Source organism: Macaca mulatta, chromosome 7 (genome assembly GCF_049350105.2).
Source record: "Macaca mulatta isolate MMU2019108-1 chromosome 7, T2T-MMU8v2.0, whole genome shotgun sequence".
NCBI lineage: Eukaryota > Metazoa > Chordata > Mammalia > Primates > Cercopithecidae > Macaca > Macaca mulatta.
In genome coordinates this window covers 66963618-67251975 of record NC_133412.1, presented here as the reverse complement: position 1 = coordinate 67251975, position 288358 = coordinate 66963618, and positions in this window count along the sequence as shown.

Sequence of the window (288358 nt, the reverse complement as noted above, 5' to 3'; positions counted from 1 at the left end):
TTTCCCCTCAAGAAGCCTTTCGCTAAGACAGTTCTTGTGGAATTGGCAAAGTGATATTTGGAAGCCCATAGAGGGCTATGGTGAAAAAGGAAATATCCTCAGAGGAAATCTGGAAAGAAGCTTTCTGAGAAACTGCTTAGTGTTCTGTTAATTCATCTCACAGAGTTACATCTGTATTTCGTGGATCTCTTTGCTAGCCTTATTTCTGTGGAATCTGAGAACAGATATTTCGAATCCCTTTGAAGACTATAGGGCCAAAGGAAATATCCTCCGATAACAAAGAGAAAGAAGCTTTCGGAGAAACTTCTTTGTGTTCTGTGAAATCAACTCACAGAGTTACAGCTTTCCCCTCAAGAAGCCTTTCGCTAAGACAGTTCTTGTGGAATTGGCAAAGTGATATTTGGAAGCCCATAGAGGGCTTTGGTGAAAAAGGAAATATCCTCAGAAGAAATCTGGAAAGAAGCTTTCTGAGAAACTGCTTAGTGTTCTGTTAATTCATCTCACAGAGTTACATCTGTATTTCGTGGAACTCTTTCCTAGCCTTATTTCTGTGGAATCTGAGAACAGATATTTCGGATCCCTTTGGAGACTATAGGGCCAAAGGAAATATCCTCCGATAACAAAGAGAAAGAAGCTTTTTGAGAAACTTCTTTGTGTTCTTTGAAATCATCTCACAGAGTTACACATTTCCCCTCCAGAAGCCTTTCGCTAAGACAGTTCTTGTGGAATTGGCAAAGTGATATTTGGAAGCCCATAGAGGGCTATGGTGAAAAAGGAAATATCCTCAGATGAAATCTGGAAAGAAGCTTTGTGAGAAACTGCTTAGTGTTCTGTTAATTCATCTCACAGCGTTACATCTGTATTTCCTGGATCTCTTTGGTAGCCTTATTTCTGTGGAATCTGAGAACAGATATTTCGGATCCCTTTGAAGACTATAGGGCCAAAGGAAATATCCTCCGACAAAAAAAGGAAAGAAGTTTTCTGAGAAACTACTTTGTGTTCTGTGAAATCAACTCACAGAGTTACAGCTTTCCCCTCAAGAAGCCTTTCGCTAAGACAGTTCTTGTGGAATTGGCAAAGTGATATTTGGAAGCCCATAGAGGGCGATGGTGAAAAAGGAAATATCCTCAGAGGAAATCTGGAAAGAAGCTTTCTGAGAAACTGCTTAGTGTTCTGTTAATTCATCTCACAGAGTTACATCTGTATTTCTTGGATCTCTTTGCTAGCCTTATTTCTGTGGAATCTTAGAACAGATATTTCGGATCCCTTTGGAGACTATAGGGCCAAAGGAAATATCCTCTAATAACAAAGAGAAAGAAGCTTTTTGAGAAACTTCTTAGTGTTCTGTGAAATCATCTCACAGAGTTACAGTTTTCCCTTCAAGAAGCCTTTCGCTAAGACAGTTCTTGTGGAATTGGCAAAGTGATATTTGGAAGCCCATAGAGGGCTATGGTGAAAAAGGAAATATCCTCAGATGAAATCTGGAAAGAAGCTTTCTGAGAAAGTACTTAGTGTTCTGTTAATTCATCTCACAGAGTTACATCTGTATTTCGTGGATCTCTTTGCTAGCCTTATTTCTGTGGAATCTGAGAACAGATATTTCGGATCCCTTTGAAGACTATAGGGCCAAAGGAAATATCCTCCGATAACAAAGAGAAAGAAGTTTTCTGAGAAACTTCTTTGTGTTCTGTGAAATCTTTTCACAGAGTTACAGCTTTCCCCTCAAGAAGCCTTTCGCTAAGACAGTTCTTGTGGAATTGGCAAAGTGATATTTGGTAGCCCATAGAGGGCTAGGGTGAGAAAGGAAATATCCACAGAGAAAATCTGGAAAGAAGTTTTCTGAGAAACTGCTTAGTGTTCTGTTAATTCATCTCACAGAGTTACATCTGTATTTCGTGGATCTCTTTGCTAGGCTTATTTCTGTGGAATCTGAGAACAGATATTTCGGATCATTTGAAGACTATAGGGCCAAAGGAAATATCCTCCGATAACAAAGAGAAAGAAGCTTTTTGAGAAACTTCTTTGTGTTCTGTGAAATCAACTCACAGAGTTACAGCTTTCCCCTCAAGAAGCCTTTCGCTAAGACATTTCTTGTGGAATTGGCAAAGTGATATTTGGAAGCCCATAGAGGACTACGGTGAAAAAGGAAATATCCTCAGATGAAATCTGGAAAGAAGCTTTCTGAGAAACTGCTTAGTGTTCTGTTAATTCATCTCACAGAGTTACATCTGTATTTCGTGGATCTCTTTGCTAGCCTTATTTCTGTGGAATCTGAGAACAGATATTTCGGGTCCCTTTGAAGACTATAGGGCCAAAGGAAATATCCTCCGATAAAAAAGAGAAAGAAGCTTTCGGAGAAACTTCTTTGTCTTCTGTGAAATCAACTCACAGAGTTACTGCTTTCCCCTCAAGAAGCCTTTCGCTAAGACAGTTCTTGTGGAATTGGCAAAGTGATATTTGGAAGCCCATAGAGGGCTATGGTGAAAAAGGAAATATCCTCAGATGAAATCTGGAAAGAAGCTTTCTGAGAAACTGCTTAGTGTTCTGTTAATTCATCTCACAGAGTTACATCTGTATTTCGTAGGTCTCTTTGCTAGCCTTATTTCTGTGGAATCTGAGAACAGATATTTCGGATCCCTTTAAACACTATAGGGCCAAAGGAAATATGCTTCGATAACAAAGAGAAAGAAGCTTTCTCAGAAACTTCTTTGTGTTCTGTGAAATCATCTCACAGAGTTACAGCTTTCCCCTCAAGAAGCCTTTCGCTAAGACAGTTCTTGTGGAATTGGCAAAGTGATATTTGGTAGCCCATAGAGGGCTAGGGTGAGAAAGGAAATATCCTCAGAGGAAATCTGGAAAGAAGCTTTCTGAGAAACTGCTTAGTGTTCTGTTAATTCATCTCACAGAGTTACATCTGTATTTCGTGGATCTCTTTGCTAGCCTTATTTCTGTGGAATCTGAGAACAGATATTTCGGATCCCTTTGGAGACTATAGGGCCAAAGGAAATATCCTCCGATAACAAAGAGAAAGAAGCTTTTTGAGAAACTTCTTTGTGTTCTGTGAAATCATCTCACAGAGTTACAGCTTTCCCCTCAAGAAGCCTTTCGCTAAGACAGTTCTTGTGGAATTGGCAAAGTGATATTTGGAAGCCCTTCGAGGTCTATGGTGAAAAAGGAAATATCCTCAGAGGAAATCTGGAAAGAAGCTTTCTGAGAAACTGCTGAGTGTTCTGTTAATTCATCTCACAGAGTTACATGTGTATTTCGTGGGTCTCTTTGCTAGCCTTATTTCTGTGGAATCTGAGAACAGATATTTCGGATACCTTTGAAGACTATAGGGCCAAAGGAAATATCCTCCGATAACAAAGAGAAAGAAGCTTTTTGAGAAACTTCTTTGTGTTCTGTGAAATCATCTCACAGAGTTACAGCTTTCCCCTCAAGAAGCCTTTCGCTAAGACAGTTCTTGTGGAATTGGCAAAGTGATATTTGGAAGCCCATAGAGGGCTATGGTGAAAAAGGAAATATCCTCAGAGGAAATCTGGAAAGAAGCTTTCTGAGAAACTGCTTAGTGTTCTGTAAAATCATCTCACAGAGTTACATCTGTATTTCGTGGATCTCTTTGCTAGCCTTATTTCTGTGGAATCTGAGAACAGATATTTCGGATCCCTTTAAACACTATAGGGCCAAAGGAAATATCCTCCGATAACAAAGAGAAAGAAGCTTTTTGAGAAACTTCTTTGTGTTCTGTGAAATCATCTCACAGAGTTACAGCTTTCCCCTCAAGAAGCCTTTCGCTAAGACAGTTCTTATGGAATCGGCAAAGTGATATTTGGAATCCCATAGAGGGCGATGGTGAAAAAGGAAATATCCTCAGAGGAAATCTGGAAAGACGCTTTCTGAGAAACTGCTTAGTGTTCTGTTAATTCATCTCACAGAGGTACATCTGTATTTCGTGGATCTCTTTGCTAGCCTTATTTCTGTGGAATCTCAGAACAGATATTTCGGATCCCTTTGAAGACTATAGGGCCAAAGGAAATATCCTCCGATAAAAAAGAGAAAGAAGCTTTCTGAGAAACTTCTTTGTGTTCTGTGAATCATCTCACAGAGTTACAGCTTTCCCCTCAAGAAGCCTTTCGCTAAGACAGTTCTTGTGGAATTGGCAAAGTGATATTTGGAAGCCCATAGAGGGCTATGGTGAAAAAGGAAATATCCTCAGAGGAAATCTGGAAAGAAACTTTCTGAGAAACTGCTTAGTGTTCTGTTAATTCATCTCACAGAGTTACATCTGTATTTCGTGGATCTCTTTGCTAGCCTTATTTCTGTGGAATCTGAGAACAGATATTTCGGATCCCTTTGAAGACTACAGGGCTAAAGGAAATATCCCTCCGATAACAAAGAGAAAGAAGCTTTCTGGGATACATCTTTGTGTTCTGTGAAATCATGTCACAGAGTAACAGCTGTCCCCTCAAGAAGCCTTTCGCTAAGACATTTCGTGTGGAATTGGCAAAGTGATATTTGGAAGCCCATAGAGGGCTATGGTGAAAAAGGAAATATCCTCAGAAGAAATCTGGAAAGAAGCTTTCTGAGAAACTGCTTAGTGTTCTGTTAATTCATCTCACAGAGTTACATCTGTATTTCGTGGATCTCTTTGCTAGCCTTATTTCTGTGGAATCTGAGAACAGATATTTCGAATCCCTTTGAAGACTATAGGGCCAAAGGAAATATCCTCCGATAACAAAGAGAAAGAAGCTTTCGGAGAAACTTCTTTGTGTTCTGTGAAATCATCTCACAGAGTTACCGCTTTCCCCTCAAGAAGCCTTTTGCTAAGACAGTTCTTGTGGAATTGGCAAAGTGATATTTGGAAGCCCATAGAGGGCTATGGTGAAAAAGGAAATATCCTCAGAGGAAATCTGGAAAGAAGCTTTCTGAGAAACTGCTTAGTGTTCTGTTAATTCATCTCACAGAGTTACATCTGTATTTCGTGGATCTCTTTGCTAGCCTTATTTCTGTGGAATCTGAGAACAGATATTTCGGACCCCTTTGAAGACAATAGGGCCAAAGGAAATATCTTCCGATAACAAAGAGAAAGAAGCTTTCTGAGAAACTTCTTTGTGTTCTGTGAAATCATCTCACAGAGTTACAGCTTTCCCCTCAAGAAGCCTTTCGCTAAGACATTTCTTGTGGAATTGGCAAAGTGATATTTGGAAGCCCATAGAGGGCGATGTTGAAAAAGGAAATATCCTCAGATGAAATCTGGAAAGAAGCTTTCTGAGAAACTGCTTAGTGTTCTGTTAATTCATCTCACAGTGTTACATCTGTATTTCGTGGATCTCTTTGCTAGCCTTATTTCTGTGGAATATGAGAACAGATATTTCGGATCCCTTTGAAGACTATAGGGCCAAAGGAAATATCCTCCGATAACAAAGAGAAAGAAGCTTTCGGAGAAACTTCTTTGTGTTCTGTGAAATCAACTCACAGAGTTACAGCTTTCCCCTCAAGAAGCCTTTCGCTAACACAGTTCTTGTGGAATTGGCAAAGTGATATTTGGAAGCCCATAGAGGGCTATGTTGAAAAAGGAAATATCCTCAGATGAAATCTGGAAAGAAGCTTTCTGAGAAACTGCTTAGTGTTCTGTTAATTCATCTCACAGAGTTACATGTGTATTTCGTGGATCTCTTTGCTAGCCTTATTTCTGTGGAATCTGAGAACAGATATTTCGGATCCCTGTGAAGACTATAGGGCTAAAGGAAATATCCTCCGATAACAAAGAGAAAGAAGCTTTCTGAGAAACATCTTTGTGTTCTGTGAAATCAATTCATAGAGTTACAGCTGTCGCCTCAAGAAGCCTTTCGCTAAGACATTTCTTGTGGAATTGGCAAAGTGATATTTGGAAGCCCATAGAGGACTATGGTGAAAAAGGAAATATCCTCAGAAGAAATCTGGAAAGAAGCTTTCTGAGAAACTGCTTAGTGTTCTTTTAATTCATCTCACAGAGTTACATCTGTATTTCGTATATCTCTTTGCTAGCCTTATTTCTGTGGAATCTGTGAACAGATATTTCGAATCCCTTTGAAGACTATAGGGCCAAAGGAAATATCCTCCGATGAAAAAGAGAAAGAAGCTTTCGGAGAAACTTCTTTGTGTTCTGTGAAATCAACTCACAGAGTTACAGCTTTCCCCTCAAGAAGCCTTTCGCTAAGACAGTTCTTGTGGAATTGGCAAAGTGATATTTGGAAGCCTATAGAGGGCTATGGTGAAAAAGGAAATATCCTCAGAGGAAATCTGGAAAGAAGCTTTCTGAGAAACTGCTTAGTGTTCTGTTAATTCATCTCACAGAGTTACATCTGTATTTCGTGGATCTCTTTGCTAGCCTTATTTCTGTGGAATCTGAGAACAGATATTTCGGATCCCTTTGAAGACTATAGGGCCAAAGGAAATATCCTCCGACAAAAATGGAAAGAAGTTTTCTGAGAAACTTCTTTGTGTTCTGTGAGATCAACTCACAGAGTTACAGCTTTCCTCTCAAGAAGCCTTTCGCTAAGACAGTTCTTGTGGAATTGGCAAAGTGATATTTGGAAACCCATAGAGGGCGATGGTGAAAAAGGAAATAACCTCAGAGGAAATCTGGAAAGAAGCTTTCTGAGAAACTGCTTAGTGTTCTGTTAATTCATCTCACAGAGTTACATCTGTATTTCTTGGATCTCTTTGATAGCCTTATTTCCGTGGAATCTTAGAACAGATATTTCGGATCCCTTTGGAGACTATAGGGCCAAAGGAAATATCCTCCGATAACAAAGAGAAAGAAGCTTTTTGAGAAACTTCTTAGTGTTCTGTGAAATCATCTCACAGAGTTACAGCTTTCCCCTCAAGAAGCCTTTCGCTAAGACAGTTCTTGTGGAATTGGCAAAGTGATATTTGGAAGCCCATAGAGGGCTATGGTGAAAAAGGAAATATCCTCAGATGAAATCTGGAAAGAAGCTTTCTGAGAAAGTACTTAGCATTCTGTTAATTCATCTCACAGACTTACATCTGTATTTCGTGGATCTCTTTGCTAGCCTTATTTCTGTGGAATCTGAGAACAGATATTTCGGATCCCTTTGAAGACTATAGGGCCAAAGGAAATATCCTCCGATAACAAAGAGAAAGAAGTTTTCTGAGAAACTTCTTTGTGTTCTGTGAAATCATTTCACAGAGTTACAGCTTTCCCCTCAAGAAGCCTTTCGCTAAGACAGTTCTTGTGGAATTGGCAAAGTGATATTTGGTAGCCCAAAGAGGGCTAGGGTGAGAAAGGAAATATCCTCAGAGGAAATCTGGAAAGAAGCTTTCTGTGAAACTGCTTAGTGTTCTGTTAATTCATCTCACAGAGTTACATCTGTATTTCGTGGATCTCTTTGCTAGCCTTATTTCTGTGGAATCTGAGAACAGATATTTCGGATCCCTTTGAAGACTATAGGGCCAAAGGAAATATCCTCCGATAACAAAGAGAAAGAAGTTTTCTGAGAAACTTCTTTGTGTTCTGTGAAATCAACTCACAGAGTTACAGCTTTCCCCTCAAGAAGACTTTCGCTAGGACAGTTCTTGTGGAATTGGCAAAGTGATATTTGGAAGCCCATAGAGGGCGATGGTGAAAAAGGAAATATCCTCAGAGGAAATCTGGAAAGAAGCTTTCTGAGAAACTGCTTAGTGTTCTGTTAATTCATCTCACAGAGTTACATCTGTATTTCGTGGATCTCTTTGCTAGCCTTATTTCTGTGGAATCTTAGAACAGATATTTTGGATCCCTTTGGAGACTATAGGGCCAAAGGAAATATCCTCCGATAACAAAGAGAAAGAAGCTTTTTGAGAAACTTCTTTGTGTTCTGTGAAATCATCTCACAGAGTTACAGCTTTCCCCTCCAGAAGCCTTTCAATAAGACAGTTCTTGTGGAATTGGCAAAGTGATATTTGGAAGCCCATAGAGGGCTATGGTGAAAAAGGAAATATCCTCAGATGAAATCTGGAAAGAAGCTTTCTGAGAAACTGCTTAGTGTTCTGTTAATTCATCTCACAGTGTTACATCTGTATTTCGTGGATCTCTTTGCTAGCCTTATTTCTGTGGAATCTGAGAACAGATATTTCGGATTCCTTTGGAGACTATAGGGCCAAAGGAAATATCCTCCGATAACAAAGAGAAAGAAGCTTTCTGAGAAACTTCTTTGTGTTCTGTGAAATCATCTCACAGAGTTACAGCTTTCCCCTCAAGAAGCCTTTCGCTAAGACAGTTCTTGTGGAATTGGCAATGTGATATTTGGAAGCCCATAGAGGGCGATGTTGAAAAAGGAAATATCCTCAGAGGAAATCTGGAAAGAAGCTTTCTGAGAAACTGCTTAGTGTTCTGTTAATTCATCTCACAGAGTTACATGTGTATTTCGTGGATCTCTTTGCTAGCCTTATTTCTGTGGAATCTGAGAACAGATATTTCGGATCCCTTTGGAGACTATAGGGCCAAAGGAAATATCCTCCGATAACAAACAGAAAGAAGCTTTCTGAGAAATTTCTTTGTGTTCTGTGAAATCATCTCACAGAGTTACAGCTTTCCCCTCAAGAAGCCTTTCGCTAAGACAGTTCTTGTGGAATTGGCAAAGTGATATTTGGAAGCCCATAGAGGGCTATGGTGAAAAAGGAAATATCCTCAGAGGAAATCTGGAAAGAAGTTTTCTGAGAAAGTACTTAGTGTTCTGTTAATTCATCTCACAGAGTTACATCTGTATTTCGTGGATCTCTTTGCTAGCCTTATTTCTGTGGAATCTGAGAACAGATATTTCGGATCCCTTTGAAGACAATAGGGCCAAAGGAAATATCTTCCGATAACAAAGAGAAAGAAGCTTTCTGAGAAACTTCTTTGTGTTCTGTGAAATCATCTCACAGAGTTACAGCTTTCCCCTCAAGATGCCTTTCGCTAAGACAGTTCTTGTGGAACTGGCAATGTGATATTTGGAAGCCCATAGAAGGCTATGGTGAAAAAGGAAATATCCTCAGAGGAAATCTGGAAGAAGCTTTCTGAGAAACTGCTTAGTGTTCTGTTAATTCATCTCACAGAGTTACATCTGTATTTCGTGGATCTCTTTGCTAGCCTTATTTCTGTGGAATCTGAGAACAGATATTTCGGATCCCTTTGGAGACTATAGGGCCAAAGGAAATATCCTCCGATAACAAGGAGAAAGAAGCGTTCTGAGAAACTTCTTTGTGTTCTGTGAAATCATATCACAGAGTTACAGCTTTCCCCTCCAGAAGCCTTTCGCTAAGACAGTTCTTGTGGAATTGGCAAAGTGATATTTGGAAGCCCATAGAGGGCTATGGTGAAAAAGGAAATATCCTCAGATGAAATCTGGAAAGAAGCTTTCTGAGAAACTGCTTAGTGTTCTGTTAATTCATCTCACAGAGTTACATCTGTATTTCGTCGATCTCTTTGCTAGCCTTATTTCTGTGGAATCTGAGAACAGATATTTCGGATCCCTTTGGAGACTATAGGGCCAAAGGAAATATCCTCCGATAACAAAGAGAAAGAAGCTTTCTGAGAAACTTCTTTGTGTTCTGTGAAATCATCTCACAGAGTTACAGCTTTCCCCTCAAGAAGCCTTTCGCTAAGACAGTTCTTGTGGAATTGGCAAAGTGATATTTGGAAGCCCATAGAGGGCTATGGTGAAAAAGGAAATATCCTCAGAGGAAATCTGGAAAGAAGCTTTCTGAGAAACTGCTTAGTGTTCTGTTAATTCATCTCACAGAGTTACATCTGTATTTCGTGGATCTCTTTGCTAGCCTTATTTCTGTGGAATCTGAGAACAGATATTTCGGACCCCTTTGAAGACAATAGGGCCAAAGGAAATATCTTCCGATAACAAAGAGAAAGAAGCTTTCTGAGGAACTTCTTTGTGTTCTGTGAAATCATCTCACAGAGTTACAGCTTTCCCCTCAAGAAGCCTTTCGCTAAGACAGTTCTTGTGGAATTGGCAATGTGATATTTGGAAGCCCATAGAGGGCGATGTTGAAAAAGGAAATATCCTCAGAGGAAATCTGGAAAGAAGCTTTCTGAGAAACTGCTTAGTGTTCTGTTAATTCATCTCACAGAGTTACATCTGTATTTCGTGGATCTCTTTGCTAGCCTTATTTCTGTGGAATCTGAGAACAGATATTTCGGATCCCTTTGGAGACTATAGGGCCAAAGGAAATCTCCTCCGATAACAAAGAGAAAGAAGCTTTTTGAGAAACTTCTTTGTGTTCTTTGAAATCATCTCACAGAGTTACAGCTTTCCCCTCAAGAAGTGTTTCGCTAAGACAGTTCTTGTGGAATTGGCAAAGTGATATTTGGAAGCCCTTCGAGGTCTATGGTGAAAAAGGAAATATCCTCAGATGAAATCTGGAAAGAAGCTTTCTGAGAAACTGCTTAGTGTTCTGTTAATTCATCTCACAGAGTTACATCTGTATTTCGTGGATCTCTTTGCTAGCCTTATTTCTGTGGAATCTGAGAACAGATATTTCGGATCCCTTTGGAGACTATAGGGCCAAAGGAAATATCCTCCGATAACAAAGAGAAAGAAGCTTTCGGAGAAACTTCTTTGTGTTCTGTGAAATCAACTCACAGAGTTACAGCTTTCCCCTCAGGAAGCCTTTCGCTAAGACAGTTCTTGTGGAATTGGCAAAGTGATATTTGGAAGCCCGTAGAGGGCTATGGTGAAAAAGGAAATATCCTCAGATGAAATCTGGAAAGAAGCTTTCTAGAAACTGCTTAGTGTTCTGTTAATTCATCTCACAGAGTTACATCTGTATTTCGTGGATCTCTTTGCTAGCCTTATTTCTGTGGAATCTGAGAACATATATTTCGGATCCCTTTGGAGACTATAGGGCCAAAGGAAATATCCTCCGATAACAAACAGAAAGAAGCTTTTTGAGAAACTTCTTTGTGTTCTTTGAAATCATCTCACAGAGTTACAGCTTTCCCCTCAAGAAGCCTTTCGCTAAGACAGTTCTTGTGGAATTGGCAAAGTGATATTTGGAAGCCCATAGAGGGCTATGGTGAAAAAGGAAATATCCTCAGATGAAATCTGGAAAGAAGCTTTCTGAGAAACTGCTTAGTGTTCTGTTAATTCATCTCACAGAGATACATCTGTATTTCGTGGATCTCTTTGCTAGCCTTATTTCTGTGGAATCTGAGAACAGATATTTCGGATCCCTTTGAAGCCTATAGGGCCAAAGGAAATATCCTCCGATAAAAAAGAGTAAGAAGCTTTCTGAGAAACTTCTTTGTGTTCTGTGAAATCATCTCACAGAGTTACAGCTTTCCCCTCAAGATGCCTTTCGCTAAGACAGTTCTTGTGGAACTGGCAATGTGATATTTGGAAGCCCATAGAGGGCTATGGTGAAAAAGGAAATATAATCAGAGGAAATCTGGAAAGAAGCTTTCTGAGAAACTGCTTAGTGTTCTGTTAATTCATCTCACAGAGTTACATCTGTATTTCGTGGATCTCTTTGCTAGCCTTATTTCTGTGGAATCTGAGAACAGATATTTCGGATCCCTTTGGAGACTATAGGGCCAAAGGAAATATCCTCCGATAACAAGGAGAAAGAAGCGTTCTGAGAAACTTCTTTGTGTTCTGTGAAATCATATCACAGAGTTACAGCTTTCCCCTCCAGAAGCCTTTCGCTAAGACAGTTCTTGTGGAATTGGCAAAGTGATATTTGGAAGCCCATAGAGGGCTATGGTGAAAAAGGAAATATCCTCAGATGAAATCTGGAAAGAAGCTTTCTGAGAAACTGCTTAGTGTTCTGTTAATTCATCACACAGAGTTACATCTGTATTTCGTGGATCTCTTTGCTAGCCTTATTTCTGTGGAATCTGAGAACAGATATTTCGGATCCCTTTGGAGACTATAGGGCCAAAGGAAATATCCTCCGATAACAAAGAGAAAGAAGCTTTCTGAGAAACTTCTTTGTGTTCTGTGAAATCATCTCACAGAGTTACAGCTTTCCCCTCAAGAAGCCTTTCGCTAAGACAGTTCTTGTGGAATTGGCAAAGTGATATTTGGAAGCCCATAGAGGGCTATGGTGAAAAAGGAAATATCCTCAGAGGAAATCTGGAAAGAAGCTTTCTGAGAAACTGCTTAGTGTTCTGTTAATTCATCTCACAGAGTTACATCTGTATTTCGTGGATCTCTTTGCTAGCCTTATTTCTGTGGAATCTGAGAACAGATATTTCGGACCCCTTTGAAGACAATAGGGCCAAATGAAATATCTTCCGATAACAAAGAGAAAGAAGCTTTCTGAGGAACTTCTTTGTGTTCTGTGAAATCATCTCACAGAGTTACAGCTTTCCCCTCAAGAAGCCTTTCGCTAAGACAGTTCTTGTGGAATTGGCAATGTGATATTTGGAAGCCCATAGAGGGCGATGTTGAAAAAGGAAATATCCTCAGAGGAAATCTGGAAAGAAGCTTTCTGAGAAACTGCTTAGTGTTCTGTTAATTCATCTCACAGAGTTACATCTGTATTTCGTGGATCTCTTTGCTAGCCTTATTTCTGTGGAATCTGAGAACAGATATTTCGGATCCCTTTGGAGACTATAGGGCCAAAGGAAATCTCCTCCGATAACAAAGAGAAAGAAGCTTTTTGAGAAACTTCTTTGTGTTCTTTGAAATCATCTCACAGAGTTACAGCTTTCCCCTCAAGAAGTGTTTCGCTAAGACAGTTCTTGTGGAATTGGCAAAGTGATATTTGGAAGCCCTTCGAGGTCTATGGTGAAAAAGGAAATATCCTCAGAGGAAATCTGGAAAGAAGCTTTCTGAGAAACTGCTTAGTGTTCTGTTAATTCATCTCACAGAGTTACATCTGTATTTCGTGGATCTCTTTGCTAGCCTTATTTCTGTGGAATCTGAGAACAGATATTTCGGATCCCTTTGGAGACTATAGGGCCAAAGGAAATATCCTCCGATAACAAAGAGAAAGAAGCTTTTTGAGGAACTTCTTTGTGTTCTTTGAAATCATCTCACAGAGTTACAGCTTTCCCCTCAAAAAGCCTTTCGCTAAGACAGTTTTTGTGGAATTGGCAAAGTGATATTTGGAAGCCCATAGAGGGCTATGGTGAAAAAGGAAATATCCTCTGATGAAATCTGGAAAGAAGCTTTCTGAGAATCTGCTGAGTGTTCTGTTAATTCATCTCACAGAGTTACATCTGTATTTCGTGGATCTCTTTGCTAGCCTTATTTCTGTGGAATCTGAGAACAGATATTTCGGATCCCTTTGGAGACTATAGGGCCAAAGGAAATATCCTCCGATAACAAAGAGAAAGAAGCTTTCTGAGAAACTTCTTTGTGTTCTGTGAAATCAACTCACAGAGTTACAGCTTTCCCCTCAAGAAGCCTTTCGCTAAGACATTTCTTGTGGAATTGGCAAAGTGATATTTGGAAGCCCATAGAGGGCTATGGTGAAAAAGGAAATATCCTCAGATGAAATCTGGAAAGAAGCTTTCTGAGAAACTTCTTAGTGTTCTGTTAATTCATCTCACAGAGTTACATCTGTATTTCGTGGATCTCTTTGCTAGCCTTATTTCTGTGGAATATGAGAACAGATATTTCGGATCCCTTTGAAGACTAAAGGGCCAAAGGAAATATCCTCTGATAACAAAGAGAAAGAAGCTTTCGGAGAAACTTCTTTGTGTTCTGTGAAATCAACTCAGAGAGTTACAGCTTTCCCCTCAAGAAGCCTTTCGCTAACACAGTTCTTGTGGAATTGGCAAAGTGATATTTGGAAGCCCGTAGAGGGCTATGGTGAAAAAGGAAATATCCTCAGATGAAATCTGGAAAGAAGCTTTCTAGAAACTGCTTAGTGTTCTGTTAATTCATCTCACAGAGTTACATCTGTATTTCGTGGATCTCTTTGCTAGCCTTATTTCTGTGGAATCTGAGAACATATATTTCGGATCCCTTTGGAGACTATAGGGCCAAAGGAAATATCCTCCGATAACAAACAGAGAGAAGCTTTTTGAGGAACTTCTTTGTGTTCTTTGAAATCATCTCACAGAGTTACAGCTTTCCCCTCAAGAAGCCTTTCGCTAAGACAGTTCTTGTGGAATTGGCAAAGTGATATTTGGAAGCCCATAGAGAGCTATGGTGAAAAAGGAAATATCCTCAGATGAAATCTGGAAAGAAGCTTTCTGAGAAACTGCTTAGTGTTCTGTTAATTCATCTCACAGAGATACATCTGTATTTCGTGGATCTCTTTGCTAGCCTTATTTCTGTGGAATCTGAGAACAGATATTTCGGATCCCTTTGAAGCCTATAGGGCCAAAGGAAATATCCTCCGATAAAAAAGAGTAAGAAGCTTTCTGAGAAACTTCTTTGTGTTCTGTGAAATCATCTCACAGAGTTACAGCTTTCCCCTCAAGATGCCTTTCGCTAAGACAGTTCTTGTGGAACTGGCAATGTGATATTTGGAAGCCCATAGAGGGCTATGGTGAAAAGGAAATATCCTCAGAGGAAATCTGGAAAGAAGCTTTCTGAGAAACTGCTTAGTGTTCTGTTAATTCATCTCACAGAGTTACATCTGTATTTCGTGGATCTCTTTGCTAGCCTTATTTCTGTGGAATCTGAGAACAGATATTTCGGATCCCTTTGGAGACTATAGGGCCAAAGGAAATATCCTCCGATAACAAGGAGAAAGAAGCTTTCTGAGAAACTTCTTTGTGTTCTGTGAAATCATATCACAGAGTTACAGCTTTCCCCTCCAGAAGCCTTCCGCTAAGACAGTTCTTGTGGAATTGGCAAAGTGATATTTGGAAGCCCATAGAGGGCTATGGTGAAAAAGGAAATATCCTCAGATGAAATCTGGAAAGAAGCTTTCTGAGAAACTGCTTAGTGTTCTGTTAATTCATCTCACAGAGTTACATCTGTATTTCATGGATCTCTTTGGTAGCCTTATTTCTGTGGAATCTGAGAACAGATATTTCGGATCCCTTTGGAGACTATAGGGCCAAAGGAAATATCCTCCGATAACAAAGAGAAAGAAGCTTTCTGAGAAACTTCTTTGTGTTCTGTGAAATCATCTCACAGAGTTACAGCTTTCCCCTCAAGAAGCCTTTCGCTAAGACAGTTCTTGTGGAATTGGCAAAGTGATATTTGGAAGCCCATAGAGGGCTATGGTGAAAAAGGAAATATCCTCAGAGGAAATCTGGAAAGAAGCTTTCTGAGAAACTGCTTAGTGTTCTGTTAATTCATCTCACAGAGTTACATCTGTATTTCGTGGATCTCTTTGCTAGCCTTATTTCTGTGGAATCTGAGAACAGATATTTCGGACCCCTTTGAAGACAATAGGGCCAAAGGAAATATCTTCCGATAACAAAGAGAAAGAAGCTTTCTGAGGAACTTCTTTGTGTTCTGTGAAATCATCTCACAGAGTTACAGCTTTCCCCTCAAGAAGCCTTTCGCTAAGACAGTTTTTGTGGAATTGGCAAAGTGATATTTGGAAGCCCATAGAGGGCTATGGTGAAAAAGGAAATATCCTCAGATGAAATCTGGAAAGAAGCTTTCTGAGAAACTTCTTAGTGTTCTGTTAATTCATCTCACAGAGTTACATCTGTATTTCGTGGATCTCTTTGCTAGCCTTATTTCTGTGGAATATGAGAACAGATATTTCGGATCCCTTTGAAGACTAAAGGGCCAAAGGAAATATCCTCCGATAACAAAGAGAAAGAAGCTTTCGGAGAAACTTCTTTGTGTTCTGTGAAATCAACTCACAGAGTTACAGCTTTCCCCTCAAGAAGCCTTTCGCTAACACAGTTCTTGTGGAATTGGCAAAGTGATATTTGGAAGCCCGTAGAGGGCTATGGTGAAAAAGGAAATATCCTCAGATGAAATCTGGAAAGAAGCTTTCTAGAAACTGCTTAGTGTTCTGTTAATTCATCTCACAGAGTTACATCTGTATTTCGTGGATCTCTTTGCTAGCCTTATTTCTGTGGAATCTGAGAACATATATTTCGGATCCCTTTGTAGACTATAGGGCCAAAGGAAATATCCTCCGATAACAAAGAGAAAGAAGCTTTCTGAGAAACTTCTTTGTGTTCTGTGAAATCATATCACAGAGTTACAGCTTTCCCCTCCAGAAGCCTTTCGCTAAGACAGTTCTTGTGGAATTGGCAAAGTGACATTTGGAAGCCCATAGAGGGCTATGGTGAAAAAGATAATATCCTCAGATGAAATCTGGAAAGAAGCTTTCTAGGAAACTGCTTAGTGTTCTGTTAATTCATCTCACAGAGTTACATCTGTATTTCGTGGATCTCTTTGCTAGCCTTATTTCTGTTGGATCTGAGAACAGATATTTCGGATCCCTTTGGAGACTATAGGGCCAAAGGAAATATCCTCCTATAACAAAGAGAAAGAAGCTTTCTGAGAAAGTTCTTTGTGTTCTGTGAAATCATCTCACAGACTTACAGCTTTCCCCTCAAGAAGCCTTTCGCTAAGACAGTTCTTGTGGAATTGGCAATGTGATATTTGGAAGCCCATAGAGGGCCATGGTGAAAAAGGAAATATCCTCAGATGAAATCTGGAAAGAAGCTTTCTGAGAAACTGCTGAGTGTTCTGTTAATTCATCTCACAGAGTTACATCTGCATTTCGTGGATCTCTTTGCTAGCCTTATTTCCGTGGAATATGAGAACAGATATTTCGGATCCCTTTGGAGACTATAGGGCCAAAGGAAATATCCTCCGATAACAAAGAGAAAGAAGATTTTTGAGAAACTTCTTTGTGTTCTGTGAAATCATCTCACAGAGTTACAGCTTTCCCTTAAAGAAGCCTTTCGCTAAGACAGTTCTTGTGGAATTGGCAAAGTGATATTTGGAAGCCCATAGAGGGCCATGGTGAAAAAGGAAATATCCTCAGATGAAATCTGGAAAGAAGCTTTCTGAGAAACTGCTTAGTGTTCTGTTAATTCATCTCACAGAGTTACATCTGTATTTCGTGGATCTCTTTGCTAGCCTTATTTCTGTGGAATCTGAGAACAGATATTTCGTATCCCTTGGAGACTATAGGGCCAAAGGAAATATCCTCCGATAACAAAGAGAAAGAAGCTTTCGGAGAAACTTCTTTGTGTTCTGTGTAATCATCTCACAGAGTTACAGCTTTCCCCTCAAGAAGCCTTTCGCTAAGACAGTTCTTGTGGAATTGGCAAAGTGATATTTGGAAGCCCATAGAGGGCTACGGTGAAAAAGGAAATATCCTCAGAGGAAATCTGGAAAGAAGCTTTCTGAGAAACTGCTTAGTGTTATGTTAATTCATCTCACAGAGTTACATCTGTATTTCGTGGATCTCTTTGCTAGCCTTATTTCTGTGGAATCTGAGAACAGATATTTCGGATCCCTTTGAAGACTATAGGGCCAAAGGAAATATCCTCCGATAACAAAGAGAAAGAAGCTTTCTGAGAAACTTCTTTGTGTTCTGTGAAATCAACTCACAGAGTTACAGCTTTCCCTGCAGAAGCCTTTCGCTAAGACAGTTCTTGTGGAATTGGCAAAGTGACATTTGGAAGCCCATCGAGGGCTAGGGTGAAAAAGGTAATATCCTCAGATGAAATCTGGAAAGAAGCTTTCTGGGAAACTGCTGAGTGTTCTGTTAATTCATCTCACAGTGTTACATCTGTATTTCGTGGATCTCTTTGCTAGCCTTATTTCTGTTGGATCTGAGAACAGATATTTCGGATCCCTTTAGAGACTATAGGGCCAAAGGAAATATCCTCCGATAACAAAGAGAAAGAAGCTTTCTGAGAAAGTTCTTTGTGTTCTGTGAAATCATCTCACAGAGTTACAGCTTTCCCCTCAAGAAGCCTTTCGCTAAGACAGTTCTTGTGGAATTGGCAAAGTGATATTTGGAAGCCCATAGAGGGCTATGGTGAAAAAGGAAATATCCTCAGAGGAAATCTGGAAAGAAGCTTTCTGAGAAACTGCTTAGTGTTCTGTTAATTCATCTCACGGAGTTACATCTGTATTTCGTGGATCTCTTTGCTAGCCTTATTTCTGTGGAATCTGAGAACAGATATTTTGGACCCCTTTGAAGACTATAGGGCCAAAGGAAATATCTTCCGATAACAAAGATAAAGAAGCTTTCTGAGAAACTTCTTTGTGTTCTGTGAAATCATCTCACAGAGTTACAGCTTTCCCCTAAAGAAGCCTTTCGCTAAGACAGTTCTTGTGGAATTGGCAATGTGATATTTGGAAGCCCTTCGAGGGCTATGGTGAAAAAGGAAATATAATCAGAGGAAATCTGGAAAGAAGCTTTCTGAGAAACTGCTGAGTGTTCTGTTAATTCATCTCACAGAGTTACATCTGTATTTCGTGGATCTCTTTGCTAGCATTATTTCTGTGGAATCTGAGAACAGATATTTCGGATCCCTTTGGAGACTATAGGTCCAAAGGAAATATGCTCCGATAACAAACAGAAAGAAGCTTTCGGAGAAACTTCTTTGTGTTCTGTGTAATCATCTCACAGAGTTACAGCTTTCCCCTCAAGAAGCCTTTCGCTAAGACAGTTCTTGTGGAATTGGCAAAGTGATATTTGGAAACCCATAGAGGGCTATGGTGAAAAAGGAAATATCCTCAGAGGAAATCTGGAAAGAAGCTTTCTGAGAAACTGCTTAGTGTTCTGTTAATTCATCTCACAGAGTTACATCTGTATTTCGTGGATCTCTTTGCTAGCCTTATTTCTGTGGAATCTGAGAACAGATATTTCGGATCCCTTTGAAGACTATAGGGCCAAAGGAAATATCCTCCGATAACAAAGAGAAAGAAGCTTTCTGAGAAACTTCTTTGTGTTCTGTGAAATCATATCACAGAGTTACAGCTTTCCCCTCCAGAAGCCTTTCGCTAAGACAGTTCTTGTGGAATTGGCAAAGTGACATTTGGAAGCCCATAGAGGGCTATGGTGAAAAAGATAATATCCTCAGATGAAATCTGGAAAGAAGCTTTCTAGGAAACTGCTTAGTGTTCTGTTAATTCATCTCACAGAGTTACATCTGTATTTCGTGGATCTCTTTGCTAGCCTTATTTCTGTTGGATCTGAGAACAGATATTTCGGATCCCTTTGGAGACTATAGGGCCAAAGGAAATATCCTCCGATAACAAAGAGAAAGAAGCTTTCTGAGAAAGTTCTTTGTGTTCTGTGAAATCATCTCACAGACTTACAGCTTTCCCCTCAAGAAGCCTTTCGCTAAGACAGTTCTTGTGGAATTGGCAAAGTGATATTTGGAAGCCCATAGAGGGCCATGGTGAAAAAGGAAATATCCTCAGATGAAATCTGGAAAGAAGCTTTCTGAGAAACTGCTGAGTGTTCTGTTAATTCATCTCACAGAGTTACATCTGCATTTCGTGGATCTCTTTGCTAGCCTTATTTCTGTGGAATATGAGAACAGATATTTCGGATCCCTTTGGAGACTATAGGGCCAAAGGAAATATCCTCCGATAACAAAGAGAAAGAAGATTTTTGAGAAACTTCTTTGTGTTCTGTGAAATCATCTCACAGAGTTACAGCTTTCCCTTAAAGAAGCCTTTCGCTAAGACAGTTCTTGTGGAATTGGCAAAGTGATATTTGGAAGCCCATAGAGGGCCATGGTGAAAAAGGAAATATCCTCAGATGAAATCTGGAAAGAAGCTTTCTGAGAAACTGCTTAGTGTTCTGTTAATTCATCTCACAGAGTTACATCTGTATTTCGTGGATCTCTTTGCTAGCCTTATTTCTGTGGAATCTGAGAACAGATATTTCGTATCCCTTTGGAGACTATAGGGCCAAAGGAAATATCCTCCGATAACAAAGAGAAAGAAGCTTTCGGAGAAACTTCTTTGTGTTCTGTGTAATCATCTCACAGAGTTACAGCTTTCCCCTCAAGAAGCCTTTCGCTAAGACAGTTCTTGTGGAATTGGCAAAGTGATATTTGGAAGCCCATAGAGGGCTACGGTGAAAAAGGAAATATCCTCAGAGGAAATCTGGAAAGAAGCTTTCTGAGAAACTGCTTAGTGTTCTGTTAATTCATCTCACAGAGTTACATCTGTATTTCGTGGATCTCTTTGCTAGCCTTATTTCTGTGGAATCTGAGAACAGATATTTCGGATCCCTTTGAAGACTATAGGGCCAAAGGAAATATCCTCCGATAACAAAGAGAAAGAAGCGTTCTGAGAAACTTCTTTGTGTTCTGTGAAATCATATCACAGAGTTACAGCTTTCCCCTGCAGAAGCCTTTCGCTAAGACAGTTCTTGTGGAATTGGCAAAGTGACATTTGGAAGCCCATCGAGGGCTAGGGTGAAAAAGGTAATATCCTCAGATGAAATCTGGAAAGAAGCTTTCTGGGAAACTGCTGAGTGTTCTGTTAATTCATCTCACAGAGTTACATCTGTATTTCGTGGATCTCTTTGCTAGCCTATTTCTGTTGGATCTGAGAACAGATATTTCGGATCCCTTTAGAGACTATAGGGCCAAAGGAAATATCCTCCGATAACAAAGAGAAAGAAGCTTTCTGAGAAAGTTCTTTGTGTTCTGTGAAATCATCTCACAGAGTTACAGCTTTCCCCTCAAGAAGCCTTTCGCTAAGACAGTTCTTGTGGAATTGGCAAAGTGATATTTGGAAGCCCATAGAGGGCTATGGTGAAAAAGGAAATATCCTCAGAGGAAATCTGGAAAGAAGCTTTCTGAGAAACTGCTTAGTGTTCTGTTAATTCATCTCACGGAGTTACATCTGTATTTCGTGGATCTCTTTGCTAGCCTTATTTCTGTGGAATCTGAGAACAGATATTTTGGACCCCTTTGAAGACTATAGGGCCAAAGGAAATATCTTCCGATAACAAAGATAAAGAAGCTTTCTGAGAAACTTCTTTGTGTTCTGTGAAATCATCTCACAGAGTTACAGCTTTCCCCTAAAGAAGCCTTTCGCTAAGACAGTTCTTGTGGAATTGGCAATGTGATATTTGGAAGCCCATAGAGGGCGATGTTGAAAAAGGAAATATCCTCAGAGGAAATCTGGAAAGAAGCTTTCTGAGAAACTGCTTAGTGTTCTGTTAATTCATCTCACAGAGTTACATGTGTATTTCGTGGATCTCTTTGCTAGCCTTATTTCTGTGGAATCTGAGAACAGATATTTCGGATCCCTTTGGAGACTATAGGGCCAAAGGAAATATCCTCCGATAACAAAGAGAAAGAAGCTTTCTGAGAAACTTCTTTGTGTTCAGTGAAATCATCTCACAGAGTTACAGCTTTCCCCTCAAGAAGCCTTTCGCTAAGACAGTTCTTGTGGAATTGGCAAAGTGATATTTGGAAGCCCATAGAGGGCTATGGTGAAAAAGGAAATATCCTCAGATGAAATCTGGAAAGAAGCTTTCTGAGAAACTGCTTAGTGTTCTGTTAATTCATCTCACAGAGTTACATCTGTATTTCGTGGATCTCTTTGCTAGCCTTATTTCTGTGGAATCTGAGAACAGATATTTCGTATCCCTTTGGAGACTATAGGGCCAAAGGAAATATCCTCCGATAACAAAGAGAAAGAAGCTTTCGGAGAAACTTCTTTGTGTTCTGTGTAATCATCTCACAGAGTTACAGCTTTCCCCTCAAGAACCCTTTCGCTAAGACAGTTCTTGTGGAATTGGCAAAGTGATATTTGGAAGCCCATAGAGGGCTATGGTGAAAAAGGAAATATCCTCAGAGGAAATCTGGAAAGAAGCTTTCTGAGAAACTGCTTAGTGTTCTGTTAATTCATCTCACAGAGTTACATCTGTATTTCGTGGATCTCTTTGCTAGCCTTATTTCTGTGGAATCAGAGAACAGATATTTCGGATCCCTTTGAACACTATAGGGCCAAAGGAAATATCCTCCGATAACAAAGAGAAAGAAGCGTTCTGAGAAACTTCTTTGTGTTCTTTGAAATCATCTCACAGAGTTACAGCTTTCCTTTCAAGAAGCCTTTCGCTAAGACAGTTCTTGTGGAATTGGCAAAGTGATATTTGGAAGCCCATAGAGGGCTATGGGGAAAAGGAAATGTCCTGAGTTGAAATCTGGAAAGAAGCTTTCTGAAAAACTGCTTAGTGTTCTGTTAATTCATCTCACAGAGTTACATCTGTATTTCGTGGGTCTCTTTGCTAGCCTTATTTCTGTGGAATCTGAGAACAGATATTTCGGATCCCTTTGAAGACTATAGGGCCAAAGGAAATATCCTCCGATAACAAAGAGAAAGAAGCTTTTTGAGAAACTTCTTTGTGTTCTGTGAAATCGTCTCACAGAGTTACAGCTTTCCCCTCAAGAAGCCTTTCGCTAAGACAGTTCTTGTGGAATTGGCAAAGTGATATTTGGAAGCCCATAGAGGGCGATGGTGAAAAAGGAAATATCCTCAGATGAAATCTGGAAAGAAGCTTTCTGAGAAACTGCTTAGTGTTCTGTTAATTCATCTCACAGAGTTACATCTGTATTTCGTGGATCTCTTTGCTAGCCTTATTTCTGTGGAATCTGAGAACAGATATTTCGTATCCCTTTGGAGACTATAGGGCCAAAGGAAATATCCTCCGATAACAAAGAGAAAGAAGCTTTCGGAGAAACTTCTTTGTGTTCTGTGTAATCATCTCACAGAGTTACAGCTTTCCCCTCAAGAAGCCTTTCGCTAAGACAGTTCTTGTGGAATTGGCAAAGTGATATTTGGAAGCACATAGAGGGCTACGGTGAAAAAGGAAATATCCTCAGAGGAAATCTGGAAAGAAGCTTTCTGAGAAACTGCTTAGTGTTCTGTTAATTCATCTCACAGAGGTACATCTGTATTTCGTGGATCTCTTTGCTAGCCTTATTTCTGTGGAATCTGAGAACAGATATTTCGGATCCCTTTGAAGACTATAGGGCCAAAGGAAATATCCTCCGATAACAAAGAGAAAGAAGCGTTCTGAGAAACTTCTTTGTGTTCTGTGAAATCATATCACAGAGTTACAGCTTTCCCCTGCAGAAGCCTTTCGCTAAGACAGTTCTTGTGGAATTGGCAAAGTGACATTTGGAAGCCCATCGAGGGCTAGGGTGAAAAAGGTAATATCCTCAGATGAAATCTGGAAAGAAGCTTTCTGGGAAACTGCTGAGTGTTCTGTTAATTCATCTCACAGAGTTACATCTATATTTCGTGGATCTCTTTGCTAGCCTTATTTCTGTTGGATCTGAGAACAGATATTTCGGATCCCTTTAGAGACTATAGGGCCAAAGGAAATATCCTCCGATAACAAAGAGAAAGAAGCTTTCTGAGAAAGTTCTTTGTGTTCTGTGAAATCATCTCACAGACTTACAGCTTTCCCCTCAAGAAGCCTTTCGCTAAGACAGTTCTTGTGGAATTGGCAAAGTGATATTTGGAAGCCCATAGAGGGCCATGGTGAAAAAGGAAATATCCTCAGATGAAATCTGGAAAGAAGCTTTCTGAGAAACTGCTGAGTGTTCTGTTAATTCATCTCACAGAGTTACATCTGCATTTCGTGGATCTCTTTGCTAGCCTTATTTCTGTGGAATATGAGAACAGATATTTCGGATCCCTTTGGAGACTATAGGGCCAAAGGAAATACCTCCGATAACAAAGAGAAAGAAGCTTTCGGAGAAACTTCTTTGTGTTCTGTGTAATCATCTCACAGAGTTACAGCTTTCCCCTCAAGAAGCCTTTCGCTAAGACAGTTCTTGTGGAATTGGCAAAGTGATATTTGGAAGCCCATAGAGGGCTACGGTGAAAAAGGAAATATCCTCAGAGGAAATCTGGAAAGAAGCTTTCTGAGAAACTGCTTAGTGTTATGTTAATTCATCTCACAGAGTTACATCTGTATTTCGTGGATCTCTTTGCTAGCCTTATTTCTGTGGAATCTGAGAACAGATATTTCGGATCCCTTTGAAGACTATAGGGCCAAAGGAAATATCCTCCGATAACAAAGAGAAAGAAGCGTTCTGAGAAACTTCTTTGTGTTCTGTGAAATCATATCACAGAGTTACAGCTTTCCCTGCAGAAGCCTTTCGCTAAGACAGTTCTTGTGGAATTGGCAAAGTGACATTTGGAAGCCCATCGAGGGCTTGGGTGAAAAAGGTAATATCCTCAGATGAAATCTGGAAAGAAGCTTTCTGGGAAACTGCTGAGTGTTCTGTTAATTCATCTCACAGTGTTACATCTGTATTTCGTGGATCTCTTTGCTAGCCTTATTTCTGTTGGATCTGAGAACAGATATTTCGGATCCCTTTAGAGACTATAGGGCCAAAGGAAATATCCTCCGATAACAAAGAGAAAGAAGCTTTCTGAGAAAGTTCTTTGTGTTCTGTGAAATCATCTCACAGAGTTACAGCTTTCCCCTCAAGAAGCCTTTCGCTAAGACAGTTCTTGTGGAATTGGCAAAGTGATATTTGGAAGCCCATAGAGGGCTATGGTGAAAAAGGAAATATCCTCAGATGAAATCTGGAAAGAAGCTTTCTGAGAAACTGCTTAGTGTTCTGTTAATTCATCTCACGGAGTTACATCTGTATTTCGTGGATCTCTTTGCTAGCCTTATTTCTGTGGAATCTGAGAACAGATATTTTGGACCCCTTTGAAGACTATAGGGCCAAAGGAAATATCTTCCGATAACAAAGATAAAGAAGCTTTCTGAGAAATTTCTTTGTGTTCTGTGAAATCATCTCACAGAGTTACAGCTTTCCCCTAAAGAATCCTTTCGCTAAGACAGTTCTTGTGGAATTGGCAATGTGATATTTGGAAGCCCTTCGAGGGCTATGGTGAAAAAGGAAATATAATCAGAGGAAATCTGGAAAGAAGCTTTCTGAGAAACTGCTGAGTGTTCTGTTAATTCATCTCACAGAGTTACATCTGTATTTCGTGGATCTCTTTGCTAGCATTATTTCTGTGGAATCTGAGAACAGATATTTCGGATCCCTTTGGAGACTATAGGTCCAAAGGAAATATGCTCCGATAACAAACAGAAAGAAGCTTTCGGAGAAACTTCTTTGTGTTCTGTGTAATCATCTCACAGAGTTACAGCTTTCCCCTCAAGAAGCCTTTCGCTAAGACAGTTCTTGTGGAATTGGCAAAGTGATATTTGGAAACCCATAGAGGGCTATGGTGAAAAAGGAAATATCCTCAGAGGAAATCTGGAAAGAAGCTTTCTGAGAAACTGCTTAGTGTTCTGTTAATTCATCTCACAGAGTTACATCTGTATTTCGTGGATCTCTTTGCTAGCCTTATTTCTCTTGGATCTGAGAACAGATATTTCGGATCCCTTTGGAGACTATAGGGCCAAAGGAAATATCCTCCGATAACAAAGAGAAAGAAGCTTTCTGAGAAAGTTCTTTGTGTTCTGTGAAATCATCTCACAGACTTACAGCTTTCCCCTCAAGAAGCCTTTCGCTAAGACAGTTCTTGTGGAATTGGCAAAGTGATATTTGGAAGCCCATAGAGGGCCATGGTGAAAAAGGAAATATCCTCAGATGAAATCTGGAAAGAAGCTTTCTGAGAAACTGCTGAGTGTTCTGTTAATTCATCTCACAGAGTTACATCTGCATTTCGTGGATCTCTTTGCTAGCCTTATTTCTGTGGAATATGAGAACAGATATTTCGGATCCCTTTGGAGACTATAGGGCCAAAGGAAATATCCTCCGATAACAAAGAGAAAGAAGATTTTTGAGAAACTTCTTTGTGTTCTGTGAAATCATCTCACAGAGTTACAGCTTTCCCTTAAAGAAGCCTTTCGCTAAGACAGTTCTTGTGGAATTGGCAAAGTGATATTTGGAAGCCCATAGAGGGCCATGGTGAAAAAGGAAATATCCTCAGATGAAATCTGGAAAGAAGCTTTCTGAGAAACTGCTTAGTGTTCTGTTAATTCATCTCACAGAGTTACATCTGTATTTCGTGGATCTCTTTGCTAGCCTTATTTCTGTGGAATCTGAGAACAGATATTTCGTATCCCTTTGGAGACTATAGGGCCAAAGGAAATATCCTCCGATAACAAAGAGAAAGAAGCTTTCGGAGAAACTTCTTTGTGTTCTGTGTAATCATCTCACAGAGTTACAGCTTTCCCCTCAAGAAGCCTTTCGCTAAGACAGTTCTTGTGGAATTGGCAAAGTGATATTTGGAAGCCCATAGAGGGCTACGGTGAAAAAGGAAATATCCTCAGAGGAAATCTGGAAAGAAGCTTTCTGAGAAACTGCTTAGTGTTCTGTTAATTCATCTCACAGAGTTACATCTGTATTTCGTGGATCTCTTTGCTAGCCTTATTTCTGTGGAATCTGAGAACAGATATTTCGGATCCCTTTGAAGACTATAGGGCCAAAGGAAATATCCTCCGATAACAAAGAGAAAGAAGCGTTCTGAGAAACTTCTTTGTGTTCTGTGAAATCATATCACAGAGTTACAGCTTTCCCCTGCAGAAGCCTTTCGCTAAGACAGTTCTTGTGGAATTGGCAAAGTGACATTTGGAAGCCCATCGAGGGCTAGGGTGAAAAAGGTAATATCCTCAGATGAAATCTGGAAAGAAGCTTTCTGGGAAACTGCTGAGTGTTCTGTTAATTCATCTCACAGAGTTACATCTGTATTTCGTGGATCTCTTTGCTAGCCTATTTCTGTTGGATCTGAGAACAGATATTTCGGATCCCTTTAGAGACTATAGGGCCAAAGGAAATATCCTCCGATAACAAAGAGAAAGAAGCTTTCTGAGAAAGTTCTTTGTGTTCTGTGAAATCATCTCACAGAGTTACAGCTTTCCCCTCAAGAAGCCTTTCGCTAAGACAGTTCTTGTGGAATTGGCAAAGTGATATTTGGAAGCCCATAGAGGGCTATGGTGAAAAAGGAAATATCCTCACATGAAATCTGGAAAGAAGCTTTCTGAGAAACTGCTGAGTGTTCTGTTAATTCATCTCACGGAGTTACATCTGTATTTCGTGGATCTCTTTGCTAGCCTTATTTCTGTGGAATCTGAGAACAGATATTTTGGACCCCTTTGAAGACTATAGGGCCAAAGGAAATATCTTCCGATAACAAAGATAAAGAAGCTTTCTGAGAAACTTCTTTGTGTTCTGTGAAATCATCTCACAGAGTTACAGCTTTCCCCTAAAGAAGCCTTTCGCTAAGACAGTTCTTGTGGAATTGGCAATGTGATATTTGGAAGCCCATAGAGGGCGATGTTGAAAAAGGAAATATCCTCAGAGGAAATCTGGAAAGAAGCTTTCTGAGAAACTGCTTAGTGTTCTGTTAATTCATCTCACAGAGTTACATGTGTATTTCGTGGATCTCTTTGCTAGCCTTATTTCTGTGGAATCTGAGAACAGATATTTCGGATCCCTTTGGAGACTATAGGGCCAAAGGAAATATCCTCCGATAACAAAGAGAAAGAAGCTTTCTGAGAAACTTCTTTGTGTTCAGTGAAATCATCTCACAGAGTTACAGCTTTCCCCTCAAGAAGCCTTTCGCTAAGACAGTTCTTGTGGAATTGGCAAAGTGATATTTGGAAGCCCATAGAGGGCTATGGTGAAAAAGGAAATATCCTCAGATGAAATCTGGAAAGAAGCTTTCTGAGAAACTGCTTAGTGTTCTGTTAATTCATCTCACAGAGTTACATCTGTATTTCGTGGATCTCTTTGCTAGCCTTATTTCTGTGGAATCTGAGAACAGATATTTCGTATCCCTTTGGAGACTATAGGGCCAAAGGAAATATCCTCCGATAACAAAGAGAAAGAAGCTTTCGGAGAAACTTCTTTGTGTTCTGTGTAATCATCTCACAGAGTTACAGCTTTCCCCTCAAGAAGCCTTTCGCTAAGACAGTTCTTGTGGAATTGGCAAAGTGATATTTGGAAGCCCATAGAGGGCTATGGTGAAAAAGGAAATATCCTCAGAGGAAATCTGGAAAGAAGCTTTCTGAGAAACTGCTTAGTGTTCTGTTAATTCATCTCACAGAGTTACATCTGTATTTCGTGGATCTCTTTGCTAGCCTTATTTCTGTGGAATCAGAGAACAGATATTTCGGATCCCTTTGAACACTATAGGGCCAAAGGAAATATCCTCCGATAACAAAGAGAAAGAAGCGTTCTGAGAAACTTCTTTGTGTTCTTTGAAATCATCTCACAGAGTTACAGCTTTCCTTTCAAGAAGCCTTTCGCTAAGACAGTTCTTGTGGAATTGGCAAAGTGATATTTGGAAGCCCATAGAGGGCTATGGGGAAAAGGAAATGTCCTGAGTTGAAATCTGGAAAGAAGCTTTCTGAAAAACTGCTTAGTGTTCTGTTAATTCATCTCACAGAGTTACATCTGTATTTCGTGGGTCTCTTTGCTAGCCTTATTTCTGTGGAATCTGAGAACAGATATTTCGGATCCCTTTGAAGACTATAGGGCCAAAGGAAATATCCTCCGATAACAAAGAGAAAGAAGCTTTTTGAGAAACTTCTTTGTGTTCTGTGAAATCGTCTCACAGAGTTACAGCTTTCCCCTCAAGAAGCCTTTCGCTAAGACAGTTCTTGTGGAATTGGCAAAGTGATATTTGGAAGCCCATAGAGGGCGATGGTGAAAAAGGAAATATCCTCAGATGAAATCTGGAAAGAAGCTTTCTGAGAAACTGCTTAGTGTTCTGTTAATTCATCTCACAGAGTTACATCTGTATTTCGTGGATCTCTTTGCTAGCCTTATTTCTGTGGAATCTGAGAACAGATATTTCGTATCCCTTTGGAGACTATAGGGCCAAAGGAAATATCCTCCGATAACAAAGAGAAAGAAGCTTTTGGAGAAACTTCTTTGTGTTCTGTGTAATCATCTCACAGAGTTACAGCTTTCCCCTCAAGAAGCCTTTCGCTAAGACAGTTCTTGTGGAATTGGCAAAGTGATATTTGGAAGCACATAGAGGGCTACGGTGAAAAAGGAAATATCCTCAGAGGAAATCTGGAAAGAAGCTTTCTGAGAAACTGCTTAGTGTTCTGTTAATTCATCTCACAGAGTTACATCTGTATTTCGTGGATCTCTTTGCTAGCCTTATTTCTGTGGAATCTGAGAACAGATATTTCGGATCCCTTTGAAGACTATAGGGCCAAAGGAAATATCCTCCGATAACAAAGAGAAAGAAGCGTTCTGAGAAACTTCTTTGTGTTCTGTGAAATCATATCACAGAGTTACAGCTTTCCCCTGCAGAAGCCTTTCGCTAAGACAGTTCTTGTGGAATTGGCAAAGTGACATTTGGAAGCCCATCGAGGGCTAGGGTGAAAAAGGTAATATCCTCAGATGAAATCTGGAAAGAAGCTTTCTGGGAAACTGCTGAGTGTTCTGTTAATTCATCTCACAGAGTTACATCTATATTTCGTGGATCTCTTTGCTAGCCTTATTTCTGTTGGATCTGAGAACAGATATTTCGGATCCCTTTAGAGACTATAGGGCCAAAGGAAATATCCTCCGATAACAAAGAGAAAGAAGCTTTCTGAGAAAGTTCTTTGTGTTCTGTGAAATCATCTCACAGACTTACAGCTTTCCCCTCAAGAAGCCTTTCGCTAAGACAGTTCTTGTGGAATTGGCAAAGTGATATTTGGAAGCCCATAGAGGGCCATGGTGAAAAAGGAAATATCCTCAGATGAAATCTGGAAAGAAGCTTTCTGAGAAACTGCTGAGTGTTCTGTTAATTCATCTCACAGAGTTACATCTGCATTTCGTGGATCTCTTTGCTAGCCTTATTTCTGTGGAATATGAGAACAGATATTTCGGATCCCTTTGGAGACTATAGGGCCAAAGGAAATACCTCCGATAACAAAGAGAAAGAAGATTTTTGAGAAACTTCTTTGTGTTCTGTGAAATCATCTCACAGAGTTACAGCTTTCCCTTAAAGAAGCCTTTCGCTAAGACAGTTCTTGTGGAATTGGCAAAGTGATATTTGGAAGCCCATAGAGGGCCATGGTGAAAAAGGAAATATCCTCAGAGGAAATCTGGAAAGAAGCTTTCTGAGAAACTGCTTAGTGTTCTGTTAATTCATCTCACAGAGTTACATGTGTATTTCGTGGATCTCTTTGCTAGCCTTATTTCTGTGGAATCTGAGAACAGATATTTCGGATCCCTTTGGAGACTATAGGGCCAAAGGAAATATCCTCCGATAACAAAGAGAAAGAAGCTTTCTGAGAAACTTCTTTGTGTTCAGTGAAATCATCTCACAGAGTTACAGCTTTCCCCTCAAGAAGCCTTTCGCTAAGACAGTTCTTGTGGAATTGGCAAAGTGATATTTGGAAGCCCATAGAGGGCTATGGTGAAAAAGGAAATATCCTCAGATGAAATCTGGAAAGAAGCTTTCTGAGAAACTGCTTAGTGTTCTGTTAATTCATCTCACAGAGTTACATCTGTATTTCGTGGATCTCTTTGCTAGCCTTATTTCTGTGGAATCTGAGAACAGATATTTCGTATCCCTTTGGAGACTATAGGGCCAAAGGAAATATCCTCCGATAACAAAGAGAAAGAAGCTTTCGGAGAAACTTCTTTGTGTTCTGTGTAATCATCTCACAGAGTTACAGCTTTCCCCTCAAGAAGCCTTTCGCTAAGACAGTTCTTGTGGAATTGGCAAAGTGATATTTGGAAGCCCATAGAGGGCTATGGTGAAAAAGGAAATATCCTCAGAGGAAATCTGGAAAGAAGCTTTCTGAGAAACTGCTTAGTGTTCTGTTAATTCATCTCACAGAGTTACATCTGTATTTCGTGTATCTCTTTGCTAGCCTTATTTCTGTGGAATCTGAGAACAGATATTTCGGATCCCTTTGAACACTATAGGGCCAAAGGAAATATCCTCCGATAACAAAGAGAAAGAAGCGTTCTGAGAAACTTCTTTGTGTTCTTTGAAATCATCTCACAGAGTTACAGCTTTCCTTTCAAGAAGCCTTTCGCTAAGACAGTTCTTGTGGAATTGGCAAAGTGATATTTGGAAGCCCATAGAGGGCTATGGGGAAAAGGAAATGTCCTGAGTTGAAATCTGGAAAGAAGCTTTCTGAAAAACTGCTTAGTGTTCTGTTAATTCATCTCACAGAGTTACATCTGTATTTCGTGGGTCTCTTTGCTAGCCTTATTTCTGTGGAATCTGAGAACAGATATTTCGGATCCCTTTGAAGACCATAGGGCCAAAGGAAATATCCTCCGATAACAAAGAGAAAGAAGCTTTTTGAGAAACTTCTTTGTGTTCTGTGAAATCGTCTCACAGAGTTACAGCTTTCCCCTCAAGAAGCCTTTCGCTAAGACAGTTCTTGTGGAATTGGCAAAGTGATATTTGGAAGCCCATAGAGGGCGATGGTGAAAAAGGAAATATCCTCAGATGAAATCTGGAAAGAAGCTTTCTGAGAAACTGCTTAGTGTTCTGTTAATTCATCTCACAGAGTTACATCTGTATTTCGTGGATCTCTTTGCTAGCCTTATTTCTGTGGAATCTGAGAACAGATATTTCGGATCCCTTTGGAGACTATAGGGCCAAAGGAAATATCCTCCGATAACAAAGAGAAAGAAGCTTTCGGAGAAACTTCTTTGTGTTCTGTGTAATCATCTCACAGAGTTACAGCTTTCCCCTCAAGAAGCCTTTCGCTAAGACAGTTCTTGTGGAATTGGCAAAGTGATATTTGGAAGCACATAGAGGGCTACGGTGAAAAAGGAAATATCCTCAGAGGAAATCTGGAAAGAAGCTTTCTGAGAAACTGCTTAGTGTTCTGTTAATTCATCTCACAGAGTTACATCTGTATTTCGTGGATCTCTTTGCTAGCCTTATTTCTGTGGAATCTGAGAACAGATATTTCGGATCCCTTTGAAGACTATAGGGCCAAAGGAAATATCCTCCGATAACAAAGAGAAAGAAGCGTTCTGAGAAACTTCTTTGTGTTCTGTGAAATCATATCACAGAGTTACAGCTTTCCCCTGCAGAAGCCTTTCGCTAAGACAGTTCTTGTGGAATTGGCAAAGTGACATTTGGAAGCCCATCGAGGGCTAGGGTGAAAAAGGTAATATCCTCAGATGAAATCTGGAAAGAAGCTTTCTGGGAAACTGCTGAGTGTTCTGTTAATTCATCTCACAGAGTTACATCTATATTTCGTGGATCTCTTTGCTAGCCTTATTTCTGTTGGATCTGAGAACAGATATTTCGGATCCCTTTAGAGACTATAGGGCCAAAGGAAATATCCTCCGATAACAAAGAGAAAGAAGCTTTCTGAGAAAGTTCTTTGTGTTCTGTGAAATCATCTCACAGACTTACAGCTTTCCCCTCAAGAAGCCTTTCGCTAAGACAGTTCTTGTGGAATTGGCAAAGTGATATTTGGAAGCCCATAGAGGGCCATGGTGAAAAAGGAAATATCCTCAGATGAAATCTGGAAAGAAGCTTTCTGAGAAACTGCTGAGTGTTCTGTTAATTCATCTCACAGAGTTACATCTGCATTTCGTGGATCTCTTTGCTAGCCTTATTTCTGTGGAATATGAGAACAGATATTTCGGATCCCTTTGGAGACTATAGGGCCAAAGGAAATACCTCCGATAACAAAGAGAAAGAAGATTTTTGAGAAACTTCTTTGTGTTCTGTGAAATCATCTCACAGAGTTACAGCTTTCCCTTAAAGAAGCCTTTCGCTAAGACAGTTCTTGTGGAATTGGCAAAGTGATATTTGGAAGCCCATAGAGGGCCATGGTGAAAAAGGAAATATCCTCAGATGAAATCTGGAAAGAAGCTTTCTGAGAAACTGCTTAGTGTTCTGTTAATTCATCTCACAGAGTTACATCTGTATTTCGTGGATCTCTTTGCTAGCCTTATTTCTGTGGAATCTGAGAACAGATATTTCGTATCCCTTTGGAGACTATAGGGCCAAAGGAAATATCCTCCGATAACAAAGAGAAAGAAGCTTTCGGAGAAACTTCTTTGTGTTCTGTGTAATCATCTCACAGAGTTACAGCTTTCCCCTCAAGAAGCCTTTCGCTAAGACAGTTCTTGTGGAATTGGCAAAGTGATATTTGGAAGCCCATAGAGGGCTACGGTGAAAAAGGAAATATCCTCAGAGGAAATCTGGAAAGAAGCTTTCTGAGAAACTGCTTAGTGTTCTGTTAATTCATCTCACAGAGTTACATCTGTATTTCGTGGATCTCTTTGCTAGCCTTATTTCTGTGGAATCTGAGAACAGATATTTCGGATCCCTTTGAAGACTATAGGGCCAAAGGAAATATCCTCCGATAACAAAGAGAAAGAAGCGTTCTGAGAAACTTCTTTGTGTTCTGTGAAATCATATCACAGAGTTACAGCTTTCCCCTGCAGAAGCCTTTCGCTAAGACAGTTCTTGTGGAATTGGCAAAGTGACATTTGGAAGCCCATCGAGGGCTAGGGTGAAAAAGGTAATATCCTCAGATGAAATCTGGAAAGAAGCTTTCTGGGAAACTGCTGAGTGTTCTGTTAATTCATCTCACAGAGTTACATCTGTATTTCGTGGATCTCTTTGCTAGCCTTATTTCTGTTGGATCTGAGAACAGATATTTCGGATCCCTTTAGAGACTATAGGGCCAAAGGAAATATCCTCCGATAACAAAGAGAAAGAAGCTTTCTGAGAAAGTTCTTTGTGTTCTGTGAAATCATCTCACAGAGTTACAGCTTTCCCCTCAAGAAGCCTTTCGCTAAGACAGTTCTTGTGGAATTGGCAAAGTGATATTTGGAAGCCCATAGAGGGCTATGGTGAAAAAGGAAATATCCTCAGAGGAAATCTGGAAAGAAGCTTTCTGAGAAACTGCTTAGTGTTCTGTTAATTCATCTCACGGAGTTACATCTGTATTTCGTGGATCTCTTTGCTAGCCTTATTTCTGTGGAATCTGAGAACAGATATTTTGGACCCCTTTGAAGACTATAGGGCCAAAGGAAATATCTTCCGATAACAAAGATAAAGAAGCTTTCTGAGAAACTTCTTTGTGTTCTGTGAAATCATCTCACAGAGTTACAGCTTTCCCCTCAAGAAGCCTTTCGCTAAGACAGTTCTTGTGGAATTGGCAATGTGATATTTGGAAGCCCATAGAGGGCGATGTTGAAAAAGGAAATATCCTCAGAGGAAATCTGGAAAGAAGCTTTCTGAGAAACTGCTTAGTGTTCTGTTAATTCATCTCACAGAGTTACATGTGTATTTCGTGGATCTCTTTGCTAGCCTTATTTCTGTGGAATCTGAGAACAGATATTTCGGATCCCTTTGGAGACTATAGGGCCAAAGGAAATATCCTCCGATAACAAAGAGAAAGAAGCTTTCTGAGAAACTTCTTTGTGTTCAGTGAAATCATCTCACAGAGTTACAGCTTTCCCCTCAAGAAGCCTTTCGCTAAGACAGTTCTTGTGGAATTGGCAAAGTGATATTTGGAAGCCCATAGAGGGCTATGGTGAAAAAGGAAATATCCTCAGATGAAATCTGGAAAGAAGCTTTCTGAGAAACTGCTTAGTGTTCTGTTAATTCATCTCACAGAGTTACATCTGTATTTCGTGGATCTCTTTGCTAGCCTTATTTCTGTGGAATCTGAGAACAGATATTTCGTATCCCTTTGGAGACTATAGGGCCAAAGGAAATATCCTCCGATAACAAAGAGAAAGAAGCTTTCGGAGAAACTTCTTTGTGTTCTGTGTAATCATCTCACAGAGTTACAGCTTTCCCCTCAAGAAGCCTTTCGCTAAGACAGTTCTTGTGGAATTGGCAAAGTGATATTTGGAAGCCCATAGAGGGCTACGGTGAAAAAGGAAATATCCTCAGAGGAAATCTGGAAAGAAGCTTTCTGAGAAACTGCTTAGTGTTCTGTTAATTCATCTCACAGAGTTACATCTGTATTTCGTGTATCTCTTTGCTAGCCTTATTTCTGTGGAATCAGAGAACAGATATTTCGGATCCCTTTGAACACTATAGGGCCAAAGGAAATATCCTCCGATAACAAAGAGAAAGAAGCGTTCTGAGAAACTTCTTTGTGTTCTTTGAAATCATCTCACAGAGTTACAGCTTTCCTTTCAGAAGCCTTTCGCTAAGACAGTTCTTGTGGAATTGGCAAAGTGATATTTGGAAGCCCATAGAGGGCTATGGGGAAAAGGTAATGTCCTGAGTTGAAATCTGGAAAGAAGCTTTCTGAAAAACTGCTTAGTGTTCTGTTAATTCATCTCACAGAGTTACATCTGTATTTCGTGGGTCTCTTTGCTAGCCTTATTTCTGTGGAATCTGAGAACAGATATTTCGGATCCCTTTGAAGACTATAGGGCCAAAGGAAATATCCTCCGATAACAAAGAGAAAGAAGCTTTTTGAGAAACTTCTTTGTGTTCTGTGAAATCGTCTCACAGAGTTACAGCTTTCCCCTCAAGAAGCCTTTCGCTAAGACAGTTCTTGTGGAATTGGCAAAGTGATATTTGGAAGCCCATAGAGGGCGATGGTGAAAAAGGAAATATCCTCAGATGAAATCTGGAAAGAAGCTTTCTGAGAAACTGCTTAGTGTTCTGTTAATTCATCTCACAGAGTTACATCTGTATTTCGTGGATCTCTTTGCTAGCCTTATTTCTGTGGAATCTGAGAACAGATATTTCCTATCCCTTTGGAGACTATAGGGCCAAAGGAAATATCCTCCGATAACAAAGAGAAAGAAGCTTTCGGAGAAACTTCTTTGTGTTCTGTGTAATCATCTCACAGAGTTACAGCTTTCCCCTCAAGAAGCCTTTCGCTAAGACAGTTCTTGTGGAATTGGCAAAGTGATATTTGGAAGCACATAGAGGGCTACGGTGAAAAAGGAAATATCCTCAGAGGAAATCTGGAAAGAAGCTTTCTGAGAAACTGCTTAGTGTTCTGTTAATTCATCTCACAGAGTTACATCTGTATTTCGTGGATCTCTTTGCTAGCCTTATTTCTGTGGAATCTGAGAACAGATATTTCGGATCCCTTTGAAGATTATAGGGCCAAAGGAAATATCCTCCGATAACAAAGAGAAAGAAGCGTTCTGAGAAACTTCTTTGTGTTCTGTGAAATCATATCACAGAGTTACAGCTTTCCCCTGCAGAAGCCTTTCGCTAAGACAGTTCTTGTGGAATTGGCAAAGTGACATTTGGAAGCCCATCGAGGGCTAGGGTGAAAAAGGTAATATCCTCAGATGAAATCTGGAAAGAAGCTTTCTGGGAAACTGCTGAGTGTTCTGGTAATTCATCTCACAGAGTTACATCTGTATTTCGTGGATCTCTTTGCTAGCCTTATTTCTGTTGGATCTGAGAACAGATATTTCGGATCCCTTTAGAGACTATAGGGCCAAAGGAAATATCCTCCGATAACAAAGAGAAAGAAGCTTTCTGAGAAAGTTCTTTGTGTTCTGTCAAATCATCTCACAGAGTTACAGCTTTCCCCTCAAGAAGCCTTTCGCTAAGACAGTTCTTGTGGAATTGGCAAAGTGATATTTGGAAGCCCATAGAGGGCTATGGTGAAAAAGGAAATATCCTCAGAGGAAATCTGGAAAGAAGCTTTCTGAGAAACTGCTTAGTGTTCTGTTAATTCATCTCACAGAGTTACATCTGTATTTCGTGGATCTCTTTGCTAGCCTTATTTCTGTGGAATCTGAGAACAGATATTTTGGACCCCTTTGAAGACTATAGGGCCAAAGGAAATATCTTCCGATAACAAAGAGAAAGAAGCTTTCTGAGAAACTTCTTTGTGTTCTGTGAAATCATCTCACAGAGTTACAGCTTTCCCCTAAAGAAGCCTTTCGCTAAGACAGTTCTTGTGGAATTGGCAATGTGATATTTGGAAGCCCATAGAGGGCGATGTTGAAAAAGGAAATATCCTCAGAGGAAATCTGGAAAGAAGCTTTCTGAGAAACTGCTTAGTGTTCTGTTAATTCATCTCACAGAGTTACATGTGTATTTCGTGGATCTCTTTGCTAGCCTTATTTCTGTGGAATCTGAGAACAGATATTTCGGATCCCTTTGGAGACTATAAGGCCAAAGGAAATATCCTCCGATAACAAAGAGAAAGAAGCTTTCTGAGAAACTTCTTTGTGTTCAGTGAAATCATCTCACAGAGTTACAGCTTTCCCCTCAAGAAGCCTTTCGCTAAGACAGTTCTTGTGGAATTGGCAAAGTGATATTTGGAAGCCCATAGAGGGCTATGGTGAAAAAGGAAATATCCTCAGATGAAATCTGGAAAGAAGCTTTCTGAGAAACTGCTTAGTGTTCTGTTAATTCATCTCACAGAGTTACATCAGTATTTCGTGGATCTCTTTGCTAGCCTTATTTCTGTGGAATCTGAGAACTGATATTTCGGATCCCTTTGAAGACTATAGGGCCAAAGGAAATATCCTCCGATAACAAAGAGAAAGAAGCTTTTTGAGAAACTTCTTTGTGTTCTGTGAAATCATCTCACAGAGTTACGGCTTTCCCCTCAAGAAGCCTTTCGCTAAGACAGTTCTTGTGGAATTGGCAAAGTGATATTTGGAAGCCCATAGAGGGCTATGGTGAAAAAGGAAATATCCTCAGATGAAATCTGGAAAGAAGCTTTCTGAGAAACTGCTTAGTGTTCTGTTAATTCATCTCACAGAGTTACATCTGTATTTCGTGGATCTCTTTGCTAGCCTTATTTCTGTGGAATCTGAGAACAGATATTTCGGATCCCTTTGAAGACTATAGGGCCAAAGGAAATATCCTCCGATAACAAAGAGAAAGAAGCTTTCTGAGAAACTTCTTTGTGTTCTGTGAAATCATCTCACAGAGTTACAGCTTTCCCCTCAAGAAGCCTTTCGCTAAGACAGTTCTTGTGGAATTGTCAAAGTGATATTTGGAAGCCCATAGAGGGCTATGGTGAAGAAGGAAATATCCTCAGATGAAATCTGGAAAGAAGCTTTCTGAGAAAGTACTTAGTGTTCAGTTAATTCATCTCACAGAGTTACATCTGTATTTCTTGGATCTCTTTGCTAGCTTTATTTCTGTGGAATCTGAGAACAGATATTTCGGATCCCTTTGAAGACTATAGGGCCAAAGTAAATATCCTCCGATAACAAAGAGAAAGAAGTTTTCTGAGAAACTTCTTTGTGTTCTGTGAAATCATTTCACAGAGTTACAGCTTTCCCCTCAAGAAGCCTTTCGCTAAGACAGTTCTTGTGGAATTGGCAAAGTGATATTTGGTAGCCCATAGAGGGCTAGGGTGAGAAAGGAAATATCCTCAGATGAAATCTGGAAAGAAGCTTTCTGAGAAACTGCTTAGTGTTCTGTTAATTCATCTCACAGAGTTACATCTGTATTTCGTGGATCTCTTTGCTAGCCTTATTTCTGTGGAATCTGAGAATAGATATTTCGGATCCCTTTGGAGACTATAGGGCCAAAGGAAATATCCTCCGATAACAAAGAGAAAGAAGCTTTTTGAGAAACTTCTTTGTGTTCTGTGAAATCATCTCACAGAGTTACAGCTTTCTCCTTAAGAAGCCTTTCGCTAAGACAGTTCTTGTGGAATTGGCAAAGTGATATTTGGAAGCCCATAGAGGGCTATGGTGAAAAAGGAAATATCCTCAGATGAAATCTGGAAAGAAGCTTTCTGAGAAACTGCTTAGTGTTCTGTTAATTCATCTCACAGAGTTACATCTGTATTTCTTGGATCTCTTTGCTAGCCTTATGTCTGTGGAATCTGAGAACAGATATTTCGGATCCCTTTGAAGACTATAGGGCCAAAGGAAATATCCTCCGATAACAAAGAGAAAGAAGCTTTCTGAGAAACTTCTTTGTGTTCTGTGAAATCAACTCACAGAGTTACAGCTTTCCCCTCAAGAAGCCTTTCGCTAAGACATTTCTTGTGGAATTGGCAAAGTGATATTTAGAAGCCCATAGAGGGCTATGGTGAAAAAGGAAATAACCTCAGATGAAATCTGGAAAGAAGCTTTCTGAGAAACTGCTTAGTGTTCTGTTAATTCATCTCACAGAGTTACATCTGTATGTCGTGGATCTCTTTACTAGCCTTATTTCTGTGGAATCTGAGAACATATATTTCGGATCCCTTTTAAGACTATAGGGCCAAAGGAATTATCCTCCGATAACAAAGAGAAAGAAGCTTTCTGAGAAACTTCTTTGTGTTCTGTGAAATCAACTCACAGAGTTACAGCTTTCCCCTCAAGAAGCCTTTCGCTAAGACAGTTCTTGTGGAATTGGCAAAGTGATATTTGGAAGCCCATAGAGGGCTATGGTGAAAAAGGAAATATCCTCAGATGAAATCTGGAAAGAAGCTTTCTGAGAAACTGCTTAGTGTTCTGTTAATTCATCTCACAGAGTTACATCTGTATTTCGTGGATCTCTTTGCTAGCCTTATTACTGTGGAATCTGAGAACAGATATTTCGGACCCCTTTGAAGTCTATAGGGCCAAAGGAAATATGTTCCGATAACAAACAGAAAGAAGCTTTCTGAGAAACTTCTTTGTGTTCTGTGAAATCATCTCACAGAGTTACAGATTTCCCCTCAAGAAGCCTTTCGCTAAGACAGTTCTTGTGGAATTGGCAATGTGATATTTGGAAGCCCATAGAGGGCGATGTTGAAAAAGGAAATATCCTCAGAGGAAATCTGGAAAGAAGCTTTCTGAGAAACTGCTTAGTGTTCTGTTAATTCATCTCACAGAGTTACATGTGTATTTCGTGGATCTCTTTCCTAGCCTTATTTCTGTGGAATCTGAGAACAGATATTTCAGATCCCTTTGGAGACTATAGGGCCAAAGGAAATATCCTCCGATAACAAAGAGAAAGAAGCTTTCTGAGAAAGTTCTTTGTGTTCTGTGAAATCAACTCACAGAGTTACAGCTTTCCCCTCAAAAAGCCTTTCGCTAAGACAGTTCTTGTGGAATTGGCAAAGTGATATTTGGATGCCCATAGAGGGCTATGGTGAAAAAGGAAATATCCTCAGATGAAATCTGGAAAGAAGCTTTCTGAGAAACTGATGAGTGTTCTGTTAATTCATCTCACAGAGTTACATCTGTATTTCGTGGATCTCTTTGCTAGCCTTATTTCTGTGGAATCTGAGAACAGATATTTCGGATCCCTTTGGAGACTATAGGGCCAAAGGAAATCTCCTCCGATAACAAAGAGAAAGAAGCATTCGGAGAAACTTCTTTGTGTTCTGTGAAATCATCTCACAGAGTTACAGCTTTCCCCTCAAGAAGCCTTTCGCTAAGACAGTTCTTGTGGAATTGGCAAAGTGATATTTGGAAGCCCATAGAGGGCCATGGTGAAAAAGGAAATATCCTCAGATGAAATCTGGAAAGAAGCTTTCTGAGAAACTGCTTAGTGTTCTGTTAATTCATCTCACAGAGTTACATCTGTATTTCGTGGATCTCTTTGCTAGCCTTATTTCTGTGGAATCTGAGAACAGATATTTCGGATCCCTTTGGAGACTATAGGGCCAAAGGAAATATCCTCCGATAACAAAGAGAAAGAAGCTTTCTGAGAAACTTCTTTGTGTTCTGTGAATCATCTCACAGAGTTACAGCTTTTCCCTCAAGAAGTCTTTCGCTAAGACAGTTCTTGTTGAATTGGCAAAGTGATATTTTGAAGCCCATAGAGGGCGATGGTGAAAAAGGAAATATCCTCAGATGAAATCTGGAAAGAAGCTTTCTGAGAAACTGCTGAGTGTTCTGTTAATTCATCTCACAGAGTTACATCTGTATTTCGTGGGTCTCTTTGCTAGCCTTATTTCTGTGGAATCTGAGAACAGATATTTCGGATCCCTTTGGAGACTATAGGGCCAAAGGAAATATCCTCCGATAACAAAGAGAAAGAAGCTTTCTGAGAAACTTCTTTGTGTTCTGTGAAATCATCTCACAGAGTTACAGCTTTCCCCTCAAGAAGCCTTTCGCTAAGACAGTTCTTGTGGAATTGGCAAAGTGATATTTGGAAGCCCATAGAAGGCGATGGTGAAAAAGGAAATATCCTCAGAGGAAATCTGGAAAGAAGCTTTCTGAGAAACTGCTTAGTGTTCTGTTAATTCATCTCACAGAGTTACATCTGTATTTCGTGGATCTCTTTGCTAGCCTTATTTCTGTGGAATCTGAGAACAGATATTTCGGATCCCTTTGGAGACTATAGAGCCAAAGGAAATATCCTCCGATAACAAAGAGAAAGAAGCTTTCTGAGAAACTTCTTTGTGTTCTGTGAAATCATCTCACAGAGTTACAGCTTTCCCCTCAAGAAGCCTTTCGCTAAGACAGTTCTTGTGGAATTGGCAAAGTGATATTTGGAAGCCCATTGAGGGCGATGGTGAAAAAGGAAATATCCTCAGATGAAATCTGGAAAGAAGCTTTCTGAGAAACTGCTTAGTGTTCTGTTAATTCATCTCACAGAGTTACATCTGTATTTCGTGGGTCTCTTTGCTAGCCTTATTTCTGTGGAATCTGAGAACAGATATTTCGGATCCCTTTGGAGACTATAGGGCCAAAGGAAATATCCTCCGATAACAAAGAGAAAGAAGCTTTCTGAGAAACTTCTTTGTGTTCTGTGAAATCAACTCACAGAGTTACAGCTTTTCCCGCAAGAAGTCTTTCGCTAAGACAGTTCTTGTGGAATTGGCAAAGTGATATTTGGAAGCCCATAGAGGGCTATGGTGAAAAAGGAAATATCCTCAGAGGAAATCTGGAAAGAAGCTTTCTGAGAAACTGCTTAGTGTTCTGTTAATTCATCTCACAGAGTTACATCTGTATTTCGTGGGTCTCTTTGCTAGCCTTATTTCTGTGGAATCTGAGAACAGATATTTCGGATCCCTTTGGAGACTATAGGGCCAAAGGAAATAGCCTCCGATACAAAGAGAAAGAAGCTTTTTGAGAAACTTCTTTGTGTTCTGTGAAATCATCTCAGAGAGTTACAGCTTTCCGCTCAAGAAGCCTTTCGCTAAGACAGTTCTTGTGGAATTGGCAAAGTGATATTTGGAAGCCCTTAGAGGGCTATGGTGAAAAAGGAAATATCCTCAGAGGAAATCTGGAAAGAAGCTTTCTGAGAAGGTGCTTAGTGTTTTGTTAATTCATCTCACAGAGTTATATCTGTATTTCGTGGATCTCTTTGCTAGCCTTATCTCTGTGGAATCTGAGAACAGATATTTCGGATCCCTTTGAAGACTATAGGGCCAAAGGAAATATCCTCCGATAACAAAGAGAAAGAAGCTTTTTGAGAAACTTCTTTGTGTTCTGTGAAATCATCTCACAGAGTTACAGCTTTCCCCTCAAGAAGCCTTTCGCTAAGACAGTTCTTGTGGAATTGGCAAAGTGATATTTGGAAGCCCATAGAGGGCGATGGTGAAAAAGGAAATATCCTCAGAGGAAATCTGGAAAGAAGCTTTCTGAGAAATTTCTTAGTGTTCTGTTAATTCATCTCACAGAGTTACATCTGTATTTCGTGGATCTCTTTGCTAGCCTTATTTCTGTGGAATCTGAGAACAGATATTCCGGATCCCTTTGGACACTATAGGGCCAAAGGAAATATCCTCCAATAACAAAGAGAAAGAAGCTTTCTGAGAAACTTCTTTGTGTTCTGTGAAATCATCTCACAGAGTTACAGCTTTTCCCTCAAGAAGTCTTTCGCTAAGACAGTTCTTGTGGAATTGGCAAAGTGATATTTTGAAGCCCATAGAGGGCGATGGTGAAAAAGGAAATATCCTCAGATGAAATCTGGAAAGAAGCTTTCTGAGAAACTGCTGAGTGTTCTGTTAATTCATCTCACAGAGTTACATCTGTATTTCGTGGATCTCTTTGCTAGCCTTATTTCTGTGGAATCTGAGAACAGATATTTCGGATCCCTTTGGAGACTATAGGGCCAAAGGAAATATCCTCCGATAACAAAGAGAAAGAAGCTTTCTGAGAAACTTCTTTGTGTTCTGTGAAATCATCTCACAGAGTTACAGCTTTCCCCTCAAGAAGCCTTTCGCTAAGACAGTTCTTGTGGAATTGGCAAAGTGATATTTGGAAGCCCATAGAAGGCGATGGTGAAAAAGGAAATATCCTCAGAGGAAATCTGGAAGGAAGCTTTCTGAGAATCTGCTTAGTGTTTTGTTAATTCATCTCACAGAGTTACATGTGTATTTCGTGGATCTCTTTGCTAGCCTTATTTCTGTGGAATCTGAGAACAGATATTTCGGATCCCTTTGGAGACTATAGGGCCAAAGGAAATATCCTCCGATAACAAAGAGAAAGAATCTTTTTGAGAAACTTCTTTGTGTTCTTTGAAAGCATCTCAGAGAGTTACAGCTTTCCCCTCAAGAAGCCTTTCGCTAAGACAGTTCTTGTGGAATTGGCAAAGTGATATTTGGAAGCCCATAGAGGGCTATGGTGAAAAAGGAAATATCCTCAGAGGAAATCTGGAAAGAAGCTTTCTGAGAAAGTGCTTAGTGTTCTGTTAATTCATCTCACAGAATTACATCTCTCTTTCGTGGATCTCTTTGCTAGCCTTATCTCTGTGGAATCTGAGAACAGATATTTCTTATCGCTTTGAAGACTATAGGGCCAAAGGTAATATCCTCCGAAAACAAAGAGAAAGAAGCTTTTTGAGAAACTTCTTTGTGTTCTGTGAAATCATCTCACAGAGTTACAGCTTTCCCCTCAAGAAGCCTTTCGCTAAGACAGTTCTTGTGGAATTGGCAAAGTGATATTTGGAAGCCCATTGAGGGCGATGGTGAAAAAGGAAATATCCTCAGATGAAATCTGGAAAGAAGCTTTCTGAGAAACTGCTTAGTGTTCTGTTAATTCATCTCACAGAGTTACATCTGTATTTCGTGGGTCTCTTTGCTAGCCTTATTTCTGTGGAATCTGAGAACAGATATTTCGGATCCCTTTGGAGACTATAGGGCCAAAGGAAATATCCTCCGATAACAAAGAGAAAGAAGCTTTCTGAGAAACTTCTTTGTGTTCTGTGAAATCAACTCACAGAGTTACAGCTTTTCCCGCAAGAAGTCTTTCGCTAAGACAGTTCTTGTGGAATTGGCAAAGTGATATTTGGAAGCCCATAGAGGGCTATGGTGAAAAAGGAAATATCCTCAGAGGAAATCTGGAAAGAAGCTTTCTGAGAAACTGCTTAGTGTTCTGTTAATTCATCTCACAGAGTTACATCTGTATTTCGTGGGTCTCTTTGCTAGCCTTATTTCTGTGGAATCTGAGAACAGATATTTCGGATCCCTTTGGAGACTATAGGGCCAAAGGAAATAGCCTCCGATACAAAGAGAAAGAAGCTTTTTGAGAAACTTCTTTGTGTTCTGTGAAATCATCTCAGAGAGTTACAGCTTTCCGCTCAAGAAGCCTTTCGCTAAGACAGTTCTTGTGGAATTGGCAAAGTGATATTTGGAAGCCCTTAGAGGGCTATGGTGAAAAAGGAAATATCCTCAGAGGAAATCTGGAAAGAAGCTTTCTGAGAAGGTGCTTAGTGTTTTGTTAATTCATCTCACAGAGTTATATCTGTATTTCGTGGATCTCTTTGCTAGCCTTATCTCTGTGGAATCTGAGAACAGATATTTCGGATCCCTTTGAAGACTATAGGGCCAAAGGAAATATCCTCCGATAACAAAGAGAAAGAAGCTTTTTGAGAAACTTCTTTGTGTTCTGTGAAATCATCTCACAGAGTTACAGCTTTCCCCTCAAGAAGCCTTTCGCTAAGACAGTTCTTGTGGAATTGGCAAAGTGATATTTGGAAGCCCATAGAGGGCGATGGTGAAAAAGGAAATATCCTCAGAGGAAATCTGGAAAGAAGCTTTCTGAGAAATTTCTTAGTGTTCTGTTAATTCATCTCACAGAGTTACATCTGTATTTCGTGGATCTCTTTGCTAGCCTTATTTCTGTGGAATCTGAGAACAGATATTCCGGATCCCTTTGGACACTATAGGGCCAAAGGAAATATCCTCCAATAACAAAGAGAAAGAAGCTTTCTGAGAAACTTCTTTGTGTTCTGTGAAATCATCTCACAGAGTTACAGCTTTTCCCTCAAGAAGTCTTTCGCTAAGACAGTTCTTGTGGAATTGGCAAAGTGATATTTTGAAGCCCATAGAGGGCGATGGTGAAAAAGGAAATATCCTCAGATGAAATCTGGAAAGAAGCTTTCTGAGAAACTGCTGAGTGTTCTGTTAATTCATCTCACAGAGTTACATCTGTATTTCGTGGATCTCTTTGCTAGCCTTATTTCTGTGGAATCTGAGAACAGATATTTCGGATCCCTTTGGAGACTATAGGGCCAAAGGAAATATCCTCCGATAACAAAGAGAAAGAAGCTTTCTGAGAAACTTCTTTGTGTTCTGTGAAATCATCTCACAGAGTTACAGCTTTCCCCTCAAGAAGCCTTTCGCTAAGACAGTTCTTGTGGAATTGGCAAAGTGATATTTGGAAGCCCATAGAAGGCGATGGTGAAAAAGGAAATATCCTCAGAGGAAATCTGGAAGGAAGCTTTCTGAGAATCTGCTTAGTGTTTTGTTAATTCATCTCACAGAGTTACATGTGTATTTCGTGGATCTCTTTGCTAGCCTTATTTCTGTGGAATCTGAGAACAGATATTTCGGATCCCTTTGGAGACTATAGGGCCAAAGGAAATATCCTCCGATAACAAAGAGAAAGAATCTTTTTGAGAAACTTCTTTGTGTTCTTTGAAAGCATCTCAGAGAGTTACAGCTTTCCCCTCAAGAAGCCTTTCGCTAAGACAGTTCTTGTGGAATTGGCAAAGTGATATTTGGAAGCCCATAGAGGGCTATGGTGAAAAAGGAAATATCCTCAGAGGAAATCTGGAAAGAAGCTTTCTGAGAAAGTGCTTAGTGTTCTGTTAATTCATCTCACAGAATTACATCTCTCTTTCGTGGATCTCTTTGCTAGCCTTATCTCTGTGGAATCTGAGAACAGATATTTCTTATCGCTTTGAAGACTATAGGGCCAAAGGTAATATCCTCCGAAAACAAAGAGAAAGAAGCTTTTTGAGAAACTTCTTTGTGTTCTGTGAAATCATCTCACAGAGTTACAGCTTTCCCCTCAAGAAGCCTTTCGCTAAGACAGTTCTTGTGGAATTGGCAAAGTGATATTTGGAAGCCCATAGAGGGCTCTGGTGAAAAAGGAAATATCCTCAGAGGAAATCTGGAAAGAAGCTTTCTGAGAAACTGCTTAGTGTTCTGTTAATTCATCTCACAGAGTTACATCTGTATTTCGTGGATCTCTTTGCTAGCCTTATTTCTGTGGAATCTGAGAACAGATATTTCGGATCCCTTTGGAGACTATAGAGCCAAAGGAAATATCCTCCGATAACAAAGAGAAAGAAGCTTTCTGAGAAACTTCTTTGTGTTCTGTGAAATCATCTCACAGAGTTACAGCTTTCCCCTCAAGAAGCCTTTCGCTAAGACAGTTCTTGTGGAATTGGCAAAGTGATATTTGGAAGCCCATTGAGGGCGATGGTGAAAAAGGAAATATCCTGAGATGAAATGTGGAAAGAAGCTTTCTGAGAAACTGCTTACTGTTCTGTTAATTCATCTCACAGAGTTACATCTGTATTTCGTGGATCTCTTTGCTAGCCTTATTTCTGTGGAATCTGAGAACAGATATTTCGGATCCCTTTGAAGACTATAGGGCCAAAGGAAATATCCTCCGATAACAAAGAGAAAGAAGCTTTCTGAGAAACTTCTTTGTGTTCTTTGAAATCAACTCAGAGAGTTACAGCTTTCCCCTCAAGAAGCCTTTCGCTAAGACAGTTCTTGTGGAATTGGCAAAGTGATATTTGGAAGCCCATAGTGCGCTATGGTGAAAAAGGAGATATCCTCAGATGAAATCTGGAAAGAAGCTTTCTGAGAAACTGCTTAGTGTTCTGTTAATTCATCTCACAGAGTTACATCTGTATTTCGTGGATCTCTTTGCTAGCCTTATTTCTGTGGAATCTGAGAACAGATATTTCGGATCCCTTTGGAGAATATAGGGTCAAAGGAAATATCCTCCGATAATAAAGAGAAAGAAGCTTTCTGAGAAACTTCTTTGAGTTCTTTGAAATCATCTCACAGAGTTACAGCTTTCCCCTCAAGAAGCCTTTCGCTAAGACAGTTCTTGTGGAATTGGCAAAGTGATATTTGGAAGCCCATAGAGGGCTATGGTGAAAAAGGAAATATCCTCAGATGAAATCTGGAAAGAAGCTTTCTGAGAAACTGCTTAGTGTTCTGTTAATTCATCTCACAGAGTTACATCTGTATTTCGTGGGTCTCTTTGCTAGCCTTATTTCTGTGGAATTTGAGAACAGATATTTCGGATCCCTTTGGAGACTATAGGGCCAAAGGAAATATCCTCCGATAACAAAGAGAAAGAAGCTTTCTGAGAAACTTCTTTGTGTTCTGTGAAATCAACTCACAGAGTTACAGCTTTTCCCGCAAGAAGTCTTTCGCTAAGACAGTTCTTGTGGAATTGGCAAAGTGATATTTGGAAGCCCATAGAGGGCTATGGTGAAAAAGGAAATATCCTCAGAGGAAATCTGGAAAGAAGCTTTCTGAGAAACTGCTTAGTGTTCTGTTAATTCATCTCACAGAGTTACATCTGTATTTCGTGGGTCTCTTTGCTAGCCTTATTTCTGTGGAATCTGAGAACAGATATTTCGGATCCCTTTGGAGACTATAGGGCCAAAGGAAATAGCCTCCGATACAAAGAGAAAGAAGCTTTTTGAGAAACTTCTTTGTGTTCTGTGAAATCATCTCAGAGAGTTACAGCTTTCCGCTCAAGAAGCCTTTCGCTAAGACAGTTCTTGTGGAATTGGCAAAGTGATATTTGGAAGCCCTTAGAGGGCTATGGTGAAAAAGGAAATATCCTCAGAGGAAATCTGGAAAGAAGCTTTCTGAGAAGGTGCTTAGTGTTTTGTTAATTCATCTCACAGAGTTACATCTGTATTTCGTGGATCTCTTTGCTAGCCTTATCTCTGTGGAATCTGAGAACAGATATTTCGGATCCCTTTGAAGACTATAGGGCCAAAGGAAATATCCTCCGATAACAAAGAGAAAGAAGCTTTTTGAGAAACTTCTTTGTGTTCTGTGAAATCATCTCACAGAGTTACAGCTTTCCCCTCAAGAAGCCTTTCGCTAAGACAGTTCTTGTGGAATTGGCAAAGTGATATTTGGAAGCCCATAGAGGGCGATGGTGAAAAAGGAAATATCCTCAGAGGAAATCTGGAAAGAAGCTTTCTGAGAAATTTCTTAGTGTTCTGTTAATTCATCTCACAGAGTTACATCTGTATTTCGTGGATCTCTTTGCTAGCCTTATTTCTGTGGAATCTGAGAACAGATATTCCGGATCCCTTTGGACACTATAGGGCCAAAGGAAATATCCTCCAATAACAAAGAGAAAGAAGCTTTCTGAGAAACTTCTTTGTGTTCTGTGAAATCATCTCACAGAGTTACAGCTTTCCCCTCAAGAAGCCTTTCGCTAAGACAGTTCTTGTGGAATTGGCAAAATGATATTTGGAAGCCCATAGAGGGCGATGGTGAAAAAGGAACTATCCTCAGAGGAAATCTGGGAAGAAGCTTTCTGAGAATCTGCTTAGTGTTCTGTTAATTCTTCTCACAGAGTTACATGTGTATTTCGTGGATCTCTTTGCTAGCCTTATCTCTGTGGAATCTGAGAACATATATTTCGGATCCCTTTAAACACTGTAGGGCCAAAGGAAATATCCTCCGATAACAAAGAGAAGGAAGCTTTCTGAGAAACTTCTTTGTGTTCTGTGAAATCAACTCACAGAGTTACAGCTTTCCCCTCAAGAATCCTTTCGCTAAGACATTTCTTGTGGAATTGGCAAAGTGATATTTGGAAGCCCATAGAGGGCTATGGTGAAAAAGTAAATAACCTCAGATGAAATCTGGAAAGAAGCTTTCTGAGAAACTGCTTAGTGTTCTGTTAATTCATCTCACAGAGTTACATCTGTATTTCGTGGATCTCTTTGCTAGCCTTATTTCTGTGGAATCTGAGAACATATATTTCGGATCGCTTTGAAGACTATAGGGCCAAAGGAAATATCCTCCGATAACAAAGAGAAAGAAGCTTTCGGAGAAACTTCTTTGTGTTCTGTGAAATCAAATCACACAGTTACAACTTTCCCCTCAAGAAGCCTTTCGCTAAGACAGTTCTTGTGGAATTGGCAAAGTGATATTTGGAAGCCCATAGAGGGCTATGGTGAAAAAGAAAATATCCTCAGATGAAATCTGGAAAGAAGCTTTCTCAGAAACTGCTTAGTGTTCTGTTAATTCATCTCACAGAGTTACATATGTATTTCTTGGGTCTCTTTGCTAGCCTTATTTCTGTGGAATCTGAGAACAGATATTTCGGATCCCTTTGAAGACTATAGGGCCAAAGGAAATATCCTCCGATAACAAAGAGCAAGAAGCTTTCTGAGAAACTTCTTTGTGTTCTGGGAAATCATCTCACAGAGTTACAGCTTTCCCCTCAAGAAGCCTTTCGCTAAGACAGTTCTTGTGGAATTGGCAAAGTGATATTTTGAAGCCCATAGAGGGCTCTGGTGAAAAAGGAAATATCCTCAGAGGAAATCTGGAAAGACGCTTTCTGAGAAACTGCTTAGTGTTCTGTTAATTCATCTCACAGAGTTACATGTGTATTTCGTGGATCTCTTTGCTAGCCTTATTACTGTGGAATCTGAGAACAGATATTTCGGATCCCTTTAAACACTATAGGGCCAAAGGGAATATCCTCCGTTAACAAAGAGAAGGAAGCTTTCTGAGAATCTTCTTAGTGTCCTGTGAAATCATCTCACAGAGTTACAGCTTTCCCCTCAAGAAGCCTTTCGCTAACACAGTTCTTGTGGAAATGGCAAAGTGATATTTGGAAGCCCATAGAGGGGTATGGTGAAAAAGGAAATATCCTCAGAGGAAATCTGGAAAGAAGCTTTCTGAGAAACTGCTGAGTGTTCTGTTAATTCATCTCACAGAGTTACATCTGTATTTCGTGGATGTCTTTCCTAGCCTTATTTCTGTGGAATCTAAGAACAGATATTTCGGATCCCTTTGGAGACTATAGGGCCAAAGGAAATACCCTCCGATAAGAACGAGAAAGAAGCTGTTTGAAAAACTTCTTTGTGTTCTGTGAAATCATCTCACAGAGTTACAGCTTTCCCCTCAAGAAGCCTTTCGCTAAGACAGTTCTTGTGGAATTGGCAAAGTGATATTTGGAAGCCCATAGAGGGCTATGGTGAAAATGGAAATATCCTCAGATGAAATCTGGAAAGAAGCTTTCTGAGAAACTGCTTAGTGTTCTGTTAATTCATCTCACAGAGTTACATCTGTATTTCTTGTATCTATTTGCTAGCCTTATTTCTGTGGAATCTGAGAACAGATATTTCGGATCCCTTTGGAGACTATAGGGCCAAAGGAAATATCCTCCGATAACAAACAGAAAGAAGCTTTCTGAGAAACTTCTTTGTGTTCTGTGAAATCATCTCACAGAGTTACAGCTTTTCCCTCAAGAAGTCTTTCGCTAAGACAGTTCTTGTGGAATTGGCAAAGTGATATTTGGAAGCCCATAGAGGGCGATGGGGAAAAAGGAAATATCCTCAGATGAAATCTGGAAAGAAGCTTTCTGAGAAACTGCTGAGTGTTCTGTTAATTCATCTCACAGAGTTACATCTGTATTTCGTGGGTCTCTTTGCTAGCCTTATTTCTGTGGAATCTGAGAACAGATATTTCGGATCCCTTTGGAGACTATAGGGCCAAAGGAAATATCCTCCGATAACAAAGAGAAAGAAGCTTTCTGAGAAACTTCTTTGTGTTCTGTGAAATCATCTCACAGAGTTACAGCTTTCCCCTCAAGAAGCCTTTCGCTAAGACAGTTCTTGTGGAATTGGCAAAGTGATATTTGGAAGCTCATAGAAGGCGATGGTGAAAAAGGAAATATCCTCAGAGGAAATCTGGAAAGAAGCTTTCTGAGAATCTGCTTAGTGTTCTGTTAATTCATCTCACAGAGTTACATGTGTATTTCGTGGATCTCTTTGCTAGCCTTATTTCTGTGGAATCTGAGAACAGATATTTCGGATCCCTTTGGAGACTATAGGGCCAAAGGAAATATCCTCCGATAACAAAGAGAAAGAATCTTTTTGAGAAACTTCTTTGTGTTCTTTGAAAGCATCTCAGAGAGTTACAGCTTTCCCCTCAAGAAGCCTTTCGCTAAGACAGTTCTTGTGGAATTGGCAAAGTGATATTTGGAAGCCCATAGAGGGCTATGGTGAAAAAGGAAATATCCTCAGAGGAAATCTGGAAAGAAGCTTTCTGAGAAAGTGCTTAGTGTTCTGTTAATTCATCTCACAGAATTACATCTGTCTTTCGTGGATCTCTTTGCTAGCCTTATCTCTGTGGAATCTGAGAACAGATATTTCTTATCGCTTTGAAGACTATAGGGCCGAAGGTAATATCCTCCGAAAACAAAGAGAAAGAAGCTTTTTGAGAAACTTCTTTGTGTTCTGTGAAATCATCTCACAGAGTTACAGCTTTCCCCTCAAGAAGCCTTTCGCTAAGACAGTTCTTGTGGAATTGGCAAAGTGATATTTGGAAGCCCATAGAGGGCTCTGGTGAAAAAGGAAATATCCTCAGAGGAAATCTGGAAAGAAGCTTTCTGAGAAACTGCTTAGTGTTCTGTTAATTCATCTCACAGAGTTACATCTGTATTTCGTGGATCTCTTTGCTAGCCTTATTTCTGTGGAATCTGAGAACAGATATTTCGGATCCCTTTGGAGACTATAGAGCCAAAGGAAATATCCTCCGATAACAAAGAGAAAGAAGCTTTCTGAGAAACTTCTTTGTGTTCTCTGAAATCATCTCACAGAGTTACAGCTTTCCCCTCAAGAAGCCTTTCGCTAAGACAGTTCTTGTGGAATTGGCAAAGTGATATTTGGAAGCCCATTGAGGGCGATGGTGAAAAAGGAAATATCCTGAGATGAAATGTGGAAAGAAGCTTTCTGAGAAACTGCTTACTGTTCTGTTAATTCATCTCACAGAGTTACATCTGTATTTCGTGGATCTCTTTGCTAGCCTTATTTCTGTGGAATCTGAGAACAGATATTTCGGATCCCTTTGAAGACTATAGGGCCAAAGGAAATATCCTCCGATAACAAAGAGAAAGAAGCTTTCTGAGAAACTTCTTTGTGTTCTTTGAAATCAACTCAGAGAGTTACAGCTTTCCCCTCAAGAAGCCTTTCGCTAAGACAGTTCTTGTGGAATTGGCAAAGTGATATTTGGAAGCCCATAGTGCGCTATGGTGAAAAAGGAGATATCCTCAGATGAAATCTGGAAAGAAGCTTTCTGAGAAACTGCTTAGTGTTCTGTTAATTCATCTCACAGAGTTACATCTGTATTTCGTGGATCTCTTTGCTAGCCTTATTTCTGTGGAATCTGAGAACAGATATTTCGGATCCCTTTGGAGACTATAGGGCCAAAGGAAATATCCTCCGATAACAAAGAGAAAGAAGCTTTCTGAGAAACTTCTTTGTGTTCTGTGAAATCATCTCACAGAGTTACAGCTTTCCCCTCAAGAAGCCTTTCGCTAAGACAGTTCTTGTGGAATTGGCAAAGTGATATTTGGAAGCCCATAGAAGGCGATGGTGAAAAAGCAAATATCCTCAGAGGAAATCTGGAAAGAAGCTTTCTGAGAATCTGCTTAGTGTTCTGTTAATTCATCTCACAGAGTTACATGTGTATTTCGTGGATCTCTTTGCTAGCCTTATTTCTGTGGAATCTGAGAACAGATATTTCGGATCCCTTTGGACACTATAGGGCCAAAGCAAATATCCTCCGATAACAAAGAGAAAGAATCTTTTTGAGAAACTTCTTTGTGTTCTTTGAAAGCATCTCAGAGAGTTACAGCTTTCCCCTCAAGAAGCCTTTCGCTAAGACTGTTCTTGTGGAATTGGCAAAGTGATATTTGGAAGCCCATAGGGGGCTATGGTGAAAAAGGAAATATCCTCAGAGGAAATCTGGAAAGAAACTTTCTGAGAAAGTGCTTAGTGTTCTGTTAATTCATCTCACAGAATTACATCTGTCTTTCGTGGATCTCTTTGCTAGCCTTATCTCTGTGGAATCTGAGAACAGATATTTCTTATCGCTTGGAAGACTATAGGGCCAAAGGTAATATCCTCCGAAAACAAAGAGAAAGAAGCTTTTTGAGAAACTTCTTTGTGTTCTGTGAAATCATCTCACAGAGTTACAGCTTTCCCCTCAAGAAGCCTTTCGCTAAGACAGTTCTTGTGGAATTGGCAAAGTGATATTTGGAAGCCCATAGAGGGCTCTGGTGAAAAAGGAAATATCCTCAGAGGAAATCTGGAAAGAAGCTTTCTGAGAAACTGCTTAGTGTTCTGTTAATTCATCTCACAGAGTTTCATCTGTATTTCGTGGATCTCTTCGCTAGCCTTATTTCTGTGGAATCTGAGAACAGATATTTCGGATCCCTTTGGAGACTATAGAGCCAAAGGAAATATCCTCCGATAACAAAGAGAAAGAAGCTTTCTGAGAAACTTCTTTGTGTTCTGTGAAATCATCTCACAGAGTTACAGCTTTCCCCTCAAGAAGCCTTTCGCTAAGACAGTTCTTGTGGAATTGGCAAAGTGATATTTGGAAGCCCATAGAGGGCTGTGGTGAAAAAGGAAATATCCTCAGAGGAAATCTGGAAAGAAGCTTTCTGAGAAAGTGCTTAGTGTTCTGTTAATTCATCTCACAGAATTACATCTGTCTTTCGTGGATCTCTTTGCTAGCCTTATCTCTGTGGAATCTGAGAACAGATATTTCTTATCGCTTTGAAGACTATAGGGCCAAAGGTAATATCCTCCGAAAACAAAGAGAAAGAAGCTTTTTGAGAAACTTCTTTGTGTTCTTTGAAATCATCTCACAGAGTTACAGCTTTCCCCTCAAGAAGCCTTTCGCTAAGACAGGTCTTGTGGAATTGGCAAAGTGATATTTGGAAGCCCATAGAGGGCTCTGGTGAAAAAGGAAATATCCTCAGAGGAAATCTGGAAAGAAGCTTTCTGAGAAACTGCTTAGTGTTCTGTTAATTCATCTCAAAGAGCTACATCTGTATTTCGTGGATCTCTTTGCTAGCCTTATTTCTGTGGAATCTGAGAACAGATATTTCGGATCCCTTTGGAGACTATAGAGCCAAAGGAAATATCCTCCGATAACAAAGAGAAAGAAGCTTTCTGAGAAACTTCTTTGTGTTCTGTGAAATCATCTCACAGAGTTACAGCTTTCCCCTCAAGAAGCCTTTCGCTAAGACAGTTCTTGTGGAATTGGCAAAGTGATATTTGGAAGCCCATTGAGGGCGATGGTGAAAAAGGAAATATCCTGAGATGAAATGTGGAAAGAAGCTTTCTGAGAAACTGCTTACTGTTCTGTTAATTCATCTCACAGAGTTACATCTGTATTTCGTGGGTCTCTTTGCTAGCCTTATTTCTGTGGAATCTGAGAACAGATATTTCGGATCCCTTTGGAGACTATAGGGCCAAAGGAAATATCCTCCGATAACAAAGAGAAAGAAGCTTTCTGAGAAACTTCTTTGTGTTCTGTGAAATCAACTCACAGAGTTACAGCTTTCCCCTCCAGAAGCCTTTCGCTAAGACAGTTCTTGTGGAATTGGCAAAGTGATATTTGGAAGCCCATAGAAGGCGATGGTGAAAAAGGAAATATCCTCAGAGGAAATTTGGAAAGAAGATTTCTGAGAATCTGCTTAGTGTTCTGTTAATTCATCTCACAGAGTTACATGTGTATTTCGTGGATCTCTTTGCTAGCCTTATTTCTGTGGAATCTGAGAACAGATATTTCGGATCCCTTTGGAGACTATAGGGCCAAAGGAAATATCCTCCGATAACAAAGAGAAAGAATCTTTTTGAGAAACTTCTTTGTGTTCTTTGAAATCATCTCACAGAGTTACAGCTTTCCCCTCAAGAAGCCTTTCGCTAAGACAGTTCTTGTGGAATTGGCAAAGTGATATTTGGAAGCCCATAGAGGGCTATGGTGAAAAAGGAAATATCCTCAGAGGAAATCTGGAAAGAAGCTTTCTGAGAAAGTGCTTAGTGTTCTGTTAATTCATCTCACAGAATTACATCTGTCTTTCGTGGATCTCTTTGCTAGCCTTATCTCTGTGGAATCTGAGAACAGATATTTCTTATCGCTTGGAAGACTATAGGGCCAAAGGTAATATCCTCCGAAAACAAAGAGAAAGAAGCTTTCTGAGAAACTTCTTTGTGTTCTTTGAAATCAACTCAGAGAGTTACAGCTTTCCCCTCAAGAAGCCTTTCGCTAAGACAGTTCTTGTGGAATTGGCAAAGTGATATTTGGAAGCCCATAGTGCGCTATGGTGAAAAAGGAGATATCCTCAGATGAAATCTGGAAAGAAGCTTTCTGAGAAACTGCTTAGTGTTCTGTTAATTCATCTCACAGAGTTACATCTGTATTTCGTGGGTCTCTTTGCTAGCCTTATTTCAGTGGAATCTGAGAACAGATATTTCGGATCCCTTTGGAGACTATAGGGCCAAAGGAAATATCCTCCGATAACAAAGAGAAAGAAGCTTTCTGAGAAACTTCTTTGTGTTCTGTGAAATCAACTCACAGAGTTACAGCTTTCCCCTCAAGAAGCCTTTCGCTAAGACAGTTCTTGTGGAATTGGCAAAGTAATATTTGGAAGCCCATAGTGGGCTTTGGTGAAAAAGGAGATATCCTCAGATGAAATTTGGAAAGAAGCTTTCTGAGAAACTGCTTAGTGTTCTGTTAATTCATCTCACAGAGTTACATCTGTATTTCGTGGATCTCTTTGCTAGCCTTATTTCTGTGGAATCTGAGAACAGATATTTCGGATCCCTTTGGAGACTATAGGGCCAAAGGAAATATCCTCCGATAACAAAGAGAAAGAAGCTTTCTGAGAAACTTCTTTGTGTTCTGTGAAATCATCTCACAGAGTTACAGCTTTCCCCTCAAGAAGCCTTTCGCTAAGACAGTTCTTGTGGAATTGGCAAAGTGATATTTGGAAGCCCATAGAAGGCGATGGTGAAAAAGGAAATATCCTCAGAGGAAATCTGGAAAGAAGCTTTCTGAGAATCTGCTTAGTGTTCTGTTAATTCATCTCACAGAGTTACATGTGTATTTCGTGGATCTCTTTGCTAGCCTTATTTCTGTGGAATCTGAGAACAGATATTTCGGATCCCTTTGGACACTATAGGGCCAAAGAAAATATCCTCCGATAACAAAGAGAAAGAATCTTTTTGAGAAACTTCTTTGTGTTCTTTGAAAGCATCTCAGAGAGTTACAGCTTTCCCCTCAAGAAGCCTTTCGCTAAGACTGTTCTTGTGGAATTGACAAAGTGATATTTGGAAGCCCATAGAGGGCTATGGTGAAAAAGGAAATATCCTCAGAGGAAATCTGGAAAGAAGCTTTCTGAGAAAGTGCTTAGTGTTCTGTTAATTCATCTCACAGAATTACATCTGTCTTTCGTGGATCTCTTTGCTAGCCTTATCTCTGTGGAATCTGAGAACAGATATTTCTTATCGCTTGGAAGACTATAGGGCCAAAGGTAATATCCTCCGAAAACAAAGAGAAAGAAGCTTTTTGAGAAACTTCTTTGTGTTCTGTGAAATCATCTCACAGAGTTACAGCTTTCCCCTCAAGAAGCCTTTCGCTAAGACAGTTCTTGTGGAATTGGCAAAGTGATATTTGGAAGCCCATAGAGGGCTCTGGTGAAAAAGGAAATATCCTCAGAGGAAATCTGGAAAGAAGCTTTCTGAGAAACTGCTTAGTGTTCTGTTAATTCATCTCACAGAGTTACATCTGTATTTCGTGGATCTCTTCGCTAGCCTTATTTCTGTGGAATCTGAGAACAGATATTTCGGATCCCTTTGGAGACTATAGAGCCAAAGGAAATATCCTCCGATAACAAAGAGAAAGAAGCTTTCTGAGAAACTTCTTTGTGTTCTGTGAAATCATCTCACAGAGTTACAGCTTTCCCCTCAAGAAGCCTTTCGCTAAGACAGTTCTTGTGGAATTGGCAAAGTGATATTTGGAAGCCCATAGAGGGCTGTGGTGAAAAAGGAAATATCCTCAGAGGAAATCTGGAAAGAAGCTTTCTGAGAAAGTGCTTAGTGTTCTGTTAATTCATCTCACAGAATTACATCTGTCTTTCGTGGATCTCTTTGCTAGCCTTATCTCTGTGGAATCTGAGAACAGATATTTCTTATCGCTTTGAAGACTATAGGGCCAAAGGTAATATCCTCCGAAAACAAAGAGAAAGAAGCTTTTTGAGAAACTTCTTTGTGTTCTTTGAAATCATCTCACAGAGTTACAGCTTTCCCCTCAAGAAGCCTTTCGCTAAGACAGTTCTTGTGGAATTGGCAAAGTGATATTTGGAAGCCCATAGAGGGCTCTGGTGAAAAAGGAAATATCCTCAGAGGAAATCTGGAAAGAAGCTTTCTGAGAAACTGCTTAGTGTTCTGTTAATTCATCTCACAGAGTTACATCTGTATTTCGTGGATCTCTTCGCTAGCCTTATTTCTGTGGAATCTGAGAACAGATATTTCGGATCCCTTTGGAGACTATAGAGCCAAAGGAAATATCCTCCGATAACAAAGAGAAAGAAGCTTTCTGAGAAACTTCTTTGTGTTCTGTGAAATCATCTCACAGAGTTACAGCTTTCCCCTCAAGAAGCCTTTCGCTAAGACAGTTCTTGTGGAATTGGCAAAGTGATATTTGGAAGCCCATTGAGGGCGATGGTGAAAAAGGAAATATCCTGAGATGAAATGTGGAAAGAAGCTTTCTGAGAAACTGCTTACTGTTCTGTTAATTCATCTCACAGAGTTACATCTGTATTTCGTGGATCTCTTTACTAGCCTTATTTCTGTGGAATCTGAGAACAGATATTTCGGATCCCTTTGGAGACTATAGGGCCAAAGGAAATATCCTCCGATAACAAACAGAAAGAAGCTTTCTGAGAAACTTCTTTGTGTTCTGTGAAATCATCTCACAGAGTTACAGCTTTTCCCTCAAGAAGTCTTTCGCTAAGACAGTTCTTGTGGAATTGGCAAAGTGATATTTGGAAGCCCATAGAGGGCGATGGTGAAAAAGGAAATATCCTCAGATGAAATCTGGAAAGAAGCTTTCTGAGAAACTGCTGAGTGTTCTGTTAATTCATCTCACAGAGTTACATCTGTATTTCGTGGGTCTCTTTGCTAGGCTTATTTCTGTGGAATCTGAGAACAGATATTTCGGATCCCTTTGGAGACTATAGGGCCAAAGGAAATATCCTCCGATAACAAAGAGAAAGAAGCTTTCTGAGAAACTTCTTTGTGTTCTGTGAAATCAACTCACAGAGTTACAGCTTTCCTCTCAAGAAGCCGTTCGCTAAGACAGTTCTTGTGGAATTGGCAAAGTGATATTTGGAAGCCCATAGAAGGCGATGGTGAAAAAGGAAATATCCTCAGAGGAAATCTGGAAAGAAGCTTTCTGAGAATCTGCTTAGTGTTCTGTTAATTCACCTCACAGAGTTACATGTGTATTTCGTGGATCTCTTTGCTAGCCTTATTTCTGTGGAATCTGAGAACAGATATTTCGGATCCCTTTGGACACTATAGGGCCAAAGAAAATATCCTCCGATAACAAAGAGAAAGAATCTTTTTGAGAAACTTCTTTGTGTTCTTTGAAAGCATCTCAGAGAGTTACAGCTTTCCCCTCAAGAAGCCTTTCGCTAAGACTGTTCTTGTGGAATTGACAAAGTGATATTTGGAAGCCCATAGAGGGCTATGATGAAAAAGGAAATATCCTCAGAGGAAATCTGGAAAGAAGCTTTCTGAGAAAGTGCTTAGTGTTCTGTTAATTCATCTCACAGAATTACATCTGTCTTTCGTGGATCTCTTTGCTAGCCTTATCTCTGTGGAATCTGAGAACAGATATTTCTTATCGCTTGGAAGACTATAGGGCCAAAGGTAATATCCTCCGAAAACAAAGAGAAAGAAGCTTTTTGAGAAACTTCTTTGTGTTCTGTGAAATCATCTCACAGAGTTACAGCTTTCCCCTCAAGAAGCCTTTCGCTAAGACAGTTCTTGTGGAATTGGCAAAGTGATATTTGGAAGCCCATAGAGGGCTCTGGTGAAAAAGGAAATATCCTCAGAGGAAATCTGGAAAGAAGCTTTCTGAGAAACTGCTTAGTGTTCTGTTAATTCATCTCACAGAGTTACATCTGTATTTCGTGGATCTCTTCGCTAGCCTTATTTCTGTGGAATCTGAGAACAGATATTTCGGATCCCTTTGGAGACTATAGAGCCAAAGGAAATATCCTCCGATAACAAAGAGAAAGAAGCTTTCTGAGAAACTTCTTTGTGTTCTGTGAAATCATCTCACAGAGTTACAGCTTTCCCCTCAAGAAGCCTTTCGCTAAGACAGTTCTTGTGGAATTGGCAAAGTGATATTTGGAAGCCCATAGAGGGCTGTGGTGAAAAAGGAAATATCCTCAGAGGAAATCTGGAAAGAAGCTTTCTGAGAAAGTGCTTAGTGTTCTGTTAATTCATCTCACAGAATTACATCTGTCTTTCGTGGATCTCTTTGCTAGCCTTATTTCTGTGGAATCTGAGAACAGATATTTCTTATCGCTTTGAAGACTATAGGGCCAAAGGTAATATCCTCCGAAAACAAAGAGAAAGAAGCTTTTTGAGAAACTTCCTTGTGTTCTTTGAAATCATCTCACAGAGTTACAGCTTTCCCCTCAAGAAGCCTTTCGCTAAGACAGTTCTTGTGGAATTGGCAAAGTGATATTTGGAAGCCCATTGAGGGCGATGGTGAAAAAGGAAATATCCTGAGATGAAATGTGGAAAGAAGCTTTCTGAGAAACTGCTTACTGTTCTGTTAATTCATCTCACAGAGTTACATCTGTATTTCGTGGATCTCTTTGCTAGCCTTATTTCTGTGGAATCTGAGAACAGATATTTCGGATCCCTTTGAAGACTATAGGGCCAAAGGAAATATCCTCCGATAACAAAGAGAAAGAAGCTTTCTGAGAAACTTCTTTGTGTTCTTTGAAATCAACTCAGAGAGTTGCAGCTTTCCCCTCAAGAAGCCTTTCGCTAAGACAGTTCTTGTGGAATTGGCAAAGTGATATTTGGAAGCCCATAGTGCGCTATGGTGAAAAAGGAGATATCCTCAGATGAAATCTGGAAAGAAGCTTTCTGAGAAACTGCTTAATGTTCTGTTAATTCATCTCACAGAGTTACATCTGTATTTCGTGGGTCTCTTTACTAGCCTTATTTCTGTGGAATCTGAGAACAGATATTTCGGATCCCTTTGGAGACTATAGGGCCAAAGGAAATATCCTCCGATAACAAACAGAAAGAAGCTTTCTGAGAAACTTCTTTGTGTTCTGTGAAATCATCTCACAGAGTTACAGCTTTTCCCTCAAGAAGTCTTTCGCTAAGACAGTTCTTGTGGAATTGGCAAAGTGATATTTGGAAGCCCATAGAGGGCGATGGTGAAAAAGGAAATATCCTCAGATGAAATCTGGAAAGAAGCTTTCTGAGAAACTGCTGAGTGTTCTGTTAATTCATCTCACAGAGTTACATCTGTATTTCGTGGGTCTCTTTGCTAGCCTTATTTCTGTGGAATCTGAGAACAGATATTTCGGATCCCTTTGGAGACTATAGGGCCAAAGGAAATATCCTCCGATAACAAAGAGAAAGAAGCTTTCTGAGAAACTTCTTTGTGTTCTGTGAAATCAACTCACAGAGTTACAGCTTTCCTCTCAAGAAGCCGTTCGCTAAGACAGTTCTTGTGGAATTGGCAAAGTGATATTTGGAAGCCCATAGAGGGCTATGGTGAAAAAGGAAATATCCTGAGATGAAATGTGGAAAGAAGCTTTCTGAGAAACTGCTTAGTGTTCTGTTAATTCATCTCACAGAGTTACATCTGTATTTCGTGGATCTCTTTGCTAGCCTTATTTCTGTGGAATCTGAGAACAGATATTTCGGATCCCTTTGAAGACTATAGGGCCAAAGGAAATATCCTCCGATACCAAAGAGAAAGAAGCTTTCTGAGAAACTTCTTTGTGTTCTGTGAAATCAACTCACAGAGTTACAGCTTTCCCCTCAAGAAGCCTTTCGCTAAGACAGTTCTTGTGGAATTGGCCAAGTGGTATTTGGAAGCCCATAGTGGGCTTTGGTGAAAAAGGAGATATCCTCAGATGAAATTTGGAAAGAAGCTTTCTGAGAAACTGCTTAGTGTTCTGTTAATTCATCTCACAGAGTTACATCTGTATTTCGTGGATCTCTTTGCTAGCCTTATTTCTGTGGAATCTGAGAACAGATATTTCGGATCCCTTTGGAGACTATAGGGCCAAAGGAAATATCCTCCGATAACAAAGAGAAAGAAGCTTTCTGAGAAACTTCTTTGTGTTCTGTGAAATCAACTCACAGAGTTACAGCTTTCCCCTCAAGAAGCCTTTCGCTAAGACAGTTCTTGTGGAATTGGCAAAGTAATATTTGGAAGCCCATAGTGGGCTTTGGTGAAAAAGGAGATATCCTCAGATGAAATTTGGAAAGAAGCTTTCTGAGAAACTGCTTAGTGTTCTGTTAATTCATCTCACAGAGTTACATCTGTATTTCGTGGATCTCTTTGCTAGCCTTATTTCTGTGGAATCTGAGAACAGATATGTCGGATCCCTTTGGAGACTATAGGGCCAAAGGAAATATCCTCCGATAACAAAGAGAAAGAAGCTTTCTGAGAAACTTCTTTGTGTTCTGTGAAATCATCTCACAGAGTTACAGCTTACCCCTCAAGAAGCCTTTCGCTAAGACAGTTCTTGTGGAATTGGCAAAGTGATATTTGGAAGCCCATAGAAGGCGATGGTGAAAAAGGAAATATCCTCAGAGGAAATCTGGAAAGAAGCTTTCTGAGAATCTGCTTAGTGTTCTGTTAATTCATCTCACAGAGTTACATGTGTATTTCGTGGATCTCTTTGCTAGCCTTATTTCTGTGGAATCTGAGAACAGATATTTCGGATCCCTTTGGACACTATAGGGCCAAAGGAAATATCCTCCGATAACAAAGAGAAAGAATCTTTTTGAGAAACTTCTTTGTGTTCTTTGAAAGCATCTCAGAGAGTTACAGCTTTCCCCTCAAGAAGCCTTTCGCTAAGACTGTTCTTGTGGAATTGGCAAAGTGATATTTGGAAGCCCATAGAGGGCTATGGTGAAAAAGGAAATATCCTCAGAGGAAATCTGGAAAGAAGCTTTCTGAGAAAGTGCTTAGTGTTCTGTTAATTCATCTCACAGAATTACATCTGTCTTTCGTGGATCTCTTTGCTAGCCTTATCTCTGTGGAATCTGAGAACAGATATTTCTTATCGCTTGGAAGACTATAGGGCCAAAGGTAATATCCTCCGAAAACAAAGAGAAAGAAGCTTTTTGAGAAACTTCTTTGTGTTCTGTGAAATCATCTCACAGAGTTACAGCTTTCCCCTCAAGAAGCCTTTCGCTAAGACAGTTCTTGTGGAATTGGCAAAGTGATATTTGGAAGCCCATAGAGGGCTCTGGTGAAAAAGGAAATATCCTCAGAGGAAATCTGGAAAGAAGCTTTCTGAGAAACTGCTTAGTGTTCTGTTAATTCATCTCACAGAGTTACATCTGTATTTCGTGGATCTCTTCGCTAGCCTTATTTCTGTGGAATCTGAGAACAGATATTTCGGATCCCTTTGGAGACTATAGAGCCAAAGGAAATATCCTCCGATAACAAAGAGAAAGAAGCTTTCTGAGAAACTTCTTTGTGTTCTGTGAAATCATCTCACAGAGTTACAGCTTTCCCCTCAAGAAGCCTTTCGCTAAGACAGTTCTTGTGGAATTGGCAAAGTGATATTTGGAAGCCCATTGAGGGCTATGGTGAAAAAGGAAATATCCTGAGATGAAATCTGGAAAGAAGCTTTCTGAGAAACTGCTTAGTGTTTTGTTAATTCATCTCACAGAGTTACATCTGTATTTCGTGGGTCTCTTTGCTAGCCTTATTTCTGTGGAATCTGAGAACAGATATTTCGGATCCCTTTGGAGACTATAGGGCCAAAGGAAATATCCTCCGATACAAAGAGAAAGAAGCTTTTTGAGAAACTTCTTTGTGTTCTGTGAAATCAACTCAGAGAGTTACAGCTTTCCGCTCAAGTAGCCTTTCGCTAAGACAGTTCTTGTGGAATTGGCAAAGTGATATTTGGAAGCCCTTAGAGGGCTATGGTGAAAAAGGATATATCCTCAGAGGAAATCTGGAAAGAAGCTTTCTGAGAAGGTGCTTAGTGTTCTGTTAATTCATCTCACAGAGTTACATCTGTATTTCGTGGATCTCTTTGCTAGCCTTAACTCTGTGGAATCTGAGAACAGATATTTCGGATCCCTTTGAAGACTATAGGGCCAAAGGAAATATCCTCCGATAACAAAGAGAAAGAAGCTTTTTGAGAAACTTCTTTGTGTTCTGTGAAATCATCTCACAGAGTTACAGCTTTCCCCTCAAGAAGCCTTTCGCTAAGACAGTTCTTGTGGAATTGGCAAAGTGATATTTGGAAGCCCATAGAGGGCTCTGGTGAAAAAGGAAATATCCTCAGAGGAAATCTGGAAAGAAGCTTTCTGAGAAACTGCTTAGTGTTCTGTTAATTCATCTCACAGAGTTACATCTGTATTTCGTGGATCTCTTTGCTAGCCTTATTTCTGTGGAATCTGAGAACAGATATTTCGGATCCCATTGGACACTATAGGGCCAAAGGAAATATCCTCCAATAACAAAGAGAAAGAAGCTTTCTGAGAAACTTCTTTGTGTTCTGTGAAATCATCTCACAGAGTTACAGCTTTCCCCTCAAGAAGCCTTTCGCTAAGACAGTTCTTGTGGAATTGGCAAAGTGATATTTGGAAGCCCATAGAGGGCGATGGTGAAAAAGGAACTATCCTCAGAGGAAATCTGGGAAGAAGCTTTCTGAGAATCTGCTTAGTGTTCTGTTAATTCTTCTCACAGAGTTACATGTGTATTTCGTGGATCTCTTTGCTAGCCTTATTTCTGTGGAATCTGAGAACATATATTTCGGATCCCTTTAAACACTATAGGGCCAAAGGAAATATCCTCCGATAACAAAGAGAAAGAAGCTTTTTGAGAAACTTCTTTGTGTTCTGTGAAATCATCTCAAAGAGTTACAGCTTTCCTCTCAAGAAGCCTTTCGTTAAGACAGTTCTTGTGGAATTGGCAAAGTGATATTTGGAAGCCCACAGGGGGCTATGCTGAAAAAGGAGATATCCTCAGATGAAATTTGGAAAGAAGCTTTCTGAGAAACTGCTTAGTGTTCTGTTAATTCATCTCACAGAGTTACATCTGTATTTCGTGGATCTCTTTGCTAGCCTTATTTCTGTGGAATCTGAGAACAGATATTTCGGATCCCTTTGGAGACTATAGGGCCAAAGGAAATATCCTCCGATAACAAAGAGAAAGAAGCTTTTTGCAAAACTTCTTTGTGTTCTTTGAAATCATCTCACAGAGTTACAGCTTTCCTCTCAAGAAGCCTTTCACTAAGACAGTTCTTGTGGAATTGGCAAAGTGATATTTGGAAGCCCATAGAGGGCCATGGTGAAAAAGGAAATATCCTGAGATGAAATCTGGAAAGAAGCTTTCTGAGAAACTGCTTAGTGTTCTGTTAATTCATCTCACAGAGTTACATCTGTATTTCGTTTGTCTCTTTGCTAGCCTTATTTCTGTGGAATCTGAGAACAGATATTTCGGATCCCTTTGAAGACTATAGGGCAAAAGGAAATATCCTCCGATAACAAAGAGAAAGAAGCTTTTTGAGAAACTTCTTTGTGTTCTGTGAAATCATCTCACAGAGTTACAGCTTTCCCCTCAAGAAGCCTTTCGCTAAGACAGTTCTTGTGGAATTGGCAAAGTGATATTTGGAAGCCCATAGAGGGCTATAGTGAAAAAGGAAATATCCTCAGAGGAAATCTGGAAAGAAGCTTTCTGAGAAACTGCTTAGTGTTCTGTTAAATCATCTCACAGAGTTACATCTGTATTTCGTGGATCTCTTTGCTAGCCTTATTTCTGTGGAATCTGAGAACAGATATTTCGGATCCCTTTAAACACTATAGGGCCAAAGGAAATATCCTCCGATAACAAAGAGAAAGAAGCTTTTTGAGAAACTTCTTTGTGTTCTGTGAAATCATCTCACAGAGTTACAGCTTTCCCCTCAAGAAGCCTTTCGCTAAGACAGTTCTTATGGAATCGGCAAAGTGATATTTGGAATCCCATAGAGGGCGATGGTGAAAAAGGAAATATCCTCAGAGGAAATCTGGAAAGACGCTTTCTGAGAAACTGCTTATTGTTCTGTTAAATCATCTCACAGAGTTACATCTGTATTTCCTGGATCTCTTTGCTAGCCTTATTTCTGTGGAATCTGAGAACAGATATTTCGGATCCCTTTGGAGACTATAGGGCCAAAGGAAATATCCTCCGATAACAAAGAGAAAGAAGCTTTTTGAGAAACTTCTTTGTGTTCTTTGAAATCATCTCACAGAGTTACAGCTTTCCCCTCAAGAAGCCTTTCGCTAAGACAGTTCTTGTGGAATTGGCAAAGTGATATTTGGAAGCCCATAGAGGGCTATGGTGAAAAAGGAAATATCCTCAGAGGAAATCTGGAAAGAAGCTTTCTGAGAAACTGCTTAGTGTTCTGTTAAATCATCTCACAGAGTTTCATCTGTATTTCGTGGATCTCTTTGCTAGCCTTATTTCTGTGGAATCTGAGAACAGATAATTCGGATCCCTTTGGAGACTATAGGGCCAAAGGAAATATCCTCCGATAACAAAGAGAAAGAAGCTTTTTGAGAAACTTCTTTGTGTTCTGTGAAATCATCTCACAGAGTTACAGCTTTCCTTTCAAGAAGCCTTTCGCTAAGACAGTTCTTGTGGAATTGGCAAAGTGATATTTGGAAGCCCATTGCGGGCTATGGTGAAAAAGGAGATATCCTCAGATGAAATTTGGAAAGAAGCTTTCTGAGAAACTGCTTAGTGTTCTGTTAATTCATCTGACAGAGTTACATCTGTATTTCGTGGATCTCTTTGCTAGCCTTATTTCTGTGGAATCTGAGAACAGATATTTCGGATCCCTTTGGAGACTATAGGGCCAAAGGAAATATCCTCCGATAACAAAGAGAAAGAAGCTTTTTGCAAAACTTCTTTGTGTTCTTTGAAATCATCTCACAGAGTTCCAGCTTTCCTCTCAAGAAGCCTTTCGCTAAGACAGTTCTTGTGGAATTGGCAAAGTGATATTTGGAAGCCCATAGAGGGCTATGGTGAAAAAGGAAATATCCTGAGATGAAATCTGGAAAGAAGCGTTCTGAGAAACTGCTTAGTGTTCTGTTAATTCATCTCACAGAGTTACATCTGTATTTCGTGGGTCTCTTTGCTAGCCTTATTTCTGTGGAATCTGAGAACAGATATTTCGGATCCCTTTGAAGACTATAGGGCAAAAGGAAATATCCTCCGATAACAAAGAGAAAGAAGCTTTTTGAGAAACTTCTTTGTGTTCTGTGAAATCATCTCACAGAGTTACAGCTTTCCCCTCAAGAAGCCTTTCGCTAAGACAGTTCTTGTGGAATTGGCAAAGTGATATTTGGTAGCCCATAGAGGGCGATGGTGAAAAAGGAAATATCGTCAGAGGAAATCTGGAAAGAAGCTTTCTGAGAAACTGGTTAGTGTTCTGTTAATTCATCTCACAGAGTTACATCTGTATTTCGTGGATCTCTTTGCTAGCCTTATTTCTGTGGAATCTGAGAACAGATATTTCGGATCCCTTTAAACACTATAGGGCCAAAGGAAATATCCTCCGATAACAAAGAGAAAGAAGCTTTTTGAGAAACTTCTTTGTGTTCTGTGAAATCATCTCACAGAGTTACAGCTTTCCTCTCAAGAAGCCGTTCGCTAAGACAGTTCTTGTGGAATTGGTAAAGTGATATTTGGAAGCCCATAGAGGACTATGGTGAAAAAGGAAATATCCTGAGATGAAATGTGGAAAGAAGCTTTCTGAGAAACTGCTTAGTGTTCTGTTAATTCATCTCACAGAGTTACATCTGTATTTCGTGGATCACTTTGCTAGCCTTATTTCTGTGGAATCTGAGAACAGATATTTCGGATCCCTTTGAAGACTATAGGGCCAAAGGAAATATCCTCCGATAACAAAGAGAAAGAAGCTTTCTGAGAAACTTCTTTGTGTTCTGTGAAATCAAGTCACAGAGTTACAGCTTTCCCCTCAAGAAGCCTTTCGCTAAGACAGTTCTTGTGGAATTGGCAAAGTGATATTTGGAAGCCCATAGTGGGCTTTGGTGAAAAAGGAGATATCCTCAGATGAAATTTGGAAAGAAGCTTTCTGAGAAACTACTTAGTGTTCTGTTAATTCATCTCACAGAGTTACATCTGTATTTCGTGGATCTCTTTGCTAGCCTTATTTCTGTGGAATCTGAGAACAGATATTTCGGATCCCTTTGGAGACTATAGGGCCAAAGGAAATATCCTCCGATAACAAAGAGAAAGAAGCTTTCTGAGAAACTTCATTGTATTCTTTGAAATCATCTCACAGAGTTACAGCTTTCCCCTCAAGAAGCCTTTCGCTAAGACAGTTCTTGTGGAATTGGCAAAGTGATATTTGGAAGCCCTTAGAGGGCTATGGAGAAAAAGGAAATATCATGAGATGAAATCTGGAAAGAAGCTTTCTGAGAAACTGCTTAGTGTTCTGTTAATTCATCTCACAGAGTTACATCTGTATTTCGTAGGTCTCGTTGCTAGCCTTATTCCTGTGGAATCTGAGAACAGATATTTCGGATCCCTTTGAAGACTATAGGGCCAAAGGAAATATCCTCCGATAACAAAGAGAAAGAAGCTTTTTGAGAAACTTCTTTGTGTTCTGTGAAATCGTCTCACAGAGTTACAGCTTTCCCCTCAAGAAGCCTTTCGCTAAGACAGTTCTTGTGGAATTGGCAAAGTGATATTTGGAAGCCCATAGAGGGTACAGTGAAAAAGGAAATATCCTCAGAGGAAATCTGGAAAGAAGCTTTCTGAGAAACTGCTTAGTGTTCTGTTAAATCATCTCACAGAGTTTCATCTTTATTTCGTGGATCTATTTGCTAGCCTTATTTCTGTGGAATCTGAGAACAGATATTTCGGATCCCTTTGGAGACTACAGGGCCAAAGGAAATATCCTCCGATAACAAAGAGAAAGAAGCTTTTTGAGAAACTTCTTTGTGTTCTGTGAAATCATCTCACAGAGTTACAGCTTTCCTCTCAAGAAGCCTTTCGCTAAGACAGGTCTTGTGGAATTGGCAAAGTGATATTTGGAAGCCCACAGTGGGCTATGGTGAAAAAGGAGATATCCTCAGATGAAATTTGGAAAGAAGCTTTCTGAGAAACTGCTTAGTGTTCTGTTAATTCATCTCACAGAGTTACATCTGTATTTCGTGGATCTCTTTGCTAGCCTTATTTCTGTGGAATCTGAGAACAGATATTTCGGATCCCTTTGGAGACTATAGGGCCAAAGGAAATATCCTCCGATAACAAAGAGAAAGAAGCTTTTTGAGAAACTTCTTTGTGTTCTTTGAAATCATCTCACAGAGTTACAGCTTTCCTCTCAAGAAGCCTTTCGCTAAGACAGTTCTTGTGGAATTGGCAAAGTGATATTTGGAAGCCCATAGAGGGCTATGGGGAAAAGGAAATATCCTGAGATGAAATCTGGAAAGAAGCTTTCTGAGAAACTGCTTAGTGTTCTGTTAATTCATCTCACAGAGTTACATCTGTATTTCGTGGGTCTCTTTGCTAGCCTTATTTCTGTGGAATCTGAGAACAGATATTTCGGATCCCTTTGAAGACTATAGGGCCAAAGGATATATCCTCCGATAACAAAGAGAAAGAAGCTTTTTGAGAAACTTCTTTGTGTTCTGTGAAATCGTCTCACAGAGTTACAGCTTTCCCCTCAAGAAGTCTTTCGCTAAGACAGTTCTTGTGGAATTGGCAAAGTGATATTTGGAAGCCCATAGAGGGCGATGGTGAAAAAGGAAATATCCTCAGAGGAAATCTGGAAAGAAGCTTTCTGAGAAACCGGTTAGTGTTCTGTTAAATCATCTCACAGAGTTACATCTGTATTTCGTGGATCTCTTTGCTAGCCTTATTTCTGTGGAATCTGAGAACAGATATTTCGGATCCCTTTAAACACTAAAGGGCCAAAGGAAATATCCTCCGATAACAAAGAGAAAGAAGCTTTCTGAGAAACTTCTTTGTGTTCTGTGAAATCATCTCACAGAGTTACAGCTTTCCCCTCAAGAAGCCTTTCGCTAAGACAATTCTTGTGGAATTGGCAAAGTGATATTTGGAAGCCCATAGAGGGCGATGGTGAAAAAGGAAATATCCACAGAGGAAATCTGGAAAGAAGCTTTCTGAGAAACTGCTTAGTGTTCTGTTAATTCATCTCTCAGAGTTACATCTGTATTTCGTGGAACTCTTTGCTAGCCTTATTTCTGTGGAATCTGAGAACAGATATTTCGGATCCCTTTGGAGACTATAGGGCCAAAGGAAATATCCTCCGATAACAAAGAGAAAGAAGCTTTTTGAGAAACTTCTTTGTGTTCTATGAAATCATCTCACAGAGTTACAGCTTTCCCCTCAAGAAGCCTTTCGCTAAGACAGTTCTTGTGGAATTGGCCAAGTGATATTTGGAAGCCCATAGAGGGGTATGGTGAAAAAGGAAATATCCTCAGATGAAATCTGGAAAGAAGCTTTCTGAGAAACTGCTTAGTGTTCTGCTAATTCATCTCACAGAGTTACATCTGTATTTCGTGGATCTCTTTGCTAGCCTTATTTCTGTGGAATCTGAGAACAGATATTTCGGATCCCTTTAAACACTATAGGGCCAAAGGAAATATGCTTCGATAACAAAGAGAAAGAAGCTTTCTCAGAAACTTCTTTGTGTTCTGTGAAATCATCTCACAGACTTACAGCTTTCCCCTCAAGAAGCCTTTCGCTAAGACAGCTCTTTTGGAATTGGCAAAGTGATATTTGGAAGCCTTTCGAGGTCTATGGTGAAAAAGGAAATATCCTCAGAGGAAATCTGGAAAGAAGCTTTCTGAGAAACTGCTGAGTGTTCTGATAATGCATCTCACAGAGTGACATGTGTATTTCGTGGATCTCTTTGCTAGCCTTATTTCTGTGGAATCTGAGAACACATATTTCGGATCCCTTTGGAGACTATAGGGCCAAAGGAAATATCCTCCGATAACAAAGAGAAAGAAGCTTTTTGAGAAACTTCTTTGTGTTCTATGTAATCATCTCACAGAGTTACAACTTTCCCCTCAAGAAGCCTTTCGCTAAGACAGTTCTTGTGAATTGGCAAAGTGATATTTGGAAGCCCATAGAGGGCTATGGTGTAAAAGGAAATATCCTCAGATGAAATCTGGAAAGAAGCTTTCTGAGAAACTGCTGAGTGTTCTGTTAATTCATCTCACAGAGTTACATCTGTATTTCGTGGATCTCTTTGCTAGCCTTATTTCTGTGGAATCTGAGAACAGATATTTCGGATCCCTTTGGAGACTATAGGTCCAAAGGAAATATTCTCCGATAACAAAGGGAAAGAAGCTTTTTGAGAAACTTCCTTGTGTTCTGCGAAATCAGCTCACAGAGTTACATCTTTCCCCTCAAGAAGCCTTTCGCTAAGACAGTTCTTGTGGAATTGGCAAAGTGATATTTGGAAGCCCACAGAGGGCTATGGTGAAAAAGGAAATATCCTCAGATGAAATCTGGAAAGAAGCTTTCTGAGAAACTGCTTAGTGTTCTGTTACTTCATCTCACAGAGTTACATCTGTATTTCTTGGATCTCTTTGCTAGCCTTATTTCTGTGGAATCTGAGAACAGATATTTCGGATCCCTTTGAAGTCTATAGGGCCAAAGGAAATATCCTCCGATAACAAAGAGAAAGAAGTTTTCTGAGAAACTTCTTGGTGTTCTGTGAAATCATTTCACAGAGTTACAGCTTTCCCCTCAAGAAGCCTTTCGCTAAGACAGTTCTTGTGGAATTGGCAAAGTGATATTTGGTAGCCCATAGAAGGCTATGGTGAGAAAGGAAATATTCAGAGGAAATCTGGAAAGAAGCTTTCTGAGAAACTGCTTAGTGTTCTGTTAATTCATCTCACAGAGTTACATCTGTATTTCGTGGATCTCTTTGCTAGCCTTATTTCTGTGGAATCTGAGAATAGATATTTCGAATCCCTTTGGAGACTATAGGGCCAAAGGAAATATTCTGCGATAACAAAGAGAAAGAAGCTTTTTGAGAAACTTCTTTGTGTTCTGTGAAATCATCTCACAGAGTTACAGCTTTCCCCTTAAGAAGCCTTTCGCTAAGACAGTTCTTGTGTAATTGGCAAAGTGATATTTGGAAGCCCATAGAGGGCTATGGTGAAAAAGGAAATATCCTCAGATGAAATCTGGAAAGAAGCTTTCTGAGAAACTGCTTAGTGTTCTGTTAATTCATCTCACAGAGTTACATCTGTATTTCGTGGATCTCTTTGCTAGCCTTATGTCTGTGGAAACTGAGAACAGATATTTCTGATCCCTTTGAAGACTATAGGGCCAAAGGAAATATCCTCCGATAACAAAGAGAAAGAAGCTTTCTGAGAAACTTCTTTGTGTTCTGTGAAATCAACTCACAGAGTTACAGCTTTCCCCTCAAGAAGCCTTTCGCTAAGACAGTTCTTGTGGAATTGGCAAAGTGATATCTGGAAGCCCATAGAGGGCTATGGTGAAAAAGGAAATATCCTCAGAGGAAATCTGGAAAGAAGCTTTCTGAGAAACTGCTTAGTGTTCTGTTAATTCATCTCACAGAGTTACATCTGTATTTCGTGGATCTCTTTGCTAGCCTTATTTCTGTGGAATCTGAGAACAGATATTTCGGATCCCTTTGGAGACTATAGGGCCAAAGTAAATATCTTCCGATAACAAAGAGAAAGAAGCTTTCTGAGAAACTTCTTTGTGTTCTGTGAAATCATGTCACAGAGTTACAGCTTTCCCCTCAAGAAGCCTTTCGCTAAGACAGTTCTTGTGGAATTGGCAAAGTGATATTTGGAAGCCCACAGAGGGCTATGGTGAAAAAGGAAATATCCTCAGAGGAAATCTGGAAAGAAGTTTTCTGAGAAAGTACTTAGTGTTCTGTTAATTCATCTCACAGAGTTACATCTGTATTTCTTGGATCTCTTTGCTAGCCTTATTTCTGTGGAATCTGAGAACAGATATTTCGGATCCCTTTGAAGACTATAGGGCCAAAGGAAATATCCTCCGATAACAAAGAGAAAGAAGTTTTCTGAGAAACTTCTTGGTGTTCTGTGAAATAATTTCACAGAGTTACAGCTTTTCCCTCAAGAAGCCTTTCGCTAAGACAGTTCTTGTGGAATTGGCAAAGTGATATTTGGAAGCCCATAGAGGGCGATGGTGAAAAAGGAAATATCCTCAGAGGAAATCTGCAAAGAAGCTTTCTGAGAAACCGGTTAGTGTTCTGTTAAATCATCTCACAGAGTTACATCTGTATTTCGTGGATCTCTTTGCTAGCCTTATTTCTGTGGAATCTGAGAACAGATATTTCGGATCCCTTTAAACACTATAGGGCCAAAGGAAATATGCTTCGATAACAAAGAGAAAGAAGCTTTCTCAGAAACTTCTTTGTGTTCTGTGAAATCATCTCACAGAGTTACAGCTTTCCCCTCAAGAAGCCTTTCGCTAAGACAGCTCTTTTGGAATTGGCAAAGTGATATTTGGAAGCCTTTCGAGGTCTATGGTGAAAAAGGAAATATCCTCAGAGGATATCTGGAAAGAAGCTTTCTGAGAAATTGCTGAGTGTTCTGATAATTCATCTCACAGAGTGACATGTGTATTTCGTGGATCTCTTTGCTAGCCTTATTTCTGTGGAATCTGAGAACAGATATTTCGGATCCCTTTGGAGACTATAGGGCCAAAGGAAATATCCTCCGATAACAAAGAGAAAGAAGCTTTTTGAGAAACTTCTTTGTGTTCTATGTAATCATCTCACAGAGTTACAACTTTCCCCTCAAGAAGCCTTTCGCTAAGACAGTTCTTGTGAATTGGCAAAGTGATATTTGGAAGCCCATAGAGGGCTATGGTGAAAAAGGAAATATCCTCAGATGAAATCTGGAAAGAAGCTTTCTGAGAAACTGCTGAGTGTTCTGTTAATTCATCTCACAGAGTTACATCTGTATTTCGTGGATCTCTTTGCTAGCCTTATTTCTGTGGAATCTGAGAACAGATATTTCGGATCCCTTTGGAGACTATAGGTCCAAAGGAAATATTCTCCGATAACAAAGGGAAAGAAGCTTTTTGAGAAACTTCCTTGTGTTCTGCGAAATCATCTCACAGAGTTACATCTTTCCCCTCAAGAAGCCTTTCGCTAAGACAGTTCTTGTGGAATTGGCAAAGTGATATTTGGAAGCCCATAGAGGGCTATGGTGAAAAAGGAAATATCCTCAGATGAAATCTGGAAAGAAGCTTTCTGAGAAACTGCTTAGTGTTCTGTTAATTCATCTCACAGAGTTACATCTGTATTTCTTGGATCTCTTTGCTAGCCTTATTTCTGTGGAATCTGAGAACAGATATTTCGGATCCCTTTGAAGACTATAGGGCCAAAGGAAATATCCTCCGATAACAAAGAGAAAGAAGTTTTCTGAGAAACTTCTTGGTGTTCTGTGAAATCATTTCACAGAGTTACAGCTTTCCCCTCAAGAAGCCTTTCGCTAAGACAGTTCTTGTGGAATTGGCAAAGTGATATTTGGTAGCCCATAGAAGGCTATGGTGAGAAAGGAAATATTCAGAGGAAATCTGGAAAGAAGCTTTCTGAGAAACTGCTTAGTGTTCTGTTAATTCATCTCACAGAGTTACATCTGTATTTCGTGGATCTCTTTGCTAGCCTTATTTCTGTGGAATCTGAGAATAGATATTTCGGATCCCTTTGGAGACTATAGGGCCAAAGGAAATATCCTGCGATAACAAAGAGAAAGAAGCTTTTTGAGAAACTTCTTTGTGTTCTGTGAAATCATCTCACAGAGTTACAGCTTTCCCCTTAAGAAGCCTTTCGCTAAGACAGTTCTTGTGTAATTGGCAAAGTGATATTTGGAAGCCCATAGAGGGCTATGGTGAAAAAGGAAATATCCTCAGATGAAATCTGGAAAGAAGCTTTCTGAGAAACTGCTTAGTGTTCTGTTAATTCATCTCACAGAGTTACATCTGTATTTCGTGGATCTCTTTGCTAGCCTTATGTCTGTGGAAACTGAGAACAGATATTTCTGATCCCTTTGAAGACTATAGGGCCAAAGGAAATATCCTCCGATAACAAAGAGAAAGAAGCTTTCTGAGAAACTTCTTTGTGTTCTGTGAAATCAACTCACAGAGTTACAGCTTTCCCCTCAAGAAGCCTTTCGCTAAGACAGTTCTTGTGGAATTGGCAAAGTGATATTTGGAAGCCCATAGAGGGCGATGGTGAAAAAGGAAATATCCTCAGATGAAATCTGGAAAGAAGCTTTCTGAGAAACTGCTTAGTGTTCTGTTAATTCATCTCACAGAGTTACATCTGTATTTCGTGGATCTCTTTGCTAGCCTTATTTCTGTGGAATCTGAGAACAGATATTTCGGATCCCTTTGGAGTCTATAGGGCCAAAGGAAATATCCTCCGATAACAAAGAGAAAGAAGCTTTCTGAGAAACTTCTTTGTGTTCTGTGAAATCATCTCACAGAGTTACAGCTTTCCCCTCAAGAAGCCTTTCGCTAAGACAGTTCTTGTGGAATTGGCAAAGTGATATTTGGAAGCCCATAGAGGGCTATGGTGAAACAAGAAATATCCTCAGATAAAATCTGGAAAGAAGCTTTCTGAGAAACTGGTTAGTGTTCTGTTAATTCATCTCACAGAGTTACATCTGTATTTCGTGGATCTCTTTGCTAGCCTTATTTCTGTGGAATCTGAGAACAGATATTTCGGACCCCTTTGAAGACTACAGGGCCAAAGTAAATATCTTCCGATAACAAAGAGAAAGAAGCTTTCTGAGAAACTTCTTTGTGTTCTGTGAAATCATGTCACAGAGTTACAGCTTTCCCCTCAAGAAGCCTTTCGCTAAGACAGTTCTTGTGGAATTGGCAAAGTGATATTTGGAAGCCCATAGAGGGCTATGGTGAAAAAGGAAATATCCTCAGAGGAAATCTGGAAAGAAGTTTTCTGAGAAAGTACTTAGTGTTCTGTTAATTCATCTCACAGAGTTACATCTGTATTTCTTGGATCTATTTGCTAGCCTTATTTCTGTGGAATCTGAGAACAGATATTTCGGATCCCTTTGAAGACTATAGGGCCAAAGGAAATATCCTCCGATAACAAAGAGAAAGAAGTTTTCTGAGAAACTTCTTGGTGTTCTGTGAAATAATTTCACAGAGTTACAGCTTTTCCCTCAAGAAGCCTTTCGCCAAGACAGTTCTTGTGGAATTGGCAAAGTGATATTTGGTAGCCCATAGAGGGCTAAGGTGAGAAAGGAAATATTCAGAGGAAATCTGGAAAGAAGCTTTCTGAGAAACTGCTTAGTGTTCTGTTAATTCATCTCACAGAGTTACATCTGTATTTCGTGGATCTCTTTGCCAGCCTTATTTCTGTGGAATCTGAGAACAGATATTTCAGATCCCTTTGGAGACTATAGGGCCAAAGGAAATATCCTCTGATAACAAAGAGAAAGAAGCTTTTTGAGAAACTTCTTTGTCTTCTGTGAAATCATCTCACAGAGTTACAGCTTTCCCCTTAAGAAGCCTTTCGCTAAGACAGTTCTTGTGGAATTGGCAAAGTGATATTTCGAAGCCCATAGAGGGCTATGGTGAAAAAGGAAATATCCTCAGATGAAATCTGGAAAGAAGCTTTCTGAGAAACTGCTTAGTGTACTGTTAATTCATCTCACAGAGTTACATCTGTATTTCGTGGATCTCTTTGCTAGCCTTATTTCTGTGGAATCTGAGAACAGATATTTCGGATCCCTTTGGAGACTATAGGGCCAAAGGAAATATCCTCCGATAACAAAGAGAAAGAAGCTTTCTGAGAAACTTCTTTGTGTTCTGTGAAATCATCTCACAGAGTTACAGCTTTCCCCTCAAGAAGCCTTTCGCTAAGACAGTTCTTGTGGAATTGGCAAAGTGATATTTGGAAGCCCATAGAGGGCGATGGTGAAAAAGGAACTATCCTCAGAGGAAATCTGGAAAGAAGCTTTCTGATAATCTGCTTAGTGTTCTGTTAATTCATCTCACAGAGTTACATCTGTATTTCGTGGATCTCTTTACTAGCCTTATTTCTGTGGAATCTGAGAACAGATATTTCGGATCCCTTTGAAGACTATAGGGCGAAAGGAAATATCCTCCGATAACAAAGAGAAAGAAGCTTTCTGAGAAACTTCTTTGTGTTCTGTGAAATCAACTCACAGAGTTACAGCTTTCCCCTCAAGAAGCCTTTCGCTAAGACAGTTCTTGTGGAATTGGCAAAGTGATATTTGGAAGCCCATAGAGGGCTATGGTGAAAAAGGAAATATCCTCAGATGAAATCTGGAAAGAAGCTTTCTGAGAAACTGCTGAGTGTTCTGTTAATTCATCTCACAGAGTTACATCTGTATTTCGTGGATCACTTTGCTAGCCTTATTTCTGTGGAATCTGAGAACAGATATTTCGGATCCCTTTGGAGACTATAGGGCCAAAGGAAATATCCTCCGATAACAAAGAGAAAGAAGCTTTCTGAGAAACTTCTTTGTGTTCTGTGAAATCATCTCACGGAGTTACAGCTTTCCCCTCAAGAAGCCTTTCGCTAAGACAGTTCTTGTGGAATTGGCAAAGTGATATTTGGAAGGCCATAGAGGGCTATGGTGAAACAAGAAATATCCTCAGATAAAATCTGGAAAGAAGCTTTCTGAGAAACTGCTTAGTGTTCTGTTAATTCATCTCACAGAGTTACATCTGTATTTCGTTGATCTCTTTGCTAGCCTTATTTCTGTGGAATCTGAGAACAGATATTTCGGACCCCTTTGAAGACTACAGGGCCAAAGGGAATATCTTCCGATAACAAAGAGAAAGAAGCTTTCTGAGAAACTTCTTTGTGTTCTGTGAAATCATCTCACAGAGTTACAGCTTTCCCCTCAAGAAGCCTTTCGCTAAGACAGTTCTTGTGGAATTGGCAATGTGATATTTGGAAGCCCATAGAGGGCGATGTTGAAAAAGGAAATATCCACAGAGGAAATCTGGAAAGAAGCTTTCTGAGAAACTGCTTAGTGTTCTCTTAATTCATCTCACAGAGTTACATGTGTATTTCGTGGATCACTTTGCTGGCCTTATTTCTGTGGAATCTGAAAACAGATATTTCGGATCCCTTTGGAGACTATAGGGCCAAAGGAAATATCCTCCGATAACAAAGTGAAAGAAGCTTTTTGAGAAACTTCTTTGTGTTCTTTGAAATCATCTCACAGAGTTACAGCTTTCCCCTCAAGAAGCCTTTCGCTAAGACAGTTCTTGTGGAATTGGCAAAGTGATATTTGGAAGCCCATAGAGGGCTATGGTGAAAAAGGAAATATCCTGAGATGAAATCTGGAAAGAAGCGTTCTGAGAAACTGCTTAGTGTTCTGTTAATTCATCTCACAGAGTTACATCTGTATTTCGTGGGTCTCTTTGCTAGCCCTATTTCTGTGGAATCTGAGAACAGATATTTCGGATCCCTTTGAAGACTATAGGGCAAAAGAAAATATCCTCCGATAACAAAGAGAAAGAAGCTTTTTGAGAAACTTCTTTGTGTTCTGTGAAATCATCTCACAGAGTTACAGCTTTCCCCTCAAGAAGCCTTTCGCTAAGACAGTTCTTGTGGAATTGGCAAAGTGATATTTGGAAGCCCATAGAGGGCTATGGTGAAAAAGGAAATATCCTCAGATGAAATCTGGAAAGAAGCTTTCTGAGAAAATGCTTAGTGTTCTGTTAAATCATCTCCCAGAGTTACATCTGTATTTCGTGGATCTCTTTGCTAGCCTTATTTCTGTGGAATCTGAGAACAGATATTTCGGATCCCTTTAAACACTATAGGGTCAAAGGAAATATCCTCCGATAACAAAGAGAAAGAAGCTCTTTGAGAAACTTCTTTGTGTTCTGTGAAATCATCTCACAGAGTTACAGCTTTCCCCTCAAGAAGCCTTTCGCTAAGACAGTTCTTGTGGAATCGGCAAAGTGATATTTGGAATCCCATAGAGGGCGATGGTGAAAAAGGAAATATCCTCAGAGGAAATCTGGAAAGACGCTTTCTGAGAAACTGCTTATTGTTCTGTTAATTCATCTCACAGAGTTACATCTGTATTTCGTGGATCTCTTTGCTGGCCTTATTTCTGTGGAATCTGAGAACAGATATTTCGGATCCCTTTGGAGACTATAGGGCCAAAGGAAATATCCTCCGATAAAAAAGAGAAAGAAGCTTTCTGAGATACTTCTTTGTGTTCTGTGAAATCATCTCACAGAGTTACAGCTTTTCCCGCAAGAAGTCTTTCGCTAAGACAGTTCTTGTGGAATTGGCAAAGTGATATTTGGAAGCCCATAGAGGGCTATGCTGAAAAAGGAAATATCCTCAGAGGAAATCTGGAAAGAAGCTTTCTGAGAAACTGCTTAGTGTTCTGTTAATTCATCTCACAGAGTTACATCTGTATTTCGTGGGTCTCTTTGCTAGCCTTATTTCTGTGGAATCTGAGAACAGATATTTCGGATCCCATTGGAGACTATAGGGCCAAAGGAAATATCCTCCGATAACAAAGAGAAAGAAGCTTTTTGAGAAACTTCTTTGTGTTCTGTGAAATCATCTCAGAGAGTTACAGCTTTCCCCTCAAGAAGCCTTTCGCTAAGACAGTTCTTGTGGAATTGGCAAAGTGATATTTGGAAGCCCATAGAGGGCGATGGTGAAAAAGGAAATATCCTCAGAGGAAATCTGGAAAGAAGCTTTCTGAGAAACTGCTTAGTGTTCTGTTAATTCATCTCACAGAGTTACATCTGTATTTCGTGGATCTCTTTGCTAGCCTTATTTCTGTGGAATCTGAGAACAGATATTTCGGATCCCTTTGGAGACTATAGGGCCAAAGGAAATATCCTCCGATAACAAAGAGAAAGAAGCTTTCTGAGAAACTTCTTTGTGTTCTGTGAAATCATCTCACGGAGTTACAGCTTTCCCCTCAAGAAGCCTTTCGCTAAGACAGTTCTTGTGGAATTGGCAAAGTGATATTTGGAAGGCCATAGAGGGCTATGGTGAAACAAGAAATATCCTCAGATAAAATCTGGAAAGAAGCTTTCTGAGAAACTGCTTAGTGTTCTGTTAATTCATCTCACAGAGTTACATCTATATTTCGTTGATCTCTTTGCTAGCCTTATTTCTGTGGAATCTGAGAACAGATATTTCGGACCCCTTTGAAGACTACAGGGCCAAAGGGAATATCTTCCGATAACAAAGAGAAAGAAGCTTTCTGAGAAACTTCTTTGTGTTCTGTGAAATCATGTCACAGAGTTACAGCTTTCCCCTCAAGAAGCCTTTCGCTAAGACAGTTCTTGTGGAATTGGCAAAGTGATATTTGGAAGCCCATAGAGGGCGATGTTGAAAAAGGAAATATCCTCAGAGGAAATCTGGAAAGAAGCTTTCTGAGAAACTGCTTAGTGTTCTCTTAATTCATCTCACAGAGTTACATGTGTATTTCGTGGATCACTTTGCTGGCCTTATTTCTGTGGAATCTGAAAACAGATATTTCGGATCCCTTTGGAGACTATAGGGCCAAAGGAAATATCCTCCGATAACAAAGTGAAAGAAGCTTTTTGAGAAACTTCTTTGTGTTCTTTGAAATCATCTCACAGAGTTACAGCTTTCCCCTCAAGAAGCCTTTCGCTAAGACAGTTCTTGTGGAATTGGCAAAGTGATATTTGGAAGCCCATAGAGGGCTATGGTGAAAAAGGAAATATCCTGAGATGAAATCTGGAAAGAAGCGTTCTGAGAAACTGCTTAGTGTTCTGTTAATTCATCTCACAGAGTTACATCTGTATTTCGTGGGTCTCTTTGCTAGCCTTATTTCTGTGGAATCTGAGAACAGATATTTCGGATCCCTTTGAAGACTATAGGGCAAAAGGAAATATCCTCCGATAACAAAGAGAAAGAAGCTTTTTGAGAAACTTCTTTGTGTTCTGTGAAATCATCTCACAGAGTTACAGCTTTCCCCTCAAGAAGCCTTTCGCTAAGACAGTTCTTGTGGAATTGGCAAAGTGATATTTGGAAGCCCATAGAGGGCGATGGTGAAAAAGGAAATATCGTCAGAGGAAATCTGGAAAGAAGCTTTCTGAGAAACTGGTTAGTGTTCTGTTAATTCATCTCACAGAGTTACATCTGTATTTCGTGGATCTCTTTGCTAGCCTTATTTCTGTGGAATCTGAGAACAGATATTTCGGATCCCTTTAAACACTATAGGGCCAAAGGAAATATCCTCCGATAACAAAGAGAAAGAAGCTTTTTGAGAAACTTCTTTGTGTTCTGTGAAATCATCTCACAGAGTTACAGCTTTCCTCTCAAGAAGCCGTTCGCTAAGACAGTTCTTGTGGAATTGGTAAAGTGATATTTGGAAGCCCATAGAGGACTATGGTGAAAAAGGAAATATCCTGAGATGAAATGTGGAAAGAAGCTTTCTGAGAAACTGCTTAGTGTTCTGTTAATTCATCTCACAGAGTTACATCTGTATTTCGTGGATCACTTTGCTAGCCTTATTTCTGTGGAATCTGAGAACAGATATTTCGGATCCCTTTGAAGACTATAGGGCCAAAGGAAATATCCTCCGATAACAAAGAGAAAGAAGCTTTCTGAGAAACTTCTTTGTGTTCTGTGAAATCAACTCACAGAGTTACAGCTTTCCCCTCAAGAAGCCTTTCGCTAAGACAGTTCTTGTGGAATTGGCAAAGTGATATTTGGAAGCCCATAGTGGGCTTTGGTGAAAAAGGAGATATCCTCAGATGAAATTTGGAAAGAAGCTTTCTGAGAAACTACTTAGTGTTCTGTTAATTCATCTCACAGAGTTACATCTGTATTTCGTGGATCTCTTTGCTAGCCTTATTTCTGTGGAATCTGAGAACAGATATTTCGGATCCCTTTGGAGACTATAGGGCCAAAGGAAATATCCTCCGATAACAAAGAGAAAGAAGCTTTCTGAGAAACTTCATTGTGTTCTTTGAAATCATCTCACAGAGTTACAGCTTTCCCCTCAAGAAGCCTTTCGCTAAGACAGTTCTTGTGGAATTGGCAAAGTGATATTTGGAAGCCCTTAGAGGGCTATGGAGAAAAAGGAAATATCATGAGATGAAATCTGGAAAGAAGCTTTCTGAGAAACTGCTTAGTGTTCTGTTAATTCATCTCACAGAGTTACATCTGTATTTCGTAGGTCTCGTTGCTAGCCTTATTCCTGTGGAATCTGAGAACAGATATTTCGGATCCCTTTGAAGACTATAGGGCCAAAGGAAATATCCTCCGATAACAAAGAGAAAGAAGCTTTTTGAGAAACTTCTTTGTGTTCTGTGAAATCGTCTCACAGAGTTACAGCTTTCCCCTCAAGAAGCCTTTCGCTAAGACAGTTCTTGTGGAATTGGCAAAGTGATATTTGGAAGCCCATAGAGGGTACAGTGAAAAAGGAAATATCCTCAGAGGAAATCTGGAAAGAAGCTTTCTGAGATACTGCTTAGTGTTCTGTTAAATCATCTCACAGAGTTTCATCTGTATTTCGTGGATCTATTTGCTAGCCTTATTTCTGTGGAATCTGAGAACAGATATTTCGGATCCCTTTGGAGACTACAGCGCCAAAGGAAATATCCTCCGATAACAAAGAGAAAGAAGCTTTTTGAGAAACTTCTTTGTGTTCTGTGAAATCATCTCACAGAGTTACAGCTTTCCTCTCAAGAAGCCTTTCGCTAAGACAGGTCTTGTGGAATTGGCAAAGTGATATTTGGAAGCCCACAGTGGGCTATGGTGAAAAAGGAGATATCCTCAGATGAAATTTGGAAAGAAGCTTTCTGAGAAACTGCTTAGTGTTCTGTTAATTCATCTCACAGAGTTACATCTGTATTTCGTGGATCTCTTTGCTAGCCTTATTTCTGTGGAATCTGAGAACAGATATTTCGGATCCCTTTGGAGACTATAGGGCCAAAGGAAATATCCTCCGATAACAAAGAGAAAGAAGCTTTTTGAGAAACTTCTTTGTGTTCTTTGAAATCATCTCACAGAGTTACAGCTTTCCTCTCAAGAAGCCTTTCGCTAAGACAGTTCTTGTGGAATTGGCAAAGTGATATTTGGAAGCCCATAGAGGGCTATGGGGAAAAGGAAATATCCTGAGATGAAATCTGGAAAGAAGCTTTCTGAGAAACTGCTTAGTGTTCTGTTAATTCATCTCACAGAGTTACATCTGTATTTCGTGGGTCTCTTTGCTAGCCTTATTTCTGTGGAATCTGAGAACAGATATTTCGGATCCCTTTGAAGACTATAGGGCCAAAGGATATATCCTCCGATAACAAAGAGAAAGAAGCTTTTTGAGAAACTTCTTTGTGTTCTGTGAAATCGTCTCACAGAGTTACAGCTTTCCCCTCAAGAAGTCTTTCGCTAAGACAGTTCTTGTGGAATTGGCAAAGTGATATTTGGAAGCCCATAGAGGGCGATGGTGAAAAAGGAAATATCCTCAGAGGAAATCTGGAAAGAAGCTTTCTGAGAAACCGGTTAGTGTTCTGTTAAATCATCTCACAGAGTTACATCTGTATTTCGTGGATCTCTTTGCTAGCCTTATTTCTGTGGAATCTGAGAACAGATATTTCGGATCCCATTAAACACTAAAGGGACAAAGGAAATATCCTCCGATAACAAAGAGAAAGAAGCTTTCTGAGAAACTTCTTTGTGTTCTGTGAAATCATCTCACAGAGTTACAGCTTTCCCCTCAAGAAGCCTTTCGCTAAGACAATTCTTGTGGAATTGGCAAAGTGATATTTGGAAGCCCATAGAGGGCGATGGTGAAAAAGGAAATATCCACAGAGGAAATCTGGAAAGAAGCTTTCTGAGAAACTGCTTAGTGTTCTGTTAATTCATCTCTCAGAGTTACATCTGTATTTCGTGGAACTCTTTGCTAGCCTTATTTCTGTGGAATCTGAGAACAGATATTTCGGATCCCTTTGGAGACTATAGGGCCAAAGGAAATATCCTCCGATAACAAAGAGAAAGAAGCTTTTTGAGAAACTTCTTTGTGTTCTATGAAATCATCTCACAGAGTTACAGCTTTCCCCTCAAGAAGCCTTTCGCTAAGACAGTTCTTGTGGAATTGGCCAAGTGATATTTGGAAGCCCATAGAGGGGTATGGTGAAAAAGGAAATATCCTCAGATGAAATCTGGAAAGAAGCTTTCTGAGAAACTGCTTAGTGTTCTGCTAATTCATCTCACAGAGTTACATCTGTATTTCGTGGATCTCTTTGCTAGCCTTATTTCTGTGGAATCTGAGAACAGATATTTCGGATCCCTTTAAACACTATAGGGCCAAAGGAAATATGCTTCGATAACAAAGAGAAAGAAGCTTTCTCAGAAACTTCTTTGTGTTCTGTGAAATCATCTCACAGACTTACAGCTTTCCCCTCAAGAAGCCTTTCGCTAAGACAGCTCTTTTGGAATTGGCAAAGTGATATTTGGAAGCCTTTCGAGGTCTATGGTGAAAAAGGAAATATCCTCAGAGGAAATCTGGAAAGAAGCTTTCTGAGAAACTGCTGAGTGTTCTGATAATGCATCTCACAGAGTGACATGTGTATTTCGTGGATCTCTTTGCTAGCCTTATTTCTGTGGAATCTGAGAACACATATTTCGGATCCCTTTGGAGACTATAGGGCCAAAGGAAATATCCTCCGATAACAAAGAGAAAGAAGCTTTTTGAGAAACTTCTTTGTGTTCTATGTAATCATCTCACAGAGTTACAACTTTCCCCTCAAGAAGCCTTTCGCTAAGACAGTTCTTGTGAATTGGCAAAGTGATATTTGGAAGCCCATAGAGGGCTATGGTGAAAAAGGAAATATCCTCAGATGAAATCTGGAAAGAAGCTTTCTGAGAAACTGCTGAGTGTTCTGTTAATTCATCTCACAGAGTTACATCTGTATTTCGTGGATCTCTTTGCTAGCCTTATTTCTGTGGAATCTGAGAACAGATATTTCGGATCCCTTTGGAGACTATAGGTCCAAAGGAAATATTCTCCGATAACAAAGGGAAAGAAGCTTTTTGAGAAACTTCCTTGTGTTCTGCAAAATCAGCTCACAGAGTTACATCTTTCCCCTCAAGAAGCCTTTCGCTAAGACAGTTCTTGTGGAATTGGCAAAGTGATATTTGGAAGCCCACAGAGGGCTATGGTGAAAAAGGAAATATCCTCAGATGAAATCTGGAAAGAAGCTTTCTGAGAAACTGCTTAGTGTTCTGTTAATTCATCTCACAGAGTTACATCTGTATTTCTTGGATCTCTTTGCTAGCCTTATTTCTGTGGAATCTGAGAACAGATATTTCGGATCCCTTTGAAGACTATAGGGCCAAAGGAAATATCCTCCGATAACAAAGAGAAAGAAGTTTTCTGAGAAACTTCTTGGTGTTCTGTGAAATCATTTCACAGAGTTACAGCTTTCCCCTCAAGAAGCCTTTCGCTAAGACAGTTCTTGTGGAATTGGCAAAGTGATATTTGGTAGCCCATAGAAGGCTATGGTGAGAAAGGAAATATTCAGAGGAAATCTGGAAAGAAGCTTTCTGAGAAACTGCTTAGTGTTCTGTTAATTCATGTCACAGAGTTACATCTGTATTTCGTGGATCTCTTTGCTAGCCTTATTTCTGTGGAATCTGAGAATAGATATTTCGGATCCCTTTGGAGACTATAGGGCCAAAGGAAATATCCTGCGATAACAAAGAGAAAGAAGCTTTTTGAGAAACTTCTTTGTGTTCTGTGAAATCATCTCACAGAGTTACAGCTTTCCCCTTAAGAAGCCTTTCGCTAAGACAGTTCTTGTGTAATTGGCAAAGTGATATTTGGAAGCCCATAGAGGGCTATGGTGAAAAAGGAAATATCCTCAGATGAAATCTGGAAAGAAGCTTTCTGAGAAACTGCTTAGTGTTCTGTTAATTCATCTCACAGAGTTACATCTGTATTTCGTGGATCTCTTTGCTAGCCTTATGTCTGTGGAAACTGAGAACAGATATTTCTGATCCCTTTGAAGACTATAGGGCCAAAGGAAATATCCTCCGATAACAAAGAGAAAGAAGCTTTCTGAGAAACTTCTTTGTGTTCTGTGAAATCAACTCACAGAGTTACAGCTTTCCCCTCAAGAAGCCTTTCGCTAAGACAGTTCTTGTGGAATTGGCAAAGTGATATTTGGAAGCCCATAGAGGGCTATGGTGAAAAAGGAAATATCCTCAGAGGAAATCTGGAAAGAAGCTTTCTGAGAAACTGCTTAGTGTTCTGTTAATTCATCTCACAGAGTTACATCTGTATTTCGTGGATCTCTTTGCTAGCCTTATTTCTGTGGAATCTGAGAACAGATATTTCGGATCCCTTTGGAGACTATAGGGCCAAAGTAAATATCTTCCGATAACAAAGAGAAAGAAGCTTTCTGAGAAACTTCTTTGTGTTCTGTGAAATCATGTCACAGAGTTACAGCTTTCCCCTCAAGAAGCCTTTCGCTAAGACAGTTCTTGTGGAATTGGCAAAGTGATATTTGGAAGCCCACAGAGGGCTATGGTGAAAAAGGAAATATCCTCAGAGGAAATCTGGAAAGAAGTTTTCTGAGAAAGTACTTAGTGTTCTGTTAATTCATCTCACAGAGTTACATCTGTATTTCTTGGATCTCTTTGCTAGCCTTATTTCTGTGGAATCTGAGAACAGATATTTCGGATCCCTTTGAAGACTATAGGGCCAAAGGAAATATCCTCCGATAACAAAGAGAAAGAAGTTTTCTGAGAAACTTCTTGGTGTTCTGTGAAATAATTTCACAGAGTTACAGCTTTTCCCTCAAGAAGCCTTTCGCTAAGACAGTTCTTGTGGAATTGGCAAAGTGATATTTGGAAGCCCATAGAGGGCGATGGTGAAAAAGGAAATATCCTCAGAGGAAATCTGCAAAGAAGCTTTCTGAGAAACCGGTTAGTGTTCTGTTAAATCATCTCACAGAGTTACATCTGTATTTCGTGGATCTCTTTGCTAGCCTTATTTCTGTGGAATCTGAGAACAGATATTTCGGATCCCTTTAAACACTATAGGGCCAAAGGAAATATGCTTCGATAACAAAGAGAAAGAAGCTTTCTCAGAAACTTCTTTGTGTTCTGTGAAATCATCTCACAGAGTTACAGCTTTCCCCTCAAGAAGCCTTTCGCTAAGACAGCTCTTTTGGAATTGGCAAAGTGATATTTGGAAGCCTTTCGAGGTCTATGGTGAAAAAGGAAATATCCTCAGAGGATATCTGGAAAGAAGCTTTCTGAGAAATTGCTGAGTGTTCTGATAATTCATCTCACAGAGTGACATGTGTATTTCGTGGATCTCTTTGCTAGCCTTATTTCTGTGGAATCTGAGAACAGATATTTCGGATCCCTTTGGAGACTATAGGGCCAAAGGAAATATCCTCCGATAACAAAGAGAAAGAAGCTTTTTGAGAAACTTCTTTGTGTTCTATGTAATCATCTCACAGAGTTACAACTTTCCCCTCAAGAAGCCTTTCGCTAAGACAGTTCTTGTGAATTGGCAAAGTGATATTTGGAAGCCCATAGAGGGCTATGGTGAAAAAGGAAATATCCTCAGATGAAATCTGGAAAGAAGCTTTCTGAGAAACTGCTGAGTGTTCTGTTAATTCATCTCACAGAGTTACATCTGTATTTCGTGGATCTCTTTGCTAGCCTTATTTCTGTGGAATCTGAGAACAGATATTTCGGATCCCTTTGGAGACTATAGGTCCAAAGGAAATATTCTCCGATAACAAAGGGAAAGAAGCTTTTTGAGAAACTTCCTTGTGTTCTGCGAAATCATCTCACAGAGTTACATCTTTCCCCTCAAGAAGCCTTTCGCTAAGACAGTTCTTGTGGAATTGGCAAAGTGATATTTGGAAGCCCATAGAGGGCTATGGTGAAAAAGGAAATATCCTCAGATGAAATCTGGAAAGAAGCTTTCTGAGAAACTGCTTAGTGTTCTGTTAATTCATCTCACAGAGTTACATCTGTATTTCTTGGATCTCTTTGCTAGCCTTATTTCTGTGGAATCTGAGAACAGATATTTCGGATCCCTTTGAAGACTATAGGGCCAAAGGAAATATCCACCGATAACAAAGAGAAAGAAGTTTTCTGAGAAACTTCTTGGTGTTCTGTGAAATCATTTCACAGAGTTACAGCTTTCCCCTCAAGAAGCCTTTCGCTAAGACAGTTCTTGTGGAATTGGCAAAGTGATATTTGGTAGCCCATAGAAGGCTATGGTGAGAAAGGAAATATTCAGAGGAAATCTGGAAAGAAGCTTTCTGAGAAACTGCTTAGTGTTCTGTTAATTCATCTCACAGAGTTACATCTGTATTTCGTGGATCTCTTTGCTAGCCTTATTTCTGTGGAATCTGAGAATAGATATTTCGGATCCCTTTGGAGACTATAGGGCCAAAGGAAATATCCTGCGATAACAAAGAGAAAGAAGCTTTTTGAGAAACTTCTTTGTGTTCTGTGAAATCATCTCACAGAGTTACAGCTTTCCCCTTAAGAAGCCTTTCGCTAAGACAGTTCTTGTGTAATTGGCAAAGTGATATTTGGAAGCCCATAGAGGGCTATGGTGAAAAAGGAAATATCCTCAGATGAAATCTGGAAAGAAGCTTTCTGAGAAACTGCTTAGTGTTCTGTTAATTCATCTCACAGAGTTACATCTGTATTTCGTGGATCTCTTTGCTAGCCTTATGTCTGTGGAAACTGAGAAAAGATATTTCAGATCCCTTTGAAGACTATAGGGCCAAAGGAAATATCCTCCGATAACAAAGAGAAAGAAGCTTTCTGAGAAACTTCTTTGTGTTCTGTGAAATCAACTCACAGAGTTACAGCTTTCCCCTCAAGAAGCCTTTCGCTAAGACAGTTCTTGTGGAATTGGCAAAGTGATATTTGGAAGCCCATAGAGGGCGATGGTGAAAAAGGAAATATCCTCAGATGAAATCTGGAAAGAAGCTTTCTGAGAAACTGCTTAGTGTTCTGTTAATTCATCTCACAGAGTTACATCTGTATTTCGTGGATCTCTTTGCTAGCCTTATTTCTGTGGAATCTGAGAACAGATATTTCGGATCCCTTTGGAGTCTATAGGGCCAAAGGAAATATCCTCCGATAACAAAGAGAAAGAAGCTTTCTGAGAAACTTCTTTGTGGTCTGTGAAATCATCTCACAGAGTTACAGCTTTCCCCTCAAGAAGCCTTTCGCTAAGACAGTTCTTGTGGAATTGGCAAAGTGATATTTGGAAGCCCATAGAGGGCTATGGTGAAACAAGAAATATCCTCAGATAAAATCTGGAAAGAAGCTTTCTGAGAAACTGGTTAGTGTTCTGTTAATTCATCTCACAGAGTTACATCTGTATTTCGTGGATCTCTTTGCTAGCCTTATTTCTGTGGAATCTGAGAACAGATATTTCGGACCCCTTTGAAGACTACAGGGCCAAAGTAAATATCTTCCGATAACAAAGAGAAAGAAGCTTTCTGAGAAACTTCTTTGTGTTCTGTGAAATCATGTCACAGAGTTACAGCTTTCCCCTCAAGAAGCCTTTCGCTAAGACAGTTCTTGTGGAATTGGCAAAGTGATATTTGGAAGCCCATAGAGGGCTATGGTGAAAAAGGAAATATCCTCAGAGGAAATCTGGAAAGAAGTTTTCTGAGAAAGTACTTAGTGTTCTGTTAATTCATCTCACAGAGTTACATCTGTATTTCTTGGATCTCTTTGCTAGCCTTATTTCTGTGGAATCTGAGAACAGATATTTCGGATCCCTTTGAAGACTATAGGGCCAAAGGAAATATCCTCCGATAACAAAGAGAAAGAAGTTTTCTGAGAAACTTCTTGGTGTTCTGTGAAATAATTTCACAGAGTTACAGCTTTTCCCTCAAGAAGCCTTTCGCCAAGACAGTTCTTGTGGAATTGGCAAAGTGATATTTGGTAGCCCATAGAGGGCTAAGGTGAGAAAGGAAATATTCAGAGGAAATCTGGAAAGAAGCTTTCTGAGAAACTGCTTAGTGTTCTGTTAATTCATCTCACAGAGTTACATCTGTATTTCGTGGATCTCTTTGCCAGCCTTATTTCTGTGGAATCTGAGAACAGATATTTCAGATCCCTTTGGAGACTATAGGGCCAAAGGAAATATCCTCTGATAACAAAGAGAAAGAAGCTTTTTGAGAAACTTCTTTGTCTTCTGTGAAATCATCTCACAGAGTTACAGCTTTCCCCTTAAGAAGCCTTTCGCTAAGACAGTTCTTGTGGAATTGGCAAAGTGATATTTCGAAGCCCATAGAGGGCTATGGTGAAAAAGGAAATATCCTCAGATGAAATCTGGAAAGAAGCTTTCTGAGAAACTGCTTAGTGTACTGTTAATTCATCTCACAGAGTTACATCTGTATTTCGTGGATCTCTTTGCTAGCCTTATTTCTGTGGAATCTGAGAACAGATATTTCGGATCCCTTTGGAGACTATAGGGCCAAAGGAAATATCCTCCGATAACAAAGAGAAAGAAGCTTTGTGAGAAACTTCTTTGTGTTCTGTGAAATCATCTCACAGAGTTACAGCTTTCCCCTCAAGAAGCCTTTCGCTAAGACAGTTCTTGTGGAATTGGCAAAGTGATATTTGGAAGCCCATAGAGGGCGATGGTGAAAAAGGAACTATCCTCAGAGGAAATCTGGAAAGAAGCTTTCTGATAATCTGCTTAGTGTTCTGTTAATTCATCTCACAGAGTTACATCTGTATTTCGTGGATCTCTTTACTAGCCTTATTTCTGTGGAATCTGAGAACAGATATTTCGGATCCCTTTGAAGACTATAGGGCGAAAGGAAATATCCTCCGATAACAAAGAGAAAGAAGCTTTCCGAGAAACTTCTTTGTGTTCTGTGAAATCAACTCACAGAGTTACAGCTTTCCCCTCAAGAAGCCTTTCGCTAAGACAGTTCTTGTGGAATTGGCAAAGTGATATTTGGAAGCCCATAGAGGGCTATGGTGAAAAAGGAAATATCCTCAGATGAAATCTGGAAAGAAGCTTTCTGAGAAAATGCTTAGTGTTCTGTTAAATCATCTCACAGAGTTACATCTGTATTTCGTGGATCTCTTTGCTAGCCTTATTTCTGTGGAATCTGAGAAGAGATATTTCGGATCCCTTTAAACACTATAGGGCCATAGGAAATATCCTCCGATAACAAAGAGAAAGAAGCTCTTTGAGAAACTTCTTTGTGTTCTGTGAAATCATCTCACAGAGTTACAGCTTTCCCCTCAAGAAGCCTTTCGCTAAGACAGTTCTTGTGGAATCGGCAAAGTGATATTTGGAATCCCATAGAGGGCGATGGTGAAAAAGGAAATATCCTCAGAGGAAATCTGGAAAGACGCTTTCTGAGAAACTGCTTATTGTTCTGTTAATTCATCTCACAGAGTTACATCTGTATTTCGTGGATCTCTTTGCTGGCCTTATTTCTGTGGAATCTGAGAACAGATATTTCGGATCCCTTTGGAGACTATAGGGCCAAAGGAAATATCCTCCGATAAAAAAGAGAAAGAAGGTTTCTGAGATACTTCTTTGTGTTCTGTGAAATCATCTCACAGAGTTACAGCTTTTCCCGTAAGAAGTCTTTCGCTAAGACAGTTCTTGTGGAATTGGCAAAGTGATATTTGGAAGCCCAAAGAGGGCTATGCTGAAAAAGGAAATATCCTCAGAGGAAATCTGGAAAGAAGCTTTCTGAGAAACTGCTTAGTGTTCTGTTAATTCATCTCACAGAGTTACATCTGTATTTCGTGGGTCTCTTTGCTAGCCTTATTTCTGTGGAATCTGAGAACAGATATTTCGGATCCCATTGGAGACTATAGGGCCAAAGGAAATATCCTCCGATAACAAAGAGAAAGAAGCTTTTTGAGAAACTTCTTTGTGTTCTGTGAAATCATCTCAGAGAGTTACAGCTTTCCCCTCAAGAAGCCTTTCGCTAAGACAGTTCTTGTGGAATTGGCAAAGTGATATTTGGAAGCCCATAGAGGGCGATGGTGAAAAAGGAAATATCCTCAGAGGAAATCTGGAAAGAAGCTTTCTGAGAAACTGCTTAGTGTTCTGTTAATTCATCTCACAGAGTTACATCTGTATTTCGTGGATCTCTTTGCTAGCCTTATTTCTGTGGAATCTGAGAACAGATATTTCGGATCCCTTTGAAGACTATAGGGCCAAAGGAAATATCCTCCGGTAACAAAGAGAAAGAAGCCTTTTGAGAAACTTCTTTGTGTTCTGTGAAATCATCTCACAGAGTTACAGCTTTCCCCTCAAGAAGCCTTTCGCTAAGACAGTTCTTGTGGAATTGGCAAAGTGATATTTGGAAGCCCATAGAGGGCGATGGTGAAAAAGGAAATATCGTCAGAGGAAATCTGGAAAGAAGCTTTCTGAGAAACTGGTTAGTGTTCTGTTAATTCATCTCACAGAGTTACATCTGTATTTCGTGGATCTCTTTGCTAGCCTTATTTCTGTGGAATCTGAGAACAGATATTTCGGATCACTTTAAAAACTATAGGGCCAAAGGAAATATCCTCCGATAACAAAGAGAAAGAAGCTTTTTGAGAAACTTCTTTGTGTTCTGTGAAATCATCTCACAGAGTTACAGCTTTCCTCTCAAGAAGCCGTTCGCTAAGACAGTTCTTGTGGAATTGGCAAAGTGATATTTGGAAGCCCATAGAGGGCTATGGTGAAAAAGGAAATATCTTGAGATGAAATGTGGAAAGAAGCTTTCTGAGAAACTGCTTAGTGTTCTGTTAATTCATCTCACAGAGTTACATCTGTATTTCGTGGATCACTTTGCTAGCCTTATTTCTGTGGAATCTGAGAACAGATATTTCGGATCCCTTTGAAGACTATAGGGCCAGAGGAAATATCCTCCGATAACAATGAGAAAGAAGCTTTCTGAGAAACTTCTTTGTGTTCTGTGAAATCAACTCACAGAGTTACAGCTTTCCCCTCAAGAAGCCTTTCGCTAAGACAGTTCTTGTGGAATTGGCAAAGTGATATTTGGAAGCCCATAGTGGGCTTTGGTGAAAAAGGAGATATCCTCAGATGAAATTTGGAAAGAAGCTTTCTGAGAAACTACTTAGTGTTCTGTTAATTCATCTCACAGAGTTACATCTGTATTTCTTGGATCTCTTTGCTAGCCTTATTTCTGTGGAATCTGAGAACAGATATTTCGGATCCCTTTGAAGACTATAGGGCCAAAGGAAATATCCTCCGATAACAAAGAGAAAGAAGTTTTCTGAGAAACTTCTTGGTGTTCTGTGAAATAATTTCACAGAGTTACAGCTTTTCCCTCAAGAAGCCTTTCGCCAAGACAGTTCTTGTGGAATTGGCAAAGTGATATTTGGTAGCCCATAGAGGGCTAAGGTGAGAAAGGAAATATTCAGAGGAAATCTGGAAAGAAGCTTTCTGAGAAACTGCTTAGTGTTCTGTTAATTCATCTCACAGAGTTACATCTGTATTTCGTGGATCTCTTTGCTAGCCTTATTTCTGTGGAATCTGAGAACAGATATTTCAGATCCCTTTGGAGACTATAGGGCCAAAGGAAATATCCTCCGATAACAAAGAGAAAGAAGCTTTTTGAGAAACTTCTTTGTGTTCTGTGAAATCATCTCACAGAGTTACAGCTTTCCCCTTAAGAAGCCTTTCGCTAAGACAGTTCTTGTGGAATTGGCAAAGTGATATTTCGAAGCCCATAGAGGGCTATGGTGAAAAAGGAAATATCCTCAGATGAAATCTGGAAAGAAGCTTTCTGAGAAACTGCTTAGTGTTCTGTTAATTCATCTCACAGAGTTACATCTGTATTTCGTGGATCTCTTTGCTAGCCTTATATCTGTGGAATCTAAGAACAGATATTTCAGATCCCTTTGAAGACTATAGGGCCAAAGGAAATATCCTCCGATAACAAAGAGAAAGAAGCTTTCTGAGAAACTTCTTTGTGTTCTGTGAAATCAACTCACAGAGTTACAGCTTTCCCCTCAAGAAGCCTTTCGCTAAGACATTTCTTGTGGAATTGGCAAAGTGATATTTGGAAGCCCATAGAGGGCTATGGTGAAAAAGGAAATATCCTCAGATGAAATCTGGAAAGAAGCTTTCTGAGAAACTGCTTAGTGTTCTGTTAATTCATCTCACAGAGTTACATCTGTATTTCGTGGATCTCTTTGCTAGCCTTATTTCTGTGGAATCTGAGAACATATATGTCGGATCCCTTTCAAGACTATAGGGCCAAAGGAAATATCCTCCGATAACAAAAAGAAAGAAGCTTTCGGAGAAACTTCTTTCTGTTCTGTGAAATCAACTCACAGAGTTACAACTTTCCCCTCAAGAAGACTTTCGCTAAGACAGTTCTTGTGGAATTGGCAAAGTGATATTTGGAAGCCCTTCGAGGTCTATGGTGAAAAAGGAAATATCCTCAGAGGAAATCTGGAAAGAAGCTTTCTGAGGAACTGCTGAGTGTTCTGTTAATTCATCTCACAGAGTTACATGTGTATTTCGTGGATCTCTTTGCTAGCCTTATTTCTGTGGAATCTGAGAACAGATATTTCGGATCCCTTTGGAGACTATAGGGCCAAAGGAAATATCTTCCGATAACAAAGAGAAAGAAGCTTTTTGAGAAACTTCTTTGTCTTCTGTGAAATCATCTCACAGAGTTACAGCTTTCCCCTCAAGAAGCCTTCCGCTAAGACAGTTCTTGTGGAATTGGCAAAGTGATATTTGGAAGCCCCTATATGGCCATGGTGAAAAAGGAAATATCCTCAGATGAAATCTGGAAAGAAGCTTTCTGAGAAACTGCTTAGTGTACTGTTAATTCATCTCACAGAGTTACATCTGTATTTCTTGGATCTCTTTGCTAGCCTTATTTCTGTGGAATCTGAGAGCAGATATTTCGGACCCCTTTGAAGACCATAGGGCCAAAGGAAATATCCTCCGATAACAAAGAGAAAGAAGCTTTCTGAGAAACTTCTTTGTGTTCTGTGAAATCATCTCACAGAGTTACAGCTTTCCCCTCAAGAAGCCTTTCGCTAAGACAGTTCTTGTGGAATTTGCAAAGTGATATTTGGTAGCCCATAGAGGGCTAGGGTGAGAAAGGATATATTCAGGGGAAATCTGGAAAGAAGCTTTCTGAGAAACTGCTTAGTGTTCTGTTAATTCATCTCACAGAGTTACATCTGTATTTCGTGGATCTCTTCGCTAGCCTTATTTCTGTGGAATCTGAGAACAGATATTTCGGATCCCTTTGGAGACTATAGGGCCAAAGGAAATATCCTCCGATAACAAAGAGAAAGAAGCTTTTTGAGAAACTTCTTTGTGTTCTGTGAAATCATCTCACAGAGTTACAGCTTTCCCCTTAAGAAGACTTTCGCTAAGACAGTTCTTGTGGAATTGGCAAGGTGATATTTGGAAGCCCTTCGAGGGCTATGGTGAAAAAGGAAATATCCTCAGAGGAAATCTGGAAAGAAGCTTTCTGAGAAACTGCTGAGTGTTCTGTTAATTCATCTCACAGAGTTACATCTGTATTTCGTGGATCTCTTTGCTAGCCTTATTTCTGTGGAATCTCAGAACAGATATTTCGGATCCCTTTGGAGACTATAGGGTCAAAGGAAATATCCTCCGATAACAAAGAGAAAGAAGCTTTTTGAGAAACTTCTTTGTGTTCTGTGAAATCATCTCACAGAGTTACAGCTTTCCCCTCAAGAAGCCTTTCGCTAAGACAGTTCTTGTGGAATTGGCAAAGTGATATTTGGAAGCCCATAGAGGGCCAAGGTGAAAAAGGAAATATCCTCAGATGAAATCTGGAAAGAAGCTTTCTGAGAAACTGCTTAGTGTTCTGTTAATTCATCTCACAGAGTTACATCTGTATTTCGTGGATCTCTTTGCTAGCCTTATTTCTGTGGAATATGAGAACAGATATTTCGGATCCCTTTGGAGACTATAGGGCCAAAGGAAATATCCTACGATAACAAAGAGAAAGAAGCTTTCTGAGAAACTTCTTTGTGTTCTGTGAAATCATCTCGCAGAGTTACAGCTATCCCCTCAAGAAGCCTTTCGCTAAGACAGTTCTTGTGGAATTGGCAATGTGATATATGGAAGCCCATAGAGGGCGATGTTGAAAAAGGAAATATCCTCAGAGGAAATATGGAAAGAAGCTTTCTGAGAAACTGCTTAGTGTTCTCTTAATTCATCTCACAGAGTTACATGTGTATTTCGTGGATCTCTTTGCTGGCCTTATTTCTGTGGAATCTGAAAACAGATATTTCGGATCCCTTTGGAGACTATAGGGCCAAAGGAAATATCCTCCGATAACAAAGAGAAAGAAGCTTTTTGAGAAACTTCTTTGTGTTCTGTGAAATCATCTCACAGAGTTACAGCTTTCCCCTCAAGAAGCCTTTCGCTAAGAGAGTTCTTGTGGAATTGGCAAAGTGATATTTGGAAGCCCATAGAGGGCTATGGTGAAAAAGGAAATATCCTCAGAGGAAATCTGGAAAGAAGCTTTCTGAGAAAGTACTTAGTGTTCTGTTAATTCATCTCACAGAGTTACATCTGTATTTCTTGGATCTCTTTGCTAGGAATATTTCTGTGGAATCTGAGAAGAGATATTTCGGATCCCTTTGAAGACTATAGGGCCAAAGGAAATATCCTCCGATAACAAAGAGAAAGAAGTTTTCTGAGAAACTTCTTGGTGTTCTGTGAAATCATTTCACAGAGTTACAGCTTTCCCCTCAAGAAGCCTTTCGCTAAGACAGTTCTTGTGGAATTGGCAAAGGGATATTTGGTAGCCCATAGAGGGCTAGGGTGAGAAAGGAAATATTCAGAGGAAATCTGGAAAGAAGCTATCTGAGAAACTGCTTAGTGTTCTGTTAATTCATCTCACAGAGTTACATCTGTATTTCGTGGATCTCTTTGCTAGCCTTATTTCTGTGGAATCTGAGAACAGATATTTCGGATCCCTTTGGAGACTATAGGGCCAAAGGAAATATCCTCCGATAACAAAGAGAAAGAAGCTTTTCGAGAAACTTCTTTGTGTTCTGTGAAATCATCTCACAGAGTTACAGCTTTCCCCTTAATAAGCCTTTCGCTAAGACAGTCTTGTGGAATTGGTAAAGTGATATTTGGAAGCCCATAGAGGGCTATGGTGAAAAAGGAAATATCCTCAGATGAAATCTGGAAAGAAGCTTTCTGAGAAACTGCTTAGTGTTCTGTTAATTCATCTCACAGAGTTACATCTGTATTTCGTGGATCTCTTTGCTAGCCTTATTTCTGTGGAATCTGAGAACAGATATTTCGGATCCCTTTGGAGACTATAGGGCCAAAGGAAATATCCTCCGATAACAAAGAGAAAGAAGCTTTCTGAGAAACTTCTTTGTGTTCTGTGAAATCATCTCACAGAGTTACAGCTTTCCCCTCTAGAAGCCTTTCGCTAAGACAGTTCTTGTGGAATTGGCAAAGTGATATTTGGAAGCCCATAGAGGGCTATGGTGAAACAGGAAATATCCTCAGATAAAATCTGGAAAGAACCTTTCTGAGAATCTGCTTAGTGTTCTGTTAATTCATCTCACAGAGTTACATCTGTATTTCGTGGATCTCTTTGCTAGCCTTATTTCTGTGGAATCTGAGAACAGATATTTCGGACCCCTTTGAAGACTACAGGGCAAAAGGAAATACCTTCCGATAACAAAGAGAAAGAAGCTTTCTGAGAAACTTCTTTGTGTTCTGTGAAATCATCTCACAGAGTTACAGCTTTCCCCTCAAGAAGCCTTTCGCTAAGACAGTTCTTGTGGAATTGGCAATGTGATATTTGGAAGCCCATAGAGGGCGATGTTGAAAAAGGAAATATCCTCAGAGGAAATCTGGAAAGAAGCTTTCTGAGAAACTGCTTAGTGTTCTCTTAATTCATCTCACAGAGTTACATGTGTATTTCGTGGATCTCTTTGCTGGCCTTATTTCTGTGGAATCTGAAAACAGATATTTCGGATCCCTTTGGAGACTATAGGGCCACAGGAAATATCCTCCGATAACAAAGAGAAAGAAGCTTTTTGAGAAACTTCTTTGTGTTCTGTGAAATCATCTCACAGAGTTACAGCTTTCCCCTCAAGAAGCCTTTCGCTAAGACAGTTCTTGTGGAATTGGCAAAGTGATATTTGGAAGCCCATAGAGGGCTATGGTGAAAAAGGAAATATCCTCAGAGGAAATCTGGAAAGAAGCTTTCTGAGAAAGTACTTAGTGTTCTGTTAATTCATCTCACAGAGTTACATCTGTATTTCTTCGATCTCTTTGCTAGCCTTATTTCTGTGGAATCTGAGAACAGATATTTCGGATCCCTTTGAAGACTATAGGGCCAAAGGAAATATCCTCCGATAACAAAGAGAAAGAAGTTTTCTGAGAAACTTCCTTGTGTTCTGTGAAATCATCTCACAGAGTTACAGCTTTCCCCTCTAGAAGCCTTTCGCTAAGACAGTTCTTGTGGAATTGGCAAAGTGATATTTGGAAGCCCATAGAGGGCTATGGTGAAACAGGAAATATCCTCAGATAAAATCTGGAAAGAAGCTTTCTGAGAAACTGCTTAGTGTTCTGTTAATTCATCTCACAGAGTTACATCTTTATTTCGTGGATCTCTTTGCTAGCCTTATTTCTGTGGAATCTGAGAACAGATATTTCGGACCCCTTTGAAGACTACAGGGCAAAAGGAAATACCTTCCGATAACAAAGAGAAAGAAGCTTTCTGAGAAACTTCTTTGTGTTCTGTGAAATCATCTCACAGAGTTACAGCTTTCCCCTCAAGAAGCCTTTCGCTAAGACAGTTCTTGTGGAATTGGCAATGTGATATTTGGAAGCCCATAGAGGGCGATGTTGAAAAAGGAAATATCCTCAGAGGAAATCTGGAAAGAAGCTTTCTGAGAAACTGCTTAGTGTTCTCTTAATTCATCTCACAGAGTTACATGTGTATTTCGTGGATCTCTTTGCTGGCCTTATTTCTGTGGAATCTGAAAACAGATATTTCGGATCCCTTTGGAGACTATAGGGCCACAGGAAATATCCTCCGATAACAAAGAGAAAGAAGCTTTTTGAGAAACTTCTTTGTGTTCTGTGAAATCATCTCACAGAGTTACAGCTTTCCCCTCAAGAAGCCTTTCGCTAAGACAGTTCTTGTGGAATTGGCAAAGTGATATTTGGAAGCCCATAGAGGGCTATGGTGAAAAAGGAAATATCCTCAGAGGAAATCTGGAAAGAAGCTTTCTGAGAAAGTACTTAGTGTTCTGTTAATTCATCTCACAGAGTTACATCTGTATTTCTTCGATCTCTTTGCTAGCCTTATTTCTGTGGAATCTGAGAACAGATATTTCGGATCCCTTTGAAGACTATAGGGCCAAAGGAAATATCCTCCGATAACAAAGAGAAAGAAGTTTTCTGAGAAACTTCTTGGTGTTCTGTGAAATAATTTCACAGAGTTACAGCTTTCCCCTCAAGAAGCCTTTCGCTAAGACAGTTCTTGTGGAATTGGCAAAGTGATATTTTGTAGCCCATAGAGGGCTAGGGTGAGAAAGGAAATATTCAGAGGAAATCTGGAAAGAAGCTTTCTGAGAAACTGCTTAATGTTCTGTTAATTCATCTCACAGAGTTACATCTGTATTTCGTGGGTCTCTTTGCTAGCCTTATTTCTGTGGAATCTGAGAACAGATATTTCAGATCCCTTTGGAGACTATAGGGCCAAAGGAAATATCCTCCGATAACAAAGAGAAAGAAGCTTTTTGAGAAACTTCTTTGTGTTCTGTGAAATCATCTCACAGAGTTACAGCTTTCCCCTTAAGAAGCCTTTCGCTAAGACAGTTCTTGTGGAATTGGCAAAGTGATATTTCGAAGCCCATAGAGGGCTATGGTGAAAAAGGAAATATCCTCAGATGAAATCTGGAAAGAAGCTTTCTGAGAAACTGCTTAGTGTTCTGTTAATTCATCTCACAGAGTTACATCTGTATTTCGTGGATCTTTTTGCTAGCCTTATGTCTGTGGAATCTGAGAACAGATATTTCGGATCCCTTTGAAGACTATAGGGCCAAAGGAAATATCCTCCGATAACAAAGAGAAAGAAGCTTTCTGAGAAACTTCTTTGTGTTCTGTGAAATCAACTCACAGAGTTACAGCTTTCCCCTCAAGAAGCCTTTCGCTAAGACATTTCTTGAGGAATTGGCAAAGTGATATTTGGAAGCCCATAGAGGGCTATGGTGAAAAAGGAAATATCCTCAGGTGAAATCTGGAAAGAAGCTTTCTGAGAAACTGCTTAGTGTTCTGTTAATTCATCTCACAGAGTTACATCTGTATTTCGTGGATCTCTTTGCTATCCTTATTTCTGTGGAATCTGAGAACATATATGTCGGATCCCTTTCAAGACTATAGGGCCAAAGGAAATATCCTCCGATAACAAAAAGAAAGAAGCTTTCGGAGAAACTTCTTTGTGTTCTGTGAAATCAACTCACAGAGTTACAACTTTCCCCTCAAGAAGACTTTCGCTAAGACAGTTCTTGTGGAATTGGCAAAGTGATATTTGGAAGCCCTTCGAGGTCTATGGTGAAAAAGGAAATATCCTCAGAGGAAATCTGGAAAGAAGCTTTCTGAGAAACTGCTGAGTGTTCTGTTAATTCATCTCACAGAGTTACATGTGTATTTCGTGGATCTCTTTGCTAGCCTTATTTCTGTGGAATCTGAGAACAGATATTTCGGATCCCTTTGGAGACTATAGGGCCAAAGGAAATATCTTCCGATAACAAAGAGAAAGAAACTTTTTGAGAATCTTCTTTGTCTTCTGTGAAATCATCTCACAGAGTTACAGCTTTCCCCTCAAGAAGCCTTCCGCTAAGACAGTTCTTGTGGAATTGGCAAGGTGATATTTGGAAGCCCATAGAGGGCCATGTTGAAAAAGGAAATATCCTCAGATGAAATCTGGAAAGAAGCTTTCTGAGAAACTGCTGAGTGTTCTGTTAATTCATCTCACGGAGTTACATCTGTATTTCGTGGATCTCTTTGCTAGCCTTATTTCTGTGGAATCTGAGAACAGATATTTCGGATCCCTTTGAAGACTATAGGGCCAAAGGAAATATCCTCCGATAACAAAGAGAAAGAAGCGTTCTGAGAAACTTCTTTGTGTTCTGTGAAATCATATCACAGAGTTACAGCTTTCCCCTCCAGAAGCATTTCGCTAAGACAGTTCTTGAGGAATTGGCAAAGTGATATTTGGAAGCCCATAGAGGGCTATGGTGAAAAAGGAAATATCCTCAGATGAAATCTGGAAAGAAGCTTTCTGAGAAACTGCTTAGTGTACTGTTAATTCATCTCACAGAGTTACATCTGTATTTCGTGGATCTCTTTGTTAGCCTTATTTCTGTGGAATCTGAGAACAGATATTTCGGATCCCTTTGGAGACTATAGGGCCAAAGGAAATATCCTCCGATAACAAAGAGAAAGAAGCTTTCTGAGAAACTTCTTTGTGTTCTGTGAAATCATCTCAGAGAGTTACAGCTTTCCCCTCAAGAAGCCTTTCGCTAAGACAGTTCTTGTGGAATTGGCAAAGTGATATTTGGAAGCCCATAGAGGGCTATGGTGAAAAAGGAAATATCCTCAGAGGAAATCTGGAAAGAAGCTTTCTGAGAAACTGCTTAGTGTTCTGTTAATTCATCTCACAGAGTTACATCTGTATTTCGTGGATCTCTTTGCTAGCCTTATTTCTGTGGAATCTGAGAACAGATATTTCGGACCCCTTTGAAGACCATAGGGCCAAAGGAAATATCCTCCGATAACAAAGAGAAAGAAGCTTTCTGAGAAACTTCTTTGTGTTCTGTGAAATCATCTCACACAGTTACAGCTTTCCCCTCAAGAAGCCTTTCGCTAAGACAGTTCTTGTGGAATTTGCAAAGTGATATTTGGTAGCCCATAGAGGGCTAGGGTGAGAAAGGATATATTCAGGGGAAATCTGGAAAGAAGCTTTCTGAGAAACTGCTTAGTGTTCTGTTAATTCATCTCACAGAGTTACATCTGTATTTCGTGGATCTCTTCGCTAGCCTTATTTCTGTGGAATCTGAGAACAGATATTTCGGATCCCTTTGGAGACTATAGGGCCAAAGGAAATATCCTCCGATAACAAAGAGAAAGAAGCTTTTTGAGAAACTTCTTTGTGTTCTGTGAAATCATCTCACAGAATTACAGCTTTCCCCTTAAGAAGCCTTTCGCTAAGACAGTTCTTGTGGAATTGGCAAAGTGATATTTGGAAGCCCTTCGAGGGCTATGGTGAAAAAGGAAATATCCTCAGAGGAAATCTGGAAAGAAGCTTTCTGAGAAACTGCTGAGTGTTCTGTTAATTCATCTCACAGAGTTACATCTGTATTTCGTGGATCTCTTTGCTAGCCTTATTTCTGTGGAATCTCAGAACAGATATTTCGGATCCCTTTGGAGACTATAGGGTCAAAGGAAATATCCTCCGATAACAAAGAGAAAGAAGCTTTTTGAGAAACTTCTTTGTGTTCTGTGAAATCATCTCACAGAGTTACAGCTTTCCCCTCAAGAAGCCTTTCGCAAAGACAGTTCTTGTGGAATTGGCAAAGTGATATTTGGAAGCCCATAGAGGGCGAAGTTGAAAAAGGAAATATCCTCAGATGAAATCTGGAAAGAAGCTTTCTGAGAAACTGCTTAGTGTTCTGTTAATTCATCTCAGAGAGTTACATCTGTATTTCGTGGATCTCTTTGCTAGCCTTATTTCTGTGGAATATGAGAACAGATATTTCGGATCCCTTTGGAGACTATAGGGCCAAAGGAAATATCCTCCGATAACAAAGAGAAAGAAGCTTTCTGAGAAACTTCTTTGTGTTCTGTGAAATCATCTCGCAGAGTTACAGCTTTCCCCTCAAGAAGCCTTTCGCTAAGACAGTTCTTGTGGAATTGGCAATGTGATATATGGAAGCCCATAGAGGGCGATGTTGAAAAAGGAAATATCCTCAGAGGAAATCTGGAAAGAAGCTATCTGAGAAACTGCTTAGTGTTCTGTTAATTCATCTCACAGAGTTACATCTGTATTTCGTGGATCTCTTTGCTAGCCTTATGTCTGTGGAATCTGAGAACAGATATTTCGGATCCCTTTGAAGACTATAGGGCCAAAGGAAATATCCTCCGATAACAAAGAGAAAGAAGCTTTCTGAGAAACTTCTTTGTGTTCTGTGAAATCAACTCACAGAGTTATAGCTTTCCCCTCAAGAAGCCTTTCGCTAAGACATTTCTTGTGGAATTGGCAAAGTGATATTTGGAAGCCCATAGAGGGCTATGGTGAAAAAGGAAATATCCTCAGATGAAATCTGGAAAGAAGCTTTCTGAGAAACTGCTTAGTGTTCTGTTAATTCATCTCACAGAGTTACATCTGTATTTCGTGGATCTCTTTGCTAGCCTTATTTCTGTGGAATCTGAGAACATATATGTCGGATCCCTTTCAAGACTATAGGGCCAAAGGAAATATCCTCAGATAACAAAAAGAAAGAAGCTTTCGGAGAAACTTCTTTGTGTTCTGTGAAATCAACTCACAGAGTTACAACTTTCCCCTCAAGAAGACTTTCGCTAAGACAGTTCTTGTGGAATTGGCAAAGTGATATTTGGAAGCCCTTCGAGGTCTATGGTGAAAAAGGAAATATCCTCAGAGGAAATCTGGAAAGAAGCTTTCTGAGAAACTGCTGAGTGTTCTGTTAATTCATCTCACTGAGTTACATGTGTATTTCGTGGATCTCTTTGCTAGCCTTATTTTTGTGGAATCTGAGAACAGATATTTCGGATCCCTTTGGAGACTATAGGGCCAAAGGAAATATCTTCCGATAACAAAGAGAAAGAAGCTTTTTGAGAAACTTCTTTGTCTTCTGTGAAATCATCTCACAGAGTTACAGCTTTCCCCTCAAGAAGCCTTCCGCTAAGACAGTTCTTGTGGAATTGGCAAAGTGATATTTGGAAGCCCATAAAGGGCCATGGTGAAAAAGGAAATATCCTCAGATGAAATCTGGAAAGAAGCTTTCTGTGAAACTGCTGAGTGTTCTGTTAATTCATCTCACAGAGTTACATCTGTATTTCGTGGATCTCTTTGCTAGCCTTATTTCTGTGGAATCTGAGAACAGATATTTCGGATCCCTTTGAAGACTATAGGGCCAAAGGAAATATCCTCCGATAACAAAGAGAAAGAAGCGTTCTGAGAAACTTCTTTGTGTTCTATGAAATCATATCACAGAGTTACAGCTTTCCCCTCCAGAAGCCTTTCGCTAAGAAAGTTCTTGAGGAATTGGCAAAGTGATATTTGGAAGCCCATAGAGGGCTATGGTGAAAAAGGAAATATCCTCAGATGAAATCTGGAAAGAAGCTTTCTGAGAAACTGCTTAGTGTACTGTTAATTCATCTCACAGAGTTACATCTGTATTTCGTGGATCTCTTTGCTAGCCTTATTTCTGTGGAATCTGAGAACAGATATTTCGGATCCCTTTGGAGACTATAGGGCCAAAGGAAATATCCTCCCATAACAAAGAGAAAGAAGCTTTCTGAGAAACTTCTTTGTGTTCTGTGAAATCATCTCACAGAGTTACAGCTTTCCCCTCAAGAAGCCTTTCGCTAAGACAGTTCTTGTGGAATTGGCAAAGTGATATTTGGAAGCCCGTAGAGGGCTATGGTGAAAAAGGAAATATCCTCAGAGGAAATCTGGAAAGAAGCTTTCTGAGAAACTGCTGAGTGTTCTGTTAATTCTTCTCACAGAGTTACATGTGTATTTCGTGGATCTCTTTGCTAGCCTTATTTCTGTGGAATCTGAGAACAGATATTTCGGATCCCTTTGGAGACTATAGGGCCAAAGGAAATATCTTCCGATAACAAAGAGAAAGAAACTTTTTGAGAAACTTCTTTGTCTTCTGTGAAATCATCTCACAGAGTTACAGCTTTCCCCTCAAGAAGCCTTCCGCTAAGACAGTTCTTGTGGAATTGGCAAAGTGATATTTGGAAGCCCATAGAGGGCCATGGTGAAAAAGGAAATATCCTCAGATGAAATCTGGAAAGAAGCTTTCTGAGAAACTGCTTAGCGTTCTGTTAATTCATCTCACAGAGTTACATCTGTATTTCGTGGATCTCTTTGCTAGCCTTATTTCTGTGGAATCTGAGAACAGATATTTCGGATCCCTTTGAAGACCATAGGGCCAAAGGAAATATCCTCCGATAACAAAGAGAAAGAAGCTTTCTGAGAAACTTCTTTGTGTTCTGTGAAATCATCTCACAGAGTTACAGCTATCCCCTCAAGAAGCCTTTCGCTAAGACAGTTCCTGTGGAATTTGCAAAGTGATATTTGGTAGCCCATAGAGGGCTAGGGTGAGAAAGGATATATTCAGGGGAAATCTGGAAAGAAGCTTTCTGAGAAACTGCTTAGTGTTCTGTTAATTCATCTCACAGAGTTACATCTGTATTTCGTGGATCTCTTCGCTAGCCTTATTTCTGTGGAATCTGAGAACAGATATTTCGGATCCCTTTGGAGACTATAGGGCCAAAGGAAATATCCTCCAATAACAAAGAGAAAGAAGCTTTTTGAGAAACTTCTTTGTGTTCTGTGAAATCATCTCACAGAGTTACAGCTTTCCCCTTAAGAAGCCTTTCGCTAAGACAGTTCTTGTGGAATTGGCAAAGTGATATTTGGAAGCCCTTCGAGGGCTATGGTGAAAAAGGAAATATCCTCAGAGGAAATCTGGAAAGAAGCTTTCTGAGAAACTGCTGAGTGTTCTGTTAATTCATCTCACAGAGTTACATCTGTATTTCGTGGATCTCTTTGCTAGCCTTATTTCTGTGGAATCTCAGAACAGATATTTCGGATCCCTTTGGAGACTATAGGGTCAAAGGAAATATCCTCCGATAACAAAGAGAAAGAAGCTTTTTGAGAAACTTCTTTGTGTTCTGTGAAATCATCTCACGGAGTTACACCTTTCCCCTCAAGAAGCCTTTCGCTAAGACAGTTCTTGTGGAATTGGCAATGTGATATATGGAAGCCCATAGAGGGCGATGTTGAAAAAGGAAATATCCTCAGAGGAAATCTGGAAAGAAGCTTTCTGAGAAACTGCTTAGTGTTCTCTTAATTCATCTCACTGAGTTACATGTGTATTTCGTGGATCTCTTTGCTGGCCTTATATCTGTGGAATCTGAAAACAGATATTTAGGATCCCTTTGGAGACTATAGGGCCAAAGGAAATATCCTCCGATAACAAAGAGAAAGAAGCTTTTTGAGAAACTTCTTTGTGTTCTGTGAAATCATCTCACAGAGTTACAGCTTTCCCCTCAAGAAGCCTTTCGCTAAGACAGTTCTTGTGGAATTGGCAAAGTGATATTTGGAAGCCCATAGAGGGCTATGGTGAAAAAGGAAATATCCTCAGATGAAATCTGGAAAGAAGCTTTCTGAGAAAGTACTTAGTGTTCTGTTAATTCATCTCACAGAGTTACATCTGTATTTCTTGGATCTCTTTGCTAGGAATATTTCTGTGGAATCTGAGAAGAGATATTTCGGATCCCTTTGAAGACTATAGGGCCAAAGGAAATATCCTCCGATAACAAAGAGAAAGAAGTTTTCTGAGAAACTTCTTGGTGTTCTGTGAAATCATTTCACAGAGTTACAGCTTTCCCCTCAAGAAGCCTTTCGCTAAGACAGTTCTTGTGGAATTGGCAAAGTGATATTTGGTAGCCCATAGAGGGCTAGGGTGAGAAAGGAAATATTCAGAGGAAATCTGGAAAGAAGCTATCTGAGAAACTGCTTAGTGTTCTGTTAATTCATCTCACAGAGTTACATCTGTATTTCGTGGATCTCTTTGCTAGCCTTATGTCTGTGGAATCTGAGAACAGATATTTCAGATCCCTTTGAAGACTATAGGGCCAAAGGAAATATCCTCCGATAACAAAGAGAAAGAAGCTTTCTGAGAAACTTCTTTGTGTTCTGTGAAATCAACTCACAGAGTTACAGCTTTCCCCTCAAGAAGCCTTTCGCTAAGACATTTCTTGTGGAATTGGCAAAGTGATATTTGGAAGCCCATAGAGGGCTATGGTGAAAAAGGAAATATCCTCAGATGAAATCTGGAAAGAAGCTTTCTGAGAAACTGCTTAGTGTTCTGTTAATACATCTCACAGAGTTACATCTGTATTTCGTGGATCTCTTTGCTAGCCTTATTTCTGTGGAATCTGAGAACATATATGTCGGATCCCTTTCAAGACTATAGGGCCAAAGGAAATATCCTCCGATAACAAAAAGAAAGAAGCTTTCGGAGAAACTTCTTTGTGTTCTGTGAAATCAACTCACAGAGTTACAACTTTCCCCTCAAGAAGACTTTCGCTAAGACAGTTCTTGTGGAATTGGCAAAGTGATATTTGGAAGCCCTTCGAGGTCTATGGTGAAAAAGGAAATATCCTCAGAGGAAATCTGGAAAGAAGCTTTCTGAGAAACTGCTGAGTGTTCTGTTAATTCATCTCACTGAGTTACATGTGTATTTCGTGGATCCCTTTGCTAGCCTTATTTCTGTGGAATCTGAGAACAGATATTTCGGATCCCTTTGGAGACTATAGGGCCAAAGGAAATATCTTCCGATAACAAAGAGAAAGAAGCTTTTTGGAAACTTCTTTGTCTTCTGTGAAATCATCTCACAGAGTTACAGCTTTCCCCTCAAGAAGCCTTCCGGTAAGACAGTTCTTGTGGAATTGGCAAAGTGATATTTGGAAGCCCATAAAGGGCCATGGTGAAAAAGGAAATATCCTCAGATGAAATCTGGAAAGAAGCTTTCTGAGAAACTGCTGAGTGTTCTGTTAATTCATCTCACAGAGTTTCATCTGTACTTCGTGGATCTCTTTGCTAGCCTTATTTCTGTGGAATCTGAGAACAGATATTTCGGATCCCTTTGAAGACTATAGGGCCAAAGGAAATATCCTCCGATAACAAAGAGAAAGAAGCGTTCTGAGAAACTTCTTTGTGTTCTATGAAATCATATCACAGAGTTACAGCTTTCCCCTCCAAAAGCCTTTCGCTAAGAAAGTTCTTGAGGAATTGGCAAAGTGATATTTGGAAGCCCATAGAGGGCTATGGTGAAAAAGGAAATATCCTCAGATGAAATCTGGAAAGAAGCTTTCTGAGAAACTGCTTAGTGTACTGTTAATTCATCTCACAGAGTTACATCTGTATTTCGTGGATCTCTTTGCTAGCCTTATTTCTGTGGAATTTGAGAACAGATATTTCGGATCCCTTTGGAGACTATAGGGCCAAAGGAAATATCTTCCGATAACAAAGAGAAAGAAGCTTTTTGAGAAACTTCTTTGTCTTCTGTGAAATCATCTCACAGAGTTACAGCTTTCCCCTCAAGAAGCCTTCCGCTAAGACAGTTCTTGTGGAATTGGCAAAGTGATATTTTGAAGCCCATAGAGGGCCATGGTGAAAAAGGAAATATCCTCAGATGAAATCTGGAAAGAAGCTTTCTGAGAAACTGCTGAGTGTTCTGTTAATTCATCTCACAGAGTTACATCTGTATTTCGTGGATCTCTTTGCTAGCCTTATTTCTGTGGAATCTGAGAACAGATATTTCGGATCCCTTTGAAGACTATAGGGCCAAAGGAAATATCCTCCGATAACAAAGAGAAAGAAGCGTTCTGAGAAACTTCTTTGTGTTCTATGAAATCATATCACAGAGTTACAGCTTTCCCCTCCAGAAGCCTTTCGCTAAGAAAGTTCTTGAGGAATTGGCAAAGTGATATTTGGAAGCCCATAGAGGGCTATGGTGAAAAAGGAAATATCCTCAGATGAAATCTGGAAAGAAGCTTTCTGAGAAACTGCTTAGTGTACTGTTAATTCATCTCACAGAGTTACATCTGTATTTCGTGGATCTCTTTGCTAGCCTTATTTCTGTGGAATCTGAGAACAGATATTTCGGATCCCTTTGGAGACTATAGGGCCAAAGGAAATATCCTCCCATAACAAAGAGAAAGAAGCTTTCTGAGAAACTTCTTTGTGTTCTGTGAAATCATCTCACAGAGTTACAGCTTTCCCCTCAAGAAGCCTTTCGCTAAGACAGTTCTTGTGGAATTGGCAAAGTGATATTTGGAAGCCCGTAGAGGGCTATGGTGAAAAAGGAAATATCCTCAGAGGAAATCTGGAAAGAAGCTTTCTGAGAAACTGCTGAGTGTTCTGTTAATTCTTCTCACAGAGTTACATGTGTATTTCGTGGATCTCTTTGCTAGCCTTATTTCTGTGGAATCTGAGAACAGATATTTCGGATCCCTTTGGAGACTATAGGGCCAAAGGAAATATCTTCCGATAACAAAGAGAAAGAAACTTTTTGAGAAACTTCTTTGTCTTCTGTGAAATCATCTCACAGAGTTACAGCTTTCCCCTCAAGAAGCCTTCCGCTAAGACAGTTCTTGTGGAATTGGCAAAGTGATATTTGGAAGCCCATAGAGGGCCATGGTGAAAAAGGAAATATCCTCAGATGAAATCTGGAAAGAAGCTTTCTGAGAAACTGCTTAGCGTTCTGTTAATTCATCTCACAGAGTTACATCTGTATTTCGTGGATCTCTTTGCTAGCCTTATTTCTGTGGAATCTGAGAACAGATATTTCGGATCCCTTTGAAGACCATAGGGCCAAAGGAAATATCCTCCGATAACAAAGAGAAAGAAGCTTTCTGAGAAACTTCTTTGTGTTCTGTGAAATCATCTCACAGAGTTACAGCTATCCCCTCAAGAAGCCTTTCGCTAAGACAGTTCCTGTGGAATTTGCAAAGTGATATTTGGTAGCCCATAGAGGGCTAGGGTGAGAAAGGATATATTCAGGGGAAATCTGGAAAGAAGCTTTCTGAGAAACTGCTTAGTGTTCTGTTAATTCATCTCACAGAGTTACATCTGTATTTCGTGGATCTCTTCGCTAGCCTTATTTCTGTGGAATCTGAGAACAGATATTTCGGATCCCTTTGGAGACTATAGGGCCAAAGGAAATATCCTCCAATAACAAAGAGAAAGAAGCTTTTTGAGAAACTTCTTTGTGTTCTGTGAAATCATCTCACAGAGTTACAGCTTTCCCCTTAAGAAGCCTTTCGCTAAGACAGTTCTTGTGGAATTGGCAAAGTGATATTTGGAAGCCCTTCGAGGGCTATGGTGAAAAAGGAAATATCCTCAGAGGAAATCTGGAAAGAAGCTTTCTGAGAAACTGCTGAGTGTTCTGTTAATTCATCTCACAGAGTTACATCTGTATTTCGTGGATCTCTTTGCTAGCCTTATTTCTGTGGAATCTCAGAACAGATATTTCGGATCCCTTTGGAGACTATAGGGTCAAAGGAAATATCCTCCGATAACAAAGAGAAAGAAGCTTTTTGAGAAACTTCTTTGTGTTCTGTGAAATCATCTCACGGAGTTACACCTTTCCCCTCAAGAAGCCTTTCGCTAAGACAGTTCTTGTGGAATTGGCAATGTGATATATGGAAGCCCATAGAGGGCGATGTTGAAAAAGGAAATATCCTCAGAGGAAATCTGGAAAGAAGCTTTCTGAGAAACTGCTTAGTGTTCTCTTAATTCATCTCACTGAGTTACATGTGTATTTCGTGGATCTCTTTGCTGGCCTTATATCTGTGGAATCTGAAAACAGATATTTAGGATCCCTTTGGAGACTATAGGGCCAAAGGAAATATCCTCCGATAACAAAGAGAAAGAAGCTTTTTGAGAAACTTCTTTGTGTTCTGTGAAATCATCTCACAGAGTTACAGCTTTCCCCTCAAGAAGCCTTTCGCTAAGACAGTTCTTGTGGAATTGGCAAAGTGATATTTGGAAGCCCATAGAGGGCTATGGTGAAAAAGGAAATATCCTCAGATGAAATCTGGAAAGAAGCTTTCTGAGAAAGTACTTAGTGTTCTGTTAATTCATCTCACAGAGTTACATCTGTATTTCTTGGATCTCTTTGCTAGGAATATTTCTGTGGAATCTGAGAAGAGATATTTCGGATCCCTTTGAAGACTATAGGGCCAAAGGAAATAACCTCCGATAACAAAGAGAAAGAAGTTTTCTGAGAAACTTCTTGGTGTTCTGTGAAATCATTTCACAGAGTTACAGCTTTCCCCTCAAGAAGCCTTTCGCTAAGACAGTTCTTGTGGAATTGGCAAAGTGATATTTGGTAGCCCATAGAGGGCTAGGGTGAGAAAGGAAATATTCAGAGGAAATCTGGAAAGAAGCTATCTGAGAAACTGCTTAGTGTTCTGTTAATTCATCTCACAGAGTTACATCTGTATTTCGTGGATCTCTTTGCTAGCCTTATGTCTGTGGAATCTGAGAACAGATATTTCAGATCCCTTTGAAGACTATAGGGCCAAAGGAAATATCCTCCGATAACAAAGAGAAAGAAGCTTTCTGAGAAACTTCTTTGTGTTCTGTGAAATCAACTCACAGAGTTACAGCTTTCCCCTCAAGAAGCCTTTCGCTAAGACATTTCTTGTGGAATTGGCAAAGTGATATTTGGAAGCCCATAGAGGGCTATGGTGAAAAAGGAAATATCCTCAGATGAAATCTGGAAAGAAGCTTTCTGAGAAACTGCTTAGTGTTCTGTTAATACATCTCACAGAGTTACATCTGTATTTCGTGGATCTCTTTGCTAGCCTTATTTCTGTGGAATCTGAGAACATATATGTCGGATCCCTTTCAAGACTATAGGGCCAAAGGAAATATCCTCCGATAACAAAAAGAAAGAAGCTTTCGGAGAAACTTCTTTGTGTTCTGTGAAATCAACTCACAGAGTTACAACTTTCCCCTCAAGAAGACTTTCGCTAAGACAGTTCTTGTGGAATTGGCAAAGTGATATTTGGAAGCCCTTCGAGGTCTATGGTGAAAAAGGAAATATCCTCAGAGGAAATCTGGAAAGAAGCTTTCTGAGAAACTGCTGAGTGTTCTGTTAATTCATCTCACTGAGTTACATGTGTATTTCGTGGATCCCTTTGCTAGCCTTATTTCTGTGGAATCTGAGAACAGATATTTCGGATCCCTTTGGAGACTATAGGGCCAAAGGAAATATCTTCCGATAACAAAGAGAAAGAAGCTTTTTGGAAACTTCTTTGTCTTCTGTGAAATCATCTCACAGAGTTACAGCTTTCCCCTCAAGAAGCCTTCCGGTAAGACAGTTCTTGTGGAATTGGCAAAGTGATATTTGGAAGCCCATAAAGGGCCATGGTGAAAAAGGAAATATCCTCAGATGAAATCTGGAAAGAAGCTTTCTGAGAAACTGCTGAGTGTTCTGTTAATTCATCTCACAGAGTTTCATCTGTACTTCGTGGATCTCTTTGCTAGCCTTATTTCTGTGGAATCTGAGAACAGATATTTCGGATCCCTTTGAAGACTATAGGGCCAAAGGAAATATCCTCCGATAACAAAGAGAAAGAAGCGTTCTGAGAAACTTCTTTGTGTTCTATGAAATCATATCACAGAGTTACAGCTTTCCCCTCCAAAAGCCTTTCGCTAAGAAAGTTCTTGAGGAATTGGCAAAGTGATATTTGGAAGCCCATAGAGGGCTATGGTGAAAAAGGAAATATCCTCAGATGAAATCTGGAAAGAAGCTTTCTGAGAAACTGCTTAGTGTACTGTTAATTCATCTCACAGAGTTACATCTGTATTTCGTGGATCTCTTTGCTAGCCTTATTTCTGTGGAATTTGAGAACAGATATTTCGGATCCCTTTGGAGACTATAGGGCCAAAGGAAATATCTTCCGATAACAAAGAGAAAGAAGCTTTTTGAGAAACTTCTTTGTCTTCTGTGAAATCATCTCACAGAGTTACAGCTTTCCCCTCAAGAAGCCTTCCGCTAAGACAGTTCTTGTGGAATTGGCAAAGTGATATTTTGAAGCCCATAGAGGGCCATGGTGAAAAAGGAAATATCCTCAGATGAAATCTGGAAAGAAGCTTTCTGAGAAACTGCTGAGTGTTCTGTTAATTCATCTCACAGAGTTACATCTGTATTTCGTGGATCTCTTTGCTAGCCTTATTTCTGTGGAATCTGAGAACAGATATTTCGGACCCCTTTGAAGACTACAGGGCCAAAGGAAATATCTTCCGATAACAAAGAGAAAGAAGCTTTCTGAGAAACTTCTTTGTGTTCTGTGAAATCATCTCACAGAGTTACAGCTTTCCCCTCAAGAAGCCTTTCGCTAAGACAGTTCTTGTGGAATTGGCAATGTGATATTTGGAAGCCCATAGAGGGCGATGTTGAAAAAGGAAATATCCTCAGAGGAAATCTGGAAAGAAGCTTTCTGAGAAACTGCTTAGTGTTCTCTTAATTCATCTCACAGATTTACATGTGTATTTCGTGGATCACTTTGCTGGCCTTATTTCTGTGGAATCTGAAAACAGATATTTCGGATCCCTTTGGAGACTATAGGGCCCAAGGAAATATCCTCCGATAACAAAGAGAAAGAAGCTTTTTGAGAAACTTCTTTGTGTTCTGTGAAATCATCTCACAGAGTTACAGCTTTCCCCTCAAGAAGCCTTTCGCTAAGACAGTTCTCGTGGAATTGGCAAAGTGATATTTGGAAGCCCATAGAGGGCTATGGTGAAAAAGGAAATATCCTCAGAGGAAATCTGGAAAGAAGTTTTCTGAGAAAGTACTTAGTGTTCTGTTAATTCGTCTCACAGAGTTACATCTGTATTTCTTGGATCTCTTTGCTAGCCTTATTTCTGTGGAATCTGAGAACAGATATTTCGGATCCCTTTGAAGACTATAGGGCCAAAGGAAATATCCTCCGATAACAAAGAGAAAGAAGTTTTCTGAGAAACTTCTTGGTGTTCTGTGAAATAATTTCACAGAGTTACAGCTTTTCCCTCAAGAAGCCTTTCGCCAGGACAGTTCTTGTGGAATTGGCAAAGTGATATTTGGTAGCCCATAGAGTGCTAAGGTGAGAAAGGAAATATTCAGAGGAAATCTGGAAAGAAGCTTTCTGAGAAACTGCTTAGTGTTCTGTTAATTCATCTCACAGAGTTACATCTGTATTTCGTGGATCTCTTTGCTAGCCTTATTTCTGTGGAATCTGAGAACAGATATTTCAGATCCCTTCGGAGACTATAGGGCCAAAGGAAATATCCTCCGATAACAAAGAGAAAGAAGCTTTCTGAGAAACTTCTTTGTGTTCTGTGAAATCATCTCACAGAGTTACAGCTTTCCCCTTAAGAAGCCTTTCGCTAAGACAGTTCTTGTGGAATTGGCAAAGTGATATTTCGAAGCCCATAGAGGGCTATGGTGAAAAAGGAAATATCCTCAGATGAAATCTGGAAAGAAGCTTTCTGAGAAACTGCTTAGTGTTCTGTTAATTCATCTCACAGAGTTACATCTGTATTTCGTGGATCTCTTTGCTAGCCTTATTTCTGTGGAATCTGAGAACAGATATTTCGGATCCCTTTGGAGAATATAGGTCCAAAGGAAATATCCTCCGATAACAAAGAGAAAGAAGCTTTTTGAGAAACTTCTTTGTGTTCTGTGAAATCATCTCACAGAGTTACAGCTTTCCCCTTAAGAAGCCTTTCGCTAAGACAGTCTTGTGGAATTGGCAAAGTGATATTTGGAAGCCCATAGAGGGCTATGGTGAAAAAGGAAATATCCTCAGAGGAAATCTGGAAAGAAGCTTTCTGAGAAACTGCTTAGTGTTCTGTTAATTCATCTCACAGAGTTACATGTGTATTTCGTGGATCTCTTTGCTAGCCTTATTTCTGTGGAATCTGAGAACAGATATTTCGGATCCCTTTGGAGACTATAGGGCCAAAGGAAATATCCTCCGATAACAAAGAGAAAGAAGGTTTCTGAGAAACTTCTTTGTGTTCTGTGAAATCATCTCACAGAGTTACAGCTTTCCCCTCTAGAAGCCTTTCGCTAAGACAGTTCTTGTGGAATTGGCAAAGTGATATTTGGAAGCCCATAGAGGGCTATGGTGAAACAGGAAATATCCTCAGATAAAATCTGGAAAGAAGCTTTCTGAGAAACTGCTTAGTGTTCTGTTAATTCATCTCACAGAGTTACATCTGTATTTCGTGGATCTCTTTGCTAGCCTTATTTCTGTGGAATCTGAGAACAGATATTTCGGACCCCTTTGAAGACCATAGGGCCAAAGGAAATATCCTCCGATAACAAAGAGAAAGAAGCTTTCTGAGAAACTTCTTTGTGTTCTGTGAAATCATCTCACAGAGTTACAGCTTTCCCCTCAAGAAGCCTTTCGCTAAGACAGTTCTTGTGGAATTTGCAAAGTGATATTTGGTAGCCCATAGAGGGCTAGGGTGAGAAAGGATATATTCAGGGGAAATCTGGAAAGAAGCTTTCTGAGAAACTGCTTAGTGTTCTGTTAATTCATCTCACAGAGTTACATCTGTATTTCGTGGATCTCTTCGCTAGCCTTATTTCTGTGGAATCTGAGAACAGATATTTCGGATCCCTTTGGAGACTATAGGGCCAAAGGAAATATCCTCCGATAACAAAGAGAAAGAAGCTTTTTGAGAAACTTCTTTGTGTTCTGTGAAATCATCTCACAGAGTTACAGCTTTCCCCTTAAGAAGCCTTTCGCTAAGACAGTTCTTGTGGAATTGGCAAAGTGATATTTGGAAGCCCTTCGAGGGCTATGGTGAAAAAGGAAATATCCTCAGAGGAAATCTGGAAAGAAGCTTTCTGAGAAACTGCTGAGTGTTCTGTTAATTCATCTCACAGAGTTACATCTGTATTTCGTGGATCTCTTTGCTAGCCTTATTTCTGTGGAATCTCAGAACAGATATTTCGGATCCCTTTGGAGACTATAGGGTCAAAGGAAATATCCTCCGATAACAAAGAGAAAGAAGCTTTTTGAGAAACTTCTTTGTGTTCTGTGAAATCATCTCACAGAGTTACAGCTTTCCCCTCAAGAAGCCTTTCGCTAAGACAGTTCTTGTGGAATTGGCAAAGTGATATTTGGAAGCCCATAGAGGGCCAAGGTGAAAAAGGAAATATCCTCAGATGAAATCTGGAAAGAAGCTTTCTGAGAAACTGCTTAGTGTTCTGTTAATTCATCTCACAGAGTTACATCTGTATTTCTTGGATCTCTTTGCTAGCCTTATTTCTGTGGAATCTGAGAACAGATATTTCGGATCCTTTTGGAGACTATAGGGCCAAAGGAAATATCCTCCGATAACAAAGAGAAAGAAGCTTTCTGAGAAACTTCTTTGTGTTCTGTGAAATCATCTCGCAGAGTTACAGCTTTCCCCTCAAGAAGCCTTTCGCTAAGACAGTTCTTGTGGAATTGGCAATGTGATATATGGAAGCCCATAGAGGGCGATGTTGAAAAAGGAAATATCCTCAGAGGAAATCTGGAAAGAAGCTTTCTGAGAAACTGCTTAGTGTTCTCTTAATTCATCTCACAGAGTTACATGTGTATTTCGTGGATCTCTTTGCTGGCCTTATTTCTGTGGAATCTGAAAACAGATATTTCGGATCCCTTTGGAAACTATAGGGCCAAAGGAAATATCCTCCGATAACAAAGAGAAAGAAGCTTTTTGAGAAACTTCTTTGTGTTCTGTGAAATCATCTCACAGAGTTACAGCTTTCCCCTCAAGAAGCCTTTCGCTAAGACAGTTCTTGTGGAATTGGCAAAGTGATATTTGGAAGCCCTTCGAGGTCTATGGTGAAAAAGGAAATATCCTCAGATGAAATCTGGAAAGAAGCTTTCTGAGAAAGTACTTAGTGTTCTGTTAATTCATCTCACAGAGTTACATCTGTATTTCTTGGATCTCTTTGCTAGGAATATTTCTGTGGAATCTGAGAAGAGATATTTCGGATCCCTTTGAAGACTATAGGGCCAAAGGAAATATCCTCCCATAACAAAGAGAAAGCAGTTTTCTGAGAAACTTCTTGGTGTTCTGTGAAATCATTTCACAGAGTTACAGCTTTCCCCTCAAGAAGCCTTTCGCTAAGACAGTTCTTGTGGAATTGGCAAAGTGATATTTGGTAGCCCATAGAGGGCTAGGGTGAGAAAGGAAATATTCAGAGGAAATCTGGAAAGAAGCTATCTGAGAAACTGCTTAGTGTTCTGTTAATTCATCTCACAGAGTTACATCTGTATTTCGTGGATCTCTTTGCTAGCCTTATGTCTGTGGAATCTGAGAACAGATATTTCGGATCCCTTTGAAGACTATAGGGCCAAAGGAAATATCCTCCGATAACAAAGAGAAAGAAGCTTTCTGAGAAACTTCTTTGTGTTCTGTGAAATCAACTCACAGAGTTACAGCTTTCCCCTCAAGAAACCTTTCGCTAAGACATTTCTTGTGGAATTGGCAAAGTGATATTTGGAAGCCCATAGAGGGCTATGGTGAAAAAGGAAATATCCTCAGATGAAATCTGGAAAGAAGCTTTCTGAGAAACTGCTTAGTGTTCTGTTAATTCATCTCACAGAGTTACATCTGTATTTCGTGGATCTCTTTGCTAGCCTTATTTCTGTGGAATCTGAGAACATATATGTCGGATCCCTTTCAAGACTATAGGGCCAAAGGAAATATCCTCCGATAACAAAAAGAAAGAAGCTTTCGGAGAAACTTCTTTGTGTTCTGTGAAATCAACTCACAGAGTTGCAACTTTCCCCTCAAGAAGACTTTCGCTAAGACAGTTCTTGTGGAATTGGCAAAGTGATATTTGGAAGCCCTTCGAGGTCTATGGTGAAAAAGGAAATATCCTCAGAGGAAATCTGGAAAGAAGCTTTCTGAGAAACTGCTGAGTGTTCTGTTAATTCATCTCACAGAGTTACATGTGTATTTCGTGGATCTCTTTGCTAGCCTTATTTCTGTGGAATCTGAGAACAGATATTTCGGATCCCTTTGGAGACTATAGGGCCAAAGGAAATATCTTCCGATAACAAAGAGAAAGAAGCTTTTTGAGAAACTTCTTTGTCTTCTGTGAAATCATCTCACAGAGTTACAGCTTTCCCCTCAAGAAGCCTTCCGCTAAGACAGTTCTTGTGGAATTGGCAAAGTGATATTTGGAAGCCCATAGAGGGCCATGGTGAAAAAGGAAATATCCTCAGATGAAATCTGGAAAGAAGCTTTCTGAGAAACTGCTGAGTGTTCTGTTAATTCATCTCACAGAGTTACATCTGTATTTCGTGGATCTCTTTGCTAGCCTTATTTCTGTGGAATCTGAGAACAGATATTTCGGATCCCTTTGAAGACTATAGGGCCAAAGGAAATATCCTCCGATAACAAAGAGAAAGAAGCGTTCTGAGAAACTTCTTTGTGTTCTGTGAAATCATCTCACAGAGTTACAGCTTTCCCCTCCAGAAGCCTTTCGCTAAGACAGTTCTTGAGGAATTGGCAAAGTGATATTTGGAAGCCCATAGAGGGCTATGGTGAAAAAGGAAATATCGTCAGATGAAATCTGGAAAGAAGCTTTCTGAGAAACTGCTTAGTGTACTGTTAATTCATCTCACAGAGTTACATCTGTATTTCGTGGATCTCTTTGCTAGCCTTATTTCTGTGGAATCTGAGAACAGATATTTCGGATCCCTTTGGAGACTATAGGGCCAAGGGAAATATCCTCCGATAACACAGAGAAAGAAGCTTTCTGAGAAACTTCTTTGTGTTCTGTGAAATCATCTCACAGAGTTACAGCTTTCCCCTCAAGAAGCCTTTCGCTAAGACAGTTCTTGTGGAATTGGCAAAGTGATATTTGGAAGCCCATAGAGGGCTATGGTGAAAAAGGAAATATCCTCAGAGGAAATCTGGAAAGAAGCTTTCTGAGAAACTGCTTAGTGTTCTGTTAATTCATCTCACAGAGTTACATCTGTATTTCGTGGATCTCTTTGCTAGCCTTATTTCTGTGGAATCTGAGAACAGATATTTCGGACCCCTTTGAAGACCATAGGGCCAAAGGAAATATCCTCCGATAACAAAGAGAAAGAAGCTTTCTGAGAAACTTCTTTGTGTTCTGTGAAATCATCTCACAGAGTTACAGCTTTCCCCTCAAGTAGCCTTTCGCTAAGACAGTTCTTGTGGAATTTGCAAAGTGATATTTGGTAGCCCATAGAGGGCTAGGGTGAGAAAGGATATATTCAGGGGAAATCTGGAAAGAAGCTTTCTGAGAAACTGCTTAGTGTTCTGTTAATTCATCTCACAGAGTTACATCTGTATTTCGTGGATCTCTTTGCTAGCCTTATTTCTGTGGAATCTGAGAACAGATATTTCGGATCCCTTTGGAGACTATAGGGCCAAAGGAAATATCCTCCGATAACAAAGAGAAAGAAGCTTTTTGAGAAACTTCTTTGTGTTCTGTGAAATCATCTCACACAGTTACAGCTTTCCCCTTAAGAAGCCTTTCGCTAAGACAGTTCTTGTGGAATTGGCAAAGTGATATTTCGAAGCCCATAGAGGGCTATGGTGAAAAAGGAAATATCCTCAGAGGAAATCTGGAAAGAAGCTTTCTGAGAAACTGCTTAGTGTTCTGTTAATTCATCTCACAGAGTTACATCTGTATTTCGTGGATCTCTTTGCTAGCCTTATGTCTGTGGAATCTGAGAACAGATATTTCGGATCCCTTTGAAGACTATAGGGCCAAAGGAAATATCCTCCGATAACAAAGAGAAATAAGCTTTCTGAGAAACTTCTTTGTGTTCTGTGAAATCAACTCACAGAGTTACAGCTTTCCCCTCAAGAAGCCTTTCGCTAAGACAGTTCTGGTGGAATTGGCAAAGTGATATTTGGAAGCCCATAGAGGGCTATGGTGAAAAAGGAAATATCCTCAGATGAAATCTGGAAAGAAGCTTTCTGAGAAACTGCTTAGTGTTCTGTTCATTCATCTCACAGAGTTACATCTGTATTTCGTGGATCTCTTTGCTAGCCTTATTTCTGTGGAATCTGAGAACAGATATTTCGGATCCCTTTGGAGACTATAGGGCCAAAGGAAATATCCTCCGATAACAAAGAGAAAGAAGCTTTCGGAGAAACTTCTTTGTGTTCTGTGAAATCAACTCACAGAGTTACAACGTTCCCCTCAAGAAGACTTTTGCTAAGACAGTTCTTGGGGAATTGGCAAAGTGATATTTGGAAGCCCTTAGAGGGCTATGGAGAAAAAGGAAATATCCTGAGATGAAATCTGGAAAGAAGCTTTCTGAGAAACTGCTTAGTGTTCTGTTAATTCATCTCACAGAGTTACATCTGTATTTCGTGGATCTTTTTGCTAGCCTTATTTCTGTGGAATCTGAGAACAGATATTTCAGATCCCTTTGGAGACTATAGGGCCAAAGGAAATATCCTCCGATAACAAAGAGAAAGAAGCTTTTTGAGAAACTTCTTTGTGTTCTATGTAATCATCTCACAGAGTTACAACTTTCCCCTCAAGAAGCCTTTCGCTAAGACAGTTCTTGTGAATTGGCAAAGTGATATTTGGAAGCCCATAGAGGGCTATGGTGAAAAAGGAAATATCCTCAGATGAAATCTGGAAAGAAGCTTTCTGAGAAACTGCTGAGTGTTCTGTTAATTCATCTCACAGAGTTACATCTGTATTTCGTGGATCTCTTTGCTAGCCTTATTTCTGTGGAATCTGAGAACAGATATTTCGGATCCCTTTGGAGACTATAGGTCCAAAGGAAATATTCTCCGATAACAAAGGGAAAGAAACTTTTTGAGAAACTTCCTTGTGTTCTGCGAAATCATCTCACCGAGTTACATCTTTCCCCTCAAGAAGCCTTTCGCTAAGACAGTTCTTGTGGAATTGGCAAAGTGATATTTGGAAGCCCATAGAGGGCTATGGTGAAAAAGGAAATATCCTCAGATGAAATCTGGAAAGAAGCTTTCTGAGAAACTGCTTAGTGTTCTGTTAATTCATCTCACAGAGTTACATCTGTATTTCTTGGATCTCTTTGCTAGCCTTATTTCTGTGGAATCTGAGAACAGATATTTCGGATCCCTTTGAAGACTATAGGGCCAAAGGAAATATCCTCCGATAACAAAGAGAAAGAAGTTTTCTGAGAAACTTCTTGGTGTTCTGTGAAATCATTTCACAGAGTTACAGCTTTCCCCTCAAGAAGCCTTTCGCTAAGACAGTTCTTGTGGAATTGGCAAAGTGATATTTGGTAGCCCATAGAACGCTATGGTGAGAAAGGAAATATTCAGAGGAAATCTGGAAAGAAGCTTTCTGAGAAACTGCTTAGTGTTCTGTTAATTCATCTCACAGAGTTACATCTGTATTTCGTGGATCTCTTTGCTAGCCTTATTTCTGTGGAATCTGAGAATAGATATTTCGGATCCCTTTGGAGACTATAGGGCCAAAGGAAATATCCTCCGATAACAAAGAGAAAGAAGCTTTTTGAGAAACTTCTTTGTGTTCTGTGAAATCATCTCACAGAGTTACAGCTTTCCCCTTAAGAAGCCTTTCGCTAAGACAGTTCTTGTGTAATTGGCAAAGTGATATTTGGAAGCCCATAGAGGGGTATGGTGAAAAAGGAAATATCCTCACATGAAATCTGGAAAGAAGCTTTCTGAGAAACTGCTTAGTGTTCTGTTAATTCATCTCACAGAGTTACATCTGTATTTCGTCGATCTCTTTGCTAGCCTTATGTCTGTGGAAACTGAGAACAGATATTTCTGATCCCTTTGAAGACTATAGGGCCAAAGGAAATATCCTCCGATAACAAAGAGAAAGAAGCTTTCTGAGAAACTCCTTTGTGTTCTGTGAAATCAACTCACAGAGTTACAGCTTTCCCCTCAAGAAGCCTTTCGCTAAGACAGTTCTTGTGGAATTGGCAAAGTGATATTTGGAAGCCCATAGAGGGCTATGGTGAAAAAGGAAATATCCTCAGATGAAATCTGGAAAGAAGCTTTCTGAGAAACTGCTTAGTGTTCTGTTAATTCATCTCACAGAGTTACATCTGTATTTCGTGGATCTCTTTGCTAGCCTTATTTCTGTGGAATCTGAGAACAGATATTTCGGATCCCTTTGGAGACTATAGGGCCAAAGGAAATATCCTCCGATAACAAAGAGAAAGAAGCTTTCTGAGAAACTTCTTTGTGTTCTGTGAAATCATCTCACAGAGTTACAGCTTTCCCCTCAAGAAGCCTTTCGCTAAGACAGTTCTTGTGGAATTGGCAAAGTGATATTTGGAAGCCCATAGAGGGCTATGGTGAAACAAGAAATATCCTCAGATAAAATCTGGAAAGAAGCTTTCTGAGAAACTGCTTAGTGTTCTGTTAATTCATCTCACAGAGTTACATCTGTATTTCGTGGATCTCTTTGCTAGCCTTATTTCTGTGGAATCTGAGAACAGATATTTCGGATCCCTTTGGAGACTATAGGGCCAAAGGAAATATCTTCCGATAACAAAGAGAAAGAAGCTTTTTGAGAAACTTCTTTGTCTTCTGTGAAATCATCTCACAGAGTTACAGCTTTCCCCTCAAGAAGCCTTCCGCTAAGACAGTTCTTGTGGAATTGGCAAAGTGATATTTGGAAGCCCATAGAGGGCCATGGTGAAAAAGGAAATATCCTCAGATGAAATCTGGAAAGAAGCTTTCTGAGAAACTGCTGAGTGTTCTGTTAATTCATCTCACAGAGTTACATCTGTATTTCGTGGATCTCTTTGCTAGCCTTATTTCTGTGGAATCTGAGAACAGATATTTCGGATCCCTTTGAAGACTATAGGGCCAAAGGAAATATCCTCCGATAACAAAGAGAAAGAAGCGTTCTGAGAAACTTCTTTGTGTTCTGTGAAATCATCTCACAGAGTTACAGCTTTCCCCTCAAGTAGCCTTTCGCTAAGACAGTTCTTGTGGAATTTGCAAAGTGATATTTGGTAGCCCATAGAGGGCTAGGGAGAGAAAGGATATATTCAGGGGAAATCTGGAAAGAAGCTTTCTGAGAAACTGCTTAGTGTTCTGTTAATTCATCTCACAGAGTTACATCTGTATTTCGTGGATCTCTTTGCTAGCCTTATTTCTGTGGAATCTGAGAACAGATATTTCGGATCCCTTTGGAGACTATAGGGCCAAAGGAAATATCCTCCGATAACAAAGAGAAAGAAGCTTTTTGAGAAACTTCTTTGTGTTCTGTGAAATCATCTCACACAGTTACAGCTTTCCCCTTAAGAAGCCTTTCGCTAAGACAGTTCTTGTGGAATTGGCAAAGTGATATTTCGAAGCCCATAGAGGGCTATGGTGAAAAAGGAAATATCCTCAGAGGAAATCTGGAAAGAAGCTTTCTGAGAAACTGCTTAGTGTTCTGTTAATTCATCTCACAGAGTTACATCTGTATTTCGTGGATCTCTTTGCTAGCCTTATGTCTGTGGAATCTGAGAACAGATATTTCGGATCCCTTTGAAGACTATAGGGCCAAAGGAAATATCCTCCGATAACAAAGAGAAATAAGCTTTCTGAGAAACTTCTTTGTGTTCTGTGAAATCAACTCACAGAGTTACAGCTTTCCCCTCAAGAAGCCTTTCGCTAAGACAGTTCTGGTGGAATTGGCAAAGTGATATTTGGAAGCCCATAGAGGGCTATGGTGAAAAAGGAAATATCCTCAGATGAAATCTGGAAAGAAGCTTTCTGAGAAACTGCTTAGTGTTCTGTTCATTCATCTCACAGAGTTACATCTGTATTTCGTGGATCTCTTTGCTAGCCTTATTTCTGTGGAATCTGAGAACAGATATTTCGGATCCCTTTGGAGACTATAGGGCCAAAGGAAATATCCTCCGATAACAAAGAGAAAGAAGCTTTCGGAGAAACTTCTTTGTGTTCTGTGAAATCAACTCACAGAGTTACAACGTTCCCCTCAAGAAGACTTTTGCTAAGACAGTTCTTGGGGAATTGGCAAAGTGATATTTGGAAGCCCTTAGAGGGCTATGGAGAAAAAGGAAATATCCTGAGATGAAATCTGGAAAGAAGCTTTCTGAGAAACTGCTTAGTGTTCTGTTAATTCATCTCACAGAGTTACATCTGTATTTCGTGGATCTTTTTGCTAGCCTTATTTCTGTGGAATCTGAGAACAGATATTTCAGATCCCTTTGGAGACTATAGGGCCAAAGGAAATATCCTCCGATAACAAAGAGAAAGAAGCTTTTTGAGAAACTTCTTTGTGTTCTATGTAATCATCTCACAGAGTTACAACTTTCCCCTCAAGAAGCCTTTCGCTAAGACAGTTCTTGTGAATTGGCAAAGTGATATTTGGAAGCCCATAGAGGGCTATGGTGAAAAAGGAAATATCCTCAGATGAAATCTGGAAAGAAGCTTTCTGAGAAACTGCTGAGTGTTCTGTTAATTCATCTCACAGAGTTACATCTGTATTTCGTGGATCTCTTTGCTAGCCTTATTTCTGTGGAATCTGAGAACAGATATTTCGGATCCCTTTGGAGACTATAGGTCCAAAGGAAATATTCTCCGATAACAAAGGGAAAGAAACTTTTTGAGAAACTTCCTTGTGTTCTGCGAAATCATCTCACCGAGTTACATCTTTCCCCTCAAGAAGCCTTTCGCTAAGACAGTTCTTGTGGAATTGGCAAAGTGATATTTGGAAGCCCATAGAGGGCTATGGTGAAAAAGGAAATATCCTCAGATGAAATCTGGAAAGAAGCTTTCTGAGAAACTGCTTAGTGTTCTGTTAATTCATCTCACAGAGTTACATCTGTATTTCTTGGATCTCTTTGCTAGCCTTATTTCTGTGGAATCTGAGAACAGATATTTCGGATCCCTTTGAAGACTATAGGGCCAAAGGAAATATCCTCCGATAACAAAGAGAAAGAAGTTTTCTGAGAAACTTCTTGGTGTTCTGTGAAATCATTTCACAGAGTTACAGCTTTCCCCTCAAGAAGCCTTTCGCTAAGACAGTTCTTCTGGAATTGGCAAAGTGATATTTGGTAGCCCATAGAACGCTATGGTGAGAAAGGAAATATTCAGAGGAAATCTGGAAAGAAGCTTTCTGAGAAACTGCTTAGTGTTCTGTTAATTCATCTCACAGAGTTACATCTGTATTTCGTGGATCTCTTTGCTAGCCTTATTTCTGTGGAATCTGAGAATAGATATTTCGGATCCCTTTGGAGACTATAGGGCCAAAGGAAATATCCTCCGATAACAAAGAGAAAGAAGCTTTTTGAGAAACTTCTTTGTGTTCTGTGAAATCATCTCACAGAGTTACAGCTTTCCCCTTAAGAAGCCTTTCGCTAAGACAGTTCTTGTGTAATTGGCAAAGTGATATTTGGAAGCCCATAGAGGGCTATGGTGAAAAAGGAAATATCCTCACATGAAATCTGGAAAGAAGCTTTCTGAGAAACTGCTTAGTGTTCTGTTAATTCATCTCACAGAGTTACATCTGTATTTCGTGGATCTCTTTGCTAGCCTTATGTCTGTGGAAACTGAGAACAGATATTTCGGATCCCTTTGAAGACTATAGGGCCAAAGGAAATATCCTCCGATAACAAAGAGAAAGAAGCTTTCTGAGAAACTCCTTTGTGTTCTGTGAAATCAACTCACAGAGTTACAGCTTTCCCCTCAAGAAGCCTTTCGCTAAGACAGTTCTTGTGGAATTGGCAAAGTGATATTTGGAAGCCCATAGAGGGCTATGGTGAAAAAGGAAATATCCTCAGATGAAATCTGGAAAGAAGCTTTCTGAGAAACTGCTTAGTGTTCTGTTAATTCATCTCACAGAGTTACATCTGTATTTCGTGGATCTCTTTGCTAGCCTTATTTCTGTGGAATCTGAGAACAGATATTTCGGATCCCTTTGGAGACTATAGGGCCAAAGGAAATATCCTCCGATAACAAAGAGAAAGAAGCTTTCTGAGAAACTTCTTTGTGTTCTGTGAAATCATCTCACAGAGTTACAGCTTTCCCCTCAAGAAGCCTTTCGCTAAGACAGTTCTTGTGGAATTGGCAAAGTGATATTTGGAAGCCCATAGAGGGCTATGGTGAAACAAGAAATATCCTCAGATAAAATCTGGAAAGAAGCTTTCTGAGAAACTGCTTAGTGTTCTGTTAATTCATCTCACAGAGTTACATCTGTATTTCGTGGATCTCTTTGCTAGCCTTATTTCTGTGGAATCTGAGAACAGATATTTCGGATCCCTTTGAAGACTACATTGCCAAAGGAAATATCCTCCGATAACAAAGAGAAAGAAGTTTTCTGAGAAACTTCTTTGTGTTCTGTGAAATCATTTCACAGAGTTACAGCTTTCCCCTCAAGAAGCCTTTCGCTAAGACAGTGCTTGTGGAATTGGCAAAGTGATATTTGGTGGCCCATAGAGGGCCAGGGTGAGAAAGGAAATATCCTCAGAGGAAATCTGGAAAGAAGCTTTCTGAGAAACTGCTTAGTGTTCTGTTAATTCATCTCACAGAGTTACATCTGTATGTCGTGGATCTCTTTGTTAGCCTTATTTCTGTGTAATCTGAGAACATATATGTCGGATCCCTTTCAAGACTATAGGGCCAAAGGAAATATCCTCCGATAACAAAAAGAAAGAAGCTTTCGGAGAAACTTCTTTGTGTTCTGTGAAATCAACTCACAGAGTTGCAACTTTCCCCTCAAGAAGACTTTCGCTAAGCAGTTCTTGTGGAATTGGCAAAGTGATATTTGGAAGCCCTTCGAGGTCTTTGGTGAAAAAGGAAATATCCTCAGAGGAAATCTGGAAAGAAGCTTTCTGAGAAACTGCTGAGTGTTCTGTTAATTCATCTCACAGAGTTACATCTGTATTTCGTGGATCTCTTTGCTAGCCTTATTTCTGTGGAATCTGAGAACAGATATTTCGGATCCCTTTGGAGACTATAGGTCCAAAGGAAATATTCTCCGATAACAAAGGGAAAGAAACTTTTTGAGAAACTTCCTTGTGTTCTGCGAAATCATCTCACCGAGTTACATCTTTCCCCTCAAGAAGCCTTTCGCTAAGACAGTTCTTGTGGAATTGGCAAAGTGATATTTGGAAGCCCATAGAGGGCTATGGTGAAAAAGGAAATATCCTCAGATGAAATCTGGAAAGAAGCTTTCTGAGAAACTGCTTAGTGTTCTGTTAATTCATCTCACAGAGTTACATCTGTATTTCTTGGATCTCTTTGCTAGCCTTATTTCTGTGGAATCTGAGAACAGATATTTCGGATCCCTTTGAAGACTATAGGGCCAAAGGAAATATCCTCCGATAACAAAGAGAAAGAAGTTTTCTGAGAAACTTCTTGGTGTTCTGTGAAATCATTTCACAGAGTTACAGCTTTCCCCTCAAGAAGCCTTTCGCTAAGACAGTTCTTCTGGAATTGGCAAAGTGATATTTGGTAGCCCATAGAACGCTATGGTGAGAAAGGAAATATTCAGAGGAAATCTGGAAAGAAGCTTTCTGAGAAACTGCTTAGTGTTCTGTTAATTCATCTCACAGAGTTACATCTGTATTTCGTGGATCTCTTTGCTAGCCTTATTTCTGTGGAATCTGAGAATAGATATTTCGGATCCCTTTGGAGACTATAGGGCCAAAGGAAATATCCTCCGATAACAAAGAGAAAGAAGCTTTTTGAGAAACTTCTTTGTGTTCTGTGAAATCATCTCACAGAGTTACAGCTTTCCCCTTAAGAAGCCTTTCGCTAAGACAGTTCTTGTGTAATTGGCAAAGTGATATTTGGAAGCCCATAGAGGGCTATGGTGAAAAAGGAAATATCCTCACATGAAATCTGGAAAGAAGCTTTCTGAGAAACTGCTTAGTGTTCTGTTAATTCATCTCACAGAGTTACATCTGTATTTCGTGGATCTCTTTGCTAGCCTTATGTCTGTGGAAACTGAGAACAGATATTTCGGATCCCTTTGAAGACTATAGGGCCAAAGGAAATATCCTCCGATAACAAAGAGAAAGAAGCTTTCTGAGAAACTCCTTTGTGTTCTGTGAAATCAACTCACAGAGTTACAGCTTTCCCCTCAAGAAGCCTTTCGCTAAGACAGTTCTTGTGGAATTGGCAAAGTGATATTTGGAAGCCCATAGAGGGCTATGGTGAAAAAGGAAATATCCTCAGATGAAATCTGGAAAGAAGCTTTCTGAGAAACTGCTTAGTGTTCTGTTAATTCATCTCACAGAGTTACATCTGTATTTCGTGGATCTCTTTGCTAGCCTTATTTCTGTGGAATCTGAGAACAGATATTTCGGATCCCTTTGGAGACTATAGGGCCAAAGGAAATATCCTCCGATAACAAAGAGAAAGAAGCTTTCTGAGAAACTTCTTTGTGTTCTGTGAAATCATCTCACAGAGTTACAGCTTTCCCCTCAAGAAGCCTTTCGCTAAGACAGTTCTTGTGGAATTGGCAAAGTGATATTTGGAAGCCCATAGAGGGCTATGGTGAAACAAGAAATATCCTCAGATAAAATCTGGAAAGAAGCTTTCTGAGAAACTGCTTAGTGTTCTGTTAATTCATCTCACAGAGTTACATCTGTATTTCGTGGATCTCTTTGCTAGCCTTATTTCTGTGGAATCTGAGAACAGATATTTCGGATCCCTTTGAAGACTACATTGCCAAAGGAAATATCCTCCGATAACAAAGAGAAAGAAGTTTTCTGAGAAACTTCTTTGTGTTCTGTGAAATCATTTCACAGAGTTACAGCTTTCCCCTCAAGAAGCCTTTCGCTAAGACAGTGCTTGTGGAATTGGCAAAGTGATATTTGGTGGCCCATAGAGGGCCAGGGTGAGAAAGGAAATATCCTCAGAGGAAATCTGGAAAGAAGCTTTCTGAGAAACTGCTTAGTGTTCTGTTAATTCATCTCACAGAGTTACATCTGTATGTCGTGGATCTCTTTGTTAGCCTTATTTCTGTGTAATCTGAGAACATATATGTCGGATCCCTTTCAAGACTATAGGGCCAAAGGAAATATCCTCCGATAACAAAAAGAAAGAAGCTTTCGGAGAAACTTCTTTGTGTTCTGTGAAATCAACTCACAGAGTTGCAACTTTCCCCTCAAGAAGACTTTCGCTAAGCAGTTCTTGTGGAATTGGCAAAGTGATATTTGGAAGCCCTTCGAGGTCTTTGGTGAAAAAGGAAATATCCTCAGAGGAAATCTGGAAAGAAGCTTTCTGAGAAACTGCTGAGTGTTCTGTTAATTCATCTCACAGAGTTACATGTGTATTTCGTGGGTCTCTTTGCTAGCCTTATTTCTGTGGAATCTGAGAACAGATATTTCGGATCCCTTTGGAGACTATAGGGCCAAGGGAAATATCCTCCGATAACACAGAGAAAGAAGCTTTCTGAGAAACTTCTTTGTGTTCTGTGAAATCATCTCACAGAGTTACAGCTTTCCCCTCAAGAAGCCTTTCGCTAAGACAGTTCTTGTGGAATTGGCAAAGTGATATTTGGAAGCCCATAGAGGGCTATGGTGAAAAAGGAAATATCCTCAGAGGAAATCTGGAAAGAAGCTTTCTGAGAAACTGCTTAGTGTTCTGTTAATTCATCTCACAGAGTTACATCTGTATTTCGTGGATCTCTTTGCTAGCCTTATTTCTGTGGAATCTGAGAACAGATATTTCGGACCCCTTTGAAGACCATAGGGCCAAAGGAAATATCCTCCGATAACAAAGAGAAAGAAGCTTTCTGAGAAACTTCTTTGTGTTCTGTGAAATCATCTCACAGAGTTACAGCTTTCCCCTCAAGAAGCCTTTCGCTAAGACAGTTCTTGTGGAATTTGCAAAGTGATATTTGGTAGCCCATAGAGGGCTAGGGTGAGAAAGGATATATTCAGGGGAAATCTGGAAAGAAGCTTTCTGAGAAACTGCTTAGTGTTCTGTTAATTCATCTCACAGAGTTACATCTGTATTTTGTGGATCTCTTCGCTAGCCTTATTTCTGTGGAATCTGAGAACAGATATTTCGGATCCCTTTGGAGACTATAGGGCCAAAGGAAATATCCTCCGATAACAAAGAGAAAGAAGCTTTTTGAGAAACTTCTTTGTGTTCTGTGAAATCATCTCACAGAGTTACAGCTTTCCCCTTAAGAAGCCTTTCGCTAAGACAGTTCTTGTGGAATTGGCAAAGTGATATTTGGAAGCCCTTCGAGGGCTATGGTGAAAAAGGAAATATCCTCAGAGGAAATCTGGAAAGAAGCTTTCTGAGAAACTGCTGAGTGTTCTGTTAATTCATCTCACAGAGTTACATCTGTATTTCGTGGATCTCTTTGCTAGCCTTATTTCTGTGGAATCTCAGAACAGATATTTCGGATCCCTTTGGAGACTATAGGGTCAAAGGAAATATCCTCCGATAACAAAGAGAAAGAAGCTTTTTGAGAAACTTCTTTGTGTTCTGTGAAATCATCTCACAGAGTTACAGCTTTCCCCTCAAGAAGCCTTTCGCTAAGACAGTTCTTGTGGAATTGGCAAAGTGATATTTGGAAGCCCATAGAGGCCAAGGTGAAAAAGGAAATATCCTCAGATGAAATCTGGAAAGAAGCTTTCTGAGAAACTGCTTAGTGTTCTGTTAATTCATTTCACAGAGTTACATCTGTATTTCGTGGATCTCTTTGCTAGCCTTATTTCTGTGGAATCTGAGAACAGATATTTCGGATCCCTTTGGAGACTATAGGGCCAAAGGAAATATCCTCCGATAACAAAGAGAAAGAAGCTTTCTGAGAAACTTCTTTGTGTTCTGTGAAATCATCTCACAGAGTTACAGCTTTCCCCTCAAGAAGCCTTTCGCTAAGACAGTTCTTGTGGAATTGGCAATGTGATATATGGAAGCCCATAGAGGGCGACGTTGAAAAAGGAAATATCCTCAGAGGAAATCTGGAAAGAAGCTTTCTGAGAAACTGCTTAGTGTTCTCTTAATTCATCTCACAGAGTTACATGTGTATTTCGTGGATCTCTTTGCTGGCCTTATTTCTGTGGAATCTGAAAACAGATATTTCGGATCCCTTTGGAGACTATAGGGCCAAAGGAAATATCCTCCGATAACAAAGAGAAAGAAGCTTTTTGAGAAACTTCTTTGTGTTCTGTGAAATCATCTCACAGAGTTACAGCTTTCCCCTCAAGAAGGCTTTCGCTAAGACAGTTCTTGTGGAATTGGCAAAGTGATATTTGGAAGCCCATAGAGGGCTATGGTGAAAAAGGAAATATCCTCAGATGAAATCTAGAAAGAAGCTTTCTGAGAAAGTACTTAGTGTTCTGTTAATTCATCTCACACAGTTACATCTGTATTTCTTGGATCTCTTTGCTAGGAATATTTCTGTGGAATCTGAGAAGAGATATTTCGGATCCCTTTGAAGACTATAGGGCCAAAGGAAATATCCTCCGATAACAAAGAGAAAGAAGCTTTCTGAGAAACTTCTTTGTGTTCTGTGAAATCATCTCACAGAGTTACAGCTTTCCCCTCAAGAAGCCTTTCGCTAAGACAGTTCTTGTGGAATTGGCAATGTGATATTTGGAAGCCCATAGAGGGCGATGTTGAAAAAGGAAATATCCTCAGAGGAAATCTGGAAAGAAGCTTTCTGAGAAACTGCTTAGTGTTCTCTTAATTCATCTCACAGAGTTACATGTGTATTTCGTGGATCTCTTTGCTGGCCTTATTTCTGTGGAATCTGAAAACAGATGTTTCGGATCCCTTTGGAGACTATAGGGCCAAAGGAAATATCCTCCGATAACAAAGAGAAAGAAGCTTTTTGAGAAACTTCTTTGTGTTCTGTGAAATCATCTCACAGAGTTACAGCTTTCCCCTCAAGAAGCCTTTCGCTAAGACAGTTCTTGTGGAATTGGCAAAGTGATATTTTGTAGCCCATAGAGGGCTAGGGTGAGAAAGGAAATATTCAGAGGAAATCTGGAAAGAAGCTTTCTGAGAAACTGCTTAATGTTCTGTTAATTCATCTCAGAGAGTTACATCTGTATTTCGTGGATCTCTTTGCTAGCCTTATTTCTGTGGAATCTGAGAACAGATATTTCGGATCCCTTTGGAGACTATAGGGCCAAAGGAAATATCCTCCGATAACAAAGAGAAAGAAGCTTTTTGAGAAACTTCTTTGTGTTCTGTGAAATCATCTCACAGAGTTACAGCTTTCCCCTTAAGAAGCCTTTCGCTAAGACAGTTCTTGTGGAATTAGCAAAGTGATATTTGGAAGCCCATAGAGGGCTATGGTGAAAAAGGAAATATCCTCAGATGAAATCTGGAAAGAAGCTTTCTGAGAAACTGCTTAGTGTTCTGTTAATTCATCTCACAGAGTTACAACTGTATTTCGTGGATCTCTTTGCTAGCCTTATGTCTGTGGAATCTGAGAACAGATATTTCGGATCCCTTTGAAGACTATAGGGCCAAAGGAAATATCCTCCGATAACAAAGAGAAAGAAGCTTTCGGAGAAACTTCTTTGTGTTCTGTGAAATCAACTCACAGAGTTACAACTTTCCCCTCAAGAAGACTTTTGCTAAGACAGTTCTTGGGGAATTGGCAAAGTGATATTTGGAAGCCCTTAGAGGGCTATGGTGAAAAAGGAAATATCCTGAGATGAAATCTGGAAAGAAGCTTTCTGAGAAACTGCTTAGTGTTCTGTTAATTCATCTCACAGAGTTACATCTGTATTTCGTGGATCTCTTAGCTAGCCTTATTTCTGTGGAATCTGAGAACAGATATTTCGAATCCCTTTGAAGACTCTAGGGCCAAGGAAATATCCTCCGATAAAAAAGAGAAAGAAACTTTCTGAGAAACTTCTTTGTGTTCTGTGAAATCATCTCACAGAGTTACAGCTTTTCCCTCAAGAAGCCTTTCGCTAAGACAGTTCTTGTGGAATTGGCAAAGTGATATTTGGAAGCCCATAGAGGGCTATGGTGAAAAAGGAAATATCCTCAGAGGAAATCTGGAAAGAAGCTTTCTGAGAAACTGCTGAGTGTACTGTTAATTCATCTCACAGAGTTACATCTGTATTTCGTGGATCTCTTTGCTAGCCTTATTTCTGTGGAATCTGAGAACAGATATTTCGGATCCCTTTGGAGACTATAGGGCCAAAGGAAATATCCTCCGATAACAAAGAGAAAGAAGCTTTCTGAGAAACTTCTTTGTGTTCTGTGTAATCATCTCACAGAGTTACAGCTTTCCCCTCAAGAAGCCTTTCGCTAAGACAGTTCTTGTGGAATTGGCAAAGTGATATTTGGAAGCTCATAGAGGGCTATGGTGAAAAAGGAAATATCCTCAGATGAAATCTGGAAAGAAGCTTTCTGAGAAACTGCTAAGTGTTCTGTTAATTCATCTCACAGAGTTACATCTGTATTTCGTGGATCTCTTTGCTACCCTTATTTCTGTGGAATCTGAGAACAGATATTTCGGATCCCTTTGAAGACTATAGGGCCGAAGGAAATATCCTCCGATAACAAAGAGAAAGAAGCGTTCTGAGAAACTTCTTTGTGTTCTGTGAAATCATATCACAGAGTTACAGCTTTCCCCTCCAGAAGCCTTTCGCTAAGACAGTTCTTGTGGAATTGGCAAAGTGATATTTGGAAGCCCATAGAGGGCGATGGTGAAAAAGGAAATATCCTCAGATGAAATCTGGAAAGAAGCTTTCTGAGAAACTGCTTAGTGTTCTGTTAATTCATCTCACAGAGTTACATCTGTATTTCGTGGATCTCTTTGCTAGCCTTATTTCTGTGGAATCTGAGAACAGATATTTCGGATCCCTTTGGAGACTATAGGGCCAAAGGAAATATCCTCCGATAACAAAGAGAAAGAAGCTTTCTGAGAAACTTCTTTGTGTTCTGTGAAATCATCTCACAGAGTTACAGCTTTCCCCTCAAGAAGCCTTTAGCTAAGACAGTTCTTGTGGAACTGGCAAAGTGATATTTGGAAGACCATAGAGGGCTATGGTGAAAAAGGAAATATCCTCAGAGGAAATCTGGAAAGAAACTTTCTGAGAAACTGCTTAGTGTTCTGTTAATTCATCTCACAGAGTTACATCTGTATTTCGTGGATCTCTTTGCTAGCCTTATTTCTGTGGAATCTGAGAACAGATATTTCGGACCCCTTTGAAGACTATAGGGCCAAAGGAAATATCCTCCGATAACAAAGAGAAAGAAGCTTTCTGAGAAACTTCTTTGTGTTCTGTGAAATCATCTCAAAGAGTTACAGCTTTTCCCTCAAGAAGCCTTTCGCTAAGACATTTCTTGTGGAATTGGAAAAGTGATATTTGGAAGCCCATAGAGGGCTATGGTGAAAAAGGAAATAACCTCAGATGAAATCTGTAAAGAAGCTTTCTGGGAAACTGCTTAGTGTTCTGTTAATTCATCTCACAGAGTTACATCTGTATTTCGTGGATCTCTTTGCTAGCCTTATTTCTGTGGAATCTGAGAACATATATTTCGGATCCCTTTGAAGACTAGAGGGCCAAAGGAAATATCCTCCGATAACAAAGAGAAAGAAGCTTTCTGAGAAACTTCTTTGTGTTCTGTGAAATCAACTCACAGAGTTACAACTTTCCCCTCAAGAAGCCTTTCGCTAAGACAGTTCTTGTGGAATTGGCAAAGTGATATTTGGAAGCCCATAGAGGGCTATGGTGAAAAAGGAAGTATCCTCAGATGAAATCTGGAAAGAAGCTTTCTGAGAAACTGCTTAGTGTTCTGTTAATTCATCTCACAGAGTTACATCTGTATTTCGTGGATCTCTTTGCTAGCCTTATTTCTGTGGAATCTGAGAACAGATATTTCGGATCCCTTTAAACACTATAGGGCCAAAGGAAATATCTTCCGATAACAAAGAGAAAGAAGCTTTCTGAGAAACTTCTTTGTGTTCTGTGAAATCATCTCACAGAGTTACAGATTTCCCCTCAAGAAGCCTTTCGCTAAGACAGTTCTTGTGGAATTGGCAATGTGATATTTGGAAGCCCATAGAGGGCGATGTTGAAAAAGGAAATATCCTCAGAGGAAATCTGGAAAGAAGCTTTCTGAGAAACTGCTTAGTGTTCTGTTAATTCATCTCACAGAGTTACATGTGTATTTCGTGGATCTCTTTGCTAGCCTTATTTCTGTGGAATCTGAGAACAGATATTTCGGATCCCTTTGGAGACTATAGGGCCAAAGGAAATATCCTCCGATAACAAAGAGAAAGAAGCTTTTTGAGAAACTTCTTTGTGTTCTGTGAAATCATCTCACAGAGTTACAGCTTTCCCCTCAAGAAGCCTTTCGCTAAGACAGTTCTTGTGGAATTGGCAAAGTGATATTTGGAAGCCCATAGAGGGCGATGTTGAAAAAGGAAATATCCTCAGAGGAAATCTGGAAAGAAGCTTTCTGAGAAACTGCTTAGTGTTCTGTTAATTCATCTCACAGAGTTACATGTGTATTTCGTGGATCTCTTTGCTAGCCTTATTTCTGTGGAATCTGAGAACAGATATTTCGGATCCCTTTGGAGACTATAGGGCCAAAGGAAATATCCTCCGATAACAAAGAGAAAGAAGCATTTTGAGAAACTTCTTTGTGTTCTGTGAAATCATCTCACAGAGTTACAGCTTTCCCCTCAAGAAGCCTTTCGCTAAGACAGTTCTTGTGGAATTGGCAAAGTGATATTTCGAAGCCCATAGAGGGCTATGGTGAAAAAGGAAATATCCTCAGATGAAATCTGGAAAGAAGCTTTCTGAGAAACTGCTTAGTGTTCTGTTAATTCAGCTCACAGAGTTACATCTGTATTTCGTGGATCTCTTTGCTAGCCTAATGTCTGTGGAATCTGAGAACAGATATTTCGGATCCCTTTGAAGACTATAGGGCCAAAGGAAATATCTTCCGACAACAAAGAGAAAGAAGCTTTCTGAGAAACTTCTTTGTGTTCTGTGAAATCAACTCACAGAGTTACAACTTTCCCCTAAATAAGACATTCGCTAAGACAGTTCTTGTGGAATTGGCAAAGTGATATTTGGAAGCCAATAGAGGGCTATGGTGAAAAAGGAAATATCCTCAGATGAAATCTGGAAAGAAGCTTTCTGAGAAACTGCTTAGTGTTCTGTTAATTCATCTCACAGAGTTACATCTGTATTTCTTGGATCTCTTTGCTAGCCTTATTTCTGTGGAATCTGAGAACAGATATTTCGGATCCCTTTGGAGACTATAGGGCCAAAGGACATATTCTCTGATAACAAAGAGAAAGAAGCTTTTTGAGAAACTTCTTTGTGTTCTGTGAAATCATCTCACAGAGTTACAGCTTTCCCCTCAAGAAGCCTTTCGCTAAGACAGTTCTTGTGGAATTGGCAAAGTGGTATTTGGAAGCTCATAGAGGGCTATGGTGAAAAAGGAAATATCCTCAGAGGAAATCTGGAAAGAAGCTTTCTGAGAAACTGCTTAGTGTTCTGTTAATTCATCTCACAGAGTTACATCTGTATTTCGTGGATCTCTTTGTTAGCCTTATTTCTGTGGAATCTGAGAACAGATATTTCGGATCCCTTTGAAGACTCTAGGGCCAAAGGAAAGATCCTCCGATAACAAAGAGAAAGAAGCTTTCTGAGAAACTTCTTTGTGTTCTGTGAAATCATCTCACAGAGTTACAGCTTTCCCCTCAAGAAGCCTTTCGCTAAGACAGTTCTTGTGGAATTGGCAAAGTGATATTTGGAAGCCCATAGAGGGCTATGGTGAAAAAGGAAATATCCTCAGATGAAATCTGGAAAGAAGCTTTCTGAGAAACTGCTTAGTGTTCTGTTCATTCATCTCACAGAGTTACATCTGTATTTCGTGGATCTCTTTGCTAGCCTTATTTGTGTGGAATCTGAGAACATATATGTCGGATCCCTTTCAAGACTATAGGGCCAAAGGAAATATCCTCCGATAACAAAGAGAAAGAAGCTTTCGGAGAAACTTCTTTGTGTTCTGTGAAATCAACTCACAGAGTTACAACTTTCCCCTCAAGAAGACTTTTGCTAAGACAGTTCTTGGGGAATTGGCAAAGTGATATTTGGAAGCCCTTAGAGGGCTATGGTGAAAAAGGAAATATCCTGAGATGAAATCTGGAAAGAAGCTTTCTGAGAAACTGCTTAGTGTTCTGTTAATTCATCTCACAGAGTTACATCTGTATTTCGTGGATCTCTTAGCTAGCCTTATTTCTGTGGAATCTGAGAACAGATATTTCGAATCCCTTTGAAGACTCTAGGGCCAAGGAAATATCCTCCGATAAAAAAGAGAAAGAAACTTTCTGAGAAACTTCTTTGTGTTCTGTGAAATCATCTCACAGAGTTACAGCTTTTCCCTCAAGAAGCCTTTCGCTAAGACAGTTCTTGTGGAATTGGCAAAGTGATATTTGGAAGCCCATAGAGGGCTATGGTGAAAAAGGAAATATCCTCAGAGGAAATCTGGAAAGAAGCTTTCTGAGAAACTGCTGAGTGTTCTGTTAATTCATCTCACAGAGTTACATCTGTATTTCGTGGATCTCTTTGCTACCCTTATTTCTGTGGAATCTGAGAACAGATATTTCGGATCCCTTTGAAGACTATAGGGCCGAAGGAAATATCCTCCGATAACAAAGAGAAAGAAGCGTTCTGAGAAACTTCTTTGTGTTCTGTGAAATCATATCACAGAGTTACAGCTTTCCCCTCCAGAAGCCTTTCGCTAAGACAGTTCTTGTGGAATTGGCAAAGTGATATTTGGAAGCCCATAGAGGGCGATGGTGAAAAAGGAAATATCCTCAGATGAAATCTGGAAAGAAGCTTTCTGAGAAACTGCTTAGTGTTCTGTTAATTCATCTCACAGAGTTACATCTGTATTTCGTGGATCTCTTTGCTAGCCTTATTTCTGTGGAATCTGAGAACAGATATTTCGGATCCCTTTGGAGACTATAGGGCCAAAGGAAATATCCTCCGATAACAAAGAGAAAGAAGCTTTCTGAGAAACTTCTTTGTGTTCTGTGAAATCATCTCACAGAGTTACAGCTTTCCCCTCAAGAAGCCTTTCGCTAAGACAGTTCTTGTGGAATTGGCAAAGTGATATTTGGAAGCCCATAGAGGCCAAGGTGAAAAAGGAAATATCCTCAGATGAAATCTGGAAAGAAGCTTTCTGAGAAACTGCTTAGTGTTCTGTTAATTCATTTCACAGAGTTACATCTGTATTTCGTGGATCTCTTTGCTAGCCTTATTTCTGTGGAATCTGAGAACAGATATTTCGGATCCCTTTGGAGACTATAGGGCCAAAGGAAATATCCTCCGATAACAAAGAGAAAGAAGCTTTCTGAGAAACTTCTTTGTGTTCTGTGAAATCATCTCACAGAGTTACAGCTTTCCCCTCAAGAAGCCTTTCGCTAAGACAGTTCTTGTGGAATTGGCAATGTGATATATGGAAGCCCATAGAGGGCGACGTTGAAAAAGGAAATGTCCTCAGAGGAAATCTGGAAAGAAGCTTTCTGAGAAACTGCTTAGTGTTCTCTTAATTCATCTCACAGAGTTACATGTGTATTTCGTGGATCTCTTTGCTGGCCTTATTTCTGTGGAATCTGAAAACAGATATTTCGGATCCCTTTGGAGACTATAGGGCCAAAGGAAATATCCTCCGATAACAAAGAGAAAGAAGCTTTTTGAGAAACTTCTTTGTGTTCTGTGAAATCATCTCACAGAGTTACAGCTTTCCCCTCAAGAAGCCTTTCGCTAAGACAGTTCTTGTGGAATTGGCAAAGTGATATTTGGAAGCCCATAGAGGGCTATGGTGAAAAAGAAAATATCCTCAGATGAAATCTAGAAAGAAGCTTTCTGAGAAAGTACTTAGTGTTCTGTTAATTCATCTCACACAGTTACATCTGTATTTCTTGGATCTCTTTGCTAGGAATATTTCTGTGGAATCTGAGAAGAGATATTTCGGATCCCTTTGAAGACTATAGGGCCAAAGGAAATATCCTCCGATAACAAAGAGAAAGAAGCTTTCTGAGAAACTTCTTTGTGTTCTGTGAAATCATCTCACAGAGTTACAGCTTTCCCCTCAAGAAGCCTTTCGCTAAGACAGTTCTTGTGGAATTGGCAATGTGATATTTGGAAGCCCATAGAGGGCGATGTTGAAAAAGGAAATATCCTCAGAGGAAATCTGGAAAGAAGCTTTCTGAGAAACTGCTTAGTGTTCTCTTAATTCATCTCACAGAGTTACATGTGTATTTCGTGGATCTCTTTGCTGGCCTTATTTCTGTGGAATCTGAAAACAGATGTTTCGGATCCCTTTGGAGACTATAGGGCCAAAGGAAATATCCTCCGATAACAAAGAGAAAGAAGCTTTTTGAGAAACTTCTTTGTGTTCTGTGAAATCATCTCACAGAGTTACAGCTTTCCCCTCAAGAAGCCTTTCGCTAAGACAGTTCTTGTGGAATTGGCAAAGTGATATTTTGTAGCCCATAGAGGGCTAGGGTGAGAAAGGAAATATTCAGAGGAAATCTGGAAAGAAGCTTTCTGAGAAACTGCTTAATGTTCTGTTAATTCATCTCAGAGAGTTACATCTGTATTTCGTGGATCTCTTTGCTAGCCTTATTTCTGTGGAATCTGAGAACAGATATTTCGGATCCCTTTGGAGACTATAGGGCCAAAGGAAATATCCTCCGATAACAAAGAGAAAGAAGCTTTTTGAGAAACTTCTTTGTGTTCTGTGAAATCATCTCACAGAGTTACAGCTTTCCCCTTAAGAAGCCTTTCGCTAAGACAGTTCTTGTGGAATTAGCAAAGTGATATTTGGAAGCCCATAGAGGGCTATGGTGAAAAAGGAAATATCCTCAGATGAAATCTGGAAAGAAGCTTTCTGAGAAACTGCTTAGTGTTCTGTTAATTCATCTCACAGAGTTACAACTGTATTTCGTGGATCTCTTTGCTAGCCTTATGTCTGTGGAATCTGAGAACAGATATTTCGGATCCCTTTGAAGACTATAGGGCCAAAGGAAATATCCTCCGATAACAAAGAGAAAGAAGCTTTCGGAGAAACTTCTTTGTGTTCTGTGAAATCAACTCACAGAGTTACAACTTTCCCCTCAAGAAGACTTTTGATAAGACAGTTCTTGGGGAATTGGCAAAGTGATATTTGGAAGCCCTTAGAGGGCTATGGTGAAAAAGGAAATATCCTGAGATGAAATCTGGAAAGAAGCTTTCTGAGAAACTGCTTAGTGTTCTGTTAATTCATCTCACAGAGTTACATCTGTATTTCGTGGATCTCTTAGCTAGCCTTATTTCTGTGGAATCTGAGAACAGATATTTCGAATCCCTTTGAAGACTCTAGGGCCAAGGAAATATCCTCCGATAAAAAAGAGAAAGAAACTTTCTGAGAAACTTCTTTGTGTTCTGTGAAATCATCTCACAGAGTTACAGCTTTTCCCTCAAGAAGCCTTTCGCTAAGACAGTTCTTGTGGAATTGGCAAAGTGATATTTGGAAGCCCATAGAGGGCTATGGTGAAAAAGGAAATATCCTCAGAGGAAATCTGGAAAGAAGCTTTCTGAGAAACTGCTGAGTGTACTGTTAATTCATCTCACAGAGTTACATCTGTATTTCGTGGATCTCTTTGCTAGCCTTATTTCTGTGGAATCTGAGAACAGATATTTCGGATCCCTTTGGAGACTATAGGGCCAAAGGAAATATCCTCCGATAACAAAGAGAAAGAAGCTTTCTGAGAAACTTCTTTGTGTTCTGTGTAATCATCTCACAGAGTTACAGCTTTCCCCTCAAGAAGCCTTTCGCTAAGACAGTTCTTGTGGAATTGGCAAAGTGATATTTGGAAGCTCATAGAGGGCTATGGTGAAAAAGGAAATATCCTCAGATGAAATCTGGAAAGAAGCTTTCTGAGAAACTGCTAAGTGTTCTGTTAATTCATCTCACAGAGTTACATCTGTATTTCGTGGATCTCTTTGCTACCCTTATTTCTGTGGAATCTGAGAACAGATATTTCGGATCCCTTTGAAGACTATAGGGCCGAAGGAAATATCCTCCGATAACAAAGAGAAAGAAGCGTTCTGAGAAACTTCTTTGTGTTCTGTGAAATCATATCACAGAGTTACAGCTTTCCCCTCCAGAAGCCTTTCGCTAAGACAGTTCTTGTGGAATTGGCAAAGTGATATTTGGAAGCCCATAGAGGGCGATGGTGAAAAAGGAAATATCCTCAGATGAAATCTGGAAAGAAGCTTTCTGAGAAACTGCTTAGTGTTCTGTTAATTCATCTCACAGAGTTACATCTGTATTTCGTGGATCTCTTTGCTAGCCTTATTTCTGTGGAATCTGAGAACAGATATTTCGGATCCCTTTGGAGACTATAGGGCCAAAGGAAATATCCTCCGATAACAAAGAGAAAGAAGCTTTCTGAGAAACTTCTTTGTGTTCTGTGAAATCATCTCACAGAGTTACAGCTTTCCCCTCAAGAAGCCTTTAGCTAAGACAGTTCTTGTGGAATTGGCAAAGTGATATTTGGAAGACCATAGAGGGCTATGGTGAAAAAGGAAATATCCTCAGAGGAAATCTGGAAAGAAACTTTCTGAGAAACTGCTTAGTGTTCTGTTAATTCATCTCACAGAGTTACATCTGTATTTCGTGGATCTCTTTGCTAGCCTTATTTCTGTGGAATCTGAGAACAGATATTTCGGACCCCTTTGAAGACTATAGGGCCAAAGGAAATATCCTCCGATAACAAAGAGAAAGAAGCTTTCTGAGAAACTTCTTTGTGTTCTGTGAAATCATCTCAAAGAGTTACAGCTTTTCCCTAAAGAAGCCTTTCGCTAAGACATTTCTTGTGGAATTGGAAAAGTGATATTTGGAAGCCCATAGAGGGCTATGGTGAAAAAGGAAATAACCTCAGATGAAATCTGTAAAGAAGCTTTCTTGGAAACTGCTTAGTGTTCTGTTAATTCATCTCACAGAGTTACATCTGTATTTCGTGGATCTCTTTGCTAGCCTTATTTCTGTGGAATCTGAGAACATATATTTCGGATCCCTTTGAAGACTAGAGGGCCAAAGGAAATATCCTCCGATAACAAAGAGAAAGAAGCTTTCTGAGAAACTTCTTTGTGTTCTGTGAAATCAACTCACAGAGTTACAACTTTCCCCTCAAGAAGCCTTTCGCTAAGACAGTTCTTGTGGAATTGGCAAAGTGATATTTGGAAGCCCATAGAGGGCTATGGTGAAAAAGGAAGTATCCTCAGATGAAATCTGGAAAGAAGCTTTCTGAGAAACTGCTTAGTGTTCTGTTAATTCATCTCACAGAGTTACATCTGTATTTCGTGGATCTCTTTGCTAGCCTTATTTCTGTGGAATCTGAGAACAGATATTTCGGATCCCTTTAAACACTATAGGGCCAAAGGAAATATCTTCCGATAACAAAGAGAAAGAAGCTTTCTGAGAAACTTCTTTGTGTTCTGTGAAATCATCTCACAGAGTTACAGATTTCCCCTCAAGAAGCCTTTCGCTAAGACAGTTCTTGTGGAATTGGCAATGTGATATTTGGAAGCCCATAGAGGGCGATGTTGAAAAAGGAAGTATCCTCAGAGGAAATCTGGAAAGAAGCTTTCTTAGAAACTGCTTAGTGTTCTGTTAATTCATCTCACAGAGTTACATGTGTATTTCGTGGATCTCTTTGCTAGCCTTATTTCTGTGGAATCTGAGAACAGATATTTCGGATCCCTTTGGAGACTATAGGGCCAAAGGAAATATCCTCCGATAACAAAGAGAAGGAAGCTTTTTGAGAAACTTCTTTGTGTTCTGTGAAATCATCTCACAGAGTTAAAGCTTTCCCCTCAAGAAGCCTTTCGCTAAGACAGTTCTTGTGGAATTGGCAAAGTGATATTTGGAAGCCCATAGAGGGCGATGTTGAAAAAGGAAATATCCTCAGAGGAAATCTGGAAAGAAGCTTTCTGAGAAACTGCTTAGTGTTCTGTTAATTCATCTCACAGAGTTACATGTGTATTTCGTGGATCTCTTTGCTAGTCTTATTTCTGTGGAATCTGAGAACAGATATTTCGGATCCCTTTGGAGACTATAGGGCCAAAGGAAATATCCTCCGATAACAAAGAGAAAGAAGCATTTTGAGAAACTTCTTTGTGTTCTGTGAAATCATCTCACAGAGTTACAGCTTTCCCCTCAAGAAGCCTTTCGCTAAGACAGTTCTTGTGGAATTGGTAAAGTGATATTTGGTAGCCCATAGAGGGCTAGGGTGAGAAAGGAAATATCCTCAGAGGAAATCTGGAAAGAAGCTTTCTGAGAAACTGCTTAGTGTTCTGTTAATTCATCTCACAGAGTTACATCTGTATTTCGTGGATCTCTTTGCTAGCCTTATTTCTGTGGAATCTGAGAACCGATATTTCGGATCCCTTTGGAGACTGTAGGGCCAAAGGAAATATCCTCCGATAACAATGAGAAAGAAGCTTTTTGAGAAACTTCTTTGTGTTCTGTGAAATCATCTCACAGAGTTACAGCTTTCCCCTTAAGAAGCCTTTCCCTAAGACAGTTCTTGTGGAATTGGCAAAGTGATATTTCGAAGCCCATAGAGGGCTATGGTGAAAAAGGAAATATCCTCAGATGAAATCTGGAAAGAAGCTTTCTGAGAAACTGCTTAGTGTTCTGTTAATTCAGCTCACAGAGTTACATCTGTATTTCGTGGATCTCTTTGCTAGCCTAATGTCTGTGGAATCTGAGAACAGATATTTCGGATCCCTTTGAAGACTATAGGGCCAAAGGAAATATCCTCCGACAACAAAGAGAAAGAAGCTTTCTGAGAAACTTCTTTGTGTTCTGTGAAATCAACTCACAGAGTTACAACTTTCCCCTCAATAAGACTTTCGCTAAGACAGTTCTTGTGGAATTGGCAAAGTGATATTTGGAAGCCAATAGAGGGCTATGGTGAAAAAGGAAATATCCTCAGATGAAATCTGGAAAGAAGCTTTCTGAGAAACTGCTTAGTGTTCTGTTAATTCATCTCACAGAGTTACATCTGTATTTCTTGGATCTCTTTGCTAGCCTTATTTCTGTGGAATCTGAGAACAGATATTTCGGATCCCTTTGGAGACTATAGGGCCAAAGGACATATTCTCCGATAACAAAGAGAAAGAAGCTTTTTGAGAAACTTCTTTGTGTTCTGTGAAATCATCTCACAGAGTTACAGCTTTCCCCTCAAGAAGCCTTTCGCTAAGACAGTTCTTGTGGAATTGGCAAAGTGGTATTTGGAAGCTCCTAGAGGGCTATGGTGAAAAAGGAAATATCCTCAGAGGAAATCTGGAAAGAAGCTTTCTGAGAAACTGCTTAGTGTTCTGTTAATTCATCTCACAGAGTTACATCTGTATTTCGTGGATCTCTTTGTTAGCCTTATTTCTGTGGAATCTGAGAACAGATATTTCGGATCCCTTTGAAGACTCTAGGGCCAAAGGAAAGATCCTCCGATAACAAAGAGAAAGAAGCTTTCTGAGAAACTTCTTTGTGTTCTGTGAAATCATCTCACAGAGTTACAGCTTTCCCCTCAAGAAGCCTTTCGCTAAGACAGTTCTTGTGGAATTGGCAAAGTGATATTTGGAAGCCCATAGAGGGCTATGGTGAAAAAGGAAATATCCTCAGATGAAATCTGGAAAGAAGCTTTCTGAGAAACTGCTTAGTGTTCTGTTCATTCATCTCACAGAGTTACATCTGTATTTCGTGGATCTCTTTGCTAGCCTTATTTGTGTGGAATCTGAGAACATATATGTCGGATCCCTTTCAAGACTATAGGGCCAAAGGAAATATCCTCCGATAACAAAGAGAAAGAAGCTTTCGGAGAAACTTCTTTGTGTTCTGTGAAATCAACTCACAGAGTTACAACTTTCCCCTCAAGAAGACTTTTGCTAAGACAGTTCTTGGGGAATTGGCAAAGTGATATTTGGAAGCCCTTAGAGGGCTATGGTGAAAAAGGAAATATCCTGAGATGAAATCTGGAAAGAAGCTTTCTGAGAAACTGCTTAGTGTTCTGTTAATTCATCTCACAGAGTTACATCTGTATTTCGTGGATCTCTTCGCTAGCCTTATTTCTGTGGAATCTGAGAACAGATATTTCGAATCCCTTTGAAGACTCTAGGGCCAAGGAAATATCCTCCGATAAAAAAGAGAAAGAAACTTTCTGAGAAACTTCTTTGTGTTCTGTGAAATCATCTCACAGAGTTACAGCTTTTCCCTCAAGAAGCCTTTCGCTAAGACAGTTCTTGTGGAATTGGCAAAGTGATATTTGGAAGCCCATAGAGGGCTATGGTGAAAAAGGAAATATCCTCAGAGGAAATCTGGAAAGAAGCTTTCTGAGAAACTGCTGAGTGTACTGTTAATTCATCTCACAGAGTTACATCTGTATTTCGTGGATCTCTTTGCTAGCCTTATTTCTGTGGAATCTGAGAACAGATATTTCGGATCCCTTTGGAGACTATAGGGCCAAAGGAAATATCCTCCGATAACAAAGAGAAAGAAGCTTTCTGAGAAACTTCTTTGTGTTCTGTGTAATCATCTCACAGAGTTACAGCTTTCCCCTCAAGAAGCCTTTCGCTAAGACAGTTCTTGTGGAATTGGCAAAGTGATATTTGGAAGCTCATAGAGGGCTATGGTGAAAAAGGAAATATCCTCAGATGAAATCTGGAAAGAAGCTTTCTGAGAAACTGCTAAGTGTTCTGTTAATTCATCTCACAGAGTTACATCTGTATTTCGTGGATCTCTTTGCTAGCCTTATTTCTGTGGAATCTGAGAACAGATATTTCGGATCCCTTTGAAGACTATAGGGCCGAAGGAAATATCCTCCGATAACAAAGAGAAAGAAGCGTTCTGAGAAACTTCTTTGTGTTCTGTGAAATCATATCACAGAGTTACAGCTTTCCCCTCCAGAAGCCTTTCGCTAAGACAGTTCTTGTGGAATTGGCAAAGTGATATTTGGAAGCCCATAGAGGGCGATGGTGAAAAAGGAAATATCCTCAGATGAAATCTGGAAAGAAGCTTTCTGAGAAACTGCTTAGTGTTCTGTTAATTCATCTCGCAGAGTTACATCTGTATTTCGTGGATCTCTTTGCTAGCCTTATTTCTGTGGAATCTGAGAACAGATATTTCGGATCCCTTTGGAGACTACAGGGCCGAAGGAAATATCCTCCGATAACAAAGAGAAAGAAGCTTTCTGAGAAACTTCTTTGTGTTCTGTGAAATCATCTCACAGAGTTACAGCTTTCCCCTCAAGAAGCCTTTCGCTAAGACAGTTCTTGTGGAATTGGCAAAGTGATATTTGGAAGACCATAGAGGGCTATGGTGAAAAAGGAAATATCCTCAGAGGAAATCTGGAAAGAAACTTTCTGAGAAACTGCTTAGTGTTCTGTTAATTCATCTCACAGAGTTACATCTGTATTTCGTGGATCTCTTTGCTAGCCTTATTTCTGTGGAATCTGAGAACAGATATTTCGGACCCCTTTGAAGACTATAGGGCCAAAGGAAATATCCTCCGATAACAAAGAGAAAGAAGCTTTCTGAGAAACTTCTTTGTGTTCTGTGAAATCATCTCAAAGAGTTACAGCTTTTCCCTCAAGAAGGCTTTCGCTAAGACATTTCTTGTGGAATTGGAAAAGTGATATTTGGAAGCCCATAGAGGGCTATGGTGAAAAAGGAAATAACCTCAGATGAAATCTGTAAAGAAGCTTTCTGGGAAACTGCTTAGTGTTCTGTTAATTCATCTCACAGAGTTACATCTGTATTTCGTGGATCTCTTTGCTAGCCTTATTTCTGTGGAATCTGAGAACATATATTTCGGATCCCTTTGAAGACTAGAGGGCCAAAGGAAATATCCTCCGATAACAAAGAGAAAGAAGCTTTCGGAGAAACTTCTTTGTGTTCTGTGAAATCAACTCACAGAGTTACAACTTTCCCCTCAAGAAGCCTTTCGCTAAGACAGTTCTTGTGGAATTGGCAAAGTGATATTTGGAAGCCCATAGAGGGCTATGGTGAAAAAGGAAGTATCCTCAGATGAAATCTGGAAAGAAGCTTTCTGAGAAACTGCTTAGTGTTCTGTTAATTCATCTCACAGAGTTACATCTGTATTTCGTGGATCTCTTTGCTAGCCTTATTTCTGTGGAATCTGAGAACAGATATTTCGGATCCCTTTAAACACTATAGGGCCAAAGGAAATATCCTCCGATAACAAAGAGAAAGAAGCTTTCTGAGAAACTTCTTTGTGTTCTGTGAAATCATCTCACAGAGTTACAGCTTTCCCCTCAAGAAGCCTTTCGCTAAGACAGTTCTTGTGGAATTGGCAAAGTGATATTTGGTAGCCCATAGAGGGCTAGGGTGAGAAAGGAAATATCCTCAGAGGAAATCTGGAAAGAAGCTTTCTGAGAAACTGCTTAGTGTTCTGTTAATTCATCTCACAGAGTTACATCTGTATTTCGTGGATCTCTTTGCTAGCCTTATTTCTGTGGAATCTCAGAACCGATATTTCGGATCCCTTTGGAGACTGTAGGGCCAAAGGAAATATCCTCCGATAACAATGAGAAAGAAGCTTTTTGAGAAACTACTTTGTGTCCTGTGAAATCATCTCACAGAGTTACAGCTTTCCCCTCAAGAAGCCTTTCGCTAAGACAGTTCTTGTGGAATTGGCAAAGTGATATTTGGAAGCCCATAGAGGGCTATGGTGAAAAAGGAAATATCCTCAGATGAAATCTGGAAAGAAGCTTTCTGAGAAACTGCTTAGTGTTCTGTTAATTCATCTCACAGAGTTACATCTGTATTTCGTGGATCTCTTTGCTAGCCTTATTTCTGTGGAATCTGAGAACAGATATTTCGGATCCCTTTGAAGACTGTAGGGCCAAAGGAAATATCCTCCGATAACAAAGAGAAAGAAGCTTTCTGAGAAACTTCTTTGTGTTCTGTGAAATCATCTCACAGAGTTACAGCTTTCCCCTTAGGAAGCCTTTCCCTAAGACAGTTCCTGTGGAATTGGCAAAGTGATATTTGGAAGCCCATAGAGGGCTATGGTGAAAAAGGAAATATCCTCAGATGAAATCTGGAAAGAAGCTTTCTGAGAAACTGCTTAGTGTTCTGTTAATTCAGCTCAAGAGTTACATCTGTATTTCGTGGATCTCTTTGCTAGCCTAATGTCTGTGTAATCTGAGAACAGATATTTCGGATCCCTTTGAAGACTATAGGGCCAAAGGAAATATCCTCCGACAACAAAGAGAAAGAAGCTTTCTGAGAAACTTCTTTGTGTTCTGTGAAATCAACTCACAGAGTTACAGCTTTCCCTTCAAGAAGCCTTTCGCTAAGACAGTTCTTGTGGAATTGGCAAAGTGATATTTGGAAGCCCATAGAGGGCTATGGTGAGAAAGGAAATATCCTTAGATGAAATCTGGAAAGAAGCTTTCTGAGAAACTGCTTAGTGTTCTGTTAATTCATCTCACAGAGTAACATCTGTATTTCGTGGATCTCTTTGCTAGCCTTATTTCTGTGGAATCTGAGAACATATATTTCGGATCCCTTTGAAGAATATAGGGCCAAAGGAAATATCCTCCGATAACAAAGAGAAAGAAGCTTTCGGAGAAACTTCTTTGTGTTCTGTGAAATCAACTCACAGAGTTACAACTTTCCCCTCAATAAGACTTTCGCTAAGACAGTTCTTGTGGAATTGGCAAAGTGATATTTGGAAGCCAATAGAGGGCTATGGTGAAAAAGGAAATATCCTCAGATGAAATCTGGAAAGAAGCTTTCTGAGAAACTGCTTAGTGTTCTGTTAATTCATCTCACAGAGTTACATCTGTATTTCTTGGATCTCTTTGCTAGCCTTATTTCTGTGGAATCTGAGAACAGATATTTCGGATCCCTTTGGAGACTATAGGGCCAAAGGACATATTCTCCGATAACAAAGAGAAAGAAGCTTTTTGAGAAACTTCTTTGTGTTCTGTGAAATCATCTCACAGAGTTACAGCTTTCCCCTCAAGAATCCTTTCGCTAAGACAGTTCTTCTGGAATTGGCAAAGTGGTATTTGGAAGCTCATAGAGGGCTATGGTGAAAAAGGAAATATCCTCAGAGGAAATCTGGAAAGAAGCTTTCTGAGAAACTGCTTAGTGTTCTGTTAATTCATCTCACAGAGTTACATCTGTATTTCGTGGATCTCTTTGTTAGCCTTATTTCTGTGGAATCTGAGAACAGATATTTCGGATCCCTTTGAAGACTCTAGGGCCAAAGGAAAGATCCTCCGATAACAAAGAGAAAGAAGCTTTCTGAGAAACTTCTTTGTGTTCTGTGAAATCATCTCACAGAGTTACAGCTTTCCCCTCAAGAAGCCTTTCGCTAAGACAGTTCTTGTGGAATTGGCAAAGTGATATTTGGAAGCCCATAGAGGGCTATGGTGAAAAAGGAAATATCCTCAGAGGAAATCTGGAAAGAAGCTTTCTGAGAAACTGCTTAGTGTTCTGTTAATTCATCTCACAGAGTTACATCTGTATTTCGTGGATCTCTTTGCTAGCCTTATTTCTGTGGAATCTGAGAACAGATATTTCGGATCCCTTTGAAGACTCTAGGGCCAAAGGAAATATCCTCCGATAACAAAGAGAAAGAAGCTTTCTGTGAAACTTCTTTGTGTTCTGTGAAATCATCTCACAGAGTTACAGCTTTCCCCTCAAGAAGCCATTCGCTAAGACAGTTCTTGTGAAATTGGCAAAGTGATATTTGGAAGCCCATAGAGGGCTATGGTGAAAAAGGAAATATCCTCAGAGGAAATCTGGAAAGAAGCTTTCTGAGAAACTGCTTAGTGTTCTGTTAATTCATCTCACAGAGTTACATCTGTATTTCGTGGATCTCTTTGCTAGCCTTATTTCTGTGGAATCTGAGAACAGATATTTCGGACCCCTTTGAAGACTATAGGGCCAAAGGAAATATCCTCCGATAACAAAGAGAAAGAAGCTTTCTGAGAAACTTCTTTGTGTTCTGTGAAATCATCTCACAGAGTTACAGCTTTCCCCTCAAGAAGCCTTTCGCTAAGACAGTTCTTGTGGAATTTGCAAAGTGATATTTGGTAGCCCATAGAGGGCTAGGGTGAGAAAGGAAATATTCAGAGGAAATCTGGAAAGAAGCTTTCTGAGAAACTGCTTAGTGTTCTGTTAATTCATCTCACAGAGTTACATCTGTATTTCGTGGATCTCTTCGCTAGCCGTATTTCTGTGGAATCTGAGAACAGATATTTCGGATCCCTTTGGAGACTATAGGGCCAAAGGAAATATCCTCCGATAACAAAGAGAAAGAAGCTTTCTGAGAAACTTCTTTGTGTTCTCTGAAATCATCTCACAGAGTTAAAGCTTTCCCCTTAAGAAGCCTTTCGCTAAGACAGTTCTTGTGGAATTGGCAAAGTGATATTTGGAAGCCCATAGAGGGCTATGGTGAAAAAGGAAATATCCTCAGATGAAATCTGGAAAGAAGCTTTCTGAGAAACTGCTTAGTGTTCTGTTAATTCATCTCACAGAGTTACATCTGTATTTCGTGGATCTCTTTGCTAGCCTTATTTCTGTGGAATCTGAGAACAGATATTTCGGATCCCTTTGAAGACTATAGGGCCAAAGGAAATATCCTCCGATAACAAAGAGAAAGAAGCTTTCTGAGAAACTTCTTTGTGTTCTGTGAAATCATCTCACAGAGTTACAGCTTTCCCCTCAAGAAGCCTTTCGCTAAGACATTTCTTGTGGAATTGGCAAAGTGATATTTGGAAGCCCATAGAGGGCTATGGTGAAAAAGGTAATATCCTCTGATGAAATCTGGAAAGAAGCTTTGTGAGAAACTGCTTAGTGTTCTGTTAATTCATCTCACAGAGTTACATCTGTATTTCGTGGATCTCTTTGCTAGCCTTATTTCTGTGGAATCTGAGAACATATATTTCGGATCCCTTTGAAGACTATAGGGCCAAAGGAAATATCCTCCGATAACAAAGAGAAAGAAGCTTTCGGAGAAACTTCTTTGTGTTCTGTGAAATCAACTCACAGAGTTACAACTTTCCCCTAAATAAGACTTTCGCTAAGACAGTTCTTTTGGAATTGGCAAAGTGATATTTGGAAGCCAATAGAGGGCTATGGTGAAAAAGGAAATATCCTCAGATGAAATCTGGAAAGAAGCTTTCTGAGAAACTGCTTAGTGTTCTGTTAATTCATCTCACAGAGTTACATCTGTATTTCTTGGATCTCTTTGCTAGCCTTATTTCTGTGGAATCTGAGAACAGATATTTCGGATCCCTTTGGAGACTATAGGGCCAAAGGACATATTCTCCGATAACAAAGAGAAAGAAGCTTTTTGAGAAACTTCTTTGTGTTCTGTGAAATCATCTCACAGAGTTACAGCTTTCCCCTCAAGAAGCCTTTCGCTAAGACAGTTCTTGTGGAATTGGCAAAGTGGTATTTGGAAGCTCATAGAGGGCTATGGTGAAAAAGGAAATATCCTTAGATGAAATCTGGAAAGAAGCTTTCTGAGAAACTGCTTAGTGTTCTGTTAATTCATCTCACAGAGTAACATCTGTATTTCGTGGATCTCTTTGCTAGCCTTATTTCTGTGGAATCTGAGAACATATATTTCGGATCCCTTTGAAGAATATAGGGCCAAAGGAAATATCCTCCGATAACAAAGAGAAAGAAGCTTTCGGAGAAACTTCTTTGTGTTCTGTGAAATCAACTCACAGAGTTACAACTTTCCCCTCAATAAGACTTTCGCTAAGACAGTTCTTGTGGAATTGGCAAAGTGATATTTGGAAGCCAATAGAGGGCTATGGTGAAAAAGGAAATATCCTCAGATGAAATCTGGAAAGAAGCTTTCTGAGAAACTGCTTAGTGTTCTGTTAATTCATCTCACAGAGTTACATCTGTATTTCTTGGATCTCTTTGCTAGCCTTATTTCTGTGGAATCTGAGAACAGATATTTCGGATCCCTTTGGAGACTATAGGGCCAAAGGACATATTCTCCGATAACAAAGAGAAAGAAGCTTTTTGAGAAACTTCTTTGTGTTCTGTGAAATCATCTCACAGAGTTACAGCTTTCCCCTCAAGAATCCTTTCGCTAAGACAGTTCTTCTGGAATTGGCAAAGTGGTATTTGGAAGCTCATAGAGGGCTATGGTGAAAAAGGAAATATCCTCAGAGGAAATCTGGAAAGAAGCTTTCTGAGAAACTGCTTAGTGTTCTGTTAATTCATCTCACAGAGTTACATCTGTATTTCGTGGATCTCTTTGTTAGCCTTATTTCTGTGGAATCTGAGAACAGATATTTCGGATCCCTTTGAAGACTCTAGGGCCAAAGGAAAGATCCTCCGATAACAAAGAGAAAGAAGCTTTCTGAGAAACTTCTTTGTGTTCTGTGAAATCATCTCACAGAGTTACAGCTTTCCCCTCAAGAAGCCTTTCGCTAAGACAGTTCTTGTGGAATTGGCAAAGTGATATTTGGAAGCCCATAGAGGGCTATGGTGAAAAAGGAAATATCCTCAGAGGAAATCTGGAAAGAAGCTTTCTGAGAAACTGCTTAGTGTTCTGTTAATTCATCTCACAGAGTTACATCTGTATTTCGTGGATCTCTTTGCTAGCCTTATTTCTGTGGAATCTGAGAACAGATATTTCGGATCCCTTTGAAGACTCTAGGGCCAAAGGAAATATCCTCCGATAACAAAGAGAAAGAAGCTTTCTGTGAAACTTCTTTGTGTTCTGTGAAATCATCTCACAGAGTTACAGCTTTCCCCTCAAGAAGCCATTCGCTAAGACAGTTCTTGTGAAATTGGCAAAGTGATATTTGGAAGCCCATAGAGGGCTATGGTGAAAAAGGAAATATCCTCAGAGGAAATCTGGAAAGAAGCTTTCTGAGAAACTGCTTAGTGTTCTGTTAATTCATCTCACAGAGTTACATCTGTATTTCGTGGATCTCTTTGCTAGCCTTATTTCTGTGGAATCTGAGAACAGATATTTCGGACCCCTTTGAAGACTATAGGGCCAAAGGAAATATCCTCCGATAACAAAGAGAAAGAAGCTTTCTGAGAAACTTCTTTGTGTTCTGTGAAATCATCTCACAGAGTTACAGCTTTCCCCTCAAGAAGCCTTTCGCTAAGACAGTTCTTGTGGAATTTGCAAAGTGATATTTGGTAGCCCATAGAGGGCTAGGGTGAGAAAGGAAATATTCAGAGGAAATCTGGAAAGAAGCTTTCTGAGAAACTGCTTAGTGTTCTGTTAATTCATCTCACAGAGTTACATCTGTATTTCGTGGATCTCTTCGCTAGCCGTATTTCTGTGGAATCTGAGAACAGATATTTCGGATCCCTTTGGAGACTATAGGGCCAAAGGAAATATCCTCCGATAACAAAGAGAAAGAAGCTTTCTGAGAAACTTCTTTGTGTTCTCTGAAATCATCTCACAGAGTTAAAGCTTTCCCCTTAAGAAGCCTTTCGCTAAGACAGTTCTTGTGGAATTGGCAAAGTGATATTTGGAAGCCCATAGAGGGCTATGGTGAAAAAGGAAATATCCTCAGATGAAATCTGGAAAGAAGCTTTCTGAGAAACTGCTTAGTGTTCTGTTAATTCATCTCACAGAGTTACATCTGTATTTCGTGGATCTCTTTGCTAGCCTTATTTCTGTGGAATCTGAGAACAGATATTTCGGATCCCTTTGAAGACTATAGGGCCAAAGGAAATATCCTCCGATAACAAAGAGAAAGAAGCTTTCTGAGAAACTTCTTTGTGTTCTGTGAAATCATCTCACAGAGTTACAGCTTTCCCCTCAAGAAGCCTTTCGCTAAGACATTTCTTGTGGAATTGGCAAAGTGATATTTGGAAGCCCATAGAGGGCTATGGTGAAAAAGGTAATATCCTCTGATGAAATCTGGAAAGAAGCTTTGTGAGAAACTGCTTAGTGTTCTGTTAATTCATCTCACAGAGTTACATCTGTATTTCGTGGATCTCTTTGCTAGCCTTATTTCTGTGGAATCTGAGAACATATATTTCGGATCCCTTTGAAGACTATAGGGCCAAAGGAAATATCCTCCGATAACAAAGAGAAAGAAGCTTTCGGAGAAACTTCTTTGTGTTCTGTGAAATCAACTCACAGAGTTACAACTTTCCCCTCAATAAGACTTTCGCTAAGACAGTTCTTTTGGAATTGGCAAAGTGATATTTGGAAGCCAATAGAGGGCTATGGTGAAAAAGGAAATATCCTCAGATGAAATCTGGAAAGAAGCTTTCTGAGAAACTGCTTAGTGTTCTGTTAATTCATCTCACAGAGTTACATCTGTATTTCTTGGATCTCTTTGCTAGCCTTATTTCTGTGGAATCTGAGAACAGATATTTCGGATCCCTTTGGAGACTATAGGGCCAAAGGACATATTCTCCGATAACAAAGAGAAAGAAGCATTTTGAGAAACTTCTTTGTGTTCTGTGAAATCATCTCACAGAGTTACAGCTTTCCCCTCAAGAAGCCTTTCGCTAAGACAGTTCTTGTGGAATTGGCAAAGTGGTATTTGGAAGCTCATAGAGGGCTATGGTGAAAAAGGAAATATCCTCAGAGGAAATCTGGAAAGAAGCTTTCTGAGAAACCGCTTAGTGTTCTGTTAATTCATCTCACAGAGTTACATCTGTATTTCGTGGATCTCTTTGTTAGCCTTATTTCTGTGGAATCTGAGAACAGATATTTCGGATCCCTTTGAAGACTCTAGGGCCAAAGGAAAGATCCTCCGATAACAAAGAGAAAGAAGCTTTCTGAGAAACTTCTTTGTGTTCTGTGAAATCATCTCACAGAGCTACAGATTTCCCCTCAAGAAGCCTTTCGCTAAGACAGTTCTTGTGGAATTGGCAAAGTGATATTTGGAAGCCCATAGAGGGCTATGGTGAAAAAGGAAATATCCTCAGAGGAAATCTGGAAAGAAGCTTTCTGAGAAACTGCTTAGTGTTCTGTTAATTCATCTCACAGAGTTACATCTGTATTTCGTGGATCTCTTTGCTAGCCTTATTTCTGTGAAATCTGAGAACAGATATTTCGGATCCCTTTGAAGACTATAGGGCCAAAGGAAATATCCTCCGATAACAAAGAGAAAGAAGCTTTCGGAGAAACGTCTTTGTGTTCTGTGAAATCAACTCACAGAGTTACAACTTTCCCCTCAAGAAGCCTTTCGCTAAGACAGTTCTTGTGAATTGGCAAAGTGATATTTGGAAGCCCATAGAGGGCTATGGTGAAAAAGGAAATATCCTCAGATGAAATCTGGAAAGAAGCTTTCTGAGAAACTGCTGAGTGTTCTGTTAATTCATCTCACAGAGTTACATCTGTATTTCTTGGATCTCTTTGCTAGCCTTATTTCTGTGGAATCTGAGAACAGATATTTCTGATCCCTTTGGAGACTATAGGGCCAAAGGAAATATTCTCCGATAACAAAGAGAAAGAAGCTTTTTGAGAAACTTCTTTGTGTTCTGTGAAATCATCTCACAGAGTTACAGCTTTCCCCTCAAGAAGCCTTTCACTAAGACAGTTCTTGTGGAATTGGCAAAGTGATATTTGGAAGCTCATAGAGGGCTATGGTGAAAAAGGAAATATCCTCAGATGAAATCTGGAAAGAAGCTTTCTGAGAAACTGCTTAGTGTTCTGTTAATTCATCTCACAGAGTTACATCTGTATTTCGTGGATCTCTTTTTTAGCCTTCTTTCTGTGGAATCTGAGAACAGATATTTCGGATCCCTTTGGAGACTATAGGGCCAAAGGAAATATCCTCCGATAACAAAGAGAAAGAAGCTTTCTGACAAACTTCTTTGTGTTCTGTGAAATCATCTCACAGAGTTACAGCTTTCCCCTTAAGAAGCCTTTCGCTAAGACAGTTCTTGTGGAATTGGCAAAGTGATATTTGGAAGCCCATAGAGGGCTATGGTGAAAAAGGAAATATCCTCAGATGAAATCTGGAAAGAAGCTTTGTGAGAAACTGCTTAGTGTTCTGTTAATTCATCTCACAGAGTTACATCTGTATTTCGTGGATCTCTTTGCTAGCCTTATTTCTGTGGAATCTGAGAACAGATATTTCGGATCCCTTTAAACACTATAGGGCAAAAGGAAATATCCTCCGATAACAAAGAGAAAGAAGCTTTCTGAGAAACTTCTTTGTGTTCTGTGAAATCAACCCACAGAGTTACAGCTTTCCCCTCAAAAAGCCTTTCGCTAAGACAGTTCTTGTGGAATTGGCAAAGTGATATTTGGAAGCCCATAGAGGGCTATGGTGAAAAAGGAAATATCCTCAGAAGGAATGTGGAAAGAAGCTTTCTGAGAAACTGCTTAGTGTTCTGTTAATTCATCTCACAGAGTTACATGTGTATTTCGTGGATCTCTTTGCTAGCCTTATTTCTGTGGAATCTGAGAACAGATATTTCGGATCCCTTTGGAGACTATAGGGCCAAAGGAAATATCCTCCGATAACAAAGAGAAAGAAGCTTTTTGAGAAACTTCTTTGTGTTCCGTGAAATCATCTCACAGAGTTACATCTTTTCCCTCAAGTAGCCTTTCGCTAAGACAGTTCTTGTGGAATTGGCAAAGTGATATTTGGAAGCCCATAGAGGGCTATGGTGAAAAAGGAAATATCCTCAGATGAAATCTGGAAAGAAGCTTTCTGAGAAACTGCTTAGTGTTCTGTTAATGCAACTCACAGAGTTACATCTGTATTTCGTGGATCTCTTTGCTAGCCTTATTTCTGTGAAATCTGAGAACAGATATTTCGGATCCCTTTGAAGACTATAGGGCCAAAGGATATATACTCCGATAACAAAGAGAAAGAAGCTTTCTGAGAAACTTCTTTGTGTTCTCTGAAATCAACTCACAGAGTTACAGCTTTCCCCTCAAGAAGCCTTTCGCTAAGACATTTCTTGTGGAATTGGCAAAGTGATATTTGGAAGCCCATAGAGGGCTATGGTGAAAAAGGAAATATCCTCAGATGAAATCTGGAAAGAAGCTTTCTGAGAAACTGCTTAGTGTTCTCTTAATTCATCTCACAGAGTTACATCTGTATTTCGTGGATCTCTTTGCTAGCCTTATTTCTGTGGAATCTGAGAACAGATAATTCGGATCCCTTTGGAGACTACAGGGCCAAAGGAAATATCCTCCGATAACAAAGAGAAAGAAGCTTTTTGAGAAACTTCTTTGTGTTCTGTGAAATCATCTCACAGAGTTACAGCTTTCCTCTCAAGAAGCCTTTCGCTAAGACAGTTCTTGTGGAATTGGCAAAGTGATATTTGGAAGCCCATAGTGGGCTATGGTGAAAAAGAAGATATCCTCAGATGAAATTTGGAAAGAAGCTTTCTGAGAAACTGCTTAGTGTTCTGTTAATTCATCTCACAGAGTTACATCTGTATTTCGTGGATCTCTTTGCTAGCCTTATTTCTGTGGAATCTGAGAACAGATATATCGGATCCCTTTGGAGACTATTGGGCCAAACGAAATATCCTCCGATAACAAAGAGAAAGAAGCTTTTTGAGAAACTTCTTTGTGTTCTTTGAAATCATCTCACAGAGTTCCAGCTTTCCTCTCAAGAAGCCTTTCGCTAAGACAGTTCTTGTGGAATTGGCAAAGTGATATTTGAGAGCCCATAGAGGGCTATGGGGAAAAGGAAATATCCTGAGTTGAAATCTGGAAAGAAGCTTTCTGAGAAACTGCTTAGTGTTCTGTTAATTCATCTCACAGAGTTACATCTGTATTTCGTGGGTCTCCTTGCTAGCCTTATTTCTGTGGAATCTGAGAACAGATATTTCGGATCCCATTGGAGACTATAGGGCCAAAGGAAATATCCTCCGATAACAAAGAGAAAGAAGCTTTTTGAGAAACTTCTTTGTGTTCTGTGAAATCATCTCAGAGAGTTACAGCTTTCCCCTCAAGAAGCCTTTCGCTAAGACAGTTCTTGTGGAATTGGCAAAGTGATATTTGGAAGCCCATAGAGGGCTATGGTGAAAAAGGAAATATCCTCAGAGGAAATCTGGAAAGAAGCTTTCTGAGAAACTGCTTAGTGTTCTGTTAATTCATCTCACAGAGTTACATCTGTATTTCGTGGATCTCTTTGCTAGCCTTATCTCTGTGGAATCTGAGAACAGATATTTCGGATCCCTTTGATGACTATAGGGCCAAAGGAAATATCCTCCGATAACAAAGAGAAAGAAGCTTTTTGAGAAACTTCTTTGTGTTCTGTGAAATCATCTCACAGAGTTACAGCTTTCCCCTCAAGAAGCCTTTCGCTAAGACAGTTCTTGTGGAATTGGCAAAGTGATATTTGGAAGCCCATAGAGGGCGATGGTGAAAAAGGAAATATCCTCAGAGGAAATCTGGAAATAAGCTTTCTGAGAAACTGCTTAGTGTTCTGTTAATTCATCTCACAGAGTTACATCTGTATTTCGTGGATCTCTTTGCTAGCCTTATTTCTGTGGAATCTGAGAACAGATATTTCGGATCCCTTTGGAGACTATAGGGCCAAAGGAAATATCCTCCGATAACAAAGAGAAAGAAGTTTTCTGAGAAACTTCTTTGTGTTCTGTGAAATCATCTCATAGATTTACAGCTTTCCCCTCAAGAAGCCTTTCGCTAAGACAGTTCTTGTGGAATTGGCAAAGTGATATTTGGAAGCCCTTAGAGGGCGATGGTGAAAAAGGAACTATCCTCAGAGCAAATCTGGAAAGAAGTTTTCTGAGAATCTGCTTAGTGTTCTGTTAATTCATCTCACAGAGTTACATGTGTATTTCGTGGATCTCTTTGCTAGCCTTATTTCTGTGGAATCTGAGAACTGATATTTCGGATCCCTTTAAACACTATAGGGCCAAAGGAAATATCCTCCGATAACAAAGAGAAAGAAGCTTTTTGAGAAACTTCTTTGTGTTCTTTGAAAGCATCTCAGAGAGTTACAGCTTTCCCCTCAAGAAGCCTTTCGCTAAGACAGTTCTTGTGGAATTGGCAAAGTGATATTTGGAAGCCCATAGAGGGCGATGGTGAAAAAGGAAATATCCTCAGAGGAAATCTGGAAAGAAGCTTTCTGAGAAAGTGCTTAGTGTTCTGTTAATTCATCTCACAGAGTTACATCTGTATTTCGTGGATCTCTTTGCTAGCCTTATTTCTGTGGAATCTCAGAACAGATATTTCGGATCCCTTTGAAGACTATAGGGCCAAAGGAAATATCCTCCGATAACAAAGAGAAAGAAGCTTTCTGAGAAACTTCTTTGTGTTCTGTGAATCACCTCACAGAGTTACAGCTTTCCCCTCAAGAAGCCTTTCGCTAAGACAGTTCTTGTGGAATTGGCAAAGTGATATTTGGAAGCCCATAGAGGGCTATGGTGAAAAAGGAAATATCCTCAGAGGAAATCTGGAAAGAAGCTTTCTGAGAAAGTGCTTAGTGTTCTGTTAATTCATCTCACAGAGTTACATCTGTATTTCGTGGATCTCTTTGCTAGCCTTATTTCTGTGGAATCTGAGAACAGATATTTCGGATCCCTTTGAAGACTATAGGGCCAAAAGAAATATCCTCCGATAACAAAGAGAAAGAATCCTTTTGAGAAACTTCTTTGTGTTCTGTGAAATCATCTCACAGAGTTACAGCTTTCCCCTCAAGAAGCCTTTCGCTAAGACAGTTCTTGTGGAATTGGCAAAGTGATATTTGGAAGCCCATAGAGGGCGATGGTGAAAAAGGAAATATCCTTAGAGGAAATCTGGAAAGAAGCTTTCTGAGAAACTGCTTAGTGTTCTGTTAATTCATCTCACAGAGTTACATATGTATTTCGTGGATCTCTTTGCTAGCCTTATTTCTGTGGAATCTGAGAACAGATATTTCGGATCCCTTTGGAGACTATAGGGCTAAAGGAAATATCCTCCGATAACAAAGAGAAAGAAGCTTTTTGAGAAACTTCTTTGTGTTCTGTGAAATCATCTCACAGAGTTACAGCTTTCCTCTCAAGAAGCCGTTCGCTAAGACAGTTCTTGTGGAACTGGCAAAGTGATATTTGGAACCCCATAGAGGGCGATGGTGAAAAAGGAAATATCCTCAGAGGAAATCTGGAAAGACGCTTTCTGAGAAACTGCTTAGTGTTCTGTTAATTCATCTCACAGAGTTACATCTGTTTTTCGTGGATCTCTTTGCTAGCCTTATTTCTGTGGAATCTGAGAACAGATATTTCGGATCCCTTTAAACGCTATAGGGCCAAAGGAAATATGCTTCGATAACAAAGAGAAAGAAGCTTTCTGAGAAACTTCTTTGTGTTCTGTGAAATCATCTCACAGAGTTACAGCTTTCCCCTCAAGAAGCCTTTCGCAAAGACAGTTCTTGTGGAATTGGCAAAGTGATATTTGGTAGCCCATAGAGGGCTAGGGTGAGAAAGGAAATATCCTCAGAGGAAATCTGGAAAGAAGCTTTCTGAGAAACTGCTTAGTGTTCTGTTAATTCATCTCACAGAGTTACATCTGTATTTCGTGGATCTCTTTGCTAGCCTTATTTCTGTGGAATCTGAGAACAGATATTTCGGATCCCTTTGGAGACTATAGGGCCAAAGGAAATATCCTCCGATAACAAAGAGAAAGAAGCTTTTTGAGAAACTTCTTTGTGTTCTGTGAAATCATCTCACAGAGTTACAGCTTTCCCCTCAAGAAGCCTTTCGCTAAGACAGTTCTTGTGGAATTGGCAAAGTGATATTTGGAAGCCCTTCGAGGTCTGTGGTGAAAAAGGAAATATCCTCAGAGGAAATCTGGAAAGAAGCTTTCTGAGAAACGGCTGAGTGTTCTGTTAATTCATCTCACAGAGTTACATGTGTATTTCGTGGGTCTCTTTGCTAGCCTTATTTCTGTGGAATCTGAGAACAGATATTTCGGATCCCTTTGGAGACTATAGGGCCAAAGGAAATATCCTCCGATAACAAAGAGAAAGAAGCTTTTTGAGAAACTTCTTTGTGTTCTGTGAAATCATCTCACAGAGTTACAGCTTTCCCCTCAAGAAGCCTTTCGCTAAGACAGTTCTTGTGGAATTGGCAAAGTGATATTTGGAAGCCCATAGAGGGCTATGGTGAAAAAGGAAATATCCTCAGAGGAAATCTGGAAAGAAGCTTTCTGAGAAACTGCTTAGTGTTCTGTAAAATCATCTCACAGAGTTACATCTGTATTTCGTGGATCTCTTTGCTAGCCTTATTTCTGTGGAATCTGAGAACAGATATTTCGGATCCCTTTAAACACTATAGGGCCAAAGGAAATATCCTCCGATAACAAAGAGAAAGAAGCTTTTTGAGAAACTTCTTTGTGTTCTGTGAAATCATCTCACAGAGTTACAGCTTTCCCCTCAAGAAGCCTTTCGCTAAGACAGTTCTTATGGAATCGGCAAAGTGATATTTGGAATCCCATAGATGGCGATGGTGAAAAAGGAAATATCCTCAGAGGAAATCTGGAAAGACGCTTTCTGAGAAACTGCTTAGTGTTCTGTTAATTCATCTCACAGAGTTACATCTGTATTTCGTGGATCTCTTTGCTAGCCTTATTTCTGTGGAATCTCAGAACAGATATTTCGGATCCCTTTGAAGACTATAGGGCCAAAGGAAATATCCTCCGATAAAAAAGAGAAAGAAGCTTTCTGAGAAACTTCTTTGTGTTCTGTGAATCATCTCACAGAGTTACAGCTTTCCCCTCAAGAAGCCTTTCGCTAAGACAGTTCTTGTGGAATTGGCAAAGTGATATTTGGAAGCCCATAGAGGGCTATGGTGAAAAAGGAAATATCCTCAGAGGAAATCTGGAAAGAAACTTTCTGAGAAACTGCTTAGTGTTCTGTTAATTCATCTCACAGAGTTACATCTGTATTTCGTGGATCTCTTTGCTAGCCTTATTTCTGTGGAATCTGAGAACAGATATTTCGGATCCCTTTGAAGACTATAGGGCTAAAGGAAATATCCCTCCGATAACAAAGAGAAAGAAGCTTTCTGGGATACATCTTTGTGTTCTGTGAAATCATGTCACAGAGTAACAGCTGTCCCCTCAAGAAGCCTTTCGCTAAGACATTTCGTGTGGAATTGGCAAAGTGATATTTGGAAGCCCATAGAGGGCTATGGTGAAAAAGGAAATATCCTCAGAAGAAATCTGGAAAGAAGCTTTCTGAGAAACTGCTTAGTGTTCTGTTAATTCATCTCACAGAGTTACATCTGTATTTCGTGGATCTCTTTGCTAGCCTTATTTCTGTGGAATCTGAGAACAGATATTTCGAATCCCTTTGAAGACTATAGGGCCAAAGGAAATATCCTCCGATAACAAAGAGAAAGAAGCTTTCGGAGAAACTTCTTTGTGTTCTGTGAAATCAACTCACAGAGTTACAGCTTTCCCCTCAAGAAGCCTTTCGCTAAGACAGTTCTTGTGGAATTGGCAAAGTGATATTTGGAAGCCCATAGAGGGCTATGGTGAAAAAGGAAATATCCTCAGATGAAATCTGGAAAGAAGCTTTCTGAGAAACTGCTTAGTGTTCTGTTAATTCATCTCACAGAGTTACATCCGTATTTCGTGGATCTCTTTCCTAGCCTTATTTCTGTGGAATCTGAGAACAGATATTTCGGATCCCTTTGGAGACTATAGGGCCAAAGGAAATATCCTCCGATAACAAAGAGAAAGAAGCTTTTTGAGAAACTTCTTTGTGTTCTTTGAAATCATCTCACAGAGTTACACATTTCCCCTCCAGAAGCCTTTCGCTAAGACAGTTCTTGTGGAATTGGCAAAGTGATATTTGGAAGCCCATAGAGGGCTATGGTGAAAAAGGAAATATCCTCAGATGAAATCTGGAAAGAAGCTTTGTGAGAAACTGCTTAGTGTTCTGTTAATTCATCTCACAGCGTTACATCTGTATTTCCTGGATCTCTTTGGTAGCCTTATTTCTGTGGAATCTGAGAACAGATATTTCGGATCCCTTTGAAGACTATAGAGCCAAAGGAAATATCCTCCGACAAAAAAAGGAAAGAAGTTTTCTGAGAAACTACTTTGTGTTCTGTGAAATCAACTCACAGAGTTACAGCTTTCCCCTCAAGAAGGCTTTCGCTAAGACAGTTCTTGTGGAATTGGCAAAGTGATATTTGGAAGCCCATAGAGGGCGATGGTGAAAAAGGGAATATCCTCAGAGGAAATCTGGAAAGAAGCTTTCTGAGAAACTGCTTAGTGTTCTGTTAATTCATCTCACAGAGTTACATCTGTATTTCTTGGATCTCTTTGCTAGCCTTATTTCTGTGGAATCTTAGAACAGATATTTCGGATCCCTTTGGAGACTATAGGGCCAAACGAAATATCCTCTAATAACAAAGAGAAAGAAGCTTTTTGAGAAACTTCTTAGTGTTCTGTGAAATCATCTCACAGAGTTACAGTTTTCCCTTCAAGAAGCCTTTCGCTAAGACAGTTCGTGTGGAATTGGCAAAGTGATATTTGGAAGCCCTTAGAGGGCTATGGTGAAAAAGGAAATATCCTCAGATGAAATCTGGAAAGAAGCTTTCTGAGAAAGTACTTAGTGTTCTGTTAATTCATCTCACAGAGTTACATCTGTATTTCGTGGATCTCTTTGCTAGCCTTATTTCTGTGGAATCTGAGAACAGATATTTCGGATCCCTTTGAAGACTATAGGGCCAAAGGAAATATCCTCCTATAACAAAGAGAAAGAAGTTTTCTGAGAAACTTCTTTGTGTTCTGTGAAATCATTTCACAGAGTTACAGCTTTCCCCTCAAGAAGCCTTTCGCTAAGACAGTTCTTGTGGAATTGGCAAAGTGATATTTGGTAGCCCATAGAGGGCTAGGGTGAGAAAGGAAATATCCACAGAGGAAATCTGGAAAGAAGTTTTCTGAGAAAGTGCTTAGTGTTCTGTTAATTCATCTCACAGAGTTACATCAGTATTTCGTGGATCTCTTTGCTAGCCTTATTTCTGTGGAATCTGAGAACAGATATTTCGGATCATTTGAAGACTATAGGGCCAAAGGAAATATCCTCCGATAACAAAGAGAAAGAAGCTTTTTGAGAAACTTCTTTGTGTTCTGTGAAATCAACTCACAGAGTTACAGCTTTCCCCTCAAGAAGCCTTTCGCTAAGACATTTCTTGTGGAATTGGCAAAGTGATATTTGGAAGCCCATAGAGGACTACGGTGAAAAAGGAAATATCCTCAGATGAAATCTGGAAAGAAGCTTTCTGAGAAACTGCTTAGTGTTCTGTTAATTCATCTCACAGAGTTACATCTGTATTTCGTGGATCTCTTTGCTAGCCTTATTTCTGTGGAATCTGAGAACAGATATTTCGGATCCCTTTGAAGACTATAGGGCCAAAGGAAATATCCTTCGATAAAAAAGAGAAAGAAGCTTTCGGAGAAACTTCTTTGTCTTCTGTGAAATCAACTCACAGAGTTACTGCTTTCCCCTCAAGAAGCCTTTCGCTAAGACAGTTCTTGTGGAATTGGCAAAGTGATATTTGGAAGCCCATAGAGGGCTATGGTGAAAAAGGAAATATCCTCAGAGGAAATCTGGAAAGAAACTTTCTGAGAAACTGCTTAGTGTTCTGTTAATTCATCTCACAGAGTTACATCTGTATTTCGTGGATCTCTTTGCTAGCCTTATTTCTGTGGAATCTGAGAACAGATATTTCGGATCCCTTTGAAGACTATAGGGCTAAAGGAAATATCCCTCCGATAACAAAGAGAAAGAAGCTTTCTGGGATACATCTTTGTGTTCTGTGAAATCATGTCACAGAGTAACAGCTGTCCCCTCAAGAAGCCTTTCGCTAAGACATTTCGTGTGGAATTGGCAAAGTGATATTTGGAAGCCCATAGAGGGCTATGGTGAAAAAGGAAATATCCTCAGAAGAAATCTGGAAAGAAGCTTTCTGAGAAACTTCTTAGTGTTCTGTTAATTCATCTCACAGAGTTACATCTGTATTTCGTGGATCTCTTTGCTAGCCTTATTTCTGTGGAATCTGAGAACAGATATTTCGAATCCCTTTGAAGACTATAGGGCCAAAGGAAATATCCTCCGATAACAAAGAGAAAGAAGCTTTCGGAGAAACTTCTTTGTGTTCTGTGAAATCAACTCACAGAGTTACAGCTTTCCCCTCAAGAAGCCTTTCGCTAAGACAGTTCTTGTGGAATTGGCAAAGTGATATTTGGAAGCCCATAGAGGGCTATGGTGAAAAAGGAAATATACTCAGATGAAATCTGGAAAGAAGCTTTCTGAGAATCTGCTTAGTGTTCTGTTAATTCATCTCACAGAGTTACATCCGTATTTCGTGGATCTCTTTCCTAGCCTTATTTCTGTGGAATCTGAGAACAGATATTTCGGATCCCTTTGGAGACTATAGGGCCCAAGGAAATATCCTCGAATAACAAAGAGAAAGAAGCTTTTTGAGAAACTTCTTTGTGTTCTTTGAAATCATCTCACAGAGTTACACATTTCCCCTCCAGAAGCCTTTCGCTAAGACAGTTCTTGTGGAATTGGCAAAGTGATATTTGGAAGCCCATAGAGGGCGATGGTGAAAAAGGAAATATCCTCAGATGAAATCTGGAAAGAAGCTTTGTGAGAAACTGCTTAGTGTTCTGTTAATTCATCTCACAGCGTTACATCTGTATTTCCTGGATCTCTTTGGTAGCCTTATTTCTGTGGAATCTGAGAACAGATATTTCGGATCCCTTTGAAGACTATAGGGCCAAAGGAAATATCCTCCGACAAAAAAAGGAAAGAAGTTTTCTGAGAAACTACTTTGTGTTCTGTGAAATCAACTCACAGAGTTACGGCTTTCCCCTCAAGAAGCCTTTCGCTAAGACAGTTCTTGTGGAATTGGCAAAGTGTTATTTGGAAGCCCATAGAGGGCGATGGTGAAAAAGGGAATATCCTCAGAGGAAATCTGGAAAGAAGCTTTCTGAGAAACTGCTTAGTGTTCTGTTAATTCATCTCACAGAGTTAAATCTGTATTTCGTGGATCTCTTTGCTAGCCTTATTTCTGTGGAATCTGAGAACAGATATTTCGAATCCCTTTGAAGACTATAGGGCCAAAGGAAATATCCTCCGATAACAAAGAGAAAGAAGCTTTCGGAGAAACTTCTTTGTGTTCTGTGAAATCAACTCACAGAGTTACAGCTTTCCCCTCAAGAAGCCTTTCGCTAAGACAGTTCTTGTGGAATTGGCAAAGTGATATTTGGAAGCCCATAGAGGGCTATGGTGAAAAAGGAAATATCCTCAGAAGAAATCTGGAAAGAAGCTTTCTGGGAAACTGCTTAGTGTTCTGTTAATTCATCTCACAGAGTTACATCTGTATTTCGTGGATCTCTTTCCTAGCCTTATTTCTGTGGAATCTGAGAACAGATATTTCGGATCCCTTTGGAGACTATAGGGCCATAGGAAATATCCTCCGATAACAAAGAGAAAAAAGCTTTTTGAGAAACTTCTTTGTGTTCTTTGAAATCATCTCACAGAGTTACACATTTCCCCTCCAGAAGCCTTTCGCTAAGACAGTTCTTGTGGAATTGGCAAAGTGATATTTGGAAGCCCATAGAGGGCTATGGTGAAAAAGGAAATATCCTCAGATGAAATCTGGAAAGAAGCTTTGTGAGAAACTGCTTAGTGTTCTGTTAATTCATCTCACAGAGTTACATCTGTATTTCCTAGATCTCTTTGGTAGCCTTATTTCTGTGGAATCTGAGAACAGATATTTCGGATCCCTTTGAAGACTATAGGGCCAAAGGAAATATCCTCCGACAAAAAAAGGAAAGAAGTTTTCTGAGAAACTACTTTTTGTTCTGTGAAATCAACTCACAGAGTTACAGCTTTCCCCTCAAGAATCCTTTCGCTAAGACAGTTCTTGTGGAATTGGCAAAGTGATATTTGGAAGCCCATAGAGGGCGATGGTGAAAAAGGAAATATCCTCAGAGGAAATCTGGAAAGAAGCTTTCTGAGAAACTGCTTAGTGTTCCGTTAATTCATCTCACAGAGTTACATCTGTATTTCTTGGATCTCTTTGCTAGCCTTATTTCTGTGGAATCTTAGAACAGATATTTCGGATCCCTTTGAAGACTATAGGGCCAAAGGATATATACTCCGATAACAAAGAGAAAGAAGCTTTCTGAGAAACTTCTTTGTGTTCTGTGAAATCAACTCACAGAGTTACAGCTTTCCCCTCAAGAAGCCTTTCGCTAAGACATTTCTTGTGGAATTGGCAAAGTGATATTTGGAAGCCCATAGAGGGCTATGGTGAAAAAGGAAATATCCTCAGATGAAATCTGGAAAGAAGCTTTCTGAGAAACTGCTTAGTGTTCTGTTAATTCATCTCACAGAGTTACATCTGTATTTCGTGGATCTCTTTGCTAGCCTTATTTCTGTGGAATCTGAGAACATATATTTCGGATCCCTTTGAAGACTATAGGGCCAAAGGAAATATCCTCCGATAACAAAGAGAAAGAAGCTTTCGGAGAAACTTCTTTGTGTTCTGTGAAATCAACTCACAGAGTTACAACTTTCCCCTCAAGAAGCCTTTCGCTAAGACAGTTCTTGTGGAATTGGCAAAGTGATATTTGGAAGCCCATAGAGGGCTATGGTGAAAAAGGAATTATCCTCAGAGGAAATCTGGAAAGAAGCTTTCTGAGAAACTGCTTAGTGTTCTGTTAATTCATCTCACAGAGTTACATCGGTATTTCGTGTATCTCTTTGCTAGCCTTATTTCTGTGGAATCTGAGAACAGATATTTCGGATCCCTTTGGAGACTATAGGGCCAAAGGAAATATCCTCCGGTAACAAAGAGAAAGAAGCTTTCTGAGAAATTTCTTTGTGTTCTATGTAATCATCTCACAGAGTTACAGCTTTCCCCTCAAGAAGCCTTTCGCTAAGACAGTTATTGTGGAATTGGCAAAGTGATATTTGGAAGCCCATAGAGGGCCATGGTGAAAACGGAAATATCCTCAGATGAAATCTGGAAAGAAGCTTTCTGAGAAAGTGCTTAGTGTTCTGTTAATTCATCTCACAGAGTTACATGTGTATTTCGTTGATCTCTTTGCTAGCCTTATTTCTGTGGAATCTGAGAACAGATATTTCGGATCCCTTTGGAGACCATAGGGCCAAAGGAAATATCCTCCGGTAACAAAGAGAAAGAAGCTTTCTGAGAAACTTCTTTGTGTTCTATGTAATCATCTCACAGAGTTACAGCTTTCCCCTCAAGAAGCCTTTCGCTAAGACAGTTCTTGTGGAATTGGCAAAGTGATATTTGGAAGCCCATAGAGGGCTATGGTGAAAAAGGAAATATCCTCAGATGAAATCTGGAAAGAAGCTTTCTGAGAAACTGCTTAGGGTTCTGTTAATTCATCTCACAGAGTTACATGTGTATTTCGTGGATCTCTTTGCTAGCCTTATTTCTGTGGAATCTGAGAACAGATATTTCGGATCCCTTTGAAGACTATAGGGCCAAAGGAAATATCCTCCGATAACAAAGAGAAAGAAGCGTTCTGAGAAACTTCTTTGTGTTCTGTGAAATCATATCACAGAGTTACAGCTTTCCCCTCAAAAAGCCTTTCGCTAAGACAGTTCTTGTGGAATTGGCAAAGTGATATTTGGAAGCCCATAGAGGGCTATGGTGAAAAAGGAAATATCCTCAGAGGAAATCTGGAAAGAATCTTTCTGAGAAACTTCTTAGTGTTCTGTTAATTCATCTCACAGAGTTGCATCTGTATTTCGTGGATGTCTTTGCTAGCCTTATTTCTGTGGAATCTGAGAACAGATATTTCGGATCCCTTTGGAGACTATAGGGCCAAAGGAAATATCCTCCGATAACAAAGAGAAAGAAGCTTTCTGAGAAACTTCTTTGTGTTCTATGTAATCATCTCACAGAGTTACAGCTTTCCCCTCAAGAAGCCTTTCGCTAAGACAGTTCTTGTGGAATTGGCAAAGTGATATTTGGAAGCCCATAGAGGGCTATGGTGAAAAAGGAAATATCCTCAGATGAAATCTGGAAAGAAGCTTTCTGAGAAACTGCTTAGTGTTCTGTTAATTCATCTCACAGAGTTACATCTGTATTTCGTGGATCTCTTTGCTAGGCTTATTTCTGTGGAATCTGAGAGCAGATATTTCGGATCCCTTTGAAGACTATTGGGCCAGAGGAAATATGTTCCGATAACAAAGAGAAAGAAGCTTTTTGAGAAACTTCTTTGTGTTCTGTGAAATCATCTCACAGAGTTACAGCTTTCCCCTCAAGAAGCCTTTCGCTAAGACAGTTCTTGTGGAATTGGCAAAGTGATATTTGGAAGCCCATAGAGGGCTATGGTGAAAAAGGAAATATCCTCAGATGAAATCTGGAAAGAAGCTTTCTGAGAAACTGCTTAGTGTTCTGTTAATTCATCTCACAGAGTTACATCTGTATTTCGTGGATCTCTTTGCTAGCCTTATTTCTGTGGAATCTGAGAACAGATATTTCGGATCCCTTTGAAGACTATAGGGCTAAAGGAAATATCCTCCGATAACAAAGAGAAAGAAGCTATCTGAGAAACATCTTTTTGTTCTGTGAAATCAACTCACAGAGTTACAGCTGTCCCCTCAAGAAGCCTTTCGCTAAGACATTTCGTGTGGAATTGGAAAAGTGATATTTGGAAGCCCATAGAGGGCTATGGTGAAAAAGGAAATATCCTCAGAAGGAATCTGGAAAGAAGCTTTGTGAGAAACTGCTTAGTGTTCTGTTAATTCATCTCACAGAGTTACATCTGTATTTCGTGGATCTCTTTGCTAGCCTTATTTCTGTGGAATCTGAGAACAGATATTTCGAATCCCTTTGAAGACTATAGGGCCAAAGGAAATATCCTCCGATAACAAAGAGAAAGAAGCTTTCTGAGAAACTTCTTTGTGTTCTGTGAAATCAACTCACAGAGTTACAGCTTTCCCCCAAGAAGCCTTTCGCTAAGACAGTTCTTGTGGAATTGGCAAAGTGATATTTGGAAGCCCATAGAGGGCTATGGTGAAAAAGGAAATATCCTCAGATGAAATCTGGAAAGAAGCTTTCTGAGAAACTGCTTAGTGTTCTGTTAATTCATCTCACAGAGTTACATCTGTATTTCGTGGATCTCTTTGCTAGCCTTATTTCTGTGGAATCTGAGAACAGATATTTCGGATCCCTTTGAAGACTATAGGGCCAAAGGAAATATCCTCCGATAACAAAGAGAAAGAAGCTTTTTGAGAAACTTCTTTGTGTTCTTTGAAATCATCTCACAGAGTTACAGCTTTCCCCTCAAGAAGCCTTTCGCTAAGACAGTTCTTGTGGAATTGGCAAAGTGATATTTGTAAGCCCATAGAGGGCGATGGTGAAAAAGGAAATATCCTCAGAGGAAATCTGGAAAGAAGCTTTCTGAGAAACTGCTTAGTGTTCTGTTAATTCATCTCACAGAGTTACATCGGTATTTCGTGGATCTCTTTGCTAGCCTTATTTCTGTGGAATCTGAGAACAGATATTTCGGATCCCTTTGGAGACTATAGGGCCAAAGGAAATATCCTCCGATAACAAAGAGAAAGAAGCTTTTTGAGAAACTTCTTTGTGTTCTGTGAAATCATCTAACAGAGTTACAGCTTTCCCCCAAGAAGCCTTTCGCTAAGACAGTTCTTGTGGAATTGGCAAAGTGATATTTGGAAGCCCATAGAGGGCCATGGTGAAAACGGAAATATCCTCAGATGAAATCTGGAAAGAAGCTTATTGAGAAAGTGCTTAGTGTTCTGTTAATTCATCTCACAGAGTTACATGTGTATTTCGTTGATCTCTTTGCTAGCCTTATTTCTGTGGAATCTGAGAACAGATATTTCGGATCCCTTTGGAGACTATAGGGCCAAAGGAAATATCCTCCGGTAACAAAGAGAAAGAAGCTTTCTGAGAAACTTCTTTGTGTTCTATGTAATCATCTCACATAGTTACAGCTTTCCCCTCAAGAAGCCTTTCGCTAAGACAGTTCTTGTGGAATTGGCAAAGTGATATTTGGAAGCCCATAGAGGGCTATGGTGAAAAAGGAAATATCCTCAGATGAAATCTGGAAAGAAGCTTTCTGAGAAACTGCTTAGGGTTCTGTTAATTCATCTCACAGAGTTACATCTGTATTTCGTGGATCTCTTTGCTAGCCTTATTTCTGTGGAATCTGAGAACAGATATTTCGGATCCCTTTGGAGACTATAGGGCCAAAGGAAATAACCTCCGATAACAAAGAGAAAGAAGCTTTCTGAGAAACTTCTTTGTGTTCTATGTAATCATCTCACAGAGTTACAGCTTTCCCCTCAAGAAGCCTTTCGCTAAGACAGTTCTTGTGGAATTGGCAAAGTGATATTTGGAAGCCCATAGAGGGCTATGGTGAAAAAGGAAATATCCTCAGATGAAATCTGGAAAGAAGCTTTCTGAGAAACTGCTTAGTGTTCTGTTAATTCATCTCACAGAGTTACATCTGTATTTCGTGGATCTCTTTGCTAGCCTTATTTCTGTGGAATCTGAGAACAGATATTTCGGATCCCTTTGAAGACTATAGGGCTAAAGGAAATATCCTCCGATAACAAAGAGAAAGAAGCTTTCTGAGAAACATCTTTTTGTTCTGTGAAATCAACTCACAGAGTTACAGCTGTCCCCTCAAGAAGCCTTTCGCTAAGACATTTCGGGTGGAATTGGAAAAGTGATATTTTGAAGCCCATAGAGGGCTATGGTGAAAAAGGAAATATCCTCAGAAGGAATCTGGAAAGAAGCTTTCTGAGAAACTGCTTAGTGTTCTGTTAATTCATCTCACAGAGTTACATCTGTATTTCGTGGATCTCTTTGCTAGCCTTATTTCTGTGGAATCTGAGAACAGATATTTCGAATCCCTTTGAAGACTATAGGGCCAAAGGAAATATCCTCCGATAACAAAGAGAAAGAAGCTTTCTGAGAAACTTCTTTGTGTTCTGTGAAATCAACTCACAGAGTTACAGCTTTCCCCGAAGAAGCCTTTCGCTAAGACAGTTCTTGTGGAATTGGCAAAGTGATATTTGGAAGCCCATAGAGGGCTATGGTGAAAAAGGAAATATCCTCAGATGAAATCTGGAAAGAAGCTTTCTGAGAAACTGCTTAGTGTTCTGTTAATTCATCTCACAGAGTTACATCTGTATTTCGTGGATCTCTTTGCTAGCCTTATTTCTGTGGAATCTGAGAACAGATATTTCGGATCCCTTTGGAGACTATAGGGCCAAAGGAAATATCCTCCGATAACAAAGAGAAAGAAGCTTTTTGAGAAACTTCTTTGTGTTCTTTGAAATCATCTCACAGAGTTACAGCTTTCCCCTCAAGAAGCCTTTCGCTAAGACAGTTCCTGTGGAATTGGAAAAGTGATATTTGGAAGCCCATAGAGGGCTATGGTGAAAAAGGAAATATCCTCAGATGAAATCTGGAAAGAAGCTTTCTGAGAAAGTACTTAGTGTTCTGTTAATTCATCTCACAGAGTTACATCTGTATTTCGTGGATCTCTTTGCTAGCCTTATTTCTGTGGAATCTGAGAACAGATATTTCGGATCCCTTTGAAGACTATAGGGCCAAAGGAAATATCCTCCGATAACAAAGAGAAAGAAGTTTTCTGAGAAACTTCTTTGTGTTCTGTGAAATCATTTCACAGAGTTACAGCTCTCCCCTCAAGAAGCCTTTCGCTAAGACAGTTCTTGTGGAATTGGCAAAGTGATATTTGGTAGCCCATAGAGGGCTAGGGTGAGAAAGGAAATATCCTCAGAGGAAATCTGGAAAGAAGCTTTCTGTGAAACTGCTTAGTGTTCTGTTAATTCATCTCACAGAGTTACATCTGTATTTCGTGGATATCTTTGCTAGCCTTATTTCTGTGGAATCTGAGAACAGATATTTCGGATCCCTTTGGAGACTATAGGGCCAAAGGAAATATCCTCCGATAACAAAGAGAAAGAAGCTTTTTGAGAAACTTCTTTGTGTTCTGTGAAATCATTTCACAGAGTTACAGCTTTCCCCTCAAGAAGCCTTTCGCTAAGACAGTTCTTGTGGATTTGGCAAAGTGATATTTGGAAGCCCATAGAGGGCTAGGGTGAGAAAGGAAATATCCACAGAGGAAATCTGGAAAGAAGTTTTCTGAGAAACTGCTTAGTGTTCTGTTCATTCATCTCACAGAGTTACATCTGTATTTCGTGGATCTCTTTGCTAGCCTTATTTCTGTGGAATCTGAGAACAGATATTTCGGATCCCTTTGAAGACTATAGGGCCAAAGGAAATATCCTCCGATAACAAAGAGAAAGAAGCTTTTTGAGAAACTTCTTTGTGTTCTGTGAAATCAACTCACAGAGTTACAGCTTTCCCCTCAAGAAGCCTTTCGTTAAGACATTTCTTGTGGGATTGGCAAAGTGATATTTGGAAGCCCATATAGGGCTACGGTGAAAAAGGAAATATCCTCAGATGAAATCTGGAAAGAAGCTTTCTGAGAAACTGCTTAGTGATCTGTTAATTCATCTCACAGAGTTACATCTGTATTTCGTGGATCTCTTTTCTAGCCTTATTTCTGTGGAATCTGAGAACAGATATTTCGGATCCCTTTGAAGACTATAGGGCCAAAGGAAATATCCTCCGATAACAAAGAGAAAGAAGCTTTCGGAGAAACTTCTTTGTCTTCTGTGAAATCAACTCACAGAGTTACAGCTTTCCCCTCAAGAAGCCTTTCGCTAAGACAGTTCTTGTGGAATTGGCAAAGTGATATTTGGAAGCCCTTAGAGGGCTATGGTGAAAAAGGAAATATCCTCAGATGAAATCTGGAAAGAAGCTTTCTGAGAAACTGCTTAGTGTTCTGTTAATTCATCTCACAGAGTTACATCTGTATTTCGTGGATCTCTTTGCTAGCCTTATTTCTGTGGAATCTGAGAACAGATATTTCGGATCCGTTTGGAGACTATAGGGCCAAAGGAAATATCCTCCGATAACAAAGAGAAAGAAGATTTCTGAGAAACTTCTTTGTGTTCTATGTAATCATCTCACAGAGTTACAGCTTTCCCCTCAAGAAGCCTTTCGCTAAGACATTTCTTGTGGAATTGGCAAAGTGATATTTGGAAGCCCATAGAGGGCTATGGTGAAAAAGGAAATATCCTCAGATGAAATCTGGAAAGAAGCTTTCTGAGAAACTGCTTAGTGTTCTGTTAATTCGTCTCACAGAGTTACATCTGTATTTCGTGGATCTCTTTGCTAGCCTTATTTCTGTGGAATCTGAGAACATATATTTCGGATCCCTTTGAAGACTATAGGGCCAAAGGAAATATCCTCCGATAACAAAGAGAAAGAAGCTTTCGGAGAATCTTCTTTGTGTTCTGTGAAATCAACTCACAGAGTTACAACTTTCCCCTCAAGAAGCCTTTCCCTAAGACAGTTCTTGTGGAATTGGCAAAGTGATATTTGGAACCTCATAGAGGGCTATGGTGAAAAAGGAAGTATCCTCAGATGAAATCTGGAAAGAAGCTTTCTGAGAAACTGCTTAGTGTTCTGTTATTCATCTCACAGAGTTACATCTGTATTTCGTGGATCTCTTTGCTAGCCTTATTTCTTTGGAATCTGAGAACAGATATTTCGGATCCCTTTGAAGACTATAGGGCCAAAGGAAATATCCTCCGATAACAAAGACAAAGAAGCTTTCTGAGAAACTTCTTTGTGTTCTGTGAAATCATCTCACAGAGTTACAGCTTTCCCCTCAAGAAGCCTTTCGCTAAGACAGTTCTTGTGGAATTGGCAAAGTGATATTTGGAAGCCCATAGAGGGCTATGGTGAAAAAGGAAATATCCTCAGATGAAATCTGGAAAGAAGCTTTCTGAGAAACTGCTTAGTGTTCTGTTAATTCATCTCACAGAGTTACATCTGTATTTCGTGGATCTCTTTGCTAGCCTTATTTCTGTGGAATCTGAGAACAGATATTTCGGATCCCTTTGAAGACTGTAGGGCCAAAGGAAATATCCTCCGATAACAAAGAGAAAGAAGCTTTCTGAGAATCTTCTTTGTGTTCTGTGAAATCATCTCACAGAGTTACAGCTTACCCCTCAAGAAGCCTTTCGCTAAGACAGTTCTTGTGGAATTGGCAAAGTGATATTTGGAAGCCCATAGAGGGCTATGTTGAAAAAGGAAATATCCTCCGAGGAAATCTGGAAAGAAGCTTTCTGAGAAACTGCTTAGTGTTCTGTTAATTCATCTCACAGAGTTACATCTGTATTTCGTGGATCTCTTTGCTAGCCTTATTTCTGTGGAATCTGAGAACAGATATTTCGGATCCCTGTAAACACTATAGGGCCAAAGGAAATATCCTCCGATAACAAAGAGAAAGAAGCTTTCTGAGAAACTTCTTTGTGTTCTGTGAAATCAACTCACAGAGTTACAGCTTTCCCCTCAAGAAGCCTTTCGCTAAGACAGTTCTTGTGGAATTGGCAAAGTGATATTTGGAAGCTCATAGAGGGCTATGGTGAAAAAGGAGATATCCTCAGAGGAAATCTGGAAAGAAGCTTTCTGAGAAACTGCTTAGTGTTCTGTTAATTCATCTCACAGAGTTACATCTGTATTTCGTGGATCTCTTTGCTAGCCTTATGTCTGTGGAATCTGAGAACAGATATTTCGGATCCCTTTGAAGACTATAGGGCCAAAGGAAATATCCTCCGATAACAAAGAGAAAGAAGCTTTCTGAGAAACTTCTTTGTGTTCTGTGAAATCAACTCACAGAGTTACAGCTTTCCCCTCAAGAAGCCTTTCGCTAAGACATTTCTTGTGGAATTGGCAAGGTGATATTTGGAAGCCCATAGAGGGCGATGGTGAAAAAGGAAATATCCTCAGATGAAATCTGGAAAGAAGCTTTCTTAGAAACTGCTTAGTGTTCTGTTAATTCATCTCACAGAGTTACATCTGTATTTCGTGGATCTCTTTGCTAGCCTTATTTCTGTGGAAACTGAGAACATATATTTCGGATCCCTTTGAAGACTATAGGCCCAAAGGAAATATCCTCCGATAACAAAGAGAAAGAAGCTTTCGGAGAAACTTCTTTGTGTTCTGTGAAATCAACTCACAGGGTTACAACATTCCCCTCCAGAAACCTTTCGCTAAGACAGTTCTTGTGGAATTGGCAAAGTGATATTTGGAAGCCCATAGAGGGCTATGGTGAAAAAGGAAATATCCTCAGAGGAAATCTGGAAAGAAGCTTTCTGAGAAACTGCTTAGTGTTCTGTTAATTCATCTCACAGAGTTACATCTGTATTTCGTGGATCTCTTTGCTAGCCTTATTTCTGTGGAATCTGAGAACAGATATTTCGGATCCCTTTGGAGACTATAGGGCCAAAGGAAATATCCTCCGATAACAAAGAGAAAGAAGCGTTCTGAGAAACTTCTTTGTGTTCTGTGAAATCATATCACAGAGTTACAGCTTTCCCCTCCAGAAGCCTTTCGCTAAGACAGTTCTTGTGGAATTGGCAAAGTGATATTTGGAAGTCCATAGAGGGCTATGGTGAAAAAGGAAATATCCTCAGAGGAAATCTGGAAAGAAGCTTTCTGAGAAACTTCTTAGTTTTCTGGTAATTCATCTCACAGAGTTACATCTGTATTTCGTGGATCTCTTTGCTAGCCTTATTTCTGTGGAATCTGAGAACAGATATTTCGGATCCCTTTGGAGACTATAGGGCCAAAGGAAATATCCTCCGATAACAAAGAGAAAGAAGCTTTCTGAGAAACTTCTTTGTGTTCTATGTAATCATCTCACAGAGTTACAGCTTTCCCCTCAAGAAGCCTTTCGCTAAGACAGTTCTTGTGGAATTGGCAAAGTGATATTTGGAAGCCCATAGAGGGCTATGGTGAAAAAGGAAATATCCTCAGAAGAAATCTGGAAAGAAGCTTTCTGAGAAACTGCTTAGTGTTCTGTTAATTCATCTCACAGAGTTACATCTGTATTTCTTGGATCTCTTTGCTAGCCTTATTTCTGTGGAATCTGAGAACATATATTTCGGATCCCTTTGAAGACTTTAGGGCCAAAGGAAATATCCTCCGATAACAAAGAGAAAGAAGCTTTCGGAGAATCTTCTTTGTGTTCTGTGAAATCAACTCACAGAGTTACAACTTTCCCCTCAAGAAGCCTTTCCCTAAGACAGTTCTTGTGGAATTGGCAAAATGATATTTGGAAGCTCATAGAGGGCTATGGTGAAAAAGGAAATATCCTCAGATGAAATCTGGAAAGAAGCTTTCTGAGAAACTGCTTAGTGTTCTGTTAATTCATCTCACAGAGTTACATCTGTATTTCGTGGATCTCTTTGCTAGCCTTATTTCTGTGGAATCTGAGAACAGATATTTCGGATCCCTTTGAAGACTATAGGGCCAAAGGAAATATCCTCCGATAACAAAGACAAAGAAGCTTTCTGAGAAACTTCTTTGTGTTCTGTGAAATCATCTCACAGACTTACAGCTTTCGCCTCAAGAAGCCGTTCGCTAAGACAGTTCTTGTGGAATTGGCAAAGTGATATTTGGAAGCCCATAGAGGGATATGGTGAAAAAGGAAATATCCTCAGATGAAATCTGGAAAGAAGCTTTCTGAGAAACTGCTTAGTGTTCTGTTAAACATCTCACAGAGTTACATCTGTATTTCGTGGATCTCTTTGCTAGCCTTATTTCTGTGGAATCTGAGAACAGATATTTCGAATCCCTTTGAAGACTATAGGGCCAAAGGAAATATCCTCCGATAACAAAGAGAAAGAAGCTTTCTGAGAAACTTCTTTGTGTTCTGTGAAATCAACTCACAGAGTTACAGCTTTCCCCCAAGAAGCCTTTCGCTAAGACAGTTCTTGTGGAATTGGCAAAGTGATATTTGGAAGCCCATAGAGGGCTATGGTGAAAAAGGAAATATCCTCAGATGAAATCTGGAAAGAAGCTTTCTGAGAAACTGCTTAGTGTTCTGTTAATTCATCTCACAGAGTTACATCTGTATTTCGTGGATCTCTTTGCTAGCCTTATTTCTGTGGAATCTGAGAACAGATATTTCGGATCCCTTTGAAGACTATAGGGCCACAGGAAATATCCTCCGATAACAAAGAGAAAGAAGCTTTTTGAGAAACTTCTTTGTGTTCTTTGAAATCATCTCACAGAGTTACAGCTTTCCCCTCAAGAAGCCTTTCGCTAAGACAGTTCTTGTGGAATTGGCAAAGTGATATTTGGAAGCCCATAGAGGGCGATGGTGAAAAAGGAAATATCCTCAGAGGAAATCTGGAAAGAAGCTTTCTGAGAAACTGCTTAGTGTTCTGTTAATTCATCTCACAGAGTTACATCGGTATTTCGTGGATCTCTTTGCTAGCCTTATTTCTGTGGAATCTGAGAACAGATATTTCGGATCCCTTTGGAGACTATAGGGCCAAAGGAAATATCCTCCGATAACAAAGAGAAAGAAGCTTTTTGAGAAACTTCTTTGTGTTCTGTGAAATCATCTCACAGAGTTACAGCTTTCCCCCAAGAAGCCTTTCGCTAAGACAGTTCTTGTGGAATTGGCAAAGTGATATTTTGAAAGCCCATAGAGGGCCATGGTGAAAACGGAAATATCCTCAGATGAAATCTGGAAAGAAGCTTATTGAGAAAGTGCTTAGTGTTCTGTTAATTCATCTCACAGAGTTACATGTGTATTTCGTTGATCTCTTTGCTAGCCTTATTTCTGTGGAATCTGAGAACAGATATTTCGGATCCCTTTGGAGACTATAGGGCCAAAGGAAATATCCTCCGGTAACAAAGAGAAAGAAGCTTTCTGAGAAACTTCTTTGTGTTCTATGTAATCATCTCACATAGTTACAGCTTTCCCCTCAAGAAGCCTTTCGCTAAGACAGTTCTTGTGGAATTGGCAAAGTGATATTTGGAAGCCCACAGAGGGCTATGGTGAAAAAGGAAATATCCTCAGATGAAATCTGGAAAGAAGCTTTCTGAGAAACTGCTTAGGGTTCTGTTAATTCATCTCACAGAGTTACATCTGTATTTCGTGGATCTCTTTGCTAGCCTTATTTCTGTGGAATCTGAGAACAGATATTTCGGATCCCTTTGGAGACTATAGGGCCAAAGGAAATATCCTCCGATAACAAAGAGAAAGAAGCTTTCTGAGAAACTTCTTTGTGTTCTATGTAATCATCTCACAGAGTTACAGCTTTCCCCTCAAGAAGCCTTTCGCTAAGACAGTTCTTGTGGAATTGGCAAAGTGATATTTGGAAGCCCATAGAGGGCTATGGTGAAAAATGAAATATCCTCAGATGAAATCTGGAAAGAAGCTTTCTGAGAAACTGCTTAGTGTTCTGTTAATTCATCTCACAGAGTTACATCTGTATTTCGTGGATCTCTTTGCTAGCCTTATTTCTGTGGAATCTGAGAGCAGATATTTCGGATCCCTTTGAAGACTATTGGGCCAAAGGAAATATGTTCCGATAACAAAGAGAAAGAAGCTTTTTGAGAAACTTCTTTGTGTTCTGTGAAATCATCTCACAGAGTTGCAGCTTTCCCCCAAGAAGCCTTTCGCTAAGACAGTTCTTGTGGAATTGGCAAAGTGATATTTGGAAGCCCATAGAGGGCTATGGTGAAAAAGGAAATATCCTCAGATGAAATCTGGAAAGAAGCTTTCTGAGAAACTGCTTAGTGTTCTGTTAATTCATCTCACAGAGTTACATCTGTATTTCGTGGATCTCTTTGCTAGCCTTATTTCTGTGGAATCTGAGAACAGATATTTCGGATCCCTTTGAAGACTATAGGGCTAAAGGAAATATCCTCCGATAACAAAGAGAAAGAAGCTTTCTGAGAAACATCTTTTTGTTCTGTGAAATCAACTCACAGAGTTACAGCTGTCCCCTCAAGAAGCCTTTCGCTAAGACATTTCGGGTGGAATTGGAAAAGTGATATTTTGAAGCCCATAGAGGGCTATGGTGAAAAAGGAAATATCCTCAGAAGGAATCTGGAAAGAAGCTTTCTGAGAAACTGCTTAGTGTTCTGTTAATTCATCTCACAGAGTTACATCTGTATTTCGTGGATCTCTTTGCTAGCCTTATTTCTGTGGAATCTGAGAACAGATATTTCGAATCCCTTTGAAGACTATAGGGCCAAAGGAAATATCCTCCGATAACAAAGAGAAAGAAGCTTTCTGAGAAACTTCTTTGTGTTCTGTGAAATCAACTCACAGAGTTACAGCTTTCCCCGAAGAAGCCTTTCGCTAAGACAGTTCTTGTGGAATTGGCAAAGTGATATTTGGAAGCCCATAGAGGGCTATGGTGAAAAAGGGAATATCCTCAGATGAAATCTGGAAAGAAGCTTTCTGAGAAACTGCTTAGTGTTCTGTTAATTCATCTCACAGAGTTACATCTGTATTTCGTGGATCTCTTTGCTAGCCTTATTTCTGTGGAATCTGAGAACAGATATTTCGGATCCCTTTGGAGACTATAGGGCCAAAGGAAATATCCTCCGATAACAAAGAGAAAGAAGCTTTTTGAGAAACTTCTTTGTGTTCTTTGAAATCATCTCACAGAGTTACAGCTTTCCCCTCAAGAAGCCTTTCGCTAAGACAGTTCTTGTGGAATTGGCAAAGTGATATTTGGAAGCCCATAGAGGGCGATGGTGAAAAAGGAAATATCCTCAGGTGAAATCTGGAAAGAAGCTTTCTGAGAAACTGCTTAGTGTTCTGTTAATACATCTCACAAAGTTACATCTGTATTTCGTGGATCTCTTTGCTAGCCTTATTTCTGTGGAATCTGAGAACAGATATTTCGAATCCCTTTGAAGACTATAGGGCCAAAGGAAATATCCTCCGATAACAAAGAGAAAGAAGCTTTCGGAGAAACTTCTTTGTGTTCTGTGAAATCAACTCACAGAGTTACAGCTTTCCCCTCAAGAAGCCTTTCGCTAAGACAGTTCTTGTGGAATTGGTAAAGTGATATTTGGAAGCCCATAGAGGGCTATGGTGAAAAAGGAAATATCCTCAGATGAAATCTGGAAAGAAGCTTTCTGAGAAACTGCTTAGTGTTCTGTTAATTCATCTCACAGAGTTACATCTGTATTTCGTGGATCTCTTTGCTAGCCTTATTTCTGTGGAATCTGAGAACAGATATTTCGGATCCCTTTGAAGACTATAGGGCCAAAGGAAATATCCTCCGATAACAAAGAGAAAGAAGCTTTCTGAGAATCTTCTTTGTGTTCTGTGAAATCATCTCACAGAGTTACAGCTTACCCCTCAAGAAGCCTTTCGCTAAGACAGTTCTTGTGGAATTGGCAAAGTGATATTTGGAAGCCCATAGAGGGCTATGTTGAAAAAGGAAATATCCTCCGAGGAAATCTGGAAAGAAGCTTTCTGAGAAACTGCTTAGTGTTCTGTTAATTCATCTCACAGAGTTACATCTGTATTTCGTGGATCTCTTTGCTAGCCTTATTTCTGTGGAATCTGAGAACAGATATTTCGGATCCCTGTAAACACTATAGGGCCAAAGGAAATATCCTCCGATAACAAAGAGAAAGAAGCTTTCTGAGAAACTTCTTTGTGTTCTGTGAAATCAACTCACAGAGTTACAGCTTTCCCCTCAAGAAGCCTTTCGCTAAGACAGTTCTTGTGGAATTGGCAAAGTGATATTTGGAAGCTCATAGAGGGCTATGGTGAAAAAGGAAATATCCTCAGAGGAAATCTGGAAAGAAGCTTTCTGAGAAACTGCTTAGTGTTCTGTTAATTCATCTCACAGAGTTACATCTGTATTTCGTGGATCTCTTTGCTAGCCTTATGTCTGTGGAATCTGAGAACAGATATTTCGGATCCCTTTGAAGACTATAGGGCCAAAGGAAATATCCTCCGATAACAAAGAGAAAGAAGCTTTCTGAGAAACTTCTTTGTGTTCTGTGAAATCAACTCACAGAGTTACAGCTTTCCCCTCAAGAAGCCTTTCGCTAAGACATTTCTTGTGGAATTGGCAAAGTGATATTTGGAAGCCCATAGAGGGCGATGGTGAAAAAGGAAATATCCTCAGATGAAATCTGGAAAGAAGCTTTCTTAGAAACTGCTTAGTGTTCTGTTAATTCATCTCACAGAGTTACATCTGTATTTCGTGGATCTCTTTGCTAGCCTTATTTCTGTGGAAACTGAGAACATACATTTCGGATCCCTTTGAAGACTATAGGCCCAAAGGAAATATCCTCCGATAACAAAGAGAAAGAAGCTTTCGGAGAAACTTCTTTGTGTTCTGTGAAATCAACTCACAGGGTTACAACATTCCCCTCCAGAAACCTTTCGCTAAGACAGTTCTTGTGGAATTGGCAAAGTGATATTTGGAAGCCCATAGAGGGCTATGGTGAAAAAGGATATATCCTCAGAGGAAATCTGGAAAGAAGCTTTCTGAGAAACTGCTTAGTGTTCTGTTAATTCATCTCACAGAGTTACATCTGTATTTCGTGGATCTCTTTGCTAGCCTTATTTCTGTGGAATCTGAGAACAGATATTTCGGATCCCTTTGTAGACTATAGGGCCAAAGGAAATATCCTCCGATAACAAAGAGAAAGAAGCGTTCTGAGAAACTTCTTTGTGTTCTGTGAAATCATATCACAGAGTTACAGCTTTCCCCTCCAGAAGCCTTTCGCTAAGACAGTTCTTGTGGAATTGGCAAAGTGATATTTGGAAGTCCATAGAGGGCTATGGTGAAAAAGGAAATATCCTCAGAGGAAATCTGGAAAGAAGCTTTCTGAGAAACTTCTTAGTGTTCTGTTAATTCATCTCACAGAGTTACATCTGTATTTCGTGGATCTCTTTGCTAGCCTTATTTCTGTGGAATCTGAGAACAGATATTTCGGATCCCTTTGGAGACTATAGGGCCAAAGGAAATATCCTCCGATAACAAAGAGAAAGAAGCTTTCTGAGAAACTTCTTTGTGTTCTATGTAATCATCTCACAGAGTTACAGCTTTCCCCTCAAGAAGCCTTTCGCTAAGACAGTTCTTGTGGAATTGGCAAAGTGATATTTGGAAGCCCATAGAGGGCTATGGTGAAAAAGGAAATATCCTCAGAAGAAATCTGGAAAGAAGCTTTCTGAGAAACTGCTTAGTGTTCTGTTAATTCGTCTCACAGAGTTACATCTGTATTTCTTGGATCTCTTTGCTAGCCTTATTTCTGTGGAATCTGAGAACATATATTTCGGATCCCTTTGAAGACTTTAGGGCCAAAGGAAATATCCTCCGATAACAAAGAGAAAGAAGCTTTCGGAGAATCTTCTTTGTGTTCTGTGAAATCAACTCACAGAGTTACAACTTTCCCCTCAAGAAGCCTTTCCCTAAGACAGTTCTTGTGGAATTGGCAAAATGATATTTGGAAGCTCATAGAGGGCTATGGTGAAAAAGGAAATATCCTCAGATGAAATCTGGAAAGAAGCTTTCTGAGAAACTGCTTAGTGTTCTGTTAATTCATCTCACAGAGTTACATCTGTATTTCGTGGATCTCTTTGCTAGCCTTATTTCTGTGGAATCTGAGAACAGATATTTCGGATCCCTTTGAAGACTATAGGGCCAAAGGAAATATCCTCCGATAACAAAGACAAAGAAGCTTTCTGAGAAACTTCTTTGTGTTCTGTGAAATCATCTCACAGACTTACAGCTTTCGCCTCAAGAAGCCTTTCGCTAAGACAGTTCTTGTGGAATTGGCAAAGTGATATTTGGAAGCCCATAGAGGGATACGGTGAAAAAGGAAATATCCTCAGATGAAATCTGGAAAGAAGCTTTCTGAGAAACTGCTTAGTGTTCTGTTAAACATCTCACAGAGTTACATCTGTATTTCGTGGATCTCTTTGCTAGCCTTATTTCTGTGGAATCTGAGAACAGATATTTCGGATCCCTTTGGAGACTATTGGGCCAAAGGAAATATCCTCCGATAACAAAGAGAAAGAAGCTTTTTAAGAAACTTCTTTGTGTTCTGTGAAATCATCTCACAGAGTTACAGCTTTCCCCTCAAGAAGCCTTTCGCTAAGACAGTTCTTGTGGAATTGGCAAAGTGATATTTGGAAGCCCATAGAGGGCTATGGTGAAAAAGGAAATATCCTCAGAGGAAATCTGGAAAGAACCTTTCTGAGAAAGTACTTAGTGTTCTGTTAATTCATCTCACAGAGTTACATCTCTATTTCTTGGATCTCTTTGCTAGCCTTATTTCTGTGGAATCTGAGAACAGATATTTCGGATCCCTTTGAAGACTATAGGGCCAAAGGAAATATCCTCCGATAACAAAGAGAAAGAAGTTTTCTGAGAAACTTCTTTGTGTTCTGTGAAATCATTTCACAGAGTTACAGCTTTCCCCTCAAGAAGCCTTTCGCTAAGACAGTTCTTGTGGAATTGGCAAAGTGATATTTGGTAGCCCATAGAGGGCTGTGGTGAGAAAGGAAATATTCAGAGGAAATCTGGAAAGAAGCTTTCTGAGAAACTGCTTAGTGTTCTGTTAATTCATCTCACAGAGTTACATCTATATTTCGTGGATCTCTCTGCTAGCCTTATTTCTGTGGAATCTGAGAACAGATATTTCGTTTCCCTTTGGAGACTATACGGCCAAAGGAAATATCCTCCGATAACAAAGAGAAAGAAGCTTTTTGAGAAACTTCTTAGTGTTCTGTGAAATCAACTCACAGAGTTACAGCTTTCCCCTTAAGAAGCCTTTCGCTAAGAGAGTTCTTGTGGAATTGGCAACGTGATATTTGGAAGCCCATAGAGGGCTATGGTGAAAAAGGAAGTATCCTCAGATGAAATCTGGAAAGAAGCTTTCTGAGAAACTACTTAGTGTTCTGTTAATTCATCTCACAGAGTTACATGTGTATTTCGTGGATCTCTTTGCTAGCCTTATTTCTGTGGAATCTGAGAACAGATATTTCGGATCCCTTTGGAGACTATAGGGCCAAAGGAAATATCCTCCGATAACAAAGAGAAAGAAGCTTTTTGAGAAACTTCTTTGTGTTCCGTGAAATCATCTCACAGAGTTACATCTTTTCCCTCAAGAAGCCTTTCGCTAAGACAGTTCTTGTGGAATTGGCAAAGTGATATTTGGAAGCCCATAGAGGGCTATGGTGAAAAAGGAAATATCCTCAGATGAAATCTGGAAAGAAGCTTTCTGAGAAACTGCTTAGTGTTCTGTTAATTCAACTCACAGAGTTACATCTGTATTTCGTGGATCTCTTTGCTAGCCTTATTTCTGTGGAATCTGAGAACAGATATTTCGGATCCCTTTGGAGACTATAGGGCCAAAGTAAATATCCTCCGATAACAAAGAGAAAGAAGCTTTCTGAGAAACTTCTTTGTGTTCTATGTAATCATCTCACAGAGTTACAGCTTTCCATTCAAGAAGCCTTTCGCTAAGACATTTCTTGTGGAATTGGCAAAGTGATATTTGGAAGCCCATAGAGGGCTATGGTGAAAAAGGAAATATCCTCAGATGAAATCTGGAAAGAAGCTTTCTGAGAAACTGCTTAGTGTTCTGTTAATTCATCTCACAGAGTTACATCTGTATTTCGTGGATCTCTTTGCTAGCCTTATTTCTGTGGAATCTGAGAACATATATTTCGGATCCCTTTGAAGACTATAGGGCCAAAGGAAATATCCTCCGATAACAAAGAGAAAGAAGCTTTCGGAGAATCTTCTTTGTGTTCTGTGAAATCAACTCACAGAGTTACAACTTTCCCCTCAAGAAGCCTTTCCCTAAGACAGTTCTTGTGGAATTGGCAAAGTGATATTTGGAACCTCATAGAGGGCTATGGTGAAAAAGGAAGTATCCTCAGATGAAATCTGGAAAGAAGCTTTCTGAGAAACTGCTTAGTGTTCTGTTATTCATCTCACAGAGTTACATCTGTATTTCGTGGATCTCTTTGCTAGCCTTATTTCTTTGAAATCTGAGAACAGATATTTCGGATCCCTTTGAAGACTATAGGGCCAAAGGAAATATCCTCCGATAACAAAGACAAAGAAGCTTTCTGAGAAACTTCTTTGTGTTCTGTGAAATCATCTCACAGAGTTACAGCTTTCCCCTCAAGAAGCCTTTCGCTAAGACAGTTCTTGTGGAATTGGCAAAGTGATATTTGGAAGCCCATAGAGGGCTATGGTGAAAAAGGAAATATCCTCAGATGAAATCTGGAAAGAAGCTTTCTGAGAAACTGCTTAGTGTTCTGTTAATTCATCTCACAGAGTTACATCTGTATTTCGTGGATCTCTTTGCTAGCCTTATTTCTGTGGAATCTGAGAACAGATATTTCGGATCCCTTTGAAGACTATAGGGCCAAAGGAAATATCCTCCGATAACAAAGAGAAAGAAGCTTTCTGAGAAACTTCTTTGTGTTCTGTGAAATCATCTCACAGAGTTACAGCTTACCCCTCAAGAAGCCTTTCGCTAAGACAGTTCTTGTGGAATTGGCAAAGTGATATTTGGAAGCCCATAGAGGGCTATGTTGAAAAAGGAAATATCCTCCGAGGAAATCTGGAAAGAAGCTTTCTGAGAAACTGCTTAGTGTTCTGTTAATTCATCTCACAGAGTTACATCTGTATTTCGTGGATCTCTTTGCTAGCCTTATTTCTGTGGAATCTGAGAACAGATATTTCGGATCCCTTTAAACACTATAGGGCCAAAGGAAATATCCTCCGATAACAAAGAGAAAGAAGCTTTCTGAGAAACTTCTTTGTGTTCTGTGAAATCAACTCACAGAGTTACAGCTTTCCCCTCAAGAAGCCTTTCGCTAAGACAGTTCTTGTGGAATTGGCAAAGTGATATTTGGAAGCCCTTCGAGGGCTATGGTGAAAAAGGAAATATCCTCAGATGAAATCTGGAAAGAAGCTTTCTGAGAAACTGCTGAGTGTTCTGTTAATTCATCTCACAGAGTTACATCTGTGTTTCGTGGATCTCTTTGCTAGCCTTATTTCTGTGGAATCTGAGAACAGATATTTCGGATCCCTTTGGAGACTATAGGGCCAAAGGAAAAATCCTCCGATAACAAAGAGAAAGAAGCTTTTTGAGAAACTGCTTTGTGTTCTGTGAAATCATCTCACAGAGTTACAGCTTTCCCCTCCAGAAGCCTTTCGCTAAGACAGTTCTTGTGTAATTGGCAAAGTGATATTTGGAAGCCCATAGAGGGCCATGGTGAAAAAGGAAATATCCTAAGATGAAATCTGGAAAGAAGCTTTCTGAGAAACAGCTTAGTGTTCTGTTAATTCATCTCACAGAGTTACATCTGTATTTCGTGGATCTCTTTGCTAGCCTTATTTCTGTGGTATCTGAGAACAGATATTTCGGATCCCTTTGGAGACTATAGGGCCAAAGGAAATATCCTCCGATAACAAAGAGAAAGAAGCTTTCGGAGAAACTTCTTTGTGTTCTGTGTAATCATCTCACAGAGTTACAGGTTTCCCCTCAAGAAGCCTTTCGCTAAGACAGTTCTTGTGGAATTGGCAAAGTGATATTTGGAAGCTCATAGAGGGCTATGGTGAAAAAGGAAATATCCTCAGAGGAAATCTGGAAAGAAGCTTTCTGAGAAACTGCTTAGTATTCTGTTAATTCATCTCACAGAGTTACATCTGTATTTCGTGGATCTCTTTGCTAGCCTTATTTCTGTGGAATCTGAGAACAGATATTTCGGATCCCTTTGAAGACTATAGGGCCAAAGGAAATATCCCCCGATAACAAAGAGAAAGAAGCTTTTTGAGAAACTTCTTTGTGTTCTGTGAAATCATCTCACAGAGTTACAGCTTTCCCCTCAAGAAGCCTTTCGCTAAGACAGTTCTTGTGGAATTGGCAAAGTCATATTTGGAAGCCCATAGAGGGCTGTGGTGAAAAAGGAAATATCCTCAGAGGAAATCTGGAAAGAAGCTGTCTGAGAAACTGCTTAGTGTTCTGTTAATTCATCTCACAGAGTTACATGTGTATTTCGTGGATCTCTTTGCTAGCCTTATTTCTGTGGAATCTGAGAACAGATATTTCGGATCCCTTTGGAGACTATAGGGCCAAAGGAAATATCCTCCGATAACAAAGAGAAAGAAGCTTTCTGAGAAACTTCTTTGTGTTCTGAGAAATCATCTCACAGAGTTACAGCTTTCCCCTCAAGAAGCCTTTCGCTAAGACAGTTCTTGTGGAATTGGCAAAGTGATATTTGGAAGCCCATAGAGGGCCATGGTGAAAAAGGAAATATCCTCAGATGAAATCTGGAAAGAAGCTTTCTGAGAAACTGCTGAGTGTTCTGTTAAATCATCTCACAGAGTTACATCTGTATTTCGTGGATCTCTTTGCTAGCCTTATTTCTGTGGAATCTGAGAACAGATATTTCCGAACCCTTTGGAGACTATAGGGCCAAAGGAAATATCCTCCGATAACAAAGAGAAAGAAGCTTTCTGAGAAACTTCTTTGTGTTCTGTGTAATCATCCAACAGAGTTACAGCTTTCCCCTCAAGAAGCCTTTCGCTAAGACAGTTCTTGTGGAATTGGCAAAGTGATATTTGGAAGCCCATAGAGGGCTATGGTGAAAAAGGAAATATCCTCAGATGAAATCTGGAAAGAAGCTTTCTGAGAAACTGCTTAGTGTTCTGTTAATTCATCTCACAGAGTTACATCTGTATTTCGTGGATCTCTTTGCTAGCCTTATTTCTGTGGAATCTGAGAACAGATATTTCGGATCCCTTTGAAGACTATAGGGCCAAAGGAAATATCCTCCGATAACAAAGAGAAAGAAGCGTTCTGAGAAACTTCTTTGTGTTCTGTGAAATCATATCACAGAGTTACAGCTTTCCACTCAAGAAGCCTTTCGCTAAGACAGTTATTGTGGAATTGGCAAAGTGATATTTGGAAGCCCATAGAGGGCTATGGTGAAAAAGGAAATATCCTCAGATGAAATCTGGAAAGAAGCTTTCTGAGAAACTGCTTAGTGTTCTGTTAATTCATCTCACAGAGTTACATCTGTATTTCGTGGATCTTTTTGCTAGCCTTATTTCTGTGGAATCTGAGAACAGATATTTCGGATCCCTTTAGAGACTACAGGGCCAAAGGAAATATCCTCCGATAACAAAGAGAAAGAAGCTTTCTGAGAAACTTCTTTGTGTTCTGTGAAATCATCTCACAGACTTACAGCTTTCCCCTCAAGAAGCCTTTCGCTAAGACAGTTCTTGTGGAATTTGCAAAGTGATATTTGGTAGCCCATAGAGGGCTAGGGTGAGAAAGGAAATATTCAGAGGAAATCTGGAAAGAAGCTTTCTGAGAAACTGCTTAGTGTTCTGTTAATTCATCTCACAGAGTTACCTCTGTGTTTCGTGGATCTCTTCGCTAGCCTTATTTCTGTGGAATCTGAGAACAGATATTTCGGATCCCTTTGGAGACTATAGGGCCAAAGGAAATATCCTCCGATAACACAGAGAAAGAAGCTATCTGAGAAACTTCTTTGTGTTCTGTGAAATCATTTCACAGAGTTACAGCTTTCCCCTCAAGAAGCCTTTCGCTAAGACAGTTCTTGTGAAATTGGCAAAGTGATATTTGGTAGCCCATAGAGGGCTAGGGTGAGAAAGGAAATATTCAGAGGAAATCTGGAAAGAAGCTTTCTGAGAAACTGCTTAGTGTTCTGTTAATTCATCTCACAGAGTTACATCTGTATTTCGTGGATCTCTTTGCTAGCCTTCTTTCTGTGGAATCTGAGAACAGATATTTCGGATCCCTTTGGAGACTATAGGGCCAAAGGAAATATCCTCCGATAACAAAGAGAAAGAAGCTTTCTGAGAAACTTCTTTGTGTTCTGTGAAATCAACTCACAGAGTTACAGCTTTCCCCTCCAGAAGCCTTTCGCTAACACAGTTCTTGTGGAATTGGCAAAGTGATATTTGGAAGCCCATAGAGGGCTATGGTGAAAAAGGAAATATCCTCAGATGAAATCTGGAAAGAAGCTTTGTGAGAAACTGCTTAGTGTTCTGTTAATTCATCTCACAGAGTTACATCTGTATTTCGTGTATCTCTTTGCTAGCCTTATTTCTGTGGAATCTGAGAACAGATATTTCGGATCCCTTTGGAGACTATAGGCCAAAGGAAATATCCTCCAATAACAAAGAGAAAGAAGCTTTCGGAGAAACTTCTTTGTGTTCTGTGAAATCAACTCACAGAGTTACAGCTTTCCCCTCAAAAAACCTTTTGCTAAGACAGTTCTTGTGGAATTGGCAAAGTGATATTTGGAAGCCCTTCGAGGGCTATGGTGAAAAAGGAAATATCCTCAGAGGAAATCTGGAAAGAAGCTTTCTGAGAAACTGCTGAGCGTTCTGTTAATTCATCTCACAGAGTTACATCTGTATTTCGTGGATCTCTTTGCTAGCCTTATTTCTGTGGAATCTCAGAACAGATATTTCGGATCCCTTTGGAGACTATAGGGCCAAAGGAAATATCCACCGATAACAAAGAGAAAGAAGCTTTCTGAGAAACTTCTTCGTGTTCTGTGTAATCATCTCACAGAGTTACAGCTTTCCCCTCAAGAAGCCTTTCGCTAAGACAGTTCTTGTGGAATTGGCAAAGTGATATTTGGAAGCCCATAGAGGGCTATGGTGAAAAAGGAAATATCCTCAGATGAAATCTGGAAAGAAGCTTTCTGAGAAACTGCTTAGTGTTCTGTTAATTCATCTCACAGAGTTACATCTGTATTTCGTGGATCTCTTTGCTAGCCTTATTTCTGTGGAATCTGAGAACAGATATTTCGGATCCCTTTGGAGACTATAGGGCCAAAGGAAATATCCTCCGATAACAAAGAGAAAGAAACTTTTTGAGAAACTTCTTTGTGTTCTGTGAAATCATCTCACAGAGTTACAGCTTTCCCCTCAAAAAGCCTTTCGCTAAGACAGTTCTTGTGGAATTGGCAAAGTGATATTTGGAAGCCCATAGAGGGCTATGGTGAAAAAGGAAATATCCTCAGAGGAAATCTGGAAAGAAGCTTTCTGAGAAACTGCTTAGTGTTCTGTTAATTCATCTCACAGAGTTACATCTCTATTTCGTGGATCTCTTTGCTAGCCTTATTTCTGTGGAATATGAGAACAGATATTTCGGACCCCTTTGAAGACTATAGGGCCAAAGGAAATATCTTCCGATAACAAAGAGAAAGAAGCTTTCTGAGAAACTTCTTTGTGTTCTGTGAAATCATCTCACAGAGTTACAGCTTTCCCCTCAAGAAGCCTTTCGCTAAGACAGTTCTTGTGGAATTGGCAATGTGATATTTGGAAGCCCATAGAGGGCGATGTTGAAAAAGGAAATATCCTCAGAGCAAATCTGGAAAGAAGCTTTCTGAGAAACTGCTTAGTGTTCTGTTAACTCATCTCACAGAGTTACATGTGTATTTCGTGGATCTCTTTGCTAGCCTTATTTCTGTGGAATCTGAGAACAGATATTTCGGATCCCTTTGGAGACTATAGGGCCAAAGGAAATATCCTCCGATAACAAAGAGAAAGAAGCTTTTTAAGAAACTTCTTTGTGTTCTGTGAAATCATCTCACAGAGTTACAGCTTTCCCCTCAAGAAGCCTTTCGCTAAGACAGTTCTTGTGGAATTGGCAAAGTGATATTTGCAAGCCCATAGAGGGCTATGGTGAAAAAGGAAATATCCTCAGATGAAATCTGGAAAGAACCTTTCTGAGAAAGTACTTAGTGTTCTGTTAATTCATCTCACAGAGTTACATCTGTATTTCTTGGATCTCTTTGCTAGCCTTATTTCTGTGGAATCTGAGAACAGATATTTCGGATCCCTTTGAAGACTATAGAGCCAAAGGAAATATCCTCCGATAACAAAGAGAAAGAAGCGTTCTGAGAAACTTCTTTGTGTTCTGTGAAATCATCTCACAGAGTTACAGCTTTCCCCTTAAGAAGCCTTTCGCTAAGACAGTTCTTGTGGAATTGGCAAAGTGATATTTGGAAGCCCATAGAGGGCTATGGTGAAAAAGGAAATATCCTCAGAGGAAATCTGGAAAGAAGCTTTCTGAGAAACTGCTTAGTGTTCTGTTAATTCATCTCACAGAGTTACATGTGTATTTCGTGGATCTCTTTGCTAGCCTTATTTCTGTGGAATCTGAGAACAGATATTTCGGATCCCTTTGGAGACTATAGGGGCAAAGGAAATATCCTCCGATAACAAAGAGAAAGAAGCTTTTTGAGAAACTTCTTTGTGTTCTGTGAAATCATCTCACAGAGTTACAGCTTTCCCTTCAAGAAGCCTTTCGCTAAGACATTTCTTGTGGAATTGGCAAAGTGATATTTGGAAGCCCATAGAGGGCTAGGGTGAGAAAGGAAATATTCAGAGGAAATCTGGAAAGAAGCTTTCTGAGATACTGCTGAGTGTTCTGTTAATTCATCTCACAGAGTTACATCTGTATTTCGTGGATCTCTTTGCTAGCCTTATTTCTGTGGAATCAGAGAACAGATATTTCGGATCCCTTTGGAGACTATAGGGCCAAAGGAAATATCCTCCGATAACAAAGAGAAAGAAGCTTTTTGAGAAACTTCTTTGTGTTCTGTGAAATCATCTCACAGAGTTACATCTTTCCCCTCAAGAAGCCTTTCGCTAAGACAGTTCTTGTGGAATTGGCAAAGTGATGTTTGGAAGCCCATAGAGGGCGATGGTGAAAAAGGAAATATCCTCAGATGAAATCTGGAAAGAAGCTTTCTGAGAAAGTACTTAGTGTTCTGTTAATTCATCTCACAGAGTTACATCTGTATTTCTTGGATCTCTTTGCTAACCTTATTTCTGTGGAATCTGAGAACAGATATTTCGGATCCCTTTAAAGACTATAGGGCCAAAGGAAATATCCTCCGATAACAAAGAGAAAGAAGTTTTCTGAGAAACTTCTTTGTGTTCTGTGAAATCATTTCACAGAATTACAGCTTTCCCCTCAAGAAGCCTTTCGCTAAGACAGTTCTTGTGGAATTGGCAAAGTGATATTTGGTAGCCCATAGAGGGCTAGGGTGAGAAAGGAAATATTCAGAGGAAATCTGGAAAGAAGCTTTCTGAGAAACTGCTTAGTGTTCTGTTAATTCATCTCACAGAGTTACATCTGTATTTCGTGGATCTCTTTGCTAGCCTTCTTTCTGTGGAATCTGAGAACAGATATTTCGGATCCCTTTGGAGACTATAGGGCCAAAGGAAATATCCTCCGATTACAAAGAGAAAGAAGCTTTCTGAGAAACTTCTTTGTGTTCTGTGAAATCAACTCACAGAGTTACAGCTTTCCCCTCAAGAAGCTTTTCGCTAAGACATTTCTTGTGGAATTGGCAAAGTGATATTTGGAAGCCCATAGAGGGCTATGGTGAAAAAGGAAATATCCTCAGATGAAATCTGGAAAGAAGCTTTGTGAGAAACTGCTTAGTGTTCTGTTAATTCATCTCACAGAGTTACATCTGTATTTCGTGTATCTCTTTGCTAGCCTTATTTCTGTGGAATCTGAGAACAGATATTTCGGATCCCTTTGGAGACTATAGGCCAAAGGAAATATCCTCCAATAACAAAGAGAAAGAAGCTTTCTGAGAAACTTCTTTGTGTTCTGTGAAATCAACTCACAGAGTTACAGCTTTCCCCTCAAAAAGCCTTTTGCTAAGACAGTTCTTGTGGAATTGGCAAAGTGATATTTGGAAGCCCTTCGAGGGCTATGGTGAAAAAGGAAATATCCTCAGAGGAAATCTGGAAAGAAGCTTTCTGAGAAACTGCTGAGCGTTCTGTTAATTCATCTCACAGAGTTACATCTGTATTTCGTGGATCTCTTTGCTAGCCTTATTTCTGTGGAATCTCAGAACAGATATTTCGGATCCCTTTGGAGACTATAGGGGCAAAGGAAATATCCTCCGATAACAAAGAGAAAGAAGCTTTTTGAGAAACTTCTTTGTGTTCTGTGAAATCATCTCACAGAGTTACAGCTTTCCCCTCAAGAAGCCTTTCGCTAAGACATTTCTTGTGGAATTGGCAAAGTGATATTTGGAAGCCCATAGAGGGCTAGGGTGAGAAAGGATATATTCAGAGGAAATCTGGAAAGAAGCTTTCTGAGATACTGCTGAGTGTTCTGTTAATTCATCTCACAGAGTTACATCTGTATTTCGTGGATCTCTTTGCTAGCCTTATTTCTGTGGAATCAGAGAACAGATATTTCGGATCCCTTTGGAGACTATAGGGCCAAAGGAAATATCCTCCGATAACAAAGAGAAAGAAGCTTTTTGAGAAACTTCTTTGTGTTCTGTGAAATCATCTCACAGAGTTACATCTTTCCCCTCAAGAAGCCTTTCGCTAAGACAGTTCTTGTGGAATTGGCAAAGTGATGTTTGGAAGCCCATAGAGGGCGATGTTGAAAAAGGAAATATCCTCAGATGAAATCTGGAAAGAAGCTTTCTGAGAAAGTACTTAGTGTTCTGTTAATTCATCTCACAGAGTTACATCTGTATTTCTTGGATCTCTTTGCTAACCTTATTTCTGTGGAATCTGAGAACAGATATTTCGGATCCCTTTAAAGACTATAGGGCCAAAGGAAATATCCTCCGATAACAAAGAGAAAGAAGTTTTCTGAGAAACTTCTTTGTGTTCTGTGAAATCATTTCACAGAGTTACAGCTTTCCCCTCAAGAAGCCTTTCGCTAAGACAGTTCTTGTGGAATTGGCAAAGTGATATTTGGTAGCCCATAGAGGGCTAGGGTGAGAAAGGAAATATTCAGAGGAAATCTGGAAAGAAGCTTTCTGAGAAACTGCTTAGTGTTCTGTTAATTCATCTCACAGAGTTACATCTGTATTTCGTGGATCTCTTTGCTAGCCTTCTTTCTGTGGAATCTGAGAACAGATATTTCGGATCCCTTTGGAGACTATAGGGCCAAAGGAAATATCCTCCGATAACAAAGAGAAAGAAGCTTTCTGAGAAACTTCTTTGTGTTCTGTGAAATCATCTCACAGAGTTACAGCTTTCCCCTCAAAAAGCCTTTCGCTAAGACAGTTCTTGTGGAATTGGCAAAGTGATATTTGGAAGCCCATAGAGGGCTATGGTGAAAAAGGAAATATCCTCAGAGGAAATCTGGAAAGAAGCTTTCTGAGAAACTGCGTAGTGTTCTGTTAATTCATCTCACAGAGTTACATCTGTATTTCGTGGATCTCCTTGCTAGCCTTATTTCTGTGGAATCTGAGAACAGATATTTCGGACCCCTTTGAAGACTATAGGGCCAAAGGAAATATCTTCCCATAACAAAGAGAAAGAAGCTTTCTGAGAAACTTCTTTGTGTTCTGTGAAATCATCTCACAGAGTTACAGCTTTCCCCTCAAGAAGCCTTTCGCTAAGACAGTTATTGTGGAATTGGCAATGTGATATTTGGAAGCCCATAGAGGGCGATGTTGAAAAAGGAAATATCCTCAGAGGAAATCTGGAAAGAAGCTTTCTGAGAAACTGCTTAGTGTTCTGTTAATTCATCTCTCAGAGTTACATCTGTATTTCCTGGATCTCTTTGCTAGCCTTATTTCTGTGGAATCTGAGAACAGATATTTCGGATCCCTTTGAAGACTATAGGGCCAAAGGAAATATCCTCCGATAACAAAGAGAAAGAAGGTTTTTCAGAATCTTCTTTGTGTTCTGTGAAATCAACTCACAGAGTTACAACTTTCCCCTCAAGAAGACTTTCGCTAAGACAGTTCTTGTGGAATTGGCAAAGTGATATTTGGAAGCCCATAGAGGGCTATGGTGAAAAAGGAAATATCCTCAGATGAAATCTGGAAAGAAGCTTTCTGAGAAACTGCTTAGTGTTCTGTTAATTCATCTCACAGAGTTACATCTGTATTTCGTGGATCTCTTTGCTAGCCTTATTTCTGTGGAATCTGAGAACAGATATTTCGGATCCATTTGGAGACTATAGGGCCAAAGGAAATATTCTCCGATAACAAAGAGAAAGAAGCTTTTTGAGAAACTTCTTTGTGTTCTTTGAAATCATCTCACAGAGTTACAGCATTCCCCTCAAGAAGCCTTTCGCTAAGACAGTTCTTGTGGAATTGGCAAAGTGATATTTGGAAGCTCATAGAGGGCTATGGTGAAAAAGGAAATATCCTCAGAGGAAATCTGGAAAGAAGCTTTCTGAGAAACTGCTTAGTGTTCTGTTTATTCATCTCACAGAGTTACATCTGTATTTCGAGGATCTCTTCGCTAGCCTTATTTCTTTGGAATCTGAGAACAGATATTTCGGATCCCTTTGGAGACTTTAGGGCCAAAGGAAATATCCTCCGATAACAAAGAGAAGGAAGCTTTTTGAGAAACTTCTTTGTGTTCTGTGAAATCATCTCACATAGTTACAGCTTTCCCCTTAAGAAGCCTTTCACTAAGACAGTTCTTGTGGAATTGGCAAAGTGATATTTGGAAGCCCATAGAGGGCTATGGTGAAAAAGTAAATATCCTCATATGAAATCTGGAAAGAAGCTTTCTGAGAAACTGCTTAGTGTTCTGTTAATTCATCTCACAGAGTTACATCTGTATTTCGTGGATCTCTTTGCTAGCCTTATTTCTGTGAAATCTGAGAAGTATATTTCTGATCCCTTTGAAGACTATAGGGCCAAAGGAAATATCCTCAGTTAACAAAGAGAAAGAAGCTTTCTGAGAAACTTCTTTGTGTTCTGTGAAATCATCTCACAGAGTTACAGCTTTCCCCTCTAGAAGCCTTTCGCTAGGACAGTACTTGTGGAATTGGCAATGTGATATTTGGAAGCCCATAGAGGGCGATGTTGAAAAAGGAAATATCCTCAGAGGAAATCTGGAAAGAAGCTTTCTGAGAAACTGCTTAGTGTTCTGTTAATTCATCTCACAGAGTTACATGTGTATTTCGTGGATCTCTTTGCTGGCCTTATTTCTGTGGAATCTGAGAACAGATATTTCGGATCCCTTTGGAGACTATAGGGCCAAAGGAAATATTCTCCGATAACAAAGAGAAAGAAGCTTTTTGAGAAACTTCTTTGTGTTCTGTGAAATCATCTCACAGAGTTACAGCTTTCCCCTCAAGAAGCCTTTCGCTAAGACAGTTCTTGAGGAATTGGCAAAGTGATATCTGGAAGCTCATAGAGGGCTATGGTGAAAAAGGAAATATCCTCAGATGAAATCTGGAAAGAAGCTTTCTGAGAAACTGCTTAGTGTTCTGTTAATTCATCTCACAGAGTTACATCTGTATTTCGTGGATCTCTTTGCTAGCCTTATTTCTGTGGAATCTGAGAACAGATATTTCGGATCCCTTTGGAGACAATAGGGCCAAAGGAAATATCCTCCGATAACAAAGAGAAAGAAGCTTTCTGAGAAACTTCTTTGTGTTCTGTGAAATCAACTCACATAGTTACAGCTTTCCCCTCAAAAAGCCTTTCGCTAAGACAGTTCTTGTGGAATTGGCAAAGTGGTATTTGGAAGCCCTTCGAGGGCTATGGTGAAAAAGGAAATATCCTCAGAGGAAATCTGGAAAGAAGCTTTCTGAGAAACTGCTGATTGTTCTGTTAATTCATCTCACACAGTTACATCTGTATTTCGTGGATCTCTTTGCTAGCCTTATTTCTGTGGAATCTCAGAACAGATATTTCGGATCCCTTTGGAGACTATAGGGCCAAAGGAAATATCCTCCGATAACAAAGAGAAAGAAGCTTTTTGAGAACCTTCTTTGTGTTCTGTGAAATCATCTCACAGAGTTACAGCTTTCCCCTCAAGAAGCCTTTCGCTAAGACAGTTCTTGTGGAATTGGCAAAGTGATATTTGGAAGCCCATAGAGGGCTATGGTGAAAAAGGAAATATCCTCAGATGAAATCTGGAAAGAAGCTTTCTGAGAAAGTACTTAGTGTTCTGTTAATTCATCTCACAGAGTTACATCTGTATTTCTTGGATCTCTTTGCTAGCCTTATTTCTATGGAAACTGAGAACAGATATTTCGGATCCCTTTGAAGACTATAGGGCCAAAGGAAATATCCACCGATAACAAAGAGAAAGAAGTTTTCTGAGAAACTTCTTTGTGTTCTGTGAAATCATTTCACAGAGTTACAGCTTTCCCCTCAAGAAGCCTTTCGCTAAGACAGTTCTTGTGGAATTGGCAAAGTGATAATTGGTAGCCCATAGAGGGCTAGGGTGAGAAAGGAAATATTCAGAGGAAATCTGGAAAGAAGCTTTCTGAGAAACTGCTTAGTGTTCTGTTAATTCATCTCACAGAGTTACATCTCTATTTCGTGGATCTCTTTGCTAGCCTTATTTCTGTGGAATCTGAGAACAGATATTTCAGATCCCTTTGGAGACTATAGGGCCAAAGGAAATATCCTCCGATAACAAAGAGAAAGAAGCTTTTTGAGAAACTTCTTTGTGTTCTGTGAAATCATCTCACAGAGTTACAGCTTTCCCCTTAAGAAGCCTTGCGCTAAGACAGTTCTTGTGGAATTGGCAAAGTGATATTTGGAAGCCCATAGAGGGCTATGGTGAAAAAGGAAATATCCTCAGATGAAATCTGGAAAGAAGCTTTCTGAGAAACTGCTTAGTGTTCTGTTAATTCATCTCACAGAGTTACATCTGTATTTCGTGGATCTCTTTGCTAGCCTTATGTCTGTGGAATCTGAGAAGAGATATTTCGGATCCCTTTGAAGACTATAGGGCCAAAGGAAATATCCTCCGTTAACAAAGAGAAAGAAGCTTTCGGAGAAACTTCTTTGTGTTCTGTGAAATCAACACACAGAGTTACAGCTTTCCCTTCAAGAAGCCTTTCGCTAAGACAGTTCTTGTGGAATTGGCAAAGTGATATTTGGAAGCCCATAGAGGGCTATGGTGAAAAAGGAAATATCCTCAGATGAAATCTGGAAAGAAGCTTTCTGAGAAACTGCTTAGTGTTCTGTTAATTCATCTCACAGAGTTACATCTGTATTTCGTGGATCTCTTTGCTAGCCTTATTTCTGTGGAATCTGAGAACAGATATTTCGGATCCCTTTGAAGACTATAGGGCCAAAGGAAATATCCTCCGATAACAAAGAGAAAGAAGCTTTCGGAGAAACTTCTTTGTGTTCTGTGAAATCACCTCACAGAGTTTCAACTTTCCCCTCAAGAAGCCTTTCGCTAAGACAGTTTTTGTGGAATTGGCAAAGTGATATTTGGAAGCCCATAGAGGGCTATGGTGAAAAAGGAAATATCCTCAGATGAAATCTGGAAAGAAGCTTTCTGAGAAACTGCTGAGTGTTCTGTTAATTCATCTCACAGAGTTACATCTGTATTTCGTGCATCTCTCTGCTAGCCTTATTTCTGTGGAATCTGAGAACAGATATTTCGGACCCCTTTGAAGACTATAGGGCCAAAGGAAATATCTTCCGATAACAAAGAGAAAGAAGCTTTCTGAGAAACTTCTTTGTGTTCTGTGAAATCATCTCACAGAGTTACAGCTTTCCCCTCAAGAAGCCTTTCACTAAGACAGTTCTTGTGGAATTGGCAATGTGATATTTGGAAGCCCATAGAGGGCGATGTTGAAAAAGGAAATATCCTCAGAGGAAATCTGGAAAGAAGCTTTCTGAGAAACTGCTTAGTGTTCTGTTAATTCATCTCACAGAGTTACATCTGTATTTCGTGGATCTGTTTGCTGGCCTTATTTCTGTGGAATCTGAGAACAGATATTTCGGATCCCTTTGGAGACTATAGGGCCAAAGGAAATATCCTCCGATAACAAAGAGAAAGAAGCTTTTTGAGAAAGTTCTTTGTGTTCTGTGAAATCATCTCACAGAGTTACAGCTTTCCCCTCAAGAAGCCCTTCGCTAAGAGAGTTCTTGTGGAATTGGCAAAGTGATATTTGGAAGCCCATAGAGGGCTATGGTGAAAAAGGAAATATCCTCAGAGGAAATCTGGAAAGAAGCTTTGTGAGAAACTGCTTAGTGTTCTGTTAATTCATCTCACAGAGTTACATCTGTATTTCGTGGATCTCTTTGCTAGCCTTATTTCTGTGGAATCTGAGAACAGATATTTCGGATCCCTTTGGAGACTATAGGGCCAAAGGAAATATCCTCCGATAACAAAGAGAAAGAAGCTTTCTGAGAAACTTCTTTGTGTTCTGTGAAATCATCTCACAGAGTTACAGCTTTCCCCTCAAGAAGCCTTTCGCTAAGACAGTTCTTGTGGAATTGGCAAAGTGATATTTGGAAGCCCATAGAGGGCTATGGTGAAAAAGGAAATATCCTTAGAGGAAATCTGGAAAGAAGCTTTCTGAGAAACTGCTTAGTGTTCTGTTAATTCATCTCACAGAGTTACATGTGTATTTCGTGGATCTCTTTGCTAGCCTTATTTCTGTGGAATCTGAGAACAGATATTTCGGATCCCTTTGGAGACTACAGGGCCAAAGGAAATATCCTCCGATAACAAAGAGAAAGAAGCTTTCTGACAAACTTCTTTGTGTTCTGTGAAATCATCTCACAGAGTTACAGCTTTCCCCTCAAGAAGCCTTTCGCTAAGACAGTTCTTGTGGAATTGGCAAAGTGATATTTGGAAGCCCATAGAGGGCTATGGTGAAAAAGGAAATATCCTCAGATGAAATCTGGAAAGAAGCTTTCTGAGAAACTGCTTAGTGTTCTGTTAATTCATCTCACAGAGTTACATCTGTATTTCGTGGATCTCTTTGCTAGCCTTATTTCTGTGGAATCTGAGAACAGATATTTCGGATCCCTTTGAAGACTATAGGGCCAAAGGAAATATCCTCCGATAACAAAGAGAAAGAAGCTTTCTGAGAAACTTCTTTGTGTTCTGTGAAATCATCTCACAGAGTTACAGCTTACCCCTCAAGAAGCCTTTCGCTAAGACAGTTCTTGTGGAATTGGCAAAGTGATATTTGGAAGCCCATAGAGGGCTATGTTGAAAAAGGAAATATCCTCCGAGGAAATCTGGAAAGAAGCTTTCTGAGAAACTGCTTAGTGTTCTGTTAATTCATCTCACAGAGTTACATCTGTATTTCGTGGATCTCTTTGCTAGCCTTATTTCTGTGGAATCTGAGAACAGATATTTCGGATCCCTTTAAACACTATAGGGCCAAAGGAAATATCCTCCGATAACAAAGAGAAAGAAGCTTTCTGAGAAACTTCTTTGTGTTCTGTGAAATCATCTCACAGAGTTACAGCTTTCCCCTCAAAAAGCCTTTCGCTAAGACAGTTCTTGTGGAATTGGCAAAGTGATATTTGGAAGCCCATAGAGGGCTATGGTGAAAAAGGAAATATCCTCAGAGGAAATCTGGAAAGAAGCTTTCTGAGAAACTGCGTAGTGTTCTGTTAATTCATCTCACAGAGTTACATCTGTATTTCGTGGATCTCCTTGCTAGCCTTATTTCTGTGGAATCTGAGAACAGATATTTCGGACCCCTTTGAAGACTATAGGGCCAAAGGAAATATCTTCCCATAACAAAGAGAAAGAAGCTTTCTGAGAAACTTCTTTGTGTTCTGTGAAATCATCTCACAGAGTTACAGCTTTCCCCTCAAGAAGCCTTTCGCTAAGACAGTTATTGTGGAATTGGCAATGTGATATTTGGAAGCCCATAGAGGGCGATGTTGAAAAAGGAAATATCCTCAGAGGAAATCTGGAAAGAAGCTTTCTGAGAAACTGCTTAGTGTTCTGTTAATTCATCTCTCAGAGTTACATCTGTATTTCCTGGATCTCTTTGCTAGCCTTATTTCTGTGGAATCTGAGAACAGATATTTCGGATCCCTTTGAAGACTATAGGGCCAAAGGAAATATCCTCCGATAACAAAGAGAAAGAAGGTTTTTCAGAATCTTCTTTGTGTTCTGTGAAATCAACTCACAGAGTTACAACTTTCCCCTCAAGAAGACTTTCGCTAAGACAGTTCTTGTGGAATTGGCAAAGTGATATTTGGAAGCCCATAGAGGGCTATGGTGAAAAAGGAAATATCCTCAGATGAAATCTGGAAAGAAGCTTTCTGAGAAACTGCTTAGTGTTCTGTTAATTCATCTCACAGAGTTACATCTGTATTTCGTGGATCTCTTTGCTAGCCTTATTTCTGTGGAATCTGAGAACAGATATTTCGGATCCATTTGGAGACTATAGGGCCAAAGGAAATATTCTCCGATAACAAAGAGAAAGAAGCTTTTTGAGAAACTTCTTTGTGTTCTTTGAAATCATCTCACAGAGTTACAGCATTCCCCTCAAGAAGCCTTTCGCTAAGACAGTTCTTGTGGAATTGGCAAAGTGATATTTGGAAGCTCATAGAGGGCTATGGTGAAAAAGGAAATATCCTCAGAGGAAATCTGGAAAGAAGCTTTCTGAGAAACTGCTTAGTGTTCTGTTTATTCATCTCACAGAGTTACATCTGTATTTCGAGGATCTCTTCGCTAGCCTTATTTCTTTGGAATCTGAGAACAGATATTTCGGATCCCTTTGGAGACTTTAGGGCCAAAGGAAATATCCTCCGATAACAAAGAGAAGGAAGCTTTTTGAGAAACTTCTTTGTGTTCTGTGAAATCATCTCACATAGTTACAGCTTTCCCCTTAAGAAGCCTTTCACTAAGACAGTTCTTGTGGAATTGGCAAAGTGATATTTGGAAGCCCATAGAGGGCTATGGTGAAAAAGTAAATATCCTCATATGAAATCTGGAAAGAAGCTTTCTGAGAAACTGCTTAGTGTTCTGTTAATTCATCTCACAGAGTTACATCTGTATTTCGTGGATCTCTTTGCTAGCCTTATTTCTGTGAAATCTGAGAAGTATATTTCTGATCCCTTTGAAGACTATAGGGCCAAAGGAAATATCCTCAGTTAACAAAGAGAAAGAAGCTTTCTGAGAAACTTCTTTGTGTTCTGTGAAATCATCTCACAGAGTTACAGCTTTCCCCTCTAGAAGCCTTTCGCTAGGACAGTACTTGTGGAATTGGCAATGTGATATTTGGAAGCCCATAGAGGGCGATGTTGAAAAAGGAAATATCCTCAGAGGAAATCTGGAAAGAAGCTTTCTGAGAAACTGCTTAGTGTTCTGTTAATTCATCTCACAGAGTTACATGTGTATTTCGTGGATCTCTTTGCTGGCCTTATTTCTGTGGAATCTGAGAACAGATATTTCGGATCCCTTTGGAGACTATAGGGCCAAAGGAAATATTCTCCGATAACAAAGAGAAAGAAGCTTTTTGAGAAACTTCTTTGTGTTCTGTGAAATCATCTCACAGAGTTACAGCTTTCCCCTCAAGAAGCCTTTCGCTAAGACAGTTCTTGAGGAATTGGCAAAGTGATATCTGGAAGCTCATAGAGGGCTATGGTGAAAAAGGAAATATCCTCAGATGAAATCTGGAAAGAAGCTTTCTGAGAAACTGCTTAGTGTTCTGTTAATTCATCTCACAGAGTTACATCTGTATTTCGTGGATCTCTTTGCTAGCCTTATTTCTGTGGAATCTGAGAACAGATATTTCGGATCCCTTTGGAGACAATAGGGCCAAAGGAAATATCCTCCGATAACAAAGAGAAAGAAGCTTTCTGAGAAACTTCTTTGTGTTCTGTGAAATCAACTCACATAGTTACAGCTTTCCCCTCAAAAAGCCTTTCGCTAAGACAGTTCTTGTGGAATTGGCAAAGTGGTATTTGGAAGCCCTTCGAGGGCTATGGTGAAAAAGGAAATATCCTCAGAGGAAATCTGGAAAGAAGCTTTCTGAGAAACTGCTGATTGTTCTGTTAATTCATCTCACACAGTTACATCTGTATTTCGTGGATCTCTTTGCTAGCCTTATTTCTGTGGAATCTCAGAACAGATATTTCGGATCCCTTTGGAGACTATAGGGCCAAAGGAAATATCCTCCGATAACAAAGAGAAAGAAGCTTTTTGAGAACCTTCTTTGTGTTCTGTGAAATCATCTCACAGAGTTACAGCTTTCCCCTCAAGAAGCCTTTCGCTAAGACAGTTCTTGTGGAATTGGCAAAGTGATATTTGGAAGCCCATAGAGGGCTATGGTGAAAAAGGAAATATCCTCAGATGAAATCTGGAAAGAAGCTTTCTGAGAAAGTACTTAGTGTTCTGTTAATTCATCTCACAGAGTTACATCTGTATTTCTTGGATCTCTTTGCTAGCCTTATTTCTATGGAAACTGAGAACAGATATTTCGGATCCCTTTGAAGACTATAGGGCCAAAGGAAATATCCACCGATAACAAAGAGAAAGAAGTTTTCTGAGAAACTTCTTTGTGTTCTGTGAAATCATTTCACAGAGTTACAGCTTTCCCCTCAAGAAGCCTTTCGCTAAGACAGTTCTTGTGGAATTGGCAAAGTGATAATTGGTAGCCCATAGAGGGCTAGGGTGAGAAAGGAAATATTCAGAGGAAATCTGGAAAGAAGCTTTCTGAGAAACTGCTTAGTGTTCTGTTAATTCATCTCACAGAGTTACATCTCTATTTCGTGGATCTCTTTGCTAGCCTTATTTCTGTGGAATCTGAGAACAGATATTTCAGATCCCTTTGGAGACTATAGGGCCAAAGGAAATATCCTCCGATAACAAAGAGAAAGAAGCTTTTTGAGAAACTTCTTTGTGTTCTGTGAAATCATCTCACAGAGTTACAGCTTTCCCCTTAAGAAGCCTTGCGCTAAGACAGTTCTTGTGGAATTGGCAAAGTGATATTTGGAAGCCCATAGAGGGCTATGGTGAAAAAGGAAATATCCTCAGATGAAATCTGGAAAGAAGCTTTCTGAGAAACTGCTTAGTGTTCTGTTAATTCATCTCACAGAGTTACATCTGTATTTCGTGGATCTCTTTGCTAGCCTTATGTCTGTGGAATCTGAGAAGAGATATTTCGGATCCCTTTGAAGACTATAGGGCCAAAGGAAATATCCTCCGTTAACAAAGAGAAAGAAGCTTTCGGAGAAACTTCTTTGTGTTCTGTGAAATCAACACACAGAGTTACAGCTTTCCCTTCAAGAAGCCTTTCGCTAAGACAGTTCTTGTGGAATTGGCAAAGTGATATTTGGAAGCCCATAGAGGGCTATGGTGAAAAAGGAAATATCCTCAGATGAAATCTGGAAAGAAGCTTTCTGAGAAACTGCTTAGTGTTCTGTTAATTCATCTCACAGAGTTACATCTGTATTTCGTGGATCTCTTTGCTAGCCTTATTTCTGTGGAATCTGAGAACAGATATTTCGGATCCCTTTGAAGACTATAGGGCCAAAGGAAATATCCTCCGATAACAAAGAGAAAGAAGCTTTCGGAGAAACTTCTTTGTGTTCTGTGAAATCACCTCACAGAGTTTCAACTTTCCCCTCAAGAAGCCTTTCGCTAAGACAGTTTTTGTGGAATTGGCAAAGTGATATTTGGAAGCCCATAGAGGGCTATGGTGAAAAAGGAAATATCCTCAGATGAAATCTGGAAAGAAGCTTTCTGAGAAACTGCTGAGTGTTCTGTTAATTCATCTCACAGAGTTACATCTGTATTTCGTGCATCTCTCTGCTAGCCTTATTTCTGTGGAATCTGAGAACAGATATTTCGGACCCCTTTGAAGACTATAGGGCCAAAGGAAATATCTTCCGATAACAAAGAGAAAGAAGCTTTCTGAGAAACTTCTTTGTGTTCTGTGAAATCATCTCACAGAGTTACAGCTTTCCCCTCAAGAAGCCTTTCACTAAGACAGTTCTTGTGGAATTGGCAATGTGATATTTGGAAGCCCATAGAGGGCGATGTTGAAAAAGGAAATATCCTCAGAGGAAATCTGGAAAGAAGCTTTCTGAGAAACTGCTTAGTGTTCTGTTAATTCATCTCACAGAGTTACATCTGTATTTCGTGGATCTGTTTGCTGGCCTTATTTCTGTGGAATCTGAGAACAGATATTTCGGATCCCTTTGGAGACTATAGGGCCAAAGGAAATATCCTCCGATAACAAAGAGAAAGAAGCTTTTTGAGAAAGTTCTTTGTGTTCTGTGAAATCATCTCACAGAGTTACAGCTTTCCCCTCAAGAAGCCCTTCGCTAAGAGAGTTCTTGTGGAATTGGCAAAGTGATATTTGGAAGCCCATAGAGGGCTATGGTGAAAAAGGAAATATCCTCAGAGGAAATCTGGAAAGAAGCTTTGTGAGAAACTGCTTAGTGTTCTGTTAATTCATCTCACAGAGTTACATCTGTATTTCGTGGATCTCTTTGCTAGCCTTATTTCTGTGGAATCTGAGAACAGATATTTCGGATCCCTTTGGAGACTATAGGGCCAAAGGAAATATCCTCCGATAACAAAGAGAAAGAAGCTTTCTGAGAAACTTCTTTGTGTTCTGTGAAATCATCTCACAGAGTTACAGCTTTCCCCTCAAGAAGCCTTTCGCTAAGACAGTTCTTGTGGAATTGGCAAAGTGATATTTGGAAGCCCATAGAGGGCTATGGTGAAAAAGGAAATATCCTTAGAGGAAATCTGGAAAGAAGCTTTCTGAGAAACTGCTTAGTGTTCTGTTAATTCATCTCACAGAGTTACATGTGTATTTCGTGGATCTCTTTGCTAGCCTTATTTCTGTGGAATCTGAGAACAGATATTTCGGATCCCTTTGGAGACTACAGGGCCAAAGGAAATATCCTCCGATAACAAAGAGAAAGAAGCTTTCTGACAAACTTCTTTGTGTTCTGTGAAATCATCTCACAGAGTTACAGCTTTCCCCTCAAGAAGCCTTTCGCTAAGACAGTTCTTGTGGAATTGGCAAAGTGATATTTGGAAGCCCATAGAGGGCTATGGTGAAAAAGGAAATATCCTCAGATGAAATCTGGAAAGAAGCTTTCTGAGAAACTGCTTAGTGTTCTGTTAATTCATCTCACAGAGTTACATCTGTATTTCGTGGATCTCTTTGCTAGCCTTATTTCTGTGGAATCTGAGAACAGATATTTCGGATCCCTTTGAAGACTATAGGGCCAAAGGAAATATCCTCCGATAACAAAGAGAAAGAAGCTTTCTGAGAAACTTCTTTGTGTTCTGTGAAATCATCTCACAGAGTTACAGCTTACCCCTCAAGAAGCCTTTCGCTAAGACAGTTCTTGTGGAATTGGCAAAGTGATATTTGGAAGCCCATAGAGGGCTATGTTGAAAAAGGAAATATCCTCCGAGGAAATCTGGAAAGAAGCTTTCTGAGAAACTGCTTAGTGTTCTGTTAATTCATCTCACAGAGTTACATCTGTATTTCGTGGATCTCTTTGCTAGCCTTATTTCTGTGGAATCTGAGAACAGATATTTCGGATCCCTTTAAACACTATAGGGCCAAAGGAAATATCCTCCGATAACAAAGAGAAAGAAGCTTTCTGAGAAACTTCTTTGTGTTCTGTGAAATCAACTCACAGAGTTACAGCTTTCCCCTCAAGAAGCCTTTCGCTAAGACAGTTCTTGTGGAATTGGCAAAGTGATATTTGGAAGCCCTTCGAGGGCTATGGTGAAAAAGGAAATATCCTCAGATGAAATCTGGAAAGAAGCTTTCTGAGAAACTGCTGAGTGTTCCGTTAATTCATCTCACAGAGTTACATCTGTGTTTCGTGGATCTCTTTGCTAGCCTTATTTCTGTGGAATCTGAGAACAGATATTTCGGATCCCTTTGGAGACTATAGGGCCAAAGGAAAAATCCTCCGATAACAAAGAGAAAGAAGCTTTTTGAGAAACTGCTTTGTGTTCTGTGAAATCATCTCACAGAGTTACAGCTTTCCCCTCCAGAAGCCTTTCGCTAAGACAGTTCTTGTGGAATTGGCAAAGTGATATTTGGAAGCCCATAGAGGGCCATGGTGAAAAAGGAAATATCCTAAGATGAAATCTGGAAAGAAGCTTTCTGAGAAACAGCTTAGTGTTCTGTTAATTCATCTCACAGAGTTACATCTGTATTTCGTGGATCTCTTTGCTAGCCTTATTTCTGTGGTATCTGAGAACAGATATTTCGGATCCCTTTGGAGACTATAGGGCCAAAGGAAATATCCTCCGATAACAAAGAGAAAGAAGCTTTCGGAGAAACTTCTTTGTGTTCTGTGTAATCATCTCACAGAGTTACAGGTTTCCCCTCAAGAAGCCTTTCGCTAAGACAGTTCTTGTGGAATTGGCAAAGTGATATTTGGAAGCTCATAGAGGGCTATGGTGAAAAAGGAAATATCCTCAGAGGAAATCTGGAAAGAAGCTTTCTGAGAAACTGCTTAGTGTTCTGTTAATTCATCTCACACAGTTACATCTGTATTTCGTGGATCTCTTTGCTAGCCTTATTTCTGTGGAATCTGAGAACAGATATTTCGGATCCCTTTGAAGACTATAGGGCCAAAGGAAATATCCCCCGATAACAAAGAGAAAGAAGCTTTTTGAGAAACTTCTTTGTGTTCTGTGAAATCATCTCACAGAGTTACAGCTTTCCCCTCAAGAAGCCTTTCGCTAAGACAGTTCTTGTGGAATTGGCAAAGTCATATTTGGAAGCCCATAGAGGGCTGTGGTGAAAAAGGAAATATCCTCAGAGGAAATCTGGAAAGAAGCTGTCTGAGAAACTGCTTAGTGTTCTGTTAATTCATCTCACAGAGTTACATCTGTATTTCGTGGATCTCTTTGCTAGCCTTATTTCTGTGGAATCTGAGAACAGATATTTCGGATCCCTTTGGAGACTATAGGGCCAAAGGAAATATCCTCCGATAACAAAGAGAAAGAAGCTTTCTGAGAAACTTCTTTGTGTTCTGAGAAATCATCTCACAGAGTTACAGCTTTCCCCTCAAGAAGCCTTTCGCTAAGACAGTTCTTGTGGAATTGGCAAAGTGGTATTTGGAAGCCCTTCGAGGGCTATGGTGAAAAAGGAAATATCCTCAGAGGAAATCTGGAAAGAAGCTTTCTGAGAAACTGCTGATTGTTCTGTTAATTCATCTCACACAGTTACATCTGTATTTCGTGGATCTCTTTGCTAGCCTTATTTCTGTGGAATCTCAGAACAGATATTTCGGATCCCTTTGGAGACTATAGGGCCAAAGGAAATATCCTCCGATAACAAAGAGAAAGAAGCTTTTTGAGAACCTTCTTTGTGTTCTGTGAAATCATCTCACAGAGTTACAGCTTTCCCCTCAAGAAGCCTTTCGCTAAGACAGTTCTTGTGGAATTGGCAAAGTGATATTTGGAAGCCCATAGAGGGCTATGGTGAAAAAGGAAATATCCTCAGATGAAATCTGGAAAGAAGCTTTCTGAGAAAGTACTTAGTGTTCTGTTAATTCATCTCACAGAGTTACATCTGTATTTCTTGGATCTCTTTGCTAGCCTTATTTCTATGGAAACTGAGAACAGATATTTCGGATCCCTTTGAAGACTATAGGGCCAAAGGAAATATCCACCGATAACAAAGAGAAAGAAGTTTTCTGAGAAACTTCTTTGTGTTCTGTGAAATCATTTCACAGAGTTACAGCTTTCCCCTCAAGAAGCCTTTCGCTAAGACAGTTCTTGTGGAATTGGCAAAGTGATAATTGGTAGCCCATAGAGGGCTAGGGTGAGAAAGGAAATATTCAGAGGAAATCTGGAAAGAAGCTTTCTGAGAAACTGCTTAGTGTTCTGTTAATTCATCTCACAGAGTTACATCTCTATTTCGTGGATCTCTTTGCTAGCCTTATTTCTGTGGAATCTGAGAACAGATATTTCAGATCCCTTTGGAGACTATAGGGCCAAAGGAAATATCCTCCGATAACAAAGAGAAAGAAGCTTTTTGAGAAACTTCTTTGTGTTCTGTGAAATCATCTCACAGAGTTACAGCTTTCCCCTTAAGAAGCCTTTCGCTAAGACAGTTCTTGTGGAATTGGCAAATTGATATTTGGAAGCCCATAGAGGGCTATGGTGAAAAAGGAAATATCCTCAGATGAAATCTGGAAAGAAGCTTTCTGAGAAACTGCTTAGTGTTCTGTTAATTCATCTCACAGAGTTACATCTGTATTTCGTGGATCTCTTTGCTAGCCTTATGTCTGTGGAATCTGAGAAGAGATATTTCGGATCCCTTTGAAGACTATAGGGCCAAAGGAAATATCCTCCGTTAACAAAGAGAAAGAAGCTTTCGGAGAAACTTCTTTGTGTTCTGTGAAATCAACACACAGAGTTACAGCTTTCCCTTCAAGAAGCCTTTCGCTAAGACAGTTCTTGTGGAATTGGCAAAGTGATATTTGGAAGCCCATAGAGGGCTATGGTGAAAAAGGAAATATCCTCAGATGAAATCTGGAAAGAAGCTTTCTGAGAAACTGCTTAGTGTTCTGTTAATTCATCTCACAGAGTTACATCTGTATTTCGTGGATCTCTTTGCTAGCCTTATTTCTGTGGAATCTGAGAACAGATATTTCGGATCCCTTTGAAGACTATAGGGCCAAAGGAAATATCCTCCGATAACAAAGAGAAAGAAGCTTTCGGAGAAACTTCTTTGTGTTCTGTGAAATCACCTCACAGAGTTTCAACTTTCCCCTCAAGAAGCCTTTCGCTAAGACAGTTTTTGTGGAATTGGCAAAGTGATATTTGGAAGCCCATAGAGGGCTATGGTGAAAAAGGAAATATCCTCAGATGAAATCTGGAAAGAAGCTTTCTGAGAAACTGCTGAGTGTTCTGTTAATTCATCTCACAGAGTTACATCTGTATTTCGTGCATCTCTCTGCTAGCCTTATTTCTGTGGAATCTGAGAACAGATATTTCGGACCCCTTTGAAGACTATAGGGCCAAAGGAAATATCTTCCGATAACAAAGAGAAAGAAGCTTTCTGAGAAACTTCTTTGTGTTCTGTGAAATCATCTCACAGAGTTACAGCTTTCCCCTCAAGAAGCCTTTCACTAAGACAGTTCTTGTGGAATTGGCAATGTGATATTTGGAAGCCCATAGAGGGCGATGTTGAAAAAGGAAATATCCTCAGAGGAAATCTGGAAAGAAGCTTTCTGAGAAACTGCTTAGTGTTCTGTTAATTCATCTCACAGAGTTACATCTGTATTTCGTGGATCTGTTTGCTGGCCTTATTTCTGTGGAATCTGAGAACAGATATTTCGGATCCCTTTGGAGACTATAGGGCCAAAGGAAATATCCTCCGATAACAAAGAGAAAGAAGCTTTTTGAGAAACTTCTTTGTGTTCTGTGAAATCATCTCACAGAGTTACAGCTTTCCCCTCAAGAAGCCCTTCGCTAAGAGAGTTCTTGTGGAATTGGCAAAGTGATATTTGGAAGCCCATAGAGGGCTATGGTGAAAAAGGAAATATCCTCAGAGGAAATCTGGAAAGAAGCTTTGTGAGAAACTGCTTAGTGTTCTGTTAATTCATCTCACAGAGTTACATCTGTATTTCGTGGATCTCTTTGCTAGCCTTATTTCTGTGGAATCTGAGAACAGATATTTCGGATCCCTTTGGAGACTATAGGGCCAAAGGAAATATCCTCCGATAACAAAGAGAAAGAAGCTTTCTGAGAAACTTCTTTGTGTTCTGTGAAATCAACTCATAGAGTTACAGCTTTCCCCTCAAAAAACCTTCCGCTAAGACAGTTCTTGTGGAATTGGCAAAGTGATATTTGGAAGCCCTTCGAGGGCTATGGTGAAAAAGGAAATATCCTCAGAGGAAATCTGGAAAGAAGCTTTCTGAGAAACTGCTGAGCGTTCTGTTAATTCATCTCACAGAGTTACATCTGTATTTCGTGGATCTCTTTGCTAGCCTTATTTCTGTGGAATCTCAGAACAGATATTTCGGATCCCTTTGGAGACTATAGGGCCAAAGGAAATATCCTCCGATAACAAAGAGAAAGAAGCTTTCGGAGAAACTTCTTTGTGTTCTGTGAAATCACCTCACAGAGTTTCAACTTTCCCCTCAAGAAGCCTTTCGCTAAGACAGTTTTTGTGGAATTGGCAAAGTGATATTTGGAAGCCCATAGAGGGCTATGGTGAAAAAGGAAATATCCTCAGATGAAATCTGGAAAGAAGCTTTCTGAGAAACTGCTGAGTGTTCTGTTAATTCATCTCACAGAGTTACATCTGTATTTCGTGCATCTCTCTGCTAGCCTTATTTCTGTGGAATCTGAGAACAGATATTTCGGACCCCTTTGAAGACTATAGGGCCAAAGGAAATATCTTCCGATAACAAAGAGAAAGAAGCTTTCTGAGAAACTTCTTTGTGTTCTGTGAAATCATCTCACAGAGTTACAGCTTTCCCCTCAAGAAGCCTTTCACTAAGACAGTTCTTGTGGAATTGGCAATGTGATATTTGGAAGCCCATAGAGGGCGATGTTGAAAAAGGAAATATCCTCAGAGGAAATCTGGAAAGAAGCTTTCTGAGAAACTGCTTAGTGTTCTGTTAATTCATCTCACAGAGTTACATCTGTATTTCGTGGATCTGTTTGCTGGCCTTATTTCTGTGGAATCTGAGAACAGATATTTCGGATCCCTTTGGAGACTATAGGGCCAAAGGAAATATCCTCCGATAACAAAGAGAAAGAAGCTTTTTGAGAAACTTCTTTGTGTTCTGTGAAATCATCTCACAGAGTTACAGCTTTCCCCTCAAGAAGCCCTTCGCTAAGAGAGTTCTTGTGGAATTGGCAAAGTGATATTTGGAAGCCCATAGAGGGCTATGGTGAAAAAGGAAATATCCTCAGAGGAAATCTGGAAAGAAGCTTTGTGAGAAACTGCTTAGTGTTCTGTTAATTCATCTCACAGAGTTACATCTGTATTTCGTGGATCTCTTTGCTAGCCTTATTTCTGTGGAATCTGAGAACAGATATTTCGGATCCCTTTGGAGACTATAGGGCCAAAGGAAATATCCTCCGATAACAAAGAGAAAGAAGCTTTCTGAGAAACTTCTTTGTGTTCTGTGAAATCAACTCATAGAGTTACAGCTTTCCCCTCAAAAAACCTTCCGCTAAGACAGTTCTTGTGGAATTGGCAAAGTGATATTTGGAAGCCCTTCGAGGGCTATGGTGAAAAAGGAAATATCCTCAGAGGAAATCTGGAAAGAAGCTTTCTGAGAAACTGCTGAGCGTTCTGTTAATTCATCTCACAGAGTTACATCTGTATTTCGTGGATCTCTTTGCTAGCCTTATTTCTGTGGAATCTCAGAACAGATATTTCGGATCCCTTTGGAGACTATAGGGCCAAAGGAAATATCCACCGATAACAAAGAGAAAGAAGCTTTCTGAGAAACTTCTTTGTGTTCTGTGTAATCATCTCACAGAGTTACAGCTTTCCCCTCAAGAAGCCTTTCGCTAAGACAGTTCTTGTGGAATTGGCAAAGTGATATTTGGAAGCCCATAGAGGGCTATGGTGAAAAAGGAAATATCCTCAGATGAAATCTGGAAAGAAGCTTTCTGAGAAACTGCTGAGTGTTCTGTTAATTCATCTCACAGAGTTACATCTGTATTTCGTGGATCTCTTTGCTAGCCTTATTTCTGTGGAATCTGAGAACAGATATTTCGGATCCCTTTGAAGACTATAGGGCCAAAGGAAATATCCTCCGATAACAAAGAGAAAGAAGCGTTCTGAGAAACTTCTTTGTGTTCTGTGAAATCATATCACAGAGTTACAGCTTTCCCCTCCAGAAGCCTTTCGCTAAGACAGTTCTTGTGGAATTGGCAAAGTGATATTTGGAAGCCCATAGAGGGCTATGGTGAAAAAGGAAATATCCTCAGATGAAATCTGGAAAGAAGCTTTCTGAGAAACTGCTTAGTGTTCTGTTAATTCATCTCACAGAGTTACATCTGTATTTCGTGGATCTCTTTGCTAGCCTTATTTCTGTGGAATCTGAGAACAGATATTTCGGATCCCTTTGGAGACTATAGGGCCAAAGGAAATATCCTCCGATAACAAAGAGAAAGAAGCTTTCTGAGAAACTTCTTTGTGTTCTGTGAAATCATCTCACAGAGTTACAGCTTTCCCCTCAAGAAGCCTTTCGCTAAGACAGTTCTTGTGGAATTGGCAAAGTGATATTTGGAAGCCCATAGAGGGCTATGGTGAAAAAGGAAATATCCTTAGAGGAAATCTGGAAAGAAGCTTTCTGAGAAACTGCTTAGTGTTCTGTTAATTCATCTCACAGAGTTACATGTGTATTTCGTGGATCTCTTTGCTAGCCTTATTTCTGTGGAATCTGAGAACAGATATTTCGGATCCCTTTGGAGACTACAGGGCCAAAGGAAATATCCTCCGATAACAAAGAGAAAGAAGCTTTCTGACAAACTTCTTTGTGTTCTGTGAAATCATCTCACAGAGTTACAGCTTTCCCCTCAAGAAGCCTTTCGCTAAGACAGTTCTTGTGGAATTGGCAAAGTGATATTTGGAAGCCCATAGAGGGCTATGGTGAAAAAGGAAATATCCTCAGATGAAATCTGGAAAGAAGCTTTCTGAGAAACTGCTTAGTGTTCTGTTAATTCATCTCACAGAGTTACATCTGTATTTCGTGGATCTCTTTGCTAGCCTTATTTCTGTGGAATCTGAGAACAGATATTTCGGATCCCTTTGAAGACTATAGGGCCAAAGGAAATATCCTCCGATAACAAAGAGAAAGAAGCTTTCTGAGAAACTTCTTTGTGTTCTGTGAAATCATCTCACAGAGTTACAGCTTACCCCTCAAGAAGCCTTTCGCTAAGACAGTTCTTGTGGAATTGGCAAAGTGATATTTGGAAGCCCATAGAGGGCTATGTTGAAAAAGGAAATATCCTCCGAGGAAATCTGGAAAGAAGCTTTCTGAGAAACTGCTTAGTGTTCTGTTAATTCATCTCACAGAGTTACATCTGTATTTCGTGGATCTCTTTGCTAGCCTTATTTCTGTGGAATCTGAGAACAGATATTTCGGATCCCTTTAAACACTATAGGGCCAAAGGAAATATCCTCCGATAACAAAGAGAAAGAAGCTTTCTGAGAAACTTCTTTGTGTTCTGTGAAATCAACTCACAGAGTTACAGCTTTCCCCTCAAGAAGCCTTTCGCTAAGACAGTTCTTGTGGAATTGGCAAAGTGATATTTGGAAGCCCTTCGAGGGCTATGGTGAAAAAGGAAATATCCTCAGATGAAATCTGGAAAGAAGCTTTCTGAGAAACTGCTGAGTGTTCCGTTAATTCATCTCACAGAGTTACATCTGTGTTTCGTGGATCTCTTTGCTAGCCTTATTTCTGTGGAATCTGAGAACAGATATTTCGGATCCCTTTGGAGACTATAGGGCCAAAGGAAAAATCCTCCGATAACAAAGAGAAAGAAGCTTTTTGAGAAACTGCTTTGTGTTCTGTGAAATCATCTCACAGAGTTACAGCTTTCCCCTCCAGAAGCCTTTCGCTAAGACAGTTCTTGTGGAATTGGCAAAGTGATATTTGGAAGCCCATAGAGGGCCATGGTGAAAAAGGAAATATCCTAAGATGAAATCTGGAAAGAAGCTTTCTGAGAAACAGCTTAGTGTTCTGTTAATTCATCTCACAGAGTTACATCTGTATTTCGTGGATCTCTTTGCTAGCCTTATTTCTGTGGTATCTGAGAACAGATATTTCGGATCCCTTAGGAGACTATAGGGCCAAAGGAAATATCCTCCGATAACAAAGAGAAAGAAGCTTTCGGAGAAACTTCTTTGTGTTCTGTGTAATCATCTCACAGAGTTACAGGTTTCCCCTCAAGAAGCCTTTCGCTAAGACAGTTCTTGTGGAATTGGCAAAGTGATATTTGGAAGCTCATAGAGGGCTATGGTGAAAAAGGAAATATCCTCAGAGGAAATCTGGAAAGAAGCTTTCTGAGAAACTGCTTAGTGTTCTGTTAATTCATCTCACACAGTTACATCTGTATTTCGTGGATCTCTTTGCTAGCCTTATTTCTGTGGAATCTGAGAACAGATATTTCGGATCCCTTTGAAGACTATAGGGCCAAAGGAAATATCCCCCGATAACAAAGAGAAAGAAGCTTTTTGAGAAACTTCTTTGTGTTCTGTGAAATCATCTCACAGAGTTACAGCTTTCCCCTCAAGAAGCCTTTCGCTAAGACAGTTCTTGTGGAATTGGCAAAGTCATATTTGGAAGCCCATAGAGGGCTGTGGTGAAAAAGGAAATATCCTCAGAGGAAATCTGGAAAGAAGCTGTCTGAGAAACTGCTTAGTGTTCTGTTAATTCATCTCACAGAGTTACATCTGTATTTCGTGGATCTCTTTGCTAGCCTTATTTCTGTGGAATCTGAGAACAGATATTTCGGATCCCTTTGGAGACTATAGGGCCAAAGGAAATATCCTCCGATAACAAAGAGAAAGAAGCTTTCTGAGAAACTTCTTTGTGTTCTGAGAAATCATCTCACAGAGTTACAGCTTTCCCCTCAAGAAGCCTTTCGCTAAGACAGTTCTTGTGGAATTGGCAAAGTGATATTTGGAAGCCCATAGAGGGCCATGGTGAAAAAGGAAATATCCTCAGATGAAATCTGGAAAGAAGCTTTCTGAGAAACTGCTGAGTGTTCTGTTAAATCATCTCACAGAGTTACATCTGTATGTCGTGGATCTCTTTGCTAGCCTTATTTCTGTGGAATCTGAGAACAGATATTTCGGATCCCTTTGGAGACTATAGGGCCAAAGGAAATATCCTCCGATAACAAAGAGAAAGAAGCTTTCTGAGAAACTTCTTTGTGTTCTGTGTAATCATCCAACAGAGTTACAGCTTTCCCCTCAAGAAGCCTTTCGCTAAGACAGTTCTTGTGGAATTGGCAAAGTGATATTTGGAAGCCCATAGAGGGCTATGGTGAAAAAGGAAATATCCTCAGATGAAATCTGGAAAGAAGCTTTCTGAGAAACTGCTTAGTGTTCTGTTAATTCATCTCACAGAGTTACATCTGTATTTCGTGGATCTCTTTGCTAGCCTTATTTCTGTGGAATCTGAGAACAGATATTTCGGATCCCTTTGAAGACTATAGGGCCAAAGGAAATATCCTCCGATAACAAAGAGAAAGAAGCGTTCTGAGAAACTTCTTTGTGTTCTGTGAAATCATATCACAGAGTTACAGCTTTCCCCTCCAGAAGCCTTTCGATAAGACAGTTATTGTGGAATTGGCAAAGTGATATTTGGAAGCCCATAGAGGGCTATGGTGAAAAAGGAAATATCCTCAGATGAAATCTGGAAAGAAGCTTTCTGAGAAACTGCTTAGTGTTCTGTTAATTCATCTCACAGAGTTACATCTGTATTTCGTGGATCTTTTTGCTAGCCTTATTTCTGTGGAATCTGAGAACAGATATTTCGGATCCCTTTAGAGACTACAGGGCCAAAGGAAATATCCTCCGATAACAAAGAGAAAGAAGCTTTCTGAGAAACTTCTTTGTGTTCTGTGAAATCATCTCACAGACTTACAGCTTTCCCCTCAAGAAGCCTTTCGCTAAGACAGTTCTTGTGTAATTTGCAAAGTGATATTTGGTAGCCCATAGAGGGCTAGGGTGAGAAAGGAAATATTCAGAGGAAATCTGGAAAGAAGCTTTCTGAGAAACTGCTTAGTGTTCTGTTAATTCATCTCACAGAGTTACATCTGTGTGTCGTGGATCTCTTCGCTAGCCTTATTTCTGTGGAATCTGAGAACAGATATTTCGGATCCCTTTGGAGACTATAGGGCCAAAGGAAATATCCTCCGATAACACAGAGAAAGAAGCTATCTGAGAAACTTCTTTGTGTTCTGTGAAATCATCTCACAGAGTTACAGCTTTCCCCTCAAGAAGCCTTTCGCTAAGACAGTTCTTGTGGAATTGGCAAAGTGATATTTGGAAGCCCATAGAGGGCTATGGTGAAAAAGGAAATATCCTCAGAGGAAATCTGGAAAGAAGCTTTCTGAGAAACTGCTTAGTGTTCTGTTAATTCATCTCACAGAGTTACATCTGTATTTCGTGGATCTCTTTGCTAGCCTATTTCTGTGGAATCTGAGAACAGATATTTAGGATCCCTTTGGAGACTATAAAGCCAAAGGAAATATCCTCCGATAACAAAGAGAAAGAAGCTTTCTGAGAAACTTCTTTGTGTTCTGTGAAATCATCTCACAGAGTTACAGCTTTCCCCTCAAGAAGCCTTTCGCTACGACAGTTCTTGTGGAATTGGCAAAGTGATATTTGGAAGCCCATAGAGGGCTATGGTGAAAAAGGAAATATCCTCAGAGGAAATCTGGAAAGAAGCTTTCTGAGAAACTGCTTAGTGTTCTGTTAATTCATCTCACAGAGTTACATCTGTATTTCGTGGATCTCCTTGCTAGCCTTATTTCTGTGGAATCTGAGAACAGATATTTCGGACCCCTTTGAAGACTATAGGGCCAAAGGAAATATCTTCCCATAACAAAGAGAAAGAAGCTTTCTGAGAAACTTCTTTGTGTTCTGTGATATCATCTCACAGAGTTACAGCTTTCCCCTCAAGAAGCCTTTCGCTAAGACAGTTCTTGTGGAATTGGCAATGTGATATTTGGAAGCCCATAGAGGGCGATGTTGAAAAAGGAAATATCCTCAGAGGAAATCTGGAAAGAAGCTTTCTGAGAAACTGCTTAGTGTTCTGTTAATTCATCTCACAGAGTTACATCTGTATTTCGTGGATCTCTTTGCTAGCCTTATTTCTGTGGAATCTGAGAACATATATTTCGGATCCCTTTGAAGACTATAGGGCTAAAGGAAATATCCTCCGATAACAAAGAGAAAGAAGGTTTTTCAGAATCTTCTTTGTGTTCTGTGAAATCAACTCACAGAGTTACAACTTTCCCCTCAAGAAGACTTTCGCTAAGACAGTTCTTGTGGAATTGGCAAAGTGATATTTGGAAGCCCATAGAGGGCTATGGTGAAAAAGGAAATATCCTCAGATGAAATCTGGAAAGAAGCTTTCGGAGAAACTGCTTAGTGTTCTGTTAATTCATCTCACAGAGTTACATCTGTATTTCGTGGATCTCTTTGCTAGCCTTATTTCTGTGGAATCTGAGAACAGATATTTCGGATCCATTTGGAGACTATAGGGCCAAAGGAAATATTCTCCGATAACAAAGAGAAAGAAGCTTTTTGAGAAACTTCTTTGTGTTCTTTGAAATCATCTCACAGAGTTACAGCTTTCCCCTCAAGAAGCCTTTCGCTAAGACAGTTCTTGTGGAATTGGCAAAGTGATATTTGGAAGCTCATAGAGGGCTATGGTGAAAAAGGAAATATCCTCAGAGGAAATCTGGAAAGAAGCTTTCTGAGAAACTGCTTAGTGTTCTGTTTATTCATCTCACAGAGTTACATCTGTATTTCGTGGATCTCTTCGCTAGCCTTATTTCTTTGGAATCTGAGAACAGATATTTCGGATCCCTTTGGAGACTTTAGGGCCAAAGGAAATATCCTCCGATAACAAAGAGAAGGAAGCTTTTTGAGAAACTTCTTTGTGTTCTGTGAAATCATCTCACATAGTTACAGCTTTCCCCTTAAGAAGCCTTTCACTAAGACAGTTCTTGTGGAATTGGCAAAGTGATATTTGGAAGCCCATAGAGGGCTATGGTGAAAAAGGAAATATCCTCATATGAAATCTGGAAAGAAGCTTTCTGAGAAACTGCTTAGTGTTCTGTTAATTCATCTCACAGAGTTACATCTGTATTTCGTGGATCTCTTTGCTAGCCTTATTTCTGTGAAATCTGAGAAGTATATTTCTGATCCCTTTGAAGACTATAGGGCCAAAGGAAATATCCTCAGTTAACAAAGAGAAAGAAGCTTTCGGAGAAACTTCTTTGTGTTCTGTGAAATCAACTCAAAGAGTTACAACTTTCCCCTCAAGAAGCCTTTCGCTAAGACAGTTCTTGTGAATTGGCAAAGTGATATTTGGAAGCCCATAGAGGGCTATGGTGAAAAAGGAAATATCCTCAGAGGAAATCTGGAAAGAAGCTTTCTGAGAAACTGCTGAGTGTTCTGTTAATTCATCTCACAGAGTTACATCTGTATTTCGTGGATCTCTTTGCTAGCCTTATTTCTGTGGAATCTGAGAACAGATATTTCAGATCCCTTTGGAGACTATAGGGCCAAAGGAAATATTCTCCGATAACAAAGAGAAAGAAGCTTTTTGAGAAACTTCTTTGTGTTCTGTGAAATCATCTCACAGAGTTACAGCTTTCCCCTCAAGAAGCCTTTCGCTAAGACAGTTCTTGTGGAATTGGCAAAGTGATATTTGGAAGCCCATAGAGGGCTATGGTGAAAAAGGAAATATCCTCAGATGAAATCTGGAAAGAAGCTTTCTGAGAAAGTACTTAGTGTTCTGTTAATTCATCTCACAGAGTTACATCTGTATTTCTTGGATCTCTTTGCTAGCCTTATTTCTGTGGAATCTGAGAACAGATATTTCGGATCCCTTTGAAGACTATAGGGACAAAGGAAATATCCTCCGATAACAAAGAGAAAGAAGTTTTCTGAGAAACTTCTTTGTGTTCTGTGAAATCATCTCACAGAGTTACAGCTTTCCCCTCAAGAAGCCTTTCGCTAAGACAGTTCTTGTGGAATTGGCAAAGTGATATTTTGTAGCCCATAGAGGGCTAGGGTGAGAAAGGAAATATCCTCAGAGGAAATCTGGAAAGAAGCTTTCTGAGAAACTGCTTAGTGTTCTGTTAATTCATCTCACAGAGTTACATCTGTATTTCGTGGATCTCTTTGCTAGCCTTATTTCTGTGGAATCTGAGAACATATATTTCGGATCCCTTTGGAGACTATAGGGCCAAAGGAAATATCCTCCGATAACAAAGAGAAAGAAGCTTTTTGAGAAACTACTTTGTGTTCTGTGAAAGCATCTCACAGAGTTACAGCTTTCCCCTCAAGAAGCCTTTCGCTAAGACCGTTCTTGTGGAATTGGCAAAGTGATATTTGGAAGCCCCTAGAGGGCTATGTTGAAAAAGGAAATATCCTAAGATGAAATCTGGAAAGAAGCTTTCTGAGAAACTGCTTAGTGTTCTGTTAATTCATCTCACAGAGTTACATCTGTATTTCGTGGATCTCTTTGCTAGCCTTATTTCTGTGGAATCTGAGAACAGATATTTCGGATCCCTTTGGAGAGTATAGGGCCAAAGGAAATATCCTCCGATAACAAAGAGAAAGAAGCTTTCTGAGAAACTTCTCTGTGTTCTGTGAAATCATCTCACAGAGTTACAGCTTTCCCCTCAAGAAGCCTTTCGCTAAGACAGTTCTTGTGGAATTGGCAAAGTGATATTTGGAAGCCCATAGAGGGCTATGGTGAAAAAGGAAATATCCTCAGAGGAAATCTGGAAAGAAGCTTTCTGAGAAACTGCTTAGTGTTCTGTTAATTCATCTCACAGAGTTACATCTGTATTTCGTGGATCTCTTTGCTAGCCTTATTTCTGTGGAATCTGAGAACAGATATTTCGGACCCCTTTGAAGACTATAGGGCCAAAGGAAATATCTTCCCATAACAAAGAGAAAGAAGCTTTCTGAGAAACTTCTTTGTGTTCTGTGAAATCATCTCACAGAGTTACAGCTTTCCCCTCTAGAAGCCTTTCGCTAGGACAGTACTTGTGGAATTGGCAATGTGATATTTGGAAGCCCATAGAGGGCGATGTTGAAAAAGGAAATATCCTCAGAGGAAATCTGGAAAGAAGCTTTCTGAGAAACTGCTTAGTGTTCTGTTAATTCATCTCACAGAGTTACATGTGTATTTCGTGGATCTCTTTGCTGGCCTTATTTCTGTGGAATCTGAGAACAGATATTTCGGATCCCTTTGGAGACTATAGGGCCAAAGGAAATATTCTCCGATAACAAAGAGAAAGAAGCTTTTTGAGAAACTTCTTTGTGTTCTGTGAAATCATCTCACAGAGTTACAGCTTTCCCCTCAAGAAGCCTTTCGCTAAGACAGTTCTTGAGGAATTGGCAAAGTGATATCTGGAAGCTCATAGAGGGCTATGGTGAAAAAGGAAATATCCTCAGATGAAATCTGGAAAGAAGCTTTCTGAGAAACTGCTTAGTGTTCTGTTAATTCATCTCACAGAGTTACATCTGTATTTCGTGGATCTCTTTGCTAGCCTTATTTCTGTGGAATCTGAGAACAGATATTTCGGATCCCTTTGGAGACAATAGGGCCAAAGGAAATATCCTCAGATAACAAAGAGAAAGAAGCTTTCTGAGAAACTTCTTTGTGTTCTGTGAAATCAACTCACATAGTTACAGCTTTCCCCTCAAAAAGCCTTTCGCTAAGACAGTTCTTCTGGAATTGGCAAAGTGGTATTTGGAAGCCCTTCGAGGGCTATGGTGAAAAAGGAAATATCCTCAGAGGAAATCTGGAAAGAAGCTTTCTGAGAAACTGCTGATTGTTCTGTTAATTCATCTCACACAGTTACATCTGTATTTCGTGGATCTCTTTGCTAGCCTTATTTCTGTGGAATCTCAGAACAGATATTTCGGATCCCTTTGGAGACTATAGGGCCATAGGAAATATCCTCCGATAACAAGAGAAAGAAGCTTTTTGAGAAACTTCTTTGTGTTCTGTGAAATCATCTCACAGAGTTACAGCTTTCCCCTCAAGAAGCCTTTCGCTAAGACAGTTCTTGTGGAATTGGCAAAGGGATATTTGGAAGCCCATAGAGGGCTATGGTGAAAAAGGAAATATCCTCAGATGAAATCTGGAAAGAAGCTTTCTGAGAAAGTACTTAGTGTTCTGTTAATTCATCTCACAGAGTTACATCTGTATTTCTTGGATCTCTTTGCTAGCCTTATTTCTGTGGAAACTGAGAACAGATATTTCGGATCCCTTTGAAGACTATAGGGCCAAAGGAAATATCCTCCGATAACAAAGAGAAAGAAGTTTTCTGAGAAACTTCTTTGTGTTCTGTGAAATCATTTCACAGAGTTACAGCTTTCCCCTAAAGAAGCCTTTCGCTAAGACAGTTCTTTTGGAATTGGCAAAGTGATAATTGGTAGCCCATAGAGGGCTAGGGTGAGAAAGGAAATATTCAGAGGAAATCTGGAAAGAAGCTTTCTGAGAAACTGCTTAGTGTTCTGTTAATTCATCTCACAGAGTTACATCTCTATTTCGTGGATCTCTTTGCTGGCCTTATTTCTGTGGAATATGAGAACAGATATTTCAGATCCCTTTGGAGACTATAGGGCCAAAGGAAATATCCTCCGATAACAAAGAGAAAGAAGCTTTTTGAGAAACTTCTTTGTGTTCTGTGAAATCATCTCACAGAGTTACAGCTTTCCCCTTAAGAAGCCTTTCGCTAAGACAGTTCTTGTGGAATTGGCAAATTGATATTTGGAAGCCCATAGAGGGCTATGGTGAAAAAGGAAATATCCTCAGATGAAATCTGGAAAGAAGCTTTCTGAGAAACTGCTTAGTGTTCTGTTAATTCATCTCACAGAGTTACATCTGTATTTCGTGGATCTCTTTGCTAGCCTTATGTCTGTGGAATCTGAGAACAGATATTTCGGATCCCTTTGAAGACTATAGGGCCAAAGGAAATATCCTCCGATAACAAAGAGAAAGAAGCTTTCGGAGAAACTTCTTTGTGTTCTGTGAAATCAACACACAGAGTTACAGCTTTCCCTTCAAGAAGCCTTTCGCTAAGACAGTTCTTCTGGAATTGGCAAAGTGATATTTGGAAGCCCATAGAGGGCTATGGTGAAAAAGGAAATATCCTCAGATGAAATCTGGAAAGAAGCTTTCTGAGAAACTGCTTAGTGTTCTGTTAATTCATCTCACAGAGTTACATCTGTATTTCGTGGATCTCTTTGCTAGCCTTATTTCTGTGGAATCTGAGAACAGATATTTCGGATCCCTTTGAAGACTATAGGGCCAAAGGAAATATCCTCCGATAACAAAGAGAAAGAAGCTTTCGGAGAAACTTCTTTGTGTTCTGTGAAATCACCTCACAGAGTTACAACTTTCCCCTCAAGAAGCCTTTCGCTAAGACAGTTTTTGTGGAATTGGCAAAGTGATATTTGGAAGCCCATAGAGGGCTATGGTGAAAAAGGAAATATCCTCAGATGAAATCTGGAAAGAAGCTTTCTGAGAAACTGCTGAGTGTTCTGTTAATTCATCTCACAGAGTTACATCTGTATTTCGTGCATCTCTCTGCTAGCCTTATTTCTGTGGAATCTGAGAACAGATATTTCGGACCCCTTTGAAGACTATAGGGCCAAAGAAAATATCTTCCGATAACAAAGAGAAAGAAGCTTTCTGAGAAACTTCTTTGTGTTCTGTGAAATCATCTCACAGAGTTACAGCTTTCCCCTCAAGAAGCCTTTCACTAAGACAGTTCTTGTGGAATTGGCAATGTGATATTTGGAAGCCCATAGAGGGCGATGTTGAAAAAGGAAATATCCTCAGAGGAAATCTGGAAAGAAGCTTTCTGAGAAACTGCTTAGTGTTCTGTTAATTCATCTCACAGATTTACATGTGTATTTCGTGGATCTCTTTGCTGGCCTTATTTCTGTGGAATCTGAGAACAGATATTTCGGATCCCTTTGGAGACTATAGGGCCAAAGGAAATATCCTCCGATAACAAAGAGAAAGAAGCTTTTTGAGAAACTTCTTTGTGTTCTGTGAAATCATCTCACAGAGTTACAGCTTTCCCCTCAAAAAGCCCTTCGCTAAGAGAGTTCTTGTGGAATTGGCAAAGTGATATTTGGAAGCCCATAGAGGGCTATGGTGAAAAAGGAAATATCCTCAGAGGAAATCTGGAAAGAAGCTTTGTGAGAAACGGCTTAGTGTTCTGTTAATTCATCTAACAGAGTTACATCTGTATTTCGTGGATCTCTTTGCTAGCCTTATTTCTGTGGAATCTGAGAACAGATATTTCGGATCCCTTTGGAGACTATAGGGCCAAAGGAAATATCCTCCGATAACAAAGAGAAAGAAGCTTTCTGATTAACTTCTTTGTGTTCTGTGAAATCAACTCATAGAGTTACAGCTTTCCCCTCAAAAAACCATCCGCTAAGACAGTTCTTGTGGAATTGGCAAAGTGATATTTGGAAGCCCTTCGAGGGCTATGGTGAAAAAGGAAATATCCTCAGAGGAAATCTGGAAAGAAGCTTTCTGAGAAACTGCTGAGCGTTCTGTTAATTCATCTCACAGAGTTACATCTGTATTTCGTGGATCTCTTTGCTAGCCTTATTTCTGTGGAATCTCAGAACAGATATTTCGGATACCTTTGGAGACTATAGGGCCAAAGGAAATATCCACCGATAACAAAGAGAAAGAAGCTTTCTGAGAAACTTCTTTGTGTTCTGTGTAATCATCTCACAGAGTTACAGCTTTCCCCTCAAGAAGCCTTTCGCTAAGACAGTTCTTGTGGAATTGGCAAAGTGATATTTGGAAGCCCATAGAGGGCTATGGTGAAAAAGGAAATATCCTCAGATGAAATCTGGAAGGAAGCTTTCTGAGAAACTGCTGTGTGTTCTGTTAATTCATCTCACAGAGTTACATCTGTATTTCGTGGATCTCTTTGCTAGCCTTATTTCTGTGGTATCTGAGAACAGATATTTCGGATCCCTTTGAAGACTATAGGGCCAAAGGAAATATCCTCCGATAACAAAGAGAAAGAAGCGTTCTGAGAAACTTCTTTGTGTTCTGTGAAATCATATCACAGAGTTACAGCTTTCCCCTCCAGAAGCCTTTCGCTAAGACAGTTCTTGTGGAATTGGCAAAGTGATATTTGGAAGCCCATAGAGGGCTATGGTGAAAAAGGAAATATCCTCAGATGAAATCTGGAAAGAAGCTTTCTGAGAAACTGCTTAGTGTTCTGTTAATTCATCTCACAGAGTTACATGTGTATTTCGTGGATCTCTTTGCTAGCCTTATTTCTGTGGAATCTGAGAACAGATATTTCGGATCCCTTTGGAGACTATAGGGCCAAAGGAAATATCCTCCGATAACAAAGAGAAAGAAGCTTTCTGAGAAACTTCTTTGTGTTCTGTGAAATCATCTCACAGAGTTACAGCTTTCCCCTCAAGAAGCCTTTCGCTAAGACAGTTCTTGTGGAATTGGCAAAGTGATATTTGGAAGCCCATAGAGGGCTATGGTGAAAAAGGAAATATCCTTAGAGGAAATCTGGAAAGAAGCTTTCTGAGAAACTGCTTAGTGTTCTCTTAATTCATCTCACAGAGTTACATGTGTATTTCGTGGATCTCTTTGCTAGCCTTATTTCTGTGGAATCTGAGAACAGATATTTCGGATCCCTTTGGAGACTACAGGGCCAAAGGAAATATCCTCCGATAACAAAGAGAAAGAAGCTTTCTGACAAACTTCTTTGTGTTCTGTGAAATCATCTCACAGAGTTACAGCTTTCCCCTCAAGAAGCCTTTCGCTAAGACAGTTCTTGTGGAATTGGCAAAGTGATATTTGGAAGCCCATAGAGGGATATGGTGAAAAAGGAAATATCCTCAGAGGAAATCTGGAAAGAAGCTTTCTGAGAAACTGCTTAGTGTTCTGTTAATTCATCTCACAGAGTTACATCTGTATTTCGTGGATCTCCTTGCTAGCCTTATTTCTGTGGAATCTGAGAACAGATATTTCGGACCCCTTTGAAGACTATAGGGCCAAAGGAAATATCTTCCCATAACAAAGAGAAAGAAGCTTTCTGAGAAACTTCTTTGTGTTCTGTGAAATCATCTCACAGAGTTACAGCTTTCCCCTCAAGAAGCCTTTCGCTAAGACAGTTCTTGTGGAATTGGCAAAGTGATATTTGGAAGCCCATAGAGGGCTATGGTGAAAAAGGAAATATCCTCAGATGAAATCTGGAAAGAAGCTTTCTGAGAAACTGCTTAGTGTTCTGTTAATTCATCTCACAGAGTTACATCTGTATTTCGTGGATCTCTTTGCTAGCCTTATTTCTGTGGAATCTGAGAACAGATATTTCGGATCCCTTTGAAGACTATAGGGCCAAAGGAAATATCCTCCGATAACAAAGAGAAAGAAGCTTTCGGAGAAACTTCTTTGTGTTCTGTGAAATCACCTCACAGAGTTACAACTTTCCCCTCAAGAAGCCTTTCGCTAAGACAGTTTTTGTGGAATTGGCAAAGTGATATTTGGAAGCCCATAGAGGGCTATGGTGAAAAAGGAAATATCCTCAGATGAAATCTGGAAAGAAGCTTTCTGAGAAACTGCTGAGTGTTCTGTTAATTCATCTCACAGAGTTACATCTGTATTTCGTGCATCTCTTTGCTAGCCTTATTTCTGTGGAATCTGAGAACAGATATTTCGGACCCCTTTGAAGACTATAGGGCCAAAGGAAATATCTTCCGATTACAAAGAGAAAGAAGCTTTCTGAGAAACTTCTTTGTGTTCTGTGAAATCATCTCACAGAGTTACAGCTTTCCCCTCAAGAAGCCTTTCACTAAGACAGTTCTTGTGGAATTGGCAATGTGATATTTGGAAGCCCATAGAGGGCGATGTTGAAAAAGGAAATATCCTCAGAGGAAATCTGGAAAGAAGCTTTCTGAGAAACTGCTTAGTGTTCTGTTAATTCATCTCACAGAGTTACATGTGTATTTCGTGGATCTCTTTGCTGGCCTTATTTCTGTGGAATCTGAGAACAGATATTTCGGATCCCTTTGGAGACTATAGGGCCAAAGGAAATATCCTCCGATAACAAAGAGAAAGAAGCTTTTTGAGAAACTTCTTTGTGTTCTGTGAAATCATCTCACAGAGTTACAGCTTTCCTCTCAAGAAGCCCTTCGCTAAGAGAGTTCTTGTGGAATTGGCAAAGTGATATTTGGAAGCCCATAGAGGGCTATGGTGAAAAAGGAAATATCCTCAGAGGAAATCTGGAAAGAAGCTTTGTGAGAAACGGCTTAGTGTTCTGTTAATTCATCTAACAGAGTTACATCTGTATTTCGTGGATCTCTTTGCTAGCCTTATTTCTGTGGAATCTGAGAACAGATATTTCGGATCCCTTTGGAGACTATAGGGCCAAAGGAAATATCCTCCGATAACAAAGAGAAAGAAGCTTTCTGAGAAACTTCTTTGTGTTCTGTGAAATCAACTCATAGAGTTACAGCTTTCCCCTCAAAAAACCATCCGCTAAGACAGTTCTTGTGGAATTGGCAAAGTGATATTTGGAAGCCCTTCGAGGGCTATGGTGAAAAAGGAAATATCCTCAGAGGAAATCTGGAAAGAAGCTTTCTGAGAAACTGCTGAGCGTTCTGTTAATTCATCTCACAGAGTTACATCTGTATTTCGTGGATCTCTTTGCTAGCCTTATTTCTGTGGAATCTCAGAACAGATATTTCGGATCCCTTTGGAGACTATAGGGCCAAAGGAAATATCCACCGATAACAAAGAGAAAGAAGCTTTCTGAGAAACTTCTTTGTGTTCTGTGTAATCATCTCACAGAGTTACAGCTTTCCCCTCAAGAAGCCTTTCGCTAAGACAGTTCTTGTGGAATTGGCAAAGTGATATTTGGAAGCCCATAGAGGGCTATGGTGAAAAAGGAAATATCCTCAGATGAAATCTGGAAAGAAGCTTTCTGAGAAACTGCTGAGTGTTCTGTTAATTCATCTCACAGAGTTACATCTGTATTTCGTGGATCTCTTTGCTAGCCTTATTTCTGTGGAATCTGAGAACAGATATTTCGGATCCCTTTGAAGACTATAGCTCCAAAGGAAATATCCTCCGATAACAAAGAGAAAGAAGCGTTCTGAGAAACTTCTTTGTGTTCTGTGAAATCATATCACAGAGTTACAGCTTTCCCCTCAAGAAGCCTTTCGCTAAGACAGTTCTTGTGGAATTGGCAAAGTGATATTTGGAAGCCCATAGAGGGCTATGGTGAAAAAGGAAATATCCTCAGATGAAATCTGGAAAGAAGCTTTCTGAGAAACTGCTTAGTGTTCTGTTAATTCACCTCACAGAGTTACATCTGTATTTCGTGGATCTCTTTGCTAGCCTTAATTCTGGAAATCTGAGAAGTATATTTCTGATCCCTTTGAAGACTATAGGGCCAAAGGAAATATCCTCCGATAACAAAGAGAAAGAAGCTTTCGGAGAAACTTCTTTGTGTTCTGTGAAATCAACTCAAAGAGTTACAACTTTCCCCTCAAGAAGCCTTTCGCTAAGACAGTTCTTGTGAATTGGCAAAGTGATATTTGGAAGCCCATAGAGGGCTATGGTGAAAAAGGAAATATCCTCAGAGGAAATCTGGAAAGAAGCTTTCTGAGAAACTGCTGAGTGTTCTGTTAATTCATCTCACAGAGTTACATCTGTATTTCGTGGATCTCTTTGCTAGCCTTATGTCTGTGGAATCTGAGAACAGATATTTCGGATCCCTTTGGAGACTATAGGGCCAAAGGAAATATTCTCCGATAACAAAGAGAAAGAATCTTTTTGAGAAACTTCTTTGTGTTCTGTGAAATCATGTCACAGAGTTACAGCTTTCCCCTCAAGAAGCCTGTCGCTAAGACAGTTCTTGTGGAATTGGCAAAGTGATATTTGGAAGCCCATAGAGGGCCATGGTGAAAAAGGAAATATCCTCAGATGAAATCTGGAAAGAAGCTTTCTGAGAAACTGCTTAGTGTTTTGTGAATTCAACTCACAGAGTTACATCTGTATTTCGTGGATCTCTTTGCTAGCCTTATTTCTGTGGAATCTGAGAACAGATATTTCGGATCCCTTTGAAGACTATAGGGCCAAAGGAAATATCCTCCGATAACACAGAGAAAGAAGCGTTCTGAGAAACTTCTTTGTGTTCTGTGAAATCATATCACAGAGTTACAGCTTTCCCCTCCAGAAGCCTTTCGCTAAGACAGTTCTTGTGGAATTGGCAAAGTGATATTTGGAAGCCTATAGAGGGCTATGGTGAAAAAGGAAATATCGTCAGATGAAATCTGGAAAGAAGCTTTCTGAGAAACTGCTTAGTGTTCTGTTAATTCATCTCACAGAGTTACATGTGTATTTCGTGGATCTCTTTGCTAGCCTTATTTCTGTGGAATCTGAGAACAGATATTTCGGACCCCTTTGAAGACTATAGGGCCAAAGGAAATATCTTCCGATAACAAAGAGAAAGAAGCTTTCTGAGAAACTTCTTTGTGTTCTGTGAAATCATCTCACAGAGTTACAGCTTTCCCCTCAAGAAGCCTTTCGCTAAGACAGTTCTTGTGGAATTGGCAATGTGATATTTGGAAGCCCATAGAGGGCGATGTTGAAAAAGGAAATATCCTCAGAGGAAATCTGGAAAGAAGCTTTCTGAGAAACTGCTTAGTGTTCTGTTAATTCATCTCACAGAGTTACATGTGTATTTCGTGGATCTCTTTGCTGGCCTTATTTCTGTGGAATCTGAGAACAGATATTTCGGATCCCTTTGGAGACTATAGGGCCAAAGGAAATATCCTCCGATAACAAAGAGAAAGAAGCTTTTTGAGAAACTTCTTTGTGTTCTGTGAAATCATCTCACAGAGTTACAGCTTTCCCCTCAAGAAGCCTTTCGCTAAGACAGTTCTTGTGGAATTGGCAAAGTGATATTTGGAAGCCCATAGAGGGCTATGGTGAAAAAGAAAATATCCTCAGATGAAATCTGGAAAGAAGCTTTCTGAGAAACTGCTGAGTGTTCTGTTAATTCATCTCACAGAGTTACATCTGTATTTCTTGGATCTCTTTGCTAGCCTTATTTCTGTGGAATCTGAGAACAGATATTTCGGATCCCTTTGAAGACTATAGGGCCAAAGGAAATATCCTCCGATAACAAAGAGAAAGAAGTTTTCTGAGAAACTTCTTTGTGTTCTGTGAAATCATTTCACAGAGTTACAGCTTTCCCCTCAAGAAGCCTTTCGCTAAGACAGTTCTTGTGGAATTGGCAAAGTGATAATTGGTAGCCCATAGAGGGCTAGGGTGAGAAAGGAAATATTCAGAGGAAATCTGGAAAGAAGCTTTCTGAGAAACTGCTTAGTGTTCTGTTAATTCATCTCACAGAGTTACATCTGTATTTCGTGGATCTCTTTGCTAGCCTTATTTCTGTGGATTCTGAGAACAGATATTTCAGATCCCTTTGGAGACTATAGGGCCAAAGGAAATATCCTCCGATAACAAAGAGAAAGAAGCTTTTTGAGAAACTTCTTTGTGTTCTGTGAAATCATCTCACAGAGTTACAGCTTTCCCCTTAAGAAGCCTTTCGCTAAGACAGTTCTTGTGGAATTGTCAAATTGATATTTGGAAGCCCATAGAGGGCTATGGTGAAAAAGGAAATATCCTCAGATGAAATCTGGAAGGAAGCTTTCTGAGAAACTGCTTAGTGTTCTGTTAATTCATCTCACAGAGTTACATCTGTATTTCGTGGATCTCTTTGCTAGCCTTATGTCTGTGGAATCTGAGAACAGATATTTCGGATCCCTTTGAAGACTATAGGGCCAAAGGAAATATCCTCCGATAACAAAGAGAAAGAAGCTTTCGGAGAAACTTCTTTGTGTTCTGTGAAATCAACACACAGAGTTACAGCTTTCCCTTCAAGAAGCCTTTCGCTAAGACATTTCTTGTGGAATTGGCAAAGTGATATTTGGAAGCCGATAGAGGGCTATGGTGAAAAAGGAAATATCCTCAGATGAAATGTGGAAACAAGCTTTCTGAGAAACTGCTTACTGTTTTGTTAATTCATCTCACAGAGTTACATCTGTATTTCTTGGATCTCTTTGCTAGCCTTATTTCTGTGGAATCTGAGAACAGATATTTCGGATCCCTTTGAAGACTATAGGGCCAAAGGAAATATCCTCCGATAACAAAGAGAAAGAAGCTTTCTAAGAAACTTCTTTGTGTTCTGTGAAATCAACTCACAGAGTTACAGCTTTCCCCTCAAGAGGCCTTTCGCTAAGACATTTCTTGTGGAATTGGCAAAGTGATATTTGGAAGCCCATAGAGGGCTATGGTGAAAAAGGAAATATCCTCAGATGAAATCTGGAAAGAAGCTTTGTGAGAAACTGCTTAGTGTTCTGTTAATTCATCTCACAGAGTTACATCTGTATTTCGTGGATCTCTTTGCTAGCCTTATTTCTGTGGAATCTGAGAACAGATATTTCGGATACCTTTGGAGACTATAGGGCCAAAGGAAATATCCTCGGATAACAAAGAGAAAGAAGCTTTCTGAGAAACTTCTTTGTGTTATGTGAAATCAACTCACAGAGTTACAGCGTTCCCTTCAAAAAGCCTATCGCTAAGACAGTTCTTGTGGAATTGGCAAAGTGATATTTGGAAGCCCTTCGAGGGCTATGGTGAAAAAGGAAATATCCTCAGAGGAAATCTGGAAAGAAGCTTTCTGAGAAACTGCTGATTGTTCTGTTAATTCATCTCACACAGTTACATCTGTATTTCGTGGATCTCTTTGCTAGCCTTATTTCTGTGGAATCTCAGAACAGATATTTCGGATCCCTTTGGAGACTATAGGGCCAAAGGAAATATCCTCCGATAACAAAGAGAAAGAAGCTTTCGGAGAAACTTCTTTGTGTTCTGTGAAATCATCTCACAGAGTTACAGCTTTCCTCTCAAGAAGCCTTTCGCTAAGACAGTTCTTGTGGAATTGGAAAAGTGATATTTGGAAGCCCATAGAGGGCTATGGTGAAAAAGGAAATATCCTCAGAGGAAATCTGGAAAGAAGCTTTCTGAGAAACTGCTTAGTGTTCTGTTAATTCATCCAACAGAGTTACATCTGTATTTCGTGGATCTCTTTGCTAGCCTTATTTCTGTGGAATCTGAGAACAGATATTTCGGACCCCTTTGAAGACTATAGGGCCAAAGGAAATATCTTCCCATAACAAAGAGAACGAAGCTTTCTGAGAAACTTCTTTGTGTTCTGTGAAATCATCTCACAGAGTTACAGCTTTCCCCTCTAGAGGCCTTTCGCTAAGACAGTACTTGTGGAATTGGCAATGTGATATTTGGAAGCCCATAGAGGGAGATGTTGAAAAAGGAAATATCCTCAGAGGAAATCTGGAAAGAAGCTTTCTGAGAAACTGCTTAGTGTTCTGTTAATTCATCTCACAGAGTTACATGTGTATTTCGTGGATCTCTTTGCTGGCCTTATTTCTGTGGAATCTGAGAACAGATATTTCGGATCCCTTTGGAGACTATAGGGCTAAAGGAAATATTCTCCGATAACAAAGAGAAATAAGCTTTTTGAGAAACTTCTTTGTGTTCCGTGAAATCATCTCACAGAGTTACAGCTTTCCCCTCAAGAAGACTTTCGGTAAGACAGTTCTTGTGGAATTGGCAAAGTGATATTTGGAAGCTCATAGAGGGCTATGGTGAAAAAGGAAATATCCTTAGAGGAAATCTGGAAAGAAGCTTTCTGAGAAACTGCTTAGTGTTCTGTTAATTCATCTCACAGAGTTACATCTGTATTTCGTGGATCTCTTTGCTAGCCTTATTTCTGTGGAATCTGAGAACAGATATTTCGGATCCCTTTGGAGACAATAGGGCCAAAGGAAATATCCTCCGATAACAAAGAGAAAGAAGCTTTCTGAGAAACTTCTTTGTGTTCTGTGAAATCAACTCACATAGTTACAGCTTTCCCCTCAAGAAGCCTTTCGCTAAGACAGTTCTTGTGGAATTGGCAAAGTGATATTTGGAAGCCCTTCGAGGGCTATGGTGAAAAAGGAAATATCCTCAGAGCAAATCTGGAAAGAAGCTTTCTGAGAAACTGCTGATTGTTCTGTTAATTCATCTCACACAGTTACATCTGTATTTCGTGGATCTCTTTGCTAGCCTTATTTCTGTGGAATCTGAGAACAGATATTTCAGATCCCTTTGGAGACTATAGGGCCAAAGGAAATATCCTCCGATAACAAAGAGAAAGAAGCTTTTTGAGAAACTTCTTTGTGTTCTGTGAAATCATCTCACAGAGTTACAGCTTTCCCCTTAAGAAGCCTTTCGCTAAGACAGTTCTTGTGGAATTGGCAAATTGATATTTGGAAGCCCATAGTGGGCTATGGTGAAAAAGGAAATATCCTCAGATGAAATCTGGAAAGAAGCTTTCTGAGAAACTGCTTAGTGTTCTGTTAATTCATCTCACAGAGTTACATCTGTATTTCGTGGATCTCTTTGCTAGCCTTATGTCTGTGGAAACTGAGAACAGATATTTCGGATCCCTTTGAAGACTATAGGGCCAAAGGAAATATCCTCCGATAACAAAGAGAAAGAAGCTTTCGGAGAAACTTCTTTGTGTTCTGTGAAATCAACACACAGAGTTACAGCTTTCCCTTCAAGAAGCCTTTCGCTAAGACATTTCATGTGGAATTGGCAAAGTGATATTTGGAAGCCCATAGAGGGCTATGGTGAAAAAGGAAATATCCTCAGATGAAATCTGGAAAGAAGCTTTCTGAGAAACTGCTTAGTGTTCTGTTAATTCATCTCACAGAGTTACATCTGTATTTCGTGGATCTCTTTGCTAGCCTTATTTCTGTGGAATCTGAGAACAGATATTTCGGATCCCTTTGAAGACTATAGGGCCAAAGGAAATATCCTCCGATAACAAAGAGAAAGAAGCTTTCGGAGAAACTTCTTTGTGTTCTGTGAAATCAACTCACAGAGTTACAACTTTCCCCTCAAGAAGCCTTTCGCTAAGACAGTTCTTGTGGAATTGGCAAAGTGATATTTGGAAGCCCATAGAGGGCTATGGTGAAAAAGGAAATATCCTCAGATGAAATCTGGAAAGAAGCTTTCTGAGAAACTGCTGAGTGTTCTGTTAATTCATCTCACAGAGTTACATCTGTATTTCGTGCATCTCTCTGCTAGCCTTATTTCTGTGGAATCTGAGAACAGATATTTCGGACCCCTTTGAAGACTATAGGGCCAAAGGAAATATCTTCCGATAACAAAGAGAAAGAAGCTTTCTGAGAAACTTCTTTGTGTTCTGTGAAATCATCTCACAGAGTTACAGCTTTCCCCTCAAGAAGCCTTTCACTAAGACAGTTCTTGTGGAATTGGCAAAGTGATATTTGGAAGCCCATAGAGGGCTATGGTGAAAAAGGAAATATCCTCAGATGAAATCTGGAAAGAAGCTTTCTGAGAAAGTACTTAGTGTTCTGTTAATTCATCTCACAGAGTTACATCTGTATTTCTTGGATCTCTTTGCTAGCCTTATTTCTGTGGAATCTGAGAACAGATATTTCGGATCCCTTTGAAGACTATAGGGCCAAAGGAAATATCCTCCGATAACAGAGAGAAAGAAGCTTTCTGAGAAACTTCTTTGTGTTCTGTGAAATCATCTCACAGAGTTACAGCTTTCCCCTCAAGAAGCCTTTCGCTAAGACAGTTCTTGTGGAATTGGCAAAGTGATATTTTGTAGCCCATAGAGGGCTAGGGTGAGAAAGGAAATATCCTCAGAGGAAATCTGGAAAGAAGCTTTCTGAGAAACTGCTTAGTGTTCTGTTAATTCATCTCACAGAGTTACATCTGTATTTCGTGGATCTCTTTGCTAGCCTTATTTCTGTGGAATCTGAGAACAGATATTTCGGATCCCTTTGGAGACTATAGGGCCAAAGAAAATATCCTCCGATAACAGAGAGAAAGAAGCTTTTTGAGAAACTTCTTTGTGTTCTGTGAAATCATCTCACAGAGTTACAGCTTTCCCCTTAAGAAGCCTTTCGCTAAGACAGTTCCTGTAGATTTGGCAAATTGATATTTGGAAGCCCGTAGAGGGCTATGGTGAAAAAGGAAATATCCTCAGATGAAATCTGGAAAGAAGCTTTCTGAGAAACTGCTTAGTTTTCTGTTAATTCATCTCACAGAGTTACATCTGTATTTCGTGGATCTCTTTGCTAGCCTTATGTCTGTGGAATCTGAGAACAGATATTTCGGATCCCTTTGAAGACTATAGGGCCAAAGGAAATATCTTCCGATAACAAAGAGAAAGAAGCTTTCTGAGAAACTTCTTTGTGTTCTGTGAAATCATCTCACAGAGTTACAGCTTTCCCCTCAAGAAGCCTTTCGCTAAGACAGTTCTTGTGGAATTGGCAAGGTGATATTTGGAAGCCCATAGAGGGCGATGTTGAAAAAGGAAATATCCTCAGAGGAAATCTGGAAAGAAGCTTTCTGAGAAACTGCTTAGTGTTCTGTTAATTCATCTCACAGAGTTACATGTGTATTTCGTGGATCTCTTTGCTGGCCTTATTTCTGTGGAATCTGAGAACAGATATTTCGGATCCTTTGGAGACTATAGGGCCAAAGGAAATATCCTCCGATAACAAAGAGAAAGAAGCTTTTTGAGAAACTTCTTTGTTTTCTGTGAAATCATCTCACAGAGTTACAGCTTTCCCCTCAAGAAGCCTTTCGCTAAGACAGTTCTTGTGGAATTGGCAAAGTGATATTTGGAAGCCCATAGAGGGCTATGGTGAAAAAGGAAATATCCTCAGATGAAATCTAGAAAGAAGCTTTCTGAGAAAGTACTTAGTGTTCTGTTAATTCATCTCACAGAGTTACATCTGTATTTCTTGGATCTCTTTGCTAGCCTTATTTCTGTGGAATCTGAGAACAGATATTTCGGATCCCTTTGAAGACTATAGGGCCAAAGGAAATATCCTCCGATAACAAAGAGAAAGAAGTTTTCTGAGAAACTTCTTTGTGTTCTGTGAAATCATTTCACAGAGTTACAGCTTTCCCCTCAAGAAGCCTTTCGCTAAGACAGTTCTTGTGGAATTGGCAAAGTGATATTAGGTAGCCCATAGAGGGCTAGGGTGAGAAAGGAAATATTCAGAGGAAATCTGGAAAGAAGCTTTCTGAGAAACTGCTTAGCGTTTTGTTAATTCATCTCACAGAGTTACATCTGTATTTCGTGGATCTCTTTGCTAGCCTTATTTCTGTGGAATCTGAGAACAGATATTTCAGATCCCTTTGGAGACTATAGGGCCAAATGAAATATCCTCCGATAACAAAGAGAAAGAAGCTTTTTGAGAAACTTCTTTGTGTTCTGGAAATCATCTCACAGAGTTACAGCTTTCCCCTTAAGAAGCCTTTCGCTAAGACAGTTCTTGTGAAATTGGCAAATTGATATTTGGAAGCCCATAGAGGGCTATGGTGAAAAAGGAAATATCCTCAGATGAAATCTGGAAAGAAGCTTTCTGAGAAACTGCTTAGTGTTCTCTTAATTCATCTCACAGAGTTACATCTGTATTTCGTGGATCTCTTTGCTAGCCTTATGTCTGTGGAATCTGAGAACAGTTATTTCGGATCCCTTTGAAGACTATAGGGCCAAAGGAAATATCCTCCGATAACAAAGAGAAAGAAGCTTTCGGAGAAATTTCTTTGTGTTCTGTGAAATCAACACACAGAGTTACAGCTTTCCCTTCAAGAAGCCTTTCGCTAAGACATTTCTTGTGGAATTGGCAAAGTGATATTTGGAAGCCCATAGAGGGCTATGGTGAAAAAGGAAATATCCTCAGATGAAATCTGGAAAGAAGCTTTCTGAGAAACTGCTTAGTGTTCTGTTAATTCATCTCACAGAGTTACATCTGTATTTCGTGGATCTCTTTGCTAGCCTTATTTCTGTGGAATCTGAACACAGATATTTCGGATCCCTTTGAAGACTATAGGGCCAAAGGAAATATCCTCCGATAACAAAGAGAAAGAAGCTTTCGGAGAAACTTCTTTGTGTTCTGTGAAATCAACTCACAGAGTTACAACTTTCCCCTCAAGAAGCCTTTCGCTAAGACAGTTCTTGTGGAATTGGCAAAGTGATATTTGGAAGCCCATAGAGGGCTATGGTGAAAAAGGAAATATCCTCAGATGAAATCTGGAAAGAAGCTTTCTGAGAAACTGCTGAGTGTTCTGTTAATTCATCTCACAGAGTTACATCTGTATTTCGTGCATCTCTCTGCTAGCCTTATTTCTGTGGAATCTGAGAACAGATATTTCGGACCCCTTTGAAGACTATAGGGCCAAAGGAAATATCTTCCGATAACAAAGAGAAAGAAGCTTTCTGAGAAACTTCTTTGTGTTCTGTGAAATCAACTCACAGAGTTACAGCTTTCCCCTCAAGAAGCCTTTCGCTAAGACAGTTCTTGTGGAATTGGCAATGTGATATTTGGAAGCCCATAGAGGGCGATGTTGAAAAAGGAAATATCCTCAGAGGAAATCTGGAAAGAAGCTTTCTGAGAAACTGCTTAGTGTTCTGTTAATTCATCTCACAGAGTTACATCTGTATTTCGTGGATCTCTTTGCTAGCCTTATTTCTGTGGAATCTGAGAACAGATATTTCGGATCCCTTTGGAGACTATAGGGCCAAAGGAAATATCCTCCGATAACAAAGAGAAAGAAGCTTTCTGAGAAACTTCTTTGTGTTCTGTGAAATCATCTCACAGAGTTACAGCTTTCCCCTCAAGAAGCCTTTCGCTAAGACAGTTCTTGTGGAATTGGCAAAGTGATATTTGGAAGCCCATAGAGGGCTATGGTGAAAAAGGAAATATCCTCAGAGGAAATCTGGAAAGAAGCTTTTTGAGAAACTGCTTAGTGTTCTGTTAATTCATCTCACAGTGTTACATCTGTATTTCGTGGATCTCTTTGCTAGCCTTATTTCTGTGGAATCTGAGAACAGATATTTCGGACCCCTTTGAAGACTATAGGGACAAAGGAAATATCTTCAGATAACAAAGAGAAAGAAGCTTTCTGAGAAACTTCTTTGTGTTCTGTGAAATCATCTCACAGAGTTACAGCTTTCCCCTCAAGAAGCCTTTCGCTAAGACAGTTCTTGTGGAATTGGCAAAGTGATATTTGGAAGCCCATAGAGGGCTATGGTGAAAAAGGAAATATCCTCAGATGAAATCTGGAAAGAAGCTTTCTGAGAAAGTACTTAGTGTTCTGTTAATTCATCTCACAGAGTTACATCTGTATTTCTTGGATCTCTTTGCTAGCCTTATTTCTGTGGAATCTGAGAACAGATATTTCGGATCCCTTTGAAGACTATAGGGACAAAGGAAATATCCTCCGATAACAAAGAGAAAGAAGTTTTCTGAGAAACTTCTTTGTGTTCTGTGAAATCATCTCACAGAGTTACAGCTTTCCCCTCAAGAAGCCTTTCGCTAAGACAGTTCTTGTGGAATTGGCAAAGTGATATTTTGTAGCCCATAGAGGGCTAGGGTGAGAAAGGAAATATCCTCAGAGGAAATCTGGAAAGAAGCTTTCTGAGAAACTGCTTAGTGTTCTGTTAATTCATCTCACAGAGTTACATCTGTATTTCGTGGATCTCTTTGCTAGCCTTATTTCTGTGGAATCTGAGAACAGATATTTCGGATCCCTTTGGAGACTATAGGGCCAAAGGAAATTTCCTCCGATAACAAAGAGAAAGAAGCTTTTTGAGAAACTACTTTGTGTTCTGTGAAATCAACTCACAGAGTTACAACTTTCCCCTCAAGAAGCCTTTCGCTAAGACAGTTCTTGTGGAATTGGCAAAGTGATATTTGGAAGCCCATAGAGGGCTATGGTGAAAAAGGAAATATCCTCAGATGAAATCTGGAAAGAAGCTTTCTGAGAAAGTACTTAGTGTTCTGTTAATTCATCTCACAGAGTTACATCTGTATTTCTTGGATCTCTTTGCTAGCCTTATTTCTGTGGAATCTGAGAACAGATATTTCGGATCCCTTTAAAGACTATAGGGCCAAAGGAAATATCCTCCGATAACAAAGAGAAAGAAGTTTTCTGAGAAACTTCTTTGTGTTCTGTGTAATCATTTCACAGAGTTACAGCTTTCCCCTCAAGAAGCCTTTCGCTAAGACAGTTCTTGTGGAATTGGCAAAGTGATATTTGGAAGCCCATAGAGGGCTAGGGTGAGAAAGGAAATATTCAGAGGAAATCTGGAAAGAAGCTTTCTGAGAAACTGCTTAGTGTTCTGTTAATTCATCTCACAGAGTTACATCTGTATTTCGTGGATCTCTTTGCTTGCCTTATTTCTGTGGAATCTGAGAACAGATATTTCGGATCCCTTTGTAGACTATAGGGCCAAAGGAAATATCCTCCGATAACAAAGAGAAAGAATCTTTTTGAGAAACTTCTTTGTGTTCTGTGAAATCATCTCACAGAGTTACAGCTTTCCCCTCAAGAAGCCTTTCGCTAAGACAGTTCTTGTGGAATTGGCAAAGTGATATTTGGAAGCCCATAGAGGGCTATGGTGAAAAAGGAAATATCCTCAGATGAAATCTGGAAACAAGCTTTCTGAGAAAGTACTTAGTGTTCTGTTAATTCATCTCACAGAGTTACATCTGTATTTCTTGGATCTCTTTGCTAGCCTTATTTCTGTGGAATCTGAGAACAGATATTTCGGATCCCTTTGAAGACTATAGGGCCAAAGGAAATATCCTCCGATAACAAAGAGAAAGAAGTTTTCTGAGAAACTTCTTTGTGTTCTGTGTAATCATTTCACAGAGTTACAGCTTTCCCCTCAAAAAGCCTTTCGCTAAGACAGTTCTTGTGGAATTGGCAAAGTGATATTTGGTAGCCCATAGAGGGCTAGGGTGAGAAAGGAAATATTCAGAGGAAATCTGGAAAGAAGCTGTCTGAGAAACTGCTTAGTGTTCTGTTAATTCATCTCACAGAGTTACATCTGTATTTCGTGGATCTCTTTGCTTGCCTTATTTCTGTGGAATCTGAGAACAGATATTTCGGATCCCTTTGGAGACTATAGGGCCAAATGAAATATCCTCCGATAACAAAGAGAAAGAAGCTTTCTGAGAAACTTCTTTGTGTTCTGTGAAATCAACTCACAGAGTTACAGCTTTCCCTTCAAGAAGCCTTTCGCTAAGACATTTCTTGTGGAATTGGCAAAGTGATACTTCGAAGCCCATAGAGGGCTATGGTGAAAAAGGAAATATCCTCAGATGAAATCTGGAAAGAAGCTTTCTGAGAAACTGCTTAGTGTTCTGTTAATTCATCTCACAGAGTTACATATGTATTTCGTGGATCTCTTTGCTAGCCTTATTTCTGTGGAATCTGAGAACAGATATTTCGGACCCCTTTGAAGACTATAGGGCCAAAGGAAATATCTTCAGATAACAAAGAGAAAGAAGCTTTCTGAGAAACTTCTTTGTGTTCTGTGAAATCATCTCACAGAGTTACAGCTTTCCCCTCAAGAAGCCTTTCGCTAAGACAGTTCTTGTGGAATTGGCAATGTGATATTTGGAAGCCCATAGAGGGCGATGTTGAAAAAGGAAATATCCTCAGAGGAAATCTGGAAAGAAGCTTTCTGAGAAACTGCTTAGTGTTCTGTTAATTCATCTCACAGAGTTACATGTGTATTTCGTGGATCTCTTTGCTGGCCTTATTTCTGTGGAATCTGAGAACAGATATTTCGGATCCCTTTGGAGACTATAGGGCCAAAGGAAATATCCTCCGATAACAAAGAGAAAGAAGCTTTTTGAGAAACTTCTTTGTGTTCTGTGAAATCATCTCACAGAGTTACAGCTTTCCCCTCAAGAAGCCTTTCGCTAAGACAGTTCTTGTGGAATTGGCAAAGTGATATTTGGAAGCCCATAGAGGGCTATGGTGAAAAAGGAAATATCCTCAGATGAAATCTGGAAAGAAGCTTTCTGAGAAAGTACTTAGTGTTCTGTTAATTCATCTCACAGAGTTACATCTGTATTTCTTGGATCTCTTTGCTAGCCTTATTTCTGTGGAATCTGAGAACAGATATTTCGGATCCCTTTGAAGACTATAGGGACAAGGAAATATCCTCCGATAACAAAGAGAAAGAAGTTTTCTGAGAAAGTTCTTTGTGTTCTGTGAAATCATCTCACAGAGTTACAGCTTTCCCCTCAAGAAGCCTTTCGCTAAGACAGTTCTTGTGGAATTGGCAAAGTGATATTTTGTAGCCCATAGAGGGCTAGGGTGAGAAAGGAAATATCCTCAGAGGAAATCTGGAAAGAAGCTTTCTGAGAAACTGCTTAGTGTTCTGTTAATTCATCTCACAGAGTTACATCTGTATTTCGTGGATCTCTTTGCTAGCCTTATTTCTGTGGAATCTGAGAACAGATATTTCGGATCCCTTTGGAGACTATAGGGCCAAAGGAAATATCCTCCGATAACAAAGAAAAAGAAGCTTTTTGAGAAACTACTTTGTGTTCTGTGAAATCATCTCACAGAGTTACAGCTTTCCCCTCAAGAAGCCTTTCGCTAAGACAGTTCTTGTGGAATTGGCAAAGTGATATTTGGAAGCCCATAGAGGGCTATGTTGAAAAAGGAAATATCCTCAGATGAAATCTGGAAAGAAGCTTTCTGAGAAACTGCTTAGTGTTCTGTTAATTCATCTCACAGAGTTACATCTGTATTTCGTGGATCTCTTTGCTAGCCTTATTTCTGTGGAATCTGAGAACAGATATTTCGGATCCCTTTGTAGACTATAGGGCCAAAGGAAATATCCTCCGATAACAAAGAGAAAGAAGCTTTCTGAGAAACTTCTTTGTGTTCTGTGAAATCATCTCACAGAGTTACAGCTTTCCCCTCAAGAAGCCTTTCGCTAAGACAGTTCTTGTGGAATTTGCAAAGTGATATTTGGAAGCCCATAGAGGGCTATGGTGAAAAAGGAAATATCCTCAGAGGAAATCTGGAAAGAAGCTTTCTGAGAACCTGCTTAGTGTTCTGTTAATTCATCTCACAGAGTTACATCTGTATTTCGTGGATCTCTTTGCTAGCCTTATTTCTGTGGAATCTGAGAACAGATATTTCGGACCCCTTTGAAGACTATAGGGCCAAAGGAAATATCTTCAGATAACAAAGAGAAAGAAGCTTTCTGAGAAACTTCTTTGTGTTCTGTGAAATCATCTCACAGAGTTACAGCTTTCCCCTCAAGAAGCCTTTCGCTAAGACAGTTCTTGTGGAATTGGCAATGTGATATTTGGAAGCCCATAGAGGGCGATGTTGAAAAAGGAAATATCCTCAGAGGAAATCTGGAAAGAAGCTTTCTGAGAAACTGTTTAGTGTTCTGTTAATTCATCTCACAGAGTTACATGTGTATTTCGTGGATCTCTTTGCTGGCCTTATTTCTGTGGAATCTGAGAACAGATATTTCGGATCCCTTTGGAGACTATAGGGCCAAAGGAAATATCCTCCGATAACAAAGAGAAAGAAGCTTTTTGAGAAACTTCTTTGTGTTCTGTGAAATCATCTCACAGAGTTACAGCTTTCCCCTCAAGAAGCCTTTCGCTAAGACAGTTCTTGTGGAATTGGCAAAGTGATATTTGGAAGCCCATAGAGGGCTATGGTGAAAAAGGAAATATCCTCAGATGAAATCTGGAAAGAAGCTTTCTGAGAAAGTACTTAGTGTTCTGTTAATTCATCTCACAGAGTTACATCTGTATTTCTTGGATCTCTTTGCTAGCCTTATTTCTGTGGAATCTGAGAACAGATATTTCGGATCCCTTTGAAGACTATAGGGCCAAAGGAAATATCCTCCGATAACGAAGAGAAAGAAGTTTTCTGAGAGACTTCTTTGTGTTCTGTGTAATCATTTCACAGAGTTACAGCTTTCCCCTCAAGAAGCCTTTCGCTAAGACAGTTCTTGTGGAATTGGCAAAGTGATATTTGGAAGCCCATAGAGGGCTAGGGTGAGAAAGGAAATATTCAGAGGAAATCTGGAAAGAAGCTTTCTGAGAAACTGCTTAGTGTTCTGTTAATTCATCTCACAGAGTTACATCTGTATTTCGTGGATCTCTTTGCTTGCCTTATTTCTGTGGAATCTGAGAACAGATATTTCGGATCCCTTTGTAGACTATAGGGCCAAAGGAAATATCCTCCGATAACAAAGAGAAAGAATCTTTTTGAGAAACTTCTTTGTGTTCTGTGAAATCATCGCACAGAGTTACAGCTTTCCCCTCAAGAAGCCTTTCGCTAAGACAGTTCTTGTGGAATTGGCAAAGTGATATTTGGAAGCCCATAGAGGGCTATGGTGAAAAAGGAAATATCCTCAGATGAAATCTGGAAAGAAGCTTTCTGAGAAAGTACTTAGTGTTCTGTTAATTCATCTCACAGAGTTACCTCTGTATTTCTTGGATCTCTTTGCTAGCCTTATTTCTGTGGAATCTGAGAACAGATATTTCGGATCCCTTTGAAGACTATAGGGCCAAAGGAAATATCCTCCGATAACAAAGAGAAAGAAGTTTTCTGAGAAACTTCTTTGTGTTCTGTGTAATCATTTCACAGAGTTACAGCTTTCCCCTCAAGAAGCCTTTCGCTAAGACAGTTCTTGTGGAATTGGCAAAGTGATATTTGGTAGCCCATAGAGGGCTAGGGTGAGAAAGGAAATATTCAGAGGAAATCTGGAAAGAAGCTTTCTGAGAAACTGCTTAGTGTTCTGTTAATTCATCTCACAGAGTTACATCTGTATTTCGTGGATCTCTTTGCTTGCCTTATTTCTGTGGAATCTGAGAACAGATATTTCGGATCCCTTTGGAGACTATAGGGCCAAATGAAATATCCTCCGATAACAAAGAGAAAGAAGCTTTCTGAGAAACTTCTTTGTGTTCTGTGAAATCAACTCACAGAGTTACAGCTTTCCCTTCAAGAAGCCTTTCGCTAAGACATTTCTTGTGGAATTGGCAAAGTGATATTTGGAAGCCCATAGAGGGCTATGGTGAAAAAGGAAATATCCTCAGATGAAATCTGGAAAGAAGCTTTCTGAGAAACTGCTTAGTGTTCTGTTAATTCATCTCACAGAGTTACATATGTATTTCGTGGATCTCTTTGCTAGCCTTATTTCTGTGGAATCTGAGAACAGATATTTCGGATCCCTTTGAAGACTATAGGGCCAAAGGAAATATCCTCCGATAACAAAGAGAAAGAAGCTTTCTGAGAAACTTCTTTGTGTTCTGTGAAATCATCTCACAGAGTTACAGCTTTCCCCTCAAGAAGCCTTTCGCTAAGACAGTTCTTGTGGAATTGGCAAAGTGATATTTGGAAGCCCTTAGAGGGCTATGGTGAAAAAGGAAATATCCTCAGATGAAATCTGGAAAGAAGCTTTCTGAGAAAGTGCTTAGTGTTCTGTTAATTCATCTCACATAGTAACATCTTTATTTCGTGGATCTCTTTGCTAGCCTTATTTCTGTGGAATCTGAGAACATATATTTCGATTCCCTTTAAACACTATAGGGCCAAAGGAAATATCCTCCGATATCAAAGAGAAAGAAGCTTTCTGAGAAACTTCTTTGTGTTCTGTGAAATCATCTCACAGAGTTACAGCTTTCCCCTCAAGAAGCCTTTCGCTAAGACAGTTCTTTTGAAATTGGCAAAGTGATATTTGGAAGCCCTTAGAGGGTTATGGTGAAAAAGGAAATATCCTCAGAGGAAATCTGGAAAAAGCTTTCTGAGAAACTGCTGAGTGTTCTGTTAATTCATCTCACAGAGTTACATCTGTATTTCGTGGATGTCTTTGCTAGCCTTATTTCTGTGGAATCTAAGAACAGATATTTCGGATACCTTTGGAGACTGTAGGGCCAAAGGAAATAGCCTCCGATAACAAAGAGAAAGAAGCTTTTTGAGAAACTTCTTTGTGTTCTATGAAATCATCTCACAGAGTTACAGCTTTCCCCTCAAGTAGCCTTTCGCTAAGACAGTTCTTGTGGAATTGGCAAAGTGATATTTGGAAGCCCTTAGAGGGCGATGGTGAAAAAGGAAATATCCTCAGAGGAAATCTGGAAAGAAGCTTTCTGAGAAACTGCTTAGTGTTCTGTTAATTCATCTCACAGAGTTACATGTGTATTTCGTGGATCTCTTTGCTAGCCTTATTTCTGTGGAATCTGAGAACAGATATTTCGGATCCCTTTGGAGACTATAGGGCCAAAGGCAATATCCTCCGATAACAAAGAGAAAGAAGCTTTTTGAGAAACTTCTTTGTGTTCTGTGAAATCATCTCACAGAGTTACAGCTTTCCCCTCAAGAAGCCTTTCGCTAAGACAGTTCTTGTGGAATTGGCAAAGTGATATTTGGAAGCCCATAGAGGGCTATGGTGAAAAAGGAAATATCCTCAGATGAAATGTGGAAAGAAGCTTTCTGAGAAAGGGCTTAGTGTTCTGTTAATTCATCTCACAGAGTTACATCTCTATTTAGTGGATCTCTTTGCTAGCCTTTTTTCTGTGGAATCTGAGATCAGATATTTTGGATCCCTTTGAAGACTATAGGGCCAAAGGAAATATCCTCCGATAACAAAGAGAAAGAAGCTTTCTGAGAAACTTCTTTGTGTTCTGTGAAATCATCTCACAGAGTTACAGCTTTCCCCTCAAGAAGCCTTTCGCTAAGACAGTTCTTGTGGAATTGGCAATGTGATATTTGGAAGCCCATAGAGGGCTATGGTGAAAAAGGAAATATCCTCAGAGGAAATCTGGAAAGAAGCTTTCTGAGAAACTGCTTAGTGTTCTGTTAATTCATCTCACAGAGTTACATCTGTATTTCGTGGATCTCTTTGCTAGCCTTATTTCTGTGGAATCTGAGAACAGATATTTCAGATCCCTTTGGAGACTATAGGGCCAAAGGAAATATCCTCCGATAAAAAAGAGAAAGAAGCTTTCTGAGAAAGTTCTCTGTGTTCTGTGAAATCATCACACAGAGTTACAGCTTACCCTTCAAGAATCCTTTCGCTAAGGAAGTTCTTGTGGAATTGGCGAGGTGATATTTGGAAGCCCATAGAGGGCGATGGTGAAAAAGGAAATATCCTCAGAAGAAATCTGGAAAGAAGCTTTATGAGAAACTGCTTAGTGTTCTGTGAGTTCATCTCAACGAGTTACATCTGTATTTCGTGGATCTCTTTGCTAGCCTTATTTCTGTGGAATCTGAGAACAGATATTTCGGATCCCTTTGCAGACTATAGGGCAAAAGGAAATATCCTCCGATAACAAAGAGAAAGAAGCTTTCTGAGAAACTTCTTTGTGTTCTGTGAAATCAACTCACAGAGTTACAGCTTTTCCCTCAAGAAGCCTTTCGCTAAGACAGTTCTTGTGGAATTGGCAAAGTGATATTTGGAAGCCAATAGAGGGCTATGGTGAAAAAGGAAATATCCTCAGAGGAAATCTGGAAAGAAGCTTTCTGAGAAACTGCTTAGTGTTCCGTTTTTCATCTCACAGAGTTAAATGTGTATTTCGTGGATCTCTTTGCTAGCCTTATTTCTGTGGAATCTGAGAACAGATATTTCGGATCCCTTTGGAGACTATAGGGCCAAAGGAAATAAGCTCCGATAACAAAGAGAAAGAAGCTTTTTGAGAAACTTCTTTGAGTTCTGTGAAATCATCTCACAGAGTTACAGCTTTCCCCTAAAGAAGCCTTTCGCTAATACAGTTCTTGTGGAATTGACAAAGTGATATTTGGAAGCCCATCGAGGGCTATGGTGAAAAAGGAAATATCCTCAGAAGAAATCTGGAAAGAAGCTTTCTGAGAAACTGCTTAGTGTTCTGTTAATTCGTCTCACAGAATTACATCTGTATTTCGTGGATCTCTTTGCTAGCCTTATTTCTGTGGAATCTGAGAACAGATATTTCGGATCCCTTTGAAGACTATAGGGCCAAAGGAAATATTCTCCGATAACAAAAAGAAAGAAGTTTTCTGAGAAACTTCTTTGTGTTCTGTGAAATGATCTCACAGAGTTACAGCTTTCCCCTCAAGAAGCCTTTCGCTAAGACAGTTCTTGTGGAATTGGCAAAGTGATATTTGGTAGCCCATAGAGGGCTAGGGTGAGAAAGGAAATATACTAAGAGGAAATCTGGAAAGAAGCTTTCTGAGAAACTGCTTAGTGTTCTGTTAATTCATCTCAGAGAGTTACATCTGTATTTCGTGGATCTCTTTGCTAGCCTTATTTCTGTGGAATCTGAGAACAGATATTTCGGATCCCTTTGGAGAGTATAGGGCCAAAGAAATTTCCTCCGATAACAAAGAGAAAGAAGGTTTTTGAGAAACTTCTTTGTGTTCTTTGAAATCATCTCACAGAGTTACAGCTTTCCCCTCAAGAAGCCTTTCGCTAAGACAGTTCTTGTGGTATTGGCAAAGTGATATTTGGAAGCCCATAGAGGGCTATGGTGAAAAAGGAAATATCCTCAGATGAAATGTGGAAAGAAGCTTTCTGAGAAAGGGCTTAGTGTTCTGTTAATTCATCTCACAGAGTTACATCTGTATTTCGTGGATCTCTTTGCTACCCTTTTTTCTGTGGAATCTGAGAACAGATATTTCGGATCCCTTTGAAGACTATAGGGCCAAAGGAAATATCCTCCGATAACAAAGAGAAAGAAGCTTTCTGAGAAACTTCTTTGTGTTCTGTGAAATCATCTCACAGAGTTACAGCTTTCCCCTCAAGAAGCCTTTCGCTAAGACAGTTCTTGTGGTATTGGCAAAGTGATATTTGGAAGCCCTTAGAGGGCTATGGTGAAAAAGGAAATATCCTCAGAGGAAATCTGGAAAGAAGCTTTCTGAGAAACTGCTTAGTGTTCTGTTAATTCATCTCAAAGAGTTACATCTATATTTCGTGGATCTCTTTGCTAGCCTTATTTCTGTGGAATCTGAGAACATATATTTCGGATCCCTCTAAACACTACTGGGCCAAAGGAAATATCCTCCCATAACAAAGAGAAAGAAGCTTTCTGAGAAACTTCTTTGTGTTCTGTGAAATCATCTCACAGAGTTACAGCTTTCCCCTCAAGAAGCCTTTCGCTAAGACAGTTCTTGTGTAATTGGCAAAGTGATATTTGAAAGCCCTTAGAGGGATAAGGTAAAAAGGAAATATCCTCAGAGAAAATCTGGAAAGAAGCTTTCTGAGAAACTGCTGAGTGTTCTGTTAATTCATCTCACAGAGTTACATTTGTATTTCGTGGATGTCTTTGCTAGCCTTATTTCTGTGGAATCTAAGAACAGATATTTCGGATCCCTTTGGAGACTATGGGGCCAAAGGAAATATCCTCCGATAACAAAGAGAAAGAAGCTTTTTGAGAAACTTCTTTGTGTTCTGTGAAATCATCTCACAGAGTTACAGCTTTCCCCTCCAGAAGCCTTTCGCTAAGACAGTTCTTGTGGAATTGGCAAAGTGATATTTGGAAGCCCATAGAGGGCTATGGTGAAAAAGGAAATATCCTCAGATGAAATCAGGAAAGAAGCTTTCTGAGAAACTGCTTAGTGTTCTGTTAATTCATATCACAGAGTTACATCTGTATTTCGTGGATCTTTTGCTAGCCTTATTTCTGTGGAATCTGAGAACAGATATTTCAGATCCCTTTGGAGACTATAGGGCCAAAGGAAATATCCTCCGATAAAAAAGAGAAAGAAGCTTTCTGAGAAACTTCTCTGTGTTCTGTGAAATCATCTCACAGAGTTACAGCTTTCCCCTGAAGAAGCCTTTCGCTAAGGAAGTTCTTGTGGAATTGGCAAAGTGATATTTGGAAGCCCATAGAGGGCTATGGTGAAAAAGGAAATATCCTCAGAAGAAATCTGGAAAGAAGCTTTCTGAGAAACTGCTTCGTGTTCTGTGAGTTCATCTCACAGAGTTACATCTGTATTTCGTGGACCTCTTTGCTAGCCTTATTTCTGTGGAATCTGAGAACAGATATTTCGGATCCCTTTGGAGACTATAGGGCCAAAGGAAATAAGCTCCGATAACAAAGAGAAAGAAGCTTTTTGAGAAACTTCTTTGAGTTCTGTGAAATCATCTCACAGAGTTACAACTTCCCCCTCAAGAAGCCGTTCGCTAATACAGTTCTTGTGGAATTGGCAAAGTGATATTTGGAAGCCCATAGAGGGCTATGGTGAAAAAGGAAATATCCTCAGATGAAATCTGGAAAGAAGCTTTCTGAGAAACTGCTTAGTGTTCTGTTAATTCATATCACAGAGTTACATCTGTATTTCGTGGATCTTTTGCTAGCCTTATTTCTGTGGAATCTGAGAACAGATATTTCAGATCCCTTTGGAGACTATAGGGCCAAAGGAAATATCCTCCGATAAAAAAGAGAAAGAAGCTTTCTGAGAAACTTCTCTGTGTTCTGTGAAATCATCTCACAGAGTTACAGCTTTCCCCTGAAGAAGCCTTTCGCTAAGGAAGTTCTTGTGGAATTGGCAAAGTGATATTTGGAAGCCCATAGAGGGCTATGGTGAAAAAGGAAATATCCTCAGAAGAAATCTGGAAAGAAGCTTTCTGAGAAACTGCTTCGTGTTCTGTGAGTTCATCTCACAGAGTTACATCTGTATTTCGTGGACCTCTTTGCTAGCCTTATTTCTGTGGAATCTGAGAACAGATATTTCGGATCCCTTTGGAGACTATAGGGCCAAAGGAAATAAGCTCCGATAACAAAGAGAAAGAAGCTTTTTGAGAAACTTCTTTGAGTTCTGTGAAATCATCTCACAGAGTTACAACTTCCCCCTCAAGAAGCCGTTCGCTAATACAGTTCTTGTGGAATTGGCAAAGTGATATTTGGAAGCCCATCGAGGGCTATGGTGAAAAAGGAAATATACTCAGATGAAATCTGGAAAGAAGCTTTCTGAGAAACTGCTTAGTGTTCTGTTAATTCATCTCACAGAATTACATCTGTATTTCGTGGATCTCTTTGCTAGCCTTATTTCTGTGGAATCTGAGAACAGATATTTCGGGTCCCTTTGAAGACTATAGGGCCAAAGGAAATATCCTCCGATAACAAAAAGAAAGAAGTTTTCTGAGAAACTTCTTTGTGTTCTGTGAAATCATCTCACAGAGTTACAGCTTTCCCCTCAAGAAGCCTTTCGCTAAGACAGTTCTTGTGGAATTGGCAAAGTGATATTTGGTAGCCCATAGAGGGCTAAGGTGAGAAAGGAAATATACTCAGAGGAAATCTGGAAAGAAGCTTTCTGAGAAACTGCTTAGTGTTCTGTTAATTCATCTCACAGAGTTACATCTGTATTTCGTGGATCTCTTTGCTAGCCTTATTTCTGTGGAATCTGAGAACAGATATTTCGGATCCCTTTGAAGACTATAGGGCCAAAGGAAATATCCTCCGATAACAAAGAGAAAGAAGCTTTCGGAGAAACTTCTTTGTGTTCTGTGAAATCAACTCACAGAGTTACAGCTTTCCCCTCAAGAAGCCTTTCGCTAAGACAGTTCTTGTGGAATTGGCAAAGTGATATTTGGAAGCCCCTAGAGGGCTATGGTGGAAAAGGAAATATCCTGAGAGAAAATATGGAAAGAAGCTTTCTGAGAAAGTGCTTAGTGTTCTGTTAATTCATCTCACAGAGTTACATCTGTATTTCGTGGATCTCTATGGTAGCCTTATTTCTGTGGAATCTGAGAACAGATATTTCGGATCCCTTTGAAGACTATAGGGCCAAAGGAAATATCCTCCGATAACAAAGAGTAAGAAGCTTTTTGAGAAACTTCTTTGTGTTCTGTGAAATCATCTCACAGAGTTACAGCTTTCCCCTCAAGAAGCCTTTCGCTCAGACAGTTCTTGTGGAATTGGCAAAGTGATATTTGGAAGCCCATAGAGGGCGATGGTGAAAAAGGAAATATCCTCAGAGGAAATCTGGAAAGAAGCTTTCTGAGAAACTGCTTAGTGTTCTGTTAATTCATCTCACAGAGTTACATCTGTATTTCGTGGATCTCTTTGCTAGCCTTATTTCTGTGGAATCTGAGAACAGATATTTCGGATCCCTTTGGAGACTATAGGGCCAAAGGAAATATCCTCCGATAACAAAGAGAAAGAAGCTTTTTGAGAAACTTCTTTGTGTTCTGTGAAATCATCTCACAGAGTTACAGCTTTCCCCTCAAGAAGCCTTTCGCTAAGACAGTTCTTGTGGAATTGGCAAAGTGATATTTGGAAGCCCATGCAGGGCTATGGTGAAAAAGGAAATATCCTCAGATGAAATCTGGAAAGTAGCTTTCTAAGAAACTGCTTAGTGTTCTGTTAATTCATCTCACAGAGTTACATGTGTATTTCGTGGATCTCTTTGCTAGCCTTATTTCTGTGGAATCTGAGAACAGATATTTCGGATCCCTTTGGAGACTATAGGGCCAAAGGAAATATCCTCCGATAACAAAGAGAAAGAAGCTTTCTGAGAAACTTCTTTGTGTTCTGTGAAATCATCTCACAGAGTTACAGCTTTCCCCTCAAGAAGCCTTTCGCTAAGACAGTTCTTGTGGAATTGGCAAAGTGATATTTGGAAGCCCATAGAGGGCGATGGTGAAAAAGGAAATATACTCGGATGAAATCTGGAAAGAAGCTTTCTGAGAAACTGCTTAGTGTTCTGTTAATTCATCTCAGAGAGTTACATCTGTATTTCGTGGATCTCTTTGCTAGCCTTATTTCTGTGGAATCTGAGAACGGATATTTCGGATCCCTTTGAAGACTATAGGGCCAAAGGAAATATCCTCCGATAACAAAAAGAAATAAGTTTTCTGAGAAACTTCTTTGTGTTCTGTGAAATGATCTCACAGAGTTACAGCTTTCCCCTCAAGAAGCCTTTCGCTAAGACAGTTCTTGTGGAATTGGCAAAGTGATATTTGGTAGCCCTTAGAGGGCTAGGGTGAGAAAGGAAATATCCTCACAGGAAATTTGGAAAGAAGCTTTCTGAGAAACTGCTTAGTGTTCTGTTAATTCATCTCACAGAGTTACATCTGTATTTCGTGGATCTCTTTGCTAGCCTTATTTCTGTCGAATCTGAGAACAGATATTTCGGATCCCCTTGGAGAGTATAGGGCCAAAGAAATTTCCTCCGATAACAAAGAGAAAGAAGGTTTTTGAGAAACTTCTTTGTGTTCTTTGAAATCATCTCACAGAGTTACAGCTTTCCCCTCAAGAAGCCTTTCGCTAATACAGTTCTTGTGGAATTGGCAAAGTGACATTTGGAAGCCCTAGAGGGCTATGGTGAAAAGGGAAATATCCTCAGATGAAATGTAGAAAGAAGCTTTCTGAAACTGCTTAGTGTTCTGTTAATTCATCTCAGAGAGTTACATCTGTATTTCGTAGATCTCTTTGCTAGCCTTATTTCTGTGGAATCTGAGAACAGATATTTCGGATCCCTTTGAAGACTATAGGGCCAAAGGAAATATCCTCCGATAACAAAGAGAAAGAAGCTTTCTGAGAAACTTCTTTGTGTTCTGTGAAATCAACTCACAGAGTTACAGCTTTCCCCTCAAGACCTTTCGCTAAGACAGTTCTTGTGGAATTGGCAAAGTGATATTTGGAAGCCCATAGAGGGCTATGGTGAAAAAGGGAATATCCTCAGATGAAATCTGGAAAGAAGCTTTCTGAGAAACTGCTTAGTGTTCTGTTAATTCATCTCACAGAGTTACATCTGTATTTCGTGGATCTCTTTGCTAGCCTTATTTCTGTGGAATCTGAGAAGAGATATTTCGGATCCCTTTGAAGACTATAGGGCCAAAGGAAATATCCTCCGATAACAAAGAGAAAGAAGCTTTCTGAGAAACTTCTTTGTGTTCTGTAAAATCATCTCACAGAGTTACAGCTTTCCCCTCAAGAAGCCTTTCGCTAAGACAGTTCTTGTGGTATTGGCAAAGTGATATTTGGAAGCCCTTAGAGGGCTATGGTGAAAAAGGAAATATCCTCAGAGGAAATCTGGCAAGAAGCTTTCTGAGAAACTGCTTAGTGTTCTGTTAATTCATCTCACAGAGTTACATCTGTATTTCGTGGATCTCTTTGCTAGCCTTATTTCTGTGGAATCTGAGAACAGATATTTCGGATCCCTTTGCAGACTATAGGGCCAAAGGAAATATCCTCCGATAACAAAGAGAAAGAAGCTTTCTGAGAAACTTCCTTGTGTTCTGTGAAATCAACTCACAGAGTTACAGCTTTTCCCTCAAGAAACCTTTCGCTAAGACAGTTCTTGTGGAATTGGCAAAGTGATATTTGGAAGCACATAGAGGGCGATGGTGAAAAAGGAAATATCCTCAGATTAAATCTGGAAAGAAGCTTTCTGAGAAACTGCTTAGTGTTCTGTTAATTCATCTCACAGAGTTACATCTGTATTTCGTGGGTCTCTTTGCTAGCCTTATTTCTGTGGAATCTGAGAACAGATATTTCGGATCCCTTTGGAGACTATAGGGCCAAAGGAAATATCCTCCGATAACAAAGAGAAAGAAGCTTTTTGAGAAACTTCTTTGTGTTCTGTGAAATCATCTCACAGAGTTACAGCTTTCCGCTCAAGAAGCCTTTCGCTAAGACAGTTTTTTTGGAATTGGCAAAGTGATATTTGGAAACCCATAGAGGGCTATGGTGAAAAAGGAAATATCCTCAGATGAAATCTGGAAAGAAGCTTTCTGAGAAACTTCTTAGTGTTCTGTTAACTCATCTCACAGAGTTACATGTGTATTTCGTGGATCTCTTTGCTAGCCTTATTTCTGTGGAATCTGAGAACAGATATTTCGGATCCTTTTGGAGACTGTAGGGCCAACGGAAATATCCTCCGATAACAAAGAGAAAGACGCTTTCTGAGAAACTTCTTTGTGTTCTGTGAAATCATCTCACAGAGTTACAGCTTTCCCCTCAAGAAGCCTTTTGCTAATACAGTTCTTGTGGAATTGGCAAAGTGATATTTGGAAGCCCATAGAGGGCTATGGTGAAAAAGGAAATATACTCGGATGAAATCTGGAAAGAAGCTTTCTGAGAAACTGCTCAGTGTTCTGTTAATTCATCTCAGAGAGTTACATCTGTATTTCGTGGATCTCTTTGCTAGCCTTATTTCTGTGGAATCTGAGAACGGATATTTCGGATCCCTTTGAAGACTATAGGGCCAAAGGAAATATCCTCCGATAACAAAAAGAAAGAAGTTTTCTGAGAAACTTCTTTGTGTTCTGTGAAATGATCTCACAGAGTTACAGCTTTCCCCTCAAGAAGCCTTTCGCTAAGACAGTTCTTGTGGAATTGGCAAAGTGATATTTGGTAGCCCATAGAGGGCTAGGGTGAGAAAGGAAATATACTCAGAGGAAATCTGGAAAGAAGCTTTCTGAGAAACTGCTTAGTGTTCTGTTAATTCATCTCACAGAGTTACATCTGTATTTCGTGGATCTCTTTGCTAGCCTTATTTCTGTGGAATCTGAGAACAGATATTTCGGATCCCTTTGGAGACTATAGGGCCAAAGGAAATATCCTCCGATAACAAAGAGAAAGAAGCTTTTTGAGAAACTTCTTTGTGTTCTGTGAAATCATCTCACAGAGTTACAGCTTTCCCCTCAAGAAGTGTTTTGCTAAGACAGTTTTTGTGGAATTGGCGAAGTGATATTTGGAAGCCCATAGAGGGCTAAGGTGAAAAAGGAAATATCCTCAGATGAAATCTGGAAAGAAGCTTTCAGAGAAACTGCTTAGTGTTCTGTTAATTCATCTCACAGAGTTACATCGGTATTTCGTGGATCTCTTTGCTAGCCTTATTTCTGTGGAATCTGAGAACAGATATTTCGGATCCCTTTGAAGACTATAGGGCCAAAGGAAATATCCTCCGATAACAAAGAGAAAGAAGCTTTCGGAGAAACTTCTTTGTGTTCTGTGAAATCATCTCACTGAGTTACAGAATTCCCCTCAAGAAGCCTCTCGCCAAGAGAGTTCTTGTGGAATTGGCAAAGTGATATTTGAAAGCCCATAGAGGGCTATGGTGAAAAAGGAAATATCCTCAGATGAAATCTGGAAAGAAGCTTTCTGAGAAACTGCTGAGTGTTCTGTTAATTCATCTCACAGAGTTATACCTGTATTTCGTGTATCTCTTTGCTAACCTTATTTCTGTGGAATCTGAGAACAGATATTTCGGATCCCTTTGAAGACTATAGGGCCAAAGGAAATATCCTCGGATAACAAAGAGAAAGAAGCTTTCTGAGAAACTTCTTTGTGTTCCTTGAAATCATCTCACAGAGTTACAGCTTTCCCCTCAAGAAGCCTTTCGCTAAGACAGTTCTTGTGGAATTGGCAAAGTGATATTTGGAAGCACATACAGGGCAATGGTGAAAAAGGAAATATCCTCAGATGAAATCTGGAAAGAAGCTTTCTGAGAAACAGCGTAGTGTTCTGCTAATTCATCTCAAAGAGTTACATCTGTATTTCGTGGATCTCTTTGCTAGCCTTATTACTGTGAAATCTGAGAACAGATATTTCGGATCCCTTTGAAGACTACAGGGCCAAAGGAAATATCCTCCGATAACAAAGAGAAGGAAGCTTTCTGAGAAACTTCTTTGTGTTCTGTGAAATCATCTCACAGAGTTACAGCTTTCCCGTCAAGAAGCCTCTCGCTAAGACAGTTCTTGTGGAATTGGCAAAGTGATATTTGGAAGCGCATAGAGGGCTATGGTGAAAAAGGAAATATCCTCAGATGAAATCTGGAAAGAAGTTCTCTGTGAAACTGCTGAGAGTTCTGTTAATTCATCTCACAGAGTTACATCTGTATTTCGTGGATCTCTTTGCTAGCCTTATTTCTGTGGAATCTGAGAACAGATATTTCAGATCCCTTTGCAGACTATAGGGCCAAAGGAAATATCCTCCTATAACAAAGAGAAAGAAGCTTTCTGAGAAACTTCTTTGTGTTCTGTGAAATCACCTCACAGAGTTACAGCTTTGCCCTCAAGAAGCCTTTCGCTAAGACAGTTCTTGTGGAATTGGCAAAGTGATATTTGGTCGCCCATAGAGGACTATGGTGAAAAAGGAAATATCCTCAGATGAAATCTGGAAAGAAGCTTTCTGAGAAACTGCTTAGTGTTCTGTTAATTCATCTCACAGAGTTACATCTGTATTTCGTGGATCTCCTTGCTAGCCTTATTTCTGTGGAATCTGAGAACAGATATTTCGGATCCCTTTGAAGACTATAGGGCCAAAGGAAATATCCTCCGATAACAAAGAGAAAGAAGCTTTCTGAGAAACTTCTTTGTGTTCTGTGAAATCATCTCACAGATTTACAGCTTTGCCCTCAAGAAGCCTTTCGCTAAGACAGTTCTTGTGGAATTGGCAAAGTGATATTTGGAAGCCCATAGAGGGCTATGGTGAAAAAGGAAATATCCTCAGATGAAATCTGGAAAGAAGCTTTCTGAGAAACTGCTTAGTGTTCTCTTAATTCATCTCACAGAGTTGCATCTGTATTTCGTGGATCTCTTTGCTAGCCTTATTTCTGTGGAATCTGAGAACAGATATTTCGGATCCCTTTGAAGACTATAGGGCCAAAGGAAATATCCTCCGATAACAAAGAGAAAGAAGCTTTCGGAGAAACTTCTTTGTGTTCTGTGAAATCAACTCACAGAGTTACAGCTTTCCCCTCAAGAAGCCTTTCGCTAAGACAGTTCTTGTGGAATTGGCAAAGTGATATTTGGAAGCCCCTAGAGGGCTATGGTGAAAAAGGAAATATCCTGAGAGGAAATATGGAAAGAAGCTTTCTGAGAAAGTGCTTAGTGTTCTGTTAATTCATCTCACAGAGTTACATCTGTATTTCGTGGATCTCTTTGCTAGCCTTATTTCTGTGGAATCTGAGAACAGATATTTCAGATCCCTTTGAAGACTATAGGGCCAAAGGAAATATCCTCCTATAACAAAGAGAAAGAAGCTTTCTGAGAAACTTCTTTGTGTTCTGTGAAATCACCTCACAGAGTTACAGCTTTGCCCTCAAGAAGCCTTTCGCTAAGACAGTTCTTGTGGAATTGGCAAAGTGATATTTGCTCGCCCATAGAGGACTATGGTGAAAAAGGAAATATCCTCAGATGAAATCTGGAAAGAAGCTTTCTGAGAAACTGCTGAGTGTTCTGTTAATTCATCTCACAGAGTTACATCTGTATTTCGTGGATCTCCTTGCTAGCCTTATTTCTGTGGAATCTGAGAACAGATATTTCGGATCCCTTTGAAGACTATAGGGCCAAAGGAAATATCCTCCGATAACAAAGAGAAAGAAGCTTTCTGAGAAACTTCTTTGTGTTCTGTGAAATCATCTCACAGATTTACAGCTTTGCCCTCAAGAAGCCTTTCGCTAAGACAGTTCTTGTGGAATTGGCAAAGTGATATTTGGAAGCCCATAGAGGGCTATGGTGAAAAAGGAAATATCCTCAGATGAAATCTGGAAAGAAGCTTTCTGAGAAACTGCTTAGTGTTCTCTTAATTCATCTCACAGAGTTACATCTGTATTTCGTGGATCTCTTTGCTAGCCTTATTTCTGTGGAATCTGAGAACAGATATTTCGGATCCCTTTGAAGACTATAGGGCCAAAGGAAATATCCCCCGATAACAAAGAGAAAGAAGCTTTCGGAGAAACTTCTTTGTGTTCTGTGAAATCAACTCACAGAGTTACAGCTTTCCCCTCAAGAAGCCTTTCGCTAAGACAGTTCTTGTGGAATTGGCAAAGTGATATTTGGAAGCCCCTAGAGGGCTATGGTGAAAAAGGAAATATCCTGAGAGGAAATATGGAAAGAAGCTTTCTGAGAAAGTGCTTAGTGTTCTGTTAATTCATCTCACAGAGTTACATCTGTATTTCGTGGATCTCTATGGTAGCCTTATTTCTGTGGAATCTGAGAACAGATATTTCGGATCCCTTTGAAGACTATAGGGCCAAAGGAAATATCCTCCGATAACAAAGAGTAAGAAGCTTTTTGAGAAACTTCTTTGTGTTCTGTGAAATCATCTCACAGAGTTACAGCTTTCCCCTCAAGAAGCCTTTCGCTCAGACAGTTCTTGTGGAATTGGCAAAGTGATATTTGGAAGCCCATAGAGGGCGATGGTGAAAAAGGAAATATCCTCAGAGGAAATCTGGAAAGAAGCTTTCTGAGAAACTGCTTAGTGTTCTGTTAATTCATCTCACAGAGTTACATCTGTATTTCGTGGATCTCTTTGCTAGCCTTATTTCTGTGGAATCTGAGAACAGATATTTCGGATGCCTTTGGAGACTATAGGGCCAAAGGAAATATCCTCCGATAACAAAGAGAAAGAAGCTTTCTGAGAAACTTCTTTGTGTTCTGTGAAATCATCTCACAGAGTTACAGCTTTCCCCTCAAGAAGCCTTTCGCTAAGACAGTTCTTGTGGAATTGGCAAAGTGATATTTGGAAGCCCATAGAGGGCGATGGTGAAAAAGGAAATATACTCGGATGAAATCTGGAAAGAAGCTTTCTGAGAAACTGATTAGTGTTCTGTTAATTCATCTCAGAGAGTTACATCTGTATTTCGTGGATCTCTTTGCTAGCCTTATTTCTGTGGAATCTGAGAAAGGATATTTCGGATCCCTTTGAAGACTATAGGGCCAAAGGAAATATCCTCCGATAACAAAAAGAAATAAGTTTTCTCAGAAACTTCTTTGTGTTCTGTGAAATGATCTCACAGAGTTACAGCTTTCCCCTCAAGAAGCCTTTCGCTAAGACAGTTCTTGTGGAATTGGCAAAGTGATATTTGGTAGCCCTTAGAGGGCTAGGGTGAGAAAGGAAATATCCTCACAGGAAATTTGGAAAGAAGCTTTCTGAGAAACTGCTTAGTGTTCTGTTAATTCATCTCACAGAGTTACATCTGTATTTCGTGGATCTCTTTGCTAGCCTTATTTCTGTCGAATCTGAGAACAGATATTTCGGATCCCCTTGGAGAGTATAGGGCCAAAGAAATTTCCTCCGATAACAAAGAGAAAGAAGGTTTTTGAGAAACTTCTTTGTGTTCTTTGAAATCATCTCACAGAGTTACAGCTTTCCCCTCAAGAAGCCTTTCGCTAATACAGTTCTTGTGGAATTGGCAAAGTGACATTTGGAAGCCCTAGAGGGCTATGGTGAAAAGGGAAATATCCTCAGATGAAATGTGGAAAGAAGCTTTCTGAGAAACTGCTTAGTGTTCTGTTAATTCATCTCAGAGAGTTACATCTGTATTTCGTAGATCTCTTTGCTAGCCTTATTTCTGTGGAATCTGAGAACAGATATTTCGGATCCCTTTGAAGACTATAGGGCCAAAGGAAATATCCTCCGATAACAAAGAGAAAGAAGCTTTCTGAGAAACTTCTTTGTGTTCTGTGAAATCAACTCACAGAGTTACAGCTTTCCCCTCAAGACCTTTCGCTAAGACAGTTCTTGTGGAATTGGCAAAGTGATATTTGGAAGCCCGTAGAGGGCTATGGTGAAAAAGGGAATATCCTCAGATGAAATCTGGAAAGAAGCTTTCTGAGAAACTGCTTAGTGTTCTGTTAATTCATCTCACAGAGTTACATCTGTATTTCGTGGATCTCTTTGCTAGCCTTATTTCTGTGGAATCTGAGAAGAGATATTTCGGATCCCTTTGAAGACTATAGGGCCAAAGGAAATATCCTCCGATAACAAAGAGAAAGAAGCTTTCTGAGAAACTTCTTTGTGTTCTGTAAAATCATCTCACAGAGTTACAGCTTTCCCCTCAAGAAGCCTTTCGCTAAGACAGTTCTTGTGGTATTGGCAAAGTGATATTTGGAAGCCCTTAGAGGGCTATGGTGAAAAAGGAAATATCCTCAGAGGAAATCTGGAAAGAAGCTTTCTGAGAAACTGCTTAGTGTTCTGTTAATTCATCTCACAGAGTTACATCTGTATTTCGTGGATCTCTTTGCTAGCCTTATTTCTGTGGAATCTGAGAACAGATATTTCGGATCCCTTTGCAGACTATAGGGCCAAAGGAAATATCCTCCGATAACAAAGAGAAAGAAGCTTTCTGAGAAACTTCCTTGTGTTCTGTGAAATCAACTCACAGAGTTACAGCTTTTCCCTCAAGAAACCTTTCACTAAGACAGTTCTTGTGGAATTGGCAAAGTGATATTTGGAAGCACATAGAGGGCGATGGTGAAAAAGGAAATATCCTCAGATTAAATCTGGAAAGAAGCTTTCTGAGAAACTGCTTAGTGTTCTGTTAATTCATCTCACAGAGTTACATCTGTATTTCGTGGGTCTCTTTTCTAGCCTTATTTCTGTGGAATCTGAGAACAGATATTTCGGATCCCTTTGGAGACTATAGGGCCAAAGGAAATATCCTCCGATAACAAAGAGAAAGAAGCTTTTTGAGAAACTTCTTTGTGTTCTGTGAAATCATCTCACAGAGTTACAGCTTTCCGCTCAAGAAGCCTTTCGCTAAGACAGTTCTTTTGGAATTGGCAAAGTGATATTTGGAAACCCATAGAAGGCTATGGTGAAAAAGGAAATATCCTCAGATGAAATCTGGAAAGAAGCTTTCTGAGAAACTTCTTAGTGTTCTGTTAACTCATCTCACAGAGTTACATGTGTATTTCGTGGATCTCTTTGCTAGCCTTATTTCTGTGGAATCTGAGAACAGATATTTCGGATCCCTTTGGAGACTGTAGGGCCAAAGGAAATATCCTCCGATAACAAAGAGAAAGACGCTTTCTGAGAAACTTCTTTGTGTTCTGTGAAATCATCTCACAGAGTTACAGCTTTCCCCTCAAGAAGCCTTTTGCTAATACAGTTCTTGTGGAATTGGCAAAGTGATATTTGGAAGCCCATAGAGGGCTATGGTGAAAAAGGAAATATACTCGGATGAAATCTGGAAAGAAGCTTTCTGAGAAACTGCTTAGTGTTCTGTTAATTCATCTCAGAGAGTTACATCTGTATTTCGTGGATCTCTTTGCTAGCCTTATTTCTGTGGAATCTGAGAACGGATATTTCGGATCCCTTTGAAGACTATAGGGCCAAAGGAAATATCCTCCGATAACAAAAAGAAATAAGTTTTCTGAGAAACTTCTTTGTGTTCTGTGAAATGATCTCACAGAGTTACAGCTTTCCCCTCAAGAAGCCTTTCGCTAAGACAGTTCTTGTGGAATTGGCAAAGTGATATTTGGTAGCCCTTAGAGGGCTAGGGTGAGAAAGAAAATATCCTCACAGGAAATTTGGAAAGAAGCTTTCTGAGAAACTGCTTAGTGTTCTGTTAATTCATCTCACAGAGTTACATCTGTATTTCGTGGATCTCTTTCTTGCCTTATTTCTGTCGAATCTGAGAACAGATATTTCGGATCCCCTTGGAGAGTATGGGGCCAAAGAAATTTCCTCCGATAACAAAGAGAAAGAAGGTTTTTGAGAAACTTCTTTGTGTTCTTTGAAATCATCTCACAGAGTTACAGCTTTCCCCTCAAGAAGCCTTTCGCTAATACAGTTCTTGTGGAATTGGCAAAGTGACATTTGGAAGCCCTAGAGGGCTATGGTGAAAAGGGAAATATCCTCAGATGAAATGTGGAAAGAAGCTTTCTGAGAAACTGCTTAGTGTTCTGTTAATTCATCTCAGAGAGTTACATCTGTATTTCGTAGATCTCTTTGCTAGCCTTATTTCTGTGGAATCTGAGAACAGATATTTCGGATCCCTTTGAAGACTATAGGGCCAAAGGAAATATCCTCCGATAACAAAGAGAAAGAAGCTTTCTGAGAAACTTCTTTGTGTTCTGTGAAATCAACTCACAGAGTTACAGCTTTCCCCTCAAGACCTTTCGCTAAGACAGTTCTTGTGGAATTGGCAAAGTGATATTTGGAAGCCCATAGAGGGCTATGGTGAAAAAGGGAATATCCTCAGATGAAATCTGGAAAGAAGCTTTCTGAGAAACTGCTTAGTGTTCTGTTAATTCATCTCACAGAGTTACATCTGTATTTCGTGGATCTCTTTGCTAGCCTTATTTCTGTGGAATCTGAGAAGAGATATTTCGGATCCCTTTGAAGACTATAGGGCCAAAGGAAATATCCTCCGATAACAAAGAGAAAGAAGCTTTCTGAGAAACTTCTTTGTGTTCTGTAAAATCATCTCACAGAGTTACAGCTTTCCCCTCAAGAAGCCTTTCGCTAAGACAGTTCTTGTGGTATTGGCAAAGTGATATTTGGAAGCCCTTAGAGGGCTATGGTGAAAAAGGAAATATCCTCAGAGGAAATCTGGAAAGAAGCTTTCTGAGAAACTGCTTAGTGTTCTGTTAATTCATCTCATAGAGTTACATCTGTATTTCGTGGATCTCTTTGCTAGCCTTATTTCTGTGGAATCTGAGAACAGATATTTCGGATCCCTTTGCAGACTATAGGGCCAAAGGAAATATCCTCCGATAACAAAGAGAAAGAAGCTTTCTGAGAAACTTCCTTGTGTTCTGTGAAATCAACTCACAGAGTTACAGCTTTTCCCTCAAGAAACCTTTCGCTAAGACAGTTCTTGTGGAATTGGCAAAGTGATATTTGGAAGCACATAGAGGGCGATGGTGAAAAAGGAAATATCCTCAGATTAAATCTGGAAAGAAGCTTTCTGAGAAACTGCTTAGTGTTCTGTTAATTCATCTCACAGAGTTACATCTGTATTTCGTGGGTCTCTTTGCTAGCCTTATTTCTGTGGAATCTGAGAACAGATATTTCGGATCCCTTTGGAGACTATAGGGCCAAAGGAAATATCCTCTGATAACAAAGAGAAAGAAGCTTTTTGAGAAACTTCTTTGTGTTCTGTGAAATCATCTCACAGAGTTACAGCTTTCCGCTCAAGAAGCCTTTCGCTAAGACAGTTCTTGTGGAATTGGCAAAGTGATATTTGGAAACCCATAGAGGGCTATGGTGAAAAAGGAAATATCCTCAGATGAAATCTGGAAAGAAGCTTTCTGAGAAACTTCTTAGTGTTCTGTTAACTCATCTCACAGAGTTACATGTGTATTTCGTGGATCTCTTTCCTAGCCTTATTTCTGTGGAATCTGAGAACAGATATTTCGGATCCCTTTGGAGACTGTAGGGCCAAAGGAAATATCCTCCGATAACAAAGAGAAAGACGCTTTCTGAGAAACTTCTTTGTGTTCTGTGAAATCATCTCACAGAGTTACAGCTTTCCCCTCAAGAAGCCTTTCGCTAAGACAGTTCTTGTGGAATTGGCAAAGTGATATTTGGAAGCCCATAGAGGGCGATGGTGAAAAAGTAAATATCCTCAGAGGAAATCTGGAAAGAAGCTTTCTGAGAAACTGCTTAGTGTTCTGTTAATTCATCTCACAGAGTTACATCTGTATTTCGTGGATCTCTTTGCTAGCCTTATTTCTGTGGAATCTGAGAACAGATATTTCGGATCCCTTTGAAGACTATAGGGCCAAAGGAAATATCCTCCGATAACAAAGAGAAAGAAGCTTTCTGAGAAACTTCTTTGTGTTCCTTGAAATCATCTCACAGAGTTACAGCTTTCCCCTCAAGAAGCCTTTCGCTAACACAGTTCTTGTGGAATTGGCAAAGTGATATTTGGAAGCACATAGAGGGCAATGGTGAAAAAGGAAATATCCTCAGATGAAATCTGGAAAGAAGCTTTCTGAGAAACAGCGTAGTGTTCTGCTAATTCATCTCAAAGAGTTACATCTGTATTTCGTGGATCTCTTTGCTAGTCTTATTACTGTGGAATCTGAGAACAGATATTTCGGATCCCTTTGAAGACTACAGGGCCAAAGGAAACATCCTCCGATAACAAAGAGAAGGAAGCTTTCTGAGAAACTTCTTTGTGTTCTGTGAAATCATCTCACAGAGTTACAGCTTTCCCCTCAAGAAGCCTTTCGCTAAGACAGTTCTTGTGGAATTGGCAAAGTGATATTTGGAAGCCCATAGAGGGCTATGGTGAAAAAGGAAATATCCTTAGATGAAATTTGGAAAGAAGCTTTCTGAGAAACTGCTGAGTGTTCAGTTAATTCATCTCACAGAGTTACATCTGTATTTCGTGGATCTCTTTGCTAGCCTTATTTCTGTGGAATCTGAGAACAGATATTTCGGATCCCTTTGAAGAGTATAGGGCCAAAGGAAATATCCTCCGATAACAAAGAGAAAGAAGCTTTCTGAGAAACTTCTTTGTGTTCTGTGAAATCATCTCACAGAGTTACAGCTTTCCCCTCAAGAAGCCTCTCGCCAAGACACTTCTTGTGGAATTGGCAAGGTGATATTTGGAAGCCCTTAGAGGGTTATGGTGAAAAAGGAAATATTCTCAGATGAAATCTGGAAAGAAGCTTTCTGAGAAACTGCTGAGTGTTCTGTTAATTCATCTCACAGAGTTACATCTGTATTTCGTGGATCTCTTTGCTAGCCTTATTTCTGTGGAATCTGAGAACAGATATTTGAGATCCCTTTTAAGACTATAGGACCAAAGGAAATATCCTCCTATAACAAAGAGAAAGAGGCTTTCTGAGAAACTTCATTGTATTCTGTGAAATCATCTCACAGAGTTACAGCTTTCCCCTAAAGAAGCGTTTCGCTAAGACAGTTATTGTGGAATTGGCAAAGTGATATTTGGAAGCCCATAGAGGGCTATGGTGAAAAAGGAAATATCCTCAGATGAAATCTGGAAAGAAGCTATCTGAGAAACTGCTGAGAGTTCTGTTAATTCATCTCACAGAGTTACATCTGTATTTCGTGGATCTCTTTGCTAGCCTTATTTCTGTGGAATCTGAGATCAGATATTTCAGATCCCTTTGAAGACTATAGGGCCAAAGGAAATATCCTCCGATAACAAAGAGAAAGAAGCTTTCTGAGAAACTTCTTTGTGTTCTGTGAAATCACCTCACAGAGTTACAGCTTTTCCCTCAAGAAGCCGTTCGCTAAGACAGTTCTTGTGGAATTGGCAAAGTGATATTTGCAAGCCCATAGAGGGCTACGGTGAAAAAGGAAATATCCTCAGATGTAATCTGGAAAGAAGCTTTCTGAGAAACTGCTGAGTGTTCTGTTAAATCATCTCACAGAGTTCCATCTGTATTTCTTGGATCTCCTTGCTAGCCTTTTTTCTGAGGAATCTGAAAACAGATATTTCGGATCCCTTTGAAGACTATAGGGCCAAAGGAAATACCCTCCTATAACAAAGAGAAAGAAGCTTTCTGAGAAACTTCTTTGTGTTCTGTGAAATCATCTCACAGAGTTACAGCTTTGCTCTCAAGAAGCCTTTCGCTAAGACAGTTCTTGTGGAATTGGCAAAGTGATATTTGGTCGCCCTTAGAGGGCTATGGTGAAAAACGAAATATCCTCAGATGAAATCTGGAAAGAAGCTTTCTGAGAAACTGCTTAGTGTTCTGTTATTTCATCTCACAGAGTTACATCTGTATTTCGTGCATCTCTTTGCTAGCCTTATTTATGTGGAATCTGAGAACAGATATTTCGGATCCCTTTGAAGAGTATAGGTCCAAAGGAAATATCCTCCGATAACAAAGAGAAGGAAGCTTTCTGAGAAACTTCTTTGTGTTCTCTGAAATCATCTCACAGAGTTACAGCTTTCCCCTCAAGAAGCCTCTCGCCAAGACAGTTATTGTGGAATTGACAAAGTGATATTTGGAAGCCCATAGAGGGCTTTGGTGAAAAAGGAAATATCCTCAGATGAAATCCGGAAAGAAGCTTTCTGAGAAACTGCTGAGTGTTCTGTTAATTCATATCACAGTGTTTCATCTGTATTTCGTGGATCTCTTTGCTAGCCTTATTTCTGTGGAATCTGGGAACAGACATTTCGGATCCCTTTGAAGACTATAGGGCCAAAGGAAATATCCTCCGATAACAAAGAGAAAGAAGCTTTCTGAGAAACTTCTTTGTGTTCTGTGAAATCATCTAACAGAGTTACAGCTTTCCCCTCAAGAAGCCTCTCGCCAAGACAGTTCTTGTGGAATTGGCAAGGTGATATTTGGAAGCCCTTAGAGGGCTATGGTGAAAAAGGAAATATCCTCAGATGAAATCTGGAAAGAAGCTTTCTGAGAAACTGCTGAGTGTTCTGTTAATTCATCTCACAGAGTTACATCTGTATTTCGTGGATCTCTATGCTACCTTATTTCTGTGGAAATTGAGAACACATATTTCGGATCCCTTTGAAGACTATAGGGCCAAAGGAAATATCCTCCGAAAACAAAGAGAAAGAAGCTTTCTGAGAAACTTCTTTGTGTTCTGTGAAATCATCTCACTGAGTTACAGAATTCCCCTAAAGAAGCCTCTCGCCAAGAGAGTTCTTGTGGAATTGGCAAAGTGATATTTCAAAGCCCATAGAGGGCTATGGTGAAAAAGGAAATATCCTCAGATGAAATCTGGAAAGAAGCTTTCTGAGAAACTGCTGAGTGTTCTGTTAATTCATCTCACAGAGTTACATCTGTATTTCGTGGATCTCTTTGCTAACCTTATTTCTGTGGAATCTGAGAACAGATATTTCGGATCCCTTTGAAGACTATAGGGCCAAAGGAAATATCCTCGGATAACAAAGAGAAAGAAGCTTTCTGAGAAACTTCTTTGTGTTCTGTGAAATCATCTCACAGAGTTACAGCTTTCCCCTCAAGAAGCCTTTCGCTAAGACAGTTCTTGTGGAATTGGCAAAGTGATATTTGGAAGCCCATAGAGGGCAATGGTGAAAAAGGAAATATCCTCAGATGAAATCTGGAAAGAAGCTTTCTGAGAAACTGCTGAGTGTTCTGTTAATTCATCTCACAGAGTTACATCTGTATTTCGTGGATCTCTTTGCTAGCCTTATTTCTGTGGAATCTGAGAACAGATATTTCGGATCCCTTTGGAGACTATAGGGCCAAAGGAAATATCCTCCTATAACAAAGAGAAAGAAGCTTTCTGAAAAACGTCTTTGTGTTCTGTGAAATCATCTCACAGAGTTACAGCTTTCCCCTCAAGAAGCCTCTCGCCAAGACAGTTATTGTGGAATTGACAAAGTGATATTTGGAAGCCCATAGAGGGCTTTGGTGAAAAAGGAAATATCCTCAGATGAAATCTGGAAAGAAGCTTTCTGAGAAACTGCTGAGTGTTCTGTTAATTCATCTCACAGAGTTACATCTGTATGTCGTGGATCTCTTTGCTAGCCTTATTACTGTGGAATCTGAGAACAGATATTTCGGATCCCTTTGAAGACTACAGGGCCAAAGGAAATATCCTCCGATAACAAAGAGAAGGAAGCTTTCTGAGAAACTTCTTTGTGTTCTGTGAAATCATCTCACAGAGTTACAGCTTTCCCCTCAAGAAGCCTCTCGCCAAGACAGTTATTGTGGAATTGACAAAGTGATATTTGGAAGCCCATAGAGGGCTTTGGTGAAAAAGGAAATATCCTCAGATGAAATCTGGAAAGAAGCTTTCTGAGAAACTGCTGAGTGTTCTGTTAATTCATCTCACAGAGTTACATCTGTATTTCGTGGATCTCTTTGCTAGCCTTATTTCTGTGAATTCTGAGAACAGGTATTTCGTATCCCTTTGAAGACTTTAGGGCCAAAGGAAATATCCTCCGATCACAAAGAGAAATAAGCTTTCTGAGAAACTTCTTTTTGTTCTGTGAATTCATCTCACAGAGTAACAGCTTTCCCCTCAAGAACCCTCTCGCCAAGACAGTTCTTGTGGAATTGGCAAGGTAATATTTGGAAGCCCTAAGAGGGCGATGGTGAAAAAGGAAATATCCTCAGATGAAATCTGGAAAGAAGCTTTCTGAGAAACTGCTTACTGTTCTGTTAATTCATCTCACAGAGTTACATCTGTATTTCGTGGATCTCTTTGCTAGCCTTATTTCTGTGGAATCTGAGAACAGATATTTCAGATCCCTTTTAAGACTATAGAACCAAAGGAAATATCCTCCTATAACAAAGAGAAAGAAGCTTTCTGAGAAACTTCTTTGTGTTCTGTGAAATCATCTCACAGAGTTACAGCTTTCCCCTCAAGAAGCCTTTCGCTAAGACAGTTCTTGTGGAATTGGCAAAGTGATATTTGGAAGCCCATTGAGGGCTATGGTGAAAAAGGAAATATCCTCAGATGAAATCTGGAAAGAAGCTTTCTGAGAAACTGCTGAGTGTTCTGTTAATTCATCCAACAGAGAACACCTGCATTTCGTGGATCTCTTTGCTAGCCTTATTTCTGAGGAATCTGAGAACTGATATTTCGGATCCCTTTGTAGACTATAGGGCCAAAGGAAATATACTCCGATAAAAAAGAGAAAGAAGCTTTCTGAGAAACTTCTCTGTGTTCTGTGAAATCATCTCACAGAGTTACAGCTTTCCCCTCAAGAAGCCTTTCGCTAAGGAAGTTCTTGTGGAATTGGCAAAGTGATATTTGGAAGCCCATAGAGGGCTATGGTGAAAAAGGAAATATCTTCAGAAGAAATCTGGAAAGAAGCTTTCTGAGAAACTGCTTAGTGTTCTGTGAGTTCATCTCAAAGAGTTACATCTGTATTTCGTGGATCTCTTTGCTAGCCTTATTTCTGTGGAATCTGAGAACAGATATTTCGGATCCCTTTGCAGACTATAGGGCCAAAGGAAATATCCTCCGATAACAAAGAGAAAGAAGCTTTCTGAGAAACTTCCTTGTGTTCTGTGAAATCAACTCACAGAGTTACAGCTTTCCCTCAAGAAACCTTTCGCTAAGACAGTTCTTGTGGAATTGGCAAAGTGATATTTGGAAGCCCATAGAGGGCGATGGTGAAAAAGGAAATATCCTCAGATTAAATCTGGAAAGAAGCTTTCTGAGAAACTGCTTAGTGTTCTGTTAATTCATCTCACAGAGTTACATCTGTATTTCGTGGGTCTCTTTGCTAGCCTTATTTCTGTGGAATCTGAGAACAGATATTTCGGATCCCTTTGGAGACTATAGGGCCAAAGGAAATATCCTCCGATAACAAAGAGAAAGAAGCTTTTTGAGAAACTTCTTAGAGTTCTGTGAAATCATCTCACAGATTACAGCTTTCCCCTCAAGAAGCCTTTCGCTAAGACAGTTCTTGTGGAATTGGCAAAGTGATATTTGGAAGCCCATAGAGGGCTATGGTGAAAAAGGAAATATCCTCAGATGAAATCTGGAAAGAAGCTTTCTCAGAAACTGCTTAGTGTTCTGTTAATTCATCTCACAGAGTTACATCTGTATTTCGTGGATCTCTTTGCTAGCCTTATTTCTGTGGAATCTGAGAACAGATATTTCGGATCCCTTTGAAGACTATAGGGCCAAAGGAAATATCCTCCGATAACAAAGAGAAAGAAGCTTTCGGAGAAACTTCTTTGTGTTCTGTGAAATCATCTCACTGAGTTACAGAATTCCCCTCAAGAAGCCTCTCGCCAAGTGAGTTCTTGTGGAATTGGCAAAGTGATATTTGAAAGCCCATAGAGGGCTATGGTGAAAAAGGAAATATCCTCAGATGAAATCTGGAAAGAAGCTTTCTGAGAAACTGCTGAGTGTTCTGTTAATTCATCTCACAGAGTTACACCTGTATTTCGTGTATCTCTTTGCTAACCTTATTTCTGTGGAATCTGAGAACAGATATTTCGGATCCCTTTGAAGACTATAGGGCCAAAGGAAATATCCTCGGATAACAAAGAGAAAGAAGCTTTCTGAGAAACTTCTTTGTGTTCCTTGAAATCATCTCACAGAGTTACAGCTTTCCCCTCAAGAAGCCTTTCGCTAAGACAGTTCTTGTGGAATTGGCAAAGTGATATTTGGAAGCCCATAGAGGGCAATGGTGAAAAAGGAAATATCCTCAGATTAAATCTGGAAAGAAGCTTTCTGAGAAACTGCTTAGTGTTCTGTTAATTCATCTCACAGAGTTACATCTGTATTTCGTGGGTCTCTTTGCTAGCCTTATTTCTGTGGAATCTGAGAACAGATATTTCGGATCCCTTTGGAGACTATAGGGCCAAAGGAAATATCCTCTGATAACAAAGAGAAAGAAGCTTTTTGAGAAACTTCTTTGTGTTCTGTGAAATCATCTCACAGAGTTACAGCTTTCCGCTCAAGAAGCCTTTCGCTAAGACAGTTCTTGTGGAATTGGCAAAGTGATATTTGGAAACCCATAGAGGGCTATGGTGAAAAAGGAAATATCCTCAGATGAAATCTGGAAAGAAGCTTTCTGAGAAACTTCTTAGTGTTCTGTTAACTCATCTCACAGAGTTACATGTGTATTTCGTGGATCTCTTTCCTAGCCTTATTTCTGTGGAATCTGAGAACAGATATTTCGGATCCCTTTGGAGACTGTAGGGCCAAAGGAAATATCCTCCGATAACAAAGAGAAAGACGCTTTCTGAGAAACTTCTTTGTGTTCTGTGAAATCATCTCACAGAGTTACAGCTTTCCCCTCAAGAAGCCTTTCGCTAAGACAGTTCTTGTGGAATTGGCAAAGTGATATTTGGAAGCCCATAGAGGGCGATGGTGAAAAAGTAAATATCCTCAGAAGAAATCTGGAAAGAAGCTTTCTGAGAAACTGCTTAGTGTTCTGTTAATTCATCTCACAGAGTTACATCTGTATTTCGTGGATCTCTTTGCTAGCCTTATTTCTGTGGAATCTGAGAACAGATATTTCGGATCCCTTTGAAGACTATAGGGCCAAAGGAAATATCCTCCGATAACAAAGAGAAAGAAGCTTTCTGAGAAACTTCTTTGTGTTCCTTGAAATCATCTCACAGAGTTACAGCTTTCCCCTCAAGAAGCCTTTCGCTAAGACAGTTCTTGTGGAATTGGCAAAGTGATATTTGGAAGCACATAGAGGGCAATGGTGAAAAAGGAAATATCCTCAGATGAAATCTGGAAAGAAGCTTTCTGAGAAACAGCGTAGTGTTCTGCTAATTCATCTCAAAGAGTTACATCTGTATTTCGTGGATCTCTTTGCTAGTCTTATTACTGTGGAATCTGAGAACAGATATTTCGGATCCCTTTGAAGACTACAGGGCCAAAGGAAACATCCTCCGATAACAAAGAGAAGGAAGCTTTCTGAGAAACTTCTTTGTGTTCTGTGAAATCATCTCACAGAGTTACAGCTTTCCCCTCAAGAAGCCTTTCGCTAAGACAGTTCTTGTGGAATTGGCAAAGTGATATTTGGAAGCCCATAGAGGGCTATGGTGAAAAAGGAAATATCCTTAGATGAAATTTGGAAAGAAGCTTTCTGAGAAACTGCTGAGTGTTCAGTTAATTCATCTCACAGAGTTACATCTGTATTTCGTGGATCTCTTTGCTAGCCTTATTTCTGTGGAATCTGAGAACAGATATTTCGGATCCCTTTGAAGAGTATAGGGCCAAAGGAAATATCCTCCGATAACAAAGAGAAAGAAGCTTTCTGAGAAACTTCTTTGTGTTCTGTGAAATCATCTCACAGAGTTACAGCTTTCCCCTCAAGAAGCCTCTCGCCAAGACACTTCTTGTGGAATTGGCAAGGTGATATTTGGAAGCCCTTAGAGGGTTATGGTGAAAAAGGAAATATTCTCAGATGAAATCTGGAAAGAAGCTTTCTGAGAAACTGCTGAGTGTTCTGTTAATTCATCTCACAGAGTTACATCTGTATTTCGTGGATCTCTTTGCTAGCCTTATTTCTGTGGAATCTGAGAACAGATATTTCAGATCCCTTTTAAGACTATAGGACCAAAGGAAATATCCTCCTATAACAAAGAGAAAGAGGCTTTCTGAGAAACTTCTTTGTATTCTGTGAAATCATCTCACAGAGTTACAGCTTTCCCCTAAAGAAGCGTTTCGCTAAGACAGTTATTGTGGAATTGGCAAAGTGATATTTGGAAGCCCATAGAGGGCTATGGTGAAAAAGGAAATATCCTCAGATGAAATCTGGAAAGAAGCTATCTGAGAAACTGCTGAGAGTTCTGTTAATTCATCTCACAGAGTTACATCTGTATTTCGTGGATCTCTTTGCTAGCCTTATTTCTGTGGAATCTGAGATCAGATATTTCAGATCCCTTTGAAGACTATAGGGCCAAAGGAAATATCCTCCGATAACAAAGAGAAAGAAGCTTTCTGAGAAACTTCTTTGTGTTCTGTGAAATCACCTCACAGAGTTACAGCTTTTCCCTCAAGAAGCCGTTCGCTAAGACAGTTCTTGTGGAATTGGCAAAGTGATATTTGCAAGCCCATAGAGGGCTACGGTGAAAAAGGAAATATCCTCAGATGTAATCTGGAAAGAAGCTTTCTGAGAAACTGCTGAGTGTTCTGTTAAATCATCTCACAGAGTTCCATCTGTATTTCTTGGATCTCCTTGCTAGCCTTTTTTCTGAGGAATCTGAAAACAGATATTTCGGATCCCTTTGAAGACTATAGGGCCAAAGGAAATACCCTCCTATAACAAAGAGAAAGAAGCTTTCTGAGAAACTTCTTTGTGTTCTGTGAAATCATCTCACAGAGTTACAGCTTTGCTCTCAAGAAGCCTTTCGCTAAGACAGTTCTTGTGGAATTGGCAAAGTGATATTTGGTCGCCCATAGAGGGCTATGGTGAAAAACGAAATATCCTCAGATGAAATCTGGAAAGAAGCTTTCTGAGAAACTGCTTAGTGTTCTGTTATTTCATCTCACAGAGTTACATCTGTATTTCGTGCATGTCTTTGCTAGCCTTATTTATGTGGAATCTGAGAACAGATATTTCGGATCCCTTTGAAGAGTATAGATCCAAAGGAAATATCCTCCGATAACAAAGAGAAGGAAGCTTTCTGAGAAACTTCTTTGTGTTCTCTGAAATCATCTCACAGAGTTACAGCTTTCCCCTCAAGAAGCCTCTCGCCAAGACAGTTATTGTGGAATTGACAAAGTGATATTTGGAAGCCCATAGAGGGCTTTGGTGAAAAAGGAAATATCCTCAGATGAAATCCGGAAAGAAGCTTTCTGAGAAACTGCTGAGTGTTCTGTTAATTCATATCACAGTGTTTCATCTGTATTTCGTGGATCTCTTTGCTAGCCTTATTTCTGTGGAATCTGGGAACAGACATTTCGGATCCCTTTGAAGACTATAGGGCCAAAGGAAATATCCTCCGATAACAAAGAGAAAGAAGCTTTCTGAGAAACTTCTTTGTGTTCTGTGAAATCATCTCACAGAGTTACAGCTTTCCCCTCAAGAAGCCTCTCGCCAAGACAGTTCTTGTGGAATTGGCAAGGTGATATTTGGAAGCCCTTAGAGGGCTATGGTGAAAAAGGAAATATCCTCAGATGAAATCTGGAAAGAAGCTTTCTGAGAAACTGCTGAGTGTTCTGTTAATTCATCTCACAGAGTTACATCTGTATTTCGTGGATCTCTATGCTACCTTATTTCTGTGGAAATTGAGAACACATATTTCGGATCCCTTTGAAGACTATAGGGCCAAAGGAAATATCCTCCGAAAACAAAGAGAAAGAAGCTTTCTGAGAAACTTCTTTGTGTTCTGTGAAATCATCTCACTGAGTTACAGAATTCCCCTAAAGAAGCCTCTCGCCAAGAGAGTTCTTGTGGAATTGGCAAAGTGATATTTCAAAGCCCATAGAGGGCTATGGTGAAAAAGGAAATATCCTCAGATGAAATCTGGAAAGAAGCTTTCTGAGAAACTGCTGAGTGTTCTGTTAATTCATCTCACAGAGTTACATCTGTATTTCGTGGATCTCTTTGCTAACTTATTTCTGTGGAATCTGAGAACAGATATTTCGGATCCCTTTGAAGACTATAGGGCCAAAGGAAATATCCTCGGATAACAAAGAGAAAGAAGCTTTCTGAGAAACTTCTTTGTGTTCTGTGAAATCATCTCACAGAGTTACAGCTTTCCCCTCAAGAAGCCTCTCGCTAAGACAGTTCCTGTGGAATTGGCAAAGTGATATTTGGAAGCCCATAGAGGGCTATGGTGAAAAAGGAAATATCCTCAGATGAAATCTGGAAAGAAGCTCTCTGAGAAACTGCTGAGAGTTCTGTTAATTCATCTCACAGAGTTACATCTGTATTTCGTGGATCTCTTTGCTAGCCTTATTTCTGTGGAATCTGAGAACAGATATTTCAGATCCCTTTAAAGACTATAGGGCCAAAGGAAATATCCTCCTATAACAAAGAGAAAGAAGCTTTCTGAGAAACTTCTTTGTGTTCTGTGAAATCACCTCACAGAGTTACAGCTTTGCCCTCAAGAAGCCTTTCGCTAAGACAGTTCTTGTGGAATTGGCAAAGTGATATTTGGTCGCCCATAGAGGACTATGGTGAAAAAGGAAATATCCTCAGATGAAATCTGGAAAGAAGCTTTCTGAGAAACTGCTGAGTGTTCTGTTAATTCATCTCACAGAGTTACATCTGTATTTCGTGGATCTCCTTGCTAGCCTTATTTCTGTGGAATCTGAAAACAGATATTTCGGATCCCTTTGAAGACTATAGGGCCAAAGGAAATATCCTCCGATAACAAAGAGAAAGAAGCTTTCTGATAAACTTCTTTGTGTTCTGTGAAATCATCTCACAGATTTGCAGCTTTGCCCTCAAGAAGCCTTTCGCTAAGACAGTTCTTGTGGAATTGGCAAAGTGATATTTGGAAGCCCATAGAGGGCTATGGTGAAAAAGGAAATATCCTCAGATGAAATCTGGAAAGAAGCTTTCTGAGAAACTGCTTAGTGTTCTCTTACTTCATCTCACAGAGTTACATCTGTATTTCGTGGATCTCTTTGCTAGCCTTATTTCTGTGGAATCTGAGAACAGATATTTCGGATCCCTTTGAAGAGTATAGGGCCAAAGGAAATATCCTCCGATAACAAAGAGAAATAAGCTTTCTGAGAAACTTCTTTGTGTTCTGTGAAATCATCTCACAGAGTTACAGCTTTCCCCTCAAGAAGCCTCTCGCCAAGACAGTTATTGTGGAATTGACAAAGTGATAATTGGAAGCCCATAGAGGTCTATGGTGAAAAAGGAAATATCCTCAGATGAAATCTGGAAAGAAGCTATCTGAGAAACTGCTGAGAGTTCTGTTAATTCATCTCACAGAGTTACATCTGTATTTCGTGGATCTCTTTGCTAGCCTTATTTCTGTGGAATCTGAGATCAGATATTTCAGATCCCTTTGAAGACTGTAGGGCCAAAGGAAATATCCTCCTATAACAAAGAGAAAGAAGCTTTCTGAGAAACTTCTTTGTGTTCTGTGAAATCACCTCACAGAGTTACAGCTTTTCCCTCAAGAAGCCGTTCGCTAAGACAGTTCTTGTGGAATTGGCAAAGTGATATTTGCAAGCCCATAGAGGGCTACGGTGAAAAAGGAAATATCCTCAGATGTAATCTGGAAAGAAGCTTTCTGAGAAACTGCTGAGTGTTCTGTTAAATCATCTCACAGAGTTCCATCTGTATTTCTTGGATCTCCTTGCTAGCCTTTTTTCTCAGGAATCTGAGAACAGATATTTCGGATCCCTTTGAAGACTATAGGGCCAAAGGAAATATCCTCCTATAACAAAGAGAAAGAAGCTTTCTGAGAAACTTCTTTGTGTTCTGTGAAATCATCTCACAGAGTTACAGCTTTGCTCTCAAGAAGCCTTTCGCTAAGGCAGTTCTTGTGGAATTGGCAAAGTGATATTTGGTCGCCCCTAGAGGGCTATGGTGAAAAACGAAATATCCTCAGATGAAATCTGGAAAGAAGCTTTCTGAGAAACTGCTTAGTGTTCTGTTATTTCATCTCACAGAGTTACATCTGTATTTCGTGCATCTCTTTGCTAGCCTTATTTCTGTGGAATCTGAGAACAGATATTTCGGATCCCTTTGAAGAGTATAGGTCCAAAGGAAATATCCTCCGATAAAAAAGAGAAGGAAGCTTTCTGAGAAACTTCTCTGTGTTCTGTGAAATCATCTCACAGAGTTACAGCTTTCCCCTCAAGAAGCCTCTCGCCAAGACAGTTATTGTGGAATTGACAAAGTGATATTTGGAAGCCCATAGAGGGCTTTGGTGAAAAAGGAAATATCCTCAGATGAAATCCGGAAAGAAGCTTTCTGAGAAACTGCTGAGTGTTCTGTTAATTCATATCACAGAGTGACATCTGTATTTCGTGGATCTCTTTGCTAGCCTTATTTCTGTGGAATCTGGGAACAGATATTTCGGATCCCTTTGAAGACTATAGGGCCAAAGGAAATATCCTCCGATAACAAACAGAAAGAAGCTTTCTGAGAAACTTCTTTGTGTTCTGTGAAATCATCTCACAGAGTTACAGCTTTCCCCTCAAGAAGCCTCTCGCCAAGACAGTTCTTGTGGAATTGGCAAGGTGATATTTGGAAGCCCTTAGAGGGCTATGGTGAAAAAGGAAATATCCTCAGAGGAAATCTGGAAAGAAGCTTTCTGAGAAACTGCTGAGTGTTCTGTTAATTCATCTCACAGAGTTACATCTGTATTTCGTGGATCTCTATGCTACCTTATTTCTGTGGAAATTGAGAACACATATTTCGGATCCCTTTGAAGACTATAGGGCCAAAGGAAATATCCTCCGAAAACAAAGAGAAAGAAGCTTTCTGAGAAACTTCTTTGTGTTCTGTGAAATCATCTCACTGAGTTACAGAATTCCCCTAAAGAAGCCTCTCGCCAAGAGAGTTCTTGTGGAATTGGCAAAGTGATATTTCAAAGCCCATAGAGGGCTATGGTGAAAAAGGAAATATCCTCAGATGAAATCTGGAAAGAAGCTTTCTGAGAAACTGCTGAGTGTTCTGTTAATTCATCTCACAGAGTTACATCTGTATTTCGTGGATCTCTTTGCTAGCCTTATTTCTGTGGAATCTGAGAACAGATATTTCGGATCCCTTTGGAGAGTATAGTGCCAAAGAAATTTCCTCCGATAACAAAGAGAAAGAAGGTTTTTGAGAAACTTCTTTGTGTTCTTTGAAATCATCTCACAGAGTTACAGCTTTCCCCTCAAGAAGCCTTTCGCTAAGACAGTTCTTGTGGAATTGGCAAAGTGATATTTGGAAGCCCATAGAGGGCTATGGTGAAAAAGGAAATATCCTCAGATGAAATGTGGAAAGAAGCTTTCTGAGAAAGGGCTTAGTGTTCTGTTAATTCATCTCACAGAGTTACATCTGTATTTCGTGGATCTCTTTGCTAGCCTTATTTCTGTGGAATCTGAGAACAGATATTGCGGATCCCTTTGAAGACTATAGGGCCAAAGGAAATATTCTCCGATAACAAAGAGAAAGAAGCTTTCTGAGAAACTTCTTTGTGTTCTGTGAAATCAACTCACAGAGTTACAGCTTTCTCCTCAAGAAGCCTTTCGCTAAGACATTTCTTGTGGAATTGGCAAGGTGATATTTGGAAGCCCATAGAGGGCTATGGTGAAAAAGGAAATATCCTCAGATGAAATCTGGAAAGAAGCTTTCTGAGAAACTGCTTAGTGTTCTGTTAATTCATCTCACAGGGTTACATCTGTATTTCGTGGATCTCATTGATAGCCTTATTTCTGTGGAATCTGAGAACAGATATTTCGGATCCCTTTGAAGACTATAGGGCCAAAGGAAATATCCTCCGATAACAAAGAGAAAGAAGCTTTCGGAGAAACTTCTTTGTGTTCGGTGAAATCAACTCACAGAGTTACAGCTTTCCCCTCAAGAGGCCTTTCGCTAAGATAGTTCTTGTGGAATTGGCAAAGTGATATTTGGAAGCCCATGGAGGGCAATGGTGAAAAAGGAAATATCCTCAGAGGAAATCTGGAAAGAAGCTTTCTGAGAAACTGCTTAGTGTTCTGTTAATTCATCTCACAGAGTTAAATGTGTATTTCGTGGATTTCTTTGCTAGCCTTATTTCTGTGGAATCAGAGAACAGATATTTCGGATCCCTTTGGAGACTATAGGGCCAAAGGAAATATCCTCAAATAACAAAGAGAAAGAAGCTTTTTGAGAAACTTCTTTGAGTTTTGTGAAATAATCTCACAGAGTTACAGCTTTCCCCTCAAGAAGCCTTTCGCTAATACAGTTCTTGTGGAATTGGAAAAGTGATATTTGGAAGCCCTTAGAGGGCTATGGTGAAAAAGAAAATATACTCGGATGAAATCTGGAAAGAAGCTTTCTGAGAAACTGCTTAGTGTTCTGTTAATTCATCTCACAGAGTTACATCTGTATTTCGTGGATCTCTTTGCTAGCCTTATTTCTGTGGAATCTGAGAACGGATATTTCGGATCCCTTTGAAGACTATAGGGCCAAAGGAAATATCCTCCGATAACAAAAAAAAAGAAGTTTTCTGAGAAACTTCTTTGTGTTCTGTGAAATGATCTCACAGAGTTACAGCTTTCCCCTCAAGAAGCCTTTCGCTAAGACAGTTCTTGTGGAATTGGCAAAGTGATATTTGGTAGCCCTTAGAGGGCTAGGGTGAGAAAGGAAATATCCTCACAGGAAATTTGGAAAGAAGCTTTCTGAGAAACTGCTTAGTGTTCTGTTAATTCATCTCACAGAGTTACATCTGTATTTCGTGGATCTCTTTCTTGCCTTATTTCTGTCGAATCTGAGAACAGATATTTCGGATCCCTTTGGAGAGTATAGGGCCAAAGAAATTTCCTCCGATAACAAAAAGAAAGAAGGTTTTTGAGAAACTTCTTTGTGTTCTTTGAAATCATCTCACAGAGTTACAGCTTTCCCCTCAAGAAGCTTTTCGCTAATACAGTTCTTGTGGAATTGGCAAAGTGATATTTGGAAGCCCTAGAGGGCTATGGTGAAAAGGGAAATATCCTCAGATGAAATGTGGAAAGAAGCTTTCTGAGAAACTGCTTACTGTTCTGTTAATTCATCTCAGAGAGTTACATCTGTATTTCGTGGATCTCTTTGCTAGCCTTATTTCTGTGGAATCTGAGAACAGATATTTCGGATCCCTTTGAAGACTATAGGGCCAAAAGAAATATCCTCCGATAACAAAGAGAAAGAAGCTTTCTGAGAAACTTCTTTGTGTTCTGTAAAATCAACTCACAGAGTTACAGCTTTCCCCTCAAGAAGCCTTTCGCTAAGACAGTTCTTGTGGAATTGGCAAAGTGATATTTGGAAGCCCATAGAGGGCTATGGTTAAAAAGGAAATATCCTCAGATGAAATCTGGAAAGAAGCTTTCTGAGAAACTGCTTAGTGTTCTGTTAATTCATCTCACAGAGTTACATCTGTATTTCGTGGATCTCTTTGCTAGCCTTATTTCCGTGGAATCTGAGAAGAGATATTTCGGATCCCTTTGAAGACTATAGGGCCAAAGGAAATATCCTCGGATAACAAAGAGAAAGAAGCTTTCTGAGAAACTTCTTTGTGTTCTGTGAAATCATCTCACAGAATTACAGCTTTCCCCTCAAGAAGCCTTTCGCTAAGACAGTTCTTGTGGTGTTGGCAAAGTGATATTTGGAAGCCCTTAGAGGGCTGTGGTGAAAAAGGAAATATCCTCAGAGGAAATCTGGAAAGAAGCTTTCTGAGAAACTGCTTAGTGTTCTGTTAATTCATCTCACAGAGTTACATCTGTATTTCGTGGATCTCTTTGCTAGCCTTATTTCTGTGGAATCTGAGAACATATATTTCGGATCCCTTTAAACACTATAGGGCCAAAGGAAATATCCTCCGATAACAAAGAGAAAGAAGCTTTCTGAGAAACTTCTTTGTGTTCTGTGAAATCATCTCACAGAGTTACAGCTTTCCCCTCAAGAAGCCTTTCGCTAAGACAGTTCTTGTGGAATTGGCAAAGTGATATTTGAAAGCCCTTAGAGGGATAAGGTAAAAAGGAAATATCCTCAGAGAAAATCTGGAAAGAAGCTTTCTGAGAAACTACTGAGTGTTCTGTTAATTCATCTCACAGAGTTACATCTGTATTTCGTGGATGTCTTTGCTAGCCTTATTTCTGTGGAATCTAAGAACAGATATTTCGGATCCCTTTGGAGACTATGGGACCAAAGGAAATATCCTCCGATAACAAAGAGAAAGAAACTTTTTGAGAAACTTCTTTGTGTTCTGTGAAATCATCTCACAGAGTTACAGCTTTCCCCTCAAGAAGCCTTTCGCTAAGACAGTTCTTGTGGAATTGGCAAAGTGATATTTGGATGCCCATAGAGGGCTATGGTGAAAAAGGAAATATCCTCAGATGAAATCTGGAAAGAAGCTTTCTGAGAAACTGCTTAGTGTTCCGTTAATTCATCTCACAGAGTTACATCTGTATTTCGTGGATCTCTTTGCTAGCCTTATTTCTGTGGAATCTGAGAACAGATATTTCAGATCCCTTTGGAGATTATAGGGCCAAAGGAAATATCCTCCGATAAAAAAGAGAAAGAAGCTTTCTGAGAAACTTCTCTGTGTTCTGTGAAATCATCTCACAGAGTTACAGCTTTCCCCTCAAGAAGCCTTTCGCTAAGGAAGTTCTTGTGGAATTGGCAAAGTGATATTTGGAAGCCCTTAGAGGGCTATGGTGAAAAAGGAAATATCCTCAGAAGAAATCTGGAAAGAAGCTTTCTGAGAAACTGCTTAGTGTTCTGTGAGTTCATCTCAAAGAGTTACATCTGTATTTCGTGGATCTCTTTGCTAGCCTTATTTCTGTGGAATCTGAGAACAGATATTTCGGATCCCTTTGCAGACTATAGGGCCAAAGGAAATATCCTCCGATAAAAAAGAGAAAGAAGCTTTCTGAGAAACTTCCTTGTGTTCTGTGAAATCAACTCACAGAGTTGCAGCTTTTCCCTCAAGAAACCTTTCGCTAAGACAGTTCTTGTGGAATTGGCAAAGTGATATTTGGAAGCCCATAGAGGGCGATGGTGAAAAAGGAAATATCCTCAGATGAAATCTGGAAAGAAGCTTTCTGAGAAACTGCTTAGTGTTCTGTTAATTCATCTCACAGAGTTACATCTGTATTTCGTGGGTCTCTTTGCTAGCCTTATTTCTGTGGAATCTGAGAACAGATATTTCGGATCCCTTTGGACACTATAGGGCCAAAGGAAATATCCTCCGATAACAAAGAGAAAGAAGCTTTTTGAGAAACTTCTTTGTGTTCTGTGAAATCATCTCACAGAGTTACAGCTTTCCTCTCAAGAAGCCTTTCGCTAAGACAGTTCTTGTGGAATTGGCAAAGTGATATTTGGAAACCCATAGAGGGCTATGGTGAAAAAGGAAGTATCCTCAGATGAAATCTGGAAAGAAGCTTTCTGAGAAACTGCTTAGTGTTCTGTTAACTCATCTCACAGAGTTACATGTGTATTTCGTGGATCTCTTTGCTAGCCTTATTTCTGTGGAATCTGAGAACAGATATTTCGAATCCCTTTGGAGACTGTAGGGCCAAAGGAAATATCCTCCGATAACAAAGAGAAAGACGCTTTCTGAGAAACTTCTTTGTGTTCTGTGAAATCATCTCACAGAGTTACAGCTTTCCCCTCAAGAAGCCTTTCGCTAAGACAGTTCTTGTGGAATGGCAAAGTGATATTTGGAAGCCCATAGAGGGCGATGGTGAAAAAGTAAATATCCTCAGAGGAAATCTGGAAAGAAGCTTTCTGAGAAACTGCTTAGTGTTCTGTTAATTCATCTCACAGAGTTAAATGTGTATTTCGTGGATCTCTTTGCTAGCCTTATTTTTGTAGAATCTGAGAACAGATATTTCGGATCCCTTTGGAGACTATAGGGCCAAAGGAAATATCCTCCGATAACAAAGAGAAAGAAGCTTTTTGAGAAACTTCTTTGAGTTCTGTGAAATCATCTCACAGAGTTACAGCTTTCCCCTCAAGAAGCCTTTCGCTAAGACAGTTCTTGTGGAATTGGCAAAGTGATATTTGGAAGCCCATAGAGGGCTATGGTGAAAAAGGAAATATCCTCAGATGAAATCTGGAAAGAAGCTTACTGAGAAACTGCTTAGTGTTCTGTTAATTCATCTCACAGAGTTACATCTGTATTTCGTGTATCTCTTTGCTAGCCTTATTTCTGTGGAATCTGAGAACAGATATTTCGGATCCCTTTGAAGAGTATAGGGCCAAAGGAAATATCCTCCGATAACAAAGAGAAATATGCTTTCTGAGAAACTTCTTTGTGTTCTGTGAAATCATCTCACAGAGTTACAGCTTTCCCCTCAAGAAGCCTCTCGCCAAGACAGTTATTGTGGAATTGACAAAGTGATATTTGGAAGCCCATAGAGGGCTTTGGTGAAAAAGGAAATATCCTCAGATGAAATCTGGAAAGAAGATTTCTGAGAAACTGCTGAGTGTTCTGTTAATTCATCTCACAGAGTTACATCTGTATTTCGCGGATCTCTTTGCTAGCCTTATTTCTGTGGAATCTGAGAACAGGTATTTCGTATCCCTTTGAAGACTTTAGGGCCAAAGGAAATATCCTCCGATCACAAAGAGAAAAAAGCTTTCTGAGAAACTTCTTTTTGTTCTGTGAATTCATCTCACAGAGTAACAGCTTTCCACTCAAGAAGCCTCTCGCCAAGACAGTTCTTGTGGAATTGGCAAGGTAATATTTGGAAGCCCTTAGAGGGCTATGGTGAAAAAGGAAATATCCTCAGATGAAATCTGGAAAGAAGCTTTCTGAGAAACTGCTTACTGTTCTGTTAATTCAACTCACAGAGTTACATCTGTATTTCGTGGATCTCTTTGCTAGCCTTATTTCTGTGGATTCTGAGAACAGATATTTCAGATCCCTTTTAAGACTATAGGACCAAAGGTAATATCCTCCTATCACAAAGAGAAAGAAGCTTTCTGAGAAACTTCTTTGTGTTCTGTGAAATCATCTCACAGATTTACAGCTTTCCCCTAAAGAAGCCTTTCGCTAAGACAGTTCTTGTGGAATTGGCAAAGTGATATTTGGAAGCCCATAGAGGGCTATGGTGAAAAAGGAAATATCCTCAGATGAAATCTGGAAAGAAGCTTTCTGAGAAACTGCTGAGTGTTCTGTTAATTCATCCAACAGAGAACATCTGCATTTCGTGGATCTATTTGCTAGCCTTATTTCTGAGGAATCTGAGAACTGATATTTCGGATCCCTTTGAAGACTATAGGGCCAAAGGAAATATCCTCCGATAACAAAGAGAAAGAAGCTTTCTCAGAAACTTCTTTGTGTTCTGTGAAATCATCTCACGGAGTTACATCTCTCCCCTCAAGAAGCCTCTCACCAAGACAGTTATTGTGGAATTGACAAAGTGATATTTGGAAACCCATAGAGGGCTTTGGTGAAAAAGGAAATATCCTTAGATGAAATTTGGAAAGAAGCTTTCTGAGAAACTGCTGAGTGTTCTGTTAATTCATCTCACAGAGTTACATCTGTATTTCGTGGATCTCTTTGCTAGCCTTATTTCTGTGGAATCTGAGAACAGATATTTCAGATCCCTTTTAAGACTATAGGACCAAAGGAAATATCCTCCTATAACAAAGAGAAAGAAGCTTTCTGAGAAACTTCTTTGTATTCTGTGAAATCATCTCACAGAGTTACAGCTTTCCCCTAAAGAAGCGTTTCGCTAAGACAGTTATTGTGGAATTGGCAAAGTGATAATTGGAAGCCCATAGAGGGCTATGGAGAAAAAGGAAATATCCTCAGATGAAATCTGGAAAGAAGCTATCTGAGAAACTGCTGAGAGTTCTGTTAATTCATCTCACAGAGTTACATCTGTATTTCGTGGATCTTTTTGCTAGCCTTATTTCTGTGGAATCTGAGATCAGATATTTCAGATCCCTTTGAAGACTATAGGGCCAAAGGAAATATCCTCCTATAACAAAGAGAAAGAAGCTTTCTGAGAAACTTCTTTGTGTTCTGTGAAATCACCTCACAGAGTTACAGCTTTTCCCTCAAGAAGCCGTTCGCTAAGACAGTTCTTGTGGAATTGGCAAAGTGATATTTGCAAGCCCATAGAGGGCTACGGTGAAAAAGGAAATATCCTCAGATGTAATCTGGAAAGAAGCTTTCTGAGAAACTGCTGAGTGTTCTGTTAAATCATCTCACAGAGTTCCATCTGTATTTCTTGGATCTCCTTGCTAGCCTTTTTTCTCAGGAATCTGAGAACAGATATTTCGGATCCCTTTGAAGACTATAGGGCCAAAGGAAATATCCTCCTATAACAAAGAGAAAGAAGCTTTCTGAGAAACTTCTTTGTGTTCTGTGAAATCATCTCACAGAGTTACAGCTTTGCTCTCAAGAAGCCTTTCGCTAAGACAGTTCTTGTGGAATTGGCAAAGTGATATTTGGTCGCCCATAGAGGGCTATGGTGAAAAACGAAATATCCTCAGATGAAATCTGGAAAGAAGCTTTCTGAGAAACTGCTTAGTGTTCTGTTATTTCATCTCACAGAGTTACATCTGTATTTCGTGCATCTCTTTGCTAGCCTTATTTCTGTGGAATCTGAGAACAGATATTTCGGATCCCTTTGAAGAGTATAGGTCCAAAGGAAATATCCTCCGATAACAAAGAGTAGGAAGCTTTCTGAGAAACTTCTTTGTGTTCTGTGAAATCATCTCACAGAGTTACAGCTTTCCCCTCAAGAAGCCTCTCGCCAAGACAGTTATTGTGGAATTGACAAAGTGATATTTGGAAGCCCATAGAGGGCTTTGGTGAAAAAGGAAATATCCTCAGATGAAATCTGGAAAGAAGCTTTCTGAGAAACTGCTGAGTGTTCTGTTAATTCATATCACAGAGTGACATCTGTATTTCGTGGATCTCTTTGCTAGCCTTATTTCTGTGGAATCTGGGAACAGATATTTCGGATCCCTTTGAAGACTATAGGGCCAAAGGAAATATCCTCCGATAACAAAGAGAAAGAAGCTTTCTGAGAAACTTCTTTGTGTTCTGTGAAATCATCTCACAGAGTTACAGCTTTCCCCTTAAGAAGCCTCTCGCCAAGACAGTTCTTGTGGAATTGGCAAGGTGATATTTGGAAGCCCTTAGAGGGCTATGGTGAAAAAGGAAATATCCTCAGATGAAATCTGGAAAGAAGGTTTCTGAGAAACTGCTGAGTGTTCTGTTAATTTATCTCACAGAGTTACATCTGTATTTCGTGGATCTCTATGCTACCTTATTTCTGTGGAAATTGAGAACACATATTTCGGATCCCTTTGAAGACTATAGGGCCAAAGGAAATATACTGCGAAAACAAAGAGAAAGAAACTTTCTGAGAAACTTCTTTGTGTTCTGTGAAATCATCTCACTGAGTTACAGAATTCCCCTAAAGAAGCCTCTCGCCAAGAGAGTTCTTGTGGAATTGGCAAAGTGATATTTCAAAGCCCATAGAGGGCTACGGTGAAAAAGGAAATATCCTCAGATGAAATCTGGAAAGAAGCTTTCTGAGAAACTGCTGAGTGTTCTGTTAATTCATCTCACAGAGTTACATCTGTATTTCGTGGATCTCTTTGCTAACCTTATTTCTGTGGAATCTGAGAACAGATATTTCGGATCCCTTTGAAGACTATAGGGCCAAAGGAAATATCCTCGGATAACAAAGAGAAAGAAGCTTTCTGAGAAACTTCTTTGTGTTCTGTGAAATCATCTCACAGAGTTACAGCTTTCCCCTCAAGAAGCCTTTCGCTAAGACAGTTCTTGTGGAATTGGCAAAGTGATATTTGGAAGCCCATAGAGGGCAATGGTGAAAAAGGAAATATCCTCAGATGAAATCTGGAAAGAAGCTTTCTGAGAAACTGCTGAGTGTTCTGTTAATTCATCTCACAGAGTTACATCTGTATTTCGTGGATCTCTTTGCTAGCCTTATTTCTGTGGAATCTGAGAACAGATATTTCGGATCCCTTTGGAGAGTATAGTGCCAAAGAAATTTCCTCCGATAACAAAGAGAAAGAAGGTTTTTGAGAAACTTCTTTGTGTTCTTTGAAATCATCTCACAGAGTTACAGCTTTCCCCTCAAGAAGCCTTTCGCTAAGACAGTTCTTGTGGAATTGGCAAAGTGATATTTGGAAGCCCATAGAGGGCTATGGTGAAAAAGGAAATATCCTCAGATGAAATGTGGAAAGAAGCTTTCTGAGAAAGAGCTTAGTGTTCTGTTAATTCATCTCACAGAGTTACATCTGTATTTCGTGGATCTCTTTGCTAGCCTTATTTCTGTGGAATCTCAGAACAGATATTTCGGATCCCTTTGAAGACTATAGGGCCAAAGGAAATATCCTCCGATAACAAAGAGAAAGAAGCTTTCGGAGAAACTTCTTTGTGTTCGGTGAAATCAACTCACAGAGTTACAGCTTTCCCCTCAAGAGGCCTTTCGCTAAGATAGTTCTTGTGGAATTGGCAAAGTGATATTTGGAAGCCCATGGAGGGCAATGGTGAAAAAGGAAATATCCTCAGAGGAAATCTGGAAAGAAGCTTTCTGAGAAACTGCTTAGTGTTCTGTTAATTCATCTCACAGAGTTAAATGTGTATTTCGTGGATTTCTTTGCTAGCCTTATTTCTGTGGAATCAGAGAACAGATATTTCGGATCCCTTTGGAGACTATAGGGCCAAAGGAAATATCCTCCGATAACAAAGAGAAAGAAGCTTTTTGAGAAACTTCTTTGAGTTTTGTGAAATAATCTCACAGAGTTACAGCTTTCCCCTCAAGAAGCCTTTCGCTAATACAGTTCTTGTGGAATTGGCAAAGTGATATTTGGAAGCCCATAGAGGGCTATGGTGAAAAAGGAAATATACTCGGATGAAATCTGGAAAGAAACTTTCTGAGAAACTGCTTAGTGTTCTGTTAATTCATCTCACAGAGTTACATCTGTATTTCGTGGATCTCTTTGCTAGCCTTATTTCTGTGGAATCTGAGAACGGATATTTCGGATCCCTTTGAAGACTATAGGGCCAAAGGAAATATCCTCCGATAACAAAAAAAAGAAGTTTTCTGAGAAACTTCTTTGTGTTCTGTGAAATGATCTCACAGAGTTACAGCTTTCCCCTCAAGAAGCCTTTCGCTAAGACAGTTCTTGTGGAATTGGCAAAGTGATATTTGGTAGCCCTTAGAGGGCTAGGGTGAGAAAGGAAATATCCTCACAGGAAATTTGGAAAGAAGCTTTCTGAGAAACTGCTTAGTGTTCTGTTAATTCATCTCACAGAGTTACATCTGTATTTCGTGGATCTCTTTCTTGCCTTATTTCTGTCGAATCTGAGAACAGATATTTCGGATCCCTTTGGAGAGTATAGGGCCAAAGAAATTTCCTCCGATAACAAAAAGAAAGAAGGTTTTTGAGAAACTTCTTTGTGTTCTTTGAAATCATCTCACAGAGTTACAGCTTTCCCCTCAAGAAGCCTTTCGCTAATACAGTTCTTGTGGAATTGGCAAAGTGATATTTGGAAGCCCTAGAGGGCTATGGTGAAAAGGGAAATATCCTCAGATGAAATGTGGAAAGAAGCTTTCTGAGAAACTGCTTACTGTTCTGTTAATTCATCTCAGAGAGTTACATCTGTATTTCGTGGATCTCTTTGCTAGCCTTATTTCTGTGGAATCTGAGAACAGATATTTCGGATCCCTTTGAAGACTATAGGGCCAAAGGAAATATCCTCCGATAACAAAGAGAAAGAAGCTTTCTGAGAAACTTCTTTGTGTTCTGTAAAATCAACTCACAGAGTTACAGCTTTCCCCTCAAGAAGCCTTTCGCTAAGACAGTTCTTGTGGAATTGGCAAAGTGATATTTGGAAGCCCATAGAGGGCTATGGTGAAAAAGGTAATATCCTCAGATGAAATCTGGAAAGAAGCTTTCTGAGAAACTGCTTAGTGTTCTGTTAATTCATCTCACAGAGTTACATCTGTATTTCGTGGATCTCTTTGCTAGCCTTATTTCTGTGGAATCTGAGAAGAGATATTTCGGATCCCTTTGAAGACTATAGGGCCAAAGGAAATATCCTCCGATAACAAAGAGAAAGAAGCTTTCTGAGAAACTTCTTTGTGTTCTGTGAAATCATCTCACAGAGTTACAGCTTTCCCCTCAAGAAGCCTTTCGCTAAGACAGTTCTTGTGGTATTGGCAAAGTGATATTTGGAAGCCCTTAGAGGGCTGTGGTGAAAAAGGAAATATCCTCAGAGGAAATCTGGAAAGAAGCTTTCTGAGAAACTGCTTAGTGTTCTGTTAATTCATCTCACAGAGTTACATCTGTATTTCGTGGATCTCTTTGCTAGCCTTATTTCTGTGGAATCTGAGAACATATATTTCGGATCCCTTTAAACACTATAGGGCCAAAGGAAATATCCTCCGATAACAAAGAGAAAGAAGCTTTCTGAGAAACTTCTTTGTGTTCTGTGAAATCATCTCACAGAGTTACAGCTTTCCCCTCAAGAAGCCTTTCGCTAAGACAGTTCTTGTGGAATTGGCAAAGTGATATTTGAAAGCCCTTAGAGGGATAAGGTAAAAAGGAAATATCCTCAGAGAAAATCTGGAAAGAAGCTTTCTGAGAAACTACTGAGTGTTCTGTTAATTCATCTCACAGAGTTACATCTGTATTTCGTGGATGTCTTTGCTAGCCTTATTTCTGTGGAATCTAAGAACAGATATTTCGGATCCCTTTGGAGACTATGGGGCCAAAGGAAATATCCTCCGATAACAAAGAGAAAGAAACTTTTTGAGAAACTTCTTTGTGTTCTGTGAAATCATCTCACAGAGTTACAGCTTTCCCCTCAAGAAGCCTTTCGCTAAGACAGTTCTTGTGGAATTGGCAAAGTGATATTTGGATGCCCATAGAGGGCTATGGTGAAAAAGGAAATATCCTCAGATGAAATCTGGAAAGAAGCTTTCTGAGAAACTGCTTAGTGTTCCGTTAATTCATCTCACAGAGTTACATCTGTATTTCGTGGATCTCTTTGCTAGCCTTATTTCTGTGGAATCTGAGAACAGATATTTCAGATCCCTTTGGAGACTATAGGGCCAAAGGAAATATCCTCCGATAAAAAAGAGAAAGAAGCTTTCTGAGAAACTTCTCTGTGTTCTGTGAAATCATCTCACAGAGTTACAGCTTTCCCCTCAAGAAGCCTTTCGCTAAGGAAGTTCTTGTGGAATTGGCAAAGTGATATTTGGAAGCCCATAGAGGGCTATGGTGAAAAAGGAAATATCCTCAGAA